We start from the raw sequence: 288,358 nt of genomic DNA on the forward strand, positions 1-288,358 counted from the left end.
TCCAAAGGAGGTCATGATCTCCATGAGGAGGAAGATGAGCAAAGCTGATGCAGAGCATCCCTCGACTACTCGCACCGACACTCCATCACCAACGCAAGCTCCAAGTGGACCAATGACACGAGCACGTGCACGCGCCATCAAGAACGAGGTTGATTCTCTCCTCTTCGAGTTTCGCACGGTTTCACATGAGAGTTGGATTCTACCGTCATCGGAAACATTGTGCATGCTTAGGTACCAAGAAGACAATGGTGAGAAGGAGAGGACGGAGACTCGAGTGACCTCGAGGCAAGGGAAGGAAGAGAAGGAAGAAGAGAACGAGAATGATGAAGAAAGAGGAGAAGGGGCCAACTCCCTGGACGCACCGGGTGCCCGGCCCCTGCAGCCCCCGGGTGCCCGGGCCCCTGGCCACCTACAGCCGCGCCCCCGGGTGCTTGGGCCTAGGCTGGCCGGGTGCCCGGCCCTTGTTGCCCCAGCCGCTGGGATCTTCCCCGGGTGCCCGGGCTTGAGGCCCCGGGTGCCCGGCCGAGCCGCCCGGCCATCTCCAGCGCCCCTCCCCGGGTGCCCGGGACTTCGCCCCCGGGTGCCCGGCCGCCTCGCCCGGCCTTCTCCAGCACCACCCCTGGGTGCCCGGGACTTGGGCCCTGGGTGACCGGCCACATGCCAGCTGGCCCCTGAGCAGCCCGGGTGCCCGGCCCAAGTTGCCCGGGTGCCCGGCCCCCTTCGTCCAACCGCACGTTGATGGCCTTTTTGGCGTTGTATCCCCCTCTTTTTGCCTAGTTTCATCCCAAGACTATATAAGTGCACCCCCTAGGTCATTTGGAAGGTTAGCAAAGATTAGACTAAACATTGTGAGCCTTTGCTCCTTGTATCCCCTCCTCTTAGGAGCTCAAGCCCCCACCTTGGGAAGAATCCATAGGATTATCAAGGCCTCCTCTTGGAGAAGATCATCAAGACCTCACATATATTTACCAAGTGCTACTCTCCTTGTATTGATCTTGTAATCATGTGCATCTTATGTGTGCCCCTCTAGTGGATGTGATACTTGGTTTGTTTGAGAGATTTTGTTCTTGGTGTTCTTGGTGTTCTTGAGTTTTTCCTCCTTTCCCCCCCTCCAAGAGTGAAAAGATCCTTCCTAGGGTTTGACCCTACAACATCTTGGTATCAGAGCAAGGTTTATTCACATCTTGGAGTCCGATCCCCCCATTTGCTAGCTTGATTTTGTTGTTTTTTGTTCAAATCCGAAAATCCCCACAAAAATAGCCCCAATTTTTTTTCTTGCAATTTGTTGGATCTTGTAAGATTTGGTTGTTTTGGTCCATGGATTTGATGTTTGGCAAGTGGATCTAGCCCCTCCCCAACAATCCCCACCCTTCCCACCACGAAATCCACCGAATTGGCCTTTCCCCCAAAATTTCCGCCCAAATCGGCCACCACCGGTGCCCGCACCTCAAACCACCAGGCACCCGTACTGCGCCCAGCTACCCCTGGGCACCCGCACCTCACACCCCCGAGTGCCTGCACCACCCGAAATCAGCCCACTACCAACACCATTTTGGCCATAACTTCCACCTCCCAAGCCTGTTTTTCGTGTTCTTTAGCTCATTTAGAAGCCCTTGACATCCCCCATCCACTCATCCCACTACCACCACCTTTAACCCCCATCCAAAAATCATCACAAATACACCCACCTTCCGCATTTGACCGGTTTTGTGTTGCCATTTGCGTTTCCTAAGGTGTTTCGGCTACTTAGGAGCGTGTGACATCTTCGGCACCATCATCGACTCGGAGTCATCTTCATCGCTAACCGTAAGAAAGGACGGTAACCTCGACGACACTTACTCCTTACCTTGCTTTTGCATTGATAGCCTGAGCCACTTTGCGTCGCTTACCCATTGAGACTAGCAAGTTGAGAATTGCCGGGCCACGCTATTGTGCACCGTAGTGATCGTATAATCTTAGTGCCATAAGTCTCTCCCATGCATATCATACATACTTGTCTCATATCTTACTCGGCTCGAGCATCAAGCATAGAAAAAAAAGAGAAGAAAAGCTTTTAAGCAAAAGAGGAGCAACAAAGAGCTTGTAAGCAATATAGTGCGCCATTTGCATACCTATATCATCCTGGTCATCGCATACATACCATAGTTGGGATTGAAGACGGCACGGTTCTCTCATAGGTAGGTGCACAAGCGTATCTTGCCCATTTCAGCAATCGAGCAAGTGTCTCTCGAGCATTCACACAACAAGAGCATTTTCCGTGGTTGCACATTTTGAGCTCACCCCTTGGTTGTGCGGATCCCATCTATCTTCCGTGCGTGTGTACCTAGTGATACCGTTGGGTTTGATCTATTTGCTTTACTTGCATTTTTGTGAGCCTTCTCAACCTTATCGATATCTTGACTAACATTTGCTTGAAATTTTTGCCACCATCCTAACCGAGCTCCTCCATAAGCCTCTTACTTGTAGGTGTGAGAAACAAACCCAGTTCCAATTCTCCTATTGTGGCATTACATTGAGTGACACTTGTTACATCTTCAATCCTCGGAGAAGGTAACTTTAGTATTGTTCTCTCACTTTCCTACTTACCCCACTTGGTTATGATGGATAGGCCAAGCGCGTCGTCGAACCCACTTTTCGAGGAGCAAGGTGATGATTCCGGATATGTCTCCAAGAACCACTTCTTCATCGCGCATCGAGCGCTTCATCAAGAAAACATCGCATTGGGTCAACGCTTCGAACAACTCGCCTCCGACCTTCGTCAAAACATCGACGAAAAATTCAACACACAAATGGAAGAGCTCCGCAACATGATCGTTCGACGCTCGTCTTCCTCATCGGCTTCTTCAAGACGGCGCCACTCAAGTCACCGTACAAGTCAGCAATCTTCGGACTACTCCTCTTATGATGCAAGTCCACCACGAGCTCGCCCTCCTCGACGTGCTCATCATCAAGCTCACCAAGCTCAAGAAAATCCATTCCATGGCAATGGATTACAAGACCGAGTTCGAGCACGTGAACGGATGCGACACCAAGTCCCTCATGAACCAATGGAGCAAGAGCAAATACCTCCACAAGTACCACTTCAAGCCCCTCAAGACGGTGATGCACTTCGACAAGCACAAGAGCAACATGAAGCACAATCCCTCGACCGTGAAGCTCAAGCACTTGAAGCACAACAAGCTCTACGCGAGGCCACTAGAGCCGTTGAAGTCCGCAACCGCCAAGTGCGAGAACAAGAGGAAGCTCTTCGACGCGAGATACAAGAAGAAGCCGCCCGACGCGAAGAAGAACAAGAAAGGCGCGACCAAGCGCACATTCCTCGCCCTCCTCCAAGACAAGAGTGACACCAAGCGGAACAAGTGCTTCAAGACCCTCCTCCACGCCAAGAGCGACATCATGAGGAACGAGCATTTGAGGACTTTCCAAGACAAGATCAATATCACAATCGCTATCAAGATGAAGAACTCTGCTACGGCAAGCTCAAGTTCACCATGCCAAAGTTCTCCGGAAGCAATGATCCCGAAGAATATCTCTCTTGGGCATTGAAGGTGGACAAGATTTTTTGCCTCCACAACTACGATGAAGAAAAGAAGATAGCAATGGCCTCTCTCGAGTTCCAAGACTACGCCCTCATTTGGTGGGAACAAGTGATCGAGCAACGACATACAAGAGGCGAACCACCAATCACAACTTGGGAAGCTATGAAGGAAGTCATGAGAGCCCGCTTTGTGCCTACTCACTACACTCGAGATCTTTTCAAGAAGTTGCAACTCCTCAAGCAAGGCACCAAGACGGTGGAAGAATACAACCAAGAAATGGAGATTGCCATGATAGGAGCCAATGTCAAGGAAGATGACGAGAAAAAATGGCACGCTTCTTGAATGGCCTCAACCACCCAATCAAGCGGATCACCGACTTCCAACCATACTCCAACCTCCTTGAGCTAGTTCATCAAGCGACCAAGGCCAAGCGACAAGTGCAAGATGACTTCAAATACACCAAGTACTCGTCCAAGAACTACGGCTCCTACTCTCAATGATGAGGACATCCCAGGTTCACCTCGTTTATCATCTTCTCCTGATGATAAATCTCAGCCATCAAGTGAAGCTTCTACAAAGAAGATCTATTTGGGTCCCATGACAAGGATCCGTGCCAAACAAATAGCACAAGAGGTGAACGCGCTCCTAGCTTATCATAATTCAAATGACCATGAGAACTTTATACTACCTAAATCTCGTGTGCTGATTTTACTTAGGTACAATGAGGACAACCAACAACCTTCAGCACATGAAGAAACAAGTTTTGGAGCCCATACAACAAGTTTGAAGAGAACAAGTTTCAACTCTGATGAAAGCCTTGTTTTGGTGACAAGGACGACTAGTTACACCGCAAGGAATGATGAGGACATCAATACAATTGTTACACCCACAGCCCCTGCTGCTATACATACTGGACCAATTACTAGAGCTCGTGCACGCCAACTAAATTACCAGGTACTTTCGTTTCTTGGTAATGATTCTAATGTTCATGAGAATATGATGCTGCCTAAATTGGATACATTTGTTTTGCTTACAAATGAAGGGCCTAGCTTGGAGAAGGATGAACATTGGAGCAAGAACAAGCATGGAGATGATGGCATGCGCAAGGGGAACAAGAACGGAGTTACAAGTGATGATTTCAGGACTTTGAAGCCACCATAATGGGTGCATGAAGCCTTGGACGAAATATACAAGATGCCACTTCATAAATTTCGTCCCGAGGCTATTTTAGGTGCTGCGTCACCTTATTATTGGGCCAGGCCCATGTAATTTCGAAATACATAAATATAGGATATTTTTAGAGTCCGTATGTGTGGGGAAACAAGAGATAGGGTTGATTTCGGACCCCTCCACCAAGGGCCACGAAATTCCCCCCTCTTCCTCCATATATACAGCCCTTAGGGCATCGTTTAGACTTTGGGATTTGTTTAGTTAAAAGTTAGCCAACGCAACTTCGTGTACTTCGTTTGTGTCCAACGACCAGACCAAGACCGCTTTCGGATCCCCACCTTTATCAATACTTCATACATATTTGCAATATTCAGATTGCTTTTATCATATTCTTGCTCGTTCTTCGATTGCTTGCAGGAATAGACCTTCGTGGTCAGGTTGATCGTGCACCGGCGTGGTCAATAACCTCTGGAGATTGGTTTAGCGATTGCTAAGGCGCAACGTCGTGCACGTTTGTAGTCGGATCGTCAAAGTCGTCTCCACCAAATCGATAGTTACCATCTCATCGAAAGATCGGGACACCCCGCCTCTATCAAGTGGTATCAGATTTCCAGGTTGCTCGGTGAGATTTTACAGTTTTTCGTAGTTTAGATCGAGTCTGTTCTTCATACCTACAGTCCACGAAAAAGCCACATAAAAAAAATTAGGGTTAGTTCATCATATCCGAACCAATCTGAGCCTTTGCATAATCTTTTTAGGGTTTTGCTTTGTTGAATTTGCGGTTGCATCGTCGGTCTAGTTGCTGGTCTTAGAGTCTAGTCTTTTAGAGTTTCGAGTTCTGGCCATAAGTTGTCATGCCGCCGCCGCACCATCATCATCGCCCCTGCCATCTACCACCACCGCTCCGAATCCATATCCATATACCACCACCAATCCGTGCCCATATACCACCACCGATCCATATCCATATACTACCACCGCTACCACCACCGCTGCCATATACCACCACCATATATCCACCACCAATCCGAGTTCCTTGCTTATTAGGTTTGTTTTCGAGATCCATCTAGTTTCCGATTCGTGATTCCTTGCCGGAGTAGGTTTCGGGAAAAAAAAGAGTCGGGTAGCCACGCTCCGTTTAGGCCCAAAATTTTTCGAAAACGCATTTTTCGAAAAACATTCTGGCTATCCTATTTTTAGGTGTTTCTGAGTGTTTTGAGACAGGTGCCATTATATGAAGTTTTTTTTGACCCGTTTCTAGTTTTTGGGTCCGGGCAGTCGAAAAAAAAAATTGTCGAAAAAAAAATTTCGTGCCCATCCTGTCAGTTTGACCTAGGAAGAGTTTTGAGACACTCGCCATTATAGTGATTTTTCGCAAAAAAAAAGCAGCGCAAAAAAAAGAGCGCAAAAAAAAAAGAGCGAAAAAAAATTTTCAGAGTGTGCTTTTCCCTTGTTTACGTGCCGCGCCGTGATTTTGTTGGTGTTCTAGGCTCGCGTCTCTAGCACAGTCTAGCCTAGGACCAGCACAGTACCGTCGTTGAGCGTTTATTCAACTTTGCATCTCTGAATTGATTATTGCTGACCCTTTTTGCTACCATACTATAAGCCTTCCCAGCTCCACATACATCTACATCATGTGTTTGACTCTCCCTGGTAATCGCTCTATCCAAGCTTTGAGAGTTTTTGACTACAACGGTTGCCGATCACCGCCTGCTGCTGGGTAAGAACTGGTAAGAATTTGAGATTTGCTTGACGGATTTGTGATACACCACCACCACTTCTTAGTAGTCTGTAGGATCATATTCTTGTGTGTTTCTATTGCTGCTAACCATGCCAGGATCACAAGCCGACGAGATTGACTGGGAGAACTTATCGAACAAGGAGCTTCATGATAAGTTTCAGCAAATGATGACTGAACAGGTGCAAGATGTGCTGAACAATTTTGAAGAGGCCATGGAGAAGATTACTGGCCTTGAGAAGACGTTCGAAACAAAGCTCGATAACAGATTTAATGAACTGCTTGCGCGTCTTCCACCACCGGCTGCACCTGTCGCACCTCTGCAACAACAACAACTACGCCCCTTCCGAATCAGTATGGACGAGCACAGCGTGTTCCTATTGAGCCAGGACAAAATTCTGGTGCCGCTGCTACTGCTGTTGGTGCTTCTTTGGCTCCTGCTACTGATGCTGCTGGTACCCAGGAGGATGATGATTATGTGGGAGATTATGAGGATGAGGTTGATCAAAATCCGAACTACGTGCATCCACCAGCACCACCACCACCAGGTCGACCTCAGGTATATATTCGTAATGGTAGGCCTGCACCACCACCTCAGGTACGAGATGATGTCCATATTCCTAAACTGAAATTGAATATTCCACCATTTGAGGGTAGATATGTTCCTGATATATATCTTACTTGGGAGTTAGAAACTGAACAACGTTTTACATGTTTACAATATCCCGAGGAGAGACGGGTTGCTGCTGCTGTTTGTGCTTTCACTAGTTTTGCATGTGTCTGGTGGTCTGAACATTGTAGATTATATCCTATTCCAACTACTTGGGCTGCTTTGAAAACTGCTATGCGTACGCGTTGGGTTCCACCATATTATCAACGTGAATTGCTTCAAAAATTGCAGCGTTTAAGACAAGGGAAAAATTCTGTAGAAGAATATTATCAGGAATTACAAACTGGCATGATTAGATGTGGTATTGTTGAGGAGAATGAAGCTATGCTTGCACGTTTTCTGGGTGGATTAAATAGAGAGATTCAGACCATTCTAGACTATAAGGAGTATACTAATATCACTCGTTTATTCCATCTTGCCTGTAAAGCTGAACGTGAAGTGCAGGAACAAGCATTGGGGCGAACTAACTTTTCTGCAGGCCGACCTTCATCATGGACACCGCGTGCATCTTCTACTTCAACTGCACCAGCACCTCAATTAGGTGCCTCCTCCAGTCGTGATACAAGAAAACAGGCACAACCACCATTATCTGCCAAGAGCGCACCTGCTGGGCCTGCACGGAGTTCTTCTTCTTCCATGGCATCAACAGGGCACACAAGTGATATTATTTGTCGTCGTTGTAAGGGAGGAGGTCATTATGTGAGAGAATGCAAATCTCCGCGTGTGATGATTGCTACCGCGGATGGTGGATATGAGTCCGCTAGTGACTATGATGAGGAGACTTTGGCTCTTATTACACGTGAAGAACATGGTGGAGATGATTCTGATCATGAGACGCAATACATGGCTCCTGAAGACGCTGACAGGTATGAATGTTTAGTTGCTCAACGTGTTTTGAGTGTGCAGGTCACACAAGCTGAGCAAAATCAGAGGCACAATTTGTTCCATACCAAGGGAGTTGTGAAGGAACGTTCTGTGCGCGTCATCATAGACGGAGGTAGTTGCAACAACTTGGCTAGCATGGAGATGGTGGAGAAGCTTTCTCTCACCACAAGACCACATCCACATCCTTACTACATCCAATGGTTCAACAACAGCGGCAAGGTTAAGGTAACACGTACTGTTCGTGTGCATTTCAGTATCTCTACATATGCTGATTATGTAGATTGTGATGTGGTACCTATGCAAGCATGTTCCTTATTACTTGGTAGACCATGGCAATTTGATAAAAATTCTGTACACCATGGTAGAAACAATCACTATACTCTTGTTCATAAGGATAAAAATATTACTTTGCTTCCTATGACTCCTGATTCCATTTTGAAAGATGATATTAATAGAGCTAATAAAGCAAAACAGGAGAAGAATAAGAGTGAAAATCAGATTGTGGCAAAAGAATTTGAGCAACAAATGAAGCCTAATAATAAACCATCTAGTGTTGCTTCTGAAATTAAATTGAAAAGTGCATGTTTATTTGCCACCAAATCTGATATTGATGAGCTAGATTTCAGCAAATCTGTTTGCTATGCTTTTGTGTGCAAAGAGGCATTATTTTCATTCGAGGACGTGCCTTCCTCTTTGCCTCCTACTGTCACTAACATTTTGCAGGAGTTCGCTGACGTTTTTCCACGAGACGTGCCACCGGGATTACCGCCTATTCGAGGGATTGAGCATCAGATTGACTTAATTCCCGGTGCTTCACTGCCAAACCGTGCACCGTACCATACCAATCCAGAGGAGACGAAGGAGATTATGCGTCAAGTACAAGAGCTTCTCGACAAAGGTTATATACGCGAATCCCTTAGTCCTTGTGCTGTTCCTATTATTCTAGTGCCGAAAAAGGATGGTACATCACGTATGTGTGTTGATTGTAGAGGCATTAATAATATTACTATTCGTTATCGTCATCCTATTCCTAGGCTAGATGATATGCTTGATGAATTGAGTGGCTCTACAATATTCTCCAAAGTTGATTTGCGTAGTGGCTACCATCAAATTCGTATGAAATTGGGAGATGAATGGAAAACAGCATTTAAAACTAAGTTTGGATTATATGAGTGGTTAGTCATGCCTTTTGGGTTAACTAATGCACCTAGTACTTTCATGAGATTAATGAACGAAGTTTTACGTGCTTTCATTGGACGATTTGTGGTAGTTTACTTTGATGACATATTGATTTATAGCAGATTTTTGGAAGAACATTTGGAACATTTACGTGCTGTTTTTATTGCTCTATGTGATGCACGTTTGTTTGGTAACCTTGGGAAGTGCACCTTTTGCACCGACCGAGTATCTTTTCTTGGCTATGTTGTTACTCCACAGGGAATTGAAGTTGATAAAGCCAAGATTGAAGCTATTGAGAGTTGGCCGCAGCCCAAAACGGTCACACACGTGAGGAGTTTTCTTGGCCTCGCTGGATTCTATAGGCGTTTTGTGAGAGATTTCAGCACCATTGCTGCACCTCTCAATGAGCTTACAAAGAAAGATGTGCTTTTTCTTTGGGGTACCGCACAGGAAGAAGCCTTCTCCGTATTGAAAGATAAGTTGACACATGCTCCTTTACTCCAACTTCCTGATTTTAATAAGACTTTTGAGCTTGAATGTGATGCTAGTGGAATTGGATTAGGAGGTGTGTTATTACAAGATGGCAAACCCGTTGCATACTTTTCTGAAAAATTGAGTGGGCCTAGTCTGAATTATTCTACTTATGACAAAGAATTATATGCTCTTGTTCGGACTTTAGAAACATGGCAACATTATTTATGGCCCAAAGAATTTGTTATACATTCTGATCATGAATCTTTGAAACATATTAAAAGTCAAGCTAAACTGAATCGTAGACATGCTAAATGGGTTGAATTCATTGAGACTTTCCCTTATGTCATTAAACACAAGAAGGGAAAAGAAAATGTTATTGCTGATGCATTGTCTCGTCGCTATACTATGCTTTCACAACTTGACTTCAAAATATTTGGTTTGGAGACCATCAAAGATCAATATGTGCATGATGCTGATTTTAAAGATGTAATGCAGAATTGTAAAGAAGGAAGAATGTGGAACAAGTTTGTTGTTAACGATGGATTTGTGTTTCGTGCTAACAAGCTATGCATTCCAGCTAGCTCCGTTCGTCTTTTGTTGTTGCAGGAGGCGCATGGAGGAGGATTGATGGGACACTTTGGCGTGAAGAAGACGGAGGACGTACTTGCTACACATTTCTTTTGGCCAAAGATGAGACGGGATGTTGAGCGTTTTATTGCTCGCTGCACTACATGTCAAAAAGCTAAGTCACGACTCAATCCTCATGGTTTATATATGCCTTTGCCTGTACCTAGTGTTCCTTGGGAGGATATATCTATGGACTTTGTTTTAGGTTTACCTCGAACAAAGAAGGGGAGGGATAGCATATTTGTTGTCGTGGATAGATTCTCGAAAATGGCACACTTTATACCATGTCATAAAAGCGATGATGCTGTTAATGTTGCTGATTTGTTCTTTCGTGAAATTATTCGCTTGCATGGTGTGCCAAATACTATTGTTTCAGATCGTGATACTAAATTTCTTAGCCACTTTTGGAGATGTTTATGGGCTAAGTTGGGGACTAAACTGCTTTTTAGTACTACTTGTCACCCCCAAACTGATGGACAAACTGAAGTAGTCAATATGACGAGACCTCGAACATACGCCATTGGACACAAGGTGAATTCACTCCTCTGAGGACATCAATACAATTGTTACACCCACAGCCCCTGCTGCTATACATACTGGACCAATTACTAGAGCTCGTGCACGCCAACTAAATTACCAGGTACTTTTGTTTCTTGGTAATGATTCTAATGTTCATGAGAATATGATGCTGCCTAAATTGGATACATTTGTTTTGCTTACAAATGAAGGGCCTAGCTTGGAGAAGGATGAACATTGGAGCAAGAACAAGCATGGAGATGATGGCATGCGCAAGGGGAACAAGAACGGAGTTACAAGTGATGATTTCAGGACTTTGAAGCCACCATAATGGGTGCATGAAGCCTTGGACGAAATATACAAGATGCCACTTCATAAATTTCGTCCCGAGGCTATTTTAGGTGCTGCGTCACCTTATTATTGGGCCAGGCCCATGTAATTTCGAAATACATAAGTATAGGCTATTTTTAGAGTCCGTATGTGTGGGGAAACAAGAGATAGGGCTGATTTCGGACCCCTCCACCAAGGGCCACGAAATTCCCCCCTCTTCCTCCATATATACAGCCCTTAGGGCATCGTTTAGACTTTGGGTTTTGTTTAGATTAAAAGTTCGCCATAGCTGCAACTTCGCGTACTTCGTTTGTGTTCAACGACCAGACAAAGGCGTCACAGAACCCCACCTTGATCAATAAAGCTTTCATCTTATATTCGCAATATCCAGATTGCAATCTCAGTTTCTTGCTTGTTCTTCGTTTGCTCGCAGGAAACAGACCCTCGTGGTCAGGTTGATCGTGCTCCGGCGTGGTCAATAACCTCTCGGAGTTGGTTTAGCGATTGCTAAGGCGCGACGTCCTCGCACGTTCGTAGTCGGATCGTCAAAGTCGACTTCCACCAAAGCGATATCCATCATCTCATCGAAAGACGGGACACCTTTGCCTCTATCACATATGCTGATTATGTTGATTGTGATGTGGTACCTATGCAAGCATGTTCCTTATTACTTGGTAGACCATGGCAATTTGATAAAAATTCTGTACACCATGGTAGAAACAATCACTATACTCTTGTTCATAAGGATAAAAATATTACTTTGCTTCCTATGACTCCTGATTCCATTTTGAAAGATGATATTAATAGAGCTAATAAAGCACAACAGGAGAAGAATAAGAGTGAAAATCAGATTGTGGCAAAAGAATTTGAGCAACAAATGAAGCCTAATAATAAACCATCTAGTGTTGCTTCTGAAATTAAATTGAAAAGTGCATGTTTACTTGCCACCAAATCTGATATTGATGATCTAGATTTTAGCAAATCTGTTTGCTATGCTTTTGTGTGCAAAGAGGCATTATTTTCATTCGAGGACGTGCCTTCCTCTTTGCCTCCTGCTGTCACTAACATTTTGCAGGAGTTCGCTGACGTTTTTCCACAAGACGTGCCATCGGGATTACCGCCTATTCGAGGGATTGAGCATCAGATTGACTTAATTCCCGGTGCTTCACTGCCAAACCGTGCACCATACCGTACCAATCCAGAGGAGACGAAGGAGATTATGCGTCAAGTACAAGAGCTTCTCGACAAAGGTTATATACGCGAATCCCTTAGTCCTTGTGTTGTTCCTATTATTCTAGTGCCGAAAAAGGATGGTACATCACGTATGTGTGTTGATTGTAGAGGCATTAATAATATTACTATTCGTTATCGTCATCCTATTCCTAGGCTAGATGATATGCTTGATGAATTGAGTGGCTCTACAATATTCTCCAAAGTTGATTTGCGTAGTGGCTACCATCAAATTCATATGAAATTGGGAGATGAATGGAAAACAGCATTTAAAACTAAGTTTGGATTATATGAGTGGTTAGTCATGCCTTTTGGGTTAACTAATGCACCTAGTACTTTCATGAGATTAATGAACGAAGTTTTACGTGCTTTCATTGGACGATTTGTGGTAGTTAACTTTGATGACATATTGATCTATAGCAGATCTTTGGAAGAACATTTGGATCATTTACGTGCTATTTTTATTGCTCTACGTGATGCACGTTTGTTTGGTAACTTTGGGAAGTGCACCTTTTGCACCGACCGAGTATCTTTTCTTGGCTATGTTGTTACTCCACAGGGAATTGAAGTTGATAAAGCCAAGATTGAAGCTATTGAGAGTTGGCCGCAGCCCAAAACGGTCACACAAGTGAGGAGTTTTCTTGGCCTCGCTGGATTCTATAGGCGTTTTGTGAGAGATTTCAGCACCATTGCTGCACCTCTCAATGAGCTTACAAAGAAAGATGTGCCTTTTCTTTGGGGTACCGCACAGGAAGAAGCCTTCACGGTATTGAAAGATAAGTTGACACATGCTCCTTTACTCCAACTTCCTGATTTTAATAAGACTTTTGAGCTTGAATGTGATGCTAGTGGAATTGGATTAGGAGGTGTGTTATTACAAGATGGCAAACCTGTTGCATACTTTTCTGAAAAATTGAGTGGGCCTAGTCTGAATTATTCTACTTATGATAAAGAATTATATGCTCTTGTTCGGACTTTAGAAACATGGCAACATTATTTATGGCCCAAAGAATTTGTTATACATTCTGATCATGAATCTTTGAAACATATTAAAAGTAGAGCTAAACTGAATCGTAGACATGCTAAATGGGTTGAATTCATTGAGACTTTCCCTTATGTCATTAAACACAAGAAGGGAAAAGAAAATGTTATTGCTAATGCATTGTCTCGTCGCTATACTATGCTTTCACAACTTGACTTCAAAATATTTGGTTTGGAGACCATCAAAGATCAATATGTGCATGATGCTGATTTTAAAGATGTAATGCAGAATTGTAAAGAAGGAAGAATGTGGAACAAGTTTGTTGTTAACGATGGATTTGTGTTTCGTGCTAACAAGCTATGCATTCCAGCTAGCTCCGTTCGTCTTTTGTTGTTGCAGGAGGCGCATGGAGGAGGATTAATGGGACACTTTGGCGTGAAGAAGACGGAGGACGTACTTGCTACACATTTCTTTTGGCCAAAGTTGAGACGGGATGTTGAGCGTTTTATTGCTCGCTGCACTACATGTCAAAAAGCTAAGTCACGACTCAACCCTCATGGTTTATATATGCCTTTGCCTGTACCTAGTGTTCCTTGGGAGGATATATCTATGGATTTTGTTTTAGGTTTACCTCGAACAAAGAAGGGGAGGGATAGCATATTTGTTGTCGTGGATAGATTCTCGAAAATGGCACACTTTATACCATGTCATAAAAGCGATGATGCTGTTAATGTTGTTGATTTGTTCTTTCGTGAAATTATTCGCTTGCATGGTGTGCCAAATACTATTGTTTCAGATCGTGATACTAAATTTCTTAGCCACTTTTGGAGATGTTTATGGGCTAAGTTGGGGACTAAACTGCTTTTTAGTACTACTTGTCACCCCCAAACTGATGGACAAACTGAAGTAGTCAATAGAACGTTGTCTACTATGCTTAGGGCTGTTTTGAAGAATAATAAGAAAATGTGGGAGGAATGCTTGCCTCATATTGAATTTGCTTATAATCGTTCATTGCATTCTACTACTAAGATGTGCCCTTTTGAAGTTGTGTATGGTTTCCTACCTCGTGCACCTATTGATTTGTTGCCTCTTCCATCTTCGGAGAAGATTAATTTTGATGCTAAACAACGTGCTGAATTGATTTTAAAAATGCATGAGTTAACTAAGGAAAACATTGAGCGCATGAATGCTAAATATAAACTTGCTGGAGATAAGGGTAGAAAACATGTTGTGTTTGCACCTGGAGATCTTGTTTGGTTACATTTGCGTAAGGATAGATTTCCTGATTTGCGCAAATCAAAGTTAATGCCACGTGCTGATGGTCCCTTTAAGGTGTTAGAGAAAATAAATGATAATGCATATAAACTTGAGCTGCCTGCAGATTTTGGGGTTAGTCCCACATTTAACATTGCAGATTTGAAGCCTTATTTGGGTGAGGAAGATGAACTTCCGTCGAGGACGACTTCATTTCAAGAAGGGGAGGATGATGAGGACATCAATACAATTGTTACACCCACATCCCCTGCTGCTATACATACTGGACCAATTACTAGAGCTCGTGCACGCCAACTAAATTACCAGGTACTTTCGTTTCTTGGTAATGATTATAATGTTCATGAGAATATGATGCTGCCTAAATTGGATACATTTGTTTTGCTTACCAATGAAGGGCCTAGCTTGGAGAAGGATGAACATTGGAGCAAGAACAAGAATGGAGTTACAAGTGATGATTTCAGGACTTTGAAGCCACCATAATGGGTGCATGAAGCCTTGGACGAAATATACAAGATGCCACTTCATAAATTTCGTCCCGAGGCTATTTTAGGTGCTGCGTCACCTTATTATTGGGCCAGGCCCATGTAATTTCGAAATATATAAGTATAGGCTATTTTTAGAGTCCGTATGTGTGGGGAAACAAGAGATAGGGTTGATTTCGGACCCCTCCACCAAGGGCCACGAAATTCCCCCCTCTTCCTCCATATATACAGCCCTTAGGGCATCGTTTAGACTTTGGGTTTTGTTTAGATTAAAAGTTCGCCATAGCTGCAACTTCGCGTACTTCGTTTGTGTTCAACGACCAGACAAAGGCGTCACAGAACCCCACCTTGATCAATAAAGCTTTCATCTTATATTCGCAATATCCAGATTGCAATCTTAGTTTCTTGCTTGTTCTTCGTTTGCTCGCAGGAAACAGACCTTCGTGGTCAGGTTGATCGTGCTCCGGCGTGGTCAATAACCTCTCGGAGTTGGTTTAGCGATTGCTAAGGCGCGACGTCCTCGCACGTTCGTAGTCGGATCGTCAAAGTCGACTTCCACCAAAGCGAAATCCTCCATCTCATCGAAAGACGGGACACCTTTGCCTCTATCATTTCCTGATTTGCGCAAATCAAAGCTAATGCCACGTGCTGATGGTCCCTTTAAGGTGTTAGAGAAAATAAATGATAATGCATATAAACTTGAGCTGCCTGCAGATTTTGGGGTTAGTCCCACTTTTAACATTGCAGATTTGAAGCCTTATTTGGGTGAGGAAGATGAACTTCCGTCGAGGACGACTTCATTTCAAGAAGGGGAGGATGATGAGGACATCAATACAATTGTTACACCCACAGCCCCTGCTGCTATACATACTGGACCAATTACTAGAGCTCGTGCACGCCAACTAAATTACCAGGTACTTTCGTTTCTTGGTAATGATTCTAATGTTCATGAGAATATGATGCTGCCTAAATTGGATACATTTGTTTTGCTTACAAATGAAGGGCCTAGCTTGGAGAAGGATGGACATTGGAGCAAGAACAAGCATGGAGATGATGGCATGCGCAAGGGGAACAAAAACGGAGTTACAAGTGATGATTTCAGGACTTTGAAGGCACCATAATGGGTGCATGAAGCCTTGGACGAAATATACAAGATGCCACTTCATAAATTTCGTCCCGAGGCTATTTTAGGTGCTGCGTCACCTTATTATTGGGCCAGGCCCATGTAATTTCGAAATACATAAGTATAGGCTATTTTTAGAGTCCGTATGTGTGGGGAAACAAGAGATAGGGTTGATTTCGAACCCCTCCACCAAGGGCCACGAAATTCCCCCCTCTTCCTCCATATATACAGCCCTTAGGGCATCGTTTAGACTTTGGGATTTGTTTAGTTAAAAGTTAGCCAACGCAACTTTGTGTACTTCGTTTGTGTCCAACGACCAGACCAAGACCGCTTTCGGATCCCCACCTTTATCAATACTTCATACATATTTGCAATATTCAGATTGCTTTTATCATATTCTTGCTCGTTCTTCGATTGCTTGCAGGAATAGACCTTCGTGGTCAAGTTGATCGTGCACCGGCGTGGTCAATAACCTCTGGAGATTGGTTTAGCGATTGCTAAGGCGCAACGTCGTGCACGTTTGTAGTCGGATCGTCAAAGTCGTCTCCACCAAATCGATAGTTACCATCTCATCGAAAGATCGGGACACCCCGCCTTTATCAAGGAAGAATAGCAAGCCATCTCAACACTCTATTGTTGCATGTGCAGTTCTAGAATTCGTCCCAGAACTTGATGAATCATGCAACACAAATATATGAGCAGCCAGCATGTGTGGGAGTACAAAATGGAGAGCATATGAAGTCTACTTTCAAGAAAATCAAACGGTGCATCATTTGGAGTCCTGAGTCAAAGGATATGAGAGTTACAATGCAAGCTGTCCAGGGCATTAATTGCTACGCGAGGCTCCATGAGTTTGCTCCCTTGACCAGCTGGTTAGCACGAATTTGAGCCCCTCTTTTGGCCTGGTTTCACACCTAAACTAGGACGGCTGTTCCTAGTATAAGTACCCCTTCCCCCACATCAGCCACAACTCTTTGGCAATTTGATTCCAGCATAGGTTAGCTAAGTGCAACCAGAATATTGTTTGAGAGTTCACTTCCTCCTTAGCTCTTGTAATCTTGCCTTGTGAGAGGGTAAACTCACTTGTGATTTTACAACAGCAGCCGTTGAGGCGGCGACCAGTTCGTGCTCCGGACTTCGTGCGTGGTTGCGTGGATTGGAACTAAGAGTGTGGTTGGGCGAATACTTGTCGCTGGTTGTTGCATTGCAATAGTTAGCCTCGGTCTCGTCAGGTTGCACTAGTTATCCTTTACCCGACAACGTTGTTGGTTGGGATCGAGGGTTTTCTTCGTACCCTTTAGGTGGCGTTGATTCGCAACATAGAGCAGATCCTCCGTGAAGATTGGGCACCCCGTATCATCTTGGCATCAGAGCTTCAGTTGACATGGTAGGATCTTGTATCCCTAGTTTAGTTCGTGTTCTTGTTCATCCTAAAAGTCCAGAAAATAGCCCCACAAAAAAATCCCTTTACCTAGCCCTTTGCAGCCTTTAATCTGTCCTTTGGTGAGTTTTATCAAGTTCTTGTCCACTAGATCTTTGTTTTTAGTTGCTGAGTTTCCCCCCATCCAATCTTGTGTGTTTGTGTTCATTTTCATGCACAGATTTCAGATCTGCATCCTCCACCAAATCATGCATATCTTTGTCATCCGGAGTCCATTTTGAGTGTTTTTGTGCATTTTGAAAAGCCCACACTATGTGCTCTCCATTCATCCTTGTTAGATCTGATTCCCATCGTGTTTTCCACCCAGTAAAATCAGATCAGTTCGTGTGTGTTTGCTGCCAAAGTTTCAGCTGCATGTTCTTGTTGGTTGACTTCATCTATTGTGATTTTCGTGATTCCCCCAAAGTGTGTGTTCAGATCCAAGTCCCTTGTTGAAAGTTTGTCAAAAAAAGAAAAGAGGCAAAAAAAAGAGATATGCCCAAAGAAAGAAAGTGTGTGCAAGAAGCAAAAGAGAGAAAACTTGGGACTGTTCTTCACTTGTATCTTGAGAAATCCCTGTTTGTGTTGTGAGCTGAAACGTGTCAAGTGTGCAAAGTCTTCAATCCTTGCTTGCAGCAAATCTGATTCCTTGGGGAGAGTTGCATGTATCTCATGTATATCTCATTCATCAACTAAATGCATTAGAATCTTGTGTGAATGATTACTTGGTTCAACAATATCTAGATTGCAGATTAGTGCATCTTTTGCTAAATATATACCCCACCCAAACTCCACCAAACAACCCCGCATGTGCAACCCTAGACTTGTATTCGCTTGATTGTCATTCTTTGTATACCAACCAACGACACCACGGTTGAGCATGATTCTGCTCTCACTTGGAAGTTACATGAGCTTCGGTTGGTAAGTAGGTGAGCTTGAGTTGTTGATGAGGACATCAATACAATTGTTACACCCACAGCCCCTGCTGCTATACATACTGGACCAATTACTAGAGCTCGCGCACGCCAACTAAATTACCAGGTACTTTCGTTTCTTGGTAATGATTCTAATGTTCATGAGAATATGATGCTGCCTAAATTGGATACATTTGTTTTGCTTACAAATGAAGGGCCTAGCTTGGAGAAGGATGAACATTGGAGCAAGAACAAGCATGGAGATGATGGCATGTGCAAGGGGAACAAGAACGGAGTTACAAGTGATGATTTCAGGACTTTGAAGCCACCATAATGGGTGCATGAAGCCTTGGATGAAATATACAAGATGCCACTTCATAAATTTCGTCCCGAGGCTATTCTAGGTGATGCGTCACCTTATTATTGGGCCAGGCCCATGTAATTTCGAAATACATAAGTATAGGCTATTTTTAGAGTCCGTATGTGTGGGGAAACAAGAGATAGGGTTGATTTCGGACCCCTCCACCAAAGGCCACGAAATTCCCCCCTCTTCCTCCATATATACAGCCCTTAGGGCATCGTTTAGACTTTGGGTTTTGTTTAGATTAAAAGTTCTCCATAGCTGCAACTTCGCGTACTTCGTTTGTGTTCAACGACCAGACAAAGGCGTCACAGAACCCCATCTTGATCAATAAAGCTTTCATCTTATATTCGCAATATCCAGATTGCAATCTCAGTTTCTTGCTTGTTCTTTGTTTGCTCGCAGGAAACAGACCCTTGTGGTCAGGTTGATCATGCTCCGGCGTGGTCAATAACCTCTCGAAGTTGGTTTAGCGATTGCTAAGGCGCAACGTCCTCGCACGTTCGTAGTCGGATCGTCAAGGTCGACTTCCAACAAAGCGATATCCATCATCTCATCGAAAGACGGGACACCTTTGCCTCTATCAAGTGGTATCAGATTTCCAGGTTGCTCGGTGAGATTTTACAGTTTTTCGTAGTTTAGATCGAGTCTGTTCTTCATACCTGTAGTCCACGAAAAAGCCACAAAAAAATTAGGGTTAGTTCATCCTATCCGAACCAATCTGAACCTTTGCATAATCTTTTCTGTATTTGCGTTGTTGAATTTGCGGTTGCATCATCATGTCAGTTGCTGGTCTTAGAGTCTAGTCTTTTAGAGTTTCGAGTTCTGGTCATAAGTTGTCACGCCGCCGCCACACCATCATCATCGCCCCTGCCATCGACCACCACCGCTTATCCGCCACCGCTTCGAATCCGTATCCATATACCACCACCGCTGCCATCTACCACCCTATATGGACCACCAATCCGAGTTCTTTTCATATTAGGTTTGTTTTCGAGATTCATCTAGTTTCCGGTTCGTGTTTCCTTGCTGGAGTAGGTTTCAGAAACCACCCTCCGTTTAGGCCCAAAATTTTCCGAAAACGCACTTGTCGAAAAAATTTCTGGCTATCCTATTTTTAGGTGTTTCTGAGTGTTTTGAGACACGTGCCATTATAGAAAGTTTTTTTGAGCTGTTTCCAGATTTTGGTCCGGGCAGCCGAAAAAAAAATTGGTCGCAAAAATTTCGTGTCTATCCTGTTACCTTGACTTGGGAAGAGATTTGAGACACTTGCCATTATAGTGAATTTTTGCAAAAAAAGGAGCGAAAAAAATAAGAGTGTGCTACTCCCTTGTTTACGTGCCGCGCCGTCATTTTGTTGGTGTTCTAGGCTCGCGTCTCTAGCACAGTCTAGCCTAGGACCAGCACGATACCGTCATTGAGCGTTTATTCAACTTTGCATCTATGAATTGATTATTGCTGACCCTTTTTGCTACCATATTATAAGCCTTCATCATCTCATCGAAAGACGGGACACCTTTGCCTCTATCAAGTGGTATCATATTTCCAGGTTGCTCGGTGAGATTTTACAGTTTTTCGTAGTTTAGATCGAGTCTGTTCTTCATACCTATAGTCCACGAAAAAGCCAAAAAAATAGTGTTAGTTCATCCCATCCGAAACAATCTGAGCCTTTGCATAATCTTTTCTGTATTTGCTTTCTTGAATTTGCGGTTGCATCATCGTGTCAATTTGCTGGTCTTAGTGTCTAGTCCTTTAGAGTTTCGAGTTCTATTCACAGGTTGTCATGTCGTCGCTACCATATATCACCATCGCATCATCATCGTCGCTGCTGCCATATACCACCACCACATATTCACCGCCAATCCGAGTCCATATACACCACCACATATCCGCCGCCATCACGCCAATCCGAGTCCACCTGCAACATACATCCGCCACCAGTCCGAGTTCCACCAGATTCATCTCCGCCACCAGTCCGAGTTCCACTAGTTTCATCTCCGCCACCAGTCCTATTCCGAGTCTAGTATTTGGTTACTCTGTTTTGGATTTCCAGATCACGCAGTACTCCGAGTCGGGATAGAGAAGGACTCCCCAACTTTCATGCTACCCGCAGTAGAGAAATAGTTCCAAATAAAAAAAAATAGTTCCAGTTTCAAAAAAAACTAAGTCTGGAAAATTCTGGCTAGGAAGTTTTTAGACCATTTGTAGACTTTTTCGAAAAAAAATTGTTGCGGAGCAAAAAAAAGAAAAGAGGAAAAAAGAAGTGCAAAAAAAAGAAAAAAAATTCAGAGTGTGCTCCTCCCTTGTTTATGTGTCGCGCCGTGATTTTGTTGGTGTTCTAGGCTCGCGTCTCTAGCACAGTCTAGCCTAGGACCAGCACAGTACCGTCGTTGAGCGTTTATTCAACTTTGCATCTCTGAATTGATTATTGCTGACTTTGTTTTTGCTACCATATTATAAGCCTTCCCAGCTCCACATACATCTACGTCGTGCGTTTGACTCTCCCTGGTAATCGCTCTATCCAAGCTTTGAGAGTTTTGACTACAACGGTTGCCGATCACCGCCTGCTGCTAGGTAAGAACTAGTAAGAATTTGAGATTTGCTTGACAGATTTGTGACACCCACCACCACCTCTTGTTAGTAGTCTGTAGGATCATATTCTTGTGTGTTTCTATTGCTGCTAACCATGCCACGATCACAAGTCGACGAGACTGACTGGGAGAACATGACGAATAAGGATTTGCATGATAAATTTCAGCAAATGATGAGTGGACAGGTGCAAGATGTGCTAAACAGATTTGAAGAGGCCATGGAGAAGATAGATGGCATGGAGTAGACGTTCGAAACAAAGCTCGATAACAAGTTTAATGTATTGCTCGCGCGTCTTCCACCACCACCACCCGCTGCACCTAAGGCACCTCTCCAACAACAACAACAACGACGACGACTACCTCCACGTCGTGAAACATACCTCCGCCGAGCGAGCCGTGTCCATCTTGGGTTTGGCCAAACTGTTGGTGCTGCTGTTGATACTTCTGTGGCTCCTGCTGCTGATGCGGAGGAGGATGATTATGTGGGAGATTACGAGGATGAAGTTGATCAAAATCAGAACTACGTGCAACCACCTGCACCACAACCACCAGGTCGTCCGCATGCAAATAATCACAATGGTAGGGCTCTCCCTCAGGTACGAGATCTTGACCATCTTCCTAAACTGAAATTGAATATTCCACCATCTGAGGGTAGATATGTTCTTGATATATATCTTACTTGGGAGTTAGAAACTGAACAACGATTTACATGTTTACAATATCCCCAGGAGAGACGGGTTGCTGCTGTTGTTTGTGCTTTCACTAGTTTTGCATGTGTATGGTGGTCTGAACATTGTAGATTATATCCTATTCGACCTACTTGGGCTGCTTTGAAAACTGCTATGCGTACTCGTTGGGTTCCACCATATTATCAACGTGAATTCCTTCAAAAATTGCAGCGCTTAAGACAAGGGAAAATTTTTGTAGAAGAATATTATCAGGAATTACAAACTGGCATGATTAGATGTGGTATTGTTGAGGAGAATGAAGCTATGCTTGCACGTTTTCTAGGTGGATTAAATAGAGAGATTCAGACCATTCTAGACTATAAGGACTATACTAATATCACTCATTTATTCCATCTTGCTTGTAAAGCTGAACGTGAAGTGCAAGATCGACAAGCATTGGCGCGAACTAACTTTTCTGTAGGCCGACCTTCATCATGGACACCGCGTGCATCTTCTACTTCAACTGCACCAGCACCTCCATCAGGTGCCACCTCCAGCCGTATTACAAGAAAGCAGGCACAACCACCATTATTTGCCAAGAGCGCACCTGCCGGGCCTCCACGGAGTTCTTCTTCCATGGCATCAACAGGGCACACAAGTGATATTATTTGTCGTCATTGTAAGGGAAGGGGTCATTATGCGAGACAATGCAAATCTCAGCATGTGATGATTGCTACTGAGGATGGTGGGTATGAGTCCGCTAGTGACTATTATGAGGAGACTTTGGCTCTTATTACACGTGAAGAACATGGTGGAAATGATTCTGATCATGAGACGCAATACATGGCTCCTGAAGACGCTGACAGGTATGAATGTTTAGTTGCTCAACGTGTTTTGAGTGTGCAGGTCACACAAGCTGAGCAAAATCAGACGCGCAATTTGTTCCATACCAAGGGAGTTGTGAAGGAACGTTATGTGCGCGTCATCATAGACGGAGGGAGCTGCAACAACTTCACTAGCATGGAGATGGTGGAGAAGCTTTCTCTCACCACAAGACCACATCCACATCCTTACAACATCCAATGGTTCAACAACAGCAGCAAGGTTAAGGTAACACGTACTGTTCATGTGCATTTTAGTATCTCTACATATGCTGATTATGTTGATTGTGATGTGGTACCTATGCAAGCATGTTCCTTATTACTTGGTAGACCATGGCAATTTGATAAAAATTCTGTACACCATGGTAGAAACAATCAGTATACTCTTGTTCATAAGGATAGAAATATTACTTTGCTTCCTATGACTCCTAATTCTATTTTGAAAGATGATATTAATAGAGCTAATAAAACAAAACAGGAGAAGAATAAGAGTGAAAATCAGATTGTGGCAAAAGAATTTGAGCAACAAATGAAGACTAATAATAAACCATCTAGTGTTGCTTCTGAAATTAAATTGAAAAGTGCATGTTTATTTACCAGCAAATTTGATATTGATGAGCTAGATTTCAGCAAATCTGTTTGCTATGCTTTTGTGTGCAAAGAGGCATTATTTTCATTCGAGGACGTGCCTTCCTCTTTGCCTCCTGCTGTCACTAACATTTTGCAGGAGTTCGCTGACATCTTTCCACAAGACGTGCCACCGGGATTACCGCCTATTCGAGGGATTGAGCATCGGATTGACTTAATTCCCGATGCTTCACTGCCAAACCGTGCGCCATACCGTACCAATCCAGAGGAGACGAAGGAGATTATGCGTCAAGTACAAGAGCTTCTCGACAAAGGTTATATACGCGAATCCCTTAGTCCTTGTGTTGTTCCTATTATTCTAGTGCCGAAAAAGGATGGCACATCACATATGTGTGTTGATTGTAGAGGCATTAATAATATTACTATTCGTTATCGTCATCCTATTCCTAGGCTAGATGATATGCTTGATGAATTGAGTGGCTCTACAATATTCTCCAAGGTTGATTTGCGTAGTGGATACCATCAAATTCGTATGAAATTGGGAGATGAATGGAAAACAACATTTAAAACTAAGTTTGGATTATATGAGTGGTTAGTCATGCCTTTTGTGTTAACTAATGCACCTAGTACTTTCATGAGATTAATAAACGAAGTTTTACGTGCTTTCATTGGACGATTTGTGGTAGTTTACTTTGATGACATATTGATTTATAGCAAATCTTTGGAAGAACATTTGGAACATTTACGTGTTGTTTTTATTGCTCTACGCGATGCATGTCTGTTTGGTAACCTTGGGAAGTGCACCTTTTGCACCGACCGAGTATCTTTTCTTGGCTATGTTGTTACTCCACAGGGAATTGAAGTTGATAAAGCCAAGATCGACGCTATTGAGAGTTGGCCACAGCCCAAAACGGTCACACAAGTGAGGAGTTTTCTTGGCCTCGCTGGATTCTATAGGCGTTTTGTGAGATTTCAGCACCATTGCTACACCTCTCAATGAGCTTACAAAGAAAGATGTGCCTTTTCTTTGGGGTACCGCACAGGAAGAAGCCTTCACGGTATTGAAAGATAAGTTGACACATGCTCCTTTACTCCAACTTCCTGATTTTAATAAGACTTTTGAGCTTGAATGTGATGCTAGTGGAATTGGATTAGGAGGTGTGTTATTACAAGATGGCAAACATGTTGCATATTTTTCTGAAGAATTGAGTGGGCCTAGTCTGAATTATTCTACTTATGATAAAGAATTATATGCTCTTGTTCGGACTTTAGAAACATGTCAACATTATTTATGGCCCAAAAAATTTGTTATACATTCTGATCATGAATCTTTGAAACATATTAGAAGTCAAGCTAAACTGAATCATAGACATGCTAAATGGGTTGAATTCATTGAGACTTTCCCTTATGTCATTAAACTCAAGAAGGGAAAAGAAAATGTTATTGCTGATGCATTGTCTCGTCGCTATACTATGCTTTCACAACTTGACTTCAAAATATTTGGTTTGGAGACCATCAAAGATCAATATGTGCATGATGCTGATTTTAAACTTGTAATGCAGAATTGTAAAGAAGGAAGAATGTGGAACAAGTTCGTCGTTAACGATGGATTTGTGTTTCGTGCTAACAAGCTATGCATTCCAGCTAGCTCTGTTCGTCTTTTGTTGTTGCAGGAGGCGCATGGAGGAGGATTAATGGGACACTTTGGCATAAGAAGACGGAGGACGTACTTGCTACACATTTCTTGTGGCCAAAGATGAGACGGGATGTTGAGCGTTTTATTGCTCGCTGCATTACATGTCAAAAAGCTAAGTCACGACTCAATCCTCATGGTTTATATATGCCTTTGCCTGTACCTAGTGTTCCTTGGGAGGATATATCTATGGACTTTGTTTTAGGTTTACCTCGAACAAAGCAGGGGAGGTATAGCATATTTGTTGTCGTGGATAGATTCTCGAAAATGGCACATTTTATACCATGTCATAAAAGCGATGATGCTGTTAATGTTGCTGATTTGTTCTTTCGTGAAATTATTCGCTTGCATGGTGTGCCAAATACTATTGTTTCAGATCATGATACTAAATTTCTTAGCCACTTTTGGAGATGTTTATGGGCTAAGTTGGGGACTAAACTGCTTTTTAGTACTACTAGTCACCCCCAAACTAGTGGACAAACTGAAGTAGTCAATAGAACATTGTCTACTATGCTTAGGGCTGTTTTGAAGAAGAATAAGAAAATGTGGGAGGAATGCTTGCCTCATATTGAATTTGCTTACAATCGTTCATTGCATTCTACTACTAAGATGTGCCCTTTTGAAGTTGTGTATGGTTTCCTACCTCGTGCACCTATTGATTTGTTGCCTCTTCCATCTTCAGAGAAGGTTAATTTTGATGCTGAACAACGTGCTGAATTGATTTTAAAAATGCATGAGTTAACTAAGGAAAACATTGAGCGTATGAATGCTAAATATAAACTTGCTGGAGATAAGGGTAGAAAACATGTTGTGTTTGCACCTGGAGATCTTGTTTGGTTACATTTGCGTAAGGATAGATTTCCTGATTTGCACAAATCAAAGCTAATGCCACGTGCTGATGGTCCCTTTAAGGTGTTGGAGAAAATAAATGATAATGCATATAAACTTGAGCTGCCTGCAGATTTTGGGGTTAGTCCCACTTTTAACATTGCAGATTTGAAACCTTATTTGGGTGAGGAAGATGAACTTCCGTCGAGGACGACTTCATTTCAAGAAGGGGAGGATGATGAGGACATCAATACAATTGTTACACCTACAGCCCCTGCTGCTATACATACTGGACCAATTACTAGAGCTCGCGCACGCCAACTAAATTACCAGGTACTTTCGTTTCTTGGTAATGATTCATGAGAATATGATGATGCCTAAATTGGATACATTTGTTTTGCTTACAAATGAAGGGTCTAGCTTGGAGAAGGATGAACATTGGAGCAAGAACAAGCATGGTGATGATGGCCTGCGCAAGGGGAACAAGAACGGAGTTACAAGTGATGATTTCAGGACTTTGAAGCCACCATAATGGGTGCATGAAGCCTTGGACGAAATATACAAGATGCCACTTCATAAATTTTGTCCCGAGGCTATTCTAGGTGCTGCGTCACCTTATTATTGGGCCAGGCCCATGTAATTTCGAAATACATAAGTATAGGCTATTTTTAGAGTCCGTATGTGTGGGGAAACAAGAGATAGGGTTGATTTCGGACCCCTCCACCAAGGGCCACGAAATTCCCCCCTCTTCCTCCATATATACAGCCCTTAGGGCATCGTTTAGACTTTGGGTTTTGTTTAGATTAAAAGTTCGCCATAGCTGCAACTTCGCGTACTTCGTTTGTGTTCAATGACCAGACAAAGGTGTCACAGAACCCCACCTTGATCAATAAAGCTTTCATCTTATATTCGCAATATCCAGATTGCAATCTCAGTTTCTTGCTTGTTCTTTGTTTGCTCGCAGGAAACAGACCCTCGTGGTCAGGTTGATCGTGCTCCGGCGTGGTCAATAACCTCTCGGAGTTGGTTTAGCAATTGCTAAGGCGCGACGTCCTTGCACGCTCGTAGTCGGATCATCAAAGTCGACTTCCACCAAAGCGAAATCCATCATCTCATCGAAAGAAGGGACACCTTTGCCTCTATCAGTTGTTATCCACATATATGCTTCTAGTACTATAGGGCTTTTGGAGAACTAACCATGGCAGGTGAAGAAAACGAGTATGATGCTGAAGGAAATGGGCATCTCAATCAGCCCGTCACACGGTTTCACTTCAACGCATTACGTGATCATTTACGCCGACAGTTCAGAAACAGCCTTGACCCAATTGAAGAGAAGCAAGACAAGTTGTCGAGAGATTTGCAACAACTTATGGGTAATGTTGATGAGCAACTCACTCAGAACATGGCAGCCATGAGGACTGGTATTGTTGCTGATATTGTGCGAGAGCTTCGTCAGAACCGAGAAGATGCAAGTGTCCATGGTGAAGAACAAAATGTAACTGATGGGGAAGGTGCTGCCTCCAATGCACAAGCTAGAAGAAACCGTGCTCCTGCTCCCCATGCCATGAGACCTCCCGGTCCTGGACGTGGAAATGATCATGGTAATGGACGTGGTCATCATGAAGCTGCTGCTGGTCGTGGTCTTAGAGGAGGCCACCGAAGAGCAAATCTGCACCATGAAGGTAGTTGAGATGAGTTTGATGAAGATGGAGATGGCATGCACCAGAATGACAGATTTCATCATCGTAGAAACTATGGTCGTGGACGGCAGGAGGAGGAGAGGTTTGGAAAGCTGAAATTTACCATGCCCAAGTTTGATGGTGGATCTGATCCAGAAAGTTATCTCACATGGGAATTGAAGGTTGACAAGATTTTCCGCATGCACAACTACTCTGAAGAGAAGAAATTAGCAATGGCCTCACTTGAGTTTGAAGACTATGCTCTAATTTGGTGGGAGCAAGTTCAGATTCAGCGAGAAGAAGAAGGAGAGCCTGCTGTTGCTACATGGACAGAAATGAAAAGAGAGATGAGGGCAAGATTTGTCCGAAGGCATTATAGACGTGACATCTTTGATAAGCTCCAGAATTTGAGGCAAGGAAAGTTATCAGTTGAGGAGTATCATAAGGAGATGGAGAAGGCAATGATAAGAGCCAACATACATGAAGATGAGGAGCAGACCGTGGCAAGGTTACTCTATGGGATGAATCCTAATGTTAAACGAGTGGTTGATTTGCAGCCATATCGTAATGTGGTAGAGCTGGTACATCTTGCTTCTAAGGCTGAATGTCAATTGCAAGAAGACTCGAAGCAAAACAGAACTACATCCTTCACAGCTCGAGCTACATCAAGTGGGAGTAAGTTTGTACCTCAATTCAATGTTGGTCGAGGAATTATGAGTAGTTCTGGTGGTGGAAATCAGCCCCATGCACGTGCAGCCATGAGCAGAAATGATGCATCAAATTCGAACGAGAAGAGAAAATTTGCAGCTCCTAGTTCATCCTCCAATGGCTCCACGGGGAAAACTAGTGAGATAGAGTGCTTTACATGTAAGGGACGTGGCCACATGAAGAAGGATTGTCCCAACAAGCGTACCATGCTGATCACCGAGAATGGAGAATATGAGTCTTGTAGTGAACCTGAAGAAGAAACTGAAGATGGTGATGGTTCAGATGGTGATGAGAAAACCTATTGTGATTATGAGCAAGGTGCCTCTCTTGTTGTCACTAAAGTTTTGAGTGTGCAGATCAAAGAAGTTGAGAATGGACAACGACACAATCTGTTTCAAACAAGAGCCAAAGTGCAAGACAAGGTATGCAAGGTAATTGTTGATGGTGGGAGTTGTCACAATCTTGCAAGTAAAGAAATGTGTGATAAGCTTGGGCTGAAGCTGCTACAACACCCTCATCCATATCATATACAATGGTTGAGTGAATGTGGAGAGATTAAGATCGCACACATGGTATAGGTGCAATTCAAGATTGGAGATTATAATGACACCGTTGAGTGTGATGTGGTGCCAATGAAGGTGTGTCACTTGCTGTTGGGCAGACCGTGGCAATACGATCATTCAGCTCAACATTGTGGCAGAACCAATCTATACACCATCAAGTGGAGAGGAAAGGACTTGGTGGTTAGACCCATGACACCCCAACAAATCATGGCTGAGCACTTGCAGAAAGTTTCTGAAGTAAAAATAGTCAGTAAGAAAGAGGGAGAGAAAAAGAGTGAGAGAGAGAGATCCACAAAATGGTGAGTGAGCGCCACAAGCCAAATCTGAGAGAGAGAGAGGAATAAAAGAGAGGGAGAGAACTTAGTGATGTTAGCCACCAAATTAGAACTGAGAGATGTGAGGCTCAACCCAAATCAAATGGTCGCTGTACTTGTGTACAAAGATGCTTTGCTTTCAGCTAACAACTTAACATGTCTCCCTAGTGCTGTTAGTGATGTCTTGCAGGAATTCGAGGATGTTTTTCCTGTGGAAGTACCCGCTGGTCTACCTCCCTTGCGTGGCATCGAACATCAGATTGACCTCATTCCAGGAGCATCACTTCCGAATCGACCTCCCTACCGCACCAATCCTGAAGAAACAAAGGAGATACAAAGGTAGGTACAAGAACTTTTAGATAAAGGTTATGTGCGTGAAAGCTTAAGTCCTTGTGTTCTACCTGTGATTTTGGTGCCCAAGAAAGACGACACATGGTGATTGGTAGTGGATTGTAGGCCTATCAATATTATAACTATTAGGTATCGTCATCCTATTCCTAGGTTAGATGATATGCTTGATGAATTGAGTGGCTCTACTGTTTTCTCTAAAATTGATTTGAGGAGTGGATACCATCAGATTAGGATGAAAGAAGGAGATGAATGGAAAACTGCTTTCAAAACAAAATTTGGGTTGTATGAGTGATTAGTCATGCCTTTTGGATTAACTATTGCACCAAGTACATTCATGAGATTGATGAACCATGTTTTCAGAGCTTACATTGGCAAATTTGTTGTTGTGTACTTTGATGACATCCTAATCTATAGCAGATCCATTGAGGAACATATTGAACAACTAAAACAAGTGTTGAATGTGCTAAGGACAGAAAAACTATATGCTAACATTGAGAAGTGCTCCTTTTGCACAAACAAGGTTGTTTTTCTTGGCTATGCCGTTTCAGGATAGGGAATTGAAGTGGATGAATCTAAGGTGGAAGCAATCAAGAATTGGCCAACTCTAATGAATGTAAGCCAGGTGAGAAGTTTTCATGGCCTTGCTGGTTTCTACCGGAGGTTTGTGAAAGATTTTAGTACAATTTATGCACCTTTGAATTAATTGACAAAGAAAGGAATTCCCTTTAAATGGGGTGCACCACAAGAAGAAGCATTTCTTGAGCTTAAGAAACAATTAACTGAAGCACCTTTGCTGATTCTACCCGATTTCACTAAAAAATTTGAGATAGAATGTGATGCTAGTGGAATAGGTATTGGAGGTGTGTTAATGCAAGAACGGAAACCAATAGCATATTTTAGTGAGAAACTGAGTGGTGCACAACTGAATTATTATGTTTATGATAAAGAGTTGTATGCCTTGGTTAGAGTGCTTGAAACTTGGCAACACTACTTATGGCCTAAAGAGTTTATTGTACATTCTGATCATGAGGCATTGAAACATTTGAAAGGCCAAGCTAAACTGAATCGTAGGCATGCTAAATGGGTAAAATTCATTGAAACTTTCCCATATGTTGTGAAGTATAAGAAAGGAAAGGAAAACATGGTTGCTGGCGCTTTATCCCGTAGGCATGTTCTTTTGACACAATTAGAAGTGAAGGTACCAGGACTTGAGAGCTTAAAAGAACTGTATTGCACTGATCATATATTTTCAGAACCATATTAAAAATGTAAAGATGGGAAAGGTTGGGATAAGTACCATGTGCATGATGGGTTCCTTTTTAGGGCTAACAAGTTGTGTGTTCCAGATTCGTCGGTTAGGCATTTGTTGTTGCAGGAATCACATGCAGGAGGATTAATGGGATACTTTGGTCGCGAGAAGACTTATGAGCTGTTGGCTGGTCACTTTTATTGGTCAAATATGAGGAAGGACGTTGAGAGATTTGTGCAGCGATGCATCATATGCCACAAAGCTAAGTCTAAACTGAACCCCCATGGTTTATATACTCCCCTACTTGTTCCAAATGCTCCTTGGGAAGATATTAGCATGGATTTTGTTTTAGGATTGCCTAGGACTAAGAGGGGGAGGGATTCAGTTTTTGTTGTGGTTGATAGGTTCTCAAAAATGGCACACTTCATTCCGTGCCACAAGAACGACGATGCTTCACATGTTGCTGATTTTTTTCCAGGGAAGTTGTTCGCTTGCATGGAATGCCAAGGACTATTGTTTCAGATCGAGATGTGAAGTTCATGAGCTACTTTTGGAAAACATTTTGGGCAAAATTGGGAACCAAACTGCTGTTTTCAACAACGTGTCACCCCCAAACTGATGGGCAAACAAAGGTAGTGAACCGCACACTCTCAGCCTTGCTGCGTACAATGATCAAGAAGAATTTGAAGGCGTGGGAAGAGTGTTTGCCGCATGTGGAGTTTGCTTACAATCGGGCAGTTCACTCTACCACAAACATGTGCCCGTTTGAGGTGGTATATGGATTCATGCCACTTGCACCAATTGACTTGTTGCCACTTCCATTGCAAGAGAGATATAACATGGATGCTTCAAAGCGTGCTGCATATGTGAAGAAGATTCATGAGAAGACCAAAGAAGAGATAGAAAGGAAGTCCAAGTACTATGCTGCTAAGGCAAACAAAAATCGCAAGAAGGTGACTTTTGAGCCCAGAGATCTGGTTTGGATACATTTCCGCAAAGATCGGTTCCCAAAGAAGCGCAAATCCAAGCTAATGCCTCGTGGAGATGGACCATTCAAAGTCTTGGCCAAGATCAATGACAATGCTTACAAGATCGAGATTCCTGAAGACTATGTTGTGAGTCCAACATTCAATGTTGCTGATTTGTATCCATGCTTCGATCAAGAGGGTCAAGAGTCGAGGACGACTCCTTTTGAAGAGGGGGAGGATGATGAGGACATCCCAGGTTCACCTTGTTTATCATCTTCTCCTGATGATAAATCTCAGCCATCAAGTGAAGCTTCTACAAAGAAGATCTATTTGGGTCCCATGACAAGGAGCCGTGCCAAACAAATAGCACAAGAGGTGAACGCGCTCCTAGCTTATCATAATTCAAATGACCATGAGAACTTTATACTGCCTAAATCTCGTGTGCTGATTTTACTTAGGTACAATGAGGACAACCAACAACCTTCAGCACATGAAGAAACAAGTTTTGGAGCCCATACAACAAGTTTGAAGAGAACAAGTTTCAACTCTGATGAAAGCCTTCTTTTGGTGACAAGGACGACTAGTTACACCACAAGGAAGAATAGCAAGCCATCTCAACACTCTATTGTTGCATGCGCAGTTCCAGAATTCGTCCCAGAACTTGATGAATCATGCAACGCATATATATGAGCTGCCAGCATGTTTGGGAGTACAAAATGGAGAGCTTATGAAGTCTACTTTCAGGAAAATCAAATGGTGCATCATTTGGAGTCCTGAGTCAAAGGATATGAGAGTTCCAATGCAAGCTGCCCAGGGCATTAATTGCTGCGCGGGGCTCCATGAGTTTGCTCCCTTGACCAGTTGGTTAGCACGAATTTGAGCCCCTCTTTTGGCCTGGTTTCACACCTAAACTAGGAGGGTTGTTCCTAGTATAAATACCCCTTCCCCCACTTCAGCCACAACTCTTTGGCAATTTGATTCCAGCATAGGTTAGCTAAGTGCAACCAGAATATTGTTTGAGAGTTCACTTCCTCCTTAGCTCTTGTAATCTTGCCTTGTGAGAGGGTAAACTCACTTGTGATTTTACAACAGCAGCCGTTGAGGCGGCGACCAGTTCGTGCTCCCAACTTCGTGCGTGGTTGCGTGGATTGGAACTAAGAGTGTGGTTGGGCGAATACTTGTCCCTGGTTGTTGCATTGCAATAGTTAGCCTCGGTCTCGTCAGGTTGCATTAGTTATCCTTTACCAGACAACGTTGTTGGTTGGGATCGAGGGTTTCCTTCGTACCCTTCAGGTGGCGTTGATTCGCAACATAGAGCAGATCCTCCGTGAAGATTGGGCACCCCGTATCACGCAAGCTCCCGCGACTTCGGCACCTCCTACATCAACTCGAGCATCACCAAGTACCGGCGACAAGTCAAGTTCCAAGCAAGTGGCACCTTCCTCGACTCGTCCTCCGGCAAGCACCTACAAATCCAAGACTCCTTCATCTTCGGCGCCTCCCGATGATCCCGTCAAGACAAGTTCAATCAAGTGCTTCACATGTGGCGGCCGAGGCCACAAGTCCTTCCAATGCACCAACAAGCGAACAATGATCTTCAACGATGACGACACATATGACTCAATGAGTGAAGAAGAAATGGAAGCCATTGAGCACGTGGCCATGCACCGGCGCATGAATGAAGATGAAGATGACCAAGTCTTTTGTGACAATGATTCAAGTCCCTCTCTCGTGGTCTCCAAGGTCTTGACGCTCCAACACCACCAAGAAGAAGACCAACGATGCCACATCTTCCACACCAAGGCCGGCATCAATGGAAGGTCTGTAAAGGTCATCATCGATGGAGGTAGTTGCCATAATTTGGCGAGTGAAGAACTATGCTCCAAGCTTCAATTGGTCAAGAGGAAGCATCCACACCCTTACAAGGTTCAATGGCTAAGTGACTCCGGCACTATCCGAGTTGAGCATACGGTCCAAGTCTCTTTCAAAATTGGTGCATATGAGGACACTTTGGAGTGTGATGTGGTCCCAATGACCGTTTGCCACCTCCTTCTTGGTCGACCATGGCAATTCGACTGTGGTGTTATCCACAATGGGCGTACCAATCACTATAGCTTCAAGATGAAAGGGAAGGAATATGTGCTACGACCTATGTCTCCTAGTCAAGTGATAGCCGACAAGCAAGCCACCCACCATGGAGAGAAGATTGAGAAAGTGACCCACCCAAACGTGAGTGAGAGCCACAAGCCAAACTTGAGCGCCTCTTCGCCTAGAGAGAAAATCCACATACTATTTGCCACAAAAAGTGAGATGAGAGAAGTGTGTGAGAACCCATCGAGTGTGATGCACTTTGTCCTTGTGTGCAAGGATGGAGAACCAAAAACTAACACCGCTCACGAGCTACCTTTGGTGTTTCAATCTCTTTTGCAGGAATTTCAAGATGTTTTCCCCGATGAGCTACCTCCGGGTCTCCCTCCTCTTCGAGGCATTGAGCATCGAATCGACCACATCCCCGGAGCTCCTCTTCCAAACAAGGCTCCCTACCGCGTCAACCCTGAAGAGACAAAGGAGATTCAACGGCAAGTACAACAACTAATCGACAACGATCATGTACGTGAAAGCTTAAGTCCATGTGTCGTTCCTGTTATACTTGTGCCCAAGCAAGATGGTAGCTTTCGCTTGTGTTCCGATTGTAGACCCATAAATGCTATCACCGTTCACTATAGGCATCCCATTCCTCGCTTAGATGATATGCTTGATGAACTTAGTGGAGCCAACTTTTTCTCAAAAGTTGATCTTAAAAGTGGCTATTATCAAATCCGCATACAAGAGGGTGATGAACGGAAAACCGCTTTCAAAACCAAATTTGGCTTATATGAATGGTTAGTCATGCCTATGGGTTTATCGGAAGCTCCCGGTACTTTCGTGCGTCTCATGCATCATGTACTTCGCCCTTATATTGGAGTCTTTGTTGTGGTTTACTTCGATGATATTCTTGTGTTTAGCAAAACCATGAAAGAGCATCTTAATCATGTTAGGGTTGTTTTCCAAACACTTCGCAAGGAAAGTCTTTATGCCAACATGAAAAAGTGCACATTTGGTGTTGACAAAGTGGTTTTCTTGGGTTTTGTTGTCTCTTACAAGGGTGTCCATGTTGATGAAACTAAAATTGAAGCAATTAAAAATTGGCCCCAACCCACCAATTTGCAACAAGTGCGAAGTTTTCTTGGTCTTGCGGGTTTTTATCATTGCTTTGTGAAAGATTTTAGCACTATCGCCGCTCCTTTGCACACTTTAAGCAAGAAGAATGCTCCTTTTGTTTGGGGACCTTTGCAATCAACCGCTTTTGATGAGCTCAAATATTTGCTTACACATGCTCCGATTCTTGCTTTACCCAACTTTGACAAAACTTTTGAGGTTCATTGCAATCCAAGTGGTACCGGAATTGGTGGAGTTTTGATGCAAGAAAAACGAGCTATTGCTTATTTTAGTGAAAAACTTTCCGGTGCTCAACTTAACTATCCCATCTATGACAAATAATTGTTTGCTTTAGTGCGTGTGTTACATGTGTGGGAGCATTACCTTAGACCGCATGAGTTTGTCATACATACCGATCATCAAACACTCAAATACCTCAAAGGTCAAACAAGTTGAATAAACGGCATGCTAAATGGAGTGAATTCATTGAATCTTTTCCCTATGTGATCAAGTACATTAAGGGCAAAGAAAACGTGGTGGCGGATGCCCTTTCCTGCAAATACATGTTACTTACTCAACTTGAATTGAATGTCATAGGATTTGATCATATCAAAGATTTGTATGAGGGTGATGTGACTTTTGCTACTCCTTACGCTAAGTGTGTGACGCCATCTTGGGAACGATATTATATCAAAGATGGTTACCTTATGAGAGCTAACAAACTATGCATTCCCAAGTCCTCTCTTTGTTTTCTCCTTTTGCAAGAGGCTCATGGAGGTGGACTCATGGGACACTCTAGACGCGACAAGACTTTCGCCACGCTCTCCAAGAACTATTATTGGCCAGAGATGTTTCGTGATGTTGCCCGCTTCACCAACCGGTGCTCTACATGTTGCAAAGCTAAGTCACACTCCAATCCCATGGTTTACATATGCCTTTACCTATCCCACATCAATCGTGGGAAGACATTAGTATGGATTTTGTGCTTGGATTACCTAGAACTCAAAATGGCAAGGATTCGGTTTTTGTTGTTGTGGACCGTTTCTCTAAAATGGCTCATTTTATCCCATGCAATAAGATAGATGATGCTTCACATGTTGCCAATCTCTTTTGTAGGGAAATCTTGAGGTTGCACGGAGTGCCAAAGACAATTGTGTCGGATCGAGACGTCAAGTTCTTAAGCTACTTTTGGAAGACACTATGCGCCAAGCTCGGGATCAAGCTACTATTCTCCACGACATATCATCCTCAAACCGATGGCCAAACGGAAGTCACCAACCGGACGCTTGCGACTCTCCTACGTGTGTTGATCAAGAAGAACATCAAGGAGTGGGAGGAGTGCCTACCAATCACCGAGTACGCCTACAATCGTGCAAGACACTCTACAACCAGCAAGTCCCCCTTCGAGGTCGTCTACGGTTTCAACCCTTTGTCGCCATTGGACATCCTTCCTCCACCGCTTCAAGAACGAGCAAACATGGACGCAAGTACAAGAGCCGCCTACCTCAAGAAGATGCATGAAGGAACACGTTCCACGATGGAGCGCCAAGTGCAACGCCTCTCTGCCAAGCTCAACATCAACAAGTCTCCAATGGTGTTCCAACCGGGTGATCAAGTATGGATACATCTCCGCAAAGACCACTTCCCCAACGAACGCAAGTCCAAGCTACTACCACGAGCCGACGGCCCATTCAAGGTGATCGCACGCTACACCGACAACGCCTACAAGGTCGACATCCCACGCGACAAGTACAACGTTAGCGACATCTTCAACATCAAAGACTTGGCCAAGTACCATGGTGATGAAGAGCACGATCCGTGGACGGATCTCCCCCAAGGGGGGGGGGGAGATGATGCGGAGCATCCCTCGACTACTCGCACCGACACTCCATCACCAACGCAAGCTCCAAGTGGACTAATGACACGAGCACGTGCATGCGCCATCGAGAACGAGGTTGATTCTCTCCTCTTCGAGTTTCGCTCGGTTTCACATGAGAGTTGGATTCTACCATCATCGGAAACATTGTGCATGCTTAGGTACCAAGAAGACAATGGTGAGAAGGAGAGGACGGAGACTCAAGTGACCTCGAGGCAAGGGAAGGAAGAGAAGGAAGAAGAGAACGAGAAGGATGAAGTAAGAGGAGAAGGGGCCAACTCCCTGGACGCACCGGGTGCCCGGCCTGATAGAGGCGGGGGTGTCCCGATCTTTCGATGAGATGATAACTATCAATTTGGTGGAGACAACTTTGACGATTCCGACTACAAACGTGCACGACATTGCGCCTTAGCAATCGCTAAACCAACTCCGAGAGGTTATTGACCACGCCGAAGCATCCTAAGGAGGTGGGAGAACGTCCCAAGGCATCCTAAAACCAACCCTAGGTTGTACAAGGCTCATGGGCCCAAGTGGAGGTGATGCAACACCCTTGGACTTGTTGTTTGACTCGGATCCTGCTATAGTATTCGATTGTTTCGTCGATATCTCAACGCTCCGGACGAATTTGAAGATGAATCCCGTTGGGCTGGAAAGAGCACAAAATCTAGATTCCAACAAAAAAAGAATCACCCAATTCGGAGTCCGTATGAAAAAGTTGTTGGCGTTTTGAGTCAGGTATGTCTGTGCAGTCCAAATCTGAATCCAGAACGTGAGAGACTTGGACTCTATCTTCTCTTGGCCCAAAAGTGACGTGAGAGAACTTTTTGAACAATAAGTAAACATCTCTTTCTCCCTTATCTTCATATGTGAATTCTACAAATGTCCCATACACCTGCAATTAGACAAAACAACAAAGTGTGTGAAGTATTTTTGTTCTGGATAACATAAATAGATTATTGAATAGTTTGCACTAGAAATCACCTGGCAAATATGCATGTATGCAATATTTTTGGTCGTATCCAAGGTAGTCATGTCCTCATCATCCTCCCCTTTTTGAAAACAAAGCCGTCCTCGGCGTTGCTTAATCTGAAATGTGGCTAACAAAAGAGACAAGGTATACATGTTGTATATGTATATGTCATCCATTTTTACTTCCCTTGATTTTTGCACATATGACACATGTATACATGAGTAACTTTTATAGATCATAAAATATAAAGCCAAAATATTATCATAAGTAGAAGGCATGAAAATATTGCAACTCAGTTTGCACATATAAGTGAAGCTCTTATTCCTATCAAAAGATTGACAATATTCATCATTAAACCATCCCAAAATTGGTGAATAAACCTTACGTGCATCAAATTTACATGCTACAACATGCTTAAATAAGAAAACATGCAATAAGTCATTTGACACAGAATGATCACCAAGGTTAGAGGTCATATCAAAATGATTAAACATTGGCACAATTATTATAAAATGTATTTGATCCAAATCTGATTTATTTTCTGATTCACATGGTCCTTTGACCTCAATAGTTAATTCAATGGGCGCACTCAAAATTGTTGGTATTTCAGTTGTTTGATCACATGATGCATTCATGAAAGTAATATGATTCTCTAAAATAGGTGGCGTGCTCAAATCAACAGGTAACTCAACACATGATGTATTTAAGTTAATTAGGCATGCATCATTCTCATGTGAAGTTATATCATCAATACCTTTATTGTTACCTTGTCGCAAAGACGTAGCTGATGTAGGTATGGACAATGACAATGTACCATACACTTAAGATAATGTCGCACTCACAATCTGAGGTTTGGCTGCTCTAGTAGGTGCAACGGTGGAGGAATCAACCGATGGTAGTGAGCATGAATTGGAATAGTAGTTGTTGTAGTCATCCAATGCATCCTCCTGTAACTGTCTCTCAAAGGTACAAGCACGAACATACATACCAGTAATGCAACGAGGAATATACTGAAATTTTGCCTGAATATCATGGTTCAAACCACCAAAAAATATATTCATTGTATCATCCTTAGATTCTTCTATGTCACAATGATGCATATAAGATTTGAACTCTTGGTAGTAAGCATGAACAGTGTTGTTACCTTGTTTAAATTGTTCAAATTTACGAAGCAATTCACGACGGTAGTAAGGAGGGAAAAATTGTTGTCTCATTACATGTTTCAAATCTTTCCAAGTTGTGGGTTGGTTATCAATGTTTTTCTTACAATGCCCACTCCACCAAACAGAAGCAAAACCAGTAAATGCTCTAGTGGCAGCTCGTACTCGCTCAAGTTCAGAAAAGTCATGGTGACTAAAAACTTGTTCTACTTCAAGCTCCCGAGCTAGATAAATAGCAGGATTAAATCTACCCTCAAATGATGGTAAAGAGCTAACCTGACCATGTGCTTGTGTGTGTTGTCCCAACTCTCGTGATGGTGAAGATGTGTTCATCGTCCAAGAACTTCTTTCTCCGGAACCTGTCATGATTAGTAGAAACAAGAAACAAAATTCGAGAATAATGTTCCTATGAACTACTAGGATGTGGTTGTAACGTGCTCACAGTAAAGCAAATATCAATATCTTACAAGTTCTTACCATGCGACAGGTGGTGACAGGCAACCAGCGGTGTCAAATAACTCCGAAGATTGTGTAAAGCGATTGCCAGGGGAATGTACGTATACACGGTGTAGAAATATGTGGAGCTGGGTTGGCTATATATGGTAGCAAAAAATTAGCAATAATCAATTCAAAGATGCAATGTTGAATAAACGCTCAATGATGGTACTGTGCTGGTCCTAGGCTAGACCGGACTAGAGACGCGAGGCTAGAACACTAATGAGGTCACGGCATAGCACAACTATCATCAATGAAGGATAAGTAGCTCTGGACAGCAAGATATAAGTGAAGATCACAACGGCAGTAAAGATAATGATGAATAACAACTGCCAAGCAGGATATATAACAACTCTCTCTCCAACTTTCCTCTTGAAAAGTTTGCTACTAACTCAACCTTTCCAATGCAAAAAGAATCACTTAATTCCGAATTGATATGACGAGTCAAAGAATTCTAAAACTGGCCTGAAAAACTGGAACAAACTGTATGCGCAAACTTCAGAGGGCAAAAAGACCTATTTAGAAGCTGATTTTGAGACGCCAAATATTGAAATAGCTTTTGCAACTATTCAGATGCGTCTAGTCACTAGCTTTAATTTGAGTACTTGTGGAGCCAAAACGGAGTTCGTATGAGGAAGTTATGTCTGTTTTACTAAACAGTGCACAAAACAGATTCCAATCCAAATTCAACTACGAGATTGAGTCTAGATAGATCCGAATTTTGTTTTATTTTCTCTTCCTTTTTTTCCACACTTTTTTTTATTTTTCTTTCTCTCTTTTTTTTTCTTTCCTTTTTTTCTTTTTTTCTCCTTCTTTTTTCTCTCACTCTTTCCAAAACAAACTAGATAAGATGCAGATTGGATCAAGTGAAGATGTGACGATCTCAACTATGATTATGACAATGAACGATGGGTAGCACGTGGTGGAAATTGATGGATGGGTGGTGGACAGCGGAAGGGATAACGATGCAGCGGCAGCGTGACTAATGTGAGCAGAACTCGAAACTCTAAACGAACTAGACACTAAGACCAGCAACTCGACATGGCGATGCAACCGATAATTCAATAATGCAAACAATGAAAAGAAATTGTAAAGGCTCAGACCGGCTTGGACAAAGGATGAATAGATCTAACTTTTTTCTGTGCCTTTTTTTCTTGGACAATAGGTAAGAAAATAAATCTAATCTAGGGAAACTGGAAATTCTCACCGAGCAACCTGAAAACTGATACCACTTGATAGAGGCGGGGGTGTCCCGATCTTTCGATGAGATGATAACTATCGATTTGGTGGAGACGACTTTGACGATTCCGACTACAAACGTGCACGACGTAGCGCCTTAGAAATCGCTAAACGAACTCCCAGAGGTTATTGACCACGCCGAAGCAGAATCAACCTGACCACGAAGGTCTATTCCTGCAAGCAATCGAAGAACAAGCAAGAATATGTTAAAGCAATCTGAATATTGTGAATATAGATGAAGTATTGATAAAGGTGGGGATCCGTAAGCGGTCTTGGTCTGGTCGTTGGACACAAGTGAAGTACACGAAGTTGCAATGGCTAACTTTTAACTAAACAAATCCCCAGGAAAAAGCTACAAGATGGATCTACTTATATAGGAGGAAGGGGTGGCGGCCAAGGAGGTGGGAGAACGTCCCAAGGCATCCTAAAACCAACCCTAGGTCGTACAAGGCTCATGGGCCCAAGTGGAGGTGATGCAACACCCTTGGACTTGTTGTTTGACTCGGATTCTGCTATAGTGTCTGGTTGTTTCGTCGATATCTCAATGCTCCGGACGAATCTGAAGATGAGTCCAATTGGGCTGGAAAGAGCACAAAATCTAGATTCCAAAAAAAAAGAATCACCCAATTCGAAGTCCGTATAAAAACGTTGTTGGTGTTTTGAGTCAGGTATGTCTGTGCAGTCCGGATCTGAATCCACAACGTGAGAGACTTGGACTCTATTTTCTCTTGGCCCAAAAATGACGTGAGAGAACTTTTTGAACATCAAGTAAACATCTCTTTCTCCCTTATCTTCATATGTGAATTGTACAAATGTCCCATACACCTGCAATTAGACAAAACACAAAAGTGTGTGAAGTATTTTTGTTCTGGATAATATAAATAGATTATTGAATAGTTTGCACTAGAAATCACCTTACAAATATGCATGTATGCAATTTTTTTGGTCGTGTCCAAGGTAGTCATGTCCTCATGGACTCTACATCCTTCCATCATCCCCATGGACTCTACATCGACACATCCAAACCCACGAGGACCCATGACAAGAGCTAGAGCACGTGCTTTGGCAACCGAGGTGAACTCCTTCCTACTAGACTTGCATATGGACACAAATGGAACATGTCTACTACCTCACCAAAATACGCTATGCCTCCTTAGGTATGAAGAGGAACACCACCAAGGAGCTTTGGAGCATCCCCAAGAAGGAGGACCACCCCAAGGCCGTACGAATCAAGACGGAGTGCAAGAGCAGCAATACAGGAAGTCCCAGGTGACCCCGTGCGCACGGGCCCCCGAGACCCCGTGCCCACGGACTACACAGGAAGCTGGTGCTAAAGCACCCCGTGCGCACGGGCCTGTACCGTGCCCACGGGACCCCCGTGCGCACGGGCCCAACTTACCCCGTGCGCACGGGCCTCCCAAGATGGCCGGCTGAGATTGCATCTTCGGCTCCCCTTCTTCTCCTTCGACCCCAAGGCTATATATTCCGTACCTAGGACCATGTTTAGGGTTAGCAAAGTATTAGATGAGATCTTGGTGAGCTTTGCTCCATTACCTTCCCTCTTTGAGGATCAAGACCCCATAGGGAAGAATCCTTGAGGATTTCAAGACCTCCATTGGGAGAAGACTACCATCAAGACCCCTCTTCCTTTGGATTTGGGATGAACTTTGCCATTGTATCTTTCCTTTGATTGTGTTTGTGACTTGTGGATCTTGTGTTGTTACCCTAGTGGATGTGTAATCGGGAATTGTTGGAGTGATTGCCTCTTGTGTTCATCTTTGTGTTCTTGTTGTTCTTGTGGTTTCCCTCCTTTTTCCCCCTCCAAGTGTGAAAAGGTCCTTCCTAGGGTTCTACCCTACATCATCTTGGTATCATGAGCCAGGTTGATTCACATCTTGGAGTCCCTACCTTCCACTTTGTAGCTTGATTTTGTTGTTTTTCGTCCTAATCCGAAAATCCCCACCAAAAATAGCCCCAAAAATTTTTCTTGCAATTTGTTGATCTTGTGAGATTTGGTTGTTTTGATCCATGAATTTGGTGTTTGGCAAGTGATGAGGACATGACTACCTTGGATACGACCAAAAATATTGCATACATGCATATTTGTCAGGTGATTTCTAGTGCAAACTATTCAATAATCTGTTTATGTTATCCAGAACAAAAATACTTCACACACTTTTGTGTTTTGTCGAATTGCAGGCGTATGGGACATTTGTACAATTCACATATGAAGATAAGGGAGAAAGAGATGTTTAAGTGTTGTTCAGAAAGTTCTCCCACGTCACTTTTGGGCCAAGAGAAGATAGAGTCCAAGTCTCTCACGTTGTGGATTCAGATTCGGACTGCACAGACATACCTGACTCAAAACACCAACAACTTTTTCATACGGACTCCGAATTGGATGATTCTTTTTTTGTTTAAATCTAGATTTTGTGCCCTTTCCATACCAATTGGATTCACCTTCAAATTCGTCCGGAGCATTGAGATATCGACGAAACAATCAAACGCTGCAGCAGAATCCGAGTCAAACAACAAGTCCAAAGGTGTTGCATCACCTCCACTTGGGCCCATGAGCCTTGTACGACCTAGGGTTGGTTTTAGGATGCCTTGGGACGTTCTCCCACCTCCTTGGCCGCCACCCCTTCCTCCTATATAATTAGATCCATCTAGTAGTTTTTTCCTTGGGATTTGTTTAGTTAAATGTTAGCCATTGCAACTTCATGTACTTCGTTTGTGTACAACGACCAGACCAAAACCGCTTACGGATCCCCACCTTTGTCAATACTTCATATATACTCGCAATATTCAGATTGCTTTTATCATATTCTTGCTTGTTCTTCGATTGCATGCAGGAATAGACCTTCGTGGTCAGGTTGATTGTGCTCCGGCGTGGTCAGTAACCTCTCGAAGTTGGTTTAGCGATTGCTAAGGCGCAACGTCGTGCATGTTTGTAGTCGGATCGTCAAAGTCATCTTCACCAAATCGATAGTTATCATCCCATCGAAAGATCGGGACACCCCGCCTCTATCAGCAAGTGGATCTACCCCTCCACCATCATCCCCACCTTTCCACCATTCGAATTTGGCCAAAAACTTGTAATCACCACGAAATCAGATCAGTTCTTCCGCTCTCGGGAGACCCCGTGCACACGGGCCATCGGGACCCCGTGCACACGAGACCCCGTGCACACGGGCCTCACTTACCCCGTGCGCACGGGCTATCCAGGAACCTTCGGCCATTTTTCTGTTTTTCTCATTTCGTTCCACCACCACTTCTTGCGTTCTTCCGCACCATTCCACGTGTTTGTTTGAGTGTTCGGTTGCGATTTCTCTTGTGTCCTAAGGTGTTTCGGCTACTTAGGCGCTAGTTGGTCATCATCGCCACCAATCATCGACTCGGACAACACATTGGTTTCGACAAGATCATCTTCAACCGTAAGCAAGGACGGTAACCTCGACGACACCTTGTACTCCCTCGCCATTAACTTGATAGCTTTGAGCTCTTTTGCGTAGCTTACCCATCGAGACTAGCTTGTTGAGTATTGCCAGGCCACGCCTGAGTGCACCATTTAGTGTTTCCGTCCATCCCGTGCATTGACTACTTGTTACCTCGTTGTGTGGCTCGCATATCAAGCATCATGGCATAGTTGAAAAAAAGAGAAGCAAAGAGCTTATAAGCAATAGCATTGAGCCTCTTAGCATACGCGCATCATCTTGGTCACCACATACATATGTTTACTTGGGTTAGTGAGACGAGTGGATTCTCTATTAGGTTGGTGCACTAGCGTATATAGCCCATTAGTGCAATCGAGCTAGCGTCTCTCTAGTATCCGTACAACAAGAGCTTTTCCCGTGTTTCGATATCTTCGAGCTCACCCCTTGGTTGTGCGGATCCCATTTATCTTCCGTGTGTGTGTTCCTCGTGTTATCTTGGAGGTTGATCTATTTGTCTTATTACCATTTGTGAATCTTCTCAACTTTATCAACATCTTGACTAACATTTGCTTGAATTATTTGTGCCTTTCCTAACCAAGCTCCTCCATAGACCATTTACTTGTAGGTGTGAGAAACAATTCCCGGTACCAATTCCCCTATTGTAACATCACGTGGGATCGTACTTGTTACATCCACAATCTTCGAAAAAGGTAACTTTGGTTTTGTTCTCTCATTTTCCTACTCACCACCACTTTCTTATGATGGATAGGCCAAGTTCCTCTACCAACCCACTCTTCATCGAGAAAGACGACAACATGTCATCATTCATCACCAAGAGCCACCTCTTTGGTGCACAACGAGCTCTACATCAAGAGCAATAAGCAATGAACGACCGCATCGACAACCTCGCCACCGACTTGCGACTCTCCGAGCAACGTACATGAGACTACTTCGACAACAAGCTCGACGCGCACAAGCAAGAGAACGATGCAAGAATGGACGAGATCCAAGCTTTGTTGGTCAACCGGCCTCCTACAACGTCTTCCTACTCAAGACGGAGCCACTCAAGTCGACACTCCGACGACACATTCTCCGGCTCAAGTACACCGTCATCGACCATTCTTCGACGAGCCGCGCGTCAAGACCGTCATGCATCTCGAAACCCGCTACATGTCAAGCATTCCCAAGAGCAAGTCGATGAGCAAGTTCCTCGTCCTCAAGCAAACCAAGTCGCTTTTACTCAAGCTCAAGAAAGACAACGCCCTCGTCGTCAAGAATAAGAAGAACGAGCGTGTCGACACCAAGAGGAGCAAGACGCCGAGGCCCAACGTCTTCAACAACAACAACGTGAAGCACAAGATCTTGAGGCGGAACATGCCCTTCAAGAATCAAGTCGAGCCATCGCCAACCGCAATTGCAAATGGCGCAATCAAGAGGAAGCCCTTCGAGAAGAAATACAAGAGAGGAACTATCAACCACGTGTGCACCATCAAGCTTCTCAAGCTCCTCCACAAGCTCGTCAAGCTCCACCTCAACCCCAAATGCAACAAGAGCGACACCAAGTGGAACAAGTGCTTCAAGACCCTCCTCCACGCCAAGAGCGACATCATGAGGAACGAGCATTCGAGGACTTTCCAAGGCAAGAGTGACATCGCAACCGCTATCAAGATGAAGAGCAACGCTATGTAAAGCTCAAATTCACAATGCCCAAGTTCAATGGAAGCGATGATCCGGAAGAATGCCTCTCATGGGCATTGAAGGTCGACAAAATCTTTCGATTGCACAACTATGAGGAAGAGAAGAAGATCACAATGGCATCACTTGAGTTCCAAGACTATGTGCTCATATGGTGGGAACAAGTCCTTGAGCGCCGAGAAGCAAGAGGTGACCCTCCAATCACCACTTGGGCTCAAATGAAGGATGTCATGCGAGCATGATTTGTGCCCACCTACTACAACTGTGATCTCTTCAAGAAGCTACAACTCCTCAAGCAAGGTACAAAGAGTGTTGAAGAATACTACAAGGAAATGGAGATAGCCATGATTCGAGCCAATGTCAAGGAAGATGATGAGCAAACAATGGCATGATTCTTGAATGGACTCAATCATCCCATCAAGAAGATCGCCGACTTCCAACCCTACTCCAACCTCATCGAGCTCGTGCATTAAGCGACCAAGGCGGAACGACAAGTGCAAGATGACTTCAAGTACGCCAAGTAATCATCCAAGACATACGGCCTCTCCAACAATCAAGCTTCAACAACTCCTCCAACATCTACGTCAACCAAGCCCTCTCCAAGCAACGACGACAAGCCAAGTTACAAGAAACATCCGTCAAGTTCAAGTCGTCTTCCTCCTACTACAAGCAACTTCAAGCCGCATGCTTTTTCATCTACTCCGACTGATGAGACCGTCAAGACAAGCTCCTTCAAGTGTTTCACTTGTGGCGGCCGAGGCCACAAGTCCTATGAATGCACAAACAAGCGCACCATGATCCTCAACGACGATGGCACCTACGACTCAATGAGTGAAGATGAAATGGAAGCTATTGAGCAAGTGGCCATGCACCGGCGCATGAATGAGGATGAAGATGATAGAGTCTTTTGTGATGAGGATTCGAGCCCCGCCCTTGTTGTCTCCAAGGTCTTGACACTTCAACATCAACAAGAAGAAGACCAACGATGCCATATCTTCCACACCAAGGCCGACATCAATGGAAGGTCAGTCAAGGTGATCATCGATGGAGGTAGTTGCCACAACTTGGCAAGTGAAGAACTTTGCTCCAAGCTTCAATTGGTCAAGAGGAAGCACCCACACCCTTACAAGGTTCAATGGCTAAGTGACTTCGGCACTATAAGAGTTGAGCATACAGTCCAAGTCTCCTTCAGAATTGGTGCATGTGAAGACACTTGGAGTGTGATGTGGTCCCAATGACCGTTTGCCACCTCCTTCTTGGTCGACCATGGCAATTCGACCGTGGTGTCATCCACAATGGGCGTACCAATCACTATAGCTTCAAGATGAAAGGAAACGAGTATGTGCTATGACCTATGTCTCCTAGTCAAGTGATAGCCGACAAGCAAGCCACCAACATAGAGAGAAGAGTGAGAAAGTGAGCCACCCAAACATGAGTGAGACCAACAAGCCAAACTTTAGCGCCTCTTCGCCTAGAGAGAAAAACCTCATACTCTTTGCCACAAAAAGTGAGATGAGAGAAGTGTGTGAGAACCCATCGAGTGTGATGCACTTTGTCCTTGTGTGCAAGGATGGAGAACCAAAAACTAACACCATTCACGAGCTACCTTTGGTGTTTCAATCTCTTTTGCAGGAATTTCAAGATGTTTTTGAGCTACCTCCGGGTCTACCTCCTCTATGAGGTATTGAGCATCGAATCGACCTCATCCCCGGAGCGCCACTCCCAAACAAAGCTCCATACTGTGTCAATCCCAAAGAAACCAAGGAGATTCAACGGGAAGTACAACAACTTATCGACAACGGTCATGTACGTGAAAGCTTAAGCCCTTGTGCCGTTCCAGTTATACTTGTGCCTAAGTCCGATGGAAGTTTCCGATTGTGTTCCGATTGTAGACCTATAAATGCTATCACTGTTTGCTATAGGCATCCCATTCCTTGCTTAGATGATATGCTTGATGAACTTAGTGGAGCCAACTTTTTCCCAAAAATTGATCTTAAAAGTGGCTATTATCAAATTCGCATACAAGAAGGTGATGAATGGAAAACGACTTTCAAAACCAAATTTGGCTTATATGAGTGGTTAGTTATGCCTATGGGTTTATCGGAAGCTCCCGGTACTTTTGTGCGTCTCATGCACCATGTACTTAGCCCTTACATAGGAGTCTTTGTTGTGGATTACTTCGATGATATTCTTGTGTTTAGCAAAACCATGAAAGAGCATCTTGATCATGTTAGGGTTGTTTTGCAAACACTTCGCAAGGAAAGTCTTTATGCCAACATGAAAAAGTGCATATTTGGTGTTGACAAAGTGGTTTTCTTGGGTTTCATTGTATCTTCCAAGGGTGTCCATGTTGATGAAAGTAAAATCGAAGCAATTAAAACTTGGCCCCAACCCACCAATTTGCAACAAGTGCGTAGTTTTCTTGGTCTAGCAGGTTTCTATCGTGGCTTTGTGAAAGATTTTAGCACTATCGCGGCTCCTTTGCACGCTTTGAGTAAGTAGAATGCTCCTTTTGTTTGGGGATCTTTACAATCAACCGCTTTTGATGAGCTCAAATCTTTGCTTACTCATGCTCCGATTCTTGCTTTGCCCAATTTTGACAAAACTTTTGAGGTTCATCGTGATGCGAGTGGTACCGGAATTGGCGGAGTTTTGATGCAAGAAAAATGAGTAATTGCATATTTTAGGGAAAAACTCTCCGGTGCTCAACTTAACTATCCCATCTATGACAAAGAATTGTATGCTTTAGTGCGTGTGCTACATGTTTGGGAACATTATCTTAGACCTCATGAGTTTGTCATCCATACCGATCATGAAACGTTTAAATACTTAAAAGTTCAAACTAAGTTGAACAAGCATCATGCCAAATGGAGTGAATTTATTGAATCTTTCCCATATGTGATCAAGTATATTAAGGGTAAGGAAAATGTAGTTGCGGATGCACTCTCACGCATATGCACGCTTGTCACTAAACTTGAGTTGAATGTTATTGGCTTTGAGCACATAAAAGACTTGTATCCTAATGATCCATCTTTTGCACCTCATTATGCTAAATGTTTGACGCATACATCTTGGGAACAATATTACATCAAGGATGGTTATCTTATGAGAGCTAACAAACTATGCATTCCCGAGTCTTCTCTTTGTTTGCTCCTTTTGCAAGAGGCTCATGGAGGCGGACTCATGGGACACTTTGGACGCGACAAGACTTTCGCCACGCTCTCCAAGAACTACTTTTGGCCCAAGATGTTCCGCGACGTCTCATGCTTCACAACCCGATGCTCTACATGTCGCAAAGCTAAGTCTAAAGCTCAATCTCATGGTCTTTACATGCCTCTTCCTATTCCTTATCAACCTTGGGAAGACATTAGTATGGATTTTGTACTTGGTTTGCCTAGAAAACAAAATGGAAAGGATTCCATGTTTGTCGTTGTGGACCGATTTTCTAAGATGGCACATTTCATTCCTTGCAACAAGATAGCCGATGCTTCACATGTTGCGAATCTCTTTTGTAGGGAAATCTTGCGCCTCCATGGAGTACCAAAGTCAATCATCTCCGACCGCGATGTCAAGTTCTTGAGTTACTTTTGGAAGACTCTATGCGCCCAGCTCGGAATCAAGCTCTTGTTCTCATCCGCATACCATCCCCAAACCGACGGCCAAACGGAGGTGACAAACCGGACACTATCCACTCTACTTCGCGTGTTGATCAAGAAGAACATCAAGGAGTGGGAGGCATGTCTACCCATCGCCGAGTACGCCTACAACCGTACAAGACATTCGACTACCGGCAAGTCCCCCTTCGAGGTCGTCTACGGCTTCAACCCGTTGTCCCCATTGACATTCTACTTCTCCCTCTACAAGAGCGCACCAACATGGATGCGAGCGCACGAGCAAGCTACATCAAGAAGATGCATGAAGATACAAGGAACATCATCGAGCGCCAAGTACATCGACTAGCGACCAAGCTCAACGTCAACAAGCAACCCATGATCTTCAACATAGGTGATCTCGTGTGGCTACACCTTCGCAAGGACCGCTTCCCCAACGAACGCAAGTCCAAACTACTACCTCGAGCCGATGGACCATTCAAGGATCTAGAGCGCTACAACGACAACGCCTACAAGATTGAACTCCCACGAGACAAGTACAACGTGAGCGACATCTTCAACGTCAAAGATCTCTCGCCTTTCCATGGTGATGAAGATTTTTATCCGAGGTCGGATCTTTCCCAAGGGAGGGGAGATGATGCGGAGCATCCTTCCATCATCCCCATGGACTCTACATCGACACATCCAACCCCACGAGGAGCCATGACAAGAGCTAGAGCACGTGCTTTGGAAACCGAGGTGAACTCCTTCCTACTAGACTTGCATATGGACACAAATGGAACATGTCTACTACCTCACCAAAATATGCTATGCCTCCTTAGGTATGAAGAGGAACACCACCAAGGAGCTTTGGAGCATCCCCAAGAAGAAGGAGGACCACCCCAAGGCCGTACGAATTAAGACGGAGTGCAACAACAGCAATACAGGAAGTCCGAGGTGACCCCGTGCGCACGGGCCCCCGAGACCCCGTGCCCACGGACTACACATGAAGCTGGCCCTGAATCACCCCGTGCGCACGGGCCTGTATCGTGCCCACGGGACCCCCGTGCGCACGGGCCCAACTTACCCCGTGCGCACGGGCCTCCCAGGATGTGATGAGGACATGACTACCTTGGATATGACCAAAAATATTGCATACATGCATATTTGTCAGGTGATTTCTAGTGCAAACTATTCAATAATCTATTTATGTTATCCAGAACAAAAATACTTCACACACTTTTGTGTTTTCTCTAATTGCAGGTGTATGGGACATTTGTACAATCCACATATGAAGATAAGGAAGAAAGATATGTTTATTTGTTGTTCAAAAAGTTCTCTCGCGTCACTTTTGGCCCAAGAGAAGATAGAGTCCAAGTCTCTCACGCTCTGGACTCGGATTCGGACTGCACAGATATACCTAACTCAAAACATCAATAACGTTTTCATACGGACTCCGAATTGGGTGATTCTTTTTTTATTGGAAAGTAGATTTCGTGCTCTTTCCATCCCAATTGGATTCACCTTAAAATTCGTCCGGAGCATTGACTTATGGACGAAACAATCTGATGCTGCAGCAGAATCCGAGTCAAACTACAAGTCCAAAGGTGTTACGTCACCTCCACTTGGGCCCATTGGCCTTGTATGACCTAGGGTTAGTTTTAGGCTGGATTGGGACGTCCTCCCACCTCCTTGGCCGCCACCCCTTGCTCCTATATAAGTAGATCCATCTAGTAGCTTTTCCCTTGGGTTTTTGTTTAGATTAAAGTTCGCCATAGCTGCAACTTCACGTACTTTGTTTGTGTTCAACGACCAGACAAAGGCGTCACAGAACTCCACCTTGATCAATAAAGCTTTCATCTTATATTCGCAATATCCAGATTGCAATCTCAGTTTTTTGCTTGTTCTTCGTTTGCTCGCAGGAAACAGGCCCTTGTGGTCAGTTGATCGTGCTCCAACGTGGTCAATAACCTCTCGGAGTTGGTTTAGCGATTGCTAAGGTGCGACGTCCTCGCACGTTCGTAGTCGGATCGTCAAAGTCGACTTCCACCCAAGCGAAATCCATCATCTCATCGAAAGACGGGACACCTTTGCCTCTATCAAGTGGTATCAGTTTTCAGGTTGCTCGGTGAGAATTTCCAGTCATCCCTAGATTAGATTTATTTTCTTACCTATTGTCCAAGAAAAAACCACAAAAAAGTTAGATCTATTCATCCTTTGTCCTAGCCAGTCTGAGCCTTTGCAATTTTTTCTTTTCATTATTTGCATTATTGAATTATCGGTTACATCGTCGTGTCGAGTTGCTGGTCTTAGTGTCTAGTTCCTTTAGAGTTTCAAGTTATGTTCACATTAGTCACGTCGCCGCTGCATCATTATCCCTTCCGCTGTCCACCATCCCATCCATCAATTTCCACCATGTGCTACGCACTGTTTATTGTCATAATCATAGTTGAGGTCATTCACATCTTCGCTTGATCCAATCTGCATCTCATCTAGTTTGTCTTGGAAAGAGGGAGAAAAAAAAGATAGAAAAAAGAGAGAAAAAAGGAAAGAAAAAAAAGAAAAAAAAAGAGAGAAAGAAAAATAAAAAAAGTGTGAGGAAAAAAAAGAGAGAAGAAAAAATAAACAAAGTTTGGATCTATCTAGACTCAATCTCGTAGCTGAATTCGGATTGGAATCTGTTTTGTGCACTGCTCAGTAAAACAGGCATAACTTCCTCATACGAAGTCCGTTTTGGCTCCGCAAGTACTCAAATTAAAGCTAAAGACGAGATGCATCTAAATAGTTGCAGAAGCTAGTTCAATATTGTGCACCTCAAAATCGGCTTTAAAATAGGTCTTTTCCCTCCGAAGTTCGTGAACACAGCTTATTCCAGTTTTTCAAGCCAGTTTTAGAATTTTTTTGACTCCTCATATCAACTCGGAATTGAGTGATTCTTTTTGCATTGGAAAGCTTGAGTTAGTAGCATTCTTTGAAAAAATTTATCAGAAAATTGGTTCAAACTTTTCAAGAGAAAAGTTGGAGACAGAGTTGTTGTATATCCTGCTTGGCAGTTCTTTTTCATCATTATCTTTACTGCCGTTGTGATCTTCACTTATATCTTGCTGTCCAGAGCTACTTCATATCCTTTATTGATGCTAGTTGTGCTACATTGTGACCTCATTAGTGTTCTAGGCTCGCGTCTCTAGTCCGGTCTAGCCTAGGACCAGCATAGTAACGTCGTTGAGCGTTTATTCAACATTGCATCTTTGAATTGATTATTGCTAATCTTTTGCTATCATATATAGCCAACCCAGCTCCACATATTTCTAGACTGTGTATACGTACGTTCCCTTGGCAATCCCTTTACACAATCATTGAAGTTATTTGACACCGCTGGTTGCCTGTCACCACCTGCCGCATGGTAAGAACTTGTAAGATATTGATATTTTGCTTTACTGTGAGCACTTTACAACCACATCCTAGTAGTTCATAGGAATATTATTCTCGAATTTTGTTTCTTGTTTCTACTAATCATGACAGGTTTCCGAGATAGAAGTTCTTGGACGACGGACACATCTTCATCATCACGAGAGTTGGGGCAACACACACAAGCACATGGGCAGGTTAGCTCTTTACCATCATTTGAGCGTAGATTTAATCCCGCTATTTATCTAGCTTGGGAGCTTGAAGTAGAACAAGTTTTTAGTCACCATGACTTTTCTGAACTTGAGCGAGTACGAGCTGCCACTAGAGCATTTACTGGTTTTGCTTCTGTTTGGTGGAGTGTGCATTGTAAGAAAAACATTGATAACCAACCCACAACTTGGAAAGATTTGAAAGATGTAATGAGACAACAATTTTTCCCTCCTTACTATCGTCATGAATTGCTTCGCAAATTTGAACAATTTAAACAAGGCAACAACACTGTTCATGCTTACTACCAAGAGTTCAAATCTTATATGCATCATTGTGACATAGAAGAATCTGAGGATGATACAATGAATAGATTTTTTGGTGGTTTGAACCATGATATTCAGGCAAGATTTCAGTATATTCCTCGTTGCATTACTGGTATGTATGTTCGTGCTTGTAACTTTGAGAGACAGTTACAGGAGGATGCATTGGGTGACTACAACAACTACTGTTCCAGTTCATGCTCACCACCGCCGGTTGGTTCCTCCACCGTTGCACCTACTAGAGCAGCCCCACCTCGGATTGTGCACGCGACATCATCTCAAGAGTATGGTGCATTGTCTACGTCTGTACCTACATCAGCTACGTCTTTGCGACAAGGTAACAGTAAAGGTATTGATGATATAACTTTACATGAGAATGATGCATCCCTAGTTAACTTGAATGCATCATGTGTTGAGTTACCTGGTGATTTGAGCACATCACCTATTTTAGAGAATCTTGATACTGTCATGAATGCATCATGTGATCAAACAACTGAAATACCAACAATTTTGAGTGCACCCATTGAATTAACTGTTGATGCAAAAGAATCAATGCTTGGTGATGATTCTGTGTGGAATGAATTATTGCATGTTTGCTTATTTAAGCATGTTGTAGCATGTAAATTTGATGCAAGTAAGATTTATTCACCAATGTTGGGAAGGTTTCATGATGAACATTGTCAATCTATTGAAATGAATAAGAGCTTCACTTATATGTGCAAACTGAGTTGCAATATTTTCATGCCTTCTACTTCTTGTGCTAATTTTTTGGCTTTAGATTTTATGAACTATGCAAGTTACTCATCTATTCATGTGTCATATATGCAAAAATTGAGGGAAGTAAAAATGGATGACATATACATATACAACATGTACACCTTGTCTCTTTTGTTAGCCACATTTCAGATTAAGCAACGCCTAGGACAGCTTTATTTTCAAGAAGGGGAGGATGATGAGGACATGACTACCTTGGATATGACCAAAAATATTGCATACATGCATATTTGTGAGGTGATTTCTAGTGCAAACTATTCAATAATCTATTTATGTTATCCAGAACAAAAATACTTCACACACTTTTGTGTTTTCTCTAATTGCAGGTGTATGTGATATTTGTACAATCCACATATGAAGATAAGGAAGAAAGAGATATTTATTTGCTGTTCAAAAAGTTCTCTCACGTTACTTTTGGCCCAAGAGAAGATAGAGTCCAAGTCTCTCACGTTCTGGACTCAGATTCGGACTGCACAGACATACCTGACTCAAAACGTCAACAACTTTTCCATACGGACTCCGAATTGGGTGATTCTTTTTTTATTGGAAAGTAGATCTCGTGCTCTTTCCAATCCAGTTTGATTCACCTTAAAATTCGTGCGGAGCATTGACTTATGGACGAAACAATCTGATGCTGCAGCGGAATCCGAGTCAAACTACAAGTCCAAAGGTGTTACGTCACCTCCACTTGGGCCCATTGGCCTTGTACAACCTAGGGTTAGTTTTAGGCTGCCTTTGGACGTCCTCCCACCTCCTTGGCCGCCACCCCTTGCTCCTATATAAGTAGATCCATCTAGTAGCTTTTCCCTTGGGTTTTTGTTTAGATTAAAGTTCGCCATAGCTGCAACTTCGCGTACTTTGTTTGTGTTCAACGACCAGACAAAGGCTCCGGCATGGTCAATAACCTCTCGGAGTTGGTTTAGCGATTGCTAAGGAGCGACGTGCTCGCACGTTCGTAGTCGGATCATCAAAGTCGACTTCCACCAAAGCAAAATCCATCATCTCATCAAAAGACGGGACACCTTTGCCTCTATCAGGATGGCCGGTTGAGATTGCATCTTCGGCTCCCCTTCTTCTCCTTCGACCCCAAGGCTATATATTCCGTACCTAGGACCATGTTTAGGGTTAGCAAAGTATTAGATGAGGTCTTGGTGAGCTTTGCTCCATTACCTTCCCTCTTTGAGGATCAAGACCCCATAGGGAAGAATCCTTGAGGATTTCAAGACCTCCATTGGGAGAATACTACCATCAAGACCCCTCTTCCTTTGGATTTGGGATGAACTTTGCCATTGTATCTTTCCTTTGATTGTGTTTGTGACTTGTGGATCTTGTGTTGTTACCCTAGTGAATGTGTAATCGGGAATTGTTGGAGTGATTGCCTCTTGTGTTCATCTTTGTGTTCTTGTTGTTCTTGTGGTTTCCCTCTTTTTTTCCCTCCAAGTGTGAAAAGGTCCTTCCTAGGGTTCTACCCTACATCACTAGGGGCGAAGATGTACATGGGCTTCGGCCCTTTACTGTGCGCAGACAGGCGGGCCGGATGTCCGGGCGACGAGCCGGATGTCCGGAGCTTCCGGAGGGGCCGGATGTCTGGGCGAGGCGGCCGGATGTCCGGGCTGGAGGCCAAAGCTTTTGTAGTTCCTGGTGCGTGGTGCCGGATTTCCGGGCTTTTGGCCGGATTTCCGGGCTAAGGCCGGATGTCCGGGCTGGACGCGGGATGTACGGGCCCTGTATACTTGGCCAGCTTGGCTGTTGCTGATGAAGATGCTCCAGGGGCCGGATGTCCAGGACCTTGGCCGGATGTCCGGGGCCTGGAAGGTGAGCTTGCCCGTTTCCGTTGGTTCTCTTCATCCATGGAGTTGGCGGCTTGTCCGTCTTCACGTGCATCGTCGGGAGGTTCCTATTGACACCTAATCATGCATAGTATATCGGACTTAGGTAGTAGCCATGTCTCGTGTGGATCATATGTGATATCACTAAGGAGAGAAGTCACCTCGTTCTCGAGAGCTCTAGCTCGTGCTCGTGTCATAGGTCCTCTTGGCTCTTGATGAGACGAAGGTAGGTCCATGGGGATGACCGTAGGATGCTCCGCATCATCTCCCCCCCCCCTTGGGAGAGATCCGACCTCGAATCGAAATCCTCATCACCATGGTACGGGGAGAGATCGAAGACGTTGAAGATGTCGCTCACGTTGTACTTGTCGCGTGGGAGATCGATCTTGTAAGCGTTGTTGTTGTAGCAAGCTAGCACCTTGAAGGGTCCGTCGGCTCGAGGGAGAAGCTTGGACTTGCGTTCGTTGGGGAAGCGGTCCTTGCGAAGGTGTAGCCACACAAGGTCTCTAATGTTGAATATCATGGGATGCTTGTGATGAGGACATCAATACCATTGTTACACCCACAGCCCCTACTGTTACATATACTGGACCAATTACTAGAGCTCGCGCACGCCAATTAAATTATCAGGTACTTTCGTTTCTTGGTAATGATTCTAATGTTCATGAGAATATGACGCTGCCTAAATTGGACATATTTGTTTTGCTTACAAATGAAGGGGCTAGCTTGGAGAAGGATGAACATTGGAGCAAGAACAAGCATGGAGATGATGGCATGCGCAAGGGGAACAAGAACGGAGTTACAAGTGATGATTTCAGGACTTTAAAGCCACCATAATGAGTGCATGAAGCCTTGGACGAAATATACAAGATGCCACTTCATAAATTTCGTCCAGAGGCTATTCTAGGTGCTACGTCACCTTATTATTGGGCCAGGCCCATGTAATTTCGAAATACATAAGTATAGGCTATTTTTAGAGTCCGTATGTGTGGGGAAACAAGAGATAGGGTTAGTTTCGGACCCCTCCACCAAGGGCCACGAAATTCACCCCCTCTTCCTCCATATATACAGCCCTTATGGCACCGTTTAGACTTTGGGTTTTGTTGAGATTAAAGTTCGCCATAGCTGCAACTTTGCGTACTTCGTTTGTGTTCAATGACCAGACAAAGACGTCTCAGAACCCCACCTTGATCAATAAAGCTTTCATCTTATATTCGCAATATCCAGATTGCAATCTCAGTTTCTTGCTTGTTCTTCGTTTGCTCGCAGGAAACAGACCCTCGTGGTCAGGTTGATCGTGCTCCAGTGTGGTCAATAACCTCCCGGAGTTGGTTTACCGATTGCTAAGGCGTGACGTCCTCGCACGTTCATAGTCGGATCGTCAAAGTCGATTTCCACCAAACTGATATCCATCATCTCATCGAAAGACGGGACACCTTTGCCTCTATCAGCTTGTTGATGTTGAGCTTGGTCACGAGTCGTTGTACTTGGCGCTTGATGGTGTGTCTTGTATCTTCATGCATCTTCTTGATGTTGCTTGCACTGGCACTTGCATCGAGGTTGGTGCGCTCTTGTAGAGGAAGAGGTAGAATGTCCAATGGGGACAATGGGTTGAAGCCGTAGACGACCTCGAAGGGGGACTTGCCGGTCGTCGAATGTCTTGCATGGTTGTAGGCGTACTCGGCAATGGGTAGACACTCCTCCCACTCCTTGATGTTCTTCTTGATCAACACGCGAAGTAGAGTGGAGAGTGTACGGTTCGTCACCTCCGTTTGGCCGTTGGTTTGAGGATGGTATGCGGATGAGAACAAGAGCTTGATTCCGAGCTTGGCGCATAGGGTCTTCCAAAAGTAACTCAAGAACTTGACGTCGCGGTCGGAGACGATTGTCTTTGGTACTCCATGGAGACGCAAGATTTCCCTACAAAAGAGATTTGCAACGTGTGAAGCATCGTCTATCTTGTTGCAAGCGATGAAATGTGCCATCTTAGAAAATCGGTCCACAAAAACAAACACGGAATCCTTGCCATTTTGAGTTCTAGGGAAACCAAGTACAAAATCCATACTAATGTCTTCTGATAGAGGCGGGGTGTCCCGATCTTTCGATGAGTTGGTAACTATCGATTTGGTGGAGACGACTTTGACGATTCGACTACAAACGTGCACGACGTTGCGCCTTAGCAATCGCTAAACCAATCTCCAGAGGTTATTGACCACGCCGGTGCACGATCAACCTGACCACGAAGGTCTATTCCTGCAAGCAATCGAAGAACGAGCAAGAATATGACAAAAGCAATCTGAATATTGCAAATATGTATGAAGTATTGATGAAGGTGGGGATCCGAAAGCGGTCTTGGTCTGGTCGTTGGACACAAACGAAGTACACGAAGTTGCGTTGGCTAACTTTTAACTAAACAAATCCCAAAGTCTAAACGATGCCCTAAGGGCTGTATATATGGAGGAAGAGGGGGGAATTTCGTGGCCCTTGGTGGAGGGGTCCGAAATCAACCCTATCTCTTGTTTCCCCACACATACGGACTCTAAAAATAGCCTATACTTATGTATTTCGAAATTACATGGGCCTGGCCCAATAATAAGGTGACGCAGCACCTAAAATAGCCTCGGGACGAAATTTATGAAGTGGCATCTTGTATATTTCGTCCAAGGCTTCATGCACCCATTATGGTGGCTTCAAAGTCCTGAAATCATCACTTGTAACTCCGTTCTTGTTTCCCTTGCGCATGCCATCATCTCCATGCTTGTTCTTGCTCCAATGTTCATCCTTCTCCAAGCTAGGCCCTTCATTTGTAAGCAAAACAAATGTATCCAATTTAGGCAGCATCATATTCTCATGAACATTAGAATCATTACCAAGAAACGAAAGTACCTGGTAATTTAGTTGGCGTGCACGAGCTCTAGTAATTGGTCCAGTATGTATAGCAGCAGGGGTTGTGGGTGTAACAATTGTATTGATGTCCTCATCAGGTACAAGATGTGCTGAACAATTTTGAAGAGGCCATGGAGAAGATCACTGGCCTTGAGAAGACGTTCGAAACAAAGCTCGATAACAGATTTAATGAACTGCTTGCGCGTCTTCCACCACCGGCTGCACCTGTCGCACCTCTGCAACAACAACAACTACGCCCCCTTCCGAATCAGTATGGACGAGCACATCGTGTTCCTATTGAGCTAGGACAAAATTCTGGTGCCGCTGCTACTGCTGTTGGTGTTTCTTTGGCTCCTGCTACTGCTCCTGCTGGTACCCAGGAGGATGATGAGTATGCAGGCGATTATGAGGATGAGGTTGATCAAAATCAGATCTACGAGCAGCCACCAGCACCACCACCAGCAGGTCGACCTCAGGTATATATTCGTAATGGTAGGCCTGCACCACCACCTCAGGTACGCGATGATGTCCATATTCCTAAACTAAAATTGAATATTCCACCATTTGAGGGTAGATATGTTCCTGATATATATCTTACTTGGGAGTTAGAAACTGAACAACGATTTACATGTTTACAATATCCTGAGGAGAGACGAGTTGCTGCTGCTGTTTGTGCTTTCACTAGTTTTGCATGTGTATGGTGGTCTGAACATTGTAGATTATATCCTATTCCAACTACTTGGGCTGCTTTGAAAACTGCTATGCGTACGCGTTGGGTTCCACCATATTATCAACGTGAATTGCTTCAAAAATTGCAGCGTTTAAGACAAGGGAAAAATTCTGTAGAAGAATATTATCAGGAATTACAAATTGGCATGATTAGATGTGGTATTGTTGAGGAGAATGAAGCTATGCTTGCACGTTTTCTGGGTGGATTAAATAGAGAGATTCAGACCATTCTAGACTATAAGGAGTATACTAATATCACTCGTTTATTCCATCTTGCTTGTAAAGCTGAACGTGAAGTGCAGGATCGGCAAGCATTGGGGCGAACTAACTTTTCTGCAGGCCGACCTTCATCATGGACACCACGTGCATCTTCTACTTCAACTGCACCAGCACCTCCATCCGGTGCCAGCTCCAGCCGTGATACAAGAAAACAGGCACAACCACCATTATCTTCCAAGAGCGCACCTGCGGGTCCTGCACAGCGTTCTTCTTCTTCCATGGCATCAACAGGGCACACAAGTGATATTATTTGTCGTCGTTGTAAGGGAGGAGGTCATTATGCGAGGGAATGCAAATCTCCGCGTGTGATGATTGCTACCGCGGATGGTGGATATGCGTCCGCTAGTGACTATGATGAGGAGACATTGGCTCTTATTACACGTGAAGAACATGGTGGAGATGATTCTGATCATGAGACGCAATACATGGCTCCTGAAGACGCTGACAGGTATGAATGTTTAGTTGCTCAACGTGTTTTGAGTGTGCAGGTCACACAAGCTGAGCAAAATCAGAGGCACAATTTGTTCCATACCAAGGGAGTTGTGAAGGAACGTTCTGTGCGCGTCATAATAGACGGAGGGAGCTGCAACAACTTAGCTAGCATGGAGATGGTGGAGAAGCTTTCTCTCACCACAAGACCACATCCACATCCTTACTACATCCAATGGTTCAACAACAGCGGCAAGGTTAAGGTAACACGTACTGTTCGTGTGCATTTTAGTATCTCTACATATGCTGATTATGTTGATTGTGATGTGGTACCTATGCAAGCATGTTCCTTATTACTTGGTAGACCATGGCAATTTGATAAAAATTCTGTACACCATGGTAGAAACAATCACTATACTCTTGTTCATAAGGATAAAAATATTACTTTGCTTCCTATGACTCCTGATTCCATTTTGAAAGATGATATTAATAGAGCTAATAAAGCACAACAGGAGAAGAATAAGAGTGAAAATCAGATTGTGGCAAAAGAATTTGAGCAACAAATGAAGCCTAATAATAAACCATCTAGTGTTGCTTCTGAAATTAAATTGAAAAGTGCATGTTTATTTGCCACCAAATCTGATATTGCTGAGCTAGATTTCAGCAAATCTGTTTGCTATGCTTTTGTGTGCAAAGAGGCATTATTTTCATTCGAGGACGTGCCTTCCTCTTTGCCTCCTGCTATCACTAACATTTTGCAGGAGTTCGCTGACGTCTTTCCACAAGACGTGCCACCGGGATTACCGCCTATTCGAGGGATTGAGCATCAGATTGACTTAATTCCCGGTGCTTCACTGCCAAACCGTGCACCATACCGTACCAATCCAGAGGAGACGAAGGAGATTATGCGTCAAGTACAAGAGCTTCTCGACAAAGGTTATATACGCGAATCCCTTAGTCCTTGTGCTGTTCCTATTATTCTAGTGCCGAAAAAGGATGGTACATCACGTATGTGTGTTGATTGTAGAGGCATTAATAATATTACTATTCGTTATCGTCATCCTATTCCTAGGCTAGATGATATGCTTGATGAATTGAGTGGCTCTACAATATTCTCCAAAGTTGATTTGCCTAGTGGATACCATCAAATTCGTATGAAATTGGGAGATGAATGGAAAACAGCATTCAAAACTAAGTTTGGATTATATGAGTGGTTAGTCATGCCTTTTGGGTTAACTAATGCACCTAGTACTTTCATGAGATTAATGAACGAAGTTTTACGTGCTTTCATTGGACGATTTGTGGTAGTTTACTTTGATGACATATTGATTTATAGCAGATCTTTGGAAGAACATTTGGAACATTTACGTGCTGTTTTTATTGCTCTACGTGATGCACGTTTGTTTGGTAACCTTGGGAAGTGCACCTTTTGCACCGACCGAGTATCTTTTCTTGGCTATGTTGTTACTCCACAGGGAATTGAAGTTGATAAAGCCAAGATTGAAGCTATTGATTTTAAAAATGCATGAGTTAACTAAGGAAAACATTGAGCGTATGAATGCTAAATATAAACTTGCTGGAGATAAGGGTAGAAAACATGTTGTGTTTGCACCTGGAGATCTTGTTTGGTTACATTTGCGTAAGGATAGATTTCCTGATTTGCGCAAATCAAAGCTAATGCCACGTGCTGATGGTCCCTTTAAGGTGTTAGAGAAAATAAATGATAATGCATATAAACTTGAGCTGCCTGCAGATTTTGGGGTTAGTCCCACTTTTAACATTGCAGATTTGAAGCCTTATTTGGGTGAGGAAGATGAACTTCCATCGAGGACGACTTCATTTCAAGAAGGGGAGGATGATGAGGACATCAATACAATTGTTACACCCATAGCCCCTGCTGCTATACATACTGGACCAATTACTAGAGCTCGTGCACGCCAACTAAATTACCAGGTACTTTCGTTTCTTCGTAATGATTCTAATGTTCATGAGAATATGATGCTGCCTAAATTGGATACATTTGTTTTGCTTACAAATGAAGGGCCTAGCTTGGAGAAGGATGAACATTGGAGCAAGAACAAGCATGGAGATGATGGCATGCGCAAGGGGAACAAGAACGGAGTTACAAGTGATGATTTCAGGACTTTGAAGCCACCATAATGGGTGCATGAAGCCTTGGACGAAATATACAAGATGCCACTTCATAAATTTCGTCCCGAGGCTATTTTAGGTGCTGCGTCACCTTATTATTGGGCCAGGCCCATGTAATTTCGAAATACATAAGTATAGGCTATTTTTAGAGGCCGTATGTGTGGGGAAACAAGAGATAGGGTTGATTTCGGACCCCTCCACCAAGGGCCACGAAATTCCCCCCTCTTCCTCCATATATACAGCCCTTAGGGCATCGTTTAGACTTTGGGTTTTGTTTAGATTAAAAGTTCGCCATAGCTGCAACTTCGCGTACTTCGTTTGTGTTCAACGACCAGACAAAGGCGTCACAGAACCCCACCTTGATCAATAAAGCTTTCATCTTATATTCGCAATATCCAGATTGCAATCTTAGTTTCTTGCTTGTTCTTCGTTTGCTCGCAGGAAACAGACCCTCGTGGTCAGGTTGATCGTGCTCCGGCGTGGTCAATAACCTCTCGGAGTTGGTTTAGCGATTGCTAAGGCGCGACGTCCTCGCACGTTCGTAGTCGGATCGTCAAAGTCGACTTCCACCAAAGCGAAATCCACCATCTCATCGAAAGACGGGACACCTTTGCCTCTATCACTTGTGTGACCGTTTTGGGCTGCGGCCAACTCTCAATAGCTTCAATCTTGGCTTTATCAACTTCAATTCCCTGTGGAGTAACAACATAGCCAAGAAAAGATACTCGGTCGGTGCAAAAGGTGCACTTCCCAAGGTTACCAAACAAACGTGCATCACGTAGAGCAATAAAAACAGCACGTAAATGTTCCAAATGTTCTTCCAAAGATCTGCTATAAATCAATATGTCATCAAAGTAAACTACCACAAATCGTCCAATGAAAGCACGTAAAACTTCGTTCATTAATCTCATGAAAGTACTAGGTGCATTAGTTAACCCAAAAGGCATGACTAACCACTCATATAATCCAAACTTAGTTTTGAATGCTGTTTTCCATTCATCTCCCAATTTCATACGAATTTGATGGTATCCACTAGGCAAATCAACTTTGGAGAATATTGTAGAGCCACTCAATTCATCAAGCATATCATCTAGCCTAGGAATAGGATGACGATAACGAATAGTAATATTATTAATGCCTCTACAATCAACACACATACGTGATGTACCATCCTTTTTCGGCACTAGAATAATAGGAACAGCACAAGGACTAAGGGATTCGCGTATATAACCTTTGTCGAGAAGCTCTTGTACTTGACGCATAATCTCCTTCGTCTCCTCTGGATTGGTACGGTATGGTGCACGGTTTGGCAGTGAAGCACCGGGAATTAAGTCAATCTGATGCTCAATCCCTCGAATAGGCGGTAATCCCGGTGGCACGTCTTGTGGAAAGACGTCAGCGAACTCCTGCAAAATGTTAGTGATAGCAGGAGGCAAAGAGGAAGGCACGTCCTCGAATGAAAATAATGCCTCTTTGCACACAAAAGCATAGCAAACAGATTTGCTGAAATCTAGCTCAGCAATATCAGATTTGGTGGCAAATAAACATGCACTTTTCAATTTAATTTCAGAAGCAACACTAGATGGTTTATTATTAGGCTTCATTTGTTGCTCAAATTCTTTTGCCACAATCTGATTTTCACTCTTATTCTTCTCCTGTTGTGCTTTATTAGCTCTATTAATATCATCTTTCAAAATGGAATCAGGAGTCATAGGAAGCAAAGTAATATTTTTATCCTTATGAACAAGAGTATAGTGATTGTTTCTACCATGGTGTACAGAATTTTTATCAAATTGCCATGGTCTACCAAGTAATAAGGAACATGCTTGCATAGGTACCACATCACAATCAACATAATCAGCATATGTAGAGATACTAAAATGCACACGAACAGTACGTGTTACCTTAACCTTGCCGCTGTTGTTGAACCATTGGATGTAGTAAGGATGTGGATGTGGTCTTGTGGTGAGAGAAAGCTTCTCCACCATCTCCATGCTAGCCAAGTTGTTGCAGCTCCCTCCGTCTATGATGACACGCACAGAACGTTCCTTCACAACTCCCTTGGTATGGAACAAATTGTGCCTCTGATTTTGCTCAGCTTGTGTGACCTGCACACTCAAAACACGTTGAGCAACTAAACATTCATACCTGTCAGCGTCTTCAGCAGCCATGTATTGCGTCTCATGATCAGAATCATCTCCACCATGTTCTTCACGTGTAATAAGAGCCAAAGTCTCCTCATCATAGTCACTAGCGGACTCATATCCACCATCCGCGGTAGCAATCATCACACGCGGAGATTTGCATTCTCTCGCATAATGACCTCCTCCCTTACAACGACGACAAATAATATCACTTGTGTGCCCTGTTGATGCCATGGAAGAAGAAGAACGCTGTGCAGGCCCCGCAGGTGCGCTCTTGGCAGATAATGGTGGTTGTGCCTGTTTTCTTGTATCACGGCTGGAGGTGGCACCGGATGGAGGTGCTGGTGCAGTTGAAGTAGAAGATGCACGTGGTGTCCATGATGAAGGTCGGCCTGCAGAAAAGTTAGTTCGCCCCAATGCTTGTCGATCCTGCACTTCACGTTCAGCTTTACAAGCAAGATGGAATAAACGAGTGATGTTAGTATACTCCTTATAGTCTAGAATGGTCTGAATCTCTCTATTTAATCCACCAAGAAAACGTGCAAGCATAGCTTCATTCTCCTCAACAATACCACATCTAATCATGCCAGTTTGTAATTCCTGATAATATTCTTCTACAGAATTTTTTCCTTGTCTTAAACGCTGCAATTTTTGAAGCAATTCACGTTGATAATATGGTGGAACCCAACGCGTACGCATAGCAGTTTTCAAAGCAGCCCAAGTAGTTGGAATAGGATATAATCTACAATGTTCAGACCACCATACACATGCAAAACTAGTGAAAGCACAAAAAGCAGCAGCAACTCGTCTCTCCTCAGGATATTGTAAACATGTAAATCGTTGTTCAGTTTCTAACTCCCAAGTAAGATATATATCAGGAACATATCTACCCTCAAATGGTGGAATATTCAATTTCAGTTTAGGAATATGGACATCATCTCGTACCTGAGGTGGTGGTGCAGGCCTACCATTACGAATATATACCTGAGGTCGACCTGCTGGTGGTGGTGCTGGTGGCTGCTCGTAGATCTGATTTTGATCAACCTCATCCTCATAATCGCCTGCATACTCATCATCCTCCTGGGTACCAGCAACAGCAGTAGCAGGAGCCACAGAAGTATCAACAGCAGCACCAACAGTTTGGCCAAACGCAAGAGGAACACGGCTCGCTCGGCGAAGGTCTATTTCACGACGTGGAGGTAGTCGTTGTTGTTGTTGTTGGAGAGGTGCGTTAGGTGCAGCGGGTGGTGGTGGTGGAAGACGCGCGAGCAATTCATTAAATCTGTTATCGAGCTTTGTTTCGAACGTCTTCTCAAGGCCAGTAATCTTCTCCATGGCCTCTTCAAAATTATTCAACACATCTTGCACCTGTTCAGTCATCATGTGCTGAAACTTATCATGAAGCTCCTTGTTCGATAAGTTCTCCCAGTCAATCTCGTCGGCTTGTGATCCTGGCATGGTTAGCAGCAATAGAAACACACAAGAATATGATCCTACAGACAACTAAGAAGTGGTGGTGGTGTATCACAAATCCGTCAAGCAAATCTCAAATTCTTACCAGTTCTTACCCAGCAGCAGGCGGTGATCGGCAACCGTTGTTGTCAAAAACTCTCAAAGCTTGGATAGAGCGATTACCAGGGAGAGTCAAACACACGACGTAGATGTATGTGGAGCTGGGAAGGCTTATAGTATGGTAGCAAAAAGGGTCAGCAATAATCAATTCAGAGATGCAAAGTTGAATAAACGCTCAACGACGGTACTGTGCTGGTCCTAGGCTAGACTGTGCTAGAGACGCGAGCCTAGAACACCAACAAAATCACGGCGCGGCACGTAAACAAGGGAAAAGCACACTCTGAATTTTTTTTTCGCTCTTTTTTTTTGCGCTCTTTTTTTTGCGCTGCTTTTTTTTTTTGCGAAAAATCACTATAATGGCGAGTGTCTCAAAACTCTTCCTAGCTCAAACGGACAGGATGGGCACGAAATTTTTTCGACCAATTTTTTTTTTTCGACTGCCCGGACCCAAAAACTGGAAACGGGTCAAAAAAAACTTCCTATAATGGCACCTGTCTCAAAACACTCAGAAACACCTAAAAATAGGATAGCCAGAAATTTTTTCGAAAAATGCGTTTTCGAAAAATTTTGGGCCTAAACGGAGCGTGGCTACCCGACTCCGGCAAGGAAACACGAATCGGAATCTAGATGGATCTCGAAAACAAACCTAATATGCAAGGAACTCGGATTGGTGGTGGATATATGGTGGTGGTATATGGCAGCGGTGGTGGTAGCGGTGGTAGTATATGGATATGGATCGGTGGTGGTATATGGATATGCCCTAAAGTCTAAACGGTGCCCTAAGGGCTGTATATATGGAGGAAGAGAGGGGGGATTTCATGGCCCTTGGTGGAGGGGTCCGAAATCAACCCTATCTCTTGTTTCCCCACACATACGGACTCTAAAAATAGCCTATACCTATGTATTTCGATATTACATGGGCCTGGCCCAATAAAAAGGTGACGCATCACCTATAATAGCCTCGGGATGAAATTTATGAAGTGGCATCTTGTATATTTTGTCCAAGGATTCATGCACTCATCATTGTGGCTTCAAAGTCCTGAAATCATCACTTGTAACTCCGTTCTTGTTCCCCTTGCGCATGGCATCATCTCCATGCTTGTTCTTGCTCCAATGTTCATCCTTCTCCAAGCTAGGCCCTTCATTTGTAAGCAAAACAAATGTATCCAATTTAGGCAGCATCATATTCTCATGAACATTAGAATCATTACCAAGAAATGAAAGTACCTGATAATTTAATTGGCGTGCGCGAGCTCTAGTAATTGGTCCCGTATATGTAGCAGTAGGGGCTGTGGGTGTAACAATGGTATTGATGTCCTCATCATCCTCCCCTTCTTGAAATGAAGTCGTCCTCGACGGAAACTCATCTTCCTCACCCAAATAAGGCTTCAAATTTGCAATGTTAAAAGTGGGACTAACCCCAAAATCTGCAGGCAGCTCAAGTTTATATGCATTATCATTTATTTTCTCTAACACCTTAAAGGGACCATCAGCACGTGGCATTAGCTTTGATTTGCGCAAATCAGGAAATCTATCCTTACGCAAATGTAACCAAACAAGATCTCCAGGTGCAAACACAACATGTTTTCTACCCTTATCTCCAGCAAGTTTATATTTAGCATTCATACACTCAATGTTTTCCTTAGTTAACTCATGCATTTTTAAAATCAATTCAGCACGTTGTTTAGCATCAAAATTAACCTTCTCCGAAGATGGAAGAGGCAACAAATCAATAGGTGCACGAGGTAGGAAACCATACACAACTTCAAAAGGGCACATCTTAGTAGTAGAATGCAATGAACGATTATAAGAAAATTCAATATGAGGCAAGCATTCCTCCCACATTTTCTTATTATTCTTCAAAACAGCCCTAAGCATAGTAGACAACGTTCTATTGACTACTTCAGTTTGTCCATCAGTTTGGGGGTGACAAGTAGTACTAAAAAGCAGTTTAGTCCCCAACTTAGCCCATAAACATCTCCAAAAGTGGCTAAGAAATTTAGTATCACGATCTGAAACAATAGTATTTGGCACACCATGCAAGCGAATAATTTCACGAAAGAACAAATCAGCAACATTAACAGCATCATCGCTTTTATGACATGGTATGAAGTGTGCCATTTTCGAGAATCTATCCACGACAACAAATATGCTATCCCTCCCCTTCTTTGTTCGAGGTAAACCTAAAACAAAGTCCATAGATATATCCTCCCAAGGAACACTAGGTACAGGCAAAGGCATATATAAACCATGAGGATTGAGTCGTGACTTAGCTTTTTGACATGTAGTGCAGCGAGCAATAAAACGCTCAACATCCCGTCTCATCTTTGGCCAAAAGAAATGTGTAGCAAGTACGTCCTCCGTCTTCTTCACGCCAAAGTGTCCCATTAATCCTCCTCCATGCGCCTCCTGCAACAACAAAAGACGAACGGAGCTAGCTGGAATGCATAGCTTGTTAGCACGAAACACAAATCCATCGTTAACAACAAACTTGTTCCACATTCTTCCTTTTTTACAATTCTGCATTACATCTTTAAAATCAGCATCATGCACATATTGATCTTTGATGGTCTCTAAACCAAATATTTTGAAGTCAAGTTGTGAAAGCATAGTATAGCGACGAGACAATGCATCAGCAATAACATTTTCTTTTCCCTTCTTGTGTTTAATGACATAAGGGAAAGTCTCAATGAATTCAACCCATTTAGCATGTCTACGATTCAGTTTAGCTTGACTTTTAATATGTTTCAAAGATTCATGATCAAAATGTATAACAAATTCTTTGGGCCATAAATAATGTTGCCATGTTTCTAAAGTCCGAACAAGAGCATATAATTCTTTATCATAAGTAGAATAATTCAGACTAGGCCCACTCAATTTTTTAGAAAAGTATGCAACAGGTTTGCCATCTTGTAATAACACACCTCCTAATCCAATTCCACTAGCATCACATTCAAGCTCAAAAGTCTTATTAAAATCAGGAAGTTGGAGTAAAGGAGCATGTGTCAACTTATCTTTCAATACCGTGAAGGCTTCTTCCTGTGCGGTACCCCAAAGAAAAGGCACATCTTTCTTTGTAAGCTCATTAAGAGGTGCAGCAATGGTGCTGAAATCTCTCACAAAACGCCTATAGAATCCAGCGAGGCCAAGAAAACTCCTCACTTGTGTGACCGTTTTGGGTTGCGGCCAACTCTCAATAGCTTCAATCTTGGCTTTATCAACTTCAATTCCCTGTGGAGTAACAACATAGCCAAGAAAAGATACTCGGTCGGTGCAAAAGGTGCACTTCCCAAGGTTACCAAACAAACGTGCATCACGTAGAGCAATAAAAACAGCACGTAAATGTTCCAAATGTTCTTCCAAAGATCTGCTATAAATCAATATTCATCAAAGTAAACTACCACAAATCGTCCAATGAAAGCACGTAAAACTTCGTTCATTAATCTCATGAAAGTACTAGGTGCATTAGTTAACCCAAAAGGCATGACTAACCACTCATATAATCCAAACTTAGTTTTGAATGCTGTTTTCCATTCATCTCCCAATTTCATAAGAATTTGATGGTATCCACTACGTAAATCAACTTTGGAGAATATTGTAGAGCCACTCAATTCATCAAGAATATCATCTAGCCTAGGAATAGGATGACGATAACGAATAGTAATATTATTAATGCCTCTACAATCAACACACATACGTGATGTACCATCCTTTTTCGGCACTAGAATAATAGGAACAGCACAAGGACTAAGGGATTCGCGTATATAACCTTTGTCGAGAAGCTCTTGTACTTGACGCATAATCTCCTTCGTCTCCTCTGGATTGGTACGGTATGGTGCACGGTTTGGCAGTGAAGCACCGGGAATTAAGTCAATCTGATGCTCAATCCCTCGAATAGGCGGTAATCCCGGTGGCACGTCTTGTGGAAAGACGTCAGCGAACTCCTGCAAAATGTTAGTGATAGCAGGAGGCAAAGAGGAAGGCACGTCCTCGAATGAAAATAATGCCTCTTTGCACACAAAAGCATAGCAAACAGATTTGCTGAAATCTAGCTCAGCAATATCAGATTTGGTGGCAAATAAACATGCACTTTTCAATTTAATTTCAGAAGCAACACTAGATGGTTTATTATTAGGCTTCATTTGTTGCTCAAATTCTTTTGCCACAATCTGATTTTCACTCTTATTCTTCTCCTGTTGTGCTTTATTAGCTCTATTAATATCATCTTTCAAAATGGAATCAGGAGTCATAGGAAGCAAAGTAATATTTTTATCCTTATGAACAAGAGTATAGTGATTGTTTCTACCATGGTGTACAGAATTTTTATCAAATTGCCATGGTCTACCAAGTAATAAGGAACATGCTTGCATAGGTACCACATCACAATCAACATAATCAGCATATGTAGAGATACTAAAATGCACACGAACAGTACGTGTTACCTTAACCTTGCCGCTGTTGTTGAACCATTGGATGTAGTAAGGATGTGGATGTGGTCTTGTGGTGAGAGAAAGCTTCTTGATAGAGGCAAAGGTGTCCCGTCTTTCGATGAGATAGTGGATTTCGCTTTGGTGGAAGTCGACTTTGACGATCCGACTACGAACGTGCGAGGACGTCGCGCCTTAGCAATCGCTAAACCAACTCCGAGAGGTTATTGACCACGCCGGAGCACGATCAACCTGACCACGAGGGTCTGTTTCCTGCGAGCAAACGAAGAACAAGCAAGAAACTGAGATTGCAATCTGGATATTGCGAATATAAGATGAAAGCTTTATTGATCAAGGTGGGGTTCTGTGACGCCTTTGTCTGGTCGTTGAACACAAACGAAGTACGCGAAGTTGCAGCTATGGCGAACTTTTAATCTAAACAAAACCCCAAAGTCTAAACGACGCCCTAAGGGCTGTATATATGGAGGAAGAGGGGGGAATTTCGTGGCCCTTGGTGGAGGGGTCCGAAATCAACCCTATCTCTTGTTTCCCCACACATACGGACTCTAAAAATAGCCTATACTTATGTATTTCGAAATTACATGGGCCTGGCCCAATAATAAGGTGACGCAGCACCTAAAATAGCCTCGGGACGAAATTTATGAAGTGGCATCTTGTATATTTCGTCCAAGGCTTCATGCACCCATTATGGTGGCTTCAAAGTCCTGAAATCATCACTTGTAACTCCGTTCTTGTTTCCCTTGCGCATGCCATCATCTCCATGCTTGTTCTTGCTCCAATGTTCATCCTTCTCCAAGCTAGGCCCTTCATTTGTAAGCAAAACAAATGTATCCAATTTAGGCAGCATCATATTCTCATGAACATTAGAATCATTACCAAGAAACGAAAGTACCTGGTAATTTAGTTGGCGTGCACGAGCTCTAGTAATTGGTCCAGTATGTATAGCAGCAGGGGCTGTGGGTGTAACAATTGTATTGATGTCCTCATCATCTTCCCAAGGTTGATAAGGAATAGGAAGAGGCATGTAAAGACCATGAGATTGAGCTTTAGACTTAGCTTTGCGACATGTAGAGCATCGGGTGGTGAAGCGTGAGACGTCGCGGAACATCTTGGGCCAAAAGTAGTTCTTGGAGAGCGTGACGAAAGTCTTGTCGCGTCCAAAGTGTCCCATGAGTCCGCCTCCATGAGCCTCTTGCAAAAGGAGCAAACGAAGAGAAGACTCGGGAATGCATAGTTTGTTAGCTCTCATAAGATAACCATCCTTGATGTAATATTGTTCCCAAGATGTATGCGTCAAACATTTAGCATACTGAGGTGCAAAAGATGGATCATTAGCATACAAGTCTTTTATGTGCTCAAAGCTAATAACATTCAACTCAATTTAGTGACAAGCGTGCATATGCGTGAAAGTGCATCGGCAACTATATTTTCCTTACCCTTAATGTACTTAATCACATAGGGAAAAGATTCAATAAATTCACTCCATTTGGCATGACGCTTGTTCAACTTAGTTTGACCTTTTAAGTACTTAAGCGTTTCATGATCGGTATGGATGACAAACTCATGAGGTCTAAGATAATGTTCCCAAACATGTAGCACACGCACTAAGGCATACAATTCTTTGTCATAGATGGGATAGTTAAGTTGAGCACCGGAGAGTTTTTCACTAAAATATGCAATGGCTCGTTTTTCTTGCATCAAAACTCCGCCAATTCCGGTACCACTTGCATCACAATGAACCTCAAAAGTTTTGTCAAAATTGGGCAAACCAAGAATCGGAGCATGAGTAAGCAAATACTTGAGCTCATCAAAAGCGGTGGATTGCAAAGATCCCCAAACAAAAGGAGCATTCTTCTTACTCAAGGCATGCAAAGGAGCTGCAATAGTGCTAAAATCTTTCACAAAGCGACGATAAAAACCTGCTAGACCAAGAAAACTACGCACTTGTTGCAAATTGGTGGGTTGGGGCCAAGTTTTAATTGCTTCAATTTTAGATTCATCAACATGGACACCCTTGGAAGAGACAACAAAACCCAAGAAAACCACTATGTCAACACCAAATGTGCACTTTTTCATGTTTGCATAAAGAATTTCCTTGCGAAGGGGTTGCAAAACAGCCCTAAATGATTAAGATGCTCTTTCATGGTTTTGCCTAACACAAGAATATCATCGAAGTAAACCACAACAAAGACTCCAATATAAGGGCGAAGCACATAATGCATGAGACGCACGAAAGTACCGGGAGCCTCCGATAAACCCATAGGCATGACTAACCACTCATATAAGCCAAATTTGGTTTTGAAAGCAGTTTTCCATTCATCACCCTCTTGAATATGGATTTGGTAATTGCCACTTTTAAGATCAATTTTTGAGAAAAAGTTGGCTCCACTAAGTTCATCAAGCATATCATCTAAGCGAGGAATGGGATGCCTATAGCGAACGGTAATAGCATTTATAGGTCTACAATCGGAGCACAAGCGAAAACTTCCATCGGGCTTAGGCACAAGTATAACCCGAAAGGCAAAAGGGCTTTAGCTTTCCTGTACATGACCGTTGTCGATTAGTTGTTGTACTTGCCGTTGAATCTCGTTGGTTTCTTCGGGATTGACATGGTATGGAGCTTTGTTCGGAAGTGGCGCTTTGGGGATGAGGTCAATTCGATGCTCAATGCCTCGTAGAGGAGGTAGACCCGGAGGTAGCTCATCTGGGAAAACATCTTGGAATTCCTGCAAAAGAGATTGAAAACTAAAGGTAGCTCGTGAGAGGTGTTAGTTTTTGGTTCTCCATCCTTGCACACAAGGACAAAGTGCATCACACTCGGTGGGTTCTCACACACTTCTCTAATCTCACGTTTTGTTGTAAATAGTATGAGGTTTTTCTCTCTAGGCGAAGAGGTGCTCAAGTTTGGCTTGTGGCTCTCACGCACTTTTTGGTGGATCACTTTCTCACTCTTCTCTCCACGATGGGTGGCTTGCTTGTCGGCTATTACTTGACTAGGAGACATAGGTCGTAGCACATATTCCTTCCCTTTGATCTTGAAGCTATTGTGATTGGTGCGCCCGTTATGGATGACACCACAGTCGAATTGCCATGGCCTACCAAGAAGGCGGTGGCAAACGGTCATGGGGACCACATCACACTCCAAAGTGTCTTCATATGCACCAATTTTGAAGGAGACCTGGACCGTATGCTCAACTCGGATAGTGCCGGAGTCACTTAGCCATTGAACCTTGTAGGGCTGCGGGTGCTTCCTCTTTATCAATTGAAGCTTGGAGCATAGTTCTTCACTTGCCAAGTTATGGCAACTACCTCCATCGATGATGACCTTGACGGATAATCCATTGATGCCGGCCTTGGTGAGGAAGATATGGCATCGTTCGTCTTCTTCTTGTTGATGTTGAAGAGTCAAGACCTTGGAGACAACAAGAGCGGGGCTCGTATGTTCATCACAAAAGATTTGATCATCTTCATCCTCGTTCACGCGCCGGTGCATGGCCACTTGCTCAAGAGCTTCCATTTCATCTTCACTCATTGAGTCGTAGGTGCCATCGTCATTGAGGATCATGATGCGCTTGTTTGTGCATTCATAGGACTTGTGGCCTCGGCTGCCGCAAGTGAAACATTTTAAGGAGCTTGTCTTGACGGTCTCATCGGTCGGAGTAGATGAAGAAGCACGCGGCTTGTAGTTGCTTGTTGTAGGAGGAAGACGACTTGAACTTGACGAATGTTTCTTGTAACTTGGCTTGTCGTCGTTGCTTGGAGAAGGTTTGGTTGATGTAGATGTTGGAGGAGTTGTTCAAGCTTGGTTGTTGGAGAAGCCGTAGGTCTTGGATGAGTACTTGGCGTACTTGAAGTCATCTTGCACTTGACGTTCCGCCTTTGTAGCTTGATGCACAAGCTCAATGAGGTTGCAGTAGGGTTGGAAGTCGGCGATCTTCTTGATGGGATGATTGAGTCCATTCAAGAATCGTGCCATTGTTTGCTCATCATCCTCCATGACATTGGCTTGAATCATGGCAATCTCCATTTCCTTGTAGTATTCTTCAACACTCTTTGTTCCTTGCTTGAGGAGTTGCAGCTTCTTGAAGAGATCGCGGTTGTAGTATGTGGGCACAAAACGTGCTCGCATGACATCCTTCATTTGAGCCCAAGTGGTGATTGGAGGTTCACCTCTTGCTTGTCGGCGCTCAAGGACTTGTTCCCACCATATGAGCACATAGTCTTGGAACTCTAGTGATGCCATAGCGATCTTCTTCTCTTCCTGATAGTTGTGCAAACGAAAGATTTTGTCGACCTTCAATGCCCATGAGAGGTACTCTTCCGGATCATCGCTTCCATTGAACTTGGGCATTGTGAATTTGAGCTTGCCATAGCGTTGCTCTTCATTGTGTTGTTGGCGATGGTGATGATGACGCCCTTGACGTGGAGGGTAATCATCCTCATGTTGCTCTTGGCATGGAGGAAGTCCATGATCAACTTGCTCTTGTTGAACTTGAGGTCGAGGTGGAGCTTGACGAGCTTGTGGAGGAGCTTGTGGAGCATGACGTTGCACACGCGGTTGGTAGTTCCTCTCTTGGATTTCTTCTAGAAGGGCTTCTTCTTGATTGCGTCGTTCGCGATTGCGGTTGGCGATGGCTCGACATGATTCTTGAAGGGCACGTTCCGCCTCAAGAGCTTGTGCTTCTCATTGTTGTTGTTGAAGACGTTGAGCCTCGGCGTCTTGTTGCTCTTGGTGTAGACGCGCTCATTCTTCTTCTTCTTGGCGACGAAAACGTTGTCGTTCTTGAGCTTGGGCAAAAGCGACTTGATTTGATTGAGGACGAGGGACTTGCTCATCGGTTTGCTCTTGTGAATGCTTGACGTGTAGCGGGTTGTGAGATGCATGACGGTCTTGACGCGCGGCTCGTCGAAGAGTGTTCGATGACGGTGTACTTGAGCCATAGAAGGAGTCATCGGAGTGTCGACTTGAGTGGCTCCGTCTTGAGTATGACGATGTAGAAGGAGGCCGGTTCACCAACAAGGCGCGTATCTCGTCCTTTCTTGCATCATTTTCTTGCTTGTGCGCGTCGAGCTTGTTGTCGAAGTAGTCTCTTGTACATTGCTCGGAGAGTCGCAAGTCGGTGGCGAGGTTGTCGATGCGGTCATTCATTGCTTGTTGCTCTTGATGTAACGCTTGTTGTGCACCAAAGAGGTGGCTCTTGGTGACGTATGATGACATGTCGTCATCTTGCTCGATGAAGAGTGGGTTGGTATAAGTACTTGGCCTATCCATCATTGCAAGCAAAATGTGAGTGGTAGAAGGAGAAGAACTTATACCAATGTACCTTTTACCGATGTTGATGATGAATCAAGTTCACTCAAATGCGGACAATGAAATAGCACTATTGGTACCAATTCTTGTCAGTTCTCACACCTACACAAGTAAAAGCTTATGGTGGAGCTTGGTAAGGATGGTGGCATAAAAATTTGATGCAATTGAAAGTGAGATTCAATAATGTTGGAAAAGATTCACAAATTTGCAAATGCAACAAGTAGACCAAGCAAGTATGGGTACACGGAAACACACGCGCAAATAGATAAATGGGATTGTGCAAACCAAAAGTGAGCCAAAATGTGGAATCCATGAAAATGCTCTTGTTGCACAATACTAGAGAGACGCTAGCACGATTGCACGATAGGAGGATACGGAGCTTGTGCACAACCTACTAGGCAAAAATGCAAACGATCTCTATCCCAAGTATGCTATATGTATGGTATTTCGGTGCTATGATCCAAGATGATCTTATGTGACAATCTTAATGTAGTATGATGCTATGGTTCTTGCTTATAAGCTATTTGCTTATCTTTCCTCTTTGCTTAAAAGCTTTGGTGGCTCTTTGACTTTTGAGCTCTTTTCTCATGCAAAACTTCACGAACCAAGATAGCAATTGTGTATGCTATGACAACTTTGTGACACACAAGTTGATTCCAAGATATGCACCATGGTGTTATGGTATGTATGCTATGGAGTATGATCACTAATGTGCACAAGTCACGTTGCCGACAATACTCAATGGCTAGTCTCGATGGGTAAGCTACGCAAAAGTATGGCCATGTGGGGTATCAATGCAATTGCAAGGTATGACAAAGATGTCGTCGAGGTTACCGTCCTTGGCGATGTTGAGTAGTCGATGGAGATGAGCGGTGGTGATGGTGACGTTGAACCGTACCTATATAGCTGAAACACAATAGGACACATGATGCGAATCATCCTTCGGTCATCCCCATGGACCTTCCATTGCCTCAGCAAGCCCCAAGAGGACCCACGACTAGAGCACGTGCAGGAGCTCTCGAGACCAAGGTGACTTCTCTCCTTAATGATATCTCATATGATCCTCTCGAGACATGGCTACTACCTCAATCCGGAATGTTGTGCATGATTAGGTACCAAGAGGACCCTCCCGAGGATGCACGTGAAGATGGTCAAGACCCCAAGTCCGTGGAAGAAGAGAACCAATGGAAGAAGGGAAGGACAACCTCCAGGCACCGGAAATCCGGCCAGGACCCCGGACATCCAGCCCCTGGAGATCCACAAGGCCAAGCATCTGCAGAAGAAGCTACAGGGACCGGACATCCGGCGTCCAGCCTGGACATTCAGCCCCCACCAGAAATCCGGCGTAAATCCCGGACATCCGGCACTGGTGTCCAGGGAGCACAGAAGCTTGCCCCGACAGCCCAGACGTCCGGCGTTCGCCCCGGACATACGGCGCCTCCCGAAGCTGCGGACATCCGGCCCCTCCGAGTGGACATCCGGCGTCGCCCCTCAAGTGCACAGAAGAGTCAACTCCACTGGCCCGGACATTCGGCCCCTCCAGCCCGGACATCTGGCACCTCGTGAGCGCCCGGACATCCGGCCCGTCGCCCGGACATCCGGGGCCTTCTGCCTGCGCGTAGCTCCTTTGGGCTGTGACCCATGTACCCCTTCGCCCTTTGACTATATATACTCCCTCATCCCGTACGTTTTAGGGTTAGCATTGGTTTAGCTCATATTTTTGTGAGAGCCTTGCTCATCCACTTGGATACTTCTCCTCGGGGTTCACGACCTCTTCGGAGAAGACCCCCCAAGCGGATTCAAGACCCCTTTCTAGGGAAGACCATCAAGACCTCCTCACGGAGAAGAATGGTTCCTTTGTATCCTTACCTTTGTTGATTGTGGATCATGAGTTACTCTTTGTTTTCGGTGATCTAGCACTTGTGTGATTGATTCCTTGTGGGTTTAGTGATTCTCTCTCATTTTCCCCTTGTTCCCCTTTGTGCTTCCGCGTGTTCTTCGTGATTCCTCGTAGGATCCACTCCAAACGTGAAAGATCGTCCACCTAGGGTTACGCCCTACATCATCTTGGTATCATGAGCCACGTTGATCATGTTTTTGGAGCCCCTACCCCGTGTTTTCTAGCTTGATTTTGTTGTTTTCGTCCTACATATGAAAATCCCTACCAAAAAAATAGCCCCAAATTTTTTTTGTGATTTGTTGTTGTGATGAAGTTTTGTTGAATTTGATCCATGGATCTGCTTTGCATCAGGTTGATCTAGCTTTTCCCCATCTCTCCCGCGATTTCCATCCACCAATTTGTCCGAATTTTGCCCAGAGTTGCAATTTCTCCCGTGGAGTTCATCGTGTTCGTCCCCGATCCAGAGCCCGGACATCCGCCCCGTGTCCACCGGACATCCGGCGCCCCGGACATCCAGCAGCTGGCCCGGACATCCGGCCCCTGGAAGCAGCAACTCCATCCCCCACGCCCATTTCCGCATACTTTCCCCCAATTTTGCCCCGGTGCCCACGCTTACTTCCGCAAACTCCCAACGTTTCCACAAACACCACCACCGCTCACCGCTACCTCCTATGTCGATTTTGACACATTTTGGTATTTGAGATTTTGAGTTGTGCTTCCCGTGTCCTATTCTGTTTCGGCTATATAGGTACGGTTGGACGTCACCATCACCACCGTTCATCTTCATCGACTACTCAACATCGCCAAGGACGGTAACTTTGACGACATCTTTGTCATAACTTGCAATTGCATTGATACCCCACATGGCCTTACTTTTGCGTAGCTTACCCATTGAGACTAGCCATTGAGTATTGCCGGCAACGTGACTTGTGCACATTAGTGATCATACTCCATAGCATACATACCATAACACCATGGTGCATATCTAGGAATCAACTTGTGTGTCACAAAGTTGTCATAGCATACACAATTGCTATCTTGGTTCGTGAAGTTTTGCATGAGAAAAGATCTCAAAAGTCAAAGAGCCACCAAAGCTTTTAAGCAAAGAGGAAAGATAAGCAAATAGCTTATAAGCAAGAACCATAGCATCATACTACATTAAGATTGCCTAGTAGGTTGTGCACAAGCTCCGTATCCTCCTATCGTGCAATCGTGCTAGCGTCTCTCTAGTATTGTGCAACAAGAGCATTTTCGTGGATTCCACATTTTGGATCACTTTTGGTTTGCACAATCCCATTTATCTATTTGCGTGTGTGTTTCCGTGTTCCCCTACTTGCTTGGTCTACTTGTTGCATCTGCAAATTTGTGAATCTTTTCCAACATTATTGAATCTCGCTTTCAATTGCATCAAATTTTGTGCCACCATCCTAACCAAGCTCCACCATAAGATTTAACTTGTGTAGGTGTGAGAGCCGACAATAATTGGTACCAATAGTGCTATTTCATTGTCCGCATTTGAGTGAACTTGATTCATCATCAACATCGGTCAAAGGTACATTGGTATAAGTTCTTCTCCTTCTACCACTCACATTTTGCTTGAAATGATGGATAGGCCAAGTACTTCTACCAACCCACTCTTCATCGAGCAAGACGACGACATGTCATCATACGTCACCAAGAGCCACCTCTTTGGTGCACAACGAGCCTTGCATCAAGAGCAACAAGCAATGAACGACCACATCGACAACCTCACCACCGACTTGCGACTCTCCGATCAACGTACAAGAGACTACTTCGACAACAAGCTCGATGCGCACAAGCAAGAGAACAATGCAAGAATGGACGAGATACGCGCCTTGTTGGTGAACCGGCCTCCATCTACATTGTCATACTCAAGACGGAGCCACTCAAGTCGACACTCTGACGATTCCTTCTCCGGCTCAAGTACACCATCATCGAACACTCTTCGACAAGCCGCGCATCAAGACCGTCATGCATCTCGCAACCCGCTACACGTCAAGCATTCACAAGAGCAAGCCGATGAGCAAGTCCCTTGTCCTCAATCAAACCAAGTCGCTTTTGCTCAAGCTCAAGAACGACAACGACTACGGCGCCAACAGGAAGAACGAGCGTGTCTACACCAAGAGCAACAAGACGCCGAGGCTCAACGTCTTCAACAACAACTACGTGAAGCGCAAGCTCTTGAGGCGCAACGTGCCCTTCAAGAATCAAGTCGAGCTATCGCCAACCGCAATCACGAACGGCGTAATCAAGAGGAAGCCCTTCGAGAAGAAATCCAAGAGAAGAACGACCAACCGCGTGTGCAACGTCAAGCCCCACAAGCTCCTCCACCTGCTTGTCAAGCTCCACCTCAACCTCAAGTTCAACAAGAGCAAGTTGATCATGGACTTCCTCCACGCCAAGAGCAACATGAGGATGAGTACCCTCCACGTCAAGGGCGTCATCATCACCATCGCTAACAACACAATGAAGAGCAACACTATGGCAAGCTTAAATTCACAATGCCCAAGTTCAATGGAAGCAATGATCCCGAAGAATACCTTTCATGGGCATTGAAGGTCGACAAAATCTTTCGTTTGCACAACTATGAGGAAGAGAAGAAGATCACTATGTCATCACTTGAGTTCCAAGACTATGTGCTCATATGGTGGGAACAAGTCCTTGAGCGCCGACAAGCAAGAGGTGAACCTCCAATCACCACTTGGGCTGAAGTGAAGGATGTCATGGAAGCACATTTTGTGCCCACATACTACAACCGCGATCTCTTCAAGAAGCTACAACTCCTTAAACAAGGAACAAAGAGTGTTGAAGAATACTACAAGGAAATGGAGATTTCCATGATTTGAGCCAATGTCACAGAGGATGATGAGCAAACAATGGCACAATTCTTGAATGGACTCAATCATCCCATCAAGAAGATCGCTGACTTCCAACCCTATTTCAACCTCATTGCGCTCGTGCATCAAGCTACAAAGGCGGACGTCCAGTGCAAGATGACTTCAAGTACGCCAAGTACTCATCCAAGACCTACGGCTTCTCCAATATCCAAGCTTCAACAACTACTCCAACTTTGATATCAACCAAGCCTTCTCCAAGCAACAACGACAAGTCAAGTTACAAGAAAACTTCGGCAAGTTCAAGTCGTCTTCCTCCTACTGCAAGCAACTTCAAGACGCGTGCTTCGTCTTCTACTCCGACCGATGAGACTGACAAGACAAGCTCCTTCAAGTGTTTCTGATAGAGGCGGGGTATCCCGGTCTTTCAATGAGATGATAACTATCGATTTGGTGGAGACGACTTTGATGATCCGACTACAAACGTGCACGACATTGCGACTTAGCAATCGCTAAACCAATCTCCTGAGGTTGATTGACCACGCCGGAGCACGATCAACCTGACCCCGAAGGTCTATTCTTGCAAGCAATCGAAGAACGAGCAAGAATGTGATAAAAGCAATCTGAATATTGCGAATATGTATGAAGTATTGATAAAGGTGGGGATCCGTATGCGGTCTTGGTCTGGTCGCTGGACACAAACAAAGTACACGAAGTTGCAATGGCTAACTTTTAACTAAACAAATCCCAAGGAAAAAGGTACTAGATGGATCTACTTATATAGAAGGAAGGGATGGCGGCCAAGGAGGTGGGAGAACGTCCCAAGGCATTCTAAAACCAACCCTAGGTCGTACAAGGCTTATGGGCCCAAGTGGAGGTGATGCAACACCTTTGGACTTCTTGTTTGACTCGGATTCTGCTGTAGCGTCTGATTGTTTCGTCGATATCTCAATGCTCCGGACGAATTTGAAGGTGAATCCAATTGGGCTCGAAAGAGCACAAAATCTAGATTCCAAGAAAAAAAATAATCACCCAATTCGGAGTCCGTATGAAAATGTTGTTGGCGTTTTGAGTCAGGTATGTCTGTGCAGTCCGAATCTGAATCCAGAACGTGAGAGACTTGGACTTTATCTTCTCTTGGCCCAAAAGTGACGTGAGAGAACTTTTTAAATAGCACTTAAACATCTATTTCTCCCTTTCTTCATATGTGAATTGTACAAATGTCCCATACACCTGCAATTAGACAAAACAGAAAAGTGTGTGAAGTATTTTTGTTCTGGATAACATAAATAGATTATTGAATAGTTTGCACTAGAAATCACCTGACAAATATGCATGTATGCAATATTTTTGGTCATATCCAAGATAGTCATGTCCTCATCAGTTTCACCTGCGGCGGCCGAGGCCACAAGTCCTATGAATGCACAAACAAGCGCACCATGATCCTCAACGACGATGGCACCTACGACTCAATGAGTGAAGATGAAATGGAAGCTTTTGAGCAAGTGGCCATGCACCGGCGCGTGAACGAGGATGAAGATGATCAAGTCTTTTGTGATGAAGATATGAGCCCCGCTCTTGTTGTCTCCAAGGTCTTGGCTCTTCAACATTAACAAGAAGAAGACCAAAGATGCCATATCTTCCACACCAAGGCCGGCATCAATGGAAGGTCCGTCAAGGTCATCATCGATGGAGGTAGTTGCCACAACTTGGCAAGTGAAGAACTATGCTCCAAGCTCCAATTGGTCAAGAGGAAGAACTCGCACCCCTACAAGGTTCAATGGCTAAGTGACTCTGGCACTCTCCGAGTTGAGCACACGGTCCAAGTCTCCTTCAAAATTGGTGCATATGAAGACACTTTGGAGTGTGATGTGGTCCCCATGACCGTTTGCCACCTCCTTCTTGGTAGGCCATGGCAATTCGACCGGGGTGTCATCCACAACGGGCGCACCAATCACTATAGCTTCAAGATCAAAGGGAAGGAATATGTGCTACGACCTATGTCTCCTAATCAAGTGATAGCCGACAAGCAAGCCACCCATCGTGGAGAGAAGAGTGTGATGAGGACATGACTACCTTGGATATGACCAAAAATATTGCATATATGCATATTTGTCAGGTGATTTCTAGTGCAAACTATTCAATAATCTATTTATGTTATCCAGAACAAAAATACTTCACACACTTTTGTGTTTTGTCTAATTGCAGATGTATGGGACATTTATACAATCCACATATGAAGATAAGGAAGAAAGAGATGTTTATTTGCTGTCCAAAAAGTTCTCTCACGTCACTTTTGGCCCAAGAGAAGATAGAGTCCAAGTCTCTCACGTTCTGGATTCAGATTCGGACTGCACAGACACACCTGACTCAAAACGCACACAAGTTTTTCATACGGACTCCGAATTGGGTGATTCTTTTTTTTTGGAAACTAGATTTCGTGCATTTTCCAACCCAATTGGAATCACCTTCAAATTCGTCCGGAGCGTTGAGTTGTGGACGAAACAATCTGATGCTGCAGCAGAATCCGAGTCAAACTACAAGTTCAAAGGTGTTACATCACCTCCACTTGGGCCCATTGGCCTTGTACGACCTAGATTTAGTTTTAGGCTGCCTTGGGACGTCCTCCCACCTCCTTGGCCGCCACCCCTTGCTCCTATATAAGTAGATCCATATAGTAGCTTTTCCTGGGGATTTGTTTAGTTAAAAGTTAGCCATTGCAACTTCGTGTACTTCATTTGTGTCCAACGACCAGACCAAGACCGCTTACGGATCCCCACCATTATCAATACTTCATATATATTCGCAATATTCAGATTGCTTTATCATATTCTTGCTCGTTCTTCGATTGCTTGCAGGAATAGACCTTCATGGTCAGGCTGACTGTGCTTCCAGCATCGTCAGTAACCTCTCGGAGTTGGTTTAGCGATTGCTAAGGCGCAACGTCGTGCACGTTTGTAGTCGGATCGTCAAAGTCGTCTCCACCAAATCGATAGTTATCATCTCATCGAAAGATCGGGACACCCTCGCCTCTATCAAGTGGTATCAGTTTTCAGGTTGCTCGGTGAGAATTTCCAGTTTTCCTAGATCAGATTTATTTTTTTTACCGATTGTCCAAGAAAAAGCCACACAAAAAAAAGTTAGATCTGTTCATCCTTTATCCAAGCCAGTCTGAGCCTTTGCAATTTTCTATTCATTGCTTGCATAGTTGAATTATCGGTTGCATCGTCGTGTCAGTTGCTGGTCTTAGCGTCTAGTTCCTTTAGAGTTTCGAGTTCTGTTCACATTAGTCACGCCGCCGCTGCATCATTATCCCTTCCGCTGTCCACCATCCCATCTATTAATTTCCACCACGTGCTACGCACTGTTCATTGTCATAATCATAGTTGAGGTCATTCACATCTTCGCCTGATCCAATCTGCATCTTATCTAGTTTGTCTTGGAAAGAAAAAAAAGATAGAGAAAAAAAAGAGAAAAAAGGAAAGAAAAAAAAAGAAAAAGAGAGAGAAGAAAAAAAATTGGATCTATCTAGAATCAATCTCGTACCTGAATTCGGATTGGAATCTGTTTTGCGCACTGTTCAGTAAAATAGGTGTATCTTCCTCATACGAAGTCCGTTTTGGCTCCGCGAGTACTCAAATTGAAGCTAGCAACGAGCCGCATCTAAATAGTTGCAGAAGCTAGTTCAATATTTGACACCTCAAAATCGGCTTCTAAATAGGTCTTTTTGCCCTCCGAAGTTCGTGAACACAACTTGTTCCAATTTTTCAGGCGAGTTTTAGAATTCTTTGACTCCTCATATCAACTCGGAATTGAGTGATTCTTTTTGCATTGGAAAGCTTGAGTTACTAGCATTCTTTGAAAGAATTTATCAGAAAATTGTCTCAAACTTTTCAAGAGGAAAGTTGGAGAGAGAGTTGTTGTATATCCTGCTTGGCAGTTGTTTTTCATCATTATCTTCACTGCCGTTGTGATCTTCACTTATATCTTGCTGTCAAGAGCTACTTAGTATCCTTCATTGATGCTAGTTGTGCTACGCCGTGACCTCATTAGTGTTCTAGGCTCGCGTCTCTAGTCCGGTCTAGCCTAGGACCAGCACAGTACCGTCGTTGAGCGTTTATTCAACATTGCATCTTTGAATTGATTATTGCTAATCTTTTGCTACCATATATAGCCAACCCAGCTCCATATATTTCTACACCGTGTATACGTACGCTCCCCTGGCAATCGCTTTACTCAATATTCGGAGTTACTTGACACCGCTGGTTGCCGATCACCGCCTGCTGCACGGTAAGAACTTGTAAGACATTGATATTTGCTTTACTGTGAGCGTTTTACCACCACATCCTAGTAGTTATAGGAACATTATTTTTGGATTTTGTTTCTTGTTCTACTAATCATGACAGGATTCAGAGTCAATTCATGGGCTTTGTCGATCGCGGGAGACGTGCCACCACCTTTGCAAATACCACAACCGTCACGAGAGGTGCACAAACATCCAAATGCACATGATCAGGTTAATGTATCTATACCACCATTTAATGGCCGTTTTAAACCTGCTTTATATATTGAATGGGAGTTCGACATAAAAAATATATTTGCTTCCCATAATTTCAATGAACATAAAAAGGTTAAGGTTGCGGTTGGTTCTTTCACTGGTTATGCTTTGGTTTGGTGGAGTGAATATTGTCGGTTACACCCTGATTATATACCTACTACTTGGGATGATTTGAAACTTGCCATGCGACATACTTTCGTCCCTGCTTATTATACTCGTGACATGATTAAGAAGTTGCAACACTTAAAACAAGGTAGTGAAACTGTAACAAAATATTATGATGATTTACAAACTACCTTGTTGCATTCCTCTTTAGAAGAAAGTGAAGATGATTTTATGGATAGATTTTGGGCAGGATTAAACCGTGATATTCAAGAGATACTAATTCATGAAGAGTGTTATCCTATGGACCATTTGTTTCATCTTGCTTGCAAAGCTGAACAGGAAATAAAACGACGTGTTGGCCACGAGGAGAACAAGCGCACGGTGCACATTCCAAGAGTTGATATGATTGTTCCTTCCACTACGAGGCATACTATGACAACCACATCCGTTGTTGTCAGGACTACATCACCTCCACCATGTGACACATCGCCCCCGAGAGTGGCTACATCATCTGAGTTGATCATAAGAGGTAATGACAAAGGTACTGATCTTCCATCTCTACATGAGAATGATGAATGCCTTGTCAATTTGAATGCACCATCTGATGAGCTACCCACTACTTTGATCACACCACCTATTTTAGAGGACTACATTGATAATTTGACTTTGCCATGTGATCAAACAACTGAAATACCAACAATTTTGAGTGCACCCATTGAATTAACTATTGATGCAAAAGAACCAATGTTTAATCATTTTGATATGACCTCTAATCTTGGTGATGATTCTGTGTTGAATGACTTATTGCATGTTTGCTTATTTAAGCATGTTGTAGCATGTAAATTTGATGCAAGTAAAGTTTATTCACCAATGTTGGGATGGTTTAATGATGAACATTGTCAATCTTTTGAAATGAATAAGAGCTTCACTTATATGTGCAAACTGAGTTGCAATATTTTCATGCCTTCTACTTCTTGTGCTATTTTTTTGGCTTTAGATTTTATGAACTATACAAGTTACTCGTCTATTCATGTGTCATATATGCAAAAATCAAGGGAAGTAAAAATGGATGACATATACATATACAACATGTACACCTTGTCTCTTTTGTTAGCCACATTTCAGATTAAGCAACACCGAGGACGGCTTTATTTTCAAGAAGGGGAGGATGATGAGGACATGACTACCTTGGATATGACCAAAAATATTGCATATATGCATATTTGTCAGGTGATTTCTAGTGCAAACTATTCAATAATCTATTTATGTTATCCAGAACAAAAATACTTCACACACTTTTGTGTTTTGTCTAATTGCAGGTGTATGGGACATTTGTACAATCCACATATGAAGATAAGGAAGAAAGAGATGTTTATTTGCTGTCCAAAAAGTTCTCTCACGTCACTTTTGGCCCAAGAGAAGATAGAGTCCAAGTCTCTCACGTTCTGGATTCAGATTCGGACTGCACAGACATACCTGACTCAAAACGCACACAAGTTTTTCATACGGACTCCAAATTGGGTGATTCTTTTTTTGTTGGAAACTAGATTTCGTGCACTTTCCAACCCAACTGGAATCACCTTCAAATTCGTCCGGAGCGTTGAGTTGTGGACGAAACAATCTGATGCTGCAGCAGAATCCGAGTCAAACTACAAGTCCAAAGGTGTTACATCACCTCCAATTGGGCCCATTGGCCTTGTACGACCTAGATTTAGTTTTAGGCTGCCTTGGGACGTCCTCCCACCTCCTTGGCCGCCACCCCTTGCTCCTATATAAGTAGATCCATCTAGTAGCTTTTCCTTGGGATTTGTTTAGTTAAAAGTTAGCCATTGCAACTTCGTGTACTTCGTTTGTGTCCAACGACCAGACCAAGACCGCTTCCGGATCCCCACCATTATCAATACTTCATATATATTTGCAATATTCAGATTGCTTTATCATATTCTTGCTCGTTCTTCGATTGCTTGCAGGAATAGACCTTCGTGGTTAGGCTGACCGTGCTTCCAGCATCGTCAGTAACCTCAGGAGATTGGTTTAGCGATTGCTAAGGCGCAACGTCGTGCACGTTTGTAGTCGGATCGTGAAAGTCGTCTCCACCAAATCGATAGTTCTCATCTCATCGAAAGATCGGGACCCTCGTCTCTATCAAGTGGTATCAGTTTTCAGGTTGCTCGGTGAGAATTTCCAGTTTTCCTAGATTAGATTTACTTTCTTACCTATTGTCCAAGAAAAAGCCACAAAAAAGAGTTAGATCTATTCATCCTTGGTCCAAGCCAGTCTGAGCCTTTGCAATTTTCTTTTCATTGATTGCATAGTTGAATTATCGATTGCATCGTCGTGTCGAGTTGCTGGTCTTAGTGTCTAGTTCGTTTAGAGTTTCGAGTTCTGTTCACATTAGTCACGCCACCGCTGCATCATTATCTCTTCCGCTGTCCACCACCCATCCATCAATTTCCACCACGTGCTACCCACCATTCATTGTCATAATAATAGTTGAGATCGTTCACATCTTCACTTGATCCAATCTGCATCTTATCTAGTTTGTTTTGGAAAGAGGGAGAAAAAAAAGAGAGAAAAAAAGAGAGAGAAAAAAGGAAAAAAAGTCAGAGAAAAAAAAAGGAGAGAAAGAAAAAAAAGTGTGAGGAAAAAAAAGAGAGAAGAAAAAAAAACAAAAAAATTGGCACAAACTTTTTCAGAGGAAAGTTGGAGACAAAGTTGTTGATATATCCTGCTTGGCTGTTGTTTCACCTCATTATCTTCACTGCTGTTGTGATCTTCACTTATATCTTGCTGTCAAGAGCTACTTAGTATCCTTCATTGATGCTAGTTGTGCTACGCCGTGACCTCATTAGTGTTCTAGGCTCGCGTCTCTAGTCCGGTCTAGCCTAGGACCAGCACAGTACCGTTGTTGAGCGTTTATTCAACATTGCATCTTTGAATTGATTATTGCTAATCTTTTGCTACCATATATAGCCAACCCAGCTCCACATATTTCTACACCGTGTATACGTACGCTCCCCTGGCAATCGCTTTACTCAATATTCAGAGTTACTTGACACCGCTGGTTGCCGATCACCGCCTGCTGCATGGTAAGAACTTGTAAGACATTGATATTTGCTTTACTGTGAGCGTTTTACCACCACATCCTAGTAGTTATAGGAACATTATTTTTGGGTTTTATTTCTTGTTCTACTAATCATGACAGGATCCAGAGTCAATTCATGGGCTTTGTCGATCGCGGGAGACGTGCCACCACCTTTGCAAATACCACAACCGTCACGAGAGGTGCACAAACATCCAAATGCACATGATCAGGTTAATGTATCTATACCACCATTTAATGGCCGTTTTAAACCTGCTTTATATATTGAATGGGAGTTCGACATAAAAAATATATTTGCTTACCATAATTTCAATGAACATAAAAAGGTTAAGGTTGCGGTTGGTTCTTTCACTGGTTATGCTTTGGTTTGGTGGAGTGAATATTGTCGGTTACACCCTGATTATATACCTACTACTTGGGATGATTTGAAACTTGCCATGCGACATACTTTCGTCCCTGCTTATTATACTCGTGACATGATTAAGAAGTTGCAACACTTAAAACAAGGTAGTGAAACTGTAACAAAATATTATGATGATTTACAAACTACCTTGTTGCATTCCTCTTTAGAAGAAAGTGAAGATGATTTTATGGATAGATTTTGGGGAGGATTAAACCGTGATATTCAAGAGATACTAATTCATGAAGAGTGTTATCCTATGGACCATTTGTTTCATCTTGCTTGCAAAGCTGAACAGGAAATAAAACGACGTGTTGGCCACGAGGAGAACAAGCGCACAGTGCACATTCCAAGAGTTGATATGATTGTTCCTTCAACTACTAGGCATACTATGACAACCACATCCGTTGTTGCCAGGACTACATCACCTCCACCATGTGACACATCGCCCCCGAGAGTGGCTACATCATCTGAGTTGATCATAAGAGGTAATGACAAAGGTACTTATCTTCCATCTCTACATGAGAATGATGAATGCCTTGTCAATTTGAATGCACCATCTGATGAGCTACCCACTACTTTGATCACACCACCTATTTTAGAGGACTACGTTGATAATTTGACTTTGCCATGTGATCAAACAACTGAAATACCAACAATTTTGAGTGCACCCATTGAATTAACTATTGATGCAAAAGAACCAATGTTTAATCATTTTGATATGACCTCTAATCTTGGTGATGATTTTGTGTTGAATGAATTATTGCATGTTTGCTTATTTAAGCATGTTGTAGCATGTAAATTTGATGCAAGTAAGGTTTATTCACCAATGTTGGGATGGTTTAATGATGAACATTGTCAATCTTTCGAAATGAATAAGAGCTTCACTTATATGTGCAAACTGAGTTACAATATTTTCATGCCTTCTACTTCTTGTGCTAATTTTTTGGCTTTAGATTTTATGAACTATGCAAGTTACTCATCTATTCATGTGTCATATATGCAAAAATCAAGGGAAGTAAAAATGGATGACATATACATATACAACATGTACACCTTGTCTCTTTTGTTAGCCACATTTCAGATTAAGCAACGCCGAGGACGGCTTTATTTTCAAGAAGGGGAGGATGATGAGGACATGACTACCTTGGATATGACCAAAAATATTGCATATATGCATATTTGTCAGGTGATTTCTAGTGCAAACTATTCAATAATCTATTTATGTTATCCAGAACAAAAATACTTCACACACTTTTGTGTTTTGTCTAATTGCAGATGTATGGGACATTTGTACAATCCACATATGAAGATAAGGAAGAAAGAGATGTTTATTTGCTGTCCAAAAAGTTCTCTCACGTCACTTTTGGCCCAAGAGAAGATAGAGTCCAAGTCTCTCACGTTCTGGATTCAGATTCGGACTACACAGACACACCTGACTCAAAACGCACACAAGTTTTTCATACGGACTCCGAATTGGGTGATTCTTTTTTTGTTGGAAACTAGATTTCGTGCACTTTCCAACCCAATTGGAATCACCTTCAAATTCGTCCGGAGCGTTGAGTTGTGGACGAAACAATCTGATGCTGCAGCAGAATCCGAGTCAAACTACAAGTTCAAAGGTGTTACATCACCTCCACTTGGGCCCATTGGCCTTGTACGACCTAGATTTAGTTTTAGGCTGCCTTGGGACGTCCTCCCACCTCCTTGGCCACCACCCCTTGCTCCTATATAAGTAGATCCATATAGTAGCTTTTCCTGGGGATTTGTTTAGTTAAAAGTTAGCCATTGCAACTTCGTGTACTTCGTTTGTGTCCAACGACGAGACCAAGACCGCTTACGGATCCCCACCATTATCAATACTTCATATATATTCGCAATATTCAGATTGCTTTATCATATTCTTGCTCGTTCTTCGATTGCTTGCAGGAATAGACCTTCATGGTCAGGCTGACCGTGCTTCCAGCATCGTCAGTAACCTCTCGGAGTTGGTTTAGCGATTGCTAAGGCGCAACGTCGTGCACGTTTGTAGTCGGATCGTCAAAGTCGTCTCCACCAAATCGATAGTTATCATCTCATCGAAAGATCGGGACACCCTCGCCTCTATCAGAGTGAGAAAGTGATCCACCAAAAAGTGAGTGAGAGCCACAAGCCAAACTTGAGCGCCTCTTCGCCTAGAGAGAAAAACCTCATACTATTTGCAACAAAGAGTGAGATGAGAGAAGTGTGTGAGAACCCATCGAGTGTGATGCACTTTTTCCTTGTGTGCCAGGATGGAGAACCAAAAACTAACACCTCTCACGAGCTACCTTTAGTGTTTCAATCTCTTTTGCAGGAATTTCAAGATGTTTTCCCCGATGAGCTACCTTCGGGTCTACCTCCTCTACGAGGCATTGAGCATCGACTCGACCTCGTCCCCGGAGCGCCACTTCTAAACAAAGCTCCATACCGTGTCAATCCTGAAGAAACCAAGGAGATTCAACGGCAAGTACAACAACTAATCGACAACGGTCATGTACGTGAAAGCTTAAGCCCTTGCGCCATTCCCGTTATACTTGTGCCTAAGCCCGATGGAAGTTTCCGCTTGTGTTCCGATTGTAGACCTATAAATGCTATTACCGTTTGCTATAGGCATCCCATTCCTCGCTTAGATGATATGCTTGATGAACTTAGTGGAGCCAACTTTTTCTCAAAAATTGATCTTAAAAGTGGCTATTACCAAATACGCATTCAAGAGGGTGATGAATGGAAAACTGCTTTCAAAACCAAATTTGGCCTATATGAGTGGTTAGTTATGCCTATGGGTTTATCGGAGGCTCCCGGTACTTTCGTGCGCCTCGTGCATTATGCGCTTCGCCCTTATATTGGAGTCTTTGTTGTGGTTTATTTCGATGACATTCTTGTGTTTAGCAAAACCATGAAAGAGCATCTTAATCATGTTAGGTATGTTTTACAAACCCTTCGCAAGGTGGGTTTTGTTGTATCTTCCAAGGGTGTCCATGTTGATGAATCTAAAATTGAAGCAATTAAAACTTGGCCCCAACCCACCAATTTGCAACAAGTGCGTAGTTTTCTTGGTCTAGCAGGTTTTTATTGTCGCTTTGTGAAAGATTTTAGCACTATCGCAGCTCCTTTGCATGCCTTGAGTAAGAAGAATGCTCCTTTTGTTTGGGGATCTTTGCAATCCACCGCTTTTGATGAGCTCAAGTCTTTGCTTGCTCATGCTCCAATTCTTGCTTTGCCTAATTTTGACAAAACTTTTGAGGTTCATTGTGATGCAAGTGGTACCGGAATTGGCAGAGTTTTGATGCAAGAAAAATGAGCCATTGCATATTTTAGTGAAAAACTCTCCGGTGCTCAACTTAACTATCCCATCTATGACAAAGAATTGTATGCCTTAGTGCGTGTGCTACATGTTTGGGAACATTATCTTAGACCTCATGAGTTTGTCATCCATACCGATCATGAAATGCTTAAGTACTTAAAAGGTCAAACTAAGTTGAACAAGCGTCATGCCAAATGGAGTGAATTTATTGAATCTTTTCCCTATGTGATCAAGTACATTAAGGGTAAGGAAAATGTAGTTGCCGATGCACTTTCACGCATATGCACGCTTGTCACTAAACTTGAGTAGAATTTTATTGGCTTTGAGCACATAAAAGACTTGTATGCTAATGATCCATCTTTTGGAACTCCTTATGCTAAATGTTTGACGCATACATCTTGGGAACAATATTACATCAGGGATGGTTATCTTATGAGAACTAACAAACTTTGCATTCCCGAGTCTTCTCTTCGTTTGCTCCTTTTGCAAGAGGCTCATGGAGGTGGACTCATGGGACATTTCAGACGCGACAAGACATTCGCCACGCTCTCCAAGAACTACTTTTGGCCCAAGATGTTCCGTCACGTCTCATGCTTCACCACCCGATGCTCTACATGTCGCAAAGCTAAGTCTAAAGCTCAATCCCATGGTCTTTACATGCCTCTTCCTATTCCTTATCAACCTTGGGAAGACATTATCATGGATTTTGTACTTGGTTTGCCTAGAACTCAAAATGGCAAGGACTCCGTGTTTGTTGTTGTGGACCGATTTTCTAAGATGGCACATTTCATCCCTTGCAACAAGATAGACGATGCTTCACATGTTGCAAATCTCTTTTGTAGGGAAATCTTGCGTCTCCATGGAGTACCAAAGACAATCGTCTCCGACCACGACGTCAAGTTCTTGAGTTACTTTTGGAAGACCCTATGCACCAAGCTCGGAATCAAGCTCTTGTTCTCATCCGCATACCAACCTCAAACCGACGGCCAAACGGAGGTGACGAACTGTACACTATCCACTCTACTTCGCGTGTTGATCAAGAAGAACATCAAGGAGTGGGAAGAGTGTCTACCCATTGCCGAGTACCCCTACAACTGTGGAAGACATTCGACGACCGGCAAGTCCCCCTTCGAGGTCGTCTACGGCTTCAACCCGTTGTCCCCATTCGACATTCTACCTCTTCCTCTACAAGAGCGCAACAACCTCGACGCAAGTGCCCGTGCAAGCTACATAAAGAAGATGCATGAAGATACAGGCACACCATCGAGCGCCAAGTACAATGACTCGCGACCAAGCTCAACATCAACAAGCATCCCATGAAATACAACATTGGAGACCTCATGTGGCTACACCTTCGCAAGGACCGTTTCCCCAACGAACGTAAGTCCAAGCTTCTCCCTCGAGCCGACGGACCCTTCAAGGTACTAGCACGCTACAAGAACAACGCTTACAAGATCGATCTCCCACGCGACAAGTACAACGTGAGCGACATCTTCAACATCTCCGATCTCTCCCTGTACCATGGTGATGAGGATTTCGATCCGAGGTCAGATCTTCCCCAAGGGAGGGGAAATGATGCGGAGCATCCTTCGGTCATCTCCATGGACCTTCCATCGCCTCACCAAGCCCAAGAGGACCCATGACTAGAGCACGTGCTAGAGCTCTCGAGACCGAGGTGACTTCTCTCCTTAATGATATCTCATATGATCCTCTCGAGACATGGCTACTACCTCAATCTGGAATGTTGTGCATGATTAGGTACGAAGAGGACCCTCCCGAGGATGCACGTGAAGATGGTCAAGACCCCAAGTCCGTGGAAGAAGAGAACCAATTGAAGAAGGCAAGGACAACCTCCAGGCACCGGACATTCGGCCAGGACCCCGGCCATCCGGCCCATGGAGATCCACAAGACGAAGCATCTACAGAAGAAGCTACAGGGACCAGACATCCGGTGTCCAGCCCTGACATCTGGCCCCCACCGGAAATCCGGCCTAAATCCCGGACATCCGGCACTGGTGTCCAGGGAGCACAGAAGCTTGCCCCGACAGCCCAGACGTCCGGCGTTCGCCCCGGACATCTGGCGCCTCCCGAAGCCGCGGACATCCGGCCCCTCCGAGCGGACCTCCGGCGTCGCCCCTCAAGTGCACAGAAGAGTCAACTCCACTGGCCCGGACATCCGGCCCCTCCAGCCCGGACATCCGGCACCTCATGAGCGCCCGGACATCCGGCCCGTCGCACGGACATCCGGCCCGTCGCCCGGACATCTGGCGCCCTCTGCCTGCGCGCAGCTCCTTTGGGCCGTGACCCATGTACCCCTTCGCCCTTTGACTATATATACTCCCTCATCCTGTACGTTTTAGGGTTAGCATTGGTTTAACTCATATTTGTGTGAGAGCCTTGCTCATCCACTTGGATACTTTTCCTCGGAGTTCACGACCTCTTCGGAGAAGATCCCCCAAGAGGATTCAAGACCCCTTTTAGGGAAGAACATCAAGGCCTCATCGCGGAGAAGAACGGTTCCTTTGTATCCTTACCTTTGTTGATCTTGAACCTTGTGCTACCTTCCGGCCTGCCCGGAACCTCCGGCCCCCGGAGTCCAGACCAGCCCCGAGCGCGCCAACTCTCTGGTTATCCCGGAACCCGGCTGGAACCTGCCCGGAACTTCCGGAGCCCGGAACTTCCGGCCCTGCCCGGAACTTCCGGCCTGCCTGCGTGCAAAGACTCGGACCAAGGGCCCATGTATCCCCTCTCTCACTTACCCCTTCGTGGGCTAGCACTATATATACTCCCCCACCTCCTCCTAGTTAGAGTTAGCATTGGATTAGGTCATATTTGTGTGAGAGCCTTTGCTCATCCACTTGGATACTTCTCCTCGGAGTTCACGACCTCTTCGGAGAAGATCCCCCAAGCGGATTCAAGACCCCTTTCTAGGGAAGACCATCAAGACCTCCTCGCGGAGAAGAACGGTTCCTTTGTATCCTTACCTTTGTTGATTGTGGATCATGAGTTACTCTTTGTTTTCGGTGATCTAGCACTTGTGTGATTGATTCCTTATCGGTTTAGTGATTCTCTCTCATTTTCCCCTTGTTTCCCCTTTGTGCTTCCACGTGTTCTTCGTGATTCCCTGTAGGATCCACTCCAAACGTGAAAGATCGTCCACCTAGGGTTACGCCCTACATCAACACGGGAAGCACAACTCAAAATCTCAAAGACCAAAACGTGTCAAAATCGACATCAGAGGTAGCGGTGAGTGGTGGTGGTGTTTGTGGAAAGCGGTGTGGGTATGCGGAAGTAAGCGTGGGCACCGGGGCAAAATTGGGTGAAAGTATGGGGAAATGGGCGTGGGGAATGGAGTTGTTGCTCCCAGGGGCCGGATGTCCGGGCCAGCTGCCGGATGTCCGGGGTGCCGGATGTCCGGGGACTCAGCCGGATGTTCGGGTGCCTGGATCATGGACGAACTCGAGGAACTCCTCGGGCACAAGGGAAACTTCGGGAAAAATTCAGACGAATTAGTGGATGGAAATTGTGGGAGAGAAGGGGAAAAGCTAGATCAACTCGAAGCAAAGCAGATCCGTGGATCAAATCCAACAAAACTTCATCACACCAAAAAATCACAAAAAAATTGGGGCTATTTTTGGTGGGGATTTTTGGATTTAGGACGAAAGCAACAAAATCAAGCTAGAAAACACGGGGTAGGGGCTCCAAAAACGTGATCAACATGGCTCATGATACCAAGATGATGTAGGGCGGAACCCTAGGGGCCGATCTTTCACGTTTGGAGTGGATCCTACGGGGAAACACGAAGAACGTGCGGAAAACACAAAGGGGAAAACACGGGGAGGAACGAGAGAATCACTCAACCGACAAGTATCGATCATACAAGGGCTAGATCACCGAACACATGAGGTATCACAAGATTCAAAATCAACAAAGGAAAGATACAAAGGTAGCCGTTCTTCTCCGTGAGGAGGTCTTGATTTTCTTCCCTTGAAGGGGTCTTGAATCCGCTTGGGGGATCTTCTCTGAAGAGGTCGTGAGCTCCGAGGAGAAGTAACCAAGTGGATGAGCAAGGCTCTCACACAAAATATGAGCTAAACCAATGCTAACCCTAGAAAGAGGAAGGGGAAGGAGTATATATAGTCTAGGGGGCGAAGAGGTACATGGGCTTCGGCCCTTTACTGTGCGCAGACAGGCGGGGCCGGATGTTCGGGCGACGGGCCGGATGTCCGGGGCTTCCGAAGGGGCCGGATGTCCGGGCGAGGCGGCCAGATGTCCGGGCTGGAGGCGAAAGCTTCTGTAGTTCCTGGTGCGTGGCGCAGGATTTCTGGGCTTTTGGCCGGATTTCCGGGCTGAGGCCGGATGTCCAGGCTGGACGCCGGATGTGCGGGCCCTGTAGACTTGGCCAGCTTGGCTGTTGCTGATGAAGACGCTCCAGGGGCCGGATGTCCAGGACCTTGGCCGGATGTCTGGGGCCTGGAATGTGAGCTTGCCCGTTTCCGTTGGTTCTCTTTATCCATGGAGTTGGCGGCTTGTCCGTCTTCATGTGATTACTTGGGAGGTTCCTCTTGACACCTAATCATGCATAGTATATCGGACTTAGGTAGTAGCCATGTCTCGAGTGGATCATATGTGATATCACTAAGGAGAGAAGTCCCCTCGTTCTCGAGAGCTCTAGCTCGTCCTCGTGTCATAGGTCCTCTTGGCTCTTGATGAGACGAAGGTAGGTCCATGGGGATGACCGTAGGATGCTCCGCATCAGCTCACCACGAACACGCTCGCGTGCTCGGGACGGCAGGAGGAGGACGGAGTCGACGACAGCGATGGACAAACGACTGCGGCCGAGGTGGAAGAAGACGGAGTCGACCTAGCCGGCGACAGAGAAGACACTGGACACGATTGATGAGGCGGAGGTTGATGGGGTACATGCCGGTGATGAGGCCGTGCTCTCAGATGCGCTCGAGCATGGCGGAGAACGGCGGATCTGGTGGGTTAGGTGGCCTACGGTGGCGGCGAGGGGGAGAGGGAACCCTAGCAAGCTAGAAGGCCAAGGAGGGACGGCTTAAAAGATGCTAGGGCATCAGGAACGAGCTCACGAGCTCTCGTGCTCGCGGTCCCCATGGCGGTGGCGAGAGGAGAGGGAAAAGGTGGGTGCAGGCACGCGCGCAGTCGCTGACAGCTGGGGCCGGACGGGCCACGTGGGAGCGAGGCAGAGGGCGGTGAGCATGTTCATTGGTGAGAAAGGGACAAAGTGTCATGCGCGCGGGCTGGCTGGGCTGGCTGGCGCGCGGCTAGATGGGCTGGCCTAGGCCATCACAGCTACTGCGGTTGGGCTGCTGCTTTTCTTTTCTTTAATTTTCTTCAAATAGAAAACAAAGAGAAAAGCACAAGGTGGAAGGTGAGATATATGAGGAATATAAAAATACCCTCATGATCCTGGATTTATGCTCTAATTAATAAAATTGGTTTGGGCATTTTAGAGGTCGAAAAAATAAAACAAGTTTGAATAATATTCAAACTTGAGGCATGTTTGAACCCAACCAAATCAAGTCCAAATGAGCTGAAATTTGGCAGAGAGGTTTAGGGGATGAGGCATGATTTATGAGGAGAACTTGAACATTAATGGAGTAGGAATAAGGTGCACTTGCAAAATTGAAAGAAAGGAAAGGAAGGAGAAGTGGTGATGGGTGAAGGGTTGATGATGATGCTTGGATCATACATGGAACATGCAACAACATATCATGCATGAGAAAGCAAGTAGACATAGCGCAACACAACATTGACATGACCATGATGCAAACATATAATGGCAAAATTAAATATGACAAGAATAGCAAGGCAATGCAATAAATAAAACAAAGCAAAACCCAAAATGGAACAAACAAGGAGGAAACCACTTGGAATTGATCATGACAAGGTTGGATACATTGTCAAAATATGGAAGTTCTACATATGGGGTGTTACAACTCTCCTCCACTACAAAAGGATCTCGTCAGGAGATCTAGGACTAAAAGAACTCCGAATATTTGGAACAGAGGTGATCCTCGCACTCCCAATTAGCTTCTTGGTCGGAATGGTGAGACCACTTAACTTTCAGGAACTTGATCGACTTGTTGCGAGTTTTTCGCTCGGTTTCCTCAAGAATGGAATGAGAGGCTCATGATAAGATAAGTCCTCTTGGAGGTCAATCTCTTCGAAGTTGATTGTGCGCTCGGCCATCTTGAAGCACTTGTGAAGTTGTGACACGTGAAACACATCATGCACATTTGAGAAGTTGGAAGGGAGCTCGAGTTGGTAGGCAAGGTCGCCTCTTTTACCAGCAATCTTGAAAGGAGCCACATATCTTGGGGCAAGCTTCCCTTTGATACCGAAGCCTTTAGTGCCTTTCATAGTAGAGACTCAGAGATAGACATGGTCTCCAATCTCAAAAACCAAGTCACGGTGCTTGCCATCATAGTAACTCTTCTGGTGCGATTGCGCGACTTTGAGGTTTTCGCGAATGACTTTACACATATCTTCAGCTTCTGAGGAGGACATCAATACCATTGTTACACCCACAACCCCTGCTGCTATACATACTGGACCAATTACTAGAGCTCGCGCACGCCAACTAAATTACCAGGTACATTTGTTTTGCTTACAAATGAAGGGCCTAGCTTGGAGAAGGATGAACATTGGAGCAAAGAACAAGCATGGAGATGATGGCATGCGCAAGGGGAACAAGAACAGAGTTACAAGTGATGATTTCAGGGCTTTGAAGCCACCATAACGAGTGCATGAAGCCTTGGACAAAATATACAAGATGCCACTTCATAAATTTCGTCCAGAGGCTATTCTAGGTGCTGCATCACCTTTTTATTGGGCCAGGCCCATGTAATTTCGAAATACATAAGTATAGGCTATTTTTAGAGTCCGTATGTGTGGGGAAACAAGAGATAGGGTTGGTTTCGGACCCCTCCACCAAGGGCCACGAAATCCCCCCCTCTTCCTCCATATATACAGCCCTTAGGGCACCGTTTAGACATGGGGTTTTGTTTAGATTAAAAGTTCGCCATAGCTGCAACTTTGCGTACTTCGTTTGTGTTCAACTTCACGTACTTCGTTTGTGCTCCGGCGTGGTCAATAACCTCTCGGAGTTGGTTTAGCGATTGCTAAGGCGCGACGTCCTCGCACGTTCGTAGTTGGATCGTCAAAGTTGACTTCCACCAAAGCGATATCCATCATCTCATCGAAAGACGGGACACCTTTGCCTCTATCAAGTGGTATCAGATTTCCAGGTTGCTCGGTGAGATTTTACTGTTTTTGTAGTTTAGATCGAGTCTGTTCTTCATACCTACAGTCCACGAAAAAGCCACAAAAAAAATTAGTGTTAGGTCTTCATATCCGAACCAGTCTGAGCCTTTGCATAGTCTTTTCAGTCTTTTGCTTTGTTGAATTTGCGGTTGCATCGTCGTGTCGAGTTGCTGGTCTTAGTGTCTAGTCCTTTAGAGTTTCTAGTTCTGTTCACAAGTTATCACGCCGCTGCCGCATCATCATCATTACCGCTGCCATATACCACCATTATCGTCACCGCTGCCATATACCACCATGGTCATCACCGCTGCCATATACCACCATCGTCATGACCGCTGCCATATACCACATATTCACCGCCATCTCGATAATCCGAGTCCACCCCCATCAGTGATTCGCCACCAGTCCGTGTTCCACCGCCCTACATATATCCGCCACAAGTCCGAGTTTCCACTAGATTCATCTCCGCCACCAGTCCGAGTCCAGTATTTGTTGGTTTGATTTTGATTTCCAGATCATGCCATACTCCGAGTCGTTACCAAGTTGGACTTCCCAACATCAGTGCCACCCGTACATGAAAAATAGTTCCAGTTTAAAAAAAACTAAGTCTGGAAAATTCTGGTTAGGCAGTTTTTAGACCATTTGTAGACTTTTTCGAATTTTTTTTGTTGCGGAGCAAAAAAAAGAGGGAAAAAAGTGCAAAAAAAGTGCAAAAAAAGAGAAAAAAAGTCAGAGTGTGCTCCTCCCTGGATTACGTGTCGCGCCGTGATTTTGTTAGTGTTCTAGGCTCGCGTCTCTAGCACGGTCTAGCCTAGGACCAGCACAGTACCGTCGTTGAGCGTTTATTCAACTTTACATCTCTGAATTGATTATTGCTGACCTTTTTGCTACCATATTATAAGCCTTCCCAGCTCCACATACATCTACGTCGTGCGTTTGACTCTCCCTGGTAATCGCTCTATCCAAGCTTTGAGAGTTTTACTACAACGGTTGCCGATCACCGCCTGCTGCTGGGTAAGATCTGGTAAGAATTTGAGTTTTGCTTGACGGATTTGTGACACCCACCACCCCCACTTGTTAGTAGTCTGTAGGATCATATTTTTGTGTGTTTCTATTGCTGCTAACCATGCCAGGATCACAAGCCGATGAGATTGACTGGGAGAACTTAACGAACAAGGAACTTCATGATAAGTTGATGAGGACATCAATACCATTGTTACACCCACAGCCCCTACTGTTACATATACTGGACCAATTACTAGAGCTCGCGCATGCCAATTAAATTACCAGGTACTTTCGTTTCTTGGTAATGATTCTAATGTTCATGAGAATATGATGCTGCCTAAATTGGATACATTTGTTTTGCTTACAAATGAAGGGCCTAGCTTGGAGAAGGATGAACATTGGAGCAAGAACACGCATGGAGTTGATAGCATGCGCAAGGGGATCGAGAACAGAGTCACAAGTGATGATTTCAGGACTTTGAAACCACCATAAGAAGTGCATGAAGCCTTGGACGAAATATACAAGATGCCACTTCATAAATTTCGTCTAGAGGCTATTCTAGGTGCTACGTCACCTTATTATTGGGCCAGGCCCATGTATTTTCGAAATACTTAAGTATAGGCTGTTTTTAGAGTCTGTATGTGTGGGGAAACAAGAGTTAGGGTTGGTTCGGACCCCTCCTACAAGGGCCACGAAATCCCCCCCCCCCTTCCTCCATATATACAGCCCTTAGGGCATCGTTTAGACTTTGGGTTTTGTTTAGATTAAAAGTTCACCATAGCTGCAACTTCGCATACTTCATTTGTGTTCAACGACCAGACAAAGGCGTCACAGAACCCCACCTTGATCAATAAAGCTTTCCTCTGTTATTCGCAATATCCAGATTGCAATCTTAGTTTCTTCTTTGTTCTTCGTTTGCTTGCAGGAAATAGACCTTTGTGGTGAGGTTGATCGTGCTCCGGCGTGGTCAATAACCTCTCGGAGTTGGTTTAGTGATTGCTAAGGCGCGACGTCTTCGCACGTTCGTAGTCGGATCGTGAAAGTCGACTTCCACCAAAGCGATATCCATCATCTCATCGAAAGACGGGACACCTTTGCCTCTATCAAGTGGTATCAGATTTCCAGGTTGCTCGGTGAGATTTTACAGTTTTTCGTAGTTTAGATCGAGTCTGTTCTTCATACCTATAGTCCACGAAAAAGCCACAAAAACAATTAGGGTTAGTTCATCCTATCCGAACCAATCTGAGCCTTTGCATAATCTTTTCTGTATTTGCGTTGTTGAATTTGCGGTTGCATCGTCGTGTCTAGTTGCTAGTCTTAGAGTCTAGTCTTTTAGAGTTTCGAGTTCTGGTCATAAGTTGTCACGCTGCCGCCGCACCATCATCATCGCCCCTGCCATCTACCACCATCGCTTATCCGCCACCGCTTCGAATCCGTATCCATATACCACCACCAATCCGTATCCATATACCACCACCGCTGCCATATACCACCACCATATATCCACCACCAATCCGAGTTCTTTTCATATTAGGTTTGTTTTCGAGATTCATCTAGTTTCCGATTCGTGTTTCCTTGCCGGAGTAGGTCCGGAAACCACTCTCCGTTTAGGCCCAAAATTTTCCGAAAACGCACTTGTCGAAAAAAATTCTGGCTATCCTATTTTTAGGTGTTTCTGAGTGTTTTGAGACAGGTGCCATTATAGAAAGTTTTTTTTAGCCGTTTCCAGATTTTGCTCCGGGCAGTGAAAAAATAAAAATAAAAATTGGTCGCAAAAATTTCGTGTCTCTTCTGTTACCTTGACTTGGGAAGAGATTTCAGACACTTGCCATTATAGTGAATTTTCACCAAAAAAAAGAAAAAAAAGAGAAGCGCAAAAAAAAGAGCGCAAAAAAAAGGAGCGAAAAAAATCAAAGTGTGCTCCTCCCTTGTCTACGTACCGCGCCGTGATTTTGTTGGTGTTCTAGGCTCGCGTCTCTAGCACAGTCTAGCTTAGGACCAGCACAGTACCGTCCTTGAGCGTTTATTCAACTTTGCATCTCTGAATTGATTATTGCTGACCCTTTTTGCTACCATATTATAAGCCTTCCCAGCTCCACATACATCAACGTCGTGCGTTTGACTCTCCCTGGTAATCGCTCTCTCCAAGCTTTGAGAGTTTTGACTACAACAGTTGCCGATCACCGCCTGCTGCTGGGTAAGAACTGGTAAGAATTTGAGATTTGCTTGACGGATTTGTGACACCCACCACCACCTCTTGTTAGTAGGATCATATTCTTGTGTGTTTCTATTGCTGCTAACCATGCCAGGATCACAAGCCGATGAGATTGACTGGGAGAACATGACAAATAAGGATTTGCATGATAAATTTCAGCCAATGATGAGTGGACAGGTGCAAGATGTGCTAAACAGATCTGAAGAGGCCATGGAGAAGATAGATGGCATGGAGAAGACGTTCGAAACAAAGCTCGATAACAAGTTTAATGAATTGCTCGCGCGTCTTCCACCACCACCACCACCCGCTGCACCTAACGCACCTCTCCAACAACAACAACAACGACTACCTCCACATCACGAAACAGCTCTCCGCCTGGTGAGCCGTGTCCCTCTTGCATTTGGCCAAACTGTTGGTGCTGCTGTTGATACTTCTATGGCTCCTGCTGCTGATGTGGAGGAGGAGGATTATGTGGGAGATTACGAGGATGAGGTTGATCAAAATCAGAACTACGTGCAACCACCTGCACCACAACCACCAGGTCGTCCACATGCAAATAATCACAATGGTAGGGCTCTCCCTCAGGTACAAGATCATGACCATCTTCCTAAACTGAAATTGAATATTCCACCATTTGAGGGTAGATATGTTCCTGATATATATCTTACTTGGGAGTTAGAAACTGAACAACGATTTACATGTTTACAATATCCTGAGGAGAGACGGGTTGCCGCTGCTGTTTGTGCTTTCACTAGTTTTGCATGTGTATGGTGGTCTGAACATTGTAGATTATATCCTATTCCAACTACTTGGGCTGCTTTGAAAACTGCTATGCGTACGCGTTGGGTTCCACCATATTATCAACGTGAATTGCTTCAAAAATTGTAGCGCTTAAGACAAGGGAAAAATTCTGTAGAAGAATATTATCAGGAATTACAAACTGGCATGATTAGATGTGGTATTGTTGAGGAGAATGAAGCTATGCTTGCACGTTTTCTGGGTGGATTAAATAGAGAGATTCAGACCATTTTAGACTATAAGGAGTATACTAATATCACTCATTTATTCCATCTTGCTTGTAAAGCTGAACGTGAAGTGCAGGATCGACAAGCATTGGCGCGAACTAACTTTTCTGCAGGCCGACCTTCATCATGGACACCGCGTGCATCTTCTACTTCAACTGCACCAGCACCTTCATCAGGTGCCACCTCCAGCCGTGATACAAGAAAGCAGGCACAACCACCACTATCTGCCAAGAGCGCACCTGCCGGACCTACACGGAGCTCTTCTTCTTCCATGGCATCAACAGGGCATGCAAGTGATATTATTTGTCGTTGTTGTAAAGGAAGAGGTGATGCGGAGCATCCTATGGACATCACCATGTCAAGAGTCCATTTGGCAAGTGACACGTGCCACATCTACTTCATGCATACAAAGGTGAATCATCTCCTTTACACGTGTTCACTTGTACCCTTCGAGGATGGTATACTACTTGACCCCTCTCTCGTGTGCATACTTAGGTGTGAGCGGAGCTACACATTCATCATGGAGGAATCCAAGTGCAAGAGAACAACTACACCATCCAAGACGGAAGCCTGGAAGCGGAGAAGGAAGTGCCAAGAAGAAGGCAGCAGCTCCCAGGCGACCCCGTGCGCACGGGCCCCTCTGACCCCGTGCGCACGGGCCTCCCAGGCTGGCGGTCCTGAAGATCCCGTGCGCACGGGCATGTACCGTTCCCACGGGACCCCCGTGTCCACGGGCCTCCCGAACCCCGTGCGCACGGGCTCATGTGTCGGGTCTCTGGATACCCCGTGCGCACGGGCTCCACTTACCCCGTGCACACGGGGCCCCTTGTGCGTGGCTGTTGGGCTTGGCCCTTGTATCCCCATCTCGTCCGTATTTACCCCTTCATCCCTTGGACCTATATATACTCCCCTTCCTCCTCCATTTAGACTAAGCTAAGATTAGATCTAAACACTAGAACTTAGCTCATGTACCTCCCCTTGTGGGATTCCTCTTGAGAGAGAGACACTCCATTGGAGTTCAAGGCCTCCATTGGAGAAGATCCCTAGTGGATGAAGACCCCCTTGAGGGAAGGATCTATCTAGATCATCAAGCCCTCATCTCCTTCATAGGATTTGGGATGAACTCTACCATGTATCTTATTTCCCTTTGATTGTTCATGTACCTTGTGGATCTTATGTGTTTGATTGTCTAGTGGATGTGTGATTTCACTTGTTCTTGAGTGTTCCTCTTGTTTTCCCTCTTTTGTTCATCTTGTTCTTGGGGATTTGATGCGGAGCATCCCACGTTCATCCCCATGTACACTTAGACTACTCTCCAAACCCCAAGAGGACATATGACGAGACCTCGAAGATACACCATTGGAAACAAGGTGAACTCGCTCCTCTATGAACCTTCACTTTCCACATGTGAGACATGGCTACTACCTCAAACATGTGTGCTATGCATGTCCAGGAACCAAGAGGAAGGCCATGGAACAACTACGAGCATTGGACAAGACGGTGAGGACACCAAGCGCGAGGAACAAGAGGAAGAGCTGCTGGGAAGCTACAGCGCTCGGACGTCCGATAGCCACCGGACGACCGACGATCTCCGGACGTCCGACGCCTGGAGACTCCACCAGCCAGATCGACCGCAGCCAAGGCAACCTACCGTGCCCGGACGACCGCCAAACACCGGACATCCGACACTCACCAGCGCCCGGACGACCGACGCCGACCGGACGTCTGACCCCACCTGTCCAGAGCCAAAACACCGAACGTCCGACATGCACCGGACGACCGGACCCTCGCGAGCCTCCGAACGTCCGACACCTGTGCGTCCGCCCGTGTGTTGGGCCGAAGCCACTTACCCCTTCGTGGACCTAGACTATATATACTCCTCCCCCTCCTCCTAGATAAGGTTAGCATTGGTTTAGCTCATATTTGTGTGAGAGCCTTGCTCATCCACTTGGTTACTTCTCCTCGGAGCTCACGACCTCTTCGGAGAAGATCCCCCAAGCGGATTCAAGACCCCTTCTAGGGAAGACCATCAAGACCTCCTCACGGAGAAGAACGGTTCCTTTGTATCCTTACCTTTGTTGATTGTGGATCATGTGTTACTCTTTGTTCTCGGTGATCTAGCACTTGTGTGATTGATTCCTTGTCGGTTTAGTGATTCTCTCTCGTTTTCCCCGTGTTTACCCTTTGTGCTTCCGCGTGTTCTTCATGATTCCCCGTAGGATCCACTCCAAACGTGAAAGATCGGCCCCATAGGGATCCGCCCTACATCATCTTGGTATCATGAGCCACGTTGATCATGTTTTTGGAGCCCCTACCCCTCTTTTTCTAGCTTCATTTTGTGTGTTCTTGCCTAAATCCGAAAATCCCCACCAAAAATAGCCCCAATTTTTTTGTGATTTGTTGGTTTGATGATGTTTTTTTGATTTTGATCCATGGACTTGCTTGGTTTCAAGTGGATCTAGCATCTCCCCAAGTTTCCCCATCTTTCATCCACGAAATCCCGCGAATTTTGACCCCGAAATCTCCATTTTCCACCCAAAATTGCGCCCCGAGCTCGCATCTCGCGTTGACCCCGACCCACCGGACGACTGGCGTTTTATGGACGTCCGGAGCCCCAGGAATGACCGGACGTCCGACCTTTCCGGACAACCGGAACACCTAACACGAACCAAATTTACGGATTTCTGACTTTCCCGGACGTCCGACGCCCCGGACATCCGACCTTTCCGGACGTCTGTAACCTGTAGGTTTTGACTTCGGCTGATTTTTGTTTTGTCCATAACTAATTTCATCCGAACTCCGATTTTGACGTTCTTTAGCTCGTTTTGAAGCTATTGACATCCCCCATCCCACAAAAATACCACCAACATCATTTGAGTCCATCAAATTTTGTGAATATTAGCATCTTTGCCTAGGGCCACCACCATATCATTCGCATAGCCACCACCGACTTCCGCAACCTAACCCATTTTGCTTGCCATAGCATTAGTGGTTGCTTGAGTAGTGATTCGAGTCTCCTAAGGTGTTTCGGCTACTTAGGGACAATTGCTTCTTCATTAACCACCACCACCACTTCCGCATAACCTTGCCCACCATACATTTCGCCAACCCGACTTAACCCAATTTTGTTTGAGCTTGTTGAGTTGTGGCTTGTGTCTCCTAAGGTGTTTCGGCTACTTAGGGACGGGAACTTCAACATTGACTCGCATAACCCATCATCCCACTTCCGCATTGCCTAGTGCAAAACCACCACTGCTTTCCACTACCACCATTTGACATTTGTCATTTGAGATTTTGAGTTCGCGGTTTTTCCATTTCCTAAGGTGTTTCGGCTACTTAGGGACGAGTCTCCATCTTCTCGATATCTACATCAAGAACACCGCCTCTCATCATCGCAAAGGACGGTAACCTCGACGACACCATTGTATATTCCCCTTGCCATTGCATTGTTAACCCCTAGCCCATTTTGCGTTACTTGCCTATCGATACTAGCCATTTGAGTATTGCCGGCAATGTTACTTGTGCACATTAGTGATCATACTTCCCATTGCATACATACCATACCATTGTGGTGCATATATTGGTATCATATCTTGTGTCACAAGTTTGTTCCCGCATATACACAATTGCTATCTTGGTTTGTGCATTGTGCAAAATTGGCCATACAAAAAAAAAGAGAATAAACTTTTAAGCAAAAGAAAGAGAGCAAAGAAGCTTGTAAGCAAGTGCCATAGCATCATACCACATTGCACATAAGATTGTCATATCCGATCATCTTGGATCATCTTGAGAGAAACACCGGGAACCGTACATAAATAGCATACTTGGGATAGAAAGTTTATCCATTTTGCATCTTATAGGTTGTGCACAAGTGTCGTATCCGCCTATTGAGCAATCGTGCTAGCGTCTCTCTTGAGTTGTGCAATACGAGCGTTTTCCATGGATTCCACATTTTGTGCTCACTCCTTGGTTGCACGACCCCATTTATCTATCCGTGTGTGTGTTTCCGTGTGCCACATATTGCTATTTGTCCATTTGTTTCGCTTGCGATTTTGTGAATCTCTTTCAACATTATTGACTCTTGCTAACATTTTGCATTAAATTTTTGTGCCACTATCCTCACCGAGCTCCACTATAAGCTTTACTTGTGTAGGTGTGAGAACCGACAAGGATTGGTACCAATAGTGCTATTTCATTGTCCGCATTTGAGTGAACTTGATTCATTATCAACATCGGTCAAGGTACAATTGTATAAGTTCTTCTCTTTCTCCCACTCATATTTGCTCGAGTCTTGTGATGGATAGGCAAGGCATTTCCTCTCCGGTCTACGACAACAACGATGGAGTGAACAACTACATCTACAAAGCGTCCATCTTCGATCTACAACGACAAATTCAAGGCGCACAATCAAGATTGCGAGAGCGCATCGAGAACATCTCCATCGACATTCATCACTCCGAAGCAAGGAAAAGGGACTACATCGACAAGAAGCTTTCCGCACATAAAGAGGAGCAAGATGCAAGGATGGAGGAGATTAGAGCCTTGATCAAGTCTCCTTCCCCTTCGTCATCTTCAAGGCGGCGACATTCAAGACACAAGTCTTCGGAGCGCGGAAACGATGCAAGTGCAAATCGTCCTCGTCCACATCTACATAGCGACCACCATCACATTCGTGATCAACATCGCCATGAAAGGCAAGTCACCTCCAAGCATCATGTGCACGACGACGACGAACGACATCTACTACGAGCTCAAGCGCGACAACGACATCATCATCATGAAGATGCTCCACAAGAGCAAATGCACAAGTCCCAACAAGCCCTACCTCACGACAAGTCCAAGCTTCAAGAGCACAAAAGAAGACTGCAAGACGACCACCACCAAGACGGTGTTATGACTACCACCACCATTTCGGCATCTTCGCCAAGTGCTATGAAGGCACCTTCGCCTTTGGACGTACGGCATCGTCGCCTACTTCCTACGAGTACGCCTACAACGACTTCATCAAGTACAAGGCGACTACCTACGAGCGAGGGCGACACTTCCATCTTTGGAAGCCCCTCAAGGAAGATGGCCGAACATAGGAAACTCCCTTCGGTCATGGAGACGACCTATGAGGTGCCACATCATATGGGCCTCCAACAACAAGACGGCAACAAGAAGGTCGAGCAAGGGCCACCCCCTTCGACCATGGCGATAGGAGTTGAGCATGGAGACATTTGCACCTACATCTCTCCGACACCCACATATGTCGAGATGCCCAGAGTGCCATGTGAGGAGAGCCACCACCACATGAGTGACATGAGTGACTCCACCATACGTGACATTGGGAGCATTTCCTATGAGAGGATGAGTGTGACCATGATGAGGACATCAATACTATTGTTACACCCACAGCCCCTACTGCTATACATACTGGACCAATTACTAGAGCTCGCGCACGCCAATTAAATTACCAGGTACTTTCATTTCTTGGTAATGATTCTAATGTTCATGAGAATATGATGCTGCCTAAATTGGATACATTTGTTTTGCTTACAAATGAAGGGCCTAGCTTGGAGAAGGATGAACATTGGATCAAGAACAAGCATGGAGATGATGGCATGCGCAAGGGGAACAAGAACGGAGCTACAAGTGATGATTTCAGGACGTTGAAGCCACCATAATGAGTGCATGAAGCCTTGGACGAAATATACAAGATGCTACTTCATAATTTTCGTCCACAGGCTATTCTAGGTGCTGCGTCACCTTTTTATTGGGCCAGGCCCATGTAATTTCGAAATACATAAGTATAGGCTATTTGATGAGGACATCAATACCATTGTTACACCCACAGCCCCTACTGCTACATATACTGGACCAATTACTAGAGCTCGCGCACGCCAATTAAATTATCAGGTACTTCTGTTTCTTGGTAATGATTCTAATGTTCATGAGAATATGATGATGTCTAAATTGGATACATTTGTTTTGCTTACAAATGAAGGGCCTAGCTTGGAGAAGGATGAACATTGGAGCAAGAACAAGCATGGAGATGATGCCATGCGCAAGGGGAACAAGAACGGAGTTACAAGTGATGATTTTAGGACTTTGAAGCCACCATAAGGGTGCATGAAGCCTTGGACGAAATATACAAGATGCCACTTCATAAATTTTGTACCGAGGCTATTCTAGGTGCCGCGTCACCTTATTATTGGGCCAGGCCCTTGTAATTTCGAAATACATAAGTATAGGCTATTTTTAGAGTCCGTATGTGTGGGGAAACAAGAGATAGGGTTGATTTTGGAACCCTCCACCAAGGGCCACGAAATTCCCCCCTCTTCCTCCATATATACAGCCCTTAGGGCACCGTTTAGACTTTGGGTTTTGTTTAGATTAAAGTTCGCCATAGCTACAACTTCGCGTACTTCGTTTGTGTTCAACGACCAGACAAAGGCGTCACAGAACCCCACCTTGATCAATAAAGCTTTCATCTTATATTCACAATATCCAGATTGCAATCTCAGTTTCTTGCTTGTTCTTCGTTTGCTCGCAGGAAACAGCGCAAAAAAAAGGAGCGAAAAAAATAGCACAGTACCGTCGCCAGAAAAAGAGCAGCGCAAAAAAAAGCAGCACAAAAAAAAGGAGCAAAAAAAACAATTCCAGAGTGTGCCTTTCCCTTGTTTACGTGCAGCGCCGTGATTTTGTTAGTGTTCTAGGCTCGCGTCTGTAGCATGGTCTAGCCTAGGACCAGCATAGTACCGTCGTTGAGCGTTTATTCAACTTTGCATCTCTGAATTGATTATTGCTGACCCTTTTTTCTACCATATTATAAGTCTTCCCAGCTCCACATACATCTACGTCGTGCGTTTGACTCTCCCTGGTAATCGCTCTATCCAAGCTTTGAGAGTTTTGACTACAACAGTTGCCGATCACCACCTGCTGCTGGGTAAGAACTGGTAAGAATTTGAGATTTGCTCGACGGGTTTGTGATACACCACCACCACTTCTTAGTAGTCTGTAGGATCATATTCTTATGTGTTTCTATTTGCTGCTAACCATGGTAGGAGCACAAGCCGATGAGACTGATTGGGAGAACCTGACGAACAAACAGCTACATGATAAATTTCAGCAAATGATGAGTGGACAGGTGCAAGATGTGCTAAACAGATTTGACGAGGCTATGGAGAAGATAGATGGCATTGAGAAGACGTTCGAAACAAAGTTTGATAGCAAGTTTAATGAATTGCTCGCGCATTTTCCACAACCACCGCCGGCTGCACCTATCGCACCTCTGCAACAACAACAACAACGCCTCCTTCCGAATCAGTATGGACGAGCGAAGCGTGTTCCTATTGAGGATGGCCAAACTTCTGGTGCTGCTGTTCCTGTTGTTGATGCTTCTTTGGCTCCTGCTACTGCTGCTACTCGTACCCAGGAGGATGATGAGTATGCGGGCGATTATGAGGATGAGGTTGATCAAAATCAGAACTACGTGCAGCCACCAGCACCACCACCAGCAGGTCGACCTCAGGTATATATTCGTAGTGGTAGGCCTGCACCACCACCTCAGGTACGAGATGATGTCCATATTCCTAAACTAAAATTGAATATTCCACCATTTGAGGGTAGATATGTTCCTGATATATATCTTACTTGGGAGTTAGAAACTGAACAATGTTTTACATGTTTACAATATCCCGAGGAGAGACGGGTTGCTGCTGCTGTTTGTGCTTTCACTAGTTTTGCATGTGTATGGTGGTCTGAACATTGTAGATTATATCCTATTCCAGCTACTTGGGCTGCTTTGAAAACTGCTAGGCGTACTCATTGGGTTCCACCATATTATCAACGTGAATTGCTTCAAAAATTGCAGTGTTTAAGACAAGGAAAAAATTCTGTAGAAGAATATTATCAGGAATTACAAACGGGCATGATTAGATGTGGTATTGTTGAGGAGAATGAAGCTATGCTTGCACGTTTTACGGGTGGATTAAATAGAGAGATTCAGACCATTCTAGAGTATAAGGAGTATACTAATATCACTCGTTTATTCCATCTTGCTTGTAAAGCTGAACGTCAAGTGCAGGATCGACAAGCAATGGCGCGCACTAACTTTTCTGCAGGTCGACCTTCCTCATGGACACCGCGTGCATCTTCTACTTCCACTACACCAGCACCTACATCAGGTGCCACTTCCAGCCGTGATACAAGAAAGTAGGCACAACCACCACTATCTGCCAAGAGCGCACCTGCCGGACTTACACATAGCTCTTCTTCTTCCATGGCATCAACAGGGCACACACGTGATATTATTTGTCGTCGTTGTAAAGGAAGAGGTCATTATGCACGAGAATGCAAATCTCAGCGTGTGATGATTGCTACTAAGGATGGTGGGTATCAGTCCGCTAGTGACTATGATGAGGAGACTTTGGCTCTTATTACACATGAAGAACATGGTGGAGATGATTCTGATCATGAGACGCAATACATGGCTCCTGAAGACGCTGACATTTATGAATGTTTAGTTGCTCAACGTGTTTTGAGTGTGCAGGTCACACAAGCTGATATAAAATCAGAGGCACAATTTGTTCCATACCAAGGGAGTTGTGAAGGAACGTTCTGTGCACGTCATCATAGACGGAGGGAGCTGTAACAACTTGGCTAGCATGGAGATGGTGGAGAAGTTTTCTCTCACCACAAGACCACATCCACATCCTTACTACATCCAATGGTTCAACAATAGCGGCAAGGTTAAGGTAACACGTACTGTTCGTGTGCATTTTAGTATATCTACATATGCTGATTATGTTGATTGTGATGTGGTACCTATGCATGCATATTCCTTATTACTTGGTAGACCATGACAATTTGATAAAAATTCTGTACACCATGGTAGAAACAATCAGTATACTCTTGTTCATAAGGATATAAATATTACTTTGCTTCCTATGACTCCCGATTCCATTTTGAAAGATGATATTAATAGAGCTAATAAAGCAAAAGAGGAGAAGAATAAGAGTGAAAATCAGATTGTGGCAAAAGAATTTGAGCAACAAATGAAGCCTAATAATAAACCATCTAGTGTTGCTTCTGAAATTAAATTGAAAAGTGCATGTTTATTTGCTACCAAATCTGATATTGATGAGCTAGATTTCAGCAAATCTGTTTGCTATGCTTTTGTGTGCAAAGAGACATTATTTTCATTCGAGGACGTGCCTTCCTCTTTGCCTCCTGCTGTCACTAACATTTTGCAGGAGTTCGCTGACGTCTTTCCACAAGACGTGCCACCGGGATTACCACCTATTCGAGGGATTGAGCATCAGATTGACTTAATACCCGGTGCTTCACTGCTAAACCATGCGCCATACTGTACCAATCTAGAGGAGACAAAAGAGATTATGCGTCAAGTACAAGAGCTTCTCGACAAAGGTTATATACGCGAATCCCTTAGTCTTTGTGTTGTTCCTATTACTCTAGTGCCGAAAAAGGATGGTACATCACGTATGTGTGTTGATTATAGAGGCATTAATAATATTACTATTCGTTATCGTCATCCTATTCCTAGGCTAGATGATATGCTTGATGAATTGAGTGGCTCTACAATATTCTCCAAAGTTGATTTGCGTAGTGGATACCATCAAATTCGTATGAAATTGGGAGATGAATGGAAAACAACATTTAAAACTAAGTTTGGATTATATGAGTGGTTAGTCATGCCTTTTGGGTTAATTAATGCACCTACTACTTTCATGAGATTAATGAACGAAGTTTTACATGCTTTCATTGGACGATTTGTGGTAGTTTACTTTGATGACATATTGATTTATAGCAGATCTTTGGAAGAACATTTGGAACATTTACGTGCTGTTTTTATTGCTCTACGTGATGCACGTTTGTTTGGTAACCTTGGGAACTGCACCTTTTGCACCGACCGAGTATCTTTTCTTGGCTATGTTGTTACTCCACAGGGAATTGAAGTTGATAAAGCCAAGATTGAAGCTATTGAGAGTTGGCCGCAGCCCAAAACGGTCACACAAGTGAGGAGTTTTCTTGGCCTCGCTGGATTCTATAGGCGTTTTGTGAGAGATTTCAGCACCATTGCTGCACCTCTCAATGAGCTTACAAAGAAAGATGTGCCTTTTCTTTGGGGTACCGCACAGGAAGATGCCTTCACGGTATTGAAAGATAAGTTAACACATGCTCCTTTACTCCAACTTCCTGATTTTAATAAGACTTTTGAGCTTGAATGTGATGCTAGTGGAATTGGATTAGGAGGTGTGTTATTACAAGATGGCAAACCTGTTGCATACTTTTCTGAAAAATTGAGTGGGCCTAGTCTGAATTATTCTACTTATGATAAAGAATTATATGCTCTTGTTCGGACTTTAGAAATATGGCAACATTAATAGAGGCGGGGGTGTCCCGATCTTTCGATAAGATGATAACTATCGATTTGGTGGAGACGACTTTGACGATCCGACTACAAACGTGCACGACGTTGCGCCTTAGCAATCGCTAAACCAACTCCGAGAGGTTATTGACCACGCTGGAGCACGATCAACCTGACCACGAAGGTCTATTCCTGCAAGCAATCGAAGAACAAGCAAGAATATGATAAAGCAATCTGAATATTGTGAATATATATGAAGTATTGATAATGGTGGGGATCCGTAAGCGGTCTTGGTCTGGTCGTTGGACACAAACGAAGTACACGAAGTTGCAATGGCTAACTTTTAACTAAACAAATCCCAAGGAAAAGCTACTAGATGGATCTACTTATATAGGAGCAAGGGGTGGCGTCCAAGGAGGTGGGAGGACGTCCCAAGGCAGCCTAAAACTAAATCTAGGTCGTACAAGGCCAATGGGCCCAAGTGGAGGTGATGTAACACCTTTGGACTTGTAGTTTGACTCGGATTCTGCTGCAGCATCAGATTGTTTCGTCCACAACTCAACGCTCCGGACGAATTTGAAGGTGATTCCAATTGGGTTGGAAAGTGCACGAAATCTAGTTTCCAACAAAAAAAGAATCACCCAATTCGGAGTCCGTATGAAAAACTTGTGTGCGTTTTGAGTCAGGTGTGTCTGTGCAGTCCGAATCTGAATCCAGAACGTGAGAGACTTGGACTTTATCTTCTCTTGGGCCAAAAGTGACGTGAGAGAACTTTTTGGACAGCAAATAAACATCTCTTTCTTCCTTATCTTCATATGTGGATTGTACAAATGTCCCATACACCTGCAATTAGACAAAACACAAAAGTGTGTGAAGTATTTTTGTTCTGGATAACATAAATAGATTATTGAATAGTTTGCACTAGAAATCACCTGACAAATATGCATATATGCAATATTTTTGGTCATATCCAAGGTAGTCATGTCCTCATCATATATGGCAGCGGTGGTAGTATTTGGATATGGATCGGTGGTGGTATATGGACACGGATTGGTGGTGGTATATGGATACGGATTCGGAGCGGTGGTGGTAGATGGCAGGGGCGATGATGATGGTGCGGCGACGGCGTGACAACTTGTGAACAGAACTCGAAACTCTAAAAGACTAGACGCTAAGACCAGCAACTGAACACGACGATGCAACCGCAAATTCAACAAAGCAAATACAGAAAAGATTATGCAAGGCTCAGATTGGTTCGGATGGGATGAACTAACCCTAATTTTTTTTTTGGCTTTTTCGTGGACTATAGGTATGAAGAACAGACTCGATCTAAACTACGAAAAACTGTAAAATCTCACCGAGCAACCTGGAAATCTGATACCACTTGATAGAGGCGGAGGTGTCCCGTCTTTCGATGAGATGGTGGATTTCGCTTTGGTGGAAGTCGACTTTGACGATCCGACTACGAACGTGCGAGGACGTCGCGCCTTAGCAATCGCTAAACCGACTCCGAGAGGTTATTGACCACGCCGGAGCACGATCAACCTGACCACGAGGGTCTGTTTCCTGCGAGCAAACGAAGAACAAGCAAGAAACTAAGATTGCAATCTGGATATTGCGAATATAAGATGAAAGCTTTATTGATCAAGGTGGGGTTCTGTGACGCCTTTGTCTGGTCGTTGAACACAAACGAAGTACGCGAAGTTGCAGCTATGGCGAACTTTTAATCTAAACAAAACCCAACGTCTAAACGATGCCCTAAGGGCTGTATATATGGAGGAAGAGGGGGGAATTTCGTGGCCCTTGGTGGAGGGGTCCGAAATCAACCCTATCTCTTGTTTCCCCACACATACGGACTCTAAAAATAGCCTATACTTATGTATTTCGAAATTACATGGGCCTGGCCCAATAATAAGGTGACGCAGCACCTAAAATAGCCTCGGGACGAAATTTATGAAGTGGCATCTTGTATATTTCGTCCAAGGCTTCATGCACCCATTATGGTGGCTTCAAAGTCCTGAAATCATCACTTGTAACTCCGTTCTTGTTCTTGCTCCAATGTTCATCCTTCTCCAAGCTAGGCCCTTCATTTGTAAGCAAAACAAATGTATCCAATTTAGGCAGCATCATATTCTCATGAACATTAGAATCATTACCAAGAAACGAAAGTACCTGGTAATTTAGTTGGCATGCACGAGCTCTAGTAATTGGTCCAGTATGTATAGCAGCAGGGGCTGTGGGTGTAACAATTGTATTGATGTCCTCATCATTCATTGATGCTAGTTGTGCTACGCCCTGACCTTATTAGTGTTCTAGGCTCGCGTCTCTAGTCCGGTCTAGCCTAGGACCAGCACAGTACCGTCGTTGAGCGTTTATTCAACATTGCATCTTTGAATTGATTATTGCTAATCTTTTGCTACCATATATAGCCAACCCAGCTCCACATATTTCTACACCGTGTATACGTACGCTCCCCTGGCAATCGCTTTACTCAATATTCGGAGTTACTTGACACCGCTGGTTGCCGATCACCGCCTGCTGCATGGTAAGAACTTGTAAGACATTGATATTTGCTTTACTGTGAGCGTTTTACCACCACATCCTAGTAGTTATAGGAACATTATTTTTGGGTTTTGTTTCTTGTTCTACTAATCATGACAGGATCCAGAGTCAATTCATGGGCTTTGTCGATCGCGGGAGACGTGCCACCACCTTTGCAAATACCACAACCGTCACGAGAGGTGCACAAACATCTAAATGCACATGATCAGGTTAATGTATCTATACCACCATTTAATGGCCGTTTTAAACCTGCTTTATATATTGAATGGGAGTTCGACATAAAAAATATATTTGCTTCCCATAATTTCGATGAACATAAAAAGGTTAAGGTTGCGGTTGGTTCTTTCACTGGTTATGCTTTGGTTTGGTGGAGTGAATATTGTCGGTTACACCCTAATTATATACCTACTACTTGGGATGATTTGAAACTTGGCATGCGACATACTTTCGTCCCTGCTTATTATACTCGTGACATGATTAAGAAGTTGCAACACTTAAAACAAGGTAGTGAAACTGTAACAAAATATTATGATGATTTACAAACTACCTTGTTGCATTCCTCTTTAGAAGAAAGTGAAGATGATTTTATGGATAGATTTTGGGGAGGATTAAACCGTGATATTCAAGAGATACTAATTCATGAAGAGTGTTATCCTATGGACCATTTGTTTCATCTTGCTTGCAAAGCTGAACAGGAAATAAAACGACGTGTTGGCCACGAGGAGAACAAGCGCATGGTGCACATTCCAAGAGTTGATATGATTGTTCCTTCAACTACTAGGCATATTATGACAACCACATCCGTTGTTGTCAGGACTACATCACCTCCACCATGTGACACATCGCCCCCGAGAGTGGCTACATTATCTGAGTTGATCATAAGAGGTAATGACAAAGGTACTGATCTTCCATCTCTACATGAGAATGATGAATGCCTTGTCAATTTGAATGCACCATCTGATGAGCTACCCACTACTTTGATCACGCCACCTATTTTAGAGGACTACGTTGATAATTTGACTTTGCCATGTGATCAAACAACTGAAATACCAACAATTTTGAGTGCACCCATTGAATTAACTATTGATGCAAAAGAACCAATGTTTAATTATTTTGATATGACCTCTAATCTTGGTGATGATTCTGTGTTGAATGACTTATTGCATGTTTGCTTATTTAAGCATGTTGTAGCATGTAAATTTGATGCAAGTAAGGTTTATTCACCAATGTTGGGATGGTTTAATGATGAACATTGTCAATCTTTTGAAATGAATAAGAGCTTCACTTATATGTGCAAACTGAGTTGCAATATTTTCATGCCTTCTACTTCTTGTGCTAATTTTTTGGCTTTAGATTTTATGAACTATGCAAGTTACTCATCTATTCATGTGTCATATATGCAAAAATCAAGGGAAGTAAAAATGGATGACATATACATATACAACATGTACACCTTGTCTCTTTTGTTAGCCACATTTCAGATTAAGGAACGCCGAGGACGGCTTTATTTTCAAGAAGGGGAGGATGATGAGGACATGACTACCTTGGATATGACCAAAAATATTGCATATATGCATATTTGTCAGGTGATTTCTAGTGCAAACTATTCAATAATCTATTTATGTTATCCAGAACAAAAATACTTCACACACTTTTGTGTTTTGTCTAATTGCTGGTGTATGGGACATTTGTACAATCCACATATGAAGATACGGAAGAAAGAGATGTTTAACACTCTTCATGAATTAGTATCTCTTGAATATCACGGTTTAATCCTCCCCAAAATCTATCCATAAAATCATCTTCACTTTCTTCTAAAGAGGAATGCAACAAGGTAGTTTGTAAATCATCATAATATTTTGTTACAGTTTCACTACCTTGTTTTAAGTGTTACAACTTCTTAATCATGTCACGAGTATAATAAGCAGGGACGAAAGTATGTCGCATGGCAAGTTTCAAATCATCCCAAGTAGTAGGTATATAATCAGGGTGTAACCGACAATATTCACTCCACCAAACCAAAGCATAACCAGTGAAAGAACCAACCGCAACCTTAACCTTTTTATGTTCATCGAAATTATGGGAAGCAAATATATTTTTTATGTCGAACTCCCATTCAATATATAAAGCAGGTTTAAAACGGCCATTAAATGGTGGTATAGATACATTAACCTGATCATGTGCATTTGGATGTTTGTGCACCTCTCGTGACGGTTGTGGTATTTGCAAAGGTGGTGGCACGTCTCCCGCGATCGACAAAGCCCATGAATTGACTCTGGATCCTGTCATGATTAGTAGAACAAGAAACAAAACCCAAAAATAATGTTCCTATAACTACTAGGATGTGGTGGTAAAACGCTAACAGTAAAGCAAATATCAATGTCTTACAAGTTCTTACCATGCAGCAGGCGGTGATCGGCAACCAGCGGTGTCAAGTAACTCCGAATATTGAGTAAAGCGATTGCCAGGGGAGCGTACGTATACACGGTGTAGAAATATGTGGAGCTGGGTTGGCTATATATGGTAGCAAAAGATTAGCAATAATCAATTCAAAGATGCAATGTTGAATAAACGCTCAACGACGGTACTGTGCTGGTCCTAGGCTAGACCGAACTAGAGACGCGAGCCTAGAACACTAATGAGGTCACGTCGTAGCACAACCAGCATCAATGAAGGATACAAAGTAGCTCTGGACAGCAAGATATAAGTGAAGATCACAACGGCAGTAAAGATAATGATGTGAAACAATAGCCAAGCTGGTTTACTGAACAGTGCACAAAACAGATTCCAATCCGAATTCAGGTACGAGATTGATTCTAGATAGATCCAAAATTTTTTTCTTCTCTCTTTTTTTTTCTCACGCTTTTTTTCTTTTTCTTCTCCCTCTTTTTCTTTTTTTTTCTTTCCTTTTTTCTCTCTTTTTTTTTCTTTTTCTTCTTTTTCTCCCTCTTTCCAAGACAAACTAGATAAGATGCAGATTCGATCAGGCGAAGATGTGAGTGACCTCAACTATGATTATGACAATAAACAGTGTGTAGCACGTGGTGGAAATTGGTGGATTGGATGGTGGACAGCGGATAGGATAATGATGCAGCGGCTGCGTGACTAATGTGAACAGAACTCGAAACTCTAAAGGAACTAGACACTAAGACCAGCAACTGACACGAGGATGCAACCGATAATTCAACTATGCAAGCAATGAATAGAAAATTGCAAAGGCTCAGACTGGCTTGGATAAAGGATGAATAGATCTAACTCTTTTTTGTGGATTTTTCTTGGACAATAGGTAAGAAAATAAATCTAATCTAGGAAAACTGGAAATTCTCACCGAGCAACCTGAAAACTGATACCACTTGATAGAGGCGGGGGTGTCCCGATCTTTCGATAAGATGATAACTATCGATTTGGTGGAGACGACTTTGACGATCCGACTACAAACGTGCACGACGTTGCGCCTTAGCAATCGCTAAACCAACTCCGAGAGGTTATTGACCACGCTGGAGCACGATCAACCTGACCACGAAGGTCTATTCCTGCAAGCAATCGAAGAACGAGCAAGAATATGATAAAGCAATCTGAATATTGTGAATATATATGAAGTATTGATAATGGTGGGGATCCGTAAGCGGTCTTGGTCTGGTCGTTGGACACAAACGAAGTACACGAAGTTGCAATGGCTAACTTTTAACTAAACAAATCCCAAGGAAAAGCTACTAGATGGATCTACTTATATAGGAGCAAGGGGTGGCGTCCAAGGAGGTGGGAGGACGTCCCAAGGCAGCCTAAAACTAAATCTAGGTCGTACAAGGCCAATGGGCCCAAGTGGAGGTGATGTAACACCTTTGGACTTGTAGTTTGACTCGGATTCTGCTGCAGCATCAGATTGTTTCGTCCACAACTCAACGCTCCGGACGAATTTGAAGGTGATTCCAATTGGGTTGGAAAGTGCACGAAATCTAGTTTCCAACAAAAAAAGAATCACCCAATTCGGAGTCCGTATGAAAAACTTGTGTGCGTTTTGAGTCAGGTATGTCTGTGCAGTCCGAATCTGAATCCAGAACGTGAGAGACTTGGACTCTATCTTCTCTTGGGCCAAAAGTGACGTGAAAGAACTTTTTGGACAGCAAATAAACATCTCTTTCTTCCTTATCTTCATATGTGGATTGTACAAATGTCCCATACACCTGCCATTAGAGAAAACACAAAAGTGTGTGAAGTATTTTTGTTCTGGATAACATAAATAGATTATTGAATAGTTTGCACTAGAAATCACCTGACAAATATGCATATATGCAATATTTTTGGTCATATCCAAGGTAGTCATGTCCTCATCAAACATTATATATGGCCCAAAGAATTTGTTATACATTCTGATCATGAATCTTTGAAACATACTAAAAGTCAAGCTAAACTGAATTGTAGACATGCTAAATGGGTTGAATTCATTGAGACTTTGCCTTATGTGATTAAACACAAGAAGAGAAAAGAAAATGTTATTGCTGATGCATTGTCTCGTTGCTATACTATGCTTTCACAACTTGACTTCAAAATATTTGGTTTGGAGACCATCAAAGATCAATATGTGCATGATGCTGATTTTAAAGATGTAATGCAGAATTGTAAAGAAGGAAGAATGTGGAACAAGTTTGTCGTTAACGATGGATTTGTGTTTCGTGCTAACAAGCTATGCATTCCAGCTAGCTCCGTTCGTCTTTTGTTGTTGCAGGAGGCGCATGGAGGAGGATTAATGGGAAACTTTGGCGTGAAGAAGACGGAGGACGTACTTGCTACATATTTCTTTTTGTCAAAGATGAGACGGGATGTTGAGCATTTTATTGCTCGCTGCACTACATGTCAAAAAGCTAAGTCACGACTCAATCCTCATGGTTTATATATGCCTTTGCCTGTACCTAGTGTTCCTTGGGAGGATATATCTATGGACTTTGTTTTAGGTTTACGTCAAACAAAGAAGGGGAGGGATAGCATATTTATTGTCGTGGATAGATTCTCGAAAATGGCACACTTTATACCATGTCATAAAAGCGATGATGCTGTTAATGTTGCTGATTTGTTCTTTCGTGAAATTATTCGCTTGCATGGTGTGCCAAATACTATTGTTTAAGATCGTGATACTAAATTTCTTAGCCACTTTTGGAGATGTTTATGGGCTAAGATGGGGACTAAGCTGCTTTTTAGTACTACTTGTCACCCCCAAACTGATGGACAAACTGAAGTAGTCAATAGAACTTTGTCTACTATGCTTAGAGCTATTTTGAAGAATAATAAGAAAATGTGGGAGGAATGCTTGCCTCATATTGAATTTGCTTATAATCGTTCATTGCATTCTACTACTAAGATGTGCCCTTTTGAAGTTGTGTATGGTTTCCTACCTCGTGCGCCTTTTGATTTGTTGCCTCTTCCATCTTCGGAGAAGGTTAATTTTGATGCTAAACAACGTGCTGAATTGATTTTAAAAATGCATGAGTTAACTAAGGAAAACATTGAGCGTATGAATGCTAAATATGAACTTGCTGGAGATAAGGGTAGAAAACATGTTGTTTTTGCACCTGGAGATCTTGTTTGGTTACATTTGCGTAAGGATAGATTTCCTGATTTGCGCAAATCTAAGCTAATGCTACGTGCTGACGGTCCTTTTAAGGTGTTAGAGAAAATAAATGATAATGCATATAAACTTGAGCCGCACTTTTAACATTGCAGATTTGAAACCTTATTTGGGTGAGGATGATGAGCTTCCGTCGAGGACGACTTCATTTCAAGAAGGAGAGGATGATGAGGACATCAATACCATTGTTACACCCACAGCCCCTACTGCTACATATATTGGCCAATTACTAGAGCTCGCGCACGCCAACTAAATTACCAGGTACTTTTGTTTCTTGATAATGATTCTAATGTTCAAGAGAATATGATGCTGCCTAAATTGGATACATTTGTTTTTCTTACAAATGAAGGGCCTAGCTTGGAGAAGGATGAACATTGGAGCAAGAACAAGCATGGAGATGATGCCATGCGCAAGGGGAATAAGAACGGAGTTACAAGTGATGATTTCAGGACTTTGAAGCCATCATAATGGGTGCATGAAGCCTTGGACGAAATATACAAGATGCCACTTCATAAATTTCATCTCGAGGCTATTCTAGGTGCTGCATCACCTTATTACTGGGCCAGGCCCTTGTAATTTCGAAATACATAAGTATAGGCTATTTTTAGAGTCGGTATGTGTGGGGAAACAAGAGATAGGGTTGATTTCGGACCCCTCCACCAAGGGCCATGAAATTCCCCCCTCTTCCTCCATATATACAGCCCTTAGGGCACCGTTTAGACTTTGGGTTTTGTTTAGATTAAAGTTTGCCATAGCTGCAACTTCGCGTACTTTGTTTGTGTTCAATGACCAGACAAAGGCGTCACAGAACCCCACCTTGATCAATAAAGCTTTCATCTTATATTCGCAATATCCAGATTGCAATCTCACTTTCTTGCTTGTTCTTTGTTTGCTCGCAGGAAACAAACCCTCGTGGTCAGGTAAATCGTGCTCCGGCATGGTCAATAACCTCTCGGAGTTGGTTTAGCGATTGCTAAGGCACGACGTCCTCGCACGTTCGTAGTCGGATCGTCAAAGTCGACTTCCACCAAAGCGAAATCCATCATCTCATCGAAAGACGAGACACCTTTGCCTCTATCACTATTTTTAGAGTCCGTACGTATGAGGAAACAAGAGTTAGGGTTGGTTTCGGACCCCTCCCTGAGGGGCCACGAAATCCCCCCCCCCCCTCTTCCTCCATATATACAGCCCTTAGGGCGTCGTTTAGACTTTGGGTTTTGTTTAGATTAAAAGTTCGCCATAGCTGCAACTTCGCGTACTTCGTTTGTGTTCAACAACCAGACAAAGGCGTCACAGAACCCCACTTGGATCAATAAAGCTTTCATCTTATATTCGCAATATCCAGATTGCAATCTCAGTTTCTTGCTTGTTCTTCGTTTGTCGTAGGAAACAGACCCTCGTGGTCAGGTTGATCGTGCTCCGGCGTGGTCAATAACCTCTCGGAGTTGGTTTAGCGATTGCTAAGGCGCGACGTCCTCGCACGTTCGTAGTCGGATTGTCAAAGTCGACTTCCACCAAAGCGATATCCATCATCTCATCGAAAGACGGGACACCTTCGCCTCTATCAGACCACCACTAGCCCCACACATGAGAGCATGCCACACATCCTATGTGAGGTTGAGCGCCATTTGAGTGACTCCACCAACCATATGAGTGAGAGCATCCTTGAGAGAGTGAGTGAGCCAGAACATGTAGTGAGTGAGGTAGTTGACACGGCATGTGAGGCCACTATGATTTCTAACGACTTAACCTCTACTCCGAGTGTGTTTTCTTCTTTGGTGCTAGGTCTCCTACATGACGACATGCCTATCCTCGACGAGTCCATCCCTCCAATGGGAAAACTGATGGCCATTGTGGACGATGATGCACCCCCACATGGTTCCATCAAGATGAAGATGACAACGAGACGATCTTCAACACCTAACCTACAACACATGAGCGACGCTCCAAAGGTAACATAGGTGATGGTACTTCTCTTGTCCCACTAGTGGAATATCTTGACATCGATTGATCCCATGATGTTGACCCACCTATTACCATGGTTCATGCTAGTGAGACTTCTTCATGCCTTGACTTACCTATTTATGATGAATATGATGATGAGCATGTTCAGTTGCCTAGTTGTGATGCTATGCTCCATAGGATATCATGTGAAAATTCTTTTTGTCACATCATGTTTGACAACCCATTGAACTTGTCATATGCTATGAGTGAGATCTCCCATATTGCATCATTACAATCTCAACATAGTAACTATGCATGCCCCATTAAAATCAATCCCATTTGCACTTATGGCATAGATGACGAGATGATGGTCATTGGCTTTTGTTTTTCATGTGATGGTATTGCCATACTTCCTTTGCATGATTTGCGCAATTCATCTACTATGCCATGCCATGATCACATTGAACCAAATATGCATTGTTTTGGATGTTGTCGATATTCTCCACGTGATGTTTCTACTCTTGCTCATGAGGAGACCCCATAGTTTCCTCATACATATTAGGAGATCTTGATGCATTTCATACTTTGCATGATTCCCATAATTGCGTGCACCATATGCATTCCATGAATAACAATGCTCTAGATATTTCTCATGATGCATTACATCCTTTGAGTCTCCATTATGCCATTCATAATAACAAACCTATCATGATGGATGACATGTTTCTATATCATGCATCTCATTTATTTGAGCATTGGATATTTTGTGCTAACCGACACATGCACATGCGCATCATGATGGATGATGTGTACATATACCATGCACACACAATTTTTCCTTGGTCTTTGTTTTGTGTAGGTACTCATGTATACTCGTCAACCTCTCAATCCCAAGAGTTGACGAAACAAGCTCCTGAGAGATGATGCGGAGCATCCCTTGGTCATCCCCATGGACCTACCATCGCCTCACCAAGCCTCAAGAGGACCCATGACTAGAGCACGTGCTAGAGCTCTCGAAGCCGAGGTGACTTCTCTCCTAAGTGATATCTCATATGATCCTCTCGAGACATGGCTACTACCTAAGTCCGATATACCATGCATGATTAGGTGTCAAGAAGAACCTCCCAAGGATGCACGTGAAGACGGACAAGCTGCCCACTCCGCGGATGAAGAGAACCAGCTGAAACGGACAAGATCACCTTCCAGGCCCCGGACATCCGGCCCAGGCCCCGGACATCCGGCCCCTGGAGCTTCTCCATCAGCAACAGCCAAGTCTGGCAAGTCTCCAGGGCCCAGACATCCAGCGTCCAGCCCGGACATCCGGCCTCAGCCTGGAAATCCGGCCAAAGCCCCAGAAATCCAGCGCCTCGCACCAGGAACCACAGAAGTTCAACCCTCCAGCCCGGACATCCGGCGTCCTGGTCCGGACATCTGGCGCCTCCGGAAGCCCCGGACATCCGGCCCGACGCCCGGACATCCGGCTCCGCCTGTGTGTGCGCAGTAAGGGCCGAAGCCCATGTACCTCTTCGCCCCCCTAGACTATATATACTCCTTTCCCTTCCTCTTTCTAGGTTTAACATTGGATTAGGTCATATTTGTGTGAGAGCCTTTGCTCATCCACTTGGATACTTCTCCTCGGAGCTCAGGACCTCTTCGGAGAAGATCCCCCAAGAGGATTCAAGACCCCTTTCTAGGGAAGACCATCAAGACCTCCGTTAGGAGAAGAACTATCCTTTGTATCCTTACCTTTGTTGATTGTGGATCATATGTATCTCTTTGTGTTCGGTGATCTAGCACTCGTGTGATTGATTCTCTGTCCGTTTAGCGTTTTCTCTTGTTCTCCCCGTGTTTCGTCCCTCGAGTTCTTCCGCGTGTTCTTCGTGATTCCCCGTAGGATTCCTCCAAACGTGAAAGATCATCCACCTAGGGTTTCACCCTACATCATCTTGGTATCATGAGCCACGTTGATCACGTTTTTGGAGCCCCTACTCCGTGTTTTCTAGCTTGATTTTGTTGTTTTCGTCCTAAATCCGAAAATCCCCACCAAAAATAGCCCCGAATTTTTTTTGTGATTTGTTGGTGTGATGAAATTTTGTTGGATTTGGTCCATGGATTTGTGTTGCTGCGTGTGGATCTAGCTTTCCCCACCCTCCCCACCCTTTTCCATCCACCAATTCGTCCGAATTTTGCCCCGGAGTTGCATTTTCCCCCGTGGAGTTCATCGTGTTCGTCCCCGATCCAGAGCCCGGACATCCGGCCCGTGTACCCTGGAAATCCGGTGCCCCTGACATCCGGCTCCTGGCCCGGACATCCGGCCCCTGGGAGACAGCAACTCCACCCCCGCGCCCATTTCACCATACCTTCGCCAAATTTTTCCACCGTGCCCATGACTTCTTCCGCATACCCACAACACTTTCCATAACCACCACCACCGCTCACTGCTACCTCCTATGTCGATTTTGATATGTTTTGGTCTTTGAAATTTGAGTTGTGGTTCCCGTGTCCTATTGTGTTTCGGCTATATAGGTACGGTTCAATGTCATCATCACCACCGCTCAACTCCATTCGACTACTCAACATTGCCAAGGACGGTAACTTCGATGACATCTTTGTCATAACTTGCAATTGCATTGATAACCCACATTGCCTCATTTTGCGTAGCTTACCCATCGAGACTAGCCATTGAGTATTGCCAGCAACGTGACTTGTGCACATTAGGGATCATACTCCATAACATACATACCATACCATAGTGGTGCATATCTTGGGATCCACTTGTGTGTCACAAAGTTGTCATCGCATACACAATTGCTATCTTGGTTCGTGAAGTATTGCATGAGAAAAGAGCTCAAAAGTGAAAGAGCCACCCAAGCTTTTAAGCAAAGAGGAAAGATAAGCAAAGAGCTTATGAGCAAGAACCATAGCATCATAATACATTAAGATTGTCATATTGGATCATCTTGGATCATTGCACCAAATACCATACATATAGCATACTTGGGATAGAGATAGTTGCATTTTGCCTAGTAGGTTGTGCACAAGTTTGCGTATCCGCCTATTGTGCAATCGTGCTAGCGTCTCTCTAGTATTGTGCAACAAGAGCATTTTCGTGGTTTCCACATTTTGGCTCACTTTTGGATTGCACAATCCCATTTACCTATTTGCGTGTGTGTTTCCGTGTACCCATACTTGCTTGGTCTACTTGTTGCATTTGCAAATTTGTGAACCTTTTCCAACATTATTGAAGCTCGTTTTTAATTGCATCAAATTTTGTGCCACCATCCTAACCAAGCTCCACCAAAAGCTTTTACTTGTGTAGGTGTGAGAACCGACAAGAATTGGTACCAACAGTGCTATTTCATTGTCCGCATTTGAGTGAACTTGATTCATCTTAAACATCGGTCATTTGGTACACGTTCTTTTCCTTCTACCACTTACATTTTGCTTGGTATGATGGATAGGCCAAGTTCTTCTACAAATCCACCTCTCATCGAGAACGGTGATGACATGTCATCATTCATCACAAAGAGCCACCTCTTTGGTGCTCAAAGGGCGTTACACCAAGAGCAACAAGCTATGAGCGACCGCATCGACAACCTTGCCACCGACTTGCGACTCTCCGAGCAACGTACAAGAGACTACTTCGACGACAAGTTCGACTCCCACAAGCAAGAAAATGATGCAAGAATGGACGAGATCCGCGCCTTGATGAGGAACCGGCATCATTCCACTTCTTCCTCCTCAAGACGGAGCCGCTCGAGTCGACACTCCGACAACACCTTCTCCGACACAAGTACACCATCATCGACCATTCTTCGACGAGCCGCGCGTCAAGACCGTCATGCATCTCGGAACCCACTACAAGACAAGCATTCACAAGAGCAAGTCGATGAGCAAGTCCCTCGTCCTCAATCAAACCAAGTGGCTTTTGCTCAAGCTCAAGAATGGCAATGACTACGGCGCCAAGAAGAAGAACGAGCGCGTCTACACCAAGCAGAACAAGACGCCGAGGCTCAACGTCTTCAACAACAACAACGAGAAGCGCAAGCTCTTGAGGCGCAACGTGCCCTTCAAGAATCAAGTCGAGCCATCACCAACCGCAATCGCGAACGGCGCAATCAAGAGGAAGCTCTTCGAGAAGAAATCCAAGAGAGGAACTACCAACCGCGTGTGCAACGTCAAGCTCCACAAGCCCCTCCACAAGCTCGTCCAGCTCCTCTTCAACCTCAAGTTCAACAAGAGCAAGTTCATCATGGACTTCCTCCGCGCCAAGAGCAACATGAGGATGACTATCCTCCACGTCAAGGACGTCATCATCACCATCGCCAACAACACAATGAAGAGCAACGCTATGGCAAGCTCAAGTTCACAATGCCCAAGTTTAATGGAAGCAATGATCCGGAAGAGTACCTCTCATGGGCATTGAAGGTCGACAAAATCTTTCGTTTGCACAACTTTGAGGAAGAGAAGAAGATCGCTATGGCATCACTTGAGTTCCAAGACTATGTGCTCATATGGTGGGAACAAGTCCTTGAACGCCGCGAAGCAAGAGGTGAACCTCCAATCACCACTTGGGCTCAAATGAAGGATGTCATGCAGGCACGCTTTGTACCAACCTACTACAACCGCGATCTCTTCAAGAAGCTACAACTCCTCAAGCAAGGAACAAAGAGTGTTGAAGAATACAACAAGGAAATGGAGATAGCCATGATTCGAGCCAATGTCAAGGAAGATGATGAGCAAACAATGGCACGATTCTTGAATGGACTGAATCATCCCATCAAGAAGATCGCCGACTTCCAACCCTATTCCAACCTCATTGAGCTCGTACATCAAGCAACCAAGGCGGAACGTCAAGTGCAAGACGACTTCAAGTATGCCAAGTACTCATCCAAGACCTACGGTTTCTCCAACATCCAAGCTTCAACGACTCCTTCAAGATCTACATCAACCAAACCTTCTCCAAGCAACGACGACAAGTCAAGTTACAAGAAAACTTCGGCAAGTTCAAGTCGCCTTCCTCCTACGACAAGCAACTTCAAGCCGCGTGCTTCATCATCTACTCCAACCGATGAGACCGTCAAAACAAGCTCCTTCAAGTGTTTCACTTGTGGCAGCCGAGGCCACAAGGCCTTCCAATGCACCAACAAGCGCACCATGATCCTCAACGACGATGGCACCTACGACTCAATGAGTGAAGATGAAATGGAAGCTATTGAGCAAGTGGCCATGCACCGGCGCGTGAACAAGGATGAAGATGATCAAGTCTTTTGTGATGAAGATTCGAGCCCCGCTCTTGTTGTCTCCAAAGTCTTGACACTTCAACATCAACAAGAAGAAGACCAACGATGCCACATCTTCCACACTAAGGCCGGCATCAATGGAAGGTCCGTCAAGGTCATCATCGATGGAGGTAGTTGCCACAACTTGGCAAGTGAAGAACTATGTTCAAAGCTTCAATTTTTCAAGAAGAAGCACCCGCACCCCTACAAGGTTCAATGGCTAAGTGACTCCGGCACTATACGAGTCGAGCATACGGTCCAAGTCTCTTTCAAAATAGGTGCTTATGAAAACACTTTGGAATGTGATGTGGTCCCAATGACCGTTTGCCACCTCCTTCTTGGTCGACCATGGCAATTCGACCGTGGTGTCATCCACAATGGGCGCACCAATCACTATAGCTTCAAGATGAAAGGGAAGGAGTATGTGCTACGACCTATGTCTCCTAGTCAAGTGATAGCCGACAAGCAAGCCACCCACCATGGAGAGAAGAGTGAGAAAGTGACCAAACCAAACGTGAGTGAGAGCCACAAGCCAAATATGAGCGCCTCTTCGCCTAGAGAGAAAAACCTCATCCTATTTGCCACCAAAAGTGAGATAAGAGAAGTGTGTGAGAACCCATCGAGTGTGATGCACTTCGTCCTCGTGTGCAAAGATGGAGAGCCAACAACTAACACCTCTCATAAGTTACCTTTAGTGTTTCAGTCTCTTTTGCAGGAATTTCAAGATGTTTTCCCCGATGAGCTACCTCCGGGTCTACCTCCACTACGAGGCATTGAGCGTCGAATCGACCTCATCCCCGGAGCGCCACTTCCAAATAAAGCCCCATACCGTGTCAATCCAGAAGAAACCAAGGAGATTCAACGACAAGTACAACAACTCATCGACAACGGTCATGTACGTGAAAGCTTAAGCCCATGTGCCGTTCCCGTTATACTAGTACCTAAACCCGATGGCAGTTTTCGCTTGTGTTCCGATTGTAGACCCATAAACGCCATCACCTTTCGTTATAGGCATCCCATTCCTCGTTTAGATGATATGCTTGATGAACTTAGCGGAGCCAACTTTTTCTCAAAAATTGACCTTAAAAGTGGCTATTATCAAATTCACATTCAAGAAGGTGATGAATGGAAAACCGCTTTCAAAACCAAATTTGGCTTATATGAGTGGTTAGTGATGCCTATGGGTTTGTCGGAAGCACCCGGAACTTTCGTGTGTCTTATGCATCATGTGCTCAGACCTTACATTGGAGTCTTCGTTGTGGTGTACTTTGATGATATCCTTGTGTTTAGCAAAACCATGAAAGAGCATATTAATCATGTTAAATCTGTGTTGCAAACTCTTGGCAAGGAACGCCTTTACGCAAACTTGAAAAAATGCACTTTTGGCGTTGACAAAGTGATTTTCTTGGGTTTTGTTGTCTCTTCCAAGGGTGTCCATGTTGATGAAACTAAGATTCAAGCAATTAAAACTTGGCCCCAACCCACCAATTTGCAACAAGTGAGAAGTTTTCTTGGTCTTGCAGGATTTTACCGCCGCCTTGTGAAAAACTTTAGCACAATTGCCGCTCCTTTACATGCTTTGAGTAAGAAGAATGCTCCTTTTGTTTGGGGATCTTTGCAATCCACCGCTTTTGATGAGCTCAAGTCTTTGCTTACTCATGCTCCGATTCTTGCTTTGCCTAACTTTGACAAAACTTTTGAGGTTCATTGTGATGCAAGTGGTACCGGAATTGGCGGAGTTTTATTGCAAGAAAAACGAGCCATTGCATATTTTAGTGAAAAACTCTCCAGTGCTCAACTTAACTATCCCACATATGACAAAGAATTGTATGCTTTAGTACGTGTACTACATGTTTGGGAACATTATCTTAGACCTCATGAGTTTGTCATCCATACCGATCATGAAACGCTTAAGTACTTAAAAGGTCAAACTAAGTTGAACAAGCGACATGCCAAATGGAGTGAATTTATTGAATCTTTCCCATATGTGATCAAGTACATTAAGGGTAAGGAAAATGTAGTTGCCGATCCACTTTCACGCATATGCACGCTTGTCACTAAACTTGAGTTGAATGTTATCGGCTTTGAGCACATAAAAGACTTGTATGCTAATGATCCATCTTTTGCACCTCATTATGCTAAATGTTTGATGCATACATCTTGGGAACAATATTACATCAAGGATGGTTATCTTATGAGAGCTAACAAACTATGCATTCCCGAGTCTTCTCTTCGTTTGCTACTTTTGCAAGAGGCTCATGGAGGTGGACTCATGGGACACTTTGGACGCGACAAGACTTTCGCCACGCTCTCCAAGAACTACTTTTGGCCCAAGATGTTCCGCGACGTCTCACGCTTCACCACCCGATGCTCTACATGTCGCAAAGCTAATTCTAAAGCTCAATCTCATGGTCTTTACATGCCTCTTCCTATTCCTTATCAACCATGGGAAGACATTAGTATGGATTTTGTACTTGGTTTGCCTAGAACTCAAAATGGAAAGGATTCCGTGTTTGTCGTTGTGGACCGATTTTCTAAGATGGCCCATTTCATTCCTTGCAACAAGATAGACGATGCTTCACATATTGCAAATCTCTTTTGTAGGGAAATTTTGCGCCTCCATGGAGTACCAAAGACAATTGTCTCCGACCGCGACGTCAAGTTCTTGAGCTACTTTTGGAAGACTCTATGCGCCAAGCTCGGAATCAAGCTCTTGTTCTCATCCGCATACCATCCTCAAACCGACGGCCAAACGGAGGTGACGAACCGGACACTATCCACTCTATTCGCGTGTTGATCAAGAGGAACATCAAGGAGTGGGAGGCGTGTCTACCCATCGCCGAGTACGCCTACAACCGTGCAAGACATTCGACTATCGCCAAGTCCACCTTCGAGGTCGTCTACGACTTCAACCTGTTATCCCCTTTGGACATTCTACCTCTCCCTCTACAAGAGTGCACCAACATGGATGTGAGTGCACGAGCAAGCTACATCAAGAAGATGCATGAAGATACAAGGCACACAATCGAGCGCCAAGTACAACGACTAGTGTCCAAGCTCAACATGAACAAGCAACACATGATATTCAACATTGGAGACCTAGTGTGGCTACACCTTCGCAAGAACCGCTTCCCCAACTAATGCAAGTCCAAGCTTCTCCCTCGAGCCGATGGACCCTTCAAGGTGCTCGCACGCTACAACAACAACGCTTACAAGATCGACCTCCCACGCGACAAGTACAACGTGAGCAACATCTTCAACGTCTCCGATCTCTCCCCGTACCATGGTGATGAGGATTTCGATCCGAGGTCGGATCTTTCATAAGGGGGGGGGGGAGATGATGCGGAGCATCCCTTGGTCATCCCCATGGACCTACCATCGCCTCACCAAGCCTCAAGAGGACCCATGACTAGAGCACGTGCTAGAGCTCTCGAAACCGAGGTGACTTCTCTCCTAAGTGATATCTCATATGATCCTCTCGAGACATGGCTACTACCTAAGTCCGATATACCATGCATGATTAGGTGTCAAGAAGAACCTCCCAAGGATGCACGTGAAGACGGACAAGCTGCCCAGTCCGCGGATGAAGACAACCAGCTGAAACGGACAAGATCACCTTCCAGGCCCCGGACATCCGGCCCCTGGAGCTTCTCCATCAGCAACAACCAAGTCTGCCAAGTCTCCAGGGCCCGGACATCCGGCGTCCAGCCCGGACATCCGGCCTCAGCCCGGAAATCCGGCCAAAGCCCCGGAAATCCGGCGCCCTGGTCCAGACATCCGGCCCAGACATCCGGCGTCCTGGTCCAGACATCCGGCGCCTCCGGAAGCCCCGGACATCCGGCCCGACGCCCGGACATCCGGCTCCGCTTGTGTGTGTGCAGTAAGGGCCGAAGCCCATGTACCTCTTCGCCCCCCTAGACTATATATACTCCTTTCCCTTCCTCTTTCTAGGTTTAGCATTGGATTAGCTCATATTTGTGTGAGAGCCTTTGCTCATCCACTTGGATACTTCTCCTCGGAGCTCAGGACCTCTTCGGAGAAGATCCCCCAAGCAAATTCAAGACCCTTTTCTAGGGAAGACCCCTTTGTATCCTTACCTTTATTGATTGTGGATCATATGTATCTCTTTGTGTTAGGTGATCTAGCACTCGTGTGATTGATTCTCTGTCGGTTTAGCGTTTTCTCTTGTTCTCCCCGTGTTTCTTCCCTCGAGTTCTTCCGCGTGTTCTTCGTGATTCCCCGTAAGATCCCTCCAAACGTGAAAGATCATCCACCTAGGGTTTCACCCTACATCAAGAGCAATGATGCTTTGGGATCCCGTGGACTATCCTTACCACCGTTCCCTTTGCGCAAGGACTACGTGCATCTCTTTTACTTGTCTCTCACACGGCTATGGGCTATTTACCACTTGTCACCTTATGCCCATACTATCGTGTTTGCTTTGCATGTTATTTTTGCTCCTATGCCTTTGCCATGCAATTGTGACCATTGCTTGCATCAACCCATGATTCACCATTATGATACTCCTATGTGTATTTGCATGCTTGGTGGAGATCCTTGTTGCTATTGCCATGTTTATCATGGGCCCCATGCTATTGATGCTTGTTGTCTTGGGAGAGTCATGATACCCCTTTGCTATTTACATATGTGATGAGGACATGACTACCTTGGATATGACCAAAAATATTGCATACATGAATATTTGTGAGGTGGTTTCTAATACAAACTATGCAATAATTTATTTATGTCATCCAGAACAAAAATACTTCACAAACTTTTGTGCCATGTCTAATTGCAGGTGTATGGGACATTTGTACAATCCACATATGAAGATAAGGGAGAAAGAGATATTTACTTGCTGTTCAAATAGTTCTGTCACGTCACTTTTGGCCCAACAGAAGATAGCGTCCAAGTCTCTCACGTTCTGGATTTAGATTCAGACTACACAGACATACCTGACTCAAAACGCCAACAACGTTTTCATACATACTCCAAATTGGGTGATTCTTCTTTTGTTGGAAACTAGATGTCGTGCATTTTCCAACCCAATTGGATTCACCTTCAAATTCGTCTAGAGCATTGAGTTATGAACGAAACAATCTGATGCTGCAGCAGAATCCGAGTCAAACTACAAGTCCAAAGGTGTTACATCACCTCCACTTGGGCCCATTGGCCTTGTATGACCTAGGGTTAGTTTTAGGCTTCCTTGGGACGTCCTCCCACGTCCTTGGCCTCCACCCCTTGCTCCTATATAAGTAGATCCATCTAGTAGCTTTTCCCTTGGGATTTGTTTAGTTAAAAGTTAGCCAACGCAACTTCGTGTGCTTCATTTGTGTCCAACGACCAGACCAAGACCACTTTTAGATCCCCACCTTTATCAATACTTTTTACATATTCGCAATATTCAGATTGCTTTTATCATATTCTTGCTTGTTCTTCGATTGCTTGCAGGAATAGACCTTCGTGGTCAGGTTGATCGTGCTCTGGCGTGGTCAATAACCTCAAGAGATTGATTTAGCGATTGCTAAGGCGCAACATCGTTCACGTTTGTAGTCGGATCGTCAAAGTCGTCTCCACCAAATCGATAGTTATCATCTCATCGAAAGATCGGGACACCTCTGCCTCTATCAAGTGGTATCAGAGCAACATGTATACCTTGTCTCTTTTGTTAGCCATATTTCAGATTAAGCAATGCCGAGGACGGCTTTGTTTTCAAAAAGGGGAGGATGATGAGGACATGACTACCTTGGATATGACCAAAAATATTGCATACATGTATATTTGTGAGGTGATTTCTAATACAAACTATGCAATAATTTATTTATGTCATCCAGAACAAAAATACTTCACAAACTTTTGTGCCATGTCTAATTGCAGGTGTATGGGACATTTGTACAATCCACATATGAAGATAAGGGAGAAAGAGATATTTATTTTCTGTTCAAATAGTTCTCTCACGTCACTTTTGGCCCAAGAGAAGATAGAATCAAAGTCTCTCACGTTCGGGATTCAGATTCGGACTACACAGACATACCTGACTCAAAATGCCAAAAACTTTTTCATATGGACTCCGAATTGGGTGATTCTTCTTTTGTTGGATACTAGATTTCGTGCACTTTCCAACCCAATTGGATTCACCTTCATATTCGTCCGGAGCGTTGAGTTATGGACGAAACAATCTGATGCTGCAATAGAATCCGAGTCAAACTACAAGTCCAAAGGTGTTACATCACCTCCACTTGGGCCGATTGGCCTTGTACGACCTAGGGTTAGTTTTAGGTTGCATTGGGACATCCTTCCACGTCCTTGGCCTCCACCCCTTGCTCCTATATAAGTAGACCCATCTAGTAGCTTTTCCCTTGGGATTCTTTTAGTTAAAAGTTAGCCAACGCAACTTCGTGTGCTTCGTTTGTGTCCAACAACCAGACCAAGACCACTTTCGGATCCCCACCTTTATCAATACTTCATACATATTCGCAATATTCAGATTGCTTTTATCATATTCTTGCTCGTTATTCGATTGCTTGCAGGAATAGACCTTCATGGTCAGGTTGACCGTGCTCCGGCGTGGTCAATAACCTCAGGAGATTGGTTTAGCGATTGCTAAGGCACAACATCGTGCACGTTTGTAGTCAGATCGTCAAAGTCGTCTCCACCAAATCAATAGTTATCATCTCATCGAAAGATCGGGACACCTCTGCCTCTATCAATATGGCCTCTCGCCAATACATTGATGATATTTTTCTCATATCTTGATTTCATGCTTGTGATATGTCATGTCCATTATTCATGCCCACTATTTGCACACATGACATGCTTGCCATGATTCCTTCTAGTATGTTGCATCTTCGCACTACTAGCTTGCTTGACTTGATTGCTAGGATTGCTTGCTTGGTTGCATCACCCATGTTCCACTCTTACTCGCTTTCTTGGGTTGATGACATATATGCTCATGCCTCTCACATGATATATCTTGATCATTGTTTCTTGTGTCCATTAGTTGCCTCTTTCATATCCACTTGTATTGAGTGTAACCATACTATGCTTATCGATCTTGGAGACTTTGACACTTTACTTGTGATGCAGGCTTGTTTGATTGAGCCTATTGCATTTGGTTGTTCTCGCATCATATGCCTCCATACTATGCAATACTCCCTTGTCATTTCTTATGATGAGCATGATACATACACTTGTTGGGTATTTTACCACACGAATGATTGGTTTTGCCATCTCGCTAACCTCATTTGTTTTTCCAAGTGTTTGTCATGTTCTTTCATTTTGAAGGATTTACAAGGCGGTACCACCACGAGACATATTGGTTATGTGAAGACATACAAGATGCGCGACTCCATCATCCTTGAGAAACTCATAAATGTGAACTCCTTCTCTTTGAGCCATCCTCAAATACGTATATTAGATGGGTCACTCTTTCATTGTTGTTTCCTTCTTGTTGTCTACATGATACATCTCGTGAACGAAGGAGCGACATTGGAGATTGCCTACATGGACCTTCACATTGAGGAGTGCTCGCACTTATTGGATGCACCTTCGGAACTCCACTCATGCCTCGACATCGAGCTTTGGTACACCAACACCTCCATATTTGTTGATTGTGCTCATACATGTCATGCTCGATGGACATATCATAGTCACCACAAGTCTGCACCCCATGCATGGATTGACTCATATTATGCTTGTCTTGTTGCATCTATTTCCATGTCACCCATGATATATGAGCTTGTGCACTTCCTTAGCAAATTTCTTGTGATCTACCTTGATGGCATATTCATACATCATGATCATTTTGTCCACCATCAATTGCATGATAACATACACATGTTGAGCATCCATTGCCATATTCATGCTATTGATAAACCGTCTCACTATGACATCATTTTGCACCGTGGTTGCATTAATCATATTTACAACACATTTGCGTGCACAATGATTGCATTTCCTCCCATGGATGCTTTGCATCTCATTCTAGATCATCTTGATAAGCTTCATGCGCTTTGTCACGACCAATCTTGCCGCACGGACTCATTCTTACATGATGGACACTTTGTGTGCGCTAACCATTGTATTTCTGAGCGTTGCTTGTGTTTCCTTTTTTTGCATGTCTATCACTCCGGCGACACCTTGGACTACTTGGATTGCGCCATGTCTTGAACTTCGTCCAACTACAAGTCCGTCTACGACAACCGTTTCCATGGTTATGAGGATCACGATCCAAGGTCGGATCTTTCCCAAGGGGGGGAGATGATGCGGAGCATCCCACGTTCATCCCCATGTACACTCCGACTACTCTCCAAACCCCAACAGGACATATGACAAGACCTCGAAGATACACCATTGGACACAAGGTGAACTCGCTCCTCTATGAACCTTCACTTTCCACATGTGAGACATGGCTACTACCTTAAACGTGTGTGCTATGCATGTCCAGGAACCAAGAGGAAGGCCATGGAACAGCTACGAGCATTGGACAAGATGGCAAGGACACCAAGCGCGAGGAACAAGAGGAAGAGCTGCTGGGAAGCTACAACGCTCGGACGTCCGACAGCCACCGGATGACCGACGATCTCCGGACGTCCGACGCCTGGAGACTCCACCAGCCAGATCGACCGCAGCCGAGGCAACCTACCATTGTATCCTTACCTTTGTTGATTGTGGATCATGTGTTACTATATGTTCTCGGTGATCTAGCAATTGTGTGATTGATTCCTTTTCGGTTTAGTGATTCTCTCTCATTTTCCCCGTGTTTCCCCTTTGTGTTTCCGCGTGTTCTTCGTGATTCCCTGTAGGATCCACTCCAAACGTGAAAGATCGGCCCCATAGGGATCCGCCCTACATCAGGATTTCCCCTCCAATTCGTGAAAGATCTCCCCATAGGGTTCCACCCTACAACATCTTGGTATCATGAGCCTTGGTTTCTCACGAAATTGGTGCCCTCCTCTTTGTTTTCTAGCCTAATTTTTCTTGTTCTTGCCCAATTTCGAAAATTCCCCACAAAAAAGAGCCATACCAAATTTTTTGTGATTTGAAGTTTTTGTGAGTTTTTGTTGATTTGATCCATGGATCTGATGTATAGCAAGTAGATCTACCCCCTCTTGCGTCCCCATACCCCAATTTTTCTTTCCCCCATCAAATTTGTCAAGAAAATCGCGAAATTTCTGCCTACCTCATGCCCACGGGCTCCCCACCCCGTGCCCACGGGCCCCCGTGTAGTCCCTGGTGACCCCGTGTCCCCGGTACGTGTACCCTGCTCACGGGATGCCGTGTCCACGGGCCCTGGACCCCGTGCGCACGACCCCCTACAGCAGTCGCCCGGACTTCACCGTTTTGGCCGTAACTTTCGCATCCGAACTCCGATTTGGGTGTTCTTTGGCTCGTTGAAAAGCTAGCGACGTGCCCGAGCTGCTCATCTTGGTTTTACCACCATTTGACTCCATCAATTTTTTTCCATTTTGCATCTTTTGCATCGGCCCTCCGCCATAAGTTTCGCACCACCACATAAAACTTCCGCAAACTAACCCATTTTGGTTCCTTTGATATTTGTGGTTGTTTGAGTTGTGATTTGAGTCTCCTAAGGTGTTTCGGCTACTTAGGGATGGTTGCATCTTCATCCACCACCGGTGACTTGTATCGGTCCATCAACTACATCCACCACGAGCTTCCACATCGACGACGACCATCCATCCTTTGAGACCATCTTCAACCGGAAGCAAGGCCGGTTATCCCCGACTTCGTGAAAGGTTAAGTGTGAAAAAGGTATCCATTCCGTCATAAACTTCTCCTTCCTTGCCATTACATCTTGATAGCCCCACCATCTTTGCGAATACCTTCATACCCATTGAGACTAGCTATCCGAGTATTGTCGGGCTTCGCGAAAACTTGTGCACCATAGTGATACGATATCATATTGTTGCATCATTAGATATATCATATTGTGCCATTGTTTACTCGCGTGCATATTTTGTGATACTTGTCCCATATTTGTGGTTGAGGCTCATCAAGCATAGTGGAAAGGAAGAGGAAAGTCAAAAAAAAGAGAGGAAAAAAAAGCTTTTAAGCCAGAAAGAGAATGATCATAAGCTTATAAGCAAAGAGTTGAGCATGAAAAGAGATACTTGTGCATGAGGATACATGGAATAGGAAACATTTAGCTTGCATACATATAGGTTGGTGCCAAGTAGTGAATCGTGCCCAAGTGTGCAATCAAGCTAGTGCTCTCCTAGTGTTTGTGCAACACGAGCTTCGTCTTCATTAGGCAATTTTGTATTGCTCATCCCTATAGTTGCACAAGCCCCATTATCCCACCGTGTGTGTTTCTTTATTGCCCTCCTCTATATTTGTGATCACTTGCTTTGCATTTTGAGTCCTTTGGATTTATTTCAACATTTACAATATCTTGGACTTCAATTTGCATGAAATTTGTGCCACTTGTCCTAACCAAGCCACTCGATAAGCTTTACTTTGTAGGTGTGAGTGAACAAGTCCGGTACTAATTCCACTATTCTTTCATTTCACATTGAGTGATACAAGATACATCCTCAACTTTGGGAAAAGGTAGCTTGGTATTGTTTATCTCATTTCCTACTCACCTTTGCTCGAGTCTTGTGATGGATAGGCAAAGCACATCATCTCCGATCTACAACAACAACGACGAGTTCGATGCTATGAAGAACTTCATCGACACCAAGATGGACAAGCGCATGGAGGAGCTCAAGGCCCTTATCAAGAACCGCAAGCGGTCTTCCTCATCTTCGAGAAGATGCTCAAGTGCAAAGACTCCCGAGCTACCATCTCCGGCAAGTACACACAAGCATCGACATCGACAGGAGCATGAAGAGTGACCTCCTAGATGAGCATTGGCTGCTCTACCAACCCTGTGCACACGGGCCCTCGACCCCCGTGCACACGGCCTCCTGCACCACCGTGCACACGGGCTCTACAGAACCGTGACATCAACTACAAGACTACGGCTTCTTCAACACCTTTGGCATCTTCGCCAAGTGACTTCAAGGCATCTTCGCCTTCGGACGTACGGCATCTTCGCCTACTCCACGAGCTCAAGTCCACTACTCCCTCGAGCTACTACGACCTCGACATCAACCATGCAACTACTTTCTATGGGACTCAACAACCCGAGGAGTACCTTGAGTGAGAGTGTTTGATGGACGACTACCTCAAGCTACATCAAGTCCCTTCCGAAGATCAAGTGAAGTGCGCCACAAGAAACTTCCACGACTACGCCTCGACATGGTGGCTTCACACACCTTCGAAGAGCTACGAGATGAGTTGGTCCAAGACGAAGAAAGTGATGCGGTGAGAGTTTGTGCCTCCAACCTACACGGAACATCTTCAACGCCAATTGGAGAACACCATACAAGGATCCAAGTCCCTTGACGAGTACTTCAAGAACATGAAGGAAGCCTTGCGACGTGCCGGCGTGGACGACCCCATTTGGATGAAGTTCTACTTCATGATAGGATTGAACAATGACATCTCCAAGACTATCTTCCTCGAGAACTACAAGTCCCTCGACGACAACTACGTTGGTGCTCTCAAGGCGGAGCAAGAACTCAAGAAGGCCACGTCTACTCGACCCCGAGCTCACTTCGCAACGACCATGCTACAAGATGGCGAGAGTGATGATGTGCCATCTTCGGCCTTCATCCATGACGAGAGTGATGATGTGCCATCTTCGGCCTCCATCCACGATGACAACTACGAGATGGTTGAGCATGGGATTCTCCCTTCGACCACGGCAACGTATGATGACTTGAGTGATTTTTGCCACCATATTGAGAGTGAGAGTGACTTCACCACTAGCCCCATATATGATGAGTTGCCCCAATTCGCATGTGAGGAGAGCCACCACCACCACCACTTGAGTGATATGAGTGACTCCACCATATGGGACATTGAGTGCACCTACCTTGAGGGAGTGAGTGAGCCAACACCACAAAGAGAGAGTGAGATAGTTGATGAGGCATATGAGGCCATTTCGGTTTCTAACAACTTAACCTCTACCTCTATTGTGTCTTCTCATTTGGTGCCAGGTCCCATATATGTTGACGCACCGATCCTCGGTGACTTCGTCCTCCCTTTGGACATGACGATGGCCATGGTGGAATATGATGCACCCCCACATGGTTCCATCACGATGAAGATGACCTTGATTTGGTCTTTCCCACCTCACCTACACCACTTGACTGGAATGATAAAGGTAACATAGGTGAAGGTGATGCTCTTGTCCCACTAGTGGATGTTCTTGACATTGATTGCTTGCATGATGTTGATCCACCTATTACCATGCTTCATTCTAGTATGATTTCCCCATGCGATGATTTGCCCATTTATGATGAGTTTGATGATTTCCATGAGGAGTCTAGTAGTTGTGATGCCATGTTACATAGGATTGCTTGTGATAATTCTCTTGGTCACATCATGTTTGATCATCCGCTTGACTTGTCATATGTTATGCATGAGATCTCCCGTATGTCTTATTTGCAATCTCATCATAGTGACTATGCATATGCCATTAAACTAAACCCAATTTGCACATATGGCATAGATGACAAGCCCATGGTTATTGGCATTTGTTTTTCTTGTGATGATATTGATATGCTTCCTTTGCATCATTTATCTCATATGCCATGCCATGACCACCTAGCTTCGGATATGCATTGTTCTGGATGTTGTCCATTTTCTCCATATTATGCTTCCGAAATTGCTCATGAGGAGACCCCCATAGTTTTCGCATACCTATTAGGAGATTTTGATCCATCCTATGATTTACATGATTCCCATGATTGTGTGCACCATATGCTCCCCATGAATAAAAATGCTATTGTTGTGCCTCACACTTGCTACAAATTGCATCCTAATCATGTTGAACACAATAACTATCATTGCTTGACGGATGACATGTTCATATACCATGCCTCAAATTTCTTTGAGCATTGCTTATCTTGTGCTAACTCACACGTGCACATACACATCATGATGGATGATGTGTACATTTACCACACACACAATTTCTTTCGTTTGTGTATCTTTTGTGTAGGTACCCATGAATTCTTGTCAACCTCACAATCCCATGAGTTAACAAAACGAACTCTAGAGAGCAATGATGACTTGGGATCACATGGATTGTCTTTCCCACAGCTCCCTTCGTGCAAAGACTTTTCGCATCTCTTCTACATGGCCCTCACATGGTTATGGGTTATATATCACTTCTTCCTTTATGCCCATATTTCCATGTTCACTTTGCATGATATGCTCATTCCTATGCCTTTGTCATGCATTTGTTACCCATGCTTCGCATTACACATGATGATTGATTCTAGTACTTGTATGTGTATTTGCAAGCTTGGTGGAGATATTGCTTGTTATTGCCATGTTCCATCTATGACCCATTCCTATGATGATACTATGATCTTGCTTTGTGTTCGTGCTTGCGATATGTCATGTGCAGTGCCTATATCCACTATTTACTCACATGACATGATTGCCATGATTTACTCTAGTGTGTTGCATCTTCGCTCCACTAGTTTGCACGACTTGATTGATACTCATACTTGCTCATTTCATGCGGTTGATGACAACCATGTATATGCTTTGCACATGATTCATATTGCTTCTTGTCATATATCTCCATGTGTTGCCTCCCTCATGCTATTTGATTTGCCATGTATTGAGTGCAACAATGATTCTCGTCTTGCTCATAAGATTGCCCCCATAGCATTCTCGCATATATTTGGAGATTTTGACATAATTCTTGTGAAGCATGCTTGTCTTACCCCTTTGCACCATATACCTAGTGCCATGAATATAGCCATTGTTGCATCATATTATTCATGCACTTGTGCTTCTAATGGTTATGTGCAAGAGAAGAGAACCATCATGATGGATGATGTGTTTATCTACCATGCGCATGCGCTCTTTGTTTTGTTGTGTGCATGTGTAGGATACTTGGACTTCGTGTCGACTTCCACTTCACATGAGTTGACCATTCGAGCTCTTGAGAGCGAGCCTCATACATTCGACCATGACTCGCTTCTACACCACATTTCCTACCACTTCGTCATTGTGAAGAACGCACAAGGCCATGCTTTTGAGGTGATATCCTTCTATCTCGAGAACACCCAAACCATGAGCATGCATATTGTGGATCATACTTCATGTGTTGCTTGCTCCATGACACTTTGCACACATGCTAGCGATCTTGCTTCGACTTCTCATTACCACATTGCCATGCCCCATGACATATATGCCTTGTGTGTTGCATCTAGTTCTTCACATATGCCATGTCCCTTTGCTTATCACATGCTTGACTTGATTGCCTCACGCATGTTGAACAATTGCTCTTTCCATTGTGTTGAGTGCCACGATATCCTCACTACACCCTATGCACGTTATGCTTGGATTGTCTTGCAGTTGCCCCATGTGTTTCGACATTTCACTATACTTGGTGTTGTGAATGACTCTTATGCCTACCATAGACCATTCATTGAGCACTTTATGCATGCTTGCTATGGCCTTGAGGTAGATGCTTGTTCACTTATCACATATATTTGCATCTTGACCTCCCATTTGCATGCTTGTTCCCATGATGTACTTGATTGTGCTCAATTTATATGCTCAAATGCCATGACACACTTCTTTGTCAAACCATGTGCTATGCTTGATGACAACACTTGTTGGGTGAATCACCTCTTGAATGCTTGGTTTTGCTCTTATGACAAGCACATTTGTTTTTCCAAGTGCTTGTTATCTTTGCTCCTTTTGAAGGAATTACAAGACGGTGCGGCATTGGAGAGTGCCCATTTGGAACTACAAGATGACGAATGCTTGGTGATCGTCCACTTCTACACGACGCCATCATCTCTTTCCCATGGTGATTTGGATTTTGATCTGAGGTCGGATCTTTCCCAAGGGGGAGGGGATGATGCGGAGCATCCTATGGACATCACCATGTCAAGAGTCTATTTGGCAAGTGACACGTGCCACATCTACTTCATGCATACAAAGGTGAATCATCTCCTTTACACGTGTTCACTTGTACCCTTCGAGGATGGTATACTACTTGACCCCTCTCTCGTGTGCATACTTAGGTGTGAGCGGAGCTACACATTCATCATGGAGGAATCCAAGCGCAAGAGAACAACTACACCATCCAAGACGGAAGCCTGGAAGCGGAGAAGGAAGGGCCAAGAAGAAGGCAGCAGCTCCCAGGCGACCCCGTGCGCACGGGCCCCTCCGACCCCGTGCCCACGGGCCTCCCAGGCTGGCGGTCCTGAAGACCCCGTGCGCACGGGCATGTACGGTGCCCACGGGACCCCCGTGTCCACGGGCCTCCCGAACCCCGTGCGCACGGGCTCATGCGTCGTGTCTCTGGATACCTCGTGCGCACGGGCTCCACTTACCCCGTGCACACGGGGCCCCCTGTGCGTGGCTGTTGGGCTTGGCCCTTGTATCCCCATCTCGTCCCTATTTACCCCTTCATCCCTTGGACCTATATATACTCCCCTTCCTGCTCCATTTAGACTAAGCTAAGATTAGATCTAAACACTAGAGCTTAGCTCATGTACCTTCCCTTGTGGGATTCCTCTTGAGAGAGAGACACTCCATTGGAGTTCAAGGCCTCCATTGGAGAAGATCCCTAGTGGATGAAGACCCCCTTGAGGGAAGGATCTATCTAGATCATCAAGCCCTCATCTCCTTCATAGGATTTGGGATGAACTCTACCATGTATCTTATTTCCCTTTGATTGTTCATGTACCTTGTGGATCTTATGTGTTTGATTGTCTAGTGGATGTGTGATTTGACTTGTTCTTGAGTGTTCCTCTTGTTTTACCTCTTTTGTTCATCTTGTTCTTGGGGATTCCCCCTCCAATTCGTGAAAGATCTCCCCATAGGGTTCCACCCTACAACAAGAGGTCATTATGCGAGAGAATGCAAATCTCAGCGTGTGATGATTGCTACTGAGGATGGTGGGTATGAGTCCGCTAGTGACTATGATGAGGAGACTTTGGCTCTTATAACACATGAAGAATATGGTGGAGATGATTCTGATCATGAGACGCAATACATGTGACGCGGAGCATCCTTCGGTCATCCCCATGGACCTTCCATCACCTCACCAAGCCCCAAGAGGACCCATGACTAGAGCACGTGCTAGAGCTCTCGAGACCGAGGTGACTTCTCTCCTTAATGATATCTCATATGATCCTCTCGAGACATGGCTACTACCTCAATCCGAAATGTTGTGCATGATTAGGTACCAAGAGGACCCTCCTGAGGATGCACGAGAAGATGGTCAAGACCCCAAGTCTGTGGAGGAAGAGAACCCATGGAAGAAGGCAAGGACAGCCTCCAGGCACCGGACATCCGGCCAGGACCCCGAACATCCGGCCCCTGGAGATCCACAAGGCCAGGCATCTGCAGAAGAAGCTACAGGGGCCGGACATCCGGCCCCCACCGGAAATCCAGACTAAATCCCGGACATTCGGCACTGGTGTCCAGGGAGCACAGAAGCTTGCCCCGACAGCCCGGACATCCGGCGATCGCCCCGGACATCCGGCGCCTCCCGAAGCCACGGACATCCGGCCCCTCCGAGCGGACATCCGGCGTTGCCCCTCAAGTGCACAGAAGAGTCAACTCCACCGACCCGGACATCCGTCCCCTCCAGCCAGGACATCCGGCACCTCGTGAGTGCCTAGACATCCGGCCCGTCGCCCGGACATCCGGCGCCTTCTGCCTGCGCGCAGCTCCTTTGGGCCGTGGCCCATGTACCCCTTTGCCCTTTGACTTTATATACCCCCTCATCCCGTACGTTTTAGGGTTAGCATTGGTTTAGCTCATAATTGTGTGAGAGCCATGCTCATCCACTTGGATACTTCTCCTCGGAGTTCACGACCTCTTCGGAGAAGATCCCCGAAGTGGATTCAAGACCCCTTTCTAGGGAAGATCATCAAGACCTCCTCACGGAGAAGAACGATTCCTTTGTATCCTTACCTTTGTTGATTGTGGATCATGATTTACCCTTTGCTTTCGGTGATCTAGCACTTGTGTGATTGATTCCTTGTCGATTTAGTGATTCTCTCTCGTTTTCCCCGTGTTTCCCATTTGTGCTTCCGCGTGTTCTTCGTGATTCCTCGTAAGATCCACTCCAAACGTGAAAGATCGCCACCATAGGGTTCCGCCCTACATCATCTTGGTATCAGAGCCACGTTGATCACGTTTTTGGAGCCCCTACCCCGTGTTTTCTAGCTTGATATTGTTGTTTTCGTCCTAAATCTAAAAATCCCCACCAAAAATAGCCCCAATTTTTTTGTGATTTGTTGGTGTGATGAAATTTTGTTGGATTTGGTCCATGGATTTGTGTTGCTGCGTGTGGATCTAGCTTTCCCCACCCTCCCCACCCTTCTCCATCCACCAATTTGTCCGAATTTTGACCCGGAGTTGCAATTTTCCCCGTGGAGTTTATTGTGTTCGTCCCCGATCCAGAGCCCGGACATCCGTCCCGTGTCCACCGGACATCCGGCGCCCCGGACATCCGGCACCTGGCCCGGACATCCGTCCCCTGGAAGCCGCAACTCCACCCCCCACGTCCATTTCCGAATACTTTCTCCCAATTTTGCCCCGGTGCCCACGCCTCCTTCCGCATACCCACAACACCTTCCACAAACACCACCACCGCTCACCTCTACCTCCTATGTCGATTTTGACATGTTTTCGTCTTTGAGATTTTGAGTTGTGGTTCCCGTGTCCTATTGTGTTTCGGTTATATAGGTACTGTTCGACGTCACCATCACCACCGCTCACCTCCATCGACTACTCAACATCGCAAAGGACGGTAACTTCGACGACATGTTTGTCATAACTTGCAATTGCATTAATGATGAGGACATGACTACCTTGGATATGACCAAAAATATTGCATATATGCATATTTGTCAGGTGATTTCTAGTGCAAACTATTCAATAATCTATTTATGTTATCCAGAACAAAAATACTTCACACACTTTTGTGTTTTGTCTAATTGCAGGTGTATGGGACATTTGTACAATCCACATATGAAGATAAGGAAGAAAGAGATGTTTATTTGCTGTCCAAAAAGTTCTCTCACGTTACTTTTGGCCCAAGAGAAGATAGAGTCCAAGTCTCTCACGTTCTGGATTCAGATTCGGACTGCACAGACATACCTGACTCAAAACACACACAAGTTTTTCATACGGACTCCGAATTGGGTGATTATTTTTTTGTTGGAAACTAGATTTCGTGCACTTTCCAACCCAATTGGAATCACCTTCAAATTCGTCCGGAGCGTTGAGTTGTGGACGAAACAATCTGATGCTGCTGCAGAATCCGAGTCAAACTACAAGTCCAAAGGTGTTACATCACCTCCACTTGGGCCCATTGGCCTTGTACGACCTAGATTTAGTTTTAGGCTGCCTTGGGACGTCCTCCCACCTCCTTGGCCGCCACCCCTTGATCCTATATAAGTAGATCCATCTAGTAGCTTTTCCTTGGGATTTGTTTAGTTAAAAGTTAGCCATTGCAACTTCGTGTGCTTCGTTTGTGTCCAACGACCAGACCAAGACCACTTTTCGGATCCCCACCATTATCAATACTTCATACATATTCGCGATATTCAGATTTCTTTTATCATATTCTTGCTTGTTCTTCGATTGCTTGCAGGAATAGACCTTCGTGGTCAGGTTGATCGTGCTCCAGCGTGGTCAATAACCTCTCAGAGTTGGTTTAGCGATTGCTAAGGCCCAACGTCGTTGCACATTTGTAGTCGGATCGTCAAAGTCGTCTCCACCAAATCGATAGTTGTCATCTCATCGAAAGATCGGGACACCCCGCCTCTATCAAGTGGTATCAGAGCGTGTGATGATTGCTACCGCGGATGGTGGATATGAGTCCGCTAGTGACTATGATGAGGAGACATTGGCTCTTATTACACGTGAAGAACATGGTGGAGATAATTCTGATCATGAGACGCAATACATGGCTCCTGAAGACGCTGACAGGTATGAATGTTTAGTTGCTCAACGTGTTTTGAGTGTGCAGGTCACACAAGCTGAGCAAAATCAGAGGCACAATTTGTTCCATACCAAGGGAGTTGTGAAGGAACGTTCTGTGCGCGTCATAATAGACGGAGGGAGCTGCAACAACTTGGCTAGCATGGAGATGGTGGAGAAGCTTTCTCTCACCACAAGACCACATCCACATCCTTACTACATCCAATGGTTCAACAACAGCGGCAAGGTTAAGGTAACACGTACTGTTCATGTGCATTTTAGTATCTCTACATATGCTGATTATGTTGATTGTGATGTGGTACCTATGCAAGCATGTTCCTTATTACTTGGTAGACCATGGCAATTTGATAAAAATTCTGTACACCATGGTAGAAACAATCTCTATACTCTTGTTCATAAGGATAAAATTATTACTTTGCTTCCTTTACTCCAACTGCCTGATTTTAATAAGACTTTTGAGCTTGAATGTGATGCTAGTGGAATTGGATTAGGAGGTGTGTTATTACAAGATGGCAAACCTGTTGCATACTTTCCTGAAAAATTGAGTGGGCCTAGTCTGAATTATTCTACTTATGATAAAGAATTATATGCTCTTGTTCGGACTTTAGAAACATGGCAACATTATTTATGGCCCAAAAAATTTGTTATACATTCTGATCATGAATCTTTGAAACATATTAAAAGTCAAGCTAAATTGAATCGTAGACATGCTAAATGGGTTGAATTCATTGAGACTTTCCCTTATGTCATTAAACACAAGAAGGGAAAAGAAAATGTTATTGCTGATGCATTGTCTCGTCGCTATACTATGCTTTCACAACTTGACTTCAAAATATTTGGTTTGGAGACCATCAAAGATCAATATGTGCATGATGCTGATTTTAACGATGTAATGCAGAATTGTAAAGAAGGAAGAATGTGGAACAAGTTTGTTGTTAACGATGGATTTGTGTTTCGTGCTAACAAGCTATGCATTCCAGCTAGCTCCGTTCGTCTTTTGTTGTTGCAGGAGGCGCATGGAGGAGGATTAATGGGACACTTTGGCGTGAAGAAGACAGAGGACGTACTTGCTACACATTTCTTTTGGCCAAAGATGAGACGGGATGTTGAGCGTTTTATTGCTCGCTGCACTACATGTCAAAAAGCCAAGTCACGACTCAATCCTCATGGTTTATATATGCCTTTGCCTGTACCTAGTGTTCCTTGGGAGGATATATCCATGGACTTTGTTTTAGGTTTACCTCGAACAAAGAAGGGGAGGGATAGCATATTTGTTGTCGTGGATAGATTCTCGAAAATGGCACACTTTATACCATGTCATAAAAGCGATGATGCTGTTAATGTTGGTGATTTGTTCTTTCGTGAAATTATTCGCTTGCATGGTGTGCCAAATACTATTGTTTCAGATCGTGATACTAAATTTCTTAGCCACTTTTGGAGATGTTTATGGGCTAAGTTGGGGACTAAACTGCTTTTTAGTACTACTTGTCACCCCCAAACTGATGGACAAACTGAAGTAGTCAATAGAACGTTGTCTACTATGCTTAGGGCTGTTTTGAAGAATAATAAGAAAATGTGGGAGGAATGCTTGCCTCATATTGAATTTGCTTATAATCGTTCATTGCATTCTACTACTAAGATGTGCCCTTTTGAAGTTGTGTATGTTTTCCTACCTCGTGCACCTATTGATTTGTTGCCTCTTCCATCTTCGGAGAAGGTTAATTTTGATGCTAAACAACGTGCTGAATTGATTTTAAAAATGCATGAGTTAACTAAGGAAAACATTGAGCGTATGAATGCTAAATATAAACTTGCTGGAGATAAGGGTAGAAAACATGTTGTGTTTGCACCTGGAGATCTTGTTTGGTTACATTTGCGTAAGGATAGATTTCCTGATTTGCGCAAATCAAAGCTGATGCCACGTGCTGATGGTCCCTTTAAGGTGTTAGAGAAAATAAATGATAATGCATATAAACTTGAGCTGCCTGCAGATTTTGGGGTTAGTCCCACTTTTAACATTGCAGATTTGAAGCCTTATTTGGGTGAGGAAGATGAACTTCCGTCGAGGACGACTTCATTTCAAGAAGGGGAGGATGATGAGGACATCAATACAATTGTTACACCCACAACCCCTGCTGCTATACATATTGGACCAATTACTAGAGCTCGTGCACGCGAACTAAATTACCAGGTACTTTCGTTTCTTGGTAATGATTCTAATGTTCATGAGAATATGATGCTGCCTAAATTGGATACATTTGTTTTGCTTACAAATGAAGGGCCTAGCTTGGAGAAGGATGAGCATTGGAGCAAGAACAAGCCTGGAGATGATGGCATGCGCAAGGGAAACAAGAACGGAGTTACAAGTGGTATCAGTTTTCAGGTTGCTCGGTGAGAATTTCCAGTTTTCCTAGATTAGATTTATTTTCTTACCTATTGTCCAAGAAAAAGCCACAAAAAAGAGTTAGATCTATTCATCCTTGGTCCAAGCCAGTCTGAGCCTTTGCAATTTTCTTTTCATTACTTGCATAGTTGAATTATCGGTTGCATCATCGTGTCGAGTTGCTGGTCTTAGTGTCTAGTTCGTTTAGAGTTTCGAGTTCTGTTCACATTAGTCACGCCACCGCTGCATCATTATCTCTTCCACTGTCCACCACCCATCCATCAATTTCCACCACGTGCTACCCACCATTCAATGTCATAATAATAGTTGAGATCGTTCACATCTTCACTTGATCCAATCTGCATCTTATCTAGTTTGTTTTGGAAAGAGGGAGAAAAGAGAGAGAGAAAAAAACGAGAGAAAAAAATGAGAAAAAAAAGTCAGAGAAAAAAAAGGAGAGAAAGAAAAAAAAGTGTGAGGAAAAAAAAGAGAAAAAAAATCAAAAAAATCGGCACAAACTTTTTCAGAGGAAAGTTGGAGACAAAGTTGTTGATATATCCTGCTTGGCTGTTGTTTCACATCATTATCTTTACTGCCGTTGTGATCTTCACTTATATCTTGCTGTCCAGAGCTACTTAGTATCCTTCATTGATGCTAGTTGTGCTACGACGTGACCTCATTAGTGTTCTAGGCTCGCGTCTCTAGTTCAGTCTAGCCTAGGACCAGCACAGTACCGTCGTTGAGCGTTTATTCAACATTGCATCTTTGAATTGATTATTGCTAATCTTTTGCTACCATATATAGCCAACCCAGCTCCACATATTTCTACACCGTGTATACGTACGCTCCCCTGGCAATCGCTTTACTCAATATTCGGAGTTACTTGACACCGCTGGTTGCCGATCACCGCCTGCTGCATGGTAAGAACTTGTAAGACATTGATATTTGCTTTACTGTGAGCGTTTTACCACCACATCCCAGTAGTTATAGGAACATTATTTTTGGGTTTTGTTTCTTGTTCTACTAATCATGACAGGATCCAGAGTCAATTCATGGGCTTTGTCGATCGCGGGAGACGTGCCACCACCTTTGCAAATACCACAACCGTCACGAGAGGTGCACGAACATCCAAATGCACATGATCAGGTTAATGTATCTATACCACCATTTAATGGCCGTTTTAAACTTGCTTTATATATTGAATGGGAGTTCGACATAAAAAATATATTTGCTTCCCATAATTTTGATGAACATAAAAAGGTTAAGGTTGCGGTTGGTTCTTTCACTGGTTATGCTTTGGTTTGGTGGAGTGAATATTGTCGGTTACACCCTGATTATATACCTACTACTTGGGATGATTTGAAACTTGCCATGCGACATACTTTTGTCCCTGCTTATTATACTCGTGACATGATTAAGAAGTTGCAACACTTAAAACAAGGTAGTGAAACTGTAACAAAATATTATGATGATTTACAAACTACCTTGTTGCATTCCTCTTTAGAAGAAAGTGAAGATGATTTTATGGATAGATTTTGGGGAGGATTAAACCGTGATATTCAAGAGATACTAATTCATGAAAAGTGTTATCCTATGGACCATTTGTTTCATCTTGCTTGCAAAGCTGAACAGGAAATAAAACGACGTGTTGGCCACGAGGAGAACAAGCGCACGGTGCACATTCCAAGAGTTGATATGATTGTTACTTCAACTACTAGGCATACTGTGACAACCACATCCGTTGTTGTCAGGACTACATCACCTCCACCATGTGACACATCGCCCCCGAGAGTGGCTACATCATTTGAGTTGATCATAAGAGGTAATGACAAAGGTACTGATCTTCCATCTCTACATGAGAATGATGAATGCCTTGTCAATTTGAATGCACCATCTGATGAGCTACCCACTACTTTGATCACACCACCTATTTTAGAGGACTACGTTGATAATTTGACTTTGCCATGTGATCAAACAACTGAAATACCAACAATTTTGAGTGCACCCATTGAATTAACTATTGATGCAAAAGAACCAATGTTTAATCATTTTGATATGACCTCTAATCTTGATGATGATTCTGTGTCCAATGACTTATTGCATGTTTGCTTATTTAAGCATGTTGTAGCATGTAAATTTGATGCAAGTAAGGTTTATTCATCGAAGTTAGGATGGTTTAATGATGAACATTGTCAATCTTTTGAAATGAATAAGAGCTTCACTTATATGTGCAAACTGAGTTGCAATATTTTCATGCCTTCTACTTCTTGTGCTAATTTTTTGGCTTTAGATTTTATGAACTATGCAAGTTACTCATCTATTCATGTGTCATATATGCAAAAATCAAGGGAAGTAAAAATGGATGACATATACATATACAACATGTACACCTTGTCTCTTTTGTTAGCCACATTTCAGATTAAGCAACGCCGAGGACGGCTTTATTGTCAAGAAGGGGAGGATGATGAGGGCATGTCTACCTTGGATATGACCAAAAATATTGCATATATGCATATTTGTCAGGTGATTTCTAGTGCAAACTATTCAATAATCTATTTATGTTATCCAGAACAAAAATACTTCACACACTTTTGTGTTTTGTCTAATTGCAGGTGTATGGGACATTTGTACAATCCACATATGAAGATAAGGAAGAAAGAGATGTTTATTTGCTGTCCAAAAAGTTCTCTCACGTTACTTTTGGCCCAAGAGAAGATAGAGTCCAAGTCTCTCACGTTCTGGATTCAGATTCGGACTGCACAGACATACCTGACTCAAAATGCACACAAGTTTTTCATACGGACTCCGAATTGGGTGATTCTTTTTTTGTTGGAAACTAGATTTCGTGCACTTTCCAACCCAATTGGAATCACCTTCAAATTCGTCCGGAGCGTTGAGTTGTGGACGAAACAATCTGATGCTGCAGCAGAATCCGAGTCAAACTACAAGTCCAAAGGTGTTACATCACCTCCACTTGGGCCCATTGGCCTTGTACGACCTAGATTTAGTTTTAGGCTGCCTTGGGACGTCCTCCCACCTCCTTGGCCGCCACCCCTTGATCCTATATAAGTAGATCCATCTAGTAGCTTTTCCTTGGGATTTGTTTAGTTAAAAGTTAGCCATTGCAACTTCGTGTGCTTCGTTTGTGTCCAACGACTAGACCAAGACCACTTTTCGGATCCCCACCATTATCAATACTTCATACATATTCGCGATATTCAGATTGCTTTTATCATATTCTTGCTTGTTCTTCGATTGCTTGCAGGAATAGACCTTCGTGGTCAGGTTGATCGTGCTCCAGCGTGGTCAATAACCTCTCGGAGTTGGTTTAGCGATTGCTAAGGCCCAACGTCGTTGCACGTTTGTAGTCGGATCGTCAAAGTCATCTCCACCAAATCGATAGTTGTCATCTCATCGAAAGATCGGGACACCCCGCCTCTATCAATTGATACCCCACATGGCCTTACTTTTGCGTAGCTTACCCATCGAGACTAGCCTTCTGAATACATACCATAACACTGTGGTGCATATCTTGGAATCAACTTGTGTGTCACAAAGTTGTCATAGCATACACAATTGCTATCTTAGTTCATGAAGTTTTGCATGAGAAAAGAGCTCAAAAGTGAAAGAGCCACCCAAGCTTTTAAGCAAAGAGAAAAGATAAGCAAAGAGAAAAGATAAGCAACAAGCTTATAAGAAAGAGCCACCCAAGCTTATAAGATTGTCATATAAGATCATCTTGGATCATAGCACCGAAATACCATACATATAGCATACTTGGGATAGAGATCGTTGAATTTTTGCCTAGTAGGTTGTGCACAAGCTCCGTATCCGCCTATTGTGCAATCATGCTAGCGTCTCTCTAGTATTGTGCAACAACAACATTTTCATGGATTCCACATTTTGGCTCACTTTTGGTTTGCACAATCCCATTTATCTATTTGTGTGTGTGTTTCCGTGTACCCCTTCTTGTTGCATTTGCAAATTTGTGAATCTTTTCCAACATTATTGAATCTCGCTTTCAATTGCATCAAATTTTGTGCCACCATCCTAACCAAGCTCCACCATAAGCTTTTACTTGTGTAGGTGTGAGAACCGACAAGAATTGGTACCAATAGTGCTATTTCATTGTCCGCATTTGAGTGAACTTGATTCATCATCAACATCGGTCAATGGTACATTGGTATAAGTTCTTCTCCTTCTACCACTCACATTTTGCTTGAAATGATGGATAGGCCAAGTACTTCTACCAACCCACTCTTCATCGAGCAAGACGACGACATGTCATCATACGTCACCAAGAGCCACCTCTTTGGTGCATAACGTGCGTTACATCAAGAGCAACAAGGAATGAACGACCGCATCGACAACCTCGCCACCGACTTGCGACTCTCCGAGCAACGTACACGATACTACTTCGACAACAAGCTCGACACGCACAAGCAAGAGAACGATGCAAGAATGGACGAGATCCGCGCCTTGTTGGTCAACCGGCCTCCTTCTACATCGTCATACTCAAGACGGAGCCACTCAAGTCAACACTCCGACGACTCCTTCTCCGGCTCAAGTACACCATCTTCGAACACTCTTCGACGAGCCGCGCGTCAAGACCATGATGCATCTCGCAACCCGCTACACGTCAAGCATTCACAAGAGCAAGCCGATGAGCAAGTCCCTCGTCCTCAATCAAACCAAGTCGCTTTTGCTCAAGCTCAAGAACGACAACGACTACGACGCCAAGAGGAAGAATGAGCGCGTCTACACCAAGAGCAACAAGACGCCGAGGCTCAACGTCTTCAACAACAACAACGAGAAGCACAAGCTCTTGAGGCGGAACGTGCCCTTCAAGAATCAAGTCGAGCCATCGCCAACGGCAACCGCGAACGGCGCAATCAAGAGGAAGCCCTTAGAGAAGAAATCCAAGAGAGGAACTACCATCCGCTTGTCCAACATCAAGCTCCACAAGCTCCTTCACAAGCTCGTCAAGCTCCACCTCAATCTCAAGTTCAACAAGAGCAAGTTGATCATGGACTTCCTCCACGCCAAGAGCAACATGAGGATGAGTACCCTCCATGTCAAGGGCATCATCATCACCATCGCCAACAACACAATGAAGAGCAACGCTATGGCAAGCTCAAAATCACAATGCCCAAGTTCAATGGAAGCAATGATCCCGAAGAATACCTCTCATGGGCATTGAAGGTCGACAAAATCTTTCGTTTGCACAACTATGAGGAAGAGAAAAAGATTGCTATGGCATCACTTGAGTTCCAAGACTATGTGCTCATATGGTGGGAACAAGTCCTTGAGCGCTGACAAGCAAGAGGTGAACCTCCAATCACCACTTGGGCTCAAATGAAGGATGTCATGCGAGCACGTTTTGTGCCCACATACTACAATCGCGATCTCTTCAAGAAGCTACAACTCCTCAAGCAAGGAACAAAGAGTGTTGAAGAATACTACAAGGAAATGGAGATCGCCTTGATTCGAGCCAATGTCACGGAGGATGATGAGCAAACAATGGCACAATTCTTGAAAGGACTCAATCATCCCATCAAGAAGATCGCCGAGTTCCAACCTTACTCCAACCTCATTGAGCTCGTGCATCAAGCTACAAAGGCGGAACGTCAAGTGCAAGATGACTTCAAGTACACCAAGTACTCATCCAAGACCTACGGCTTCTCCAATACCCAAGCTTCAACAACTACTCCAACTTCGACATCAACCAAGCCTTCTCCAAGCAATGACGACAAGTCAAGTTACAAGAAAACTTCGGCAAGTTCAAGTCGTCTTCCTCCTACTACAAGCAACTTCAAGCCGCGTGCTTCATCTTCTACTCCGACCGATGAGACCATCAAGACAAGATCCTTCAAGTGTTTCACTTGCGGCGGCCGAGGCCACAAGTCCTATGAATGCACAAACAAGCGCACCATGATCCTCAACGACGATAACACCTACGACTCAATGAGTGAAGATGAAATGGAAGCTCTTGAGCAAGTGGCCATGCACCAGCGCGTGAACGAGGATGAAGATGATCAAGTCTTTTGTGATGAAGATACGAGCCCCGCTCTCGTTGTCTCCAAGGTCTTGGCTCTTCAACATCAACAAGAAGAAGACCAAAGATGCCACATCTTCCACACCAAGGCCGGCATCAATGGACGATCCGTCAAGGTCATCATCGATGGAGGTAGTTTCCACAACTTGGCAAGTGAAGAACTATGCTCCAAGCTTCAATTGGTAAAGAGGTAGCACCCGCACCACTACAAGGTTCAATGGCTAAGTGACTCCGGCACTATACGAGTTGAGCATACGGTCCAAGTATCCTTCAAAATTGGTGCATATGAGGACACTTTGGAGTGCGATCTGGTCCCAATGAGCATTTGCCACCTCCTTCTTGGTCGACCATGGCAAGTCGACCGTGGTGTCTTCCACAACGGGCGCACCAACCACTATAGCTTCAAGATGAAAGGGAAGGAATATGTGCTACGACCTATGTCTCCTAGTCAAGTGATAGCCGACTAGCAAGCCAAGCACCATAGAGAGAAGAGTCAAAAAGACATCCACCAAAAAGTGAGTGAGAGCCACAAGCCAAACTTGAGTGCCTCTTCGCCTAGAGATAAAAACCTCATACAATTTGCCACAAAAAGTGAGATGAGGGAAGTGTGTGAGAACCCATCGAGTGTGATGCACTTTGTCCTAGTGTGCAAGGATGGGGAACCTAACACTAACACCCCTAACGAGCTACCTTTAGTGTTTCAATCTCTTTTGCAGGAATTTCAAGATGTTTTCCCCGATGAGCTACCTCCGGGTCTCCCTCCTCTACGAGGCATTGAGCATCGAATCGACCTCATCCCCGGAGCGCCACTTCCAAACAAAGCTCCATACCATGTCAATCCCGAAGAAACCAAGGATATTCAGCGGCAAGTACAACAACTAATCGACAACGGTCATGTACGTGAAAGCTTAAGCCCTTGTGTCGTTCCCGTTATACTTGTGCCCAAGCCCGATGGAAGTTTCCGCTAGTGTTCTGATTGTAGACCTATAAATGCTATCACCGTTTGCTATAGGCACCCCATTCCTCGCTTAGATGATATGCTTGATGAACTTAGTGGATCCAACTTTTTCTCAAAAATTGATCGTAAAAGTGGCTATTACCAAATCCGCATTCAAGAGGGTGATGAATGGAAAACTGCTTTCAAAACCAAATTTGGCCTATATGAGTGGTTAGTTATGCCTATGGGTTTATCGGAGGCTCCCGGTACTTTTGTGCCTCTCATGCATCATGTACTTCGACCTTATATTGGAGTCTTTGTTGTGGTTTACTTTGATGATATTCTTGTGTTTAGCAAAACCATGAAAGAACATCTTAATCATGTTAGGGCTGTTTTGCAAACCCTTCGCAAGGAAAGCCTTTATGCAAACATGAAAAAGTGCACATTTGGTCTTGGCAAAGTGGTTTTCTTGGGTTTCATTGTATCTTCTGATGAGGACATCAATACCATTCTTACACCCACATCCCCTGCTGCTATACATACTGGACCAATTACTAGAACTCGCGCTGCCAACTAAATTACCAGGTACTTTTGTTTCTTGGTAATGATTCTAATGTTCATGAGAATACGATGCTGCCTAAATTGGATACATTTGTTTTGCTTACAAATGAAGGGCCTAGCTTGGAGAAGGATGAACATTGGAGCAAGAGAAAGCATGGAGATGATGCCATGCGCAAGGGGAACAAGAAGGGAGTTACGAGTGATGATTTCAGGTCTTTGAAGCCACCATAACGAGTGCATGAAGCCTTGGACGAAATATACAAGATGCCACTTCATAAATTTCGTCCAGAGGCTATTATAGGTGCTGCGTCACCTTTTTATAGGGCCAGGCCCATGTAATTTCGAAATACATTAGTATAGGCTATTTTTAGAGTCCGTATGTGTGGGGAAACAAGAGATAGGATTGATTTTAGACCCCTCCAACAATGGCCACGAAATTCCTCCTCTCTTCCTCCATATATACAACCCTTAGGGCACCGTTTAGACTTTGGGTTTTGTTTAGATTAAAGTTCGCTGAGGGAGTCCTGGACTAGGGGGTGTCCGGATAGCCGAACTATCATCATCGGCCGGACTCCAAGACTATGAAGATACAAGATTGAAGACTTCATCCCGTGTCCGGATGAGACTTTCCTTGGTGTGGAAGGCAAGCTTGGCAATACGGATATGTAGATCTCCTACCATTGTAACCGACTATGTGTAACCCTAGCCCTCTCCGGTGTCTATATAAACCAGATGGCTTTAGTCCATAGGACAAACAACAATCATACCATAGGCTAGCTTCTAGGGTTTAGCCTCCTTGATCTCGTGGTAGATCTACTCTTGTAATACCCACATCATCAATATCAATCAAGCAGGACGTAGGGTTTTACCTCCATTAAGAGGGCCCAAACCTGGGTAAAACATCATGTCCCTTGTCTCCTGTTACCATCCGCCTAGACGCACAGTTCGGGACCCCCTACCCGAGATCCGCCGGTTTTGACACCGACATTGGTGCTTTCATTGAGAGTTCCTCTGTGTCGTCACCGATAGGCTCGATGGCTTCTTTGATCATCAACAACGACGCAGTCCAGGGTGAGATCTTTCTCCCCGGACAGATCTTCGTATTCGGCGGCTTTGCACTGCGGGTCAATTCGCTTGGCCATCTGGAGCAGATCGAAAACTACACCCCTGGCCGTCAGGTCAGGTTTGGAAGTTTGAACTTCACGGCTGACATCCGCGGAGACTTGATCTCCGACGGATTCGAGCCACAGCCGAGCACGACGCACTGTCACGATGGGCATGATTTAGCTCTGCAGCCGGACAGTGCCCTGGAGGCCGCACACGAGTCCGCTCCGATCCTCAATTCGGAGCCGGCTGCGCAGATCGAGGATGGGTGGCTAGACACCGCCTCGAGGGCTGCAACCTCTACAGCGATGGAGCCGAACACTGACCTTGTCCCTCATGAAGCTCGTGACTCCGAGGTGCCGGACTCCTCGCCGAACTCCGAACCTCCCGCGCTCCCTCCAATCAAATCCGATTGGGCGCCGATCATGGAATTCACCGCCGCAGACATCTTTCAACACTCACCTTTCAGCGACATCTTGAGTTCGCTAAAGTATCTCTCCTTATCAGGAGAGCCCTGGCCGGACTGCGGTCAGGACGGTTGGGATGCGGACGACGAAGAAATTCAAAGCCCACCCACCACCCACTTAGTAGCCACTATCGACGATCTAACCGACATGCTAGACTTCGACTCCGAAGACATCGACGGTATGGACGACGATGCCGGAGACGACCAAGAACCAGCGCCTACTGGGCACTGGAAAGCCACCTCATCATATGACATATACATGGTGGATATCCCAAAGGATGGGAATGGCGAAGGAACAGCGGAGGATGACCCCTCCAAGAAACAGCCCAAGCGCCGGCGTCAGCGGCGCCGCTCTAAATCCCGTCACAGCAAGAATGGAGATTCCAGCACCAGAGATAATAACACCCCAGACAGTGCCGAAGACAACCCCCTCCATCAAGATTCAGCACATGAGGACGGAGATGCCAGCCCTCATGAGAGAGCAGCATACGAAGAGGTAGAGGATTACATGCCTCCCTCCGGAGACGAGGCAAGCCTCGACGACGACGAATTTGTCGTGCCTGAGGATCCCGTCGAACAAGAGCGTTTTAAACGCAGGCTTATGGCCACGGCAAACAACCGTCGCGCCGGACACAGTAAGTCTGGCCGGGCCGAACACAGTAGACAAAGCTCTTTTGAACTTCGTCGTGATATCGCCCAATACAGAGGCGCCGCACACCCACTATGCTTCACAGATGAAGTAATGGATCATCAAATCCCCGAAGGGTTTAAACCCGTGAATATTGAATCTTATGATGGCACAACAGACCCCGCGGTTTGGATCGAAGACTATCTCCTTCATATCCACATGGCCCGCGGTGATTATCTTCACGCCATCAAATACCTCCCACTCAAGCTTAAAGGACCAGCTCGGCATTGGCTTAACAGCTTGCCAGCAGAGTTAATTGGGAGTTGGGAAGACCTGGAAGCCGCATTCCTCGATAACTTCCAAGGCATGTATGTGCGACCACCAGACGCTGACGACCTAAGCCATATAATTCAGCAGCCACGCGAATCGGCCAGACAATTCTGGACACGGTTCCTAACTAAGAAAAATCAAATCATCGACTGTCCGGATGCAGAGGCCCTCGCGGCCTTCAAACATAACATCCGCGACGAGTGGCTTGCCCGGCACTTAGGACAAGAAAAGCCGAAATCCATGGCAGCCCTCACATCACTCATGACCCGCTTCTGCGCGGGTGAGGACAGCTGGCTAGCCCGCAGCAACAACCTCTGCAAAAATTCTGGCAGTCCGGATATCAAGGACCGCAATGGCAGGTCGCGTCGCAACAAAAACAAACGCCGCTTTAACGGCGACAATAGTGAGGATACGACAGTGAATGCCGGATTCAGAGGCTCTAAACCCGGTCAGCGGAAAAAGCCATTCAAAAGAACTACTCCGGGTCAGTCCAATTTGGACCGAATACTCGACCGCTTGTGCCAGATACATGGCACCCCCGAAAAGCCAGCTAACCACACCAACAGGTACTGTTGGATATTCAAGCAGGCAGGCAAGTTAATTGCCAAAAACAACGACATGGGGCTACATAGCGATGACGAGGAAGAGACCCGACCGCCGAACAATAGAGGACAGAAGGGTTTCCCCCCACAAGTGCGGACGGTGAACATGATATACGCAACCCACATACCCAAAAGGGAGCGGAGGCGTGCACTCAGGGATGTATATGCGATGGAGCCAGTTGCCCCGAAGTTCGATCCATGGTCTCCTGCCCGATCACTTTTGATCGAAGGGACCACCCCACCAGCATCCGCCACGGTGGATTCGCCGCATTGGTTTTAGACCCAATCGTCAATGGATTTCACCTCACCAGAGTCCTGATGGACGGCGGCAGCAGCCTAAACCTGCTTTATCAGGATACAGTGCGTAAAATGGGCACAGACCCCTCAAGGATTAGACCTACAAAGACGACCTTTAAAGGCGTCACACCAGGTATAGAGGCCAATTATACAGGCTCAGTTACACTGGAAGTGGTCTGCGGATCCCCGGATAACTTCCGAAGCGAGGAGTTAATCTTGGACATAGTTCCGTTCCACAGCGGCTATCATGCTCTGCTTGGACGTACCGCGTTTGCAAAGTTCAACGCGGTGCCGCACTATGCATACCTCAAGCTCAAGATGCCAGGCCCTAGAGGAGTCATCACGGTCAACGGAAACACTGAACGCTCTCTCCGAACGGAGGAACATACAGCGGCTCTCGCGGCAGAAGTACAGTGCAGCCTCTTATGGCAATTCTCGAGTCCGGCCATTAAGCGACCGGACACGGCTAAACGCGCCCGGAGTAACCTACAACAAGACCACCTGGCACGTTCCGAGCACGCGTAGCAATGCGGCCCCAACCCCAGCCCCTGCAAAATTTCAAGACAGGTCCTTCGCGTACATCATTACACTCTGGAGATACCATGGGCATAGGGGGAGGGGCACGACCACGATAGGCCCAGAATGCGGCTTAACCACACCAGGGGCTCTCAAGTGTGTTGTTATTCTTTTTCTCTCTTTTTCTTTTTTTACCCACAGGACTCCGTTCATCAGAGGCCCTGTCCGGCAGTAGAGCTGCCGAACTCATGATGCAACAGCCAGGGAAGGAGAAAGGCTACGACGAATATCCAGGTGGTCTCCATTACGAGCATTAAATCTGTTTTATACACCATTCCGCAGCCTACCCCTGGAGGGGGACATGTTTAATAGTCCCATCCCTTGCTTATCGCACCATTTGTATCGTTCTGCATTCACAGCAGTATTTCTTAAATAAACAATGCAGCACCTTTTTGCTTATAATTGCATTTCTTTCTTATACATATATGACATGTTGCATCCGTACACTTTGGTACGGCTAAATACACCAGGGGCTTATGCTTCCCGCATCATGGTGTGATAAGTCCAAACACTTTCACAAGTGCGGCACCCCGAACTTATAGCATTATATGCATCGGCTCCGAATCATGTCTTGGGTCAATAGTTGGGTTTGCCCGGCTCCCATGTTTTGGTACCTTATGTTCCGTTGTATCGGCTAAGGTAGCACTGGGAGAACCACTGCGATTGCGCCCCAGTTGAGCTGGGCGAGCGCCTCAGTGGAGAAAGCTAAAACTGACCGTCATGATGAGGCGAGAGCCGGTCGCTGTTCGAGAGGTTTTTTCGAGTCCCTAAAGACTTATGCCGCTTCGAGCGAGGAACCGGCTTTGTCCAGCCCAGGCGTCAATAGCGCCCCAAATTCGGCCTTACGAACACTAGGGGCTTCGCCGAAATTTAAAATTATAGACTTCTATGGCTAAGTGAGAGTGTTCAAGCATTATAAGTCCGGTTGCCTTGTTCATTGTGTTGAGCGCCTCCCTAGATGGACCCAAAAATGGGAACAAGAGTGCTCAAATTTATCCCGAACACCCCAGCACTCGTGGCATGGGGGCTGAAGCCGACGACTTGCCATCTCTCAGATTTGATAAACGACCGCACAGAAGGTAATATTTGAAATTAACAAGCGTTGCTTAGCGCATATGAACAAAGTTTTCAGCGCACAGGATAACAAAATGCGAGTCTACTCAAATATTACATCTTTGGAGCACTCACCCGCAATAATGCGGGCACCCTTCAGGACACTCTTCTAATACATCTCGGGCGTGCGATACTCCTTGCCCGGCGGTGGCGCGTCTGTCACAAGCTTCTCAGCATCCATCTTGCCCCATTGCACCTTTGCACGGGCAAGGGCCCGACGGGCACCTTCAATACAGGCGGAGTGCTTGACGACTTCAACCCATGGACACACATCCACCAGCCGCCGCACCAGGCCGAAGTAGCTCCCAGGCATGGCCTCCTTAGGCCACGGCCGAACTATGAGGCCCTTCATGGCCTGTTCGGCCACCTTGTGGAGCTCGACCAGCTGCTTCAGTTGGTCGCTAAGGGGCACCGGATGTCCGGCCTCAGCATACTGAGACCAGAAGACCTTCTCCGTCGAGCTCCCCTCCTCGGTGTTATAGAAAGCGGCAGAATCGGACACGCTGCGGGGCAGATCTGCGAACGCTCCTAGAGAGCTCCGAATTCGGGTAAGTGATAGGTAATTCACACTCACATGCTTACTTTGCATGAAAAATGCCTTACCCGCCGCTATTTTCTTCAACGCCTCGATTTCCTGGAGGGCCTTGTAGGCTTCGGCCGTAGCGGCTTTGGCACTCTCAAGAGCCGATGCAAGCTCGGACTCTCGAGTCTTCGAGTCACGCACCAAACTCTCATGTTTTTCCACGAGAGCCCGGAGCTCTTGTTGTACCTCCGCCACCCGTGCCTCCTGCTTCTCTCGCTCGGTGCGTTCCGCGGCCACATTACGTTCGGCCGCGGACACCACCTCCTTCAGGGTCGCCACCTCGTTCGTGGCCCCTGCCATACCCATGTTATCCTTGTCATCCTTCTTGCAACCAAATCCTTTTCTGTAAGGTACAATTTTAATAAGGTGTTCCTCACCTTCCTCATCCTCGAGCTGCTTCTTGGCACGGCCGAGCTCGTTCTCGGACCGCTCGAGGCTTTGCTTCAAAGTATTGACCTCCGCAGTCAGGGCGGCAGAGGTCAGCAGCACAGCATGCAATCCCATATTGACATATTTTTTATGTCTCCTGCGTATATCTTTTTAGATCCTCAGTCCGGCTTTTCTTTCCGAATACCGAACCGAGCATCAGGGGCTACTGTCTATGCAGTACTATTTTACATATATCAAAATTCTTACCTCAAAGCCTGTTAGAAGGCTGCTGCAGGCTTCGGTCAGCCCGCTCTTGGCGAGCTAAACCTTCTGAATCACCGCACTCATGAGAGTGCGGTGTTCCTCTTCGATGGAGGCGCCGTTGAGCGCCTCCAGCAAGCTATCCGGTGCCTCCGGTTGGACGGAGGCCGCCGGCGTCACGGTCTTGCCCTTCTTATGAAGGGGCCGCCCGCCGGATTCCGGAGCCACTACAGGTTCCAGGGCGGAGTCCGGTGCAAAGTCCGGGAGGTTGCCCTGCGGCACCTCCGGGGCCTCCTCCTCCTGTCGGGTCCCTTCCCGGGATCCCACCTCGGCATCGTCCGCCTCACGGGGGGTGGAGGCGGTCGGAAGAGAATCCATATCCGACGCACCCAAGGACCCGCTCGACGAAGCGGGAAGATCATCCTTGGGCGGACTGCAGGGTTGTATGCGGCATTAGAAAGACACCATGTGGCGAAAAGAAAAACCATGAAGTTATTCGGGAGTCCGGATACTTACGATCTCGCCAGGGGCTTGGCCCTTGGAGGCCAATCCTCGTCGTCATCGCCGGTGTTGGCAGAGCAGTCCGGGGGAAGAGTCCTTCCCTTCTTGGACCCTTCGGCCTCCCTCGTTGGGGAGGCCTTCCTTTTCTTTCCTCCCCCCGCTGGGGGAGAGGCCTCCTTCTTCTCCTCCTCGCCTTTGTGGGAGGAATCTGCCTCGGAGTCATCGTCCGATGACACCTGAAAAAGGGAACTCTTTCGAGTGCCCGTGGCCTTCTTCTTGGCCTTCTTCTCCGGCACCACGTGGGGTGCCGGAGCCAACAGCCCGTTTAAGCGGGCATCCGCTGGGTCTTCTGGCAATGGGGCCGGACAGATAGTCTGTTCGGCCTTCTTCAGCTAGTCCTGTCAAAGGAGGGGGAGTTAAGATCCCGCATAGAGTCAAACTATGGAAACAAGTGTCCCGTAAAGGGCAAAATCGCTTACCTCGCTAGCCGGACGCTGTAAGCTGAATCCGCGATCTTCAGTAGCGGATGCAGGAGCCTCGGCGCCCTTAAACAGCACCCTCCAGGCCTCTTCGTACGTAGTGTCGAAGAGCCCGCTCAAAGTCTGGTGCTGCGCCGGATCGAACTCCCACATACTGAAGTCCCGTTGTTGGCACGGGAGAATCCGGTGGATGAGCATGACCTGGACTACGTTGACAAGCTTGAGCTTCTTGTTCACTAGCTTTTGGATGCAGGCTTGAAGTTCAGTCATCTCCTCCGAATCACCCCATGTCCGGCCACTCTCTCTCCAGGAGGTGAGCCATATGGGGATGCCAGATCTGAATTCGGGGGCCACTGCCCATTCAGGGTCACGCGGCTCGGTGATGTAGAACCACCCCGATTGCCACCCCTTAATGGTTTCCACGAAGGTGCCCTCGAGCCAAGTAACGTTGGGCATGTTGCCCACCATGGCGCCTCCGCACTCCGCTTGGTTTCCCTTCACAACTTTCGGCTTGACACTGAAGGTCTTGAGCCACAAGCCGAAGTGGGGCTGGATGCAGAGGAAGGCCTCACACACGACGATAAACGCCGAGATGTTGAGGATGAAATTCGGGGCCAGATCATGGAAATCCAGGCCGTAGTAGAACATGAGCCCCCGGACAAAGGGATGGAGTGGGAAGCCCAGTCCGCGGAGGAAATGGGAAAGAAATACTACCCTCTCATGGGGCCTGGGGGTGGGGATGAGCTCCCCCTCGTCGGGGAGCCGGTGCGCGATGTCGCTGGACAGATATCCGGCCCTGCGCAGTTTCTGGATATGCCCCTCCGTAACGGAGGAGGCCATCCACTTGCCTCCCGCTCCGGACATAGTTGGAGAAGGTTGAGGTGAGATGTGCGGACTTGGGTGCTGGAGCTCGAGTTCGCGGAGATGGATAAGCAAAGGAGGAAGAAGGCGTAGGTAAAAGGGTTGGATCTTTATCCCCTTATATGGGCGGACGAAACTATGCGTCCCCACCGGCCTGATAAAACTCGCTTATCTCCCAAGCACCGCAATCAATGGCGCAGTTGGGTTACCCACGTCCGTATTGATGGGAATCCCGGAAAAAGGGGAACACGATCTCTGCTTCGACAAGACGTGCCAAGGAAACCGCTTCGCTAAACGCGCTGAGGTGGTACAATAAAAACAATTCGAGTAAAGGCTTGGTAGTGGTGTGACGCCACGCCACAGAATACGTCAGCAGATTGAACTTGTGTAAATATTATTCTCTCTACGGTGGTACGTGGAATTTATTTTGCAGAGCCGGACACTATCCTGGTGTTCACCATCTCCTATAAATTATTCGGAGAAGGAACCCGCCTTGCAATGCTGAAGACAATATGCGCGCCGGACTCGTCGTCATTGAAGCCTGGTTCAGGGGCTACTGAGGGAGTCCTGGACTAGGGGGTGTCCGGATAGCCGAACTATCATCATTGGCCGGACTCCAAGAGTATGAAGATACAAGATTGAAGACTTCGTCCCATGTCCGGATGGGACTTTCCTTGCCGTGGAAGGCAAGCTTGGCAATACGGATATGTAGATCTCCTGCCATTGTAACCGACTCTATGTAACCCTAGCCCTCTCCGGTGTCTATATAAACCAGATGGCTTTAGTCCATAGGACGAACAACAATCATACCATAGGCTAGCTTCTAGGGTTTAGCCTCCTTGATCTCGTGGTAGATCTACTCTTGTAATACCCACATCATCAATATCAATCAAGCAGGACGTAGGGTTTTACCTCCATTAAGAGGGCCCGAACCTGGGTAAAACATCGTGTCCCTTGTCTCCTATTACCATCCGCCTAGAAGCACAGTTCGGGACCCCCTACCCGAGATACGCTGGCTTTGACACCGACATTCGCCATAGCTGCAACTTCGCGTACTTCGTTTGTGTTCAACGACCAGACAAAGGCGTCACAGAACCCCACCTTGATCAATAAAGCTTTCATCTTATATTCGCAATATCCAGATTGCAATCATAGTTTCTTGCTTGTTCTTTGTTTGCTCGCAGGAAATAGACCCTCGTGGTCAGGTTGATCGTGCTCCGGCGTGGTCAATAACCTCTCGGAGTTGGTTTAGCGATTGCTAAGGTGCGATGTCCTCGCACGTTCGTAGTCGGATCGTCAAAGTCAACTTCCACCAAAGCGAAATCCATCATCTCATCAAAAGACGGGACACCTTTGCCTCTATCAAGTGGTATCAGATTTCCAGGTTGCTCGATGAGATTTTACAGTTTTTCGTAGTTTAGATCGAGTCTGTTCTTCATACCTATAGTCCACGAAAAAGCCACAAAATAAAATTAGGGTTAGTTCATCATATCCGAACCAATCTGAGCCTTTGCATAATCTTATTAGGGTTTTGCTTTGTTGAATTTGCGGTTGCATCGTCGTGTCTAGTTGCTGGTCTTAGCGTCTAGTCTTTTAGAGTTTCAAGTTCTGGTCATAAGTTGTCACGCTGCCACCGCACCATCATCATCGCCCCTGCCACCTACCACCACCGCTCCGAATCCGTATCCATATACCACCACCAATCCGTGTCTATATACCACCACCGATCCATATCCATATACTACCACGGCTACCACCACCGCTGCAATATACCACCACCATATATCCACCACCAATCCGAGTTCCTTGCATATTAGGTTTGTTTTCGAGATTCATCTAGTTTTCGATTCGTTTTTCCTTGCTGGAGTAGGTCCGGAAACCACCCTCCGTTTAGGCCCAAAATTTTCCGAAAACGCGCTTGTCGAAAAAATTTCTGGCTATCCTTTTTTTAGGTGTTTCTAAGCGTATTGAGACAGTCACCGTTATAGAAAGTTTTTTTTGACCCGTTTCCAGTTTTTGGGTCCGGGCAGTCGAAAAAAAATAATTTTTTTTGGTTGAAAAAATTTGATGCCCATCCTGTCAGTTTGACCTGGGAAGAGTTTTGAGACACTCGCCATTATAGTGTTTTTTCTCAAAAAAAAAGAGCAGCGCAAAAAAAAGATCAGCGCAAAAAAAAGCAGCGCAAAAAAAAAGAGCGAAACAAAAAAAAATTCCAGAGTGTGCTTTTCCTTTGTTTACTTGCAGCGCCGTGATTTTGTTAGTATTCTAGGCTCGCGTCTCTAGCACAGTCTAGCCTAGCACAAGCACAGTACCATCGTTGAGCGTTTATTCAACTTTGCATCTCTGAATTGATTATTGCTGACCCTTTTTGCTACCATATTATAAGCCTTCCCAGCTCCACATACATCTACGTCGTGCGTTTGACTCTCCCTGGTAATCGCTCTATCCAAGCTTTGAGAGTTTTGACTACAACGGTTCCCGCTCACCGCCTGTTGTTGTGTAAGAAATCGTAAGAATTTGAGATTTGCTTGATGGATTTGTGACACCCACCACCACCTCTTGTTAGTAGTCTGTAGGATCATATTCTGTGTGTTTCTATTGCTGCTAACCATGCCAGGATCACAAGCCAATGAGACTGACTGGGCGAACATGACGAATAAGGATTTGCATGATAAATTTCAGCAAATGATGAGTGGACAGGTGCAAGATGTGTTAAACAGATTTGAAGAGGCCATGGAGAAGATAGATGGCATGGAGAAGACGTTCGAAACAAAGCTTGATAACAACTTTAATGAATTGCTCGCGCGTCTTCCACCACCACCACCCGCTGCACCTAACGTACCTCTCCAACAACAACAACGACGACTACCTCCACGTCGCAAAACAGACCTCCGCCGAGCGAGCCGTGTCCCTTTTTCGTTTGGCCAAACTGTTGGTGCTGCTGTTGATACTTCTGTGGCTCCTGCTGCTGATGCGGAGGAGGATGATTATGTGGGAGATTATGAGGATGAGGTTGATCAAAATCAAAACTACATGCAACCACCTGCACCACAACCACCAGGTCGTCCACATGCAAATATTCTCAATGGTAGGCCTGCACCACCACCTCAGGTACGAGATGATGTCCATATTCCTAAACTGAAATTGGATATTCCACCATTTCAGGGTAGATATGTTCCTGATATATATCTTACTTGGGAGTTAGAAACTGAACAACGATTTACATGTTTACAATATCCTGAGGAGAGACGGGTTGCTGCTGTTGTTTGTGCTTTCACTAGTTTTGCATGTGTATGGTGGTCTGAACATTGTAGATTATATCCTATTCCAACTACTTGGGCTGCTTTGAAAACTGCTATGCGTACGGTTGGGTTCCACCATATTATCAACGTGAATTGCTTCAAAAATTGCAGCGTTTAAGACAAGGGAAAAATTCTGTAGAAGAATATTATCACGAATTACAAACTGGCATGATTAGATGTGGTATTTTTGAGGAGAATGAAGCTATGCTTGCACATTTTCTGGGTGGATTAAATAGAGAGATTCAGACCATTCTAGACTATAAGGAGTATACTAATATCACTCGTTTATTCCATCTTGCTTGTAAAGCTAAACATGAAGTGCAGGATCGACAAGCATTGGCGCGAACTAACTTTTCTGCAGGCCGACCTTCATCATGGACACCGCATGCATCTTCTACTTCAACTGCACCAGCACCTCAATCAGGTGCCTCCTCCAACCGTGATACAAGAAAACAGGCACAACCACCATTATCTGCCAAGAGCGCACCTGCCGGGCCTGGACAAAGTTCTTCTTCTTCCATGGCATCAACAGGGCACACAAGTGATATTATTTGTCGTCGTTGTAAGGGAGGAGGTCATTATGCGAGAAAATGCAAATCTCAGCGTGTGATGATTGCTACCGAGGATGGTGGATATGAGTCCGCTAGTGACTATGATGAGGAGACTTTGGCTCTTATTACGCGTGAAGAACATGGTGGAGATGATTCTGCTCATGAGACGCAATAAATGGCTCATGAAGACGCTGACAGGTATGAATGTTTAGTTGCTCAACGTGTTTTGAGTGTGTAGGTCACACAAGGTGAGCAAAATTAGAGGCACAATTTGTTCCATACCAAGGGAGTTGTGAAGGAACGTTCTGTGCGCGTCATCATAGACGGAGGTAGCTGCAACAACTTGGCTAGCATGGAGATGGTGGAGAAGCTTTCTCTCACCACAAGACCACATCCACATCCTTACTACATCCAATGGTTCAACAACAGCGGCAAGGTTAAGGTAACGCGTACTGTTCGTGTGCATTTTAGTATCTCTACATATGCTGATTATGTTGATTGTGATGTGGTACCTATGCAAGCATGTTCCTTATTACTTGGTAGACCATGGCAATTTGATAAAAATTCTGTACACCATGGTAGAAACAATCAGTATACTCTTGTTCATAAGGATAAAAATATTACTTTGCTTCCTATGATTCCTGATTCTATTTTGAAATATGATATTAATAGAGCTAATAAAGCAAAACAGGAGAAGAATAAGAGTGAAATCAGATTGTGGCCAAAGAATTTGAGCAACAAATGAAGCCTAATAATAAACCATCTAGTGTTGCTTCTGAAATTAAATTGAAAAGTGCATGTTTATTTGCCACCAAATTTGATATTGATGAGCTAGATTTCAGCAAATCTGTTTGCTATGCTTTTGTGCGCAAAGAGGCATTATTTTCATTCGAGGACGTGCCTTCCTCTTTGCCTCCTGCTATCACAAACATTTTGCAGGAGTTCGCTGACGTCTTTCCACAAGACGTGCCACCGGGATTACCGCCTATTCGATGGATTGAGCATCAGATTGACTTAATTCCCGGTGCTTCACTGCCAAACTGTGCGCCATACCGTACCAATCCAGAGGAGACGAAGGAGATTACGCGTCAAGTACAGGAGCTTCTCGACAAAGGTTATATACGTGAATCCCTTAGTCCTTGTGCTGTTCCTATTATTCTAGTGCCAAAAAAGGATGGTACATCACGTATGCGTGTTGATTGTAGAGGCATTAATAATATTACTATTCGTTATCGTCATCCTATTCCTAGGCTAGATGATATGCTTGATGAATTGAGGGGCTCTACAATATACTCCAAAGTTGATTTGCGTAGTGGATACCATCAAATTCGTATGAAATTGGGAGATGAATGGAGAACAACATTTAAAACTAAGTTTGGATTATATGAGTGGTTAGTCATGCCTTTTGGGTTAACTAATGCACCTAGTACTTTCATGAGATTAATGAACGAAGTTTTACGTGCTTTCATTGGACGATTTGTGGTAGTTTACTTTGATGACATATTGATTTATAGCAGATCTTTGGAAGAACATTTGGAACATTTACGTGTTGTTTTTATTGCTCTATGTGATGCATGTTTGTTTGGTAACCTTGGGAAGTGCACCTTTTGCACCGACCAAGTATATTTTCTTGGCTATGTTGTTACTCCACACGGAATTGAAGTTGATAAAGCCAAGATTGACTCTATTGAGAGTTGGCCGCAGCCCAAAATGGTCACACAAGTGAGGACTTTTCTTGGCCTCGCTGGATTCTATAGGCGTTTTGTGAGAGATTTCAGCACCATTGCTGCACCTCTCAATGAGCTTACAAAGAAAGATGTGCCTTTTCTTTGGGGTACCGCACAGGAAGAAGCCTTCACGGTATTGAAAGATAAGTTGACACATGCTCCTTTACTCCAACTTCCTGATTTTAATAAGACTTTTGAGCTTGAATGTGATGCTAGTGGAATTGGATTAGGAGGTGTGTTATTACAAGATGGCAAACCTGTTGCATATTTTTCTGAAAAATTGAGTGGGCCTAGTCTGAATTATTCTACTTATGATAAAGAATTATATGCTCTTGTTCGGACTTTAGAAACATGACAACATTATTTATGGCCCAAAGAATTTGTTATACATTCTGATCATGAATCTTTGAAACATATTAAAAGTCAAGCTAAACTGAATCATAGACATGCTAAATGGGTTGAATTCATTGAGACTTTCCCTTATGTCATTAAACACAAGAAGGGAAAAGAAAATGTTATTGCTGATGCATTGTCTCATCGCTATAGTATGCTTTCACAACTTGACTTCAAAATATTTGGTTTGGAGACCATCAAAGATCAATATGTGCATGATGCTGATTTTAAAGATGTAATGCAGAATTGTAAAGAAGCAAGAATGTGGAACAAGTTCGTCGTTAACGATGGATTTGTGTTTCGTGCTAACAAGCTATGCATTCCAGCTAGCTCTGTTCGTCTTTTGTTGTTGCAGGAGGCGCATGGAGGAGGATCAATGGGACACTTTGGCGTGAAGAAGACGGAGGACGTACTTGCTACACATTTCTTTTGACCAAAGATGAGACGGGATGTTGAGCGTTTTATTGCTCGCTGCACTACATGTCAAAAAGCTAAGTCACGACTCAATCCTCATGGTTTATATATGCCTTTTCCTGTACCTAGTGTTCCTTGGGAGGATATATCTATGGACTTTGTTTTAGGTTTACCTCGAACAAAGAAGGGGAGGTAAAGCATATTTGTTGTCGTGGATAGATTCTCGAAAATGGCACACTTTATACCATGTCATAAAAGCGATGATGATGTTAATGTTGCTGATTTGTTCTTTCGTGAAATTATTCGCTTGCATGGTGTGCCAAATACTATTGTTTCAGATCGTGATACTAAATTTCTTAGCCACTTTTGGAGATGTTTATGGGCTAAGTTGGGGACTAAACTGCATTTTAGTACTACTTGTCACCCCCAAACTGATGGACAAACTAAAGTAGTCAATAGAACATTGTCTACTATGCTTAGGGCTGTTTTGAAGAATAATAAGATAATGTGGGAGGAATGCTTGCCTCATATTGAATTTGCTTACAATCGTTCATTGCATTCTACTACTAAGATGTGCCCTTTTGAAGTTGTGTATGGTTTCCTACCTCGTGCACCTATTGATTTGTTGCCTCTTCCATCTTCAGAGAAGGTTAATTTTGATGCTAATCCACATGCTGAATTGGTTTTAAAAATGCATGAGTTAACTAAGGAAAACATTGAGCGTATGAATGCTAAATATAAACTTGCTGGAGATAAGGGTAGAAAACATGTTGTGTTTGCACCTGGAGATCTTGTTTGGTTACCAAGGGAGTCCTGGACTAGGGGGTGTCCGGATAGCCGAACTATCATCATCGGCCGGACTGCAAGACTATGAAGTTACAAGATTGAAGACTTCGTCCCGTGTCCGGGGGACTTTCCTTGGCGTGGAAGGCAAGCTTGGCAATACGGATATGTAGATCTCGTACCATTGTAATCGACTCTGTGTAACCCTAGCCCTCTCCAGTGTATACATAAACCAGATGGCTTTAGTCCATAGGACGAACAACAATCATACCATAGGCTAGCTTCTAGGGTTTAGCCTCCTTGGTCTCGTGGTAGATCTACTCTTGTAATACCCACATCATCAATATCAATCAAGCAGGACGTAGGGTTTTACCTCCATTAAGAGGGCCCAAACCTGGGTAAAACATCGTGTCCCTTGTCTCCTATTACCATCCGCCTAGACGCACAGTTCGGGACCCCCTACCCGAGATCCGCTGGTTTTGACACCGATAGTTACATTTGCATAAAGATAGATTTCCTGATCTGCACAAATCAAAGCTAATGCCATGTGCTGATGGTCCCTTTAAGGTGTTAGAGAAAATAAATGATAATGCATACAAACTTGAGCTGCCTGCAGATTTTCGGGTTAGTCCCACTTTTAACATTGCAGATTTGAAGCCTTATTTGGGTGAGGAAGATGAACTTCCGTCGAGGGCGACTTCATTTCAAGAAGGGGAGGATGATGAGGACATCAATACCATTGTTACACCCACACCCCCTGCTGCTATACATACTGGACCAATTACTAGAGCTCGCGCACGCCAACTAAATTACCAGGTACTTCCGTTTCTTGGTAATGATTCTAATGTTCATGAGAATATGATGCTGCCTAAATTGGATACATTTGTTTTGCTTACAAATGAAGGGCCTAGCTTGGAGATGGATGAACATTGGAGCAAGAAAAAGCATGGAGATGATGGCATGCGCAAGGGGAACAAGAACGGAGTTACGAGTGATGATTTCAGGTGTTTGAAGCCACCATAACGAGTGCATGAAGCCTTGGACGAAATATACAAGATGCCATTTCATAAATTTCGTCCAGAGGCTATTATAGGTGTTGTGTCACCTTTTTATTGGGCCAGGCCCATGTAATTTTGAAATACATTAGTATAGGCTATTTTTAGAGTCTCTATGTGTGGGGAAACAAGAGATAGGGTTGATTTCGGACCCCTCCACCAAGGGCCACGAAATTCCCCCTCTCTTCCTCCATATATACAGCCCTTAGGGCATCGTTTAGACTTTGGGTTTTGTTTAGATTAAAGTTCGCCATAGCTGCACCTTCGCGTACTTCGTTTGTGTTCAACGACCAGACAAAGGCGTCACAGAACCCCACCTTGATCAATAAAGCTTTCATCTTATATTCGCAATATCCATATTGCAATCTCAGTTTCTTGCTTTTTCTTCGTTTGCTCGCAGGAAACAGACCATCGTGGTCAAGTTGATCGTGCTCCGGCGTGGTCAATAACCTGTCGGAGTTGGTTTAGCGATTGCTAAGGCGCGACGTCCTCGCACGTTCGTAGTCGAATCGTCAAAGTCAACTTCCACCAAAGCGAAATCCATCATCTCATCGAAAGACGGGACACCTTTGCCTCTATCATCTTCCAAGGGTGTCCATGTTGATGAAACTAAAATTGAAGCAATTAAAACTTGGCCCCAACACACCAATTTGCAATAAGTGCGTAGTTTTCTTGGTCTTGCGGGTTTTTATTGTTGTTTTGTGAAACATTTTAGCACTATCGCAGCTCCTTTGCATGCCTTGAGTAAGAAGAATGCTCCTTTTGTTTGGGTATCTTTGCAATCCACCGCTTTTGATGAGCTCGAGTCTTTGCTTACTCATGCTCTGATTCTTGCTTTGCCCAATTTTGACAAAACTTTTGAAGTTCACTGTGATGCAAGTGGTACCGGAATTGGCGGAGTTTTGATGCAAGAAAAACGATCCATTTCATATTTTAGTGAAAAACTCTCCGGTGCTCAACTTAACTATCCCATATATGACAAAGAATTGTATGCCTTAGTGCGTATGCTACATGTTTGGGAACATTATCTTAGACCTCATGAGTTTGTCATCCATACCGATCATGAAACGCTTAAGTACTTAAAAGGTCAAACTAAGTTAAACAAGCGTCATGCCAAATGGAGTGAATTTATTGAATCTTTTCCCTATGTGATCAAGTACATTAAGGGTAAGGAAAATGTAGTTGCCGATGCACTTTCCCGCATATGCACGCTTGTCACTAAACATTAATTGAATGTTATAGGCTTTGAGCACATAAAAGACTTGTATGCTAATGATCCATCTTTTCCTATTCCTTATGCTAAGTGTTTGACGCATACTTCTTGGGAACAATATTACATCAAGGATGGTTATCTTATGAGAGCTAACAAACTATGCATTCCCGAGTCTTCTCTTCATTTGCTCCTTTTGCAAGAGGCTCATGTAGGCGGACTCATGGGACACTTTGGACGCGACAAGACTTTCGCCATGCTCTCCAACAACTACTTTTGGCCCAAGATGTTCCGCGACGTCTCACGCTTCACCACCCGATGCTCTACATGTCGCAAAGCTAAGTCTAAATGTCAATCACATGGTCTTTACATGCCTCTTCCTATTCCTTATCAACCATGGGAAGACATTAGCATGGATTTTGTACTTGGTTTGCCTAGAACTCAAAATGGCAAGGATTCCGTGTTTGTTGTTGTGGACCTATTTTCTAAGATGGCACATTTCATCCCTTGCAACAAGATAGACGATGCTTCACACGTTGCAAATCTCTTTTGTAGGGAAATCTTGCGCCTCCATGGAGTACCAAAGACAATCATCTCCGACCGCGACGTCAAGTTCTTGAGTTACTTTTGGAAGACCCTACTATGGAGGTTTCCTACCTCGTGCACCTATTGATTTGTTGCCTCTTCCATCTTCGGAGAAGGTTAATTTGGATGCTAAACAACGTGCTGAATTGATTCTAAAAATGCATGAGTTAAATAAGGAAAACATTGAGCGTATGAATGCTAAACATAAACTTGCTGGAGATAAGGGCTTTGTCGACTTAGTCAATTTAAATGATTCTAGCTGCAGTGCTCGTACGATGTCCATCCAATGACCGTAGTGCTTCTTCAACCTCTGGTCTTCTTGCTCTAGCCGCCCAAAGCAGCGCCGGTCGTGTCGCATGCTCCTGCCTCCCATGGCCGGCTGTGATGCCGCGGAGGCCTCACCGCCCCGTACTACTCCCACCGCTGGCCAGGCCATCCCTCTACTCACCCACATCCCCTGTTATTCTGCAGCGATGGCAGCCTCACACCGCAGCCGAACCAGTGAACCCTCATACTCCTCTCCGCACGGGCTTCCACTTCTACGTCTTCCAAGGCTCCGCGTCGTCCCCTTCCTAGGCCTCGCCGTCGTCCACCGCCTTGGTGCTCTCGGCGCGGCGTGGTCAACGTGGTCAATGACCGACTTCCATCGGAAGAGTACTGTACATAGAGAGGCTGACAGCTGGGTCCAGGCGGCTGCAAGGAAGTGCCTCCTTATTACGCGCAAAATAATTATTCCTCCACCTGACAGCAGGGACTCATTGAGGGAGTCCTGGATAAGGGGGTATCCGGATAGCCGGACTGTTGGACTATGAAGATACAAGACTCAAGACTTCGTCCCGTGTCCGGATGGGACTCTCCATTGCGTGGAAGGAAAGCTTGGCGATTCGGATGTTAGATCTCCTCCTCTGTAACCGACTCTATGTAACCCTAGGTGATGGTACTTCTCTTGTCCCACTAGTGGACTATCTTGACATCGATTGCTCCCATGATGTTGACCCACCTATTACCATGCTTCATGCTAGTGAGACTTCTTCATGCCTTGACTTACCTATTTATGATGAATGTGATGATGAGCATGTTGATTTGACTAGTTGTGATGCTATGCTTTATAGGATATCTTGTGGAAATTCTATTGGTCAATTCATGTTTGACAATCCATTGAACTTGTCATATGCTATGAGTGAGATCTCCCATATTGCCTCATTTCAATCTCAACATAGTAACTATGCATGCCCCATTAAAATCAATCCCATTTGCACTTATGGCATAGATGACGAGATGATGGTCATTGGCTTTTGTTTGTCATGTGATGATATTGCCATGCTTCCTTTACATGATTTGCGCAATTCATCTACTATGCCATGCCATGATCACATTGAACCAAATATGCATTGTTTTGGATGTTGTCAATATTCTCCACGTGATGTTTCTACTCTTGCTCATGAGGAGACCCCCATAGTTTCCTCATACATATTAGGAGATCTTGATGCATTTCATACTTTGCATGATTCCCATGATAGTGTACACCATATGCATTCCATGAATAACAATGCTCTAGATATTGCTCGTGATGCATTACATAATTTGAGTCTCCATTATGCTATACATAACAACAAACCTATCATGATGGATGACATGTTTCTCTATCACGCATCTCATTTATTTGAGCATTGGATATTCTGTGCTAACCGACACACTCACGTGTGCATCATGATGGATGATGTGTACATATACCATGCACACACAATTTTTCGTTTGTCTTTGTTTTGTGTAGGTACTCATGTATACTCATCAACCTCTCAATCCCAAGAGTTGACAAAACGAGCTCTTGAGAGCAACGATACTTTGGGATCACGTGTGATGAGGACATAAATACCATTGTTACACCCAAAGCCCCTGCTGCTATACATACTGGACCAATTACTAGAGCTCGCGCACGCCAACTAAATTACCAGGTACTTTCGTTTCTTGGTAATGATTCTAATGTTCATGAGAATATGATGCTGCCTAAATTGGATACATTTGTTTTGCTTACAAATGAAGGGCCTAGCTTGGAGAAGGATGGACATAGGAGCAAGAGAAAGCATGGAGATGATGGCATGCGCAAGGGGAACAAGAACGGAGTTACGAGTGATGATTTCAGGTCTTTGAAGCCACCATAACGAGTGCATGAAGCCTTGGACGAAATATACAAGATGCCACTTCATAAATTTCGTCCAGAGGCTATTATAGGTGCTGCGTCACCTTTTTATTGGGCCAGGCCCATGTAATTCGAAATACATTAGTATAGGCTATTTTTAGAGTCCGTATGTGTGGGGAAACAAGAGATATGGTTGATTTCGGACCCCTCCACCAAGGGCCACGAAATTCCCCCTCTCTTCCTCCATATATACAACCCTTAGGGCACCGTTTAGACTTTGGGTTTTGTTTAGATTAAAGTTCGCCATAGCTGCAACTTCGCGTACTTTGTTTGTGTCCAACGACCAGACAAAGGCGTCACAGAACCCCACCTTGATCAATAAAGCTTTCATCTTATATTCGCAATATCCAGATTGCAATTTTAGTTTCTTGCTTGTTCTTCGTTTGCTCGCAGGAAACAGACCCTCGTGGTCAGGTTGATCGTGCTCCGGCGTGGTCAATAACCTCTCGGAGTAGGTTTAGCGATTGCTAAGGCGCGACGTCCTCCCACGTTCGTAGTCGGATCGTGAAAGTCGACTTCTACCAAAGCGAAATCCATCATCTCATCGAAAGACGGGACACCTTTGCCTCTATCAAGTGGTATCAGATTTCCAGGTTGCTCGGTGAGATTTTACAGTTTTTCGTAGTTTAGATCAAGTCTGTTCTTCATACCTACAGTCCACGAAAAAGCCACAAAAAAATTAGGGTTAGTTCATCATATCCGAACCAATATGAGACTTTGCATAATATTTTTAGGGTTTTGCTTTGTTGAATTTGCGGTTGCATCGTCGTGTCTAGTTGCTGGTCTTAGCGTCTAGTCTGTTAGAGTTTCGAGTTCTGGTCATAAGTTGTCATGCCGCCACCGCACCATCATCATCGCCCCTGCCACCTGCAACCACCACTTCGAATCTGTATCCATATACCACCACCAATCCGTGTCCATATACCACCACCGATCCATATCCATATACTACCACCGCTACCACCACTGCTACCATATACCACCACCATATATCCACCACCAATCCGAGTTCCTTGCATATTAGGTTTGTTTTCGAGATTCATCTAGTTTCCGATTCGTTTTTCCTTGCCAGAGTAGGTCCGGAAACCACCCTCCATTTAGGCCCAAAATTTTCCGAAAGCGCACTTGTCAAAAAAATTTCTGGCTATCCTATTTTTAGGTGTTTCTAAGCGTATTGAGACAGTCGGCGTTATAGAAAGTTTTTTTTTGACCCGTTTCCAGTATTTGGGTCCGGGCAGTCGAAAAAAAAGATTGGTCGAAAAAATTTTGTATCCATCCTATCAGTTTGACCTGGGAAGAATTTTGAGACACTCGCCATTATAGTGATTTTTTCGCAAAAAAAAGAGCAGTGCAAAAAAAAGAGCGGATTTTTTTCCAGAGTGTGCTTTTCCCTTGTTTACGTGCAGTGCCATGATTTTGTTAGTGTTCTAGGCAAGCGTCTCTAGCATGGTCTAGCCTAGGACCAGCACAGTACCGTCGTTGAGTGTTTATTCAACTTTGCATCTGTGAATTGATTATTGCTGACCCTTTTTGCTACCATATTATAAGCCTTCCCAGCTCCACATACATCTACGTCGTGCGTTTGACTCTCCCTGGTAATCGCTCTATCCAAGCTTTGAGAGTTTTGACTACAACGGTTCCCGGTCACCGCCTGCTGCTGGGTAAGAACTCGTAAGAATTTGAGATTTGCTTGATGGATTTGTGACGCCCACCACCACCTCTTGTTAGTAGTCTGTAGGATCATATTCTATGTGTTTCTATTGCTACTAACCATGCTAGGATCACAAGCCGACGAGACTGACTGGGAGAACATGACGAATAAGGATTTGCATGATAACTTTCAGCAAATGATGAGTGGACATGTGCAAGATGTGCTAAACAGATTTGAAGAGGCCATGGAGAACATAGATGGCATGGAGAAGACGTTCGAAACAAAGCTCGATACCAAGTTTAATGAATTGCTCATGCGTCTTCCACCACCCACTGCACCTAACGCACCTCTCCAACAACAACAACAACGACTACCTCCACGTCGCGAAACAGATCTTCGCCGAGCGAGCTATGTCCCTCTTGCGTTTGGCAAAACTGTTGGTGCTGCTGTTGATACTTCTGTGGCTCCTGCTGCTAATGCGGAGGAGGATGATTATGTGGGAGATTACGAGGGTGAGGTTGATCAAAATCAGAACTACGTGCAACCACCTACACCACAACCACCAGGTCGTCCACATGCAAATATTCGCAATGGTAGGCCTGCACCACCACCTCAAGTACGAGATGATGTCCATATTCCTAAATTGAGATAGAATATTCCACCATTTGAGGGTAGATATGTTCCGGATATATATCTTACTTGGGAGTTAGAAACTGAACAAAGATTTACATGTTTATAATATCCCGAGGAGAGACGGGTTGCTGCTACTGTTTGTGATTTCACTAGTTTTGCATGTGTATGGTGGTCTGAACATTGTAGATTATATCCTATTCCAACTACTTGGGCTTCTTTGAAAACTGCTATGCGTACGCGTTGGGTTCCACCATATTATCAACGTGAATTGCTTCAAAAATTGCAGCGTTTAAGACAAGGGAAAATTCTGTAGAAGAATATTATCAGGAATTACAAACTGGCATGATTAGATGTGGTATTGTTGAGGAGAATGAAGCTATGCTTGCATGTTTTCTGGGTGGATTAAATAGAGAGATTCAGACCATTCTAGACTATAAGGAGTATACTAATATCAGTCGTTTAGTCCATCTTGCTTGTAAAGCTGAACGTGAAGTGCAGGATCGACAAGCATTGGCGCGAACTAACTTTTCTACAGGCCGACCTTCATCATGAAAACTGCGTGCATCTTCTACTTCGACTGCACCAGCACCTCAATCAGGTGCCTCCTCCAGCCGTGATACAAGAAAACAGGCACAACCACCATTATCTGCGAGAGAATGCAAATCTCAGCGTGTGATGATTGCTACCGAGGATGGTGGATATGAGTCCGCTAGTGACTATGATGAGGAGACTTTGGCTCTTATTACACTTGAAGAACATGGTGGAGATGATTCTGATCATGAGACGCAATACATGGCTCCTGATGACGCTAACAGGTATGAATGTTTAGTTGCTCAACGTGTTTTGAGTGTGCAGGTCACACAAGCTGAGCAAAATCCGAGGAACAATTTGTTCCATACCAAGGGAGTTGTGAAGGAAGGTTCTGTGCGCGTCATCATAGAAGGAGGTAGCTGCAACAACTTGGCTAGCATGGAGATGGTGGAGAAGCTTTCTCTCACCACAAGACTACATCCACATCCTTACTACATCCAATGGTTCAACAACAGCGGCAAGGTTAAGGTAACACATACTGTTCGTGTGCATTTTAGTATCTCTACATATGCTGATTATGTTGATTGTGATGTGGTACCTATGCAAGCATGTTCCTTATTACTTGGTAGACCATGGCAATTTGATAAAAAATCTGTACACCATGGTAGAAACAATCAGTATACTCTTGTTCATAAGGATAAAAATATTACTTTGCCTCCTATGACTCCTGATTCTATTTTGAAAGATGATATTAATAGAGCTAATAAAGCAAAACAGGAGAAGAATAAGAGTGAAAATCAGATCGTGGCAAAAGAATTTGAGCAACAAATGAAGCCTAATAATAAACCATCTAGTGTTGCTTCTGAAATTAAATTGAAAAGTGCATGTTTATTTGCCACCAAATCTAATATTGATGAGCTAGATTTCGGCAAATCTGTTTGCTATGCTTTTGTGTGCAAAGAGGCATTATTTTCATTCGAGGACGTGCCTTCCTCTTTGCCTCCTGCTGTCACTAACATTTTGCAGGAATTCGCTGACGTCTTTCCACAAGACGTGCCACCGGGATTACCGCCTATTCGAGGGATTGAGCATCAGATTGACTTAATTCCCGGTGCTTCACTGCCAAACCGTGCGCCATACCGTACCAATCCAGAGGAGACGAAGGAGATTATGTGTCAAGTACAGGAGCTTCTCGACAAAGGTTATATACGCGAATCCCTTAGTCCTTGTGCTATTCCTATTATTCTAGTGCGGAAAAAGGATGGTACATCACGTATGTGTGTTGATTGTAGAGGCATTAATAATATTACTATTCGTTATCGTCATCCTATTCCTAGGCTAGATGATATGCTTGATGAATTGAGTGGCTCTACAATATTCTCCAAAGTTGATTTGCGTAGTGGATACCATCAAATTCGTATGAAATTGGGAGATGAATGGAAAACAACATTTAAAACTAAGTTTGGATTATATGAGTGGTTAGTCATGCCTTTTGGGTTAACTAATGCACCTAGTACTTTCATGAGATTAATGAACGAAGTTTTACGTGCTTTCATTGGACGATTTGTGGTAGTTTACTTTGATGACATATTGGTTTATAGCAGATCTTTGGAAGAACATTTGGAACATTTACGTGCTGTTTTTATTGCTCTACGTGATGCACGTTTGTTTGATAACCTTGGGAAGTGCACCTTTTGCACCGACCGAGTATCTTTTCTTGGCTATTTTGTTACTCCACAGGGAATTGAAGTTGATAAAGCCAACATTGACGCTATTGAGAGTTGGCCGCAGCCCAAAACGGTCACACAAGTGAGGAGTTTTGATAGAGGCGAGGGTCCCGATCTTTCGATGAGATGATAACTATCGATTTGGTGGAGACGACTTTGACGATCCGACTACAAACGTGCACGACGTTGCGCCTTAGCAATCGCTAAACCAATCTCCTGAGGTTACTGACGATGCCGGAAGCACGGTCAGCCTGACCACGAAGGTCTATTCCTGCAAGCAATCGAAGAACGAGCAAGAATATGATAAAGCAATCTGAATATTGCAAATATATATGAGGTATTGATAATGGTGGGGATCTGGAAGCGGTCTTGGTCTGGTCGTTGGACACAAACGAAGTACACGAAGTTGCAATGGCTAACTTTTAACTAAACAAATCCCAAGCAAAAAGCTACTAGATGGATCTACTTATATAGGAGCAAGGGGTGGCGGCCAAGGAGGTGGGAGGACGTCCCAAGGCAGCCTAAAACTAAATCTAGGTCGTACAAGGCCAATGGGCCCAAGTGGAGGTGATGTAACACCTTTGGACTTGTAGTTTGACTCGGATTCTGCTGCAGCATCAGATTGTTTCGTTCACAACTCAACGCTCCGGACGAATTTGAAGGTGATTCCAGTTGGGTTGGAAGGTGCACGAAATCTAGTTTCCAACAAAAAAAGAATCACCCAATTCAGAGTCCGTATGAAAAACTTGTGTGCGTTTTGAGTCAGGTATGTCTGTGCAGTCCGAATCTGAATCCAGAACGTGAGAAACTTGGACTCTATCTTCTCTTGGGCCAAAAGTGACGTGAGAGAACTTTTTGGACAGCAAATAAACATATCTTTATTCCTTATCTTCATATGTGGATTGTACAAATGTCCCATACACCTGCAATTAGACAAAACACAAAAGTGTGTGAAGTATTTTTGTTCTGGATAACATAAATAGATTATTGAATAGTTTGCACTAGAAATCACCTGACAAATATGCATATATGCAATATTTTTGGTCATATCCAAGATAGTCATGTCCTCATCATCCTCCCCTTCTTGAAAATAAAGCCGTCCTCGGCGTTGCTTAATCTGAAATGTGGCTAACAAAAGAGACAAGGTGTACATGTTGTATATGTATATGTCATCCATTTTTACTTCCCTTGATTTTTGCATATATGACACATGAATAGATGAGTAACTTGCATAGTTCATAAAATCTAAAGCCAAAAAATTAGCACAAGAAGTAGAAGGCATGAAAATATTGCAACTCAGTTTGCACATATAAGTGAAGCTCTTACTCATTTCAAAAGATTGACAATGTTCATCATTAAACCATCCCAACATTGGTGAATAAACCTTACTTGCATCAAATTTACATGCTACAACATCCTTAAATAAGCAAACATGCAATAAGTCATTCAACACAAAATCATCACCAAGATTAGAGGTCATATCAAAATGATTAAACATTGGTTCTTTTGCATCAATAGTTAATTCAATGGGTGCACTCAAAATTGTTGGTATTTCAGTTGTTTGATCACATGGCAAAGTCAAATTATCAACGTAGTCCTCTAAAATAGGTGGTGTGATCAAAGTAGTGGGTAGCTCATCAGATGGTGCATTCAAATTGACAAGGCATTCATCATTCTCATGTAGAGATGGAAGATCAGTACCTTTGTCATTACCTCTTATGATCAACTCAGATGATGTAGCCACTCTCGGGGGCGATGTGTCACATGGTGGAGGTGATGTAGTCCTGACAACAACGGATGTGGTTGTCATAGTATGCCTAGTAGTTGAAGGAACAATCATATCAACTCTTGGAATGTGCACCGTGCGCTTGTTCTCCTCGTGGCCAACACGTCGTTTTATTTCCTGTTCAGCTTTGCAAGCAAGATGAAACAAATGGTTCATAGGATAACACTCTTCATGAATTAGTATCTCTTGAATATCACGGTTTAATCCTCCCCAAAATCTATCCATAAAATCATCTTCACTTTCTTCTAAAGAGGAATGCAACAAGGTAGTTTGTAAATCATCATAATATTTTGTTACAGTTTGACTACCTTGTTTTAAGTGTTGCAATTTCTTAATCATGTCACGAGTATAATAAGCAGGGACGAAAGTATGTCGCATGGCAAGTTTCAAATCATCCCAAGTAGTAGGTATATAATCAGGGTGTAACCGACAATATTCACTCCACCAAACCAAAGCATAACCAGTGAAAGAACCAACTGCAACCTTAACCTTTTTATGTTCATCGAAATTATGGGAAGCAAATATATTTTTTATGTCGAACTCCCATTCAATATATAAAGCAGGTTTAAAACGGCCATTAAATGGTGGTATAGATACATTAACCTGATCATGTGCATTTGGATGTTTGTGCACCTCTCGTGACGGTTGTGGTATTTGCAAAGGTGGTGGCACGTCTCCCGCGATCGACAAAGCCCATGAATTGACTCTGGATCCTGTCATGATTAGTAGAACAAGAAACAAAACCCAAAAATAATGTTCCTATAACTACTAGGATGTGGTGGTAAAACGCTAACAGTAAAGCAAATATCAATGTCTTACAAGTTCTTACCATGCAGCAGGCGGTGATCGGCAACCAGCGGTGTCAAGTAACTCCGAATATTGAGTAAAGCGATTGCCAGGGGAGCGTACGTATACACGGTGTAGAAATATGTGGAGCTGGGTTGGCTATATATGGTAGCAAAAGATTAGCAATAATCAATTCAAAGATGCAATGTTGAATAAACGCTCAACGACGGTACTGTGCTGGTCCTAGGCTAGACCGAACTAGAGACGCGAGCCTAGAACACTAATGAGGTCACGTCGTAGCACAACTAGCATCAATGAAGGACACTAAGTAGCTCTAGACAGCAAGATATAAGTGAAGATCACAACGGCAGTAAAGATAATGAGGTGAAACAACAGCCAAGCAGGATATATCAACAACTTTGTCTCCAACTTTCCTCACCACTTGATAGAGGCGGGGTGTCCCGATCTTTCGATGAGATGATAACTATCGATTTGGTGGAGACGACTTTGACGATCCGACTACAAACGTGCACGACGTTGCGCCTTAGCAATCGCTAAACCAACTCCGAGAGGTTATTGATCACGCTGGAGCACAATCAACCTGACCACGAAGGTCTATTCCTGCAAGCAATTGAAGAACAAGCAAAATATGATAAAAGCAATCTGAATATTGCGAGTATATATGAAGTATTGATAAAGGTGGGGATCCGTAAGCGGTCTTGGTCTGGTCGTTGGACACAAACGAAGTACACGAAGTTGCAATGGCTAACTTTTAACTAGACAAATCCCAAGGAAAAGCTACTAGATGGATCTACTTATATAGGAGCAAGGGGTGGCGGCCAAGGAGGTGGGAAGACGTCCCAAGGCAGCCTAAAACTAAATCTAGGTCGTACAAAGCCAATGGGCCCAAGTGGAAGTGATGTAACACCTTTGGACTTGTAGTTTGACTCGGATTCTGCTGCAGCATCAGATTGTTTCGTCCACAACTCAACGCTCCGGACGAATTTGAAGGTGATTCCAATTGGGTTGGAAAGTGCACGAAATCTAGTTTCCAACAAAAAAAGAATCACCCAATTCGGAGTCCGTATGAAAAACTTGTGTGCGTTTTGAGTCAGGTATGTCTGTGCAGTCCGAATCTGAATCCAGAACGTGAGAGACTTGGACTCTATCTTCTCTTGGGCCAAAAGTGACGTGAGAGAACTTTTTGGACAGCAAATAAACATCTCTTTCTTCCTTATCTTCATATGTGGATTGTACAAATGTCCCATACACCTGCAATTAGACAAAACACAAAAGTGTGTGAAGTATTTTTGTTCTGGATAACATAAATAGATTATTGAATAGTTTGCACTAGAAATCACCTGACAAATATGCATATATGCAATATTTTTGGCCATATCCAAGGTAGTCATGTCCTCATCATCCTCCCCTTCTTGAAAATAAAGCCGTCCTCGGCGTTGCTTAATCTGAAATGTGGCTAACAAAAGAGACAAGGTGTACATGTTGTATATGTATATGTCATCCATTTTTACTTCCCTTGATTTTTGCATATATGACACATGAATAGATGAGTAACTTGCATAGTTCATAAAATCTAAAGCCAAAAAATTAGCACAAGAAGTAGAAGGCATGAAAATATTGCAACTCAGTTTGCACATATAAGTGAAGCTCTTATTCATTTCAAAAGATTGACAATGTTCATCATTAAACCATCCAAACATTGGTGAATAAACCTTACTTGCATCAAATTTACATGCTACAACATGCTTAAATAAGCAAACATGCAATAAGTCATTCAACACAGAATCATCACCAAGATTAGAGGTCATATCAAAATGATTAAACATTGGTTCTTTTGCATCAATAGTTAATTCAATGGGTGCACTCAAAATTGTTGGTATTTCAGTTGTTTGATCACATGGCAAAGTCAAATTATCAACGTAGTCCTCTAAAATAGGTGGTGTGATCAAAGTAGTGGGTAGCTCATCAGATGGTGCATTCAAATTGACAAGGCATTCATCATTCTCATATAGAGATGGAAGATCAGTACCTTTGTCATTACCTCTTATGATCAACTCAGATGATGTAGCCACTCTCGGGGGCGATGTGTCACATGGTGGAGGTGATGTAGTCCTGACAAAAACAGATGTGGTTGTCATAGTATGCCTAGTAGTTGAAGGAACAATCATATCAACTCTTGGAATGTGCACCGTGCGCTTGTTCTCCTCGTGGCCAACACGTCGTTTTATTTCCTGTTTAGCTTTGCAAGCAAGATGAAACAAATGGTCCATAGGATAACACTCTTCATGAATTAGTATCTCTTGAATATCACGGTTTAATCCTCCCCAAAATCTATCCATAAAATCATCTTCACTTTCTTCTAAAGAGGATTGCAACAAGGTAGTTTGTAAATCATCATAAAATTTTGTTACAGTTTCACTACCTTGTTTTAAGTGTTGCAACTTCTTAATCATGTCACGAGTATAATAAGCAGGGACGAAAGTATGTCGCATGGCAAGTTTCAAATCATCCCAAGTAGTAGGTATATAATCAGGGTGTAACCGACAATATTCACTCCACCAAATCAAAGCATAACCAGTGAAAGAACCAACCGCAACCTTAACCTTTTTATGTTCATTGAAATTATGGGAAGCAAATATATTTTTTATGTCGAACTCCCATTCAATATATAAAGCAGGTTTAAAACGGCCATTAAATGGTGGTATAGATACATTAACCTGATCATGTGCATTTGGATGTTTGTGCACCTCTCGTGACGGTTGTGGTATTTGCAAAGGTGGTGGCACGTCTCCCGCGATCGACAAAGCCCATGAATTGACTCTGGATCCTGTCATGATTAGTAGAACAAGAAACAAAACCCAAAAATAATGTTCCTATAACTACTAGGATGTGGTGGTAAAACGCTCACAGTAAAGCAAATATCAATGTCTTACAAGTTCTTACCATGCAGCAGGCGGTGATCGGCAACCAGCGGTGTCAAGTAACTCCGAATATTGAGTAAAGCGATTGCCAGGGGAGCGTACGTATACACAGTGTAGAAATATGTGGAGCTGGGTTGGCTATATATGGTAGCAAAAGATTAGCAATAATCAATTCAAAGATGCAATGTTGAATAAACGCTCAACGACGGTACTGTGCTGGTCCTAGGCTAGACCGGACTAGAGACGCGAGCCTAGAACACTAATGAGGTCATGGCGTAGCACAACTAGCATCAATGAAGGATACTAAGTAGCTCTTGACAGCAAGATATAAGTGAAGATCACAACGGCAGTGAAGATAATGATGAAAAACAACTGCCAAGCAGGATATACAACTACTCTCTCTCCAACTTTCCTCTTGAAAAGTTTGAGACAATTTTCTGATAAATTCTTTCAAAGAATGCTACTAACTGAAGCTTTCCAATGCAAAAAGAACCACTCAATTCCGAGTTGATATGAGGAGTCAAAGAATTCTAAAACTGGCCTGAAAAATTGGAACAAGCTGTGTTCGCGAACTTCGGAGGGCAAAAAGACCTATTTAGAAGCCGACTTTGAGGTGTCAAATATTGAAGAAGCTTCTGGAACTATTTAGATGCGGCTCGTCGCTATCTTCAATTTGAGTACTCACGGAGCCAAAACGGACTTCGTATGAGGAAGATACACATGTTTTACTGAACAGTGCGCAAAATAGATTCCAATCCGAATTCAGGTACGAGATTGATTCTAGATAGATCCAAATTTTTTTTCTTCTCTCTTTTTTTTCTCACGCTTTTTTTTCTTTTTCTTCTCTCTCTTTTTCTTTTTTTTTCTTTCCTTTTTTCTCTTTTTTTTTCTCTATCTTTTTTTTCTTTCCAAGACAAACTAGATAAGATGCAGATTGGATCAGGCGAAGATGTGAATGACCTACTATGATTATGACAATGAACAGTGCGTAGCACGTGGTGGAAATTAATAGATGGGATGGTGGACAGCGGAAGGGATAATGATGCAGCGGCGGCGTGACTAATGTGAACAGAACTCGAAACTCTAAAGGAACTAGACGCTAAGACCAGCAACTTACACGACGATGCAACTGATAATTCAACTATGCAAGCAATGAATAGAAAATTGCAAAGGCTCAGACTGGCTTGGATAAAGGATGAACAGATCTAACTTTTTTTTTGTGGCTTTTTCTTGGACAATAGGTAAGAAAATAAATCTAATCTAGGAAAACTGGAAATTCTCACCGAGCAACCTGAAAACTGATACCACTTGATAGAGGCGAGGGTGTCCCGATCTTTCGATGAGATGATAACTATCGATTTGGTGGAGACGACTTTGACGATCCGACTACAAACGTGCACGACATTGCGCCTTAGCAATCGCTAAACCAATCTCCTGAGGTTACTGACGATGCCGGAAGCACGGTCAGCCTGACCACGAAGGTCTATTCCTGCAAGCAATCGAAGAACGAGCAAGAATATGATAAATCAATCTGAATATTGCAAATATATATGAGGTATTGATAATGGTGGGGATCCGGAAGCGGTCTTGGTCTGGTCGTTGGACACAAACGAAGTACACGAAGTTGCAATGGCTAACTTTTAACTAAACAAATCCTAAGCAAAAAGCTACTAGATGGATCTACTTATATAGGAGCAAGGGGTGGCGGCCAAGGAGGTGGGAGGACGTCCCAAGGCAGCCTAAAACTAAATCTAGGTCGTACAAGGCCAATGGGCCCAAGTGGAGGTGATGTAACACCTTTGGACTTGTAGTTTGACTCGGATTCTGCTGCAGCATCAAATTGTTTCGTCCACAACTCAACGCTCCGGACGAATTTGAAGGTGATTCCAGTTGGGTTGGAAATTGCACGAAATCTAGTTTCCAACAAAAAAAGAATCACCCAATTCGGAGTCCGTATGAAAAACTTGTGTGCGTTTTGAGTCAGGTATGTCTGTGCAGTCCGAATCTGAATTCAGAACGTGAGAAACTTGGACTCTATCTTCTCTTGGGCCAAAAGTGACGTGAGAGAACTTTTTGGACAGCAAATAAACATATCTTTATTCCTTATCTTCATATGTGGATTGTACAAATGTCCCATACACCTGCAATTAGACAAAACACAAAAGTGTGTGAAGTATTTTTGTTCTGGATAACATAAATAGATTATTGAATAGTTTGCACTAGAAATCACCTGACAAATATGCATATATGCAATATTTTTGGTCATATCCAAGATAGTCATGTCCTCATCAAGTTTTCTTGGCCTCGCTGGATTCTATAGGCGTTTTGTGAGAGATTTCAGCACCATTGCTGCACCTCTCAATGAGCTTAAAAAGAAAGATGTGCCTTTTGTTTGGGGTACCGCACAGGAAGAAGCCTTCACGGTTGAGCGAGTCCTGGACTAGGGGGTGTCCGGATAGCCGGACTATCATCATCGGCCGGACTCCAAGACTATGAAGATACAAGATTGAAGACTTCGTCCCGTGTCCGGATGGGACTTTCCTTGGCGTGGAAGGCAAGCTTGGCGATACGGATATGTAGATCTCCTACCATTGTAACCGACTCTGTGTAACCCTAGCCCTCTCCGGTGTCTATATAAACCGGATGGCTTTAGTCCGTAGGACGAACGACAATCATACCATAGGCTAGCTTCTAGGGTTTAGCCTCCTTGATCTCGTGGTAGATATACTCTTGTAATACCCACATCATCAATATCAGTCAAGCAGGACGTAGGGTTTTACCTCCATCAAGAGGGCCCGAACCTGGGTAAAACATCGTGTCCCTTGTCTCCTGTTACCATCCGCCTAGACGCACAGTTCGGGACCCCCTACCAGAGATCCGCCGGTTTTGACACCGACATTGGTGCTTTCATTGAGAGTTCCTCTGTGTCGTCACCGATAGGCTCAATGGCTTCTTCGATCATCAACAACGACGCAGTCCAGGGTGAGACCTTCCTCCCCGGACAGATCTTCATATTCGGCGGCTTTGCACTGCGGGCCAATTCGCTTGGCCATCTGGAGCAGATCGAAAGCTACGCCCCTGGCCGTCAGGTCAGATTTGGAAGTTTGAACTTCACTGCTGACATCCGCGGGGACTTGATCTTCGATGGATTCGAGCCACAGCCGAGCACGCCGCACTGTCACGACGGGCATGACTTAGCTCTGTAGCCGAACAGTAACCTGGAGGCCGCACATGAGTCCGCTCCAATCTTCAATTCGGAGCCGGCTGCGCAGATCGAGGACGGGTGGCTAGACACCGCCTCGGGGGCTGCAACCTCTACGTCGATAGAGCCGAACACTGACCTTGTCCCACATGAAGCTCGCGACTCCGAGGTGCCGAACTCCTCGCCGAACTCCGAACCTCCCGCGCCCCCTCCAATCGAATCCGATTGGGCGCCGGTCATAGAGTTCACCGCTGCGGACATCTTTCAACACTCACCTTTCAGCGACATCTTGAGTTCGCTAAAGTATCTCTCGTTATCAGGAGGGCCCTGGCCGGACTGCGGTCAGGATGGTTGCGATGCGGACGACAAAGAAATTCAAAGCCCACCCACCACCCACTTAGTAGCTGATAGAGGCGGGGGTGTCCCGATCTTTCGATGAGATGATAACTATCGATTTAGTGGAGACGACTTTGATGATCCGACTACAAACGTGCATGACGTTGCGCCTTATCAATCGCTAAACCAATCTTCTGAGGTTACTGACGATGCCGGAAGCACGGTCAGCCTGACCACAAAGGTCTATTCCTGCAAGCAATCGAAGAACGAGCAATAATATGATAAAGCAATCTGAATATTGCAATTATATATGAGGTATTGATAATGGTGGGGATCTGTAAGCGGTCTTGGTCTGGTCGTTGGACACAAACGAAGTATACGAAGTTGCAATGGCTAACTTTTAACTAAACAAATCCCAAGCAAAAAGCTACTAGATGGATCTACTTATATAGGAGCAAGGGTGGCGGCCAAGGAGGTGGGAGGACGTCCCAAGGCAGCCTAAAACTAAATCTAGGTCGTACAAGGCCAATGGGCCCAAGTGGAGGTGATGTAACACCTTTGGACTTGTAGTTTGACTCAGATTCTGTTGCAGCATCAGATTGTTTCGTCCACAACTCAACGCTCCGGACGAATTTGAAGGTGATTCCAATTGGGTTGGAAAGTGCACGAAATCTAGTTTCCAACAAAAAAAGAATCACCCAATTCGGAGTCCGTATGAAAAACTTGTGTGCGTTTTGAGTCAGGTATGTCTGTGCAGTCCGAATCTGAATCCAGAACGTGAGAGACTTGGACTCTATCTTCTCTTGGGCCAAAAGTGACGTGAGAGAACTTTTTGGACAGCAAATAGACATCTCTTTATTCCTTATCTTCATATGTGGATTGTACAAATGTCCCATACACCTGCAATTAGACAAAACACAAAAGTGTGTGAAGTATTTTTGTTCTGGATAACATAAATAGATTATTGAATAGTTTGCACTAGAAATCACCTGAAATATATGCATATATGCAATATTTTTGGTCATATCCAAGATAGTCATGTCCTCATCATCCTCCCTTTCTTGAAAATAAAGCCGTCCTCGGCGTTGCTTAATCTGAAATGTGGCTAATAAAAGAGACAAGGTGTACATGTTGTATATGTATATGTCATCCATTTTTACTTCCCTTGATTTTTGCATATATGACACATGAATAGATGAGTAACTTGCATAGTTCATAAAATCTAAAGCCAAAAAATTAGCACAAGAAGTAGAAGGCATGCAAATATTGCAACTCAGTTTGCACATATAAGTGAAGCTCTTACTCATTTCAAAAGATTGACAATGTTCATCATTAAACCATCCCAACATTGGTGAATAAACCTTACTTGCATCAAATTTACATGCTACAACATGCTTAAATAAGCAAACATGCAATAAGTCATTCAACACAGAATCATCACCAAGATTAGAGGTCATATCAAAATTATTAAACATTGGTTCTTTTGCATCAATAGTTAATTCAATGGGTGCACTCAAAATTGTTGGTATTTCAGTTGTTTGATCACATGGCAAAGTCAAATTATCAACGTAGTCCTCTAAAATAGGTGGTGTGATCAAAGTAGTGGGTAGCTCATCAGATGGTGCATTCAAATTGACAAGGCATTCATCATTCTCATGTAGAGATGGAAGATCAGTACCTTTGTCATTACCTCTTATGATCAACTCAGATGATGTAGCCACTCTCGGGGCCGATGTGTCACATGGTGGAGGCGATGTAGTCCTGATAACAACGGATGTGGTTGTCATAGTATGCCTAGTAGTTGAAGGAACAATCATATCAACTATTGGAATGTGCACCGTGCGCTTGTTCTCCTCGTGGCCAACACGTCGTTTTATTTCCTGTTCAGCTTTGCAAGCAAGATGAAACAAATGGTCCATAGGATAACACTCTTCATGAATTAGTATCTCTTGAATATCACGGTTTAATCCTCCCCAAAATCTATCCATAAAATCATCTTCACTTTCTTCTAAAGAGGAATGCAACAAGGTAGTTTGTAAATCATCATAATATTTTGTTACAGTTTCACTACCTTGTTTTAAGTGTTGCAACTTCTTAATCATGTCACGAGTATAATAAGCAGGGACGAAAGTATGTTGCATGGCAAGTTTCAAATCATCCCAAGTAGTAGGTATATAATCAGGGTGTAACCGACAATATTCACTCCACCAAACCAAAGCATAACCAGTGAAAGAACCAACCGCAACCTTAACCTTTTTATGTTCATCGAAATTATGGGAAGCAAATATATTTTTTATGTCGAACTCCCATTCAATATATAAAGCAGGTTTAAAACGGCCATTAAATGGTGGTATAGATACATTAACCTGATCATGTGCATTTGGATGTTTGTGCACCTCTCGTGACGGTTGTGGTATTTGCAAAGGTGGTGGCACGTCTCCCGCGATCGACAAAGCCCATGAATTGACTCTGGATCCTGTCATGATTAGTAGAACAAGAAACAAAACACAAAAATAATGTTCCTATAACTACTAGGATGTGGTGGTAAAACGCTCACAGTAAAGCAAATATCAATGTCTTACAAGTTCTTACCATGCAGCAGGCGGTGATCGGCAACCAGCGGTGTCAAGTAACTCTGAATATTGAGTAAAGCGATTGCCAGGGGAGCGTACGTATACACGGTGTAGAAATATGTGGAGCTGGGTTGGCTATATATGGTAGCAAAAGATTAGCAATAATCAATTCAAAGATGCAATGTTGAATAAACGCTCAACGACGGTACTGTGCTGGTCCTAGGCTAGACCGGACTAGAGACGCGAGCCTAGAACACTAATGAGGTCACGGCGTAGCACAACTAGCATCAATGAAGGATACTAAGTAGCTCTTGACAGCAAGATATAAGTGAAGATCACAACGGCAGTGAAGATAATGATGAAAAACAACTGCCAAGCAGGATATACAACAACTCTCTCTCCAACTTTCCTCTTGAAAAGTTTGAGACAATTTTCTGATAAATTCTTTCAAAGAATGCTACTAACTCAAGCTTTCCAATGCAAAAAGAATCACTCAATTCCGAGTTGATATGAGGAGTCAAAGAATTCTAAAACTGGCCTGAAAAATTGGAACAAGCTGTGTTCACGAACTTCAGAGGTTAAAAAGACCTATTTATAAGCCGATTTTGAGGTGTCAAATATTGAACTAGCTTCTGCAACTATTTAGATGCGGCTCGTCTCTAGCTTCAATTTGAGTACTCACGGAGCCAAAACGGACTTCGTATGAGGAAGATACACCTGTTTTACTGAACAGTGCGCAAAACAGATTCCAATCCGAATTCAGGTACGAGATTGATTCTAGATAGATTCGATTTTTTTTCTCTCCTTTTTTTTCTCACGCTTTTTTTTTCTTTTTCTTCTCTCTCTTTTTCTTTTTTTTTCTTTCCTTTTTTTTCTTTTTTTTCTCTCTCTTCTTTTTCTCCCTCTTTCCAAGACAAACTAGATAAGATGGAGATTGGATTAGGCGAAGATGTGAATGACCTCAACTATGATTATGACAATGAATAGTGCGTAGCACGTGGTGGAAATTAATAGATGGGATGGTGGACGGCGGAAGGGATAATGATGCAGCGGCGGCGTGACTAATGTGAACAGAACTCGAAACTCTAAAGGAACTAGACACTAAGACCAGCAACTGACACGACGATGCAACCGATAATTCAACTATGCAAGCAATGAATAGAAAATTGCAAAGGCTCAGACTGGCTTGGATAAAGGATGAACAGATCTAACTTTTTTTTGTGGCTTTTTCTTGGACAATAGCGAAGAAAAAAAATCTAATCTAGGAAAAACTAGAAATTCTCACCGAGCAACCTGAAAACTGATACCACTTGATAGAGGCGGGGGTGTCCCGATCTTTCAATGAGATGATAACTATCAATTTGGTGGAGACGACTTTGATGATCCGACTACAAACGTGCATGACGTTGCGCCTTAGCAATCGCTAAACCAATCTTCTGAGGTTACTGACGATGCCGGAAGCACGGTCAGCCTGACCACGAAGGTCTATTCCTGCAAGCAATCGAAGAACGAGCAAGAATATGATAAAGCAGTCTGAATATTGCAATTATATATGAGGTATTGATAATGGTGGGGATCTGTAAGTGGTCTTGGTCTGGTCGTTGGACACAAACGAAGTACACGAAGTTGCAATGGCTAACTTTTAACTAAACAAATCCCAAGCAAAAAGCTACTAGATGGATCTACTTATATAGGAGCAAGGGGTGGCGGCCAAGGAGGTGGGAGGACGTCCCAAGGCAGCCTAAAACTAAATCTAGGTCGTACAAGGCCAATGGGCCCAAGTGGAGGTGATGTAACACCTTTGGACTTGTAGTTTGACTCGGATTCTGCTGCAGCATCAGATTGTTTCGTCCACAACTCAACGCTCCGGACGAATTTAAAGGTGATTCCAATTAGGTTGGAAAGTGCACGAAATCTAGTTTCCAACAAAAAAAGAATCACCCAATTCGGAGTCCGTATGAAAAACTTGTGTGCGTTTTGAGTCAGGTATGTCTGTGCAGTCCGAATCTGAATCCAGAACGTGAGAGACTTGGACTCTATCTTCTCTTGGGCCAAAAGTGACGTGAGAGAACTTTTTGGACAGCAAATAACATCTCTTTATTCCTTATCTTCATATGTGGATTGTACAAATGTCCCATACACCTGCAATTAGACAAAACACAAAAGTGTGTGAAGTATTTTTGTTCTGGATAACATAAATAGATTATTGAATAGTTTGCACTAGAAATCACCTGACAAATATGCATATATGCAATATTTTTTGGTCATATCCAAGATAGTCATGTCCTCATCAGTAGCCACTGTCGATGATCTAACCGACATGCTAGACTTCGACTCCGAAGACATCGACGGTATGGACGATGATGCCGGAGACGACCAAGAACCAGCGCCTACTGGGCACTAGAAAGCCACCTCATCATATGACATATACATGGTGGATATCCCAAAGGATGGGAATGGCGAAGGAACAGCGGAGGATGACCCCTCCAAGAAACAGCCCAAGCGCCGACGTTAGCGGCGCCGCTCTAAATCCCGCCACAGCAAGAATGGAGATTCCGGCACCGGAGATAATAACACCCCAGACAGTGCCGAAGACAACCCCCTCCAACAAGATTCAGCGCAGGAGGATGGAGACGCCAGCCCTCATGAGAAGGCAGCAGACAAAGAAGTAGAGGATTACATGCCTCCCTCCGGAGACGAGGCAAGCCTCGACGACAACGAATTCGTCATGCCTGAGGATCCCATCGAAGAAGAGCGTTTTAAACGCAGGCTTATGGCCACGGCAAACAGCCTGAAGAAAAAGCAGCAGCAGCTTAGAGCTGATCAAGATCTGCTAGCCGACAGATGGACTGAAGTCCTTGCGGCCGAAGAGCATGAGCTCGACCGCCCCTCCAAAAGCTACCCTAAACGCAAGTTGCTCCCCCGATTAGAGGAGGAGGCATATGAACCTGCATCACCAGCAGACAATACGGCTGACCGACCACCCCGTGGCCGCGACAGAGAGGCCTCTAGGCCCTCCATCAGAACCGTACCCCGGCATCGCTCGAAAAGCACAAGGCCACAGGGGAATGCTCCGGACTTGCGAGATATATTGGAGGATAAGGCAAGACAATCTAGATCGATCTATGGATCGCGTGGGTGCCCCATGATACGCGACGACAACCATCGCGCCGGACACACTAAGTCCGGCCGGGCCGAACAAAATATACAAAGCTTTTTTGAACTCCGTCGTGATATCATCCAATACAGAGGCGCTGCACACCCACTATGCTTCACAGATGAAGTAATGGATCATCAAATCCCCGAAGGGTTTAAACCCGTGAACATTGAATGTTTTGATGGCACAACTGACCCTACGGTTTGGATCGAGGACTATCTCCTTCATATCCACATGGCCCGCAGTGATGATCTCCACGCCATCAAATATCTCCCACTCAAGCTTAAAGGACTGCCTGGCATTGGCTTAACATCTTGCCAGCAGAGTCGATTGGGAGTTGGGAAGACCTGGAAGCCGCATTCCTCGATAACTTCCCAGGCACGTACGTGCGACCACCAGACGCTGACGACCTAAGCCATATAATTCAGCAGCCAGACGAACCGGTCAGAAGATTCTGGACACAGTTCTTAACCAAGAAAAATCAAATCGTCGATTGCCCGGATGCGGTGGCCCTTGTGGCTTTCAAACATAACATCCGCGATGAGTGGCTTGCCCGGCACCTGGGACAGGAAAATCCAAAATCCATGGCAGCCCTCACATCACTCATGACCCGCTTCTGCGCGGGCGAGGATAGCTGGCTAACACGCAGCAACAACCTCAGTAAAAATTCTGGCAGTCCAGATATCAAGGACCGCAATGGCAGGCCGCGTCGCAACAAAAACAAATGCCTCATTAACGGCGACAATAGTGAGGATACGGCAGTCAATGCCGGATTCAGAGGCTCTAAACCCGGTCAACGGAAAAACCCATTCAAAAGAACTACTCTGGGTCCGTCCAATTTGGACCGAATACTCGACCGCTCGTGCCAGATACACAGCACCCCCGAAAAGCCAGCTAACCACACCAACAGGACTGTTGGGTATTCAAGCAGGCAGGCAAGTTAATTGCCGAAAACAACGACAAGGGGCTGCATAGCAACGACGAGGAAGAGACCCGACCGCCGAACAATAGAGGACAGAAGGGTTTCCCCCCATAAGTGCGGACGGTGAACATGATATACGCAACCCACATACCCAAAAGGGAGCGGAAGTGTGCACTCAGGGACGTATACGCGATGGAGCCAGTTGCCCCGAAGTTCAATCCATGGTCCTCCTGCCCAACCACTTTTGACCAAAGGGACCACCCCACCAGCATCCGCCACGGCGGATTTGCCGCATTAGTTTTAGACCAAATCGTTGATGGATTCCACCTCACCAGAGTCCTGATGGACGGCGGCAGCAGCCTGAACCTGCTTTATCAGGATACAGTGCGTAAAATGGGCATAGACCCCTCAAGGATTAAACCTACAAAGACGACCTTTAAAGGCGTCATACCAGGTGTAGAGGCCAATTTTACAGGTTCAGTTACACTGGAAGTGGTATTCGGATCCCCGGATAACTTCCGAAGCGAAGAGTTAATCTTCGACATAGTTCCGTTCCGCAGCGGCTATCATGCTCTGCTCGGACGCACCGCGTTTGCAAAATTCAACGCGGTACTGCACTACGCATACCTTAAGCTCAAGATGCCAGGCCCTCGAGGAGTCATCACGGTCAACGGAAACACTAAATGCTCTCTCCGAACGGAGGAACATACAACGGCTTTCGCAGCAGAAGTACAGTTCAGCCTCTTCAGGCAATTCTCGAGTCTGGCCGTCAAGCGACCGGACACGGCTAAACGCGCCCGGAGTAACCTACAACAAGACCACCTGGCACGTTCTGAGCACGCGTAGCCATGCGGCCCCAACCCCAGCCCCTACAAAATTTCAAGACGGGTCCTTCGCGTACATCATTACACTCTGAAGATACCATGGGCATAGGGGGAGGGGCACGACCACGATAGGCCCAGAATGCGGCTTAACCACACCAGGGGCTCTCAAGTATGTCGTTCTTTTTTCTTTTCTTTTTTCTTTACCCACAGGACCCCGTTCATCAGAGGCCCTGTCCGGCAGTAGACCTGCCGAACTCATGATGCAACAGCCAGGGAACGAGAAAGGCTACGATGAATATCCAGGTGGTCTCCATTATGAGCATTAAATCTGTTCTATACACCATTCCGCAGCCTACCCCTGGAGGGGGACATGTTTAATAGTCCCATCCCTTGCTTATCGCACCATTTGTATCGTTCTGCATTCACAACAGTATTTCCTGAATAAACAATGCACCTTTTTGCTTACAATTGCATTCCTTTCTTATACATATGTTCATTTATGACATGTTGCATCCGTACACTTTGGTATGGCTAAATACACCAGGGGCTTATATTTCCCGCATCATGGTGCAATGAGTCCAAACACTTTCACAAGTGCGGCACCCCGAACTTATAGCATTATATGCATCGGCTCCGAATCATGTCTTGGGTCAATAGTTGGGTTTGCCCGGCTCCCATGTTTTGGTACCTTACGTTCCGTTGTATCGGCTAAGGTAGCACTGGGAGAACCACTGCGATTGCGCCCCAGTTGAGGTGGGCGAGCGCCTCAGTGGAGAAAGCTAAAACTGACCTTCATGATGAGGCGAGAGCCGGTCACCGTTTGAGAGGTTTTTTGGAGTCCCTAAAGACTTATGTCGCTTAGAGCGAGGAACCGGCTTTGTCCGGCCCAAGCGTGGATAGCGCCCCAAATTCGGCCTTCCGAACACTAGGGGCTTCGCCGAAATTTAAAATTATAGTATTCTATGGCTAAGTGAGAGTGTTCAAGCATTATAAGTCCGGTTGCCTTGTTCATTGTGTTGAGCGCCTCCCTAGATGGACCCAAAAATGGGAACAAGAGCGCTCAAATTTATCCCGAACACCCCCGCACTCGTGGCATGGGGGCCGAAGCCGACGACTTGCCATCTCTCAGATTTGATAAACGGCCGCACAGAAGGTAATATTTTAAATTAGCAAGCATTGCTTAGCGCATATGAACAAAGTTTTCAGCGCACAGGATAACAAAATGCGAGTCTACTCAAATATTACATCTTTGGAGCACTCACCCTCAATAGTGCGGGCACCCTTCAGAACAGTCTTATAATACATCTCAGGAGTACGATACTCCTTGCCCAGCGGTGGCACGTCCGTCACAAGCTTCTCAGCATCCATCCTGCCTCAGTGCACCTTTGCGCGGGCAAGGGCCCGACGGGCACCTTCAATACAGGCGGAGTGCTTGATGACTTCAACCCATGGACACGCATCCACCAGCCGCCGCCCCAGGCCGAAGTAGCTCCCAGGCACAACCTCCTTAGGCCACAGCCAAACTATGAGGCCCCTCATGGCCTGTTCGGACACCTTGTGGAGCTCAACCGGCTGCTTCAGCTGGTCGCTAAGGGGCACCGGATGTCCGGCCTCAGCATACTGAGACCAGAAGACCTTCTCCGTCGAGCTCCCCTCCTCGGCCCGGTAGAAAGTGGCAGCATCGGACACGCTGCAAGGAAGATCTGCGAACGCTCCTGGAGAGCTCCGAATTCGGGTAAGTAACAGGTAATTCACACTCACATGCTTACTTTGCATGAAAAATGCCTTACCCGCTGCTATTTTCTTCAACACCTCGATTTCTTGGAGGGCCTTGTAGGCTTCGGCCTTAGCGGCTTTGGCACTCTCAAGAGCCGATGCAAGCTCAGACTCTCGAGTCTTCGAGTCACGCTCCAGGCTCTCATGTTTTTCCACGAGATCCTGGAGCTCTTGCTGTACGTCTGCCACCCGCGCCTCCTGCTTCTCTCGCTCGGTGCGCTCCGCGACCACATTACGTTCGGCCGCAGACACCGCCTCCTTCAGGGTCGCCACCTCGGTCGTGGCACCTGCAATACCCATGTTATCCTTGTCAATTTTCTTGCAACCAAATCCTTTTCTGTAAGGTACAATCTTAATACAGTGTTATTCACCTTCCTTGTCCTCGAGCTGCTTCTTGGCACGGCCGAGCTCGTTCTCGGACCGCTCGAGGCTTTGCTTCAAAGTATTGACCTCAGCAGTCGGTGCGGCAGAGGTCAGCAGCACAGACTGCGACCCCATATTGACATATTTCATGACTCCTGCGTATATCTTTTTAGATCCTCAGTCCGGCTTTTCTTTCCGAATACCGAACCGAGCATCAGGGGCTATTGTCTATGCGGTACTATTCTACATATATCAAAATTCTTACCTCAAAGCCTGTTAGAAGGCTGCTGCAGGCTTTGGTCAGCCCGCTCTTGGCGAGCTGAACCTTCTGAATCACCACACTCATGAAGGTGCGGTGTTCCTCTTCGATGGAGGCGCCGTTGAGCGCCTCCAGCAAGCTATCCGGCGCTTCCGGTTGGACGGAGGCCGCTGGCGTCGCGGTCTTGCCCTTCTTATGAAGGGGCCGCCCGTCGGACTCCGAAGCCACTTCAGGTTCCGGTGCGGAGTCCGGCGCGAAGTCCGGGAGGTTGCCCTGCAGAACCTCCAGGGCCTCCCCCTCATGGCGGGTCCCTTCCCGGGATCCCACCTCGGTATCATCCGCATCACGGGGGGTGGAGGCGGTCGGCAGGGAATCCATATCTGACGCACCCAAGGACCCGCTCGACGAAGTGGGAAAATCATCCTTGGGCGGACTGCAGGGTTGTATGCGGCATTAGAAAGACACTATGTGGCGAAAAGAAAAACCATGAAGTTATTCGGGAGTGTGGATACTTACGATCTCGCTAGGGGCTTGGCCCTTGGAGGCCAATCCTCGTCGTCATCACTGGCGTTGGCGGAGCAGTCCGGGGGAACAGTCTTTCCCTTCTTGGACCATTCGGCCTCCCTCATTGGGGAAGCCTTCCTTTTCTTCCCTCCCCCCGCTGGGGGAGAGGCCTTCTTCTTCTCCTCCTCGCCTTTGTGGGAGGAGTCTGCCTCGGAGTCATCGTCCGATGACACCTGAAAACGGGAACTCTTCCGAGTGCCCGTGGCCTTCTTCTTGGCCTTCTTCTCCGGCACCACGTGGGGTGCCGGAGCCAGCAACCCCGTTAAGCGGGCGTCCGCTGGGTCCTCTGGCAATGGGGCCGGACAGATAGTCTGTTCAGCCTTCTTCAGCCAGTCCTGTCAAAGGAGAGGGAGTTTAGATCCTGCATAGAGTCAGACTATGGAAAACAAGTGTCCTGTAAAGGGCAAAATCGCTTACCTCGCTAGCCGGACGCTGCGAGCTGAATCCGCGATCTTTAGTAGCGGATGCGGGGGCCTCGGCACCTTTAAACAGCACCCTCCAGGCATCTTCGTACGTGGTGTCGAAAAGCCCGCTCAAAGTCTGGTGCTGCGCCGAATCAAACTCCCACATACTGAAGCCTCGTCGTTGGCACGGGAGAATCCGGCGGACAAGCATGACCTGGACTACGTTGACAAGCTTGAGCTTCTTGATCACTAGCTTTTTGATGCAGGCTTGGAGTCTGGTCAGCTCCTCCGAATCACCCCATGTCCGGCCGCTCTCTTTCCAGGAGGTGAGCCGTATGGGGATGCCGGATCTGAATTCGGGGGCCGCTGCCCATTCAGGGTCACGCGGCTCGGTGATGTAGAACCACCCCGATGGCCACCCCTTAATGGTTTCCACGAAAGTGCCCTCAAGCCAAGTAACGTTGGGCATCTTGCCCACCATGGCGCCTCCGCACTCCGCTTGGCTGCCCTTTACCACCTTCGGCTTGATACTGAAGGTCTTGAGCCACAAGCCGAAGTGGGGCTGGATGCAGAGGAAGGCCTCACGCACGACGATAAACGCCGAGATATTGAGGATAAGATTCGGGGCCAAATCATGGAAATCCAGGCCGTAGTAGAACATGAGCCCCCGGACAAAGGGATGGAGTGGGAAGCCCAGTCCGCGGAGGAAATGGGGAGGAAATACTACCCTCTTATGGGGCCTGGGGGTGGGAATAAGCTCTCCCTCGTCGGGGTGCCGGTGCGCGATGTCGCTGGACAGATATTCGGTGTTGCGCAGCTTCTGGATGTGCCCCTCCGTAACGGAGGGAGCCATCCACTTGCCTCCCACTCCAGACATAGTTGGAGAAGGTTGAGGTGAGATGTGCGGGCTTGGGCGCTGGAGCTCGAGTTCACGGAGATGGATAAGACAAGGAGGAAGAAGGTGCAGGTAAAAGGGTTGGATCTTTATCCCCTTATATGGGCGGACGGAAACATGCGTCCCCATCGGCCTGATAAAACTCGCTTATCCCCCAAGCGCCGCAATCAATGGCGCGGTTGGGTTTACCCACGTCCGTATTGATGGGAATCCCGGAATAAGGGGAACGCGATCTCCGCTTCGACAAGACGTGCCAAGGAAACCGCTTTGCTAAACACGCTGAGGTGGTACAATAAAAACAATTCGAGTAAAGGCTTGGTAGTGGTGTGACGTCACGCCACCAAATACGTCAGCAGATTGAACTTGTGTAAATATCATTCTCTCTACAGTGGTATGTGGAATTTATTTTGCAGAGCCGGACACTATCCTGGTGTTCAGAATCTTCTATAAATTATTCGGAGAAGGAACCCGCCTTGCAATGCCGAAGACAACATGCGCGTCGGACTCATCGTCATTGAAGCCTGGTTCAGGGGCTACTGAGGGAGTCCTGGACTAGGGGGTGTCCGGATAGCCGGACTATCATCATCGGCCGGACTCCAAGACTATGAAGATACAAGATTGAAGACTTCGTCCCGTGTCCGGATGGGACTTTCCTTGGCGTGGAAGGCAAGCTTAGCGATACGGATATGTAGATCTCCTACCATTGTAACTGACTCTGTGTAACCCTAGCCCTCTCCGGAGTCTATATAAATCGAATGGCTTTAGTCCGTAGGACGAATGACAATCATACCATAGGCTAGCTTCTAGGCTTTAGCCTCCTTGATCTCGTGGTAGATATACTCTTGTAATACCCATATCATCAATATCAATCAAGCAGGACGTAGGGTTTTACCTCCATCAAGAGGGCCCGAACCTGGGTAAAACATCGTGTCCCTTGTCTCCTGTTACCATCCGCCTAGACGCATAGTTCGGGACCCCCTAACCGAGATCCATCGGTTTTGACACCGACAACGGTATTGAAAGATAAGTTGACACATGCTCCTTTACTCCAACTTCCTGATTTTAATAAGACTTTTGAGCTTGAATGTGATGCTAGTGGAATTGGATTAGGAGGTGTGTTATTACAAGATGGCAAACCTGTTGCATATTTTTCTGAAAAATTGAGTGGGCCTAGTCTAAATTATTCTACTTATGATAAAGAATTATATGCTCTTGTTCGGACTTTAGAAACATGGCAACATTATTTATGGCCCAAAGAATTTGTTTTACATTCTGATCATGAATCTTTGAAACATATTAAAAGTCAAGCTAAACTGAGTCGTAGACATGCTAAATGGGTTGAATTCATTGAGACTTTCCCTTATGTCATTAAACACAAGAAGGGAAAAGCAAATGTTATTGCTGATGCATTGTCTCGCCGCTATACTATGCTTTCACAACTTGACTTCAAAATATTTGGTTTGGAGACCATCAAAGATCAATATGTGCATGATGCTGATTTTAAAGATGTAATGCAGAATTGTAAAGAAGGAAGAATGTGGAACAAGTTCATCGTTAACGATGGATTTGTGTTTCGTGCTAACAAGCTATGCATTCCAGCTAGCTCTGTTCATCTTTTGTTGTTGCAGGAGGCGCATGGAGGAGGATTAATGGGACACTTTGGCCTGAAGAAGACGGAGGACGTACTTGCTACACATTTCTTTTGGCCAAAGATGAGACGGGATGTTGAGTGTTTTATTGCTCGCTGCACTACATGTCAAAAAGCTAAGTCACGACTCAATCCTCATGGTTTATATATGCCTTTGCCTGTACCTAGTGTTCCTTGGGAGGATATATCTATGGACTTTGTTTTAGGTTTACCTCGAAGAAAGAAGGGGAGGGGTAGCATATTTGTTGTCGTGGATAGATTCTCGAAAATGGCACACTTTATACCATGTCATAAAAGCGATGATGCTGTTAATGTTGCTGATTATTTCTTTCGTGAAATTATTCGCTTGCATGGTGTGCCAAATACTATTGTTTCAGATCGTGATACTAAATTTCTTAGCCACTTTTGGAGATGTTTATGGGCTAAGTTGGGGACTAAACTGCTTTTTAGTACTACTTGTCACCCCCAAACTGATGGACAAACTGAAGTACAAAATAGAACATTGTCTACTATGCTTAGGGCTGTTTTGAAGAAGAATAAGAAAATGTGGGAGGAATGCTTGCCTCATAGTGAATTTGCTTATAATCGTTCATTGCAATCTACTACTTAGATGTGCCCTTTTGAAGTTGTGTATGGTTTCCTACCTCGTGCACCTATTGATTTGTTGCCTCTTCCATCTTCGGAGAAGGTTAATTTTGATGCTAAACAACGTGTTGAATTGATTTTGAAAATGCATGACTTAACTAAGGAAAACATTGAGCGTATAAATACTAAATATAAACTTGCTGGAGATAAGGGTAGAAGACATGTTGTGTTTGCACCTGGAGATCTTGTTTGGTTACATTTGCGTAAAGATAGATTTCTTGATTTTCGCAAATCAAAGTTAATGCCACGTGTTGATGGTCCCTTTAAGGTGTTAGAGAAAATAAATGATAATGCATACAAACTTGAGCTGCCTGCAGATTTTGGGGTTAGTCCCACTTTTAACATTGCAGATTTGAAGCCTTATTTGGGTGAGGAAGATGAACTTCCGTCGAGAACGACTTCATTTCAAGAAGGGGAGGATGATGAGGACATCAATACCATTGTTACACCCACAGCCCCTGCTGCTATACATACTGGACCAATTACTAGAGCTCGCGCACGCCAACTAAATTACCAGGTACTTTCGTTTCTTGGTAATGATTCTATTGTTCATGAGAATATGATGCTGCCTAAATTGGATACATTTGTTTTGCTTACAAATGAAGGGCCTAGCTTGGAGAAGGATGGACATTGGAGCAAGAGAAAGCATGGAGATGATGGCATGCGTAAGGGGAACAAGAACGGAGTTACGAGTGATGATTTCAGGTCTTTGAAGCCACCATAACGAGTGCATGAAGCCTTGGACGAAATATACAAGATGCCATTTCATAAATTTCGTCCAGAGGCTATTATAGGTGCTGCATCACCTTTTTATTGGGCCAGGCCCATGTAATTTCGAAATACATTAGTATATGCTATTTTTAGAGTCCGTATGTGTGGGGAAACAAGAGATAGGGTTGATTTTGGACCCCTCCACCAAGGGCCACGAAATTCCCCCTCTCTTCCTCCATATATACAGCCCTTAGGGCACCGTTTAGACTTTGGGTTTTGTTTAGATTAAAGTTCGCCATAGCTGCAACTTCGCGTACTTCGTTTGTGTTCAATGACCAGACAAAGGCGTCACAGAACCCCACCTTGATCAATAAAGCTTTCATCTTATATTCGCAATATCCAGATTGCAATCTCAGTTTCTTGCTTGTTCTTCGTTTGCTCGCAGGAAACAGACCCTCGTGGTCAGGTTGATCGTGCTCCGGCGTGGTCAATAACCTCTCGGAGTTGGTTTAGCGATTGCTAAGGCGCGACGTCCTCGCACGTTCGTAATCGGATCGTCAAAGTCGACTTCCACCAATGCGAAATCCATCATCTCATCGAAAGACGGGACACCTTTGCCTCTATCAACGTGAATTATCATTACTACCGTTCTCTTCGCGCAACGACTACATGCATCTCTTCTACTTGGCTCTCACACGACTGTGGACTATTTACCACTTGTCACCTTATGCTCATTTTCCCGTGTTCACTTTGCATGTTATCCTTGCTTCTATGCCTTTGCCATGCAATTGTGACCCTTGTTTGCATCTACCCATGATTCACCATTATGATACTCCTATGTGTATGTGCATGCTTGGTGGAGATCCTTGTTGCTATTGCCATGTTTATCATGTGCCCCATGCTATTGATGCTTGTTGTGTTGGGAGAGTCATGATACCCCATTGCTATTTACATATGGCCTCTCGCCAATACATTGATGATATTTTTCTCATATCTTGCTTTCATGCTTGTGATATGTCATGTCCATTATTCATGCCCACTATTTGCACACATGACATGCTTGCCATGATTCCTTCTAGTATGTTGCATCTTCGCACTACTAGCTTGCTTGACTTGATTGCTAGGATTGCTTGCTTGGTTGCATCACCCATGTTCCACTCTTACTCGCTTTCTTGGGTTGATGACATATATGCTCATGCCTCTCACATGATATATCTTGATCATTGTCTCTTGTGTCCATTAGTTGCCTCTTTCATATCCACTTGTATTGAGTGCAACCATACTATGCTTATCAATCTTGGAGACTTTGACAATTTACTTGTGATGCATGCTTGTTTGATTGAGCCTATTGCATTTGGTTGTTCTCGCATCATATGCCTCCATACTATGCAATACTCCCTTGTCATTTCTTATGATGAGCATGATACATACACTGGTTGGGTATCTTACCACATGAATGATTGGTTTTGCCATTTCGCTAACCTCATTTGTTTTTCCAAGTGTTCGTCATGTTCTTTCTTTTTGAAGGATTTACAAGGCGGTACCACCACGAGACATATTGGTTATGTGAAGGCATACAAGATGCGCGACTCCATCATCCTTGAGAAACTCCTAAAGGTGACCTCCTTCTCTTTGAGCCATCCTGAAATACGCACATTAGATGGGTCACTCTTTCATTGTTGTTTTCTTCTTCTTGTCTACATGATACATCTCGTGAACGGAGGAGCAACATTGGAGATTGGCTACATGAACCTTCACATTGCGGAGCGCTCGCACTTATTGGATGCACCTTCGGAACTCCACTCATGCCTCGGTATCGAGCTTTGGTACACCAACACCTCCATATTTGTTGATTGTGCTCATACATGTTATGCTCGATGGACATATCATACTCACCACAAGTTTGCACCCCATGCATGGATTGACTCACATTATGCTTGTCTTGTTGCATCTATTTCCATGTCATCCATGATATATGAGCTTGTGCACTCCCTTAGTGATACGGGGCTAACCCGGTGTAGGCCGATCTTTCACGTTTGGAGTGGGATCCCTCGAAGAGCACGGAGAACACGGGGAAGAACGGGGACAAATCACAAAGGGAAACACTCAAGAACAAGTCCAATCACACATCCACTAGACAATCAAACACACAAGATCCACAAGGTACATGAACAACAAAGAGAAAGATACAAGGTAGAGTTCATCCCAAATTCTATGAAGGAGATGAGGGCTTGAATCCTAGAAGGATCTTCCCACGAAGGGGGTCTTGAATCCCGCGGGATCTTCTCACATGGAGGTCTTGAACTCCATGGGAGTGGTAGTCTCTCTCTCTCTCTCAAGAGTAGAGGTGGGAGCAAAGCTCACCTAAGAATGAGCTATCATATTTGCTAACCCGAGAAAGGATGAGGGGGAGGTCTATTTATAGTCTAAGCCACGAAGGGGTAAGTGGGAGAGAGATACAAGGCCAAAAGGCCCGGCTGCGCACACAGGCATCGGACATCCAGTGGGGGTCGGACGTCCGGAAGCTCGGGACAGTCCGGACGTCCGGAAGTCTTTGGACATCCGTAAATTCTGTTCTGTCGCCGTAGCACCGGTCGTCCGGTCGTCCGGTCGGTGTCGGTCGTCCATGCGCTGGGACTTGTCGGTCGTCCGGCGTTTGTCGGTCGTCCAGCCGCTATAGCTTTCGTCGGTTGGACTTGTGGGCTGGCTGGAGCTCCAAGCGTCGGACGTCCGGCGTTGTCCGGTCGTCCGGTGGCTGTAGATTGTAGTAGCTCTGTTTCTTCCGTCTTCTCTTCCATGCCTCCCTCGCGGATGGTGTAGTTGTTCCTTAGCGCTTGCACTCCTCCTCAACATTCGTGAAGCTCCGATAATACCTATGCATGCACACGGGAGAAGTGTCAAGTAGTATACCATCCTCGAAGGGGTCAAGTGAGCACGTGTAAAGGAGAAGATTCACCTTTATGTATGAGAAGTAGAGGTCGCACGTGTCACTTGCCAAACGAACTCTTGACATGGTGATGACCGTAGGATGCTCCGCATCTCCCCTCCCCCTTGGAAAAGATCCGACCTCGGATCGAAAACCAAATCACCATGGGAAAGAGATGGTGGTGCCGTGTCGAAGTGGTCGGTCACCAAGCACTCATCATCTTGAAACTTGAAATGGGCACTCTCCAATGTCGCACCGTCTAGTGATTCCTTCAAAAGAGGTATTTAACAACAAACACTTGGAAAAACAAATGTGGTTAGCGTTAGTGCAAAACCAAGCATTCAAGAGGTGATTCACCAAACAAGAGTCGTCATCAAGCATAGCATCGGGTGTGACAAAGGATTGTGACATGGCATGTAAGCATATCAATCGAGCACAAGCAAAAATATCATGTGGACGAGTATGCAAATGTGAGGTAGAGATGCAAATATGTGTGACAAGATAATAAGCATCTACCTCGAGGTCATAGCAAGCATTCACAAATTTCTCAATGAAAGGTCTATGGTAGGCATAAGAATCATTCACAACACCAAATAAAAGGAAGTGTCTAAACACATCGGTCAAGTGCAAGACAATCCAGGCATAACGTGCATAGGGTATAGTGAATATAGTGTGGCACTCAACACAACAGAAAGAGCAAGTGTTCATCATGTGTGAGGCAATCAAGTGAATCATGTGACAAGCAAAGGGACATGGCATATGTGAAGAAATGATATTGGTGCAACCAATCATATGATAGTAGCAAGTAGACCAAGAATTGGATGCAACACACAAGGTACATGATGCGGAGCATCCCACGTTCATCCCCATGTACACTCTGACTACTCTCCAAACCCCAAGTGGACATATGATGAGACCTCGAACATACACCATTGGACACAAGGTGAACTCGCACCTCTCCGAACCTTCACTTTCTACATGTGAGATATGGCTACTACCTCCAACGTGTGTGCTATGCATGATCAGGTACTTAGAGGAAAGCCACGGAGCCACCACATCCAACGGACGAGCTAGCGAGGACGCCAAGTACAAGGACCAAGAGATGGAGCTGCCGAAGAAGCTCCAGCGAGCAGACGTCCGGCCCACTCCGGACGACCAGTCCTCGAGCGGACGTCCGGCCTCCACCAGACGACCGGCACCTGAAGCAAACCTGCGCCAAGTACCAGGCTACAGCGAGCGGAAGACCGGAGCCAACGGACGACTGGCGACCGGACGACCGGAATCCTTCGGACGTCTGGTGCCCCTGGACCCGAGCCAAATCAACGGAAGTCTGGAGACTACCGGACGTCCGGTCCCTCCTGAGCCACCGGACGACCGGCCCCCAGCGGATGTCCGGTACCTGTCTGCGCACAGTGTTCGGGCCCGAGGCCCATGTATCCTCTCTCTCACTTACCCCTTCGTGGACATAGACTATATATACTCCTCCACCTCCTCCTAATTAGATTTAGCGTTGATTTAGCTCAAGTTAGAGATAGAGCTTCGCTCATCCATCGGATCTCCTCCTCGTGAGAGACCGCGGCCTCCTCGGAGAAGATCCTATCGGATTCAAGACCCCCTCGTGGGAAGATCCCCTTGTGGATTCAAGACCTCCTCACGGAGAAGATCGGTTACCTTTGTATCCTTACCTTTGTGGATTGTGGATCATATGTATCTCTTTGTGTTCGGTGATCTAGCACTTGTGTGATTGATTCCTTGTTGGTTGAGTGATTTCTCTCTCGTTTCCTTCGTGTTCCCCATTGTGCTTCCGCGTGTTCTTCGTGATTCCCCGTAGGATCCACTCCAAACGTGAAAGATCGTCCACATAGGGTTCCACCCTACATCATCTTGGTATCATGAGCCACGTTGATCACGTTTTTGGAGCCCCTACCCCTCTTTTTCTAGCTTGATTTTGTGTGTTCTTGCCTAAATCCGAAAATCCCCACCAAAAATAGCCCCAAATTTTTTTGTGATTTGTTGGTTTGATGATGTTTTGTTGATTTTGATCCATGGATTTGCTTCGTTTCAAGTGGATCTAGCATCTCCCCAAGTTTCCTCATCTTTCCTCCACGAAATTCCCCGAATTTTGACCCCGAAATCTTCATTTTCTACCCAAAATCGCGTCCCGGAGCTCAAATCCCACGTTGACCCCGACCCACCGGACGACCGCCACTTTACCGGACGTCCGGAGCCCCAGGAACCACCGGACATCCGCTACTTACCGGACGTCCGGCATCCCATTCCAGAACAAAATTAGCGGATTTCCGAGCTCACCAGACGTCCGGCCACCGGACATCCGTCCATTTCCGGACGTCCGCTACCTGTACATATCAACTTCGGCTGATTCTTGTTTCATCCATAACTAATTCATCCGAACTTTGATTTTGACGTTCTTTAGCTCGTTTTGAAGCTCTTGACATCCCCCTTCCCACAAAAATACCATCAACATCATTTGACTCCATCAAATTTTGTGAATTTTGGCATCTTTGCCTAGGCCCTCCACCATATCATTCGCATAGCCACCCCCGACTTCCGCAACCTAACCCATTTTGCTTGCCATAGCATTATTGGTTGTTTGAGTTGTGATTCGAGTCTCCTAAGGTGTTTCAGCTACTTAGGGACGATTGCTTCTTCATCAACCACCACCACATCTTCCGCATAGGCGTGCCCACCATACACTTCCGCCAACCCCCAACTTAACCCAATAGTTGTTTGAGCTTGTTTGAGTTGTGGCTTGTGTCTCCTAACGTGTTTCGACTACTTAGGGACGGCAACTTCAACTCTGACACGTGTATAGCCCATCATTCCACTTCCGCATTGCCGAGTGCAAACCACCACCGCTTTACCGCTACCACCATTTGACATTTGTCATTTGAGATTTTGAGTTCGCGGTTTTTCCGTTTCCTAAGGTGTTTCGGCTACTTAGGGACGAGTCTCATCATCTTGGTATCTACATCAAGAACACCGCCATTCATCATCGCAAAGGACGGTAAACTCGATGACACCATTGTATATTCCCCTTACAAATTGCATTGTTAACCCCTAGCCCATTTTGCGTCACTTGCCTATCGAGACTAGCCATTTGAGTATTGCCGGCAACGTTACTTGTGCACATTAGTGATTGATACTTCCCATTGCATACATACCATATCATATTGGTATCATATCTTGTGTCACAAGTTTGTTCCCGCATATACACAATTGCTATCTTGGTTTGTGCATTGTGCAAAAGTGGCCATAGAAAAAAAAAGAAAAAGTAATAAAGCTTTTAAGCAAAAGAGAAAGAGCAAAGAAGCTTGTAAGCAAGTGCCATAGCATCATACCACATTGCATATAAGATTGTCATATCCGATCATCTTGGATCATCTTGAGAGATACACCGGGAACCATACATACATAGCATACTTGGGATAGAAAGTTTATCCATTTTGCATCTTATAGGTTGTGCACAAGTGTCATATCCGCCTATAGAGCAATCGTGCTAGCGTCTCTCTTGAGTTGTGCAACACGAGCGTTTTCCGTGGATTCCACATTTTGTGCTCATTCCTTGGTTGCACGACCCCATTTATCTATCCGTGTGTGTGTTTCCGTGTACCTTTCATTGCTATTGGTCCATTTGTTTCACTTGCGAATTTGTGAATCTCTTTCAACATTATTGACTCTTGCTAACATTTTGCATTAAATTTTTGTGCCACTAACATCACCGAGCTCCACTATAAGCTTTACTTGTGTAGGTGTGAGAACCGACAAGGATTGGTACCAATAGTGCTATTTCATTGTCCGCATTTGAGTGAACTTGATTCATTTTCAACATCGGTCAAGGTACATTGGTATAAGTTCTTCTCTTTCTCCCACTCATATTTGCTCGAGTCTTGTGATGGATAGGAAAGGCATTTCCTCTCCGGTCCTCGACAACAACGACGGCATGAACAACTACATAACCAAAGCGTCTATCTTCGATCTACAACGACAAGTGCAAGGCACACAATCAAGATTGCGAGAGCGCATCGAGAACATCTCCATCGACATTCATCACTCCGAAGCAAGGAGAAGGGACTACTTCGACAAGAAGCTTGCCATACATAAAGAGGAGCAAGATGCAAGGATGGAGGAGATTAGAGCCTTGATCAAGTCTACTTCCCCTTCGTCATCTTCAAGGCGGCGGCGACCAAGTCGATCATCTTCGGAGCACAAACAAGATGCAAGCGCAAGTCGTCCAAGTCAACATCTACATGGCGACCACCATCAAGTTTGTGATCCACATCGTCATGAAGGGCAAGTCACCTCCAAGCATCATGTGCACGACGACGACGAACGCCTTCGAGCTCAAGCGAGATAACGACACCATCATCATGAAGATGCTGCACAAGCGCAAATGCACAAGTCCCAACACGCCAAGTCCAAGCTTCATAAGCACAAAAGAAGACCGCGAGACGACCACTACCAAGACGGCGCTACGGCTACATCAACCACTTCGGCATCTTCGCCAAGTGTTCTCAAGGCATCTTCGCCTTTGGACGTATGGCATCTTCGCCTACTTCCCACGAGTACGCCTACAACGACTTCATCAAGTCCAAGGCGACCACCTACAAGCGAGGGTGACACTTCCATCTTCGGAAGCCCCCCAAGGAAGATGGCCGAGCATGGGAAATTCCCTTCGGTCATGGAGACGAGCTATGAGGTGCCACATCATATGGGCCTCCAACACCAAGACGGTGACAAGACGGTCGAGCAAGGGCCATCCCCTTCGACCACGGCAACGAGCGCGAACCTCTTCAACAACATGAAGACGACGCCCACATTGGACTCCTCCTCCGAGTCAAGCTACGCGACCGCGCATGGAGACATTTGCACCTACATCTCTCTGACACCCACATATGTCGAGATGCCCCAAGTGCCATGTGAGGAGAGCCACCACCACATGAGTGACATGAGTAACTCCACCATACGTGACATTGAGAGCATTTCCTATGAGAGGATGAGTGTGACCACCACTAGCCCCACATATGAGAGCATGCCACACATCCTATGTGAGGTTGATCGCCATTTGAGTGACTCCACCAACCATATGAGTGAGAGCATCCTTGAGGGAGTGAGTGAGCCACAACACTTAGAGAGTGAGGTAGTTGACAAGGCATGTGAGGCCACTATGATTTCTAACGACTTACCCTCTACTCCTAGTGTGTTTTCTTCTTTGGTGCTAGGTCTCCTACATGATGACACACCTATCCGCGACGAGTCCATCCCTCCAATGGGAAAACCGATGGCCATGGTGGACGATGATGCACCTCCCACATGGTTCCATCAAGATGAAGATGACAATGATTCGATCTTCAACACCTCACCTACAACACATGAGTGATGCTCCAAAGGTAACATAGGTGACGGTGCTTCTCTTGTCTTAGTGGACTCTCTTGACATCGATTGCTCCCATGTTGACACACCTATTCCCATGCTTCATGCTAGTGAGACTCCTTCATGCCTTGACTTACCTATTTATGATGAATATGATGATGAGCATGTTGAGTTGCCTAGTTGTGATGCTATGCTTCATAGGATATCATGTGAAAACTCTATTGGTCACTTCATGTTTGACAATCCATTGACCTTGTCATATGCTATGAGTGAGATCTCCCATATTACCTCATTGCAATCTCAATATAGTAACTATGCATACCCCATTAAAATCAATCCCATTTGCACTTATGGCATAGATGACGAGATGATGGTCATTGGCTTTTGTTTTTCATGTGATGATATTGCCATGCTTCCTTTACATGATTTGCGCAATTCATCTACTATGTCATGCCATGATCACATTGTTCCAAATATGCATTGTTGTGGATGTTGTCAATATTCTCCATGTGATGTTTCCATTAATGCTCATGAGGAGACACCCATAGTTTCCTCATACATATTAAGAGATTTTGATGCATCTCATACTTTGCATGATTCTCATAATTGCGTGGACCATATGCATTCCATGAATAACAATGCTCTAGATATTTCTCATGATGCATTACACCCTTTGAGTCTCCATTATGCCATTCATAACAACAAACCTATCATGATGGATGACATGTTTTTATATCACGCATCTCATTTATTTGAGCATTGGCTATTTTGTGCTAACCGACACATGCATGTGCGCATCATGATGGATGATGTGTACATATACCATCCACACACATTTTTTCCTTTGTCTTTGTTTTGTGTAGGTACTCATGTATACTCGTCAACCTCTCAATCCCAAGAGTTGACGAAACAAGCTCTTGAGAGCAAGGATGCTTTGGGATCCGTGGACTATCCTTACCACTGTTCTCTTCGCGCAAGGACTACGCGCATCTCTTTTACTCGGCTCTCACACGGCTATGGGCTATTTACCATTTGTCACCTTATGCTCATTTTACCGTGTTCACTTTGCATGCTATGCTTGCTCCTATGCCTTTGCCATGCCATTGTGACCCTTGCTTGCATCTACCCATGATTCACCATTATGCTACTTCTATGTGTATTTGCATGCTTGGTGGAGATCCTTGTTGCTATTGCCATGTTTATCATGTGCCCCATGCTATTGATGCTATTTTGCTCATATCTTGCCTTTATGCTTGTGAAATGTCATGTGCATTTTGTATGCCCACTATTTGCACACATGACATGATTTCCATGGTTACCTCTAGTATGTTGCATCTTCGCACTACTAGCTTGCTTGACTTGATCGCTATGATTGCTTCCTTGGTTGCATCACCCATGTTCCACTCTTACTCGCTTTCTTGGGTTGATGACATATATGCTCATGCCTATCACTTGCTTTGTCGTGATCAATCTCTCTTGTCTCCATTAGTTGCATCTCTCATATCACCTTGTATTGAGTGCAACCATACTATGCTTATTGATCCTAGAGACTTTGAAACCTTACTTGTGATGCATGCTTGTTTACTTGAGCCTATTGTATTTGGTCGTTCTTGCATCATATGCCTCCATACTATGCAATACTCCCTTGTCATTTCTTATGATGAGCATGATACATACACTTGTTGGGTATCTTACCACACGAATGATTGGTTTTGCCATTTCGCTAACCTCATTTGTTTTTCCAAGTGTTTGTCATGTTCTTTCATTTTGAAGGATTTACAAGGTGGTACCACCACGAGACATACTGGTTATGTGAACGCATACATGATGTGCAACTCCTACATCTTCGAGAACATTCATAAGGTGAACTCATTCTCTTTGAGCCATCCTCAAATACATATATTGGATGGGTCACTCTTTCATTGTTGTTTCCTTCTTGTTGTCTACATGATACATCTCGTGAACGGAGGAGCGACATTGGAGATTGGCTACATGGACCTTCACATTGAGGAGCGCTCGCACTTATTGGATGCACCTTCGAAACTCCACTCATGCCTCAACATCGAGCTTTGGTACACCAACACCTCCATATTTGTTGATTATGCTCATACATGTCATGCTCGATGGACTTATCATACTCACCACAAGTTTGCACCCTATGCATGGATTGACTCACATTATGATTGCCTTGTTGCATCTATTTCCATGTCATCCACGATATATGAGCTTGTGCACTTCCTTAGCAAATTTGTTGTGATCTTCCTTGATGGCATATTCACACATAATGATCACATTGCCTTCCATCAATTGCATGATAACATACACATATTGAGCATCCATTGCCATATTCATGCTATTGACAAACCGTCTCACTATGACATCATTTTGCACCGTGGTTGCATTGATCATATCTACAACAGATTTGTGTGCACAATGATTGCATTTCCTCCCGTGAGTGCTTTACATCTCATTCTAGATCATCTTGATAAGCTTCATGTGTTTTGTCATGACCATTCTTGCCGCACGGACTCATTCTTACATGATGGACACTTTGTGTGCGCTAACCTTTGTATTTCCGAGTGTTGCTTGTGTTTGCTCTTTTTGCATGTCTCTCATTCTGGCGACACCTTGGACTACTCGGATGGCGCCATGTCTTCAACTTCATCCAACTACAAGTCCGTCTACGACAACCGTTTCCATGGTGATGAGGATCACGATCCGAGGTCGGATCTTTCCCAAGGGAGGGGAGATGATGCAGAGCATCCCACGTTCATCCCCATGTACACTCCGACTATTCTCCAAACCCCAAGTGGACATATGACGAGACCTTGAACATACACCATTGGACACAAGGTGAACTCGCTCCTCTCCGAACCTTCACTTTCTACATGTGAGATATGGCTACTACCTCCAACGTGTGTGCTATGCATGATCAGGTACTTAGAGGAAAGCCACGGAGCCACCACATCCAACGGACGAGCTAGCGAGGACGCCACGTACAAGGACCAAGAGATGGAGCTGCCGAAGAAGCTCCAGCGAGCGGACGTCCGGCCCACTCCGGACGACCGGTCCTCGAGCGGATGTCCGGCCTCCACCAGACGACCGACACCTGAAGCAAACCTGCGCCAAGTACCAGGCTACAGCGAGCGGAAGACCGGAGCCAACGGACGACCGGTGACCGGACGACCGGAATCCTTCGGACGTCCGGTGCCCCTGGACCCGAGCCAAATCAACGGAAGTCCGGAGACTACCGGACGTCCGGTCCCTCCTGAACCACCGGACGACCGGCCCCCAGCGGACGTCCGGTACCTGTCTGCGCACAGTGTTTGGGCCCGAGGCCCATGTATCCTCTCTCTCACTTACCCCTTCGTGGACATAGACTATATATACTCCTCCACCTCCTCCTAATTAGATTTAGCGTTGATTTAGCTCAAGTTAGAGATAGAGCTTCGCTCATCCATCGGATCTCCTCCTCATGAGAGACCGTGGCCTCCTCGGAGAAGATCTTATCGGATTCAAGACCCCCTCGTGGGAAGATCCCCTTGTGGATTCAAGACCTCCTCACGGAGAAGATCGGTTACCTTTGTATCCTTACCTTTGTTGATTGTGGATCATATGTATCTCTTTGTGTTCGGTGATCTAGTACTTGTGTGATTGATTCCTTGTTGGTTGAGTGATTTCTCTCTCGTTTCCTCCGTGTTCCCCATTGTGCTTCCGCGTGTTCTTCGTGATTCCCCATAGGATCCACTCCAAACATGAAAGATCGTCCACATAGGGTTCCACCCTACATCAGTATATATATCATGAAGCATGGAAATGTGGCAAACATGGTTGAAAGAAATATCTCGAACATGCGTGCAAATGGTGCAAGCAACACATGAAGTATGATCCACAATATCCAAGCTCAAGAAGGATGTCACCTTGAAAGTGTGTCCTTGTGCATTCTTCACAATGCCGAAGTTGTAGGAAATTTGGTGTGGAAGTGAGTCGTGGTAGAATGTATGAGGCTCACTCTCAAGAGCTCGAATGGTCAACTCACGTGAAGTGGAAGTCGACACAAAGTCCAAGTATCCTACACATGCACAAAACAAAACAAAGAAAGTATGCGCATGGTAGACAAACACATCATCCATCATGATGGTTCTCATCTTTTGTACAAAACCATTAGAAGCACAAGTGAATGAATAATATGATGGAACAATGGCTATATTCATGGCACTAGGTATATGGTGCAAAGAAGTAAGACAAGCACGCTTCACAAGAATTGTGTCAAAGTCTCCAAACATATGCAAGAATGCTATGGGGGCAATCTTGATGAGGACATCAATACAATTGTTACACCCACAGCCCCTGCTGCTATACATACTGGACCAATTACTAGAGCTCGTGCACGCCAACTAAATTACCAGGTACTTTTGTTTCTTGGTAATGTTTCTAATGTTCATGAGAATATGATGCTGCCTAAATTGGATACATTTGTTTTGCTTACAAATGAAGGGCCTAGCTTGGAGAAGGATGAACATTGGAGCAAGAACAAGCATGGAGATGATGGCATGCGCAAGGGAAACAAGAACGGAGTTACAAGTGATGATTTCAGGACTTTGAAGCCACCATAATGGGTGCATGAAGCCTTGGACGAAATATACAAGATGCCACTTCATAAATTTCGTCCCGAGGCTATTTTAGGTGCTGCGTCACCTTATTATTGGGCCAGGCCCATGTAATTTCGAAATACATAAGTATAGGCTATTTTTAGAGTCCGTATGTGTGGGGAAACAAGAGATAGGGTTGATTTCGGACCCCTCCACCAAGGGCCACGAAATTCCCCCCTCTTCCTCCATATATACAGCCCTTAGGGCATCGTTTAGACTTTGGGTTTTGTTTAGATTAAAAGTTCGCCATAGCTGCAACTTCGCGTACTTCGTTTGTGTTCAACGACCAGACAAAGGCGTCACAGAACCCCACCTTGATCAATAAAGCTTTCATCTTATATTCGCAATATCCAGATTGCAATCTCAGTTTCTTGCTTGTTCTTCGTTTGCTCGCAGGAAACAGACCCTCGTGGTCAGGTTGATCGTGCTCCGGCGTTGATGAGGACATCAATACAATTGTTACACCCACAGCCCCTGCTGCTATACATACTGGACCAATTACTAGAGCTCGTGCACGCCAACTAAATTACCAGGTACTTTCGTTTCTTGGTAATGATTCTAATGTTCATGAGAATATGATGCTGCCTAAATTGGATACATTTGTTTTGCTTACAAATGAAGGGCCTAGCTTGGAGAAGGATGAACATTGGAGCAAGAACAAGCATGGAGATGATGGCATGCGCAAGGGAAACAAGAACGGAGTTACAAGTGATGATTTCAGGACTTTGAAGCCACCATAATGGGTGCATGAAGCCTTGGACGAAATATACAAGACGCCACTTCATAAATTTCGTCCCGAGGCTATTTTAGGTGCTGCGTCACCTTATTATTGGGCCAGGCCCATGTAATTTCGAAATACATAAGTATAGGCTATTTTTAGAATCCGTATGTGTGGGGAAACAAGAGATAGGGTTGATTTCGGACCCCTCCACCAAGGGCCACGAAATTCCCCCCTCTTCCTCCATATATACAGCCCTTAGGGCATCGTTTAGACTTTGGGTTTTGTTTAGATTAAAAGTTCGCCATAGCTGCAACTTCGCGTACTTCGTTTGTGTTCAACGACCAGACAAAGGCGTCACAGAACCCCACCTTGATCAATAAAGCTTTCATCTTATATTCGCAATATCCAGATTGCAATCTTAGTTTCTTGCTTGTTCTTCGTTTGATCGCAGGAAACAGACCCTCGTGGTCAGGTTGATCGTGCTCCGGCGTGGTCAATAACCTCTCGGAGTTGGTTTAGCGATTGCTAAGGCGCGACGTCCTCGCACGTTCGTAGTCGGATCGTCAAAGTCGACTTCCACCAAGGCGAAATCCACCATCTCATCGAAAGACGGGACACCTTTGCCTCTATCAAATCTCATGAGCAAGAAGAGAATCATTGTTGCACTCAATACATGGCAAATCATCTAGCATGAGAGAGGCAACACATGGAGCTATATGACAAGAAGCAATATGAATCATGTGCAAAGCATATATATGGTTGTCATCAACCGCATGAAATGAACAAGTATGAGTCATTGGTGATGCAACATAAGAAAGAATAGTAATCAAGTCGTGCAAACTAGTGAAGCGAAGATGCAACACACTAGAAGACATCATGGCAATCATGTCATGTGAGCAAATAATAGGCATAGGGAATGCACATGACATATCGCAAGCACGAACACAAAGCAAGATGATAGTGTCATCAAAGGAATGGTGCACAAAAGGAACATGGCAAGAAAAGGCAATATCTCCACCAAGCTTGCAAATACACATACAAGTATGAGAATCAATCATCATGTGTAATGCAAAGCATGGGTCACAAATGCATGTCAAAGGCATAGAAATGAGCATATCATGCAAAGTGAACATGGCAAGATGGGCATAAAATATGTAATGGACAACAACCCATAGCCAAGTTATGGCCATGTAGAAGAAATGTGTGAAGTATTTGCACGAAGAGAGCGGTGGGAAAGACAATCCATGGGATCCCAAATCATCGTTGCTCTCTATAGGTCGTTTTGTCAACTCGTGGGATTGCAAGGTTGACAAGTATTCATGGGTACCTACACAAAAGAGACACAAACCAAAGAAATTGTGCGCGTGGTAAATGTCAAATGGTGGTAGCGAAAAAGCGGTGGTGGTTTGCACTTGGCTATGCGGAAGTGGGATGATGGCTATACACGTGTCGGAGTTGAAGTTGTCGTCCCTAAGTAGCCGAAACACCTTAGGAGACACAAGCCACAACTCAAAGAAGCTCAAACAACTATTGGGTTAAGTTGAGGGTGGCGGAAGTGTATGGTGGGCATGTCTATGCGGAAGTGGTGGTGGTGGTTGATGAAGAATCAATCGTCCATAAGTAGCCGAAACACCTTAGGAGACTCGAATCACTACTCAATCAACCACTAATGCTATGGCAAGAAAAATGGGTTAGGTTGCGGAAGTCGGTGGTGGCTATGTGGATGATGTGGTGGAAGCCCTAGGCAAAGATGCCAAAGTTTCGAAAATTTCATGGAGTCAATTGTGTTGGTGGTATTTTTGTGGGAAGGGGGATGTCAAGAGGTTCAAAACGAGCTAAAGAACGTCAAAATCGGAGTTCGGATGAATTAGTTATGGCCGAAACAAGAATCAGCCGAAGTCAATATCTACAGGTTACGGACGTCCGTAAAGGTCGGATGTGCGGAGCGTTGGACGTCCGGGAAAGTCGGAAATCCGTAAATTCGGTTCGGGTTAGGGGTTCCGGTCGTCCGGAAAAGGTCGGACGTCCGGTGCTTCGTGGGGGTCCGGGCGTCCGTAAATCGTCGGTCGTCCGGTGGGTCGGGGTCAACGCGAAATTTCAAATCCGGGATGCGATTTTGGGCGGAAATTGGTGATTTTGGGGTCAAAATTCACGGGATTTCATGGATGAAAGATGGGGAAACTTGGGGAGATGCTAGATCCACTTGAAACCAAGCAAATCCATGGATTAAAATCAACAAAACATCATCAAACCAACAAATCACAAAAAACAATTGGGGATATTTTTGGTGGGGATTTTCAGATTTAGGACGAAATCAACAAAATCAAGCTAGAAAAAGAGGGGTAGGGGCTCCAAAAACGTGATCAACATGGCTCATGATACCATATGATACGGGGCTAACCCGGTGTAGGCCGATCTTTCATGTTTGGAGTGGGATCCCTCGAAGAGCACGAAGAACACGGGGAAGAACAAGGAGAAATCACAAGGGGAAACACTTAAGAACAAGTCCAATCACACATCCACTAGACAATCAAACACACAAGATCCACAAGGTACATGAACAACAAAGAGAAAGATACAAGGTAGACTTCATCACAAATCCTATGAAGGAGATGAGGGCTTGAATCCTAGAAGGATCTTCCCACGAAGGGGGTCTTGAATCCCGCGGGATTTTCTCACATGGAGGTCTTGAACTCCATGGGAGTGGTAGTCTCTCTCTCTCTCTCAAGAGTAGAGGTAGGAGCAAAGCTCACCTAAGAATGAGCTATCATATTTGCTAACCCGAGAAAGGATGAGGGGGAGGTCTATTTATAGTCTAAGCCACGAAGGGGTAAGTGGGAGAGAGATACAAGGCCAAAAGGCCTGGCTGCGCACACAGGCGTCGGACATCCAGTGGGGGTCGGACGTCCGGAAGCTCGGGACAGTCCGGACGTCCGGAAGTCTTCGGACATCCGTAAATTCTGTTCTGTCGCCGTAGCACCGGTCGTCCGGTCGGTGTCGGTCGTCCGTGCGCTGGGACTTGTCGGACGTCCGACGTTCGTGGGTCGTCCGGCCGCTGTAGCTTTCGTCGGTTGGACTTTTGGGCTGGCTGGAGCTCCAGGCATCGGACGTCCGGCGTTGTCCGGTCGTCCGGTGGCTGTAGATCGTAGCAGCTCTGTTTCTTCCGTCTTCTCTTCCATGCATCCCTCGCGGATGGTGTAGTTGTTCCTTGGCGCTTGCACTCCTCCTCAACATCCATGAAGCTCCGATAATACCTATGCATGCACATGGGAGAAGTGTGAAGTAGCATACCATCCTCGAAGGGGTCAAGTGAGCACGTGTAAAGGAGAAGATTCACCTTTATGTATGAGAAGTAGAGGTCTCACATGTCACTTGCCAAATGGACTCTTGACATGGTGATGACCGTAGGATGCTCCGCATCACTTAGCAAATTTGTTGTGATCTACCTTGATGGCATATTCATACATCATGATCATTTTGACCACCATCAATTGCATGATAACATACACATGTTGAGCATCCATTGCCATATTCATGCTATTGATAAACCATCTCACTATGACATCATTTTGCACTGTTGTTGCATTAATCATATTTACTACACATTTGTGTGCACAATGATTGCATTTCCTCCCATGAATGCTTTGCATCTCATTCTAGATTATCTTGATAAGCTTCATGCACTTTGTCACAACCAATTTTGCCGCACGGACTCATTCTTACATAATGGACACTTTGTGTGCGCTAACCATTGTATTTCCAAGTGTTGCTTGTGTTTGCTCTTTTTGCATGTCTATCACTCCGACGACACCTTGGACTACTTGGATTGTGCCATGTCTTCAACTTCGTCCAACTACAAGTCCGTCTACGACAACCGTTTCCATGGTGATGAGGATCACGATCCGAGGTCGGATCTTTCCCAAGGGGGGGGGGGAGATGATGCGGAGCATCCCATGTTCATCCCCATGTACACTCCGGCTACTCTCCAAACCCCAAGAGGACTTACGACGAGACCTCAACTAGATGCCATTGGACACAAGGTGAACTCGCTCCTTTCCGAACCTTCAGTTTCTACATGTGAGACATGGCTACTACATCCAACGTGTGTTCTATGCATGATCAGGTACTTGGAGGAAAGCCACGAAGCCACCACATCCAACGGAAGAGCTAGCGAGGACGCCAAGTACAAGGACCAAGAGACGAAGCTGCCCGAAGCTACAGCCACCGGACGACCGGTCCACCCCGGACGTCCGGCCCCTGAAGGTCACGCCAGCCCAAGGAAACCAGGCCAATGCATGCTACAGTGACCGGACGTCCGACGACTCCCAGGGCCACGGACGACCGACGCCACCGGACGACCGAACGACCAGCACCCAAGCCGAAACTACGGAAGCCCGACATCTCCGGACGTCCAGACCGTCCTGAAGCTCCGGACGACCGACGTCCTCCGGACGTCCGACACCTGTGTGGCCGCAGCCACGGGCTTATGCCCTTGTAACCCTTCACTTTGACTCCCATTTGCACTACCACTATAAATAGGTCTCCCCCACCTCCTAGCTAGGTTTAGCGTTGATTTAACTCATTTGTGAGATAGAGCTTCGCTCATCCATTGGATCTCCTCCTCGTGAGAGACCGCGGCCTCTTCGGAGAAGATCCACTTGGATTCAAGGCCCCTTTACGGGAAGATCCCCTCATGGATTCAAGACCTCCTCTCGGAGAAGAACGGCTACCCTTATATCCTTCCTTTGTTGATTTTGAATATTGTGCTACCTTATGTGTTCGGTGATCTAGCGCTTGTGTGATCGATTACTTGTCGGTTTAGTGATTCTCTCTCGTTTTCCCCGTGTTTCCCCTTTGTGCTTCCGTGTGTTCTTTGTGATTCCCCGTAGGATCCACTCCAAACGTGAAAGATCGTCACCATTGGGTTCCGCCCTACATCAATTCTCCTCAACAATACCACATCTTATCATGCCACTTTGTAATTCCTGATAATATTCTTCTACATAATTTTTTCATTGTCATAAACGCTGCAATTTTTGAAGCAATTCACGTTGATAATATGGTGGAACCCAACGAGTACGCATAGCGGTTTCCAAAGAAACCCAAGTAGCTGGAGTAGGATATAATCTACAATGTTCAGACCACCATACACATGCAAAACTAGTGAAAGCACAAACAACAGCAACAACCCGTCTCTCCTCGGGATATTGTAAACATGTAAAACGTTGTTCAGTTTCTAACTCCCAAGTAAGATATATATCAGGAACATATCTACCGTAAAATGGTGGCATATTCAATTTCAGTTTAGGAACATGGTCATGATCTCGTACCTGAGGTGGTGGTGCAAGCCTACCATTGCGATTATATACCAGAGGTCGACCTGCTGGTGGTGGTGCCGGTGGCTGCACGTAGTTCTGATTTTGATCAACCTCATCCTCATTATCGCCCGCATACTCATCATCCTCCTGGGTACCAGCAGCAGCAGTAGCAGGAGCCAAAGAAGCATCAACAACAGGTATAACAGCACCAGAAGTTTGGCCTGGCTAAATAGGAACACATTGTGCTCGCCCTACTGTATCGCGGCATAGAACTGGTTGTCGGAGACGTTTGAGTAATTCATCGAACTTGGCGTCCAACTTGGTGTCAATTGTCTTCTCCATGTGATAGGGGCAAAGGTGTCCCGATGTTTCGATGAGATAGCAATCGTTTTCTGTGGGAGTCGACTTTGACGATCTGACTACGAACGTGCGAAGACGTCGCGCCTTAGCAATCGCTAAACCAACTTCCCAGGGGTTATTGACCACACCGGAGCACGATCAACCTGACCACGAGGGTCTATTTCCTGCGAGCAAACAAAGAACAAGCAAGAATCTGAGATTGCAATCTGGATATTGCGAATAAAAGAGGAAAGCTTTATTAATGAAGGTGGGGTTCTGTGACACCTTGGTCTGGTCATTGAACACAATCGAAGTACGCGAAGTTGCAGCTATGGCGAATTTTTAATCTAAACAAAACCCAAAGTTTAAACGACGCCCTAAGGGCTGTATATATGGAGGAAGAGGGGGGGGGGGGACTTCGTGGCCCTTGGAGGAGGGGTTCGAAACCAACCCTAACTCTTGTTTCCCCACACATACGGACTCTAAAAACAGCCTATACTTAAGTATTTCGAAAATACATGGGCCTGGCCCAATAATAAGGTGACACATCACCTAGAATAGCCTCTAGACGAAATCTATGAAGTGGCATCTTGTATATTTCGTCCAAGGCTTCATGAACTCCGTTTGGTGGCTTCAAAGTCCTGAAATCATCACTTGTAACTCCGTTCTTGATCCCCTTGTGCATGCCATCAACTCCATGCGTGTTCTTGCTCCAATGTTCATCTTTCTCCAAGCTAGGCTCTTCATTTGTAAGCAAAACAAATGTATCCAATTTAGGCAGCATCATATTCTCATGAACATTAGAATCATTACCAAGAAACAAAAGTACCTGGTAATTTAATTGGCGTGCGCGAGCACTAGTAATTGGTCCAGTATATGTAACAGTAGGGGCTGTGGGTGTAACAATGGTATTGATCTCCTCATCATCCTCCCCTTCTTGAAATGAAGTCGTCCTCGACGGAAGCTCATCTTCCTCACCCAAATAAGGCTTCAAATCTGCAATGTTAAAACTGGGACTAACCCCAAAATCTGCAGGTAGCTCAAGTTTATATGCATTATCATTTATTTTCTCTAACACCTTAAAAGGACCATCAGCACGTGGCATTAGCTTTGATTTGCGCAAATTAGGAAATCTATCCTTACGCAAATGTAACCAAACAAGATCTCCAGGTGCAAACACAACATGTTTTCTACCCTTATCTCCAACAAGTTTATATTTAGCATTCATACGCTCAATGTTTTCCTTAGTTAACTCATGCATTTTTAAAATCAATTCAGCACGTTCTTTAGCATCAAAATTAACCTTCTCCGAAGATGGAAGAGGCAACAAATCAATAGGTGCACGAGTAGGAAACCATACACAATTTCAAAAGGGCACATCTGATGTAGGGTAGAACCCTAGGAAGGACCTTTGCACACTTGGAGGGGGAAAAGGGAGAGAAACCACAAGAATAACAAGAACACAAAGATGAACACAAGAGGTAATCACTCCAACAATTCCCGATTACACATCCACTAGGGTAACAACACAAGATCCACAAGTCACAAACACAATCAAAGGAAAGATACAATGGCAAAGTTCATCTCAAATCCAAAGGAAGAGGGGTCTTGAAGGTAGTCTTCTCCCAATGGAGGTCTTGAAATCCTCAAGGATTCGTCCCTATGGGGTCTTGATCCTCAAAGAGGGAAGGTAATGGAGCAAAGCTCACGAAGATCTCATCTAATACTTTGCTAACCCTAAACATGGTCCTAGGTACAGCATATATAGCCTTGGGGTCGAAGGAGAAGAAGGGGAGCCGAAGATGCAATCTCAGCCGGCCATCCTGGGAGGCCCGTGCGCACGGGGTAAGTTGGGCCCGTGCGCACAGGGGTCCCGTGGGCACGGTACAGGCCCGTGCGCACGGGGTGCTCCAGCGTCAATTTTCTGTGTAGCACGTGGGCACGGGGTCTTGAGGGCCCGTGCGCACGGGGTCGCCTGGAGCCTCCTGTGCAGCTGCTGTTCTCCTTGTTCTTGGTCCACGTGGCCTTGGGGTGGTTCTCCCTCTTCTTGGTGATGCTCCAGAGCTCCTTGGTGATGTTCCTCTTCATACCTAAGGAGGCATAGCGTATTTTGGTGAGGTAGTAGACATGTTCCATTTGTGTCCATATGCAAGTCTAGTAGGAAGGAGTTCACCTCGGTTTCCAAAGCACGTGATCTAGCTCTTGTCATGGGTCCTCGTGGGGTTGGATGTGTCGATGTAGAGTCCATGGAGATGATGGAAGGATGCTCCGCATCATCTCCCCTCCCTTGGGAAAGATCCGACCTCGGATCAAAATCTTCATCACCATGGAAGGGCGAGAGATCTTTGACGTTGAAGATGTCACTCACGTTGAACTTGTCTCGTGGGAGTTCAATCTTTTAGGCGTTGTCGTTGTAGCGCTCTAGCACCTTGAAGGGTCCATCGGCTCGAGGTAGTAGTTTGGACTTGTGTTCGTTGGGGAAGCGGTTCTTGTGAAGGTGTAGCCACACGAGATCACCTATGTTGAAGATCATGGGTTGCTTGTTGATGTTGAGCTTGGTCGCTAGTCGATGTACTTGGCGCTCGATGATGTTTCTTGTATCTTCATGCATCTTCTTGATGTAGCTTGCTCGTGCACTCGCATCCATGTTGGTGCGCTCTTGTAGAGGAAGAGGTAGAATGTCCAATGGGGACAACGGGTTGAAGCCGTAGACGACCTCGAAGGGGGACTTGCCGGTAGTCGACTGTCTTGCATGGTTGTAGGCGTACTTGGCGATGGGTAGACACGCCTCCCACTCCTTGATGTTCTTCTTGATCAACACGCGAAGTAGAGTGGATAGTGTCCGGTTCGTCACCTCCGTTTGGCCGTCGGTTTGAGGATGAGAACAAGATCTTGATTCCGAGCTTGGCACATAGCGTTTTCCAAAAGTAACTCAAGAACTTGACGTCGCGGTCGGAGACGATTGTCTTTGGTACTCCATGGAGGCGCAAGATTTCCCTACAAAAGAGATTGGCAACATGTGAAGCATCATCTATCTTGTTGCAAGGAATGAAATGTGCCATCTTGGAAAATCAGTCCACAACAGCAAATACGGAATCCTTTCCACTTTGGGTTCTAGGCAAACCAAGTACAAAATCCATGCTAATATCTTCCCAAGGTTGATAAGGAATAGGAAGAGGCATGTAAAGACCATGGGATTAAGCTTTAGACTTAGCTTTGCGGCATGTAGAGCATCGGGTGGTGAAGTGTGAGACGTCGCGGAACATCTTGGGCCAAAAGTAGTTCTTGGAGAGCGTGGCGAAAGTCTTGTCGCGTCCAAAGTATCCCATGAGTCCGCCTCCATGAGCCTCTTGCAAAAGGAGTAAACAAAGAGAAGACTCGGGAATGCATAGTTTGTTAGCTCTCATAAGATAACCATCCTTGATGATGAGGACATCAATACAATTGTTACACCCACAACCCCTGCTGCTATACATACTGGACCAATTACTAGAGCTCGTGCACGCCAGCTAAATTACCAGGTACTTTCGTTTCTTGGTAATGATTCTAATGTTCATGAGAATATGATGCTGCCTAAATTGGATACATTTGTTTTGCTTACAAATGAAGGGCCTAGCTTGGAGAAGGATGAACATTGGAGCAAGAACAAGCATGGAGATGATGGCATGCGCAAGGGGAACAAGAACGGAGTTACAAGTGATGATTTCGGGACTTTGAAGCCACCATAATGGGTGCATGAAGCCTTGGACGAAATATACAAGATGCCACTTCATAAATTTCGTCCCGAGGCTATTTTAGGTGCTGCGTCACCTTATTATTGGGCCAGGCCCATGTAATTTCGAAATACATAAGTATAGGCTATTTTTAGAGTCCGTATGTGTGGGGAAACAAGAGTTAGGGTTGGTTTCGGACCCCTCCTCCAAGGGCCACGAAGTCCCCCCCCCTCTTCCTCCATATATACAGCCCTTAGGGCATCGTTTAGACTTTGGGTTTTGTTTAGATTAAAAGTTCGCCATAGCTGCAACTTCGCGTACTTCGTTTGTGTTCAACGACCAGACAAAGGCGTCACAGAACCCCACCTTGATCAATAAAGCTTTCATCTTATATTCGCAATATCCAGATTGTAATCTTAGTTTCTTGCTTGTTCTTCGTTTGCTCGCAGGAAACAGACCCTCGTGGTCAGGTTGATCGTGCTCCGGCGTGGTCAATAACCTCTCGGAGTTGGTTTAGCGATTGCTAAGGCGCGACGTCCTCGCACGTTCATAGTCGGATCGTCAAAGTTGACTGCCACCAAAGCGATATCCATCATCTCATCGAAAGACGGGACACCTTTGCCTCTATCAAGTGGTATCAGATTTCCAGGTTGCTCGGTGAGATTTTACAGTTTTTCGTAGTTTAGATCGAGTCTGTTCTTCATACCTATAGTCCACGAAAAAGCCACAAAAAAATTAGGGTTAGTTCATCATATCCGAACCATTCCGAGCCTTTGCATAATCTTTTTAGGGTTTTGCTTTGTTGAATTTGCGGTTGCATTGTCGTGTCTAGTTGCTGGTCTTAGAGTCTAGTCTTTTAGAGTTTCGAGTTCTGGTCATAAGTTGTCACGCCGCCGCCGCACCATCATCATCACCCCTGCCATCTACCACCACCGCTTATCCGCCACCGCTTCGAATCCGTATCCATATACCACCACAGCTGTCATATACCACCACCGCTGCCATCTACCGCCATATATCCACCACCAATCCGAGTTCTTGTCATATTAGGTTTGTTTTCGAGATCCATCTAGATTCCGATTCGTGTTTCCTTGCCGGAGTAGGTTTCAAAAAAAAAGAGTCCAGAAACCATGCTCCGTTTAGGCCCAAAATTTTTCGAAAACGCATTTTTCGAAAAAAATTCTGGCTATCCTATTTTTAGGTGTTTCTGAGTGATGAGGACATCAATATCATTGTTACACTGTACACCATGATAGAAACAATCACTATACTCTTGTTCATAAGGATAAAAATATTACTTTGCTTCCTATGACTCCTGATTCCATTTTGAAAGATGATATTAATAGAGCTAATAAAGCAAAACAGGAGACGAATAAGAGTGAAAATCAGATTGTGGCAAAAGAATTTGAGCAACAAATGAAGCCTAATAATAAACCATCTAGTGTTGCTTCTGAAATTAAATTGAAAAGTGCATGTTTATTTGCCACCAAATCTGATATTGATGAGCTAGATTTCAGCAAATCTGTTTGCTATGCTTTTGTGTGCAAAGAGGCATTATTTTCATTCGAGGACGTGCCTTCCTCTTTGCCTCCTGCTGTCACTAACATTTTGCAGGAGTTCGCTGACGTCTTTCCACAAGATGTGCCACCGGGATTACCGCCTATTCGAGGGATTGAGCATCAGATTGACTTAATTCCCGGTGCTTCACTGCCAAACCGTGCACCATACCGTACCAATCCAGAGGAGACGAAGGAGATTATGCGTCAAGTACAAGAGCTTCTCGACAAAGGTTATATACGCGAATCCCTTAGTCCTTGTGCTGTTCCTATTATTCTAGTGCCAAAAAAGGATGGTACAACACGTATGTGTGTTGATTGTAGAGGCATTAATAATATTACTATTCGTTATCGTCATCCTATTCCTAGGCTAGATGATATGCTTGATGAATTGAGTGGATCTACAATATTCTCCAAAGTTGATTTGCGTAGTGGATACCATCAAATTCGTATGAAATTGGGAGATGAATGGAAAACAGCATTCAAAACTAAGTTTGGATTATATGAGTGGTTAGTCATGCCTTTTGGGTTAACTAATGCACCTAGTACTTTCATGAGATTAATGAACGAAGTTTTACGTGCTTTCATTGGACGATTTGTGGTAGTTTACTTTGATGACATATTGATTTATAGCAGATCTTTGGAAGAACATTTGGAACATTTACGTGCTGTTTTTATTGCTCTACGTGATGCACGTTTGTTTGGTAACCTTGGGAAGTGCACCTTTTGCACCGACCGAGTATCTTTTCTTGGCTATGTTGTTACTCCATAGGGAATTGAAGTTGATAAAGCCAAGATTGAAGCTATTGAGAGTTGGCCGCAACCCAAAACGGTCACACAAGTGAGGAGTTTTCTTGGCCTTGCTGGATTTTATAGGCGTTTTGTGAGAGATTTCAGCACCATTGCTGCACCTCTCAATGAGCTTACAAAGAAAGATGTGCCTTTTCTTTGGGGTACCGCACAGGAAGAAGCCTTCTCGGTATTGAAAGATAAGTTGACACATGCTCCTTTACTCCAACTTCCTGATTTTAATAAGACTTTTGAGCTTGAATGTGATGCTAGTGGAATTGGATTAGGCAGTATGTTATTACAAGATGGCAAACATGTTGCATACTTTTCTGAAAAATTGAGTGGGCCTAGTCTGAATTATTCTACTTATGATAAAGAATTATATGCTCTTGTTCGGACTTTAGAAACATGGCAACATTATTTATGGCCCAAAGAATTTGTTATACATTCTGATCATGAATCTTTGAAACATATTAAAAGTCAAGCTAAACTGAATCGTAGACATGCTAAATGGGTTGAATTCATTGAGACTTTTCCTTATGTCATTAAACACAAGAAGGGAAAAGAAAATGTTATTGCTGATGCATTGTCTCGCCGCTATACTATGCTTTCACAACTTGACTTCAAAATATTTGGTTTGGAGACCATCAAAGATCAATATGTGCATGATGCTGATTTTAAAGATGTAATGCAGAATTGTAAAGAAGGAAGAATGTGGAACAAGTTCGTCGTTAACGATGGATTTGTGTTTCGTGCTAACAAGCTATGCATTCCAGCTAGCTCCGTTTGTCTTTTGTTGTTGCAGGAGGCGCATGGAGGAGGATTAATGGGACACTTTGGCGTGAAGAAGACGGAGGACGTACTTGCTACACATTTCTTTTGGCCAAAGATGAGACGGGATGTTGAGCGTTTTATTGCTCGATGCACTACATGTCAAAAAGCTAAGTCACGACTCAATCCTCATGGTTTATATATGCCTTTGCCTGTACCAAGTGTTCCTTGGGAGGATATATCTATGGACTTTGTTTTAGGTTTACCTCGAACAAAGAAGGGGAGGGATAGCATATTTGTTGTCGTGGATAGATTCTCAAAAATGGCACACTTTATACCATGTCATAAAAGCGATGATGCTGTTAATGTTGCTGATTTGTTCTTTCGTGAAATTATTCGCTTGCATGGTGTGCCAAATACTATTGTTTCAGATCGTGATACTAAATTTCTTAGCCACTTTTGGAGATGTTTATGGGCTAAGTTGGGGACTAAACTGCTTTTTTGTACTACTTGTCACCCCCAAACTGATGGACAAACTGAAGTAGTCAATAGAACGTTGTCTACTATGCTTAGGGCTGTTTTGAAGAATAATAAGAAAATGTGGGAGGAATGCTTGCCTCATATTGAATTTTCTTATAATCGTTCATTGCATTCTACTACTAAGATGTGCCCTTTTGAAGTTGTGTATGGTTTCCTACCTCGTGCACCTATTGATTTGTTGCCTCTTCCATCTTCGGAGAAGGTTAATTTTGATGCTAAACAACATGCTGAATTGATTTTAAAAATGCATGAGTTAACTAAGGAAAACATTGAGCGTATGAATGCTAAATATAAACTTGCTGGAGATAAGGGTACAAAACATGTTGTGTTTGCACCTGGAGATCTTGTTTGGTTACATTTGCGTAAGGATAGATTTCCTGATTTGCGCAAATCAAAGCTAATGCCACGTGCTGATGGTCCCTTTAAGGTGTTAGAGAAAATAAATGATAATGCATATAAACTTGAGCTGCCTGCAGATTTTGGGGTTAGTCCCACTTTTAACATTGCAGATTTGAAGCCTTATTTGGGTGAGGAAGATGAGTTTCCTTCGAGGACGACTTCATTTCAAGAAGGGGAGGATGATGAGGACATCAATACCATTGTTACACCACAGCCCCTACTGCTACATATACGGGACCAAATACTAGAGCTCGCGCACGCCAATTAAATTATCAGGTACTTTCGTTTCTTGGTAATGATTCTAATGTTCATGAGAATATGATGCTGCCTAAATTGGATACATTTGTTTTGCTTACAAATGAAGGGCCTAGCTTGGAGAAGGATGAACATTGGAGCAAGAACAAGCATGGAGATGATGCCATGCGCAAGGGGAACAAGAACGGAGTTACAAGTGATGATTTCAGGACTTTGAAGCCACCATAATGGGTGCATGAAGCCTTGGACGAAATATACAAGATGCCACTTCATAAATTTCGTCCCGAGGCTATTATAGGTGCTGCGTCACCTTTTTATTGGGCCAGGCCCATGTAATTTCGAAATACATAGGTATAGGCTATTTTTAGAGTCCGTATGTGTGGGGAAACAAGAGATAGGGTTGATTTCGGACCTCTCCACCAAGGGCCACGAAATTCCCCCTCTCTTCCTCCATATATACAGCCCTTAGGGCACCGTTTAGACTTTGGGTTTTGTTTAGATTAAAAGTTCGCCATAGCTGCATCTTCGCATACTTCGTTTGTGTTCAACGACCAGACAAAGGCGTCACAGAACCCCACCTTGATCAATAAAGCTTTCATCTTATATTCGCAATATCCAGATTGCAATCTCAGTTTCTTGCTTGTTCTTCGTTTGCTCGCAGGAAACAGACCCTCGTGGTCAGGTTGATCGTGCTCCGGCGTGGTCAGTAACCTCTCGGAGTTGGTTTAGCGATTGCTAAGGTGCGACGTCCTCGCACGTTCGTAGTCGGATCGTCAAAGTCGACTGCCACCAAAGCGATATCCATCATCTCATCGAAAGACGGGACACCTTTGCCTCTATCACTGAGTGTTTTGAGACAGGTGCCATTATAGGAAGTTTTTTTTGACCCGTTTCCAGTTTTTGGGTCCGGGCAGTCGAAAAAAAAATTGGTCGAAAAAATTTCGTGCCCATCCTGTCAGTTTGAGCTAGGAAGAGTTTTGAGACACTCGCCATTATAGTGATCTTTCGCAAAAAAAAAGCAGCGCAAAAAAAAGAGCGCAAAAAAAGAAGAAAAAAAGAGCGAAAAAAAATTCCAGAGTGTGCTTTTCCCTTGTTTACGTGCCGCGCCGTGATTTTGTTGGTGTTCTAGGCTCGCGTCTCTAGCACAGTCTAGCCTAGGACCAGCACAGTACCGTCGTTGAGCGTTTATTCAACTTTGCATCTCTGAATTGATTATTGCTGACCCTTTTTGCTACCATATTATAAGCCTTCCCAGCTCCACATACATCTACGTCATGCGTTTGACTCTCCCTGGTAATCGCTCTATCCAAGCTTTGAGAGTTTTTGACTACAACGGTTGCCGATCACCGCCTGCTGCTGGGTAAGAACTGGTAAGAATTTGAGATTTGCTTGACGGATTTGTGACACCCACCACCACCTCTTGTTAGTAGTCTGTAGGATCATATTCTTGTGTGTTTCTATTGCTGCTAACCATGCCAGGATCACAAGCCGACGAGACTGACTGGGAGAACATGATGAATAAGGATTTGCATGATAAATTTCAGCAAATGATGAGTGGACAGGTGCAAGACATGCTAAACAGATTTGAAGAGGCCATGGAGAAGATAGATGGCATGGAGAAGACGTTCAAAACAAAGCTCGATAACAAGTTTAATGAATTGCTCGCGCGTCTTCCACCACCACCACCCGCTGCTCCTAACGCACCTCTCCAACAACAACAACAACGACTACCTCCACGTCGCGAAATAGACCTCCGCCGAGCGAGCCGTGTTCCTCTTGCGTTTGGCCAAACTGTTGGTGCTGCTGTTGATACTTCTGTGGCTCCTGCTGCTGATGCGGAGGAGGATGATTATGTGGGAGATTAAGAGGATGAGGTTGCTCAAAATCAGAACTACGTGCAACCACCAGCACCACCACCAGCAGGTCGACCTCAGGTATATATTCGTAATGGTAGGCCTGCACCACCACCTCAGGTACGAGATGATGTCCATATTCCTAAACTGAAATTGAATATTCCACCATTTGAGGGTAGATATGTTCCTGATATATATCTTACTTGGGAGTTAGAAACTGAACAACGTTTTACATGTTTACAATATCACGAGGAGAGACGGGTTGCTGCTGCTGTTTGTGCTTTCACTAGTTTTGCATGTGTCTGGTGGTCTGAACATTGTAGATTATATCCTATTCCAACTACTTGGGCTGCTTTGAAAACTGCTATGCATACGCATTGGGTTCCACCATATTATCAACGTGAATTGCTTCAAAAATTGCAGCGTTTAAGACAAGGAAATTTTTTTGTAGAAGAATATTATCAGGAATTACAAACTGGCATGATTCAATGTGGTATTGTTGAGGAGAATGAAGCTAAGCTTGCACGTTTTCTGGGTGGATTAAATAGAGAGATTCAGACCATTCTAGACTATAAGGAGTATACTAATATCACTCGTTTATTCCATCTTGTTTGTAAAGCTGAACGTGAAGTGCAGGATCGACAAGCATTGGCGCGAACTAACTTTTCTGCAGGCCGACCAATCATGGACACCGCGTGCATCTTCTACTTCAACTGCACCAGCACCTCAATCAGGTGCCTCCTACAGCCGTGATACAAGAAAACAGGAACAACCACCATTATCTGCCAAGAGCGCACCTGCCGGGCCTGCACAGAGTTCTTCTTCTTCCAGGGCATCAACAGGGCACACAAGTGATATTATTTGTCGTCGTTGTAAGGGAGGAGGTCATTATGCGAGAGAATGCAAATCTCCGCGTGTGATGATTGCTACCGAGGGTGGTGGATATGAGTCCGCTAGTGACTATGATGAGGAGACATTGGCTCTTATTACACGTGAAGAACATGGTGGAGATGATTCTGATCATGAGACGCAATACATGGCTCCTAAAGACGCTGACAGGTATGAATGTTTAGTTGCTCAACGTGTTTTGAGTGTGCAGGTCACACAAGCTGAGCAAAATCAGAGGAACAATTTGTTCCATACCAAGGGAGTTGTGAAGGAACGTTCTGTGCGCGTCATAATAGACGGAGGGAGCTGCAACAACTTGGCTAGCATGGAGATGGTGGAGAAGCTTTCTCTCACCACAAGACCACATCCACATCCTTACTACATCCAATGGTTCAACAACAGCGGCATGGTTAAGGTAACACGTACTGTTCGTGTGCATTTTAGTATCTCTACATATGCTGATTATGATTGTGATGTGGTACCTATGCAAGCATGTTCCTTATTACTTGGTAGACCATGGCAATTTGATAAAAATTCTGTACACCATGGTAGAAACAATCACTATACTCTTGTTCATAAGGATAAAAATATTACTTTGCTTCCTATGACTCCTGATTCCATTTTGAAAGATGATATTAATAGAGCTAATAAAGCAAAACAGGAGAAGAATAAGAGTGAAAATCAGATTGTGGCAAAAGAATTTGAGCAACAAATGAAGCCTAATAATAAACCATCTAGTGTTGCTTCTGAAATTAAATTGAAAAGTGCATGTTTATTTGCCACCAAATCTGATATTGATGAGCAAGATTTCAGCAAATCTGTTTGCTATGCTTTTGTGTGCAAAGAGGCATTATTTTCATTCGAGGACGTGCCTTCCTCTTTGCCTCCTGCTGTCACTAACATTTTGCAGGAGTTCGCTGACGTTTTTCCACAAGACGTGCCACCGGGATTACCGCCTATTCGAGGGATTGAGCATCAGATTGACTTAATTCCCGGTGCTTCACTGCCAAACCGTGCACCATACCGTACCAATCCAGAGGAGACGAAGGAGATTATGCGTCAAGTACAAGAGCTTCTCGACAAAGGTTATATACGCGAATCCCTTAGTCCTTGTGCTGTTCCTATTATTCTAGTGCCGAAAAAGGATGGTACATCACGTATGTGTGTTGATTGTAGAGGCATTAATAATATTACTATTCGTTAACGTCATCCTATTCCTAGGCTAGATGATATGCTTGATGAATTGAGTGGCTCTACAATATTCTCCAAAGTTGATTTGCATAGTGGCTACCATCAAATTCGTATGAAATTGGGAGATGAATGGAAAACAACATTTAAAACTAAGTTTGGATTATATGAGTGGTTAGTCATGCCTTTTGGGTAAACTAATGCACCTAGTACTTTCATGAGATTAATGAACGAAGTTTTACGTGCTTTCATTGGACGATTTGTGCTAGTTTACTTTGATGACATATTGATTTATAGCAGATCTTTGGAAGAACATTTGGAACATTTACGTGTTGTATTTATTGCTCTACGTGATGCACGTTTGTTTGGTAACCTTGGGAAGTGCACCTTTTGCACCGACCGAGTATCTTTTCTTGGCTATGTTGTTACTCCACAGGGAATTGAAGTTGATAAAGCCAAGATTGAAGCTATTGAGAGTTGGCCGCAGCCCAAAACGGTCACACAAGTGAGGAGTTTTCTTGGCCTCGCTGGATTCTATGGGCGTTTTATGAGAGATTTCAGCACCATTGCTGCACCTCTCAATGAGCTTACAAAGAAAGATGTGACTTTTCTTTGGGGTACCGCACAGGAAGAAGCCTTCACGGTATTGAAAGATAAGTTGACACATGCTCCTTTACTCCAACTTCCTGATTTTAATAAGATTTTTGAGCTTGAAGGTGATGCTAGTGGAATTGGATTAGGAGGTGTGTTATTACAAGATGGCAAACCTGTTGCATACTTTTCTGAAAAATTGAGTGGGCCTAGTCTGAATTATTCTACTTATGATAAAGAATTATATGCTCTTGTTCGGACTTTAGAAACATGGCAACATTATTTATGGCCCAAAGAATTTGTTATGCATTCTGATCATGAATCTTTGAAACATATTAAAAGTCAAGCTAAACTGAATCGTAGACATGCTAAATGGGTTGAATTCATTGAGACTTTCCCTTATGTCATTAAACACAAGAAGGGAAAAGAAAATGTTATTGCTGATGCATTGTCTCGTCGCTATACTATGCTTTCACAACTTGACTTCAAAATATTTGGTTTGGAGACCATCAAAGATCAATATGTGCATGATGCTGATTTTAAAGATGTAATGCAGAATTGTAAAGAAGGAAGAATGTGGAATAAGTTTGTTGTTAACGATGGATTTGTGTTTCGTGCTAACAAGCTATGCATTCCAGCTAGCTCCGTTCGTCTTTTGTTGTTGCAGGAGGCGCATGGAGGAGGATTAATGGGACACTTTGGCGTGAAGAAGACGGAGGACGTACTTGCTACACATTTCTTTTGGCCAAAGATGAGACGGGATGTTGAGCGTTTTATTGCTCGCTGCACTACATGTCAAAAAGCTAAGTCACGACTCAATCCTCATGGTTTATATATGCCTTTGCCTGTACCTAGTGTTCCTTGGGAGGATATATCTATGGACTTTGTTTTAGGTTTACCTCGAACAAAGAAGGGGAGGGATAGCATATTTGTTGTCGTGGATAGATTCTCGAAAATGGCACACTTTATACCATGTCATAAAAGCGATGATGCTGTTAATGTTGCTGATTTGTTCTTTCGTGAAATTATTCGCTTGCATGGTGTGCCAAAAACTATTGTTTCAGATCGTGATACTAAATTTCTTAGCCACTTTTGGAGATGTTTATGGGCTAAGTGATGAGGACATGACTACCTTGGATATGACCAAAAATATTGCATATATGCATATTTGTCAGGTGATTTCTAGTGCAAACTATTCAATAATCTATTTATGTTATCCAGAACAAAAATACTTCACACACTTTTGTGTTTTGTCTAATTGCAGGTGTATGGGACATTTGTACAATCCACATATGAAGATAAGGAAGAAAGAGATGTTTATTTGCTGTTCAAAAAGTTCTCTCACGTCACTTTTGGCCCAAGAGAAGATAGAGTCCAAGTCTCTCACGTTCTGGATTCAGATTCGGACTGCACAGACACACCTGACTCAAAACGCACACAAGTTTTTCATACGGACTCCGAATTGGGTGATTCTTTTTTTGTTGGAAACTAGATTTCGTGCACTTTCCAACCCAATTGGAATCACCTTCAAATTCGTCCGGAGCGTTGAGTTGTGGACGAAACAATCTGATGCTGCAGCAGAATCCGAGTCAAACTACAAGTCCAAAGGTGTTACATCCCCTCCACTTGGGCCCATTGGCCTTGTACGACCTAGATTTAGTTTTAGGCTGCCTTGGGACGTCCTCCCACCTCCTTGGCCGCCACCCCTTGCTCCTATATAAGTAGATCCATCTAGTAGCTTTTCCTTGGGATTTGTTTAGTTAAAAGTTAGCCATTGCAACTTCGTGTACTTCGTTTGTGTCCAACGACCAGACCAAGACCGCTTACGGATCCCCACCTTTATCAATACTTCATATATATTCGCAATATTCAGATTGCTTTTATCATATTCTTGCTCGTTCTTCGATTGCTTGCAGGAATAGACCTTCGTGGTCAGGTTGATCGTGCTCCGGCGTGGTCAATAACCTCAGGAGATTGGTTTAGCGATTGCTAAGGCGCAACGTCGTGCACGTTTGTAGTCGGATCGTCAAAGTCGTCTCCACCAAATCGGTAGTATCATCTCATCGAAAGATCGGGACACCCCGTCTCTATCAACGTGATGCACGTTTGTTTGGTAACCTTGGGAAGTGCACCTTTTGCACCGACCGAGTATCTTTTCTTGGCTATGTTGTTACTCCACAGGGAATTGAAGTTGATAAAGCCAAGATTGAAGCTATTGAGAGTTGGCCGCAACCCAAAACGGTCACACAAGTGAGGAGTTTTCTTGGCCTCGCTGGATTCTATAGGCGTTTTGTGAGAGATTTCAGCACCATTGCTGCACCTCTCAATGAGCTTACAAAGAAAGATGTGCCTTTTCTTTGGGGTACTGCACAGGAAGAAGCCTTCACGGTATTGAAAGATAAGTTGACACATGCTCCTTTACTCCAACTTCCTGATTTTAATAAGACTTTTGAGCTTGAATGTGATGCTAGTGGAATTGGATTAGGAGGTGTGTTATTACAAGATGGCAAACCTGTTGCATACTTTTCTGAAAAATTGAGTGGGCCTAGTCTGAATTATTCTACTTATGATAAAGAATTATATGCTCTTGTTCGGACTTTAGAAACATGGCAACATTATTTATGGCCCAAAGAATTTGTTATACATTCTGATCATGAATCTTTGAAACATACTAAAAGTCAAGCTAAACTGAATCGTAGACATGCTAAATGGGTTGAATTCATTGAGACTTTCCCTTATGTCATTAAACACAAGAAGGGAAAAGAAAATGTTATTGCTGATGCATTATCTCGTCGCTATACTATGCTTTCACAACTTGACTTCAAAATATTTGGTTTGGAGACCATCAAAGATCAATATGTGCATGATGCTGATTTTAAAGATGTAATGCAGAATTGTAAAGAAGGAAGAATGTGGAACAAGTTTGTTGTTAACGATGGATTTGTGTTTCGTGCTAACAAGCTATGCATTCCAGCTAGCTCCGTTCGTCTTTTGTTGTTGCAGGAGGCGCATGGAGGAGGATTAATGGGACACTTTGGCGTGAAGAAGACGGAGGACGTACTTGCTACACATTTCTTTTGGCCAAAGATGAGACGGGATGTTGAGCGTTTTATTGCTCGCTGCACTACATGTCAAAAAGCTAAGTCACGACTCAATCCTCATGGTTTATATATGCCTTTGCCTGTACCTAGTGTTCCTTGGGAGGATATATCTATGGACTTTGTTTTAGGTTTACCTCGAACAAAGAAGAGGAGGGATAGCATATTTGTTGTCGTGGATAGATTCTCGAAAATGGCACACTTTATACCATGTCATAAAAGCGATGATGCTGTTAATGTTGCAGATTTGTTCTTTCGTGAAATTATTCGCTTGCATGGTGTGCCAAATACTATTGTTTCAGATCGTGATACTAAATTTCTTAGCCACTTTTGGAGATGTTTATGGGCTAAGTTGGGGACTAAACTGCTTTTTTGTACTACTTGTCACCCCCAAACTGATGGACAAACTGAAGTAGTCAATAGAACGTTGTCTACTATGCTTAGGGCTATTTTGAAGAATAATAAGAAAATGTGGGAGGAATGCTTGCCTCATATTGAATTTGCTTATAATCGTTCATTGCATTCTACTACTAAGATGTGCCCTTTTGAAGTTGTGTATGGTTTCCTACCTCGTGCACCTATTGATTTGTTGCCTCTTCCATCTTCGGAGAAGGTTAATTTTGATGCTAAACAACGTGCTGAATTGATTTTAAAAATGCATGAGTTAATTAAGGAAAACATTGAGCGTATGAATGCTAAATATAAACTTGCTGGAGATAAGGGTTGAAAACATGTTGTGTTTGCACCTGGAGATCTTGTTTGGTTACATTTGCGTAAGGATAGATTTCCTGATTTGCGCAAATCATAGTTAATGCCACGTGCTGATGGTCCCTTTAAGGTGTTAGAGAAAATAAATGATAATGCATATAAACTTGAGCTGCCTGTAGATTTTGGGGTTAGTCCCACTTTTAACATTGCAGATTTGAAGCCTTATTTGGGTGAGGAAGATGAACTTCCGTCGAGGACGACTTCATTTCAAGAAGGGGAGGATGACGATGACATCAATACAATTGTTACACCCACAGCCCCTGCTGCTATACATACTGGACCAATTACTAGAGCTCGTGCACGCCAGCTAAATTACCAGGTACTTTCGTTTCTTGGTAATGATTCTAATGTTCATGAGAATATGATGCTGCCTAAATTGGATACATTTGTTTTGCTTACAAATGAAGGGCCTAGCTTGGAGAAGGATGAACACTGGAGCAAGAACAAGCATGGAGATGATGGCATGCGCAAGGGGAACAAGAACGGAGTTACAAGTGATGATTTCAGGACTTTGAAGCCACCATAATGGGTGCATGAAGCCTTGGACGAAATATACAAGATGCCACTTCATAAACTTCGTCCCGAGGCTATTTTAGGTGCTGCATCACCTTATTATTGGGCCAGGCCCATGTAATTTCGAAATACATAAGTATAGGCTATTTTTAGAGTCCGTATGTGTGGGGAAACAAGAGATAGGGTTGATTTCGGATCCCTCCACCAAGGGCCACGAAATTCCCCCCCCCTCTTCCTCCATATATACAGCCCTTAGGGCATCGTTTAGACTTTGGGTTTTGTTTAGATTAAAAGTTCGCCATAGCTGCAACTTCGCGTACTTCGTTTGTGTTCAACGACCAGACAAAGGCGTCACAGAACCCCACCTTGATCAATAAAGCTTTCATCTTATATTCGCAATATCCAGATTGCAATCTCAGTTTCTTGCTTGTTCTTCGTTTCCTCGCAGGAAACAGACCCTCGTGGTCAGGTTGATCGTGCTCCGGCGTGGTCAATAACCTCTCGGAGTTGGTTTAGCGATTGCTAAGGCGCGACGTCCTCGCACGTTCATAGTCGGATCGTCAAAGTCGACTGCCACCAAAGCGATATCCATCATCTCATCGAAAGATGGGACACCTTTGCCTCTATCACTTGATGTAATATTGTTCCCAAGATGTATGCGTCAAACATTTAGCATAATGAGTTGCAAAAGATGGATCATTAGCATACAAGTCTTTTATGTGCTCAAAGCCTATAACATTCAACTCAAGGTTAGTGACAAGCGTGCATATGCGTGAAAGTGCATCGGCAACTACATTTTCCTTACCCTTAATGTACTTGATCACATAGGGGAAAGATTCAATAAATTCACTCCATTTGGCATGACGCTTGTTCAACTTAGTTTGACCTTTTAAGTACTTAAGAGTTTCATGATCAGTATGGATGACAAAGTCATGAGGTCTAAGATAATGTTCCCAAACATGTAGCACACGCACTAAAGCATACAATTCTTTGTCATAGATGGGATAGTTAAGTTGAGCACCAGAGAGTTTTTCACTAAAATATGCAATTGCTCATTTTTCTTGCATCAAAACTCCGCCAATTCCGGTAACACTTGCATCACAATGAACCTCAAAAGTTTTGTCAAAATTGGGCAAAGCAAGAATCGGGGCATGAGTAAGCAAAGACTTGAGCTCATCAAAAGCGGTGGATTGCAAAGATCCCCAAACAAAAGGAGCATTCTTCTTACTCAAAGCATGCAAAGGAGCTGATGAGGACATCAATACCATTGTTACACCCACGGCCCCTACTGCTACATATACTGGACCAATTACTAGAGCTCGCGCACGCCAATTAAATTATCAGGTACTTTCGTTCTTTGTAATGATTCTAATGTTCATGAGAATATGATGCTGCCTAAATTGGATACATTTGTTTTACTTACAAATGAAGGGCCTAGCTTGGAGAAGGATGAACATTGGAGATGATGGCATGCGCAAGGGGAACAAGAACGGAGTTACAAGTGATGATTTCAGGACATTGAAGCCACCATAATGAGTGCATGAAGCCTTGGACGAAATATACAAGATGACACTTCATAAATTTCGTCCAAAGGCTATTCTAGGTGTTGTGTCACCTTATTATTGGTCCAGGCCCATGTAATTTCGAAATACATAAGTATAGGCTATTTTTAGAGTCCGTATGTGTGGGGAAACAAGAGATAGGGTTAGTTTCGGACCCCTCCACCAAGGGCCACGAAATTCACCCCCTCTTCCTCCATATATACAGCCCTTAGGGCACCGTTTAGACTTTGGGTTTTGTTTAGATTAAAAGTTCACCATAGCTGCAACTTCGCATACTTCGTTTGTGTTCAACGACCAGATAAAGGCGTCACAGAACCCCACCTTGATCAATAAAGCTTTCATCTTATATTCGCAATATCCAGATTGCAATCTCAGTTTCTTGCTTGTTCTTTGTTTGCTCGCAGGAAATAGACCCTCGTGCTCAAGTTGATCGTGCTCCGGTGTGGTCAATAACCTCTCAGAGTTGGTTTAGCGATTGCTAAGGCGCGACGTCCTCGCACGTTCGTAGTCGGATCGTCAAAGTCGACTTCCACCAAAGCGATATCCATCATCTCATCGAAAGACGGGACACCTTTGCCTCTATCAGGAGTGGCAATAGTGCTAAAGTCTTTCACAAAGCGACAATAAAAACCTGCAAGACCAAGAAAACTACGCACTTGTTGCAAATTGGTTGGTTGGGGCCAATTTTTAATTGCTTCAATTTTAGTTTCATCAACATGGACACCCTTGGTAGAGACAACAAAACCCAAGAAAACCACTCTGTTAACACCAAATGTGCACTTCTTCATGTTGGCATAAAGACTTTCCTTGCGAAGTGTTTGCAAAACAACCCTAACATGATCAAGATGCTCTTTCATGGTTTTACTAAACACAAGAATATCATCGAAGTAAACCACAACAAAGACTCCAATATAAGGGCGAAGTACATGATGCATGAGACGCACGAAAGTACCGGGAGCCTCCGATAAACCCATAGGTATGTCTAACCACTCATATAAGCCAAATTTTGTTTTGAAAGCAGTTTTCCATTCATCACCTTCTTGTATGCGGATTTGATAATAGCCACTTTTAAGATCAATTTTTGAGAAAAAATTGGCTCCACTAAGTTCATCAAGCATATCATCTAAGCGAGGAATGGGATGCCTATAGCGAACGGTGATAGCATTTATAGGTCTACAATCTAAACACAAGCGGAAACTTCCATCGGGCTTAGGCACACGTATAACTGGAACGGCACAAGGCCTTAAGCTTTCACATACATGACCGTTGTCGATTAGTTGTTGTACTTGCCATTGAATCTCCTTGGTTTCTTCGGGATTGACATGGTATGGAGCTTTGTTTGGAAGTGGCGCTCCGGGGATGAGGTCGATTCGATGCTCAATGCCTCATAGAGGAGGTAGGCCCGGAGGTAGCTCCTTGGGGAAAACATCTTGAAATTCCTGCAAAAGAGATTGAAACACCAAAAGTAGCTCGTGAATGGTGTTAGTTTTTGGTTCTCCATCCTTGCACACAAGGACAAAGTGCATCACACTCGATGGGTTCTCACACACTTCTCTCATCTCACTTTTTGTGGCGAATAGTATGAGGTTTTTCTCTCTAGGCGAAGAGGCGCTCAAGTTTGGCTTGTTGCTCTCACTCATGTTTGGGTGGATCACTTTCTCACTCTTCCCTCTATGGTGGGTGGCTTGCTTGTCGGCTATCAATTGACTAGGAGACATAGGTCGTATCACATATTCCTTCCCTTTCATCTTGAAGCTATAGTGATTGGTACGCCCATTGTGGATGACACCACGGTCGAATTGCCATGGTCGACCAAGAAGGAGGTGGCAAACAGTCATTGGGACCACATCACACTCCAAAGCATCATCATATGCACCAATTTTGAAGGAGACTTGGACCGTATGCTCAACTCGTATAGTGTCGGAGTCACTTAGTCATTGAACCTTGTAGGGGTGCGGGTGCTTCCTCTTAACCAATTGAAGCTTGGAGCATAGTTCTTCACTTGCCAAGTTGTCACAACTACCTCCATCGATGATGACCTTGAAGGACCTTCCATTGATACCGGCCTTGGTGTGGAAGATATGGCATCGTTGGTCTTCTTCTTGTTGATGTTGAAGTGTCAAGACCTTGAAGACAACAAGAGCGGGGCTCGAATCCTCATCACAAAAGACTCTATCATCTTCATCCTCATTCACGCGCCGGTGCATGGCCACTTGCTCAAGAGCTTCCATTTCATCTTCACTCATTGAATCGTAGGTGCCATCGTTGTTGAGGATCATGGTGCGCTTGTTGGTGCATTGGAAGGACTTGTGGCCGCGGCCGTCACATGTGAAGCACTTGATTGAACTTGTCTTGACGGTCTCATCGGTCGGAGTAGAGGAAGAAGCACACGACTTGTAGTTGCTTGTAGTAGGAGGAAGACGACTTGAACTTGACGAAGGTTTCTTGTAGCTTGTCTTGTCGTCGTTGCTTGGAGAAGGCTTGGTTGATGTAGATGTTGGAGGAGTTGTTGAAGCTTGATTGTTGGAGAAACCGTATGTCTTGGATGAGTACTTGACGTACTTGAAGTCATCTTGCACTTGACGTTCCGCCTTGGTCGCTTGATGCACGAGCTCGATAAGGTTGGAGTAGGGTTGGAAGTCGGCGATCTTCTTGATGGGATGATTAAGTCCATTCAAGAAACGTGCCATTATTTTCTCATCATCTTCCTTGCCATTGGCTTGAATCATGGCTATCTCCATTTCCTTGTAGTATTCTTCAACACTCTTTGTACCTTGTTTGAGGAGTTGTAGCTTCTTGAAGAGATCACGGTTGTAGTAGGTGGGCACAAATCGTGCTCGCATGACATCCTTCATTTGAGCCCAAGTGGTATTTGGAGGGTCACCTCTCGCGTCTCGGCGCTCAAGGACTTGTTCCCACCATATGAGGACATAGTCTTGGAACTCAAGTGATGCCATTGCGATCTTCTTCTCTTCCTCATAGTTGTGCAAACGAAAGATTTTGTCGACCTTCAATGCCCATGAGAGGTATTATTCCGGATCATTGCTTCCATTGAACTTGGGCATTGTGAATTTGAGCTTTCCATAGCGTTGCTCTTCATCTTGATAGCGGTTGCGATATCGCTCTTGCCTTGGAAAGTCCTCGAATGCTCGTTCCTCATGATGTCGCTCTTGGCATGGAGGAGGGTCTTGAAGCACTTGTTCCACTTGGTGTCGCTCTTGGCGTGAAGGAAGTCCATGCCCAACTTGCTCTTGTTGAACTTGAGGTTGAGGTGGATCTTGACGAGCTTGTGGGGGAGCTTGAGGAGCTTGACGTTGCACACGTGGTTGGTAGTTCCTCTCTTGGATTTCTTCTCAAAGGTCTTCCTCTTGATTGCACCGTTCGTGATTGCGGTTGGTGATGGCTTGGCTTGATTCTTGAAGGGCATGTTCTGCCTCAAGAGCTTGTGCTTCTCGTCGTTGTTGTTGAAGACGTTGAGCCTCGATGTCTTGTTCCTCTTGGTGTAGACACGCTCGTTCTTCCTCTTGGTGTATACGCGCTCGTTCTTCCTCTTGGCGCCATAGTCATTGTCCTTCTTGAGCTTGAGCAAAAGCGACTTGGTTTGATTGAGGACGAGGAACTTGCTCATCGACTTGCTCTTGTGAATGCTTGACGTGTAGCGGGTTGTGAGATGCATGACGGTCTTGACGCGCGGCTCGTCGAAGAATGGTCGATGACAGTGTACTTGAGCCGGAGAAGGTGTCGTCGGAGTGTCGACTTGAGTGGCTCCGTCTTGAGTAGGAAGAAGTTGATGGAGGCCGGTTGACCAACAAAGCTCGGATCTCGTCCATTCTTGCATCGTTCTCTTGCTTGTGCGCGTCGAGCTTGTTGTCGAAGTAGTCTCATGTATGTTGCTCGGAGAGTCGCAAGTCGGTGGCGAGTGTCAGGACCCCGACTCAATGCCACATCGATCTAGCATGTAACACCTCATATCACTTTGCGGCCTCACGCACGGTATACCCACGGGTGTCGCCTTACCTTTGCCCGGGACCGTTTGCGTCTTTTGGCACACGTATATGATAGTGTCGCTAGCATCCATATGATAAGGAGCCCGGGCTAACATGGCTAGTCGTAAACCCAAAGTGGCACAAACTTACAGGGACAGGCATCCATGACCCAACATCTAACGTGTCGGTCATCAGCGAGTGAATCCAGGCTGTAGCACTGGGCTAGCAGAACTCCGGTGAACCAGGCTGTAGCGGGCTAACAGGACTCCGGTATTCATCGCGTGACATTTCCCCGAAGGGACAGACACATGAACGAAGAAGGACACATGCCGGCCAGCCTAAGTGTTTCGGAGCAGTATCAAGCTACCATGGCTCAGTGGAAACACTAGGAGACATTTCCCGGTAAGAGAGGCTACTAAGGATAAACAACTAGATAGTCAGATCCCACACATACCAAGCATTTCAATAACATACACACAATATGCTCGATATGTGCAAATACAACATGGCATCACAACATGACTCTACAACTCAAGTATTTATTCAATAGGCTCCGAGGAGCGAGATATTACAAACATGGGTCTCATGGCCCAGCATTTAGAGCACACAAGTCAAGCACAAGCGGAAGCTTAACATGTCTGAGTACAGACATCTACAAATGAAAAAGGCTGAGAAGCCTGACTATCTACCAGATCCTGCCGAGGGCACAAGATCGTAGCTGAGGTAACAAGCTAAACGTCGAAGTCCACGCGGCACTACTAGCGGACTGAAGTCTCTCTGCAAAAACATCAATTAAGCAACGTGAGTACAAATGTACCCAGCAAGACTTACATCAGAAGTAACTACATATGCGTCATTATCAACAAAGGGGGTGGTGGAGTTTAACTGCAGCAAGCCAGCTTTGACTCGGTCGCTAACCTGAACTACGACTGCAAGTAACTCTTTTGAGGTGGCGCACACGAGTCCACATATTCACCATATCAATACACCACTATGGATCCGCTCCCGTCTCCCTACGAGAACGCCATCCAGAGAACTCACGCTTATCTTGCGTATTTTAGAGTATCCACTTTCACTTGTCTATGAACTGTACAGGCAACCCAGAAGTCCTTTACCGCGGACACGGCTATTCGAATAGATCATATTAACCCTGCAGGGGTGTACTTCTTCACACACGCTCTCACCACTTACCGCGGTTTACATGACATGTACTCGACAACCTTCAAGCGGAAGCCCAGCGAGGGTGTCGGCCACGACCTGACTAATCACACAAGTCTCTCGTCCAGGTTTATCGCCTATTCGGGTTCCATCCGCAAGGAGATCTGGCCGGGGTGTCGCTCACGGCCCGAAACGATGTGTGCAGGGTTCCCAAGCCCACCTCGACGGGTGGATCTACGCTTGGTACACCGTGCCACTGTGCCTAGTCTGTCCCAAGCCCACCTGTACCGGGTGCCACTTGGTAGACTGCTAACACTACCTACAAACACCAGAAACTAGTTGCAACTCCTGGACAGAGATCAAGTTGATTAATAAGTTGAGAGAGCTTGGAGTGCCCGGAGCCCAATGTGTGGTAGTAACTGTTCATGGATCACAAACACAGAACTCAGTTCCTGAGGACGGCTGCAATGAGACAACCCACCATGTACTCCTACATGGCCTCTCACCGCTACCTTTACGAAATCATGTTCACACACTTAGCTCACACACAATAGGACATGTTCACACACCTCCAATTCATCCCCGATGAATCAGACCTGACTCAACTCTAAGCAGTAGCAGGCATGACAAACAAGCATGAATGAGTAGGCACATCAGGGCTCAAACAACTCCTACTCATGCTAGTGGGTTTGATCTATTTACTGTGGCAATGACAGGTCATGCAGAGGAAAGGGGTTCAACTACCACAGCATGTAACAGTTGAATCGTTGTTGTCCTAATGCAGTAAAATAGAGCAGGAGCGAGAAAGTGGGATTGTATCGGAATGAACATGGGGGTTTTGCTTGCCTGGCACTTCTGAAGATAGTACAGTTCTTCATTGGTGTCTCGATCACATCGTCGAACGTCGTCTACTGAGAGCGGACAAACACCGGCAAACGAGAAAGAACACAATCAATGCAATGCAACGATATAATGCATGAGTGTGACATGGCAATATGCTATGGTTTGTGCTAATGCAACTAAAACCAGATTAAATGAAGTTGGTTTGAATCCAAGATTCAAATTCAAACTCCATATAAGATTTCTTAAATGCCATTTAATTGAATTGTCCTAAACAGTAGTCATAAATTGTTCTAACATGCATGAAAATGGTACAGATGGATAAATTGGATTTTTCTGATCATTTTTCATATATAAATTATTTCATTTGGAGTTACGGTTGAATTTCTATGATTTTTGGAAGTTTAAGCTATTTTCTGGAATTTCCTGGATTATTTTTATTCCAGAAAATGATTAATTGCGTCAGCAGCGTGTCGGGGTGACGTCAGGAGAGTCAACAGGGCTGATCCAGGTCAAACCTGACCCGTGGGGTCCACACGTCAGTGACACAAGAACTAATCCCGGTCAAACCTAGCGCTGACTGGGGTTTGACCAGGCGTGGGGCCCACTGTCAGTGGCTGTAGGTTGTTTAGTTAGCTGGGTTAGCTCCTAATGACGGAGCCACGTCGGATCGCCGGAGTTTGGCCGGCGGAGACCATTCCGCGCGGCGGAGCTGCTACTGGGCGGCGCTAGGGGCTGCGTTTAGGTGCGGGGAGACCACCAGGAGGGAGCCCGTGCTCTTCCGCATCCAACAGAGCAGGAAGGAGCGGGCGGGGTGCGTTGTACTCGCCGGAGTCGAGCTCACGACAGCGGCCGGAGTTCGGGCGAGCTCGGGGTCGGCGTTAGGGAGCACAGTAGAGGGTGCGGATGGGTGCTATGGCCTCCTGGAGGTGCACTAAGCACGGCTGCGTGCTCGATTGCAGCTCTAGGCAATGGTGGCTACGGCGGCGACATGGCCGGCGGCGAAGAGCTCTCGGCTCCGATGGGTACTGGTGTTAGAGGAAGAAAACGAGTCAGGGGAGAGGGGGAAACGACAGAGGAGCTCACGGCGGGTGCAGCGATGGCATCGGCGAGCTCGGGGGCGCTCTGGTCGCTGCGAATCCGTCGATGATGTCCGGCGGCAGATGCGGCGCTGGCGAGCTTGGAGGCATCCCTTCAGGGTGTTCGGGCTCACAGGATTCATCGCAGAGGTGCACGGCAGAGAGGCGGAGCTCATGGGCTAGCTGGCTGGGCATGGAGGGGTTGGTGGCCGCGGTGAACGGCGACGGTGGCGACGGGCTCCGCTCGGGTGTGCTCGGGATAGGGAGCAGAGGACGAGGGAGAGAGCAGAGAGTGAGGGAGAGGAGCGAGGGGGTGCTGGGCGTCTCCAGGCGCGGATAGGCCCGAAGGGGAGGCCGCCAGCACGAAGCAGGAGGTGGAAGCAGGAGGTGGCTTCGCCTCCTGTGCATGGGACACGCCGCCGTCCTCCTCGCAAAGGAAGGAGACGACTGGCACCTGGGCTGTGGTGGACTGGCCCAGTTGCTGTAGTAGGTAAGGCCCAGGTAGGCTCTCCCTCTCTTCTGTTTCCTAATTTGCTTTTTTCTAATTTGTTTGCCTCTGTTTTGATTTAGTTTAACACCAAATCATTTTTTATAAATTCTGGAAAAACTTTGTGGATGCAAAAAGGATTATTACAGAGCCCCACCATATTTTCCAAAATTATTGGAGCTATAATATTACTTATAGAATTTTACAACTCCAATTCAAATAAGTAGTCAGTTAATTCAAAGACCTAAAATGCCAATGAAAAATATGCATCATCACAGGATAAGGTTTTCACCCTTTTCCCTAAATTATGAACATTTTTTAAGGGCATTTTGGGATCATTGAAAATATTTTTAGGTTGAACTTATTTGAATTCCATTTGATGCTAGGGTTTGAACATCCCCCATTTCAACTTTCTATAAAAGTAAACATGATGCAACACTAAAGACTAGCACTAGTGCATTACCAGAAGGTAGGGATGTGACAGCTCACCCCCACTAAACAAGAATCTCGTCCCGAGATTCAAGCGTAGGGTAGGATGAAGGGGGAACGCAAACTAACATAATCTTCACGATCCAGGTGGCACTTCATCAGAACGTTGAATCGATCACCATCTTTGACTCGATGTCTTCCTCTGAGAACTCCAACTAACATGACAAGAAGAGGAAAGGAAAACTCTAGAAGAATCGATCTTCTCGAAGACCGAACAACTCAGGATCAGCTCATGGGGTGAGATGTAAACATCTCTTGAGCTGAGACACGAGACACACATTCAGAGGGATGGGGTGTAACAGATGATGAAGGTTTACTAGGTAGGCAACAAATCCATGCTTGATCATGACGTAGCGGGGAGTTAACTATCATGATTCGCCAACGGGGCACCTTAGGAAAAGTGACTCGTAGAATCATCCCTTAAGTGGCAAAAAGAATTACCTTTGATTCAGAGATCATTGAAACTCTTTATACCAGCTTAAGGAAAATCACAATCGATCATTTGGAGGAGTTCGGTAGAATGGCATACCCGGATTAGAATGGATGATGTGGATTACCTTGTTGAAAACAACACAAGGAATGATTTTAGTAACTGGAGAGAAGCTCAACAGTGGAGAGTGAATCCACTGTTTGAAAGGGTCATAGCATTGCCGAGGAAACTAAGAGCACTGTGCAATTAATGCCGACGATAAAACCTAGCACTTGCGTGTGCTCTCAAGAACTTGAGCATTTCCATATCCATCAGGGTTTTACCAATATCCGTGCCAAGCATTCCGGCAACACAACGTACTACCATGATGAATGCCGGTAGAAGATGCAGATGCAAAGGAAGATAACACCTTCTCAGATTTCACCTTGGCGGGGCCAAGGGGACAAAATCTGGATGATCGACCGAGAGACATTTAGCACTCCGCTTCTAATGTTCTCCTTGATGTGCTAGCACAACCCATTTATAGATATGGTTTGATAACTAGAACATCAAATAAAAGGTCGGACTTCGGGAGCACAAGAATCCATAAGGAGTAACTTATTGGAGTAAAACCCTACGAAATCCTTATGGGGAGGTGGCCAACTTCCTCAAACAGGATACTACAATAATAGGTCTTCCGGCTGGGTGTGTTGGCCACGACATCCACTTTACCGATTATCGAGGGACCAATATTATAGTTCTTGGGAAATGTTCCAACCATCATATTTGCCTGAGATTCAGATCTGGTTGGTGTCAGGATATTCCAGTCTCATCGAGTCTAGGAAGAGAAAAAAAAAGTTTGCAACACAAATCGACGAGATACGGTTGCGAGATTCTCGGGAAATGGACTGCAGTAGAAAGCTCCAAAACATGAGCTGGTTCTGCTACAAACATGTGAACACGCTGTCCAAGACAAGCATGTCCACGTAGTAGTCTTATAATAAAACACTACCGAGTTCAGGTTGGGAAACCATCTTTGCGGTTAACGAAGTCCTTGCATAAGTCATATGATTAGCTCTTATGAAGAAACTTCTTCTCCTTGAACAAGTCAATCAGTGGCTTGGTGTGCTAGGAACACATATAGAATGGAGGCGGCCAACCTATCAAACCATAGAGTACTTCGCACGTGCATGACTAACTTGGGATGATTCCAGAGGAGCAAAAACAAACTTTCTCGAATTCACGGCGGCAACTTACATCAAATGCACGTGAATCAAAGGAAGTCACTTCTTTCATCCAACATATACTTCATGAACGGGGCATGAAGAAAATGCTTACACAAGTTTCCAACACTAGCTTAATGTTCAACAAAATCATGGAGGAGATAAGGATGTTGTCAATGGGCTCAACAACAATTCATCCAGATTCCCATGGAGATGGAATTCCATAACTATGAGGTCAAGTGATAGCATTGGTCAGAACCAAAAGACATAATGGTGTATGCTCGAGGAAAATCCACGGGTAAGACAACATTACGAACATCGTTGGTTCTGATTTGATTAGAGGATAGCCCACACTCAAATCAAAGTTTTGGCAAGACAATAGGTCCAACAACTGGTCACGAGGATCAATCGATGAAGATATCATCTTTCTTCAACACACATACAAGATATCCCTTAAGATGAACTAAATCGGACAAGCTTCCATCTTCCAACTCTCCAAGTTGTTGTTTAGCTTGACCAACCAGCTTAGGGGTATGCAACACAGATTCTTGGAGAATGGCTGGTTTACAAGAAACCAACTTGATCACGAACTCAACATAGCGGTCAGGCGACATCCTAGTGATACTTCTGTGAAGATATCCAGAAAATCACGAACCACCGATATGCTATTAAGCTCGAGAACAATCTTGCTTTTCAGGGCAAGACGAGATGATCAAATAAGCAAGGGATTGGCATAGCCCCAACTCATTGATCGAAAGGTGCACTGGAAATAAGGACTAGGTAGCACGATCTATCTTAGAATGATGATTCAAGAACCAACACACTAAGAATGAAATTATTGTCCTTTAACTACCAAGCAACAAGGTTTCTAGGAGGATTGATTTCACACATCACGATTCACTTGTCGGCACTCCGGCTGCAACAACATGGAACCGAGGAATGAAAAAGGATGGCGAGAAGTATCACTACGTCAAGAATTCACAAGAGGTGGTGCAATTCTCATGACAATCCTGACATAAAGAAGGCAATACTTCAAGGTAGAACAGACAAGAAGCTGGATTGCATTTGATCTGCGGGATACAACTGCTTTGACCCAATCCTGGATATGGATTAGGTACTGGAGTTTGTTTCTCCTAGTCATTCCAAAATAGAATGGCTTGACGGACCTCAGGAGTAACAGGCATCGATAAACATGATTGCACCACTACTCCCGACTATCAACTGATAGACGAAGGTCAGAAGACAACTAAAGAGGGACAACTCAAAAGAACATACAATTTTCTGAGTTGTGGATGCATGGATTAGCATGTCGAACGGGTTCAACATATTTCTTCCGGGTAACTCATGCAGAGAAGGTAGGACTGGCAGAGTCACATCTTAGAATCGAGAACTCGTCAAGAGCACACTGATTGTGATCTTTCGGTTCAGCCAGGAACTTCTGCCATAAGCAGTACATGGTATTTGGAAGAAGGAAATACCACGGACATCGAGGACTAATGCAAAGGTTACCAATACCCTAAAGGAACTAGCAAACACTAACAACATGAAGTAGGGAAATCTCGGGTTCAGAAACCCAGGAGTAGAATACCTACTACTAAGTGGCATCACGGGATGCTTTCGAGAATGATGGCCAGAATCATCACACTGGGAACACAAAGTATGACTGGATTACTAGGTGATACTCTAGACACCTAGGGTCATAATAATAACTCCAACATATATGTCGAGGCAATAGAGTACCTCAACTCAGCAATTAGTGTGATTAACCTGGCCTAAAAGAACATCGAAACCAGAGGGAAAGGATTTTGCAAATGCATCAGACTATTTAGAAACCTGGGATGTCTCGGACAGCATAGCGGTTGTAAATGCTCAAAAAGATTTGAGACATGCTACAAAAATGGTGGCATAACCACTCAGAAGCACAATATCAAGGTTTCGAGATCAACAGTTAACATACGGAAGTAGTAGGAACTGAACCAAGGCTTAAGTCCAACAATTCTATAAGTCTACGGATAAGTAACACGTGATCCTGATAGAAAGAAGAGAAAGCCTAGTTCTTAACCCCGTAGAAAAGATAAGATGACTCGGATCAGAAGGCATAAGGTATAGGGAGTAAAAAGAGCCTTACGTTCCATCCCACAATCAATTCCCTTATATAACTAAAGAATTTCTAGACTCAACTTCGACCAGTTTGGCTTGGTAATCCTGCAGGTAGTCAAGCTCTGATACCAAAGCTGTCAGGACCCCGACTCAATGCCACATCGATCTAGCATGTAACACCTCATATCACTTTGCGGCCTCACGCACGGTATCCCCACGGGTGTCGCCTTACCTTTGCCCGGGACCGTTTGCATCTTTTGGCACACGTATATGATAGTGTCGCTAGCATCCATATGATAAGGAGCCCGGGCTGACATGGCTAGTCGTAAACCCAAAGTGGCACAAACTTACAGGGACAGGCATCCATGACCCAACATCGAACGTGTCGGTCATCAGTGAGTGAATCCAGGCTGTAGCACTGGGCTAGCAGGACCCCGGTGAACCGGGCTGTAGCGGGCTAACAGGACTCCGGTATTCATCGCGTGACATTTCCCCGAAGGGACAGACACAGGAACTGATAGAGGCGAAGGTGTCCCGTCTTTCGATGAGATGATGGATATCGCTTTGGTGGAAGTCGACTTTGACGATCTGACTATGAACGTGCGAGGACGTCGCGCCTTAGCAATCGCTAAACCAACTCCGAGAGGTTATTGACCACGCCGGAGCACGATCAACCTGACCACGAGGGTCTGTTTCCTGCAAGCAAACGAAGAACAAGCAAGAAACTAAGAATTCAATCTGGATATTGCGAATATAAGATGAAAGCTTTATTGATCAAGGTGGGGTTCTATGACGCCTTTGTCTGGTCGTTGAACACAAACGAAGTACGCGAAGTTGCAGCTATGGCGAACTTTTAATCTAAACAAAACCCAAAGTCTAAACGGTGCCCTAAGGGCTGTATATATGGAGGAAGAGAGGGGGAATTTCGTGGCCCTTGGTGGAGGGGTCCGAAATAAACCCTATCTCTTGTTTCCCCACACATACGGACTCTAAAAATAGCCTATACTTATGTATTTCGAAATTACATGGGCCTGGCCCAATAAAAAGGTGACGCGGCACCTATAATAGCCTCTGGACGAAATTTATGAAGTGACATCTTGTATATTTCGTCCAAGGCTTCATGCACTCGTTATGGAGGCTTCAAAGACCTGAAATCATCACTTGTAACTCTGTTCTTGTTCCCCTTGCGCATGCCATCATCTCCATGCTTGTTCTTGCTCCAATGTTCATCCTTCTCCAAGCTAGGCCCTTCATTTGTAAGCAAAACAAATGTATCCAATTTAGGCGGCATCATATTCTCATGAACATTAGAATCATTACCAAGAAACGAAAGTACCTGGTAATTTAGTTGGCGTGCGCTAGCTCTAGTAATTGGTCCAGTATGTATAGCAGCAGGGGCTGTGGGTGTAACAATGGTATTGATGTCCTCATCAGGAACGAAGAAGGACACATGCCGGCCAGCCTAAGTGTTCCGGAGCAGTATCAAGCTACCATGGCTCAGTGGAAACACTAGGAGACATTTCCCGGTAAGAGAGGCTACTAAGGATAAACAACTAGATAGTCAGATCCCACACATACCAAGCATTTCAATAACATACACACAATATGCTTGATATGTGCAAGTACAACATGGCATCACAACATGACTCTATAACTCAAGTATTTATTCAATAGGCTCCGAGGAGCGAGATATTACAAACATGGGTCTCATGGCCTAGCATTCAGAGCACACAAGTCAAGCACAAGCGGAAGCTTAACATGTCTGAGTACAGACATCTACAAATGAAAAAGGCTGAGAAGCCTGACTATCTACCAGATCCTGCCGAGGGCACAAGATCGTAGCTGAGGTAACAAGCTAAACGTTGAAGTCCATGCGGCACTACTAGCAAGACTGAAGTCTCTCTGCAAAAACATCAATTAAGCAACGTGAGTACAAATGTACCCAGCAAGACTTACATCAGAACTAACTACATATGCGTCATTATCAACAAAGGGGGTGGTGGAGTTTAACTGCAGCAAGCCAGCTTTGACTCGGTGGCTAACCTGAACTACGACTGCAAGTAACTCTTTTGAGGTGGCGCACACGAGTCCACATATTCACCATATCAATACACCACTATGGATCCGCTCCCGTCTCCCTACGAGAACGCCATCCATAGCACTCACGCTTATCTTGCGTATTTTAGAGTATCCACTTTCACTTGTCTATGAACTGTACAGGCAACCCAGAAGTCCTTTACCGCGGACACGGCTATTCGAATAGATCATATTAACCCTGCAGGGGTGTACTTCTTCACACACGCTCTCACCACTTACCGCCGTTTACATGACATGTACTCGGAAACCTTCAAGCGAAAGCCCAGCGAGGGTGTCGGCCATGACCTGACTAATCATACAAGTCTCTCGTCCAGGTTTATCGCCTATTCGGGTTCCATCTGCAAGGAGATCCGGCTGGGGTGTCGCTCACGGCCCGAAATGATGTGTGCAGGGTTCCCAAGCCCACCTCGACGGGTGGATCTACGCTTGGTACACCGTGCCACTGTGCCTAGTCTGTCCCAAGCCCACCTGTACCGGGTGCCACTTGGTAGACTGCTAACACTACCTACAAACACCAGAAACTAGTTGCAACTCCTGGACAGAGATCAAGTTGATTAATAAGTCGAGAGAGCTTGGAGTGCCCGGAGCCCAATGTGTGGTAGTAACTGTTCATGGATCACAAACACAGAACTCAGTTCCTGAGGACGGCTGCAATGAGACAACCCACCATGTACTCCTACATGGCCTCTCACCGCTACCTTTACGAAATCATGTTCACACACTTAGCTCACACACAATAGGACATGTTCACACACCTCCAATTCATCCCCGATGAATCAGACCTGACTCAACTCTAAGCAGTAGCAGGCATGACAAACAAGCATGAATGAGTAGGCACATCAGGGCTCAAACAACTCCTACTCATGCTAGTGGGTTTGATCTATTTACTGTGGCAATGACAGGTCATGCAGAGGAAAGGGGTTCAACTACCGCAGCATGTAACAGTTGAATCGTTGTTGTCCTAATGCAGTAAAATAGAGCAGGAGCGAGAAAGTGGGATTGTATCGGAATGAACATGGGGGTTTTGCTTGCCTGGCACTTCTGAAGATAGTATAGTTCTTCATTGGTGTCTCGATCACATCGTCGAACGTCGTCTACTGAGAGGGAACAAACACCGGCAAACGAGAAAGAACACAATCAATGCAATGCAACGATATGATGCATGAGTGTGACATGGCAATATGCTGTGGTTTGTGCTAATGCAACTAAAACTAGATTAAATGAAGTTGGTTTGAATCCAAGATTCAAATTCAAACTCCATATAAGATTTCTTTAATGCCATTTAATTGAATTGTCCTAAACAGTAGTCATAAATTGTTCTAACATGCATGAAAATGGTACAGATGGATAAATTGGATTTTTCTGATCATTTTTCATATATAAATTATTTCATTTGGAGTTACGGTTGAATTTCTATGATTTTTGGAAGTTTAAGCTATTTTCTGGAATTTCCTGGATTGTTTTTATTCCAGAAAATGATTAATTGCGTCAGTAGCGCGTCGGGGTGACGTGAGCAGAGTCAACAGGGCTGATCCAGGTCAAACCTGACCCGTGGGGTCCACACGTCAGTGACACAAGAACTAATCCCGGTCAAACCTAGCGCTGACTGGGGTTTGACCAGGGGTGGGGCCCACTGTCAGTGGCTGTAGGTTGTTTAGTTAGCTGGGTTAGCTCCTAATGACGGAGCCACGTCGGCTCACCGGAGTTTGGCCGGCGGCGACCATTCCGCGCGGCAGAGCTGCTACTGGGCGGCGCTAGGGGCTGCGTTTAGGTGCAGGGAGACCACCAGGAGGGAGCCCGTGCTCTTCCGCATCCAATAGAGCAGGAAGGAGCGGACGGGTGCGTTGTACTCGCCGGAGTCGAGCTCACGACAGCGGCCAGAGTTCGGGCGAGCTCGGGGTCGGCGTTAGGGAGCACAGCAGAGGGTGCGGATGGGTGCTATGGCCTCCTGGAGGTGCACTAAGCATGGCTGCATGCTCGATTGCAGCTCTAGGCAACGGTGGCTACGGCAGCGACATGGCCGACGGCGAAGAGCTCTCGGCTCCGACGGGTACCGGTGTTAGAGGAAGAAAACGAGTCAGGGGAGAGGGGGAAACGACAGAGGAGCTCACGGCGGGTGCAGCGTGATGAGGACATCAATACAATTGTTACACCCACAGCCCCTGCTGCTATACATACTGGACCAATTACTAGAGCTCGTGCACGCCAACTAAATTACCAGGTACTTTCGTTTCTTGGTAATGATTCTAATGTTCATGAGAATATGATGCTGCCTAAATTGGATACATTTGTTTTGCTTACAAATGAAGGGCCTAGCTTGGAGAAGGATGAACATTGGAGCAAGAACAAGCATGGAGATGATGGCATGCGCAAGGGAAACAAGAACGGAGTTACAAGTGATGATTTCAGGACTTTGAAGCCACCATAATGGGTGCATGAAGCCTTGGACGAAATATACAAGACGCCACTTCATAAATTTCGTCCCGAGGCTATTTTAGGTGCTGCGTCACCTTATTATTGGGCCAGGCCCATGTAATTTCGAATTACATAAGTATAGGCTATTTTTAGAGTCCGTATGTGTGGGGAAACAAGAGATAGGGTTGATTTCGGACCCCTCCACCAAGGGCCACGAAATTCCCCCCCTCTTCCTCCATATATACAGCCCTTAGGGCATCGTTTAGACTTTGGGTTTTGTTTAGATTAAAAGTTCGCCATAGCTGCAACTTCGCGTACTTCGTTTGTGTTCAACGACCAGACAAAGGCGTCACAGAACCCCACCTTGATCAATAAAGCTTTCATCTTATATTCGCAATATCCAGATTGCAATCTTAGTTTCTTGCTTGTTCTTCGTTTGCTCGCAGGAAACAGACCTTCGTGGTCAGGTTGATCATGCTCCGGCGTGGTCAATAACCTCTCGGAGTTGGTTTAGCGATTGCTAAGGCGCGACGTCCTCGCACGTTCGTAGTCGGATCGTCAAAGTCGATTTCCACCAAAGCGAAATCCACCATCTCATCGAAAGACGGGACACCTTTGCCTCTATCAAGTGGTATCAGATTTCCAGGTTGCTCGGTGAGATTTTACAGTTTTTTGTAGTTTAGATCGAGTCTGTTCTTCATACCTACAGTCCACGAAAAAGCCACAAAAAAAAATTAGGGTTAGTTCATCATATCCGAACCAATCTGAGCCTTTGCATAATCTTTTTAGGGTTTTGCTTTGTTGAATTTGCGGTTGCATCGTCGTGTCTAGTTGCTGGTCTTAGAGTCTAGTCTTTTAGAGTTTCGAGTTCTGGTCATAAGTTGTCACGCCGCCGCCGCACCATCATCATCACCCCTGCCATCTACCACCACCGCTTATCCGCCACCGCTTCGAATCCGTATCCATATACCACCACAACTGTCATATACCACCACCGCTGCCATCTACCACCATATATCCACCACCAATCCGAGTTCTTGTCATATTAGGTTTGTTTTCGAGATCCATCTAGATTCCGATTCGTGTTTCCTTGCCGGAGTAGGTTTCGGAAAAAAAAAAAAAGAGTCGGGTAGCCACGCTCCGTTTAGGCCCAAAATTTTTCGAAAACGCATTTTTCGAAAAATTTTCTGGCTATCCTATTTTTAGGTGTTTCTGAGTGTTTTGAGACAGGTGCCATTATAGGAAGTTTTTTTTGACCCGTTTCCAGTTTTTGGGTCCGGGCAGTCAAAAAAAAAAATTGGTCGAAAAAATTTCGTGCCCATCCTGTCAGTTTGAGCTAAGAAGAGTTTTGAGACACTCGCCATTATAGTGATTTTTCGCAAAAAAAAAGAGCGCAAAAAAAAAGCAGCGCAAAAAAAAAGCGAAAAATAAAAAAATTCAGAGTGTGCTTTCCCTTGTTTACGTGCCGCGCCGTGATTTTGTTGGTGTTCTAGGCTCGCGTCTCTAGCACAGTCTAGCCTAGGACCAGCACAGTACCGTCGTTGAGCGTTTATTCAACTTTGCATCTCTGAATTGATTATTGCTGACCCTTTTTGCTACCATACTATAAGCCTTCCCAGCTCCACATACATCTACGTCGTGTGTTTGACTCTCCCTGGTAATCGCTCTATCCAAGCTTTGAGAGTTTTTGACTACAACGGTTGCCGATCACCGCCTGCTGCTGGGTAAGAACTGGTAAGAATTTGAGATTTGCTTGACGGATTTGTGATACACCACCACCACTTCTTAGTAGTCTGTAGGATCATATTCTTGTGTGTTTCTATTGCTGCTAACCATGCCAGGATCACAAGCCGACGAGATTGACTGGGAGAATTTATCGAACAAGGAGCTTCATGATAAGTTTCAGCAAATGATGACTGAACAGGTGCAAGATGTGCTGAACAATTTTGAAGAGGCCATGGAGAAGATCACTGGCCTTAAGAAGACGTTCGAAACAAAGCTCGATAAAAAGTTTAATGAATTGCTCGCGCGTCTTCCACCACCACCACCCGCTGCACCTAACGCACCTCTCCAACAACAACAACAACGACTACCTCCACGTCGCGAAGCAGACCTCCGCCGAGCAAGCCGTGTTCCTCTTGCGTTTGGCCAAACTGTTGGTGCTGCTGTTGATACTTCTTTGGCTCCTGCTGCTGATGCGGAGGAGGATGATTATGTGGGAGATTATGAGGATGAGGTTGATCAAAATCAACACTACATGCAGCCACCTGTACCACCACCAGCAGGTCGACCTCAGGTATATATTCGTAATGGTAGGCCTGCACCACCACCTCAGGTACGAGATGATGTCCATATTCCTAAACTGAAATTGAATATTCCACCATTTGAGGGTAGATATGTTCCTGATATATATCTTACTTGGGAGTTAGAAACTGAACAACGATTTACATGTTTACAATATCCTGAGGAGAGACGAGTTGCTGCTGCCGTTTGTGCTTTCACTAGTTTTGCATGTGTATGGTGGTCTGAACATTGTAGATTATATCCTATTCCAACTACTTGGGCTGCTTTGAAAACTGCTATGCGTACGCGTTGGGTTCCACCATATTATCAACGTGAATTGCTTCAAAAATTGCAGCGTTTAAGACAAGGGAAAAATTCTGTAGAAGAATATTATCAGGAATTACAAACTGGCATCATTAGATGTGGTATTGTTGAGGAGAATGAAGCTATGCTTGCACGTTTTCTGGGTGGATTAAATAGAGAGATTCAGACCATTCTAGACTATAAGGAGTATACTAATATCACTCGTTTATTCCATCTTGCTTGTAAAGCTGAACGTGAAGTGCAGGATCGACAAGCATTGGGGCGAACTAACTTTTCTGCAGGCCGACCTTCATCATGGACACCACGTGCATCTTCTACTTCAACTACACCAGCACCTCCATCCGGTGCCACCTCTAGCCGTGATACAAGAAAACAGGCACAACCACCATTATCTGCCAAGAGCGCACCTGCGGGGCCTGCACAGCGTTCGTCTTCTTCCATGGCATCAACAGGGCACACAAGTGATATTATTTGTCGTCGTTGTAAGGGAGGAGGTCATTATGCGAGGGAATGCAAATCTCTGCGTGTGATGATTGCTACCGCGGATGGTGGATATGAGTCCGCTAGTGACTATGATGAGGAGACTTTGGCTCTTATTACACGTGAAGAACATGGTGGAGATGATTCTGATCATGAGACGCAATACATGGCTCCTGAAGACGCTGACAGGTATGAATGTTTAGTTGCTCAACGTGTTTTGAGTGTGCAGGTCACACAAGCTGAGCAAAATCAGAGGCACAATTTGTTCCATACCAAGGGAGTTGTGAAGGAACGTTCTGTGCGTGTCATCATAGACGGAGGGAGCTGCAACAACTTGGCTAGCATCGAGATGGTGGAGAAGCTTTCTCTCACCACAAGACCACATCCACATCCTTACTACATCCAATGGTTCAACAACAGCGGCAAGGTTAAGGTAACACGTACTGTTCGTGTGCATTTTAGTATCTCTACATATGCTGATTATGTTGATTGTGATGTGGTACCTATGCAAGCATGTTCCTTATTACTTGGTAGACCATGGCAATTTGATAAAAATTCTGTACACCATGGTAGAAACAATCACTATACTCTTGTTCATAAGGATAAAAATATTACTTTGCTTCCTATGACTCCTGATTCCATTTTGAAAGATGATATTAATAGAGCTAATAAAGCAAAACAGGAGAAGAATAAGAGTGAAAATCAGATTGTGGCAAAAGAATTTGAGCAACAAATGAAGCATAATAATAAACCATCTAGTGTTGCTTCTGAAATTAAATTGAAAAGTGCATGTTTATTTGCCACCAAATCTGATATTGATGAGCTAGATTTCAGCAAATCTGTTTGCTATGCTTTTGTGTGCAAAGAGGCATTATTTTCATTCGAGGACGTGCCTTCCTCTTTGCCTCCTGCTGTCACTAACATTTTGCAGGAGTTCGCTGACGTTTTTCCACAAGACGTGCCACCGGGATTACCGCCTATTCGAGGGATTGAGCATCAGATTGACTTAATTCCCGGTGCTTCACTGCCAAACCGTGCACCATACCGTACCAATCCAGAGGAGACGAAGGAGATTATGCGTCAAGTACAAGAGCTTCTCGACAAAGGTTATATACGCGAATCCCTTAGTCCTTGTGTTGTTCCTATTATTCTAGTGCCGAAAAAGCATGGTACATCACGTATGTGTGTTGATTGTAGAGGCATTAATAATATTACTATTCGTTATCGTCATCCTATTCCTAGGCTAGATGATATGCTTGATGAATTGAGTGGCTCTACAATATTCTCCAAAGTTGATTTGCGTAGTGGCTACCATCAAATTCGTATGAAATTGGGAGATGAATGGAAAACAGCATTTAAAACTAAGTTTGGATTATATGAGTGGTTAGTCATGCCTTTTGGGTTAACTAATGCACCTAGTACTTTCATGAGATTAATGAACGAAGTTTTACGTGCTTTCATTGGACGATTTGTGGTAGTTTACTTTGATGACATATTGATTTATAGCAGATCTTTGGAGGAACATTTGGAACATTTCCGTGCTGTTTTTATTGCTCTACGTGATGCACGTTTGTTTGGTAACCTTGGGAAGTGCACCTTTTGCACTGACCGAGTATCTTTTCTTGGCTATGTTGTTACTCCACAGGGAATTGAAGTTGATAAAGCCAAGATTGAAGCTATTGAGAGTTGGCCGCAGCCCAAAACGGTCACACAAGTGAGGAGTTTTCTTGGCCTCGCTGGATTCTATAAGCGTTTTGTGAGAGATTTCAGCACCATTGCTGCACCTCTCAACGAGCTTACAAAGAAGGATGTGCCTTTTGTTTGGGGTACCGCACAGGAAGAAGCCTTCACGGTATTGAAAGATAAGTTGACACATGCTCCTTTACTCCAACTTCCTGATTTTAATAAGACTTTTGAGCTTGAATGTGATGCTAGTGGAATTGGATTAGGAGGTGTGTTATTACAAGATGGCAAACCTGTTGCATACTTTTCTGAAAAATTGAGTGGGCCTAGTCTGAATTATTCTACTTATGATAAAGAATTATATGCTCTTGTTCGGACTTTAGAAACATGGCAACATTATTTATGGTCCAAAGAATTTGTTATACATTCTGATCATGAATCTTTGAAACATATTAAAAGTCAAGCTAAACTGAATCGTAGACATGCTAAATGGGTTGAATTCATTGAGACTTTCCCTTATGTCATTAAACACAAGAAGGGAAAAGAAAATGTTATTGCTGATGCATTGTCTCGCCGCTATACTATGCTTTCACAACTTGACTTCAAAATATTTGGTTTGGAGACCATCAAAGATCAATATGTGCATGATGCTGATTTTAAAGATGTAATGCAGAATTGTAAAGAAGGAAGAATGTGGAACAAGTTTCTCGTTAACGATGGATTTGTGTTTCGTGCTAACAAGCTATGCATTCCAGCTACCTCCGTTCGTCTTTTGTTGTTGCAGGAGGCGCATGGAGGAGGATTAATGGGACACTTTGGCGTGAAGAAGACGGAGGACGTACTTGCTACACATTTCTTTTGGCCAAAGATGAGACGGGATGTTGAGCGTTTTATTGCTCGATGCACTACATGTCAAAAAGCTAAGTCACGACTCAATCCTCATGGTTTATATATGCCTTTGCCTGTACCTAGTGTTCCTTGGGAGGATATATCTATGGACTTTGTTTTAGGTTTACCTCGAACAAAGAAGGGGAGGGATAGCATATTTGTTGTCGTGGATAGATTCTCGAAAATGGCACACTTTATACCATGTCATAAAAGCGATGATGCTGTTAATGTTGCTGATTTGTTCTTTCGTGAAATTATTCGCTTGCATGGTGTGCCAAATACTATTGTTTCAGATCGTGATAGTAAATTTCTTAGCCATTTTTGGAGATGTTTATGGGCTAAGTTGGGGACTAAACTGCTTTTTAGTACTACTTGTCACCCCCAAACTGATGGACAAACTGAAGTAGTCAATAGAACGTTGTCTACTATGCTTAGGGCTGTTTTGAAGAATAATAAGAAAATGTGGGAGGAATGCTTGCCTCATATTGAATTTGCTTATAATCGTTCATTGCATTCTACTACTAAGATGTGCCCTTTTGAAGTTGTGTATGGTTTCCTACCTCGTGCACCTATTGATTTGTTGCCTCTTCCATCTTCGGAGAAGGTTAATTTTGATGCTAAACAACGTGCTGAATTGATTTTAAAAATGCATGAGTTAACTAAGGAAAACATTGAGCGTATGAATGCTAAATATAAACTTGCTGGAGATAAGGGTAGAAAACATGTTGTGTTTGCACCTGGAGATCTTGTTTGGTTACATTTGCGTAAGGATAGATTTCCTGATTTGCGCAAATCAAAGTTAATGCCACGTGCTGATGGTCCCTTTAAGGTGTTAAGGAAAATAAATGATAATGCATATAAACTTGAGCTGCCTGCAGATTTTGGGGTTAGTCCCACTTTTAACATTGCAGATTTGAAGCCTTATTTGGGTGAGGAAGATGAACTTCCGTCGAGGACGACTTCATTTCAAGAAGGGGAGGATGATGAGGACATCAATACAATTGTTACACCCACAGCCCCTGCTGCTATACATACTGGACCAATTACTAGAGCTCGTGCACGCCAACTAAATTACCAGGTACTTTCGTTTCTTGGTAATGATTCTAATGTTCATGAGAATATGATGCTGCCTAAATTGGATACATTTGTTTTGCTTACAAATGAAGGGCCTAGCTTGGAGAAGGATGAACATTGGAGCAAGAACAAGCATGGAGATGATGGCATGCGCAAGGGGAACAAGAACGGAGTTACAAGTGATGATTTCAGGACTTTGAAGCCACCATAATGTGTGCATGAAGCCTTGGACGAAATATACAAGATGCCACTTCATAAATTTCGTCCCGAGGCTATTTTAGGTGCTGCGTCACCTTATTATTGGGCCAGGCCCATGTAATTTCGAAATACAAATGTATAGTCTATTTTTAGAGTCCGTATGTGTGGGGAAACAAGAGATAGGGTTGATTTCGGACCCCTCCACCATGGGCCACGAAATCCACCCCCTCTTCCTCCATATATACAGCCCTTAGGGCATCGTTTAGACCTTGGGTTTTGTTTAGATTAAAAGTTCGCCATAGCTGCAACTTCGCGTACTTCGTTTGTGTTCAACGACCAGACAAAGGCGTCACAGAACCCCACCTTGATCAATAAAGCTTTCATCTTATATTCGCAATATCCAGATTGCAATCTTAGTTTCTTGCTTGTTCTTCGTTTGCTCGCAGGAAACAGACCCTCGTGGTCAGGTTGATCGTGCTCCGGCGTGGTCAATAACCTCTCGGAGTTGGTTTAGCGATTGCTAAGGCGCGACGTCCTCGCACGTTCGTAGTCGGATCGTCAAAGTCGACTTCCACCAAAGCGAAATCCACCATCTCATCGAAAGACGGGACACCTTTGCCTCTATCAAGAGGCATTATTTTCATTCGGGGACGTGCCTTCCTCTTTGCCTCCTGCTGTCACTAACATTTTGCAGGAGTTCGCTGATGTTTTTCCACAAGACGTGCCACCGGGATTACCGCCTATTCGAGGGATTGAGCATCAGATTGACTTAATTCCCGGTGCTTCACTGCCAAACCGTGCACCATACCGTACCAATCCAGAGGAGACGAAGGAGATTATGCGTCAAGTACAAGAGCTTCTCGACAAAGGTTATATACGCGAATCCCTTAGTCCTTGTGCTGTTCCTATTATTCTAGTGCCGAAAAAGGATGGTACATCACGTATGTGTGTTGATTGTAGAGGCATTAATAATATTACTATTCGTTATCGTCATCCTATTCCTAGGCTAGATGATATGCTTGATGAATTGAGTGGCTCTACAATATTCTCCAAAGTTGATTTGCGTAGTGGATACCATCAAATTCGTATGAAATTGGGAGATGAATGGAAAACAGCATTTAAAACTAAGTTTGGATTATATGAGTGGTTAGTCATGCCTTTTGGGTTAACTAATGCACCTAGTACTTTCATGAGATTAATGAACGAAGTTTTACGTGCTTTCATTGGACGATTTGTGGTAGTTTACTTTGATGACATACTGATTTATAGCAGATCTTTGGAAGAACATTTGGAACATTTACGTGCTGTTTTTATTGCTCTACGTGATGCACGTTTGTTTGGTAACCTTGGGAAGTGCACCTTTTGCACCGACCGAGTATCTTTTCTTGGCTATGTTGTTACTCCACAGGGAATTGAAGTTGACAAAGCCAAGATTGAAGCTATTGACAGTTGGCCGCAGCCCAAAACGGTCACACAAGTGAGGAGTTTTCTTGGCCTTGCTGGATTCTATAGGCGTTTTGTGAGAGATTTCAGCACCATTGCTGCACCTCTCAATGAGCTTACAAAGAAGGATGTGCCTTTTGTTTGGGGTACCGCACAGGAAGAAGCCTTCACGGTATTGAAAGGTAAGTTGACACATGCTCCTTTACTCCAACTTCCTGATTTTAATAAGACTTTTGAGCTTGAATGTGATGCTAGTGGAATTGGATTAGGAGGTGTGTTATTACAAGATGGCAAACCTATTGCATACTTTTCTGAAAAATTGAGTGGGCCTAGTCTGAATTATTCTACTTATGATAAAGAAGTATATGCTCTTGTTCGGACTTTAGAAACATGGCAACATTATTTATGGCCCAAAGAATTTGTTATACATTCTGATCATGAATCTTTGAAACATATTAAAAGTCAAGCTAAACTGAATCGTAGACATGCTAAATGGGTTGAATTCATTGAGACTTTCCCTTATGTCATTAAACACAAGAAGGGAAAAGAAAATGTTATTGCTGATGCATTGTCTCGTCGCTATACTATGCTTTCACAACTTGACTTCAAAATATTTGGTTTGGAGACCATCAAAGATCAATATGTGCATGATGCTGATTTTAAAGATGTAATGCAGAATTGTAAAGAAGGAAGAATGTGGAACAAGTTTGTCGTTAACGATGGATTTGTGTTTCGTGCTAACAAGCTATGCATTCCAGCTAGCTCCGTTCGTCTTTTGTTGTTGCAGGAGGCGCATGGAGGAGGATTAATGGGACACTTTCGCGTGAAGAAGACGGAGGACGTACTTGCTACACATTTCTTTTGGCCAAAGATGAGACGGGATGTTGAGCGTTTTATTGCTCGATGCACTACATGTCAAAAAGCTAAGTCACGACTCAATCCTCATGGTTTATATATGCCTTTGCCTGTACCTAGTGTTCCTTGGGAGGATATATCTATGGACTTTGTTTTAGGTTTACCTCGAACAAAGAAGGGGAGGGATAGCATATTTGTTGTCGTGGATAGATTCTCGAAAATGGCACACTTTATACCATGTCATAAAAGCGATGATGCTGTTAATGTTGCTGATTTGTTCTTTCGTGAAATTATTCGCTTGCATGGTGTGCCAAATACTATTGTTTCAGATCGTGATACTAAATTTCTTAGCCACTTTTGGAGATGTTTATGGGCTGAGTTGGGGACTAAACTGCTTTTTAGTACTACTTGTCACCCCCAAACTGATGGACAAACTGAAGTAGTCAATAGAACGTTGTCTACTATGCTTAGGGCTGTTTTGAAGAATAATAAGAAAATGTGGGAGGAATGCTTGCCTCATATTGAATTTGCTTATAATCGTTCATTGCATTCTACTACTAAGATGTGCCCTTTTGAAGTTGTGTATGGTTTCCTACCTCGTGCACCTATTGATTTGTTGCCTCTTCCATCTTCGGAGAAGGTTAATTTTGATGCTAAACAACGTGCTGAATTGATTTTAAAAATGCATGAGTTAACTAAGGAAAACATTGAGCGTATGAATGCTAAATATAAACTTGCTGGAGATAAGGGTAGAAAACATGTTGTGTTTGCACCTGGAGATCTTGTTTGGTTACATTTGCGTAAGGATAGATTTCCTGATTTGCGCAAATCAAAGTTAATGCCACGTGCTGATGGTCCCTTTAAGGTGTTAAGGAAAATAAATGATAATGCATATAAACTTGAGCTGCCTGCAGATTTTGGGGTTAGTCCCACTTTTAACATTGCAGATTTGAAGCCTTATTTGGGTGAGGAAGATGAACTTCCGTCGAGGACGACTTCATTTCAAGAAGGGGAGGATGATGAGGACATCAATACAATTGTTACACCCACAGCCCCTGCTGCTATACATACTGGACCAATTACTAGAGCTCGTGCACGCCAACTAAATTACCAGGTACTTTCGTTTCTTGGTAATGATTCTAATGTTCATGAGAATATGATGCTGCCTAAATTGGATACATTTGTTTTGCTTACAAATGAAGGGCCTAGCTTGGAGAAGGATGAACATTGGAGCAAGAACAAGCATGGAGATGATGGCATGCGCAAGGGGAACAAGAACGGAGTTACAAGTGATGATGTCAGGACTTTGAAGCCACCATAATGGGTGCATGAAGCCTTGGACGAAATATACAAGATGCCACTTCATAAATTTCGTCCCGAGGCTATTTTAGGTGCTGCGTCACCTTATTATTGGGCCAGGCCCATGTAATTTCGAAATACATAAGTATAGGCTATTTTTAGAGTCCGTATGTGTGGGGAAACAAGAGATAGGGTTGATTTCGGACCCCTCCACCAAGGGCCACGAAATTCCCCCCTCTTCCTCCATATATACAGCCCTTAGGGCATCGTTTAGACTCTGGGTTTTGTTTAGATTAAAAGTTCGCCATAGCTGCAACTTCGCGTACTTCGTTTGTGTTCAACGACCAGACAAAGGCGTCACAGAACCCCACCTTGATCAATAAAGCTTTCATCTTATATTCGCAATATCCAGATTGCAATCTCAGTTTCTTGCTTGTTCTTCGTTTGCTCGCAGGAAACAGACCCTCGTGGTCAGGTTGATCGTGCTCCGGCGTGGTCAATAACCTCTCGGAGTTGGTTTAGCGATTGCTAAGGCGCGACGTCCTCGCACGTTCGTAGTCGGATCGTCAAAGTCGACTTCCACCAAAGCGAAATCCACCATCTCATCGAAAGACGGGACACCTTTGCCTCTATCAATTCCAGCTAGCTCCGTTCGTCTTTTGTTGTTGCAGGAGGCGCATGGAGGAGGATTAATGGGACACTTTGGCGTGAAGAAGACGGAGGACGTACTTGCTACACATTTCTTTTGGCCAAAGATGAGACGGGATGTTGAGCGTTTTATTGCTCGATGCACTACATGTCAAAAAGCTAAGTCACGACTCAATCCTCATGGTTTATATATGCCTTTGCCTGTACCTAGTGTTCCTTGGGAGGATATATCTATGGACTTTGTTTTAGGTTTACCTCGAACAAAGAAGGGGAGGGATAGCATATTTGTTGTCGTGGATAGATTCTCGAAAATGGCACACTTTATACCATGTCATAAAAGCGATGATGCTGTTAATGGTGCTGATTTGTTCTTTCGTGAAATTATTCGCTTGCATGGTGTGCCAAATACTATTGTTTCAGATCGTGATACTAAATTTCTTAGCCACTTTTGGAGATGTTTATGGGCTAAGTTGGGGACTAAACTGCTTTTTAGTACTACTTGTCACCCCCAAACTGATGGACAAACTGAAGTAGTCAATAGAACGTTGTCTACTATGCTTAGGGCTGTTTTGAAGAATAATAAGAAAATGTGGGAGGAATGCTTGCCTCATATTGAATTTGCTTATAATCGTTCATTGCATTCTACTACTAAGATGTGCCCTTTTGAAGTTGTGTATGGTTTCCTACCTCGTGCACCTATTGATTTGTTGCTTCTTCCATCTTCGGAGAAGGTTAATTTTGATGCTAAACAACGTGCTGAATTGATTTTAAAAATGCATGAGTTAACTAAGGAAAACATTGAGCGCATGAATGCTAAATATAAACTTGCTGGAGATAAGGGTAGAAAACATGTTGTGTTTGCACCTGGAGATCTTGTTTGGTTACATTTGCGTAAGGATAGATTTCCTGATTTGCGCAAATCAAAGTTAATGCCACGTGCTGATGGTCCCTTTAAGGTGTTAGAGAAAATAAATGATAATGCATATAAACTTGAGCTGCCTGCAGATTTTGGGGTTAGTCCCACTTTTAACATTGCAGATTTGAAGCCTTATTTGGGTGAGGAAGATGAACTTCCGTCGAGGACGACTTCATTTCAAGAAGGGGAGGATGATGAGGACATCAATACAATTGTTACACCCACAGCCCCTGCTGCTATACATACTGGACCAATCACTAGAGCTCGTGCACGCCATCTAAATTACCAGGTACTTTCGTTTCTTGGTAATGATTCTAATGTTCATGAGAATATGATGCTGCCTAAATTGGATACATTTGTTTTGCTTACAAATGAAGGGCCTAGCTTGGAGAAGGATGAACATTGGAGCAAGAACAAGCATGGAGATGATGGCATGCGCAAGGGAAACAAGAACGGAGTTACAAGTGATGATTTCAGGACTTTGAAGCCACCATAATGGGTGCATGAAGCCTTGGACGAAATATACAAGACGCCACTTCATAAATTTCGTCCCGAGGCTATTTTAGGTGCTGCGTCACCTTATTATTGGGCCAGGCCCATGTAATTTCGAAATACATAAGTATAGGCTATTTTTAGAGTCCGTATGTGTGGGGAAACAAGAGATAGGGTTGATTTCGGACCCCTCCACCAAGGGCCACGAAATTCTCCCCCTCTTCCTCCATATATACAGCCCTTAGGGCAACGTTTAGACTTTGGGTTTTGTTTAGATTAAAAGTTCGCCATAGCTGCAACTTCGCGTACTTCGTTTGTGTTCAACGACCAGACAAAGGCGTCACAGAACCCCACCTTGATCAATAAAGCTTTCATCTTATATTCGCAATATCCAGATTGCAATCTTAGTTTCTTGCTTGTTCTTCGTTTGCTCGCAGGAAACAGACCCTCGTGGTCAGGTTGATCGTGCTCCGGCGTGGTCAATAACCTCTCGGAGTTGGTTTAGCGATTGCTAAGGCGCGACGTCCTCGCACGTTCGTAGTCGGATCGTCAAAGTCGACTTCCACCAAACGATATCCATCATCTCATCGAAAGATCGGGACCCTTGCCTCTATCACAGCGATGGCATCGGCGAGCTCGGGGGCGCTCTGGTCGCTGCGAATCCGTCGACGATGTCCGGCGGAAGATGCGGCACTGGCGACCTTGGAGGCGTCCCTTCAGGGTTTCCGGGCTCACAGGATTCGTCGCAGAGGTGCACGGCAGAGAGGCCGAGCTCATGGGCTAGCTGGCTGGGCATGGAGGGGTTGGTGGCCACAGCGAACGGCGACGGTGGCGACGGGCTCCGCTCGGGTGTGCTCGGGAGAGGGAGCAGAGGACGATGGAGAGAGCAGAGAGTGAGGGAGAGGAGCGAGGGGGTGCTGGGCGTCTCCAGGCGCGGATAGGCCCGAAGGGGAGGCTGCCAGCACGAAGCAGGAGGTGGCTTCGCCTCCTGTGCGTGCGACACACCGCCGTCCTCCTGGCAAAGGAAGGAGACGACTGGCACCTGGGTTGTGGTGGACTGGCCCAGTTGCTGCAGTAGGTAAGGCCCAGGTAGGCTCTCCCTCTCTTCTGTTTCCTAATCTGCTTTTCTTTTCTAATTTGTTTGCCTCTGTTTTGATTTAGTTTAACACCAAATCATTTTTTATAAATTCTGGAAAAACTTTGAGGATGCAAAAAGGATTATTACAGAGCCCCACCATATTTTCCAAAATTATTGGAGCTATAATATTACTTATAGAATTTTACAACTCCAATTCAAATAAGTAGTCAGTTAATTCAAAGACCTAAAATGCCAATGAAAAATATGCATCATCACGGGATAAGGTTTTCACCCTTTTCCCTAAATTATGAACGTTTTTTAAGGGCATTTTGGGATCATTGAAAATATTTTTAGGTTGAACTTATTTGAATTCCATTTGATGCTAGGGTTTGAACATCCCCCATTTCAACTTTCTGTAAAAGTAAACATGATGCAACACTAAAGACTAGCACTAGTGCATTACCAAAAGGTAGGGATGTGACAGCGAGGTTGTCGATGCGGTCGTTCATTGCTTGTTGCTCTTGATGTAGCGCTCGTTGTGCGCCAAAGAGGTGGCTCTTGGTGACGAACGATGACATGTCGTCGTCTTGCTCGATGAAGAGTGGGTTGGTAGAGGAACTTGGTCTATCCATCATATCAAAGTGGTGGTGAGTAGGAAAATGAGAGAACAAAACCAAAGTTACCTTTTCCGAAGATTGTGGATGTAACAAGTACGATCCCATGTGATGTTACAATAGTGGAACTGGTACCGGGAATTGTTTCTCACACCTACAAGTAAATGGTCTATGGAGGAGCTTGGTTAGGAAAGGCACAAATAATGCAAGCAAATGTTAGTCAAGATGTTGATAAAGTTGAGAAGATTCACAAATGGCAAATAAGACAAATAGATCAACCTCCAATAGAACATGAGGAACACACACACGGAAGATAAATGGGATCCGCACAATCAAGGGGTGAGCTTGAAGATGACTATCCACGGGAAAAGCTCTTGTCATACGGATACTAGAGAGACGCTAGCTCGATTGCACTAATGGGCTAGATACACATGTGCACCAAACTAATAGAGAATCCACTCGTCTCACTATCCCAAGTATGCTTATCTATGTGGTGACCAAGATGATGCACGTATGCTAAGAGGCTCGAAGCTATTGCTTATAAGCTCTTTGCTTCTCTTCTCTTTTGCTTAAAAGCTTTTTTTCAACTATGTCACGATGCTTGATGTACGAGCCACACAACAAGGTAAGAAGTAGTAAATGCACGTGAAGGACGGAACACTAAATGGTGCACTAAGGCGTGGCCCGGCAATACTCAACAAGCTAGTCTCGATGGGTAAGCTACGCAAAAGGGCTCAAAGCTATCAAGTTAATGGCAAGGGAGTACAAGGTGTCGTCGAGGTTACCGTCCTTGCTTACGGTCGAAGATGATCTTGTCGAAGCCAAAGTGTTGTCCGAGTCGATGATTGGTGGAGATGATGATACCAACTTGCGCCTAAGTAGCCAAAACACCTTAGGACACAAGAGAAATCGCGACCGAACACTCAAACAAACACGTGGAATGGTGCGGAAGAACACAATAGGTGGTGGTGGAACAAAAGGGGAAAACAGAAAATGGCCGAAACTTCCTGGATAGCCCGTGCGCACGGGGTAAGTGAGGCCCGTGTGCACGGGGTCCCGATGGCCCGTGTGCATGGGGTCTCCCGAGAGCGAATGAACTGATCTGATTTCGTGGTGATTGCAAGTTTTTAGCCAAATTCCAATGGGGGAAGGGTGGGGATGATGGTGGAGGGGTAGATCCACTTGCCAAACACCAAATTCGTGGATCAAATCAACCAAATCTCACAAGATCAACAAATTGCAAGAAACCAAATTTGGGGCTATTTTTGGTGGGGATTTTTGGATTAGGACGAAAAACAACAAAATCAAGCTAGAAAGTGGAAAGTAGGGACTCCAAGATGTGAATCAACGTGGCTCATGATACCAAGATGATGTAGGATAGAACCCTAGGAAGGACCTTTTCACACTTGGAGGGGGAAAAGGGAGAGAAACCACAAGAACAACAAGAACACAAAGATGAACACAAGAGGTAATCACTCCAACAATTCCCGATTACACATCCACTAGGGTAACAACACAAGGTACACAAGTCACAAACACAATCAAAGGAAAGATACAATGGCAAAGTTCATCCCAAATCCAAAGGAAGAGGGGTCTTGAAGGTAGTCTTTTCCCAATGGAGGTCTTGAAATCCTCAAGGATTCTTCCCTGTGGGGTCTTGATCCTCAAATAGGGAAGGTAATGGAGCAAAGCTCACCAAGATCTCATCTAATACTTTGCTAACCCTAAACATGGTCCTAGGTACGGAATATATAGCCTTGGGGTCGAAGGAGAAGAACGGGAGCCGAAGATGCAATCTTAGCCGGCCATCCTGGGAGGCCCGTGCGCACGGGGTAAGTAGGGCCCGCACGCACGGGGTCCCGTGGGAACGGTACAGGCCCGTGCGCACGGGGTGCTCCAGCGTCCGTTTCCTGTGTAGCCCGTGGGCACGGGGTCTTGAGGGCTCGTGCGCACGGGGTCGCCTGGAGCCTCCTGTGCACCTGATGTTCTCCTTGTTCTTGGTCCACGTGGCCTTGGGGTGGTTCTCCCTCTTCTTGGTGATGCTCCTGAGCTCCTTGGTGATGTTCCTCTTCATACCTAAGGAGGCATAGCGTATTTTGGTGAGGTAGTAGACATGTTCCATTTGTGTCCATGTGCAAGTCTACTAGGAAGGAGTTCACCTCGGTTTCCAAAGCACGTGCTCTAGCTCTTGTCATGGGTCCTCGTTAGGTTGGATGTGTCGATGTAGAGTCCATGGGGATGATGGAAGGATGCTCCGCATCAACATCTTAGTAGTAGAATGCAATGAACGATTATAAGCAAATTCAATATGAGGCAAGCATTCTTCCCATATTTTCTTATTATTCTTCAAAATAGTCCTAAGCATAGTAGACAATGTTCTATTGACTACTTCAGTTTGTCCATCAGTTTGGGGGTGACAAGTAGTACTAAAAAGCAGTTTAGTCCCCAACTTAGCCCATAAACATCTCCAAAAGTGGCTAAGAAATTTAGTATCACAATCTGAAACAATAGTATTTGGCACACCATGCAAGCGAATAATTTCACGAAAGAACAAATCAGCAACATTAACAGCATCATCGCTTTTATGACATGGTATAAAGTGTGCCATTTTCGAGAATCTATCCACGACAACAAATATGCTATCCCTCCCCTTCTTTGTTCTAGGTAAACCTAAAACAAAGTCCATAGATATATCCGCCCAAGGAACACTAGGTACAGGCAAAGGCATATATAAACCATGAGGATTGAGTCGTGACTTAGCTTTTTGACATGTAGTGCAGCGAGCAATAAAACGCTCAACATCCCGTCTCATCTTTGGCCAAAAGAAATGTGTAGCGAGTACGTCCTCCGTCTTCTTCACGCCAAAGTGTCCCATTAGTCCTCCTCCATGCGCCTCCTGCAACAACAAAAGACGAACGGAGCTAGCTGGAATGCATAGCTTCTTAGCACAGAACACAAATCCATCATTAACGACGAACTTGTTCCATGTTCTTCCTTCTTTACAATTCTGCAATACATCTTTAAAATCAGCATCATGCACATATTGATCTTTGATGGTCTCCAAACCAAATATTTTGAAGTCATGTTGTGAAAGCATAGTATAGCGGCGAGACAATGCATCAACAATAACATTTTCTTTACCCTTCTTGTGTTTAATGACATAAGGGAAAGTCTCAATGAATTCAACCCATTTAGCATGTCTATAATTCAGTTTAGCTTGACTTTTAACATGTTTCAAAGATTCATGATAGGAGTGTATAATGAATTCTTTGGGCCATAAATAATGTTGCCATGTTTCTAAAGTCCGAACAAGAGCATATAATTATTTATCATAAGTAGAATAATTCAGACTAGGCCCACTCAATTTTTCAGAAAAGTATGCAACAGGTTTGCCATCTTGTAATAACACACCTCCTAATCCAATTCCACTAGCATCACATTCAAGCTCAAAAGTCTTATTAAAATCAGGAAGTTGGAGTAAAGGAGCATGTGTCAACTTATCCAAGAAAAGATAGCCTAGAAAATATACTCGGTCGGTGCAAAAGGCGCACTTCACAAGGTTAACAAACAAACGTGCATCACATAGAGCAATAAATACAGCATGTAAATGTTCCAAATGTTCTTCCAAAGATTTGCGATAAATCAATATATCATCAAAATAGACTACCACAAATCGTCCTATGAAAGCACGTAAAACTTCGTTCATTAGTCTCATGAAAGTACTAGGCGCATTAGTTAACCCAAAAGGCATGACTAACCACTCATATAAACCAAACTTAGTTTTAAATGTTGTTTTCCATTCATCACCCAATTTCATACGAATTTGATGGTATCCACTATGCAAATCAACTTTGGAGAATATTGTAGAGCCACTCAATTCATCAAGCATATCATCTAGCCTAGGAATAGGATGACGATAATGAATAGTAATATTATTAATGCCTCTACAATCAACACACATACGCGACGTACCATCCTTTTTAGGCACTAGTATAATAGGAACAGCATAAGGACTAAGAGATTCGCGTATATAACCTTTGTCGAGTAGCTCCTGTACTTGACGCATAATCTCCTTCATCTCCTCTGGATTGGTACGGTATGGTGCACGGTTGGGTAGCGATGCACCGGGAATTAAGTCAATTTGATGCTCAATCCTCGAATAGGTGGTAATCCCGGTGGCACGTCTTGTGGAAAGACGTCAGCGAACTCCTGCAAAATGTTAGTGACAGCAGGGGGCAAAGAGGAAGGCACGTCCTCGAATGAAAATAATGCCTCTTTGCACACAAAAGCATAGCAAACATATTTGCTAAAATCTAGCTCATCAATATCAGATTTGGTGGCAAGTAAACATGCACTTTTCAATTTAATTTGAGAAGCAACAGTAGATGGTTTATTATTAGGCTTCATTTGTTGCTCAAATTCTTTTGCCACAATCTGATTTTCACTCTTATTTTTCTCCTGTTTTGCTTTATTAGCTCTATTAATATCATCTTTCAAAATGAAATCAGGAGTCATAGGAAGCAAAGTAATATTTTTATCCTTATGAACAAGAGTATACTGATTGTTTCTACCATGGTGTACAGAATTTTTATCAAATTGCCATGGTCTACCAAGTAATAAGGAACATGCTTGCATAGGTACCACATCACAATCAACATAATCAGCATATGTGGCGATACTAAAATGCACACGAATAGTACGTGTTACCTTAACCTTGCCGCTGTTGTTGAACCATTGGATGTAGTAAGGATGTGGATGTGGTCTTGTGGTGAGAGATAGCTTCTCCACCATCTCCGTGCTAGCCAAGTTGTTGTAACTCCCTCCATCTATGATCACGCGAACAGAACGTTCCTTCACAACTCCCTTTGTATGGAACAAATTATGCCTCTGATTTTGCTCAGCTTGTGTAACCTGCACACTCAAAACACGTTGAGCAACTAAACATTCATACCTGTCGGCATCTTCAGGAGCCATGTATTGCGTCTCATAATCAGAATTGTCTCCATCGTGTTCTTCACGTGTAACAAGAGCCAAAGTCTCCTCATCATAGTCACTAGCGGACTCATACCCCCCATCCTCAGTAGCAATCATCACACGCTGAGATTTGCATTCTCTCGCAAAATGTCCTCTTCCCTTACAACGACGACAAATAATATCACTAGTGTGCCCTGTTGATGCCATGGAAGAAGACGAACTCTGTGCAGGCCCGATAGGTGTGCTCTTGGCAGATAATGGTGGTTGTGGATGCTTCCTTATATCACAGCTGGAGGTAACAGATGATGGAGTTGTCGGTGTAGTAGAATGTGTGGAAGTAGAGGATGCACGCGGTGTCCATGATGAAGGTCGACCTGCAGAAAAGTTAGTTTGTGCCAATGCCTGTCGATCCTGCACTTCACGTTCAGCTTTACAAGCAAGATGGAATAAACAAGTGATATTATTATAATCCTTATACTGTAGAATGATCTAAATCTCTCTATTTAATCCACCCATAAAACGTGCAAGCATAATTCTCCTCAACAATACCACATCTAATCAAGCCAGTCTGTAATTCCTGATAATATTCTTCTACAGAATTTTTTCCTTGTCTTAAGCGCTGCAATTTTTGAAGTAATTCACGTTGATAATATGGTGGAACCCAACGAGTATGCATAGCAGTTTTCAAAGCATCCCAAGTAGCTGGAACAGGATATAATCTACAATGTTCAGACCACCAAACACATGCAAAGCTAGTGAAAGCACAAACAGCAGCAGGAACACGTCTCTCCTCAGGATATTGTAAACATGTAAATCGTTGTTCAGTTTCTAACTCCCAAGGTAGATATATATCAGGAACATATCTACCCTCAAATGGTGGAATATTCAATTTCAGTTTAGGGAGATGGTCATGATCTCGTACCTGAGGGGGAGCCCTAACATTGCCATTATTTGCATGTGGACGACCTGGTGGTTGTGGTGCTGGTGGTTGCACGTAGTTCTGATTTTTGATCAACCTCATCCTCGTAATCTCCCGCATAATCATCCTCCTCCCCATCAGCAGCAGGAGCCACAGAATTATCAACAGCAGCACCAACAGTTTGGCCAGGCTGAAGAGGAACACGGCTCGCTCGGCGAAGGGCTGTTTCGCGATGTGGAGGTAGTCGTTGTAGTTGTTGTTGTTGTTGCAGATGTGCAGCAGGTGCAGCCGGTGGTGGAAGACGCGCAAGAAGTTCATTAAACCTGTTATCGAGCTTTGTTTCGAACGTATTCTCAAGGCTAGTGATCTTCTCCATGGCCTCTTCAAAATTGTTCAGCACATCTTGCACCTATTCAGTCATCATTTGCTGAAACTTATCATGAAGCTCCTTGTTCGTTAAGTTCTCCCAGTCAATCTCGTCGGCTTGTGATCCTGGCATGGTTAGCAGCAATAGAAACACACAAGAATATGATCCTACAGACTACTAATAAGTGGTGGTGGTGGTGGGTGTCACAAATCCGTCAAGCAAAACTCAAATTCTTACTAGTTCTTACCTAGCAGCAGGCGGTGATCGGCAACCGGTGTAGTCAAAACTCTCAAAGCATGGATAAAGCGATTACCAGGGAGAGTCAAACGCACGATGTAGATGTATGTGGAGCTGGGAAGGCTTATAATTTGGTAGCAAAAATGGTCAGCAATAATCAATTCAGATATGCAAAGTTGAATAAACGCTCAAAGACGGTATTGTGCTGGTCCTAGGCTAGACCGTACTAGAGACACGAGGCTAGAACACTAACAAAATCACGGCGCTGCACATAAACAAGGGAGGGGCACATTCTGATTTTTTTCACTTTTTTTTGCACTTTTTTTCCTTTTGTTTGCTCCGCAACAATTTTTTTTCGAAAAAGTCTACAAATGTCCTAAAAACTGCCTAGCCAGAATTTTCTTTTGCGGATGGCTCGAAAGTTGGGGAGTCCTACTCTGTCACGACTCGGAGTACCGCGTGATCTGGAAATCGAGAACAAAGTAACAATTACTGGACTCGGACTAGGACTGGTGGCGGAGATGAATCTGGTGGAAACTCGGACTGGTGACGGATATATGCAGGGCGGTGGAACACGGACTGGTGGCGAATCTGTGATGGAGGTGGACTCGGATTAGCGTGATGGCGGTGGATATGTGGTATATGGGAGCGGCGATGACGATGGTGGTATATGGCAGCGGTGATGACGATGGTGGTATATGGCAGCGGTGATGATGATGGTGGTATATGGCAGGGGTGATGATGATGGTGGTATATGCAGCGGTGATGACGACGGCGCGGCGGCGGCGTGACAACTTGTGAGCAGAACTCGAAACTCTAAAGGACTAGACTCTAGGACCAGCAACTTGACATGACGATGCAACCGCAAATTTAACAAAGCAAATACCAAAAGGATTATGCAAAGGCTCAGATTGGTTTGGATAAGATGAACTAACCCTAATTTTTTTGGCTTTTTCGTGGACTACAGGTATGAAGAACAGACTCGATCTAAACTACAAAAAACTGTAAAATCTCACTGAGCAACCTGGAAATCTGATACCACTTGATAGGGGCAAAGGTGTCCCAATGTTTCAATGAGATAGCAATCGTTTTCTGTGGGAGTCGACTTTGACGATCCGACTACGAACGCGCGAAGACGTCGCGCCTTAGCAATTGCTAAACCAACTTCCGAGGGGTTATTGACCACGCCGGAGCACGATCAACCTGACCACGAGGGTCTATTTCCTGCGAGCAAACGAAGAACAAGCAAGAAACTAAGATTGCAATCTGGATATTGTGAATAAAAGAGGAAAGCTTTATTAATGAAGGTGGGGTTCTGTGACACCTTGGTCTGGTCATTGAACACAAATGAAGTACGCGAAGTTGCAGCTATGGCGAACTTTTAATCTAAACAAAACCCAAAGTCTAAACCACGCCCTAAGGGCTGTATATATGGAGGAAGAGGGGGGGGGGGGAATTTCGTGGCCCTTGGGGTCTGAAACCAACCCTAACTCTTGTTTCCCCACACATACGGACTCTTAAAACAACCTATACTTAAGTATTTCGAAAATACATGGGCCTGGCCCAATAATAAGGTGACGCATCACCTAGAATAGCCTCTGGACGAAAATCTATGAAGTGGCATCTTGTATATTTCGTCCAAGGCTTCGTGCACTCATTATGGTGGCTTCAAAGTCCTGAAATCATCACTTGTAACTCTGTTCTTGATCCCCTTGCACATGCCATCAACTCCATGCGTGTTCTTGCTCCAATGTTCATCCTTCTCCAAGCTGGGTGATGAGGACATCCCAGGTTCACCTCGTTTATCATCTTCTCCTGATGATCAAACTCAGCTCTCAAATGAAGCTGCTACAAAGAAGATCTATTTGGGTCCCATGACAAGGAGTCGTGCCAAACAAATAGCACAAGAGGTGAATGCGCTCCTAGCTGATCATAATTCAAATAACCATGAGAACTTTATACTGCCTAAATCTTGTGTGCTGATTTTACTCAGGTACAATGTTGAGGACAACCAACAACTTTCAGTGCATGAAGAAACAAGTTCTGAAGCCCATACAACAAGTTTGAAGAGAACAAGTTTCACCCCTGATGCAAAGCCTGTTTTGGTGACAAGGCCAACTAGTTATACCTCAAGGAAGAACAACAAGCCATCTCAACAACCTGTTGTTGCATGTGCAGTTCCAGAATTCGTCCCAAGACTTGTTGCATCATGCCATACAAATATATGAGTATCCAGCATGTGTGGGAGTACAAAATGGAGAGCATATGAAGTCTGGTTTCAGGAAAATCAAACGGTGCATCATTTGGAGTCCTGAGTCAAAGGATATGAGAGTTCCAATGCAAGCTGTCCAGGGCATTAATTGCTGCGCGAGGCTCCATGAGTTTGTTCCCTTGACCAGCTGGTTAGCGCGAATTTGAGCCCTCTTTTGGCCTGGTTTCACACCTAAACTAGGAGGGCTGTTCCTAGTATAAATACCCCTTCCCCCACTTCAGCTACAACTCTTTGGCAATTTGATTTCAGCATAGGTTAGCTAAGTGCAACCAGAATATTGTTTGAGAGTTCACTTCCTCCTTAGCTCTTGTAATCTTGCCTTGTGAGAGGGTAAACTCACTTTGTGATTTTATAACAGCAGCCGTTGAGGCGGCGACCAGTTCGTGCTTCCAACTTCGTGCGTGGTTGCGTGGATTGGAACTAAGAGTGTGGTTGGGCGAATACTTCTCGTTGGTTGTTGCATTTGCAATAGTTAGCTTCGGTCTCGTCAGGTTGCACTAGTTATCCTTTACCCGACAGTGTTGTTGGTTGGGATCGACGGTTTCCTTCATACCCTTCAGGTGGCGTTGATTCGCAACATAGAGCAGATCCTCCGTGAAGATTGGGCACCCCCGTATCATCTTGGTATCAGAGCTTCGGTTGACACGGTAGGATCTTGTATCCCTAGTTTAGTTCGTGTTCTTGTTCATCCTAAAAGTCCAAAAAATAGCCCCCCCCCCCAAAAAATCCCTTTACCTAGCCCTTTGCAGCCTTTAATCTGTTATTTGGTGAGTTTTATCAAGTACTTGTCCACTAGATCTTTGTTTTTAGTTGCTGAGTTTCCCCCCATCCAATCTTGTGTGTTTGTGTTCATTTTCGTGCACAGATTTCAGATCTGCATCCTCCACCAAATCATGCATATCTTTGTCATCCGGAGTCCATTTTGAGTGTTTTTGTGCATTTTGAAAAGCCCACACTGTGTGCTCTCCATTCATCCTTGTTAGATCTGATTCCCATCGTGTTTTCCACCCAATAAAATCAGATCAGTTCGTGTGTGTTTGCTGCCAAAGTTTCAGCTGCATGTTCTTGTTGGTTGACTTCATCTATTGTGATTTTCGTGATTCCCCCAAAGTGTGTGTTCAGATCGAAGTCCCTTGTTGAAAGTTTGTCAAAAAAAAAGAGGCAAAAAAAAAGAGATCTGCCCAAAGAAAGAAAGTGTGTGCAAGAAGCAAAAGAGAGAAAATTTGGGACTGTTCTTCATTTATATCTTGAGAAATCCCTATTTGTGTTGTGAGCTGAAACGTGTCAAATGTGCAAAGTCTGCAATCCTTGCTCGCAGCAAATCTGATTCCTTGGCGAGAGTTGCATGTACCTCACGTATATCTCATTCAGCAACTAAATGCATTAGAATCTTGTGTGGATGATTACTTGGTTCAACAATATCTAGATTGCAGATTAGTGCATCTTTTGCTACATATATACCCCACCCAAACTCCACCAAACAGCCCCGCATGTGCCACCCTAGACTTGTATTCACTTGATTATCACTCTTTGTATACCAACCACCGACACCACGGTTGAGCATGATGCTGCTCTCACTTGGAAGTTACATGAGCTTCGGTTGGTAAGTGAGGTGAGCTTGAGTTGTTATCCACATATATGCTTCTAGTACTATAGGGCTTTTGGAGAACTAACCATGGCAGGTGAAGAAAACGAGTATGATGTTGAAGGAAATGGGCATCTCAATCAGCCTGTCACACGGTTTCACTTCAATGCATTACATGATCATCTACGCCGAGAGTTCAAAAATAGCCTTGACCCAATTGAAGAGAAGCAAGACAAGTTGTCGAGAGATTTACAGCAACTTATGGGTAATGTTGATGAGAAACTCACTCAGAACATGGCAGCCATGAGGACTGGTATTGTTGCTGATATTGTGCGAGAGCTTCGTCAGAACCGAGAAGATGCAAGTGTCCATGGTGAAGAACGAAATGTAACTGATGGGAAAGGTGTTGCCTCCAATGCACAAGCTAGAAGAAATCATGCTCCTGCTCCCCATGCCATTAGACCTCCTGGTTCCGGACGTGGGAATGATCATGGTAATGGACATGGTCATCATGAAGCTGCTGCTGGTCATGGTCTTAGAGGAGGCCACCGAAGAGTAAATCTGCACCATGAAGGTAGTAGAGATGAGTTTGATGAAGATGAAGATGGCATGCACCAGAATGACAGATTTCATCATCATAGAAACTATGGTCGTGGACGGCAGGAGGAGGAGAGGTTTGGAAAGCTGAAATTTACCATGCCCAGGTTTGATGGTAGATATGATCCAGAAAGTTATCTCACATGGGAATTGAAGGTTGACAAGATTTTCCGCATGCACAACTACTTTGAAGAGAATAAATTAGCTATGGCCTCACTTGAGTTTGAAGACTATGCTCTAATTTGGTGGGAGCAAGTTCATATTCAGCGAGAAGAAGAAGGTGAGCCTGCTGTTGCTACATGGACAGAAATGAAAAGAGAGATGAGGGCAAGATTTGTCCCAAGGCATTATAGACGTGACATCTTTGATAAGCTTCAGAATTTGAGGCAAGGAAAGTTATCAGTTGAGGAGTATCATAAGGAGATGGAGACGGCAATGATAAGAGCCAACATACATGAAGATGAGGAGCAGACCATGGCAAGGTTCCTCTATGGGCTGAATCCTAATGTTAAATGAGTGGTTGATTTGCAGCCATATCGTAATGTGGTAGAGCTGGTACATCTTGCTTCTAAGGCTGAACGACAATTGCAAGAAGACTCGAAGCAAAACAGAACTACATCCTTCACAGCTCGAGCTACATCAAGTGGGAGTAAGTTTGTACCTCAATTCAATGTTGGTAGGGGAATTATGACTAGTTCTGGTGGTGGAAATCAGCCCCATGCACGTGCAGCCACGAGCAGAAATGATGCATCAAATTCGAAGGAGAAGAGCAAATTTCCAGCTCCTAGTTCATCCTCCATTGGCTCCACGGGGAAAACTAGTGAGATAGAGTGCTTTACATGTAAGGGACGTGGCCACATGAAGAAGGATTGTCCCAACAAGCGTACCATGCTGATCACCGAGAATGGAGAATATGAGTCTTGTAGTGAACCTGAAGAAGAAACTGAAGATGGTGATGGTTCAGATGGTGATGAGCAAACCTATTGTGATTATGAGCAAGGTGCCTCTCTTGTTGTCACTAAAGTTTTGAGTGTGCGGATCAAAGAAGCTGAGAATGGACAACGATACAATCTGTTTCAAACAAGAGCAAAAGTGCAAGACAAGGTATGCAAGGTAATTTTTGATGGTGGGAGTTGTCACAATCTTGCAAGTAAAGAATTGTGTGATAAGCTTGGGCTGAAACTGCTACAACACCCTCATCCATATCATATACAATGGTTGAGTGAATGTGGAGAGATTAAGATCACACACATGGTACAGGTGCAATTCAAGATTGGAGATTATAATGACACCATTGAGTGTGATGTGGTACCAATGAAGGTGTGTTACTTGCTGTTGGGCAGACCGTGGCAATATGATCATTCAGCTCAACATTGTGGCAGAACCAATCAATACACCATCAAGTGGAGAGGAAAGGACTTAGTGCTTAGACCCATGACACCCCAACAAATCATGGCTGAGCACTTGCAGAAAGTTTCTAAAGTAAAAATAGTGAGTAAGAAAGAGGGAGAGAAAAAGAGTGAGAGAGAGATCCACAAAATGGTGAGTGAGCGCCACAAGCCAAATCTGAGAGAGAAGAATAAAAGAG

This window comes from Triticum aestivum, chromosome 4B, assembly GCF_018294505.1.
Source record: "Triticum aestivum cultivar Chinese Spring chromosome 4B, IWGSC CS RefSeq v2.1, whole genome shotgun sequence".
NCBI classification, from domain to species: Eukaryota; Viridiplantae; Streptophyta; class Magnoliopsida; order Poales; family Poaceae; genus Triticum; species Triticum aestivum.